At 36.4% G+C, this 288,358-nt stretch overlaps 6 protein-coding genes, 1 long non-coding RNA gene and 6 pseudogenes across 11 annotated transcripts; 6 read left to right on the top strand and 7 right to left on the bottom strand.

Moving 5' to 3' along the window:
- Positions 1 to 4,518: 4,518 nt before the first annotated feature.
- On the bottom strand, positions 4,519 to 15,378 carry LOC140674253 (uncharacterized). Its single transcript, XM_072907646.1, has 3 exons — positions 15,352 to 15,378; positions 7,159 to 8,270; positions 4,519 to 7,085 (listed from the first exon to the last, which is right to left on the bottom strand). The coding sequence occupies exons 1-3, from the start codon at positions 15,376 to 15,378 to the stop codon at positions 4,532 to 4,534; spliced, it is 3,693 nt and encodes a 1,230-aa protein (XP_072763747.1). The 3' UTR covers positions 4,519 to 4,531.
- On the bottom strand, positions 14,836 to 35,026 carry LOC140673970 (fatty acid synthase-like; annotated as a pseudogene).
- A 12,614-nt stretch (positions 35,027 to 47,640) lies between these two features.
- On the bottom strand, positions 47,641 to 62,753 carry LOC140674252 (uncharacterized; annotated as a pseudogene).
- A 7,995-nt stretch (positions 62,754 to 70,748) lies between these two features.
- On the bottom strand, positions 70,749 to 72,334 carry LOC140674251 (uncharacterized; annotated as a pseudogene).
- Positions 72,335 to 80,689: 8,355 nt separating this feature from the next.
- Positions 80,690 to 84,126, bottom strand: LOC140673849 (acyl-CoA Delta-9 desaturase-like; annotated as a pseudogene).
- A 3,190-nt stretch (positions 84,127 to 87,316) lies between these two features.
- LOC140674250 (uncharacterized) lies at positions 87,317 to 90,363 on the top strand. The gene is made up of 4 exons (XM_072907644.1): positions 87,317 to 87,404; positions 89,189 to 89,290; positions 89,787 to 89,967; positions 90,106 to 90,363. Exons 1-4 carry the CDS (start codon positions 87,317 to 87,319, stop codon positions 90,350 to 90,352), a joined length of 618 nt encoding a protein of 205 aa, XP_072763745.1. The 3' UTR covers positions 90,353 to 90,363.
- A 274-nt stretch (positions 90,364 to 90,637) lies between these two features.
- Positions 90,638 to 92,623, bottom strand: LOC140673987 (uncharacterized; annotated as a pseudogene).
- A 16,540-nt stretch (positions 92,624 to 109,163) lies between these two features.
- On the top strand, positions 109,164 to 109,733 carry LOC140674249 (uncharacterized). The gene has a single exon (XM_072907643.1). The coding sequence runs from the start codon at positions 109,164 to 109,166 to the stop codon at positions 109,731 to 109,733; it is 570 nt and encodes a 189-aa protein (XP_072763744.1).
- A 63-nt stretch (positions 109,734 to 109,796) lies between these two features.
- LOC140674247 (uncharacterized) lies at positions 109,797 to 110,822 on the top strand. The gene has a single exon (XM_072907642.1). The coding sequence runs from the start codon at positions 109,797 to 109,799 to the stop codon at positions 110,820 to 110,822; it is 1,026 nt and encodes a 341-aa protein (XP_072763743.1).
- Positions 110,823 to 113,267: 2,445 nt separating this feature from the next.
- Positions 113,268 to 128,074, top strand: LOC140673948 (uncharacterized). The gene is made up of 2 exons (XM_072907212.1): positions 113,268 to 113,884; positions 127,901 to 128,074. Exons 1-2 carry the CDS (start codon positions 113,714 to 113,716, stop codon positions 128,039 to 128,041), a joined length of 312 nt encoding a protein of 103 aa, XP_072763313.1. The 5' UTR covers positions 113,268 to 113,713; the 3' UTR covers positions 128,042 to 128,074.
- LOC140673949 (uncharacterized) lies at positions 125,615 to 148,323 on the bottom strand. Of its 5 annotated transcripts, XR_012048139.1 has the most exons (7): positions 148,123 to 148,323; positions 146,703 to 146,792; positions 143,267 to 145,131; positions 141,969 to 142,060; positions 136,590 to 136,882; positions 136,407 to 136,468; positions 135,984 to 136,309 (listed from the first exon to the last, which is right to left on the bottom strand). It is a non-coding gene; the product is annotated as an uncharacterized lncRNA (long non-coding RNA). The 5 variants fall into 5 exon arrangements; XR_012048138.1 differs by lacking the exons at positions 143,267 to 145,131; positions 148,123 to 148,323 and adding an exon at positions 147,683 to 148,109 and having other exon boundaries at positions 136,023 to 136,309; XR_012048135.1 differs by lacking the exon at positions 143,267 to 145,131 and having other exon boundaries at positions 136,024 to 136,309.
- Positions 148,324 to 187,186: 38,863 nt separating this feature from the next.
- Positions 187,187 to 188,045, top strand: LOC140674243 (uncharacterized). The gene is made up of 2 exons (XM_072907627.1): positions 187,187 to 187,335; positions 187,613 to 188,045. Exons 1-2 carry the CDS (start codon positions 187,187 to 187,189, stop codon positions 188,043 to 188,045), a joined length of 582 nt encoding a protein of 193 aa, XP_072763728.1.
- Positions 188,046 to 253,906: 65,861 nt separating this feature from the next.
- On the top strand, positions 253,907 to 257,483 carry LOC140674069 (uncharacterized; annotated as a pseudogene).
- Positions 257,484 to 288,358: the final 30,875 nt, after the last annotated feature.

Below are 288,358 nucleotides of genomic sequence, written 5' to 3'. Positions count from 1 at the left end.
CAGGAATATGTAATTCGATAGGAAGCGCGTTTATTGCACGATTTAATAAACCTCTGCCTATTTGCGGTGACATTCACGACAAATTTATCGCACGATTTAATAGACCTTTACTTATTTGCGTTGACATTCACGACAATCTTTTATCATTGGCGCTGGACCGTCAATGTGCGTTTGTTGCCACGGTTGATTGTAATGTTCGAAACAGCGACGATAGGTCTGAACCTCCGAATCCGCCTTTATGTATTCCGGAAGTTTGTCCCACACGTAGTGGACGTGATTGCCACACATTCGCAATAAAACTGCTTTAGATACAAACTGTAGCTGTTCGGCACTCAAATCGAGAATATCGTAAGGACTTGATAGCAGGACAAACATTTTTTCGTTACTGAACACTTTGTAGTTCCGCGCAGCTATAAATAGACAGGCGTGCGATCCGAATCGGAAGTGGGAAAATGAAATTCGTGCGACAACCTTTCGCGATACGCGTGACAAATTACGACGTCAGATTACGCTCGATGGGTGACAATGCGGAGATGCGTAGACACGGTACGATGCTGCCGAATACTATACGCGCAATCGTTTGCGGCCCCTCGAATTGCGGTAAAACTAACGTGTTGATTAGTTTGATAGAAAGCCCGCACGGCGTCCGCTTTGAAAATGTGTACGTGTATTCAAAGTCACTGCAACAGCCAAAATATCAATATTTGGAGAATTTGTTAACGTCGATCGATGAAATCGGCTATTTTACATTCTCCAATAACAGTGACGTCATTCCACCGAGCGAAGCACGTCCAAACTCGATTTTCGTTTTCGATGACGTGGCGTGCGACAAACAAAATACGATAAGAGAATATTTCTCAATGGGACGCCACTCGAACGTCGACTGCTTCTATCTCTGCCAGACATACGCGAGAATACCGAAACATCTTTTACGCGACAATGCGAACCTGCTAATCTTGTTTAAACAGGATGGCACCAACTTGAAACACGTGTACAACGATCACGTGAATACCGACATGTCATACGAGGATTTCAGTGAGTTATGTCGTACTTGTTGGCAGCAAAAGTATGGATTTCTCGTGATAGACAAGGATAGCTTGCTTACAAACGGGCGATACAGAAACGGATTTAACGTGTTTGCGATACCACAAAATGATTAGTCGTTGCCTACATTCTGTCGTGAGGGGTGAAACGCGAGCGTTCAACACTCTCTATCGATATGGCTGGGAGCGATAATATTCGCGAGCGTGAAAAGATGGCGAAGGAGATTGCGAAAACGAGCGAATCGATCCGCAAGAAACATCGCGCTTTGAAGACCGGTAACATCGATGACGATATCGCGGTCAAGACCCATTTTAAACCTATTATCGAGCCGCTGCAAAAGATTGTCGACAACTCGTTCGCGGTGAAAAATAAGTCGGAGAGTAGCGCAAAGATTAAAATCAAGCGATACAAGGAGGATGAGAAGGAAGAGGCTAAAGATGAGGAGGTAGAGAAAGAGAAAGAGAAAGAGGAAGATGCGACACCGAAAAAAAGGAAACGATCGGACGTTTTACTGTATGAACCGTCGATAGCCTCTACGCCGTTAACCGCACCAACAAGCGTAAACGAAGATGTTTTCGAAACCTCGGACAACATGCTCGAATCATCGTTTCTTCGAAAGTTACAAACGCCGGAAGTTCAAGAAACGTTGCGGGAGTACTTTGGGCCACTTGGGCAAAAGTACTTAGGCGCTTTGTTTAGTGGCGACAAAAATCACGAGATTGATCATGTGTATGGAGTCTATTTTGACAGAATGAATGAACTGCGACTCGGCAACAAACAATTCAACATCAACAAAGATGACTCTATTATCATAGACGACGTGCGGTACATTGGAACGCCAGGATTGTACGAGCTGATCTTCAAGAGAATTCCCGATGACGAACTTTACACGAGGGGGGACGATTTGGAAAAATACAAGAGCATATTATTGGTGACGAACGCGCATAGACGCGATTATGATGCGCAGGGCCATTTGAAGGGTAACAGGGGGTACAAGTACAAACATATAATTGCACCGTTGATGTCGCTCGAATCGAAAAATACAAAATCTGGAGGGGAGATATCTATGCCTCGCGCTATGACGCTAACCAACAATATGATTGATTACGTGTACTGGGACAATCCCAACGAACTAGTGGATCGGCTACGATTGCTCAACGCTTCGCGCCAAGCTGGTCACAACGCTCACGACAACGAGATCCAGTCGATCATCGAGGAACTTCGTGAAGCAGGAATTATTATAAATTAAATGGTGTCTCGACAAAACTAATCAGTCGATCAGCGTTGCGTGACACTTTACGAAGCATCAGAAAAAAAAAATGCCTATCAACAAATTTGGATTATTCGATCCAAGAAATGATGCAACCGGCACAAACGGTTCTTGGGATAGATTGGTAAAAAGTTATGTGCACGAAAACGCTTTGTGTCGCGTCGTTACAGACTTCGATGCAAGGTCACGTAAGATTTGCCGTGTAGCGCAACCAGAGGCTGACACCGATGCCGTCAACAAACTGTACGTGGAGTCCTGCGTTAAAAGATTAATGAATCAACAGAAAGAATCAGACGAGAAGCTGATTTCGCTTGAGAAGGACGTGCGAGCAATACAGATTGTGCTAAACGAATTTCAACGCCCGGCTAACGCTAACTCAGAAACAGCTATCAACCTAAATGAGCATCAGTAAACGGGTTAGGAGCGGCTATCAAACAGTTATCGAACAGCTACGAAGGATTATAGAACGGCTGCGAACAATTATTGAACAGCTACGAAGAATTATCGAACTGCTATCTAAACTACAATGAGTGGCAGTGGCAGTGGCAGTGAACGACCCAGCAGCAGCTGCAACAGCTTCGAACGAGACTATCAGCATCTCAAGCAGGGCTACGAACGAGTTAAAAACGACTGTGAAAAAGGCTGCGAACGGGTCAAGAACGATTTTCGAATGGGTGAAGGACGGCGGTGAACAGGTCAAGAACAGGTCAGAACAGGTCAGAACAGGCCAAGAACAGGTCAGAACAGGTCAAGAACAGATCAGAACAGGTCAAGAACAGGCCAAGAACAGGTCAGAACAGGTCAAGAACAGGTCAGAACAGGTCAGAACAGGTCAGAACAGGTCAAGAACAGGTCAAGAACAGGTCAGAACAGGCCAAGAACAGGTCAGAACAGGTCAAGAACAGGTCAGAACAGGTCAGAACAGGTCAAGAACAGGTCAAGAACAGGTCAGAACAGGTCAGAACAGGTCAAGAACAGGTCAGAACAGGTCAGAACAGGTCAAGAACAGGTCAGAACAGGTCAGAACAGGTCAGAACAGGTCAAGAACGGCTATTAAAAGCGATAAACGAAAATGAGTGAAAAAAATGCGAACAACAAACGGACATCGAGAAAAACTGACAAAGCAAAGAATCAACATAGTTTGGAGAGACGACAGTTGGTGAACGAACTGCATGCGCCAGCGAGAAAAAATTTTCCCCGAAGACACGTCATAGTGCGGGGATACGATGATCTGTGGCAAGCCGACATCGTCGAGATGCGTCCGTATTCTCGTTTCAACAAAGGTTACCACTACATACTCACCGTCATCGATGTGTTGAGCAAGTATGCATGGGCTGCACCACTCAAGAGTAAAGGTGGAAGGGAGACGGCTGATGCAATCGCCAAAATAATTCGAGATAGCAAGAGATGCCCGAAAAACATACAAACTGATAACGGGAAGGAATTTTACAATACCGATGTGCAACGGCTTATACGGAAACATAACATTAATCACTATTCCACATATTCGGTATTGAAGGCGTCTGTCGTCGAGCGATTCAATCGCACGCTGAAGAACGACATGTGGAAGATGTTTACGCTGAACGGAACTTACAAGTGGATCGACGCGCTATCCCGACTCGTTGCAGAATATAACGCGCGAAAACATCGCACTATCAATATGAGACCTATCGATGTTACTCCCACGATCGCTGATAGACTTTTAAATACAGTATACAACAGTATAAAAATTGCTGCTCCTGCAAAGTTTAAAGTAGGTGACCTGGTACGCGTTAGCAAATACAAAAAACTTTTCGAAAAGGGTTACACACCAAATTGGACAACCGAGGTGTTTAAGATTGTTAAAGTGCAACATACTAATCCCGTAACATATCTACTCGAGGATTATCGCAAAAAATCTATCGCTGGAGCATTTTACGAGCACGAGTTGCATCGCGCGAATTATCCAGATGTGTATCTCGTGGAGAAAGTACTGCGCAGGAGGGGTGACGAGGTTTACGTGAAATGGTTGGGATTTGATAGCTCACACAATTCTTGGGTACATAAGGATCATGTAATTTAATTTTATAAGAAATACAATGTATTCAATATAAAAAATATATGAAATATTGGAAACATACAAAATCTTTATTAATACATCCTTTCCAATAGTCATTACAATATATAAAATATGAAATATACATACAAGAAAAAAAAAATCACGCACACATTTATATTTTATAAAGATATCTTATAATGTCCCCACGGTAACGTATCAATAGTTGTAGGTACGATATACCGCTTGTCGTCGTACGGACTTAGAGCAATTTTTGTTTCGCGAATGGTGTATACCTTGTGTAATTTTGATCTTATACACGATTGACTACGCGTTATTTCAATCTCTTCGTTCAAACACCGCGTGTAATCGTCAAACGTTATCGTTCTCGCAACAACGTTACTCTTGACGCCTTTTACCTTTTTCGTATCCTTCTTACCATTTACGCGCAACGCATACATTTTTGCTCTAAGCCCGACAAATTCAGTCATTATGGTACCGTTGTTTTCATCCTTCATTAGACCCGGTACCTTTTTATTCACGAGCGGTATACCGTACGCATTGTCTGTCGCATAGTCGCTCGTATCAAATCTGCTGATGTCGCGTTTCATATTCTCGTACACATCGTCGCACTCAATGTGATATATAAGACTATCCGTATCAGTGTACATGACTTTGCATCTCTCCCGATACATTGGTACCATATAATCGTGGTGAAATTCGTACAAACATGTCTTGGATATATCGAGAATACACATACCTACGTAAATTGGTTTGTAGAATTTCACCTCGAGTTTACGTAATTCTACAGCGATTAGATTTTCCGAAAAAATGCTTCTGCTATGAAAATTTGGTTTTGCAATCAATGCCTCTGCGCCGTACCTTCCGTCCCATTTTGTTAAAAGTTTAACATCTACGCGATTGCGCACATTTTCCATCGTTTTGCCAAACACTGCATTATTCATTAGTTTGTACAAATTTTTTTCAAAATCATTTTTTGCCAGTGTTCTAAATTTTGTGTTGAGTTCTATATAAGTACGGAGCCACGGAGATTGAGTGAATTGTAATATACGATGAATTTTTGTAACACGAAGACCGTGACGTGAACATTGCTGCAGGTTGCGGTAGTGTATCACGTAACGCTTCTTATCGTATACGGTTGCGAGAAGCTTGCCCTCGCGCTTGCCGGGTGGTTTGTCGTGTGTCGGACAAAACGGTAGGTCAGTGTGCGAATCGTGAAGATGCTGCGGATACTCGAGATCGACTTCGAGGATGTAGCCTGTAGACGAATCGAGCGCGATCGATGATACATCAAAATTGGAAACATTATCGACCCACTGAAAATCGGCGTAGGGCAATGGTTGACACATTGCCCATCCGTATAAATTATTAACATCGAAATACATCAAGTACGTTGATGGTTTTGATAAGTCATACGACTGCATGTACTTGTTATTAGCACGCGCGTACCTATTGGAACATTGACTCAGACCACCGCGTATACCTCGTTCGATAAACATAACCATGTCAATGTTTGTGAGTAATTCAAATATAATTTTCGTATACTTTAACATGGCGTCCCACGTGTAACCGGGAAGAGTATAGTAATACGCGGGGTCGAGCCCATAACTCTTGATACAACTCTCTCGGAAATTTTCAAAAATGTCTGCTAATAACAAAACATCGATTTTTAAATACAGATCGCTATATTCGCCTAGCGTTCGAATGGAGAATCGCTTCCACACAATCTCAGCGTGCGCGTAATCGCTCTCAGATACTGTGTTACCTGTCAAGGAACTGTAAAATGATTCTCGTGATGGTAAACACACATCTTGCAATTTATCTACGCAGTCAATGTACTCGTACGGGAAGACACCTTTTCTTGTTAATAAATTGAAATCTTCGGCGGATAAATTTTTATATTCCGATTGTAAAATTTTGAGTTTATCCTTGCTCAGAAAAGACGCCAATTTGTCGAGACTTGTTGTGAGAAATTTATATGAATCTATGAAACGTAATTTAATGTGATTTCCCGGTTTGTTTTTCGTACCTTTAACATGTTTTGTAAATGAAATATATTTTTCTTTTGTTATCGGAAGTAAATCGATTCCCCCTTCGAACGCTGTGGCTATTTCCTCGATTATAAAGTGAGAATCATAACCAGATAAATTGTGAAATACTATTGGAATGCAAAAAGATTCTTTGTAATTTAGATTGCAATTTGAATGCGCGGGACCTCTGTACCGCCCGGTCAAATGACAATGATCGCGTACGCGCGTATCATCTTCTACGAATGGTTTCTCACATATATGACACTGAGTCGCACTTCGAAATTCTTTCCATTCATTTTGCGTTAAATTTACCATGGGGACATTGGTTGTTAAAATATTTTCTACACGTTGCGCCAAATTTTTAAGTTCGTCGGTGAACCATGCAACGCAATTGGCTTCGCGACGAGAATGATACGCGGATAACGAATTATCGTACGAGCAATGTACATAATAAGCCATACTAAATACTTGATGATGTTGATAAAAATTTTCTTCTTCTTTTTTCACCAAAACGCACTCCAGGTCGGCGTACACGACGAAAGGTAGTCGCTCCTTCCTGTTGTAGTTGGTGAATGCGAGCCACTTATCCTTATCGCTCGGTAATCGGATAGCGCAGTCGTTCATCTTTCCACAGTCTACTGTATGTGATTGTAATTTCTCGACCGAGTGAAAATAGTGCATGCATCTGTAAAATAAAAGTTAAAATTTTTATATCCTTGTTTTAAATATTTTTAGACAGTTTTATTAAATATACATACCGATCGCAGATATATTTTTTAGTCTTGTGTTTGCTGAGTTGCATACTAACAAGTCTAGATAGATTCTTGATCCATGCAAAATGTCCGATATTTTGCGCATCTTGCACGTAGAGCAAGTTGACGTGCTTGTCTCTCTTTTGCTCCGTAAGGTGAATAGGGACAATGTTTTCGTTTTCAAAACTGTACACGTTGATTGAAATGTCATTATAAATTTCAAATTTTTTAATTTGATTAAGAGTGACTGGGAACTCAATATCTTGGAAATTTAGTACTGTTGTATAATGCGGGTACGATGATTGTCGGTGTGTGTATCTTTCAGCTGGATACAGAGCAGCCACTACCGCCCACGCAAAACATGCATTGTCTTTAGATTGCACGTTAACCACTGCTCGTTTCACTATTATCTTTCGCGATAATTGCACGTAACATCCGGCGCGCATAGGATTATATTTATTTATATTTACAATCAAATTTAGTATACGCGATAATGCCCATCCGCTATCGCGTTCCTGAAATTCTTCGAGCGATGCAAGGATTGGCTCGACGACTCGCCGCTCATACCACTCGCGTAAATCGGATGTATGTAAGAGTTCACAGTTTCTCGTATTGATTGATTTATTGGCATGCTTATCGCCCGCCACAAACTCGCCGTTAAACACTGTATTCACTTTCACACTGTTATGTTTTTGCATAACGTCTCGCACGTGCTCGAGCACAATGTCACTCGCATCTTCCAAAAATTGACGAGGTTCGATGTGATTATAATTTATAACCGCACCAGTCAAGATGCGGCTCTCAAACGCCGTATCAATCTCTCGCCATATGAGTCTCTCCGAGTTATTTTCACTACTATAATCACCACCACTAGGTATAAACTGTCTCTGCAATCGAGTTTTTGCACCCTCGAGTCGCGCAATTCTTGTCACCAAAGATTGTCTATTTCCGATTGAGAGTCGCGGACGCTTGACACGGCTGCGTTCTTCAAGCTCTTCGATAAACTCCTCGCAATGCTGCACCCATCCAAAATATTCACCCAATGTGGTGACTTGGTGGGAACGCTCCAACAAGTCGCGTTCTTTCTGCTGCACGTTTTCCATTTTTTTTTTCTCTCTCTATTTTTGTGTGCAAACATAACACATATTACGCGACATTATTATATGTAATAAAATTTGACAGCTACTGCACCATCGCATATCCACCTCATCGAGCGATGTAACTTTATGTCTCCGTATTTCGTATATTAATCCGATGTCATCTCGAAAGGTGTCCATACACGAAGCACAGAGAGCTAGAGCACCACCCGTTGAATAATAAAAGTGTATGGCGCAAATCTTACGTTGATTTTGCGCACGGAGTTGTTCATTTTCTACTACGTTGTCGTCAAAATCGGTATTACTGCAATCACTAATATAATTACTATCGTCCGACAACGCATGCTCTTCGTCTGACGACTCGTCTATTATCGCTTCGAAATTAATATTTTCCATTTATTCACTATTCACTGTCACTAACAATTCTAATGCCTGACAGTAACCACTCAAATTTTTTTTTCACAGCTTCCTCTATGCCCTTTCAAATCGTACTATGGTTTGACGGGGCTCTCATTCTTCTTATATTTCGCCTAATGCTGTCTTAACACATCCTACCGAACGTCAACGCTTTGCATCTATAAAAACGTTCCGACATGTTCGTCGCAGCGTCGGCCAAAATTTCTATTGTTTTCCCGCGACTTTTATGGCTTCTAAAATGTCCCCCGGCGATTAAAATCTTTTTTTTTTTCCATAATGGCGCTGGTGTGTTGCATTCTTTCCTTAAAAATTATGGAAGATGTTTCGCTCCAGTTTTATGGGAGATTTTCCGCGAGGGTACAAAGCTGCCGAACGTCGGCACTTAAAATCTCTTTTTCCATAATATTCTAATGGTCATAAAATAATCATAAAAAATTAGGAAAAAAAAAAGAGAAAAAAAAAAGTTGCAGTTCTTTCCCTAAAAATTATGGAAGATATTTTTTTTGCTCCAGTTTTTTTTTTTATGGGAGATTTTCCGCGAGGGTACAAAGCTGCCGAACGTCGGCACTTAAAATCTCTTTTTCCATAATATTCTAATGGTCATAAAATAATCATAAAAAATTAGGAAAAAAAAAAGAGAAAAAAAAAAAAGTTGCAGTTCTTTCCCTAAAAATTATGGAAGATATTTTTTTTGCTCCAGTTTTTTTTTTTTATGGGAGATTTTCCGCAAGGGTACAAAGCTGCCGAACGTCGGCGCTTAAAATCTCTTTTTTCATAATATTCTAATGGTCATAAAATAATCATAAAAAATTAGGGAAAAAAAAGAGAAAAAAAAAAAGTTGCAGTTCTTTCCCTAAAAATTATGGAAGATATTTTTTTTGCTCCAGTTTTTTTTTTTTTTTTATGGGAGATTTTCCGCGAGGGTACAAAGCTGCCGAACGTCGGCGCTTAAAATCTCTTTTTTCATAATATTCTAATGGTCATAAAATGATCATAAAACTAGAAAAAAAAAACAGTTTTATGACTTCTAAAATACCCCCCCCCCTCTAACATCTACTTTCGAACGTGTGTAGGACCCTTCCCCCCCCCCTTTCCCTAACAGACCCCTCGCCCCTCTCAAATACCCCCGTCCCCCGCACCCCCCTCAGCGCCCCATGGCTTAGAATCCCCCCTATAACACTACTTATAGACTAATCCAATGCTGTTCTCTATTTGCACATTTCAGCCAGATCTTGAGGCTCATGCCTATCGCTTCACCACTCTCTCACCTGCTATTCGCGCATTAACAACAAAACATTACACGTGCGTAATTAAGAAGAGCGATATACTTTATACTTCCGGAGCGTCCGTATCACAAATGTAATATGGCAATATTATATTATTTTAAAAAATTTTTAATTATTATATTTAATACTTTGAAATTTTTTTAAATATTGCAAAACATATACGTTTTTAACAGCAGAATAAAAATAATTTTAATTATTAATAAGATATAAAATATAAAAAAAAATTTATAATCAAAAACTAAATTTTGTAGGAACTTATTAGGGATTATTTTTATACCTGCTCTATATGCCTACGAGAGATTGCTTACCTTTACCAGGACACCCTGTATTTGTCGAAATCCTTTATCATTAATAACGCGATAGTATCTGTTTCTCTTTTATTCTTCTAGTTAATAAAAAGCTAATCATAAATGTGACAGATTTTTTTTTATATCACCTCGGAGAGCCAGAATCGGATGACCTGTAAGTTTTTTATCTTACAAAACTTTAAAGCCGATGGGTTTTTTTATTTTTAAATTATGTTTTTAGATTCTTTACATCTTTCTCTAAGAAAAAGGTATTCTTGTTTCATTTCGTTAATTAGTTTTTTCTTCATATTTTTTTAATTGTACTTTGATTAATTATAAAACAACTACAAAATGCATATTTAATATGAATTAAACATAAATAATTTTTAAATCTAACAAAGATGACAGATGCGTATTTGTGTTTGTATGTTTGAATCTAATTCATCCAAACAAGGATACTGTGTAGAATGGAGAGACAAATCAGAAACTAGAAAATAATACAAAAGGTGTATAAGAATTAACAAGGAAAGGTATGGAAGTGTCTTCTTCCGATTTTAATGCGCTTTGAATATGTTGTAGTCTAGGTCAAAATAGAAGACACGTATTTTTTTATAAGTGCACATACGCCCGTTAAGGGGGTGAAACACTCTTGAGAAAAATCGATTTTTACGTTTCTGAGCGAATACCGTCAAAATAATAAGATATAAAAAAAAAAATGTTTCAAATAAAAGTTTTATAGTTTTTCTTGTACTTTAAAACCGTGCAATCAGATTTTTCAAAAATGTTATATTTTTCGAAATTCTTCCCCCACCCTTTCAATTTTTGAAAATTTTAAAATTTGTCTTATAGAAAAACTTATAGCTTATTTAAAGACAAATTCAACCATATATGATAAAGTTGTATTCCGAAGTCGCATTTTTCAGAAATAAGCTAAAAATATCTCTATCACTATACGCGCGCTTTATCCGCCTCATGACACTCGCTATTCACAGCGACGCTTTTTTCTTCGCAAACTCACAGAGACAACTATAAATTATCAATAAATAATTTATGAGAATATACATTTATAAATTATAGCAATTATATTTATATATAATTATATAATATATATAATTAATATATGTATATGTTATGTGACAATAAATATATAATTTGTATGGGAAAAATAGTATCTTATGCATTAGAAATAGAACTAGTCGAATAAGGAAAATCTTTGACGGGATGCGGAGGTTAATAGATTAAAAGATTCAGTTCTATGAATAAACAAATGCGTTTACGCAACTGCGAAATAAGTTGGTGCAATATAGTTTTATTTACAACCACGTGCAGCAAAACATGTATTATTATGTCGAAAATGTAAATAGCAAGATAATATTCTTGTTCATATACATTACATACATGAAAAAGAAATAGAGTATTTTACTAATCAGATATTCTGTTTTATAATATTTAATTTCTTAAAGTATAAAGAAAAATGTAATACGCATTGTCTTAATAAATCATATGGAAATAGTACACATAAATAGTAAGTATACATAAAATAGCGTACATAATTATTGCATACAAGAATAACAAATATTCATGGTTCATATCGGTTACAAAGATGATGATCGTGAAAGAAATGATTTATACAAAGGGACTTTTTACACCATGTGCAGGCAATTACAGCAACTTCACCGCAAATATCACATGTTGGTTTTAAATTATTTTTGAAACAAAAATTTACTGGTATATCAAATTCTTCTGGTCTCTTTTCTAAATAGCCACTTTTATACCATGTATATTTGAATAAATTTTTAAACCTCGGTGATGAAAATTGATTATGTGTTAATGATTGTAATTTCAACATATTGTTTCTTGAATAAAGCTTGACCTCAAGATCTGAAAGTATGACGGTATCCGAAAAATGTTTAACAAAATTTTTCCATAAACGAAAACCGAATACATCTAAAGGTTGTATTTTTCCCGTTGTTCCAGCTGGTATAGTTAACAAATTGATATTTTCTATAAAATCTGTTTCTTTGAATTATATCAAAACACAATGACCAGTCCAAGAATCTAATAATAAAGCTGATTTTGATCCAACATTTGGAAAAAACACTTCTTTTATCCAGATTTCAAAATAATGCAATGTTAATTTTCCAGATTTTGATGCCATGATAAAGATAATGGCCCGTATTCTGAGCGTACATTTAGTGGCACATTTATAGATCACTTTTAGAGGCGCTGAAAAATGTTCTGGTAATACGACTAAAATCCGTCATATTCTCACCGCACATTTATAGCGCCTTTAGCTTAGAGGTACATTTTGACTATCATGTCATACATCATGCGAATTGCTCGTTTATGGCGGCACTGTGATTGGTCGTCGCGCGGTCAATTACGCGCCATAAGATAAATTTACAACTTCATTATAAATTTCAGAAGCATTTATTCTATTTCGAAACACTCGCGATTCACGTTCACGTACTGCATTTATTTCCCGAATTTCAATTGCATGATCAATATCTTCCAAAATACATCCATGATTATGTACTTTCATATATATTTTTGTATTTATTTTGTGCTTTTGTATGTACTTCTCTAGTTTAGTACTGTTGTATTAACTTTTCGCAATTTATATACTTCGCTTTACACACTGATACACTGTTAAGATAAAGAAAATTTTTAAAGTGCCCAAATATCATAATTATTGTTGTGTAAAATCTCTATTAATTGTAAGAAACTTGATGTATATTTATTTTATTAACAAAATCAATCATATACTGTTGATAAAATCAATTAAACTTGTCAATCGTACCGTAACTGTTACGCACAGAGCGCTTTTATCTTGCTAAAATGTGCCTCCGAACACATTTAGCGGCGCATCTATCGATATGGCATAAATGTGCTATAAATGTGGCTCAGAATAGGATTTTCACCATAAAGCAGAGAAGCCAGATTCAGGGCGCGCAACATGCCAAATAGAAGGGATACACCGGTAGAAGGGATGATGCACACAAGCGCGAACCGCATATGTGTGTGCTCGGAGATTCGGTTAGCTTTGAATAATAGAAAAGAACAGATGTACTGTTTTCTGTTTCTTTTCTACGAAGCCGACGAGAGATGAAAACGACGGCAATGCTGCTCTATTGTGCTGTTCGCTTCTCGATTCTCCATACGCGCAACAGTTAATAGGGCGAAATGCTTTCTCAAAAATTATTTAAAAAATGATTAATAATATGTAGAACATTAAAATTATAACTATAAATTATAAATTATGTCATTAAATTAAAATTAAATTAAATTAAATTTGAAATTAATATTAATATTAATATTTTTAATAAATTATTCAACTGTTAAATTGATTAAATATTTAATTCTATACATAAAAATTTAATAATTAAGTAAATAATTATAAGTAATTTAATATTAAAAATATTAAATAATAATAATATTAATATTATATTTAATTTTATTTAATTTTAATTTTAATAATTTAATTTATAAATAATTTTATAAAAGAGTATAAATCTCGGAAAAGCATTTAACACTCACGCATATTAAGAACCAAGCAGCGTTGTACTAAAAAAAAATAATAGTAACAAATATTAGTAATAAGAAACTATCTATTTATAGAAAATATAATATAATAGCGATTACATATTTAATTTAATTTTACTTTTTTATACGCGTATATGTTTGTAACACAATACGACACATAAACATATACTCATCACACGTATCGTTTTGACAATATTAAAATAACAAATGATGGTGAGTTTCCACACCACCCGTGAGGTATCACCAATGGCGCGTTTGGTTTTTTTTAAGTGGACCTTCGCCTGGAGCCTTGTTATACCACATTATATTACATTATATTATGTTGCATGCGAATGTCGTACAGATAAGATATCTTTTACACACCTGTTTTTGCAAATGTGTTTTTTTAACTTGTAAGAAAACTTTAATTTTTAATTAATCTCCTATTTTTCTTCGACTTATAAAGGTTTTTTTTATGAATAAAAAAAATTCGAATTAGAGAGGTTTTTCGAGTTTCAGTTTCGAGTTATCGAGGTATATAATTTTATAAATAGATAGATAGATAAATGCATTTATTGATTCCCCTTGGGGATTTCTCCAATCTCTTACATCTCTTACATATTCTCCTTAACCTATCTTACCGCTAACGATAAATATTTCTCCGCTCTCCTCTCTCACCCTCTCTCATCCTTTTTCTCACTCTCTCTCTCTCTCTTTCTCTCTCTCCCTTTCCCCTTTCTCCCCCTTTCTCTCCGCGCCTCACTTCATTATTAACTCTATACATCATTCTATGTTCAAACAAAAACAAACAGCTCCTCACACAGACCTGGCCTTGTGTAGCCTTACAATTTAAAAAACCCACTCCCTGCCCCACGCCTTTTCTCCCTCTTTACGCCCTTCAGACCTCTAACCTTTCCCTTTCCCTTTATTTCCCACTTATTAAAAATATTAATATTAATATTAATTTCAAATTTAATTTAATTTAATTTTAATTTAATGACATAATTTATAATTTATAGTTATAATTTTAATGTTCTACATATTATTAATCATTTTTTAAAAAATTTTTGAGAAAGCATTTCGCCCTATTAACTGTTGCGCGTATGGAGAATCGAGAAGCGAACAGCACAATAGAGCAGCATTGCCGTCGTTTTCATCTCTCTCGTCGGCTTCGTAGAAAAGAAACAGAAAACAGTACATCTGTTCTTTTCTATTATTCAAAGCTAACCGAATCTCCGAGCACACACATATGCGGTTCGCGCTTGTGTGCATCATCCCTTCTACCGGTGTATCCCCTCTATTTGGCATGTTGCGCGCCCTGAATCTGGCTTCTCTGGTATATATACCTATATATGTATTATTGTTTTGCTTAGTCAAAAAAACGTTAAAGAAACTTTACAATCCTTTGTAATGTAAATTATAAAAAGATTATAAAATAAAATAATAAAAAATTTAATTTATTTTATTATTTTAATGCACATTCTAACAAGTTATTTTGTATAAGTCTTTTTTCTACTAACTACTTATAAACACAGTTAACTACTCACTTTTGCAATAAGATGTTATAATATATTTTAATAATTAACTAACCATTTCATTGTTAGAGCCAAGGTACATTTCTATTAAATGAGATAAAATGATATTTTGTAACTCTTATTCTGTAGTATAAGAAAAAAATTTTTCAATCAAATATTTCATTTAATCAGGAGCTCCATCTAAGTATTAAATGTCCAGAGAAATTCTTAGCTTCTAATAATCTTGCTAATTCAATGGCGATTAAAGATCCGAATGAATAACTCACAATTAAAAATTCTTTTTGATTTTGCATTTTCTCCAATACGTGCTAGAACAATAAACATAAAAATATGAAACAATACATAAAATATATGAAACGGTACATAAAAAAACATGCATGCATGCACGCACATATGTGTACGTATAATCAAATATTATTTAAATGGCAGTTTAATAATAAGTTTTTCAAATAGATTATCTTATAATCATACAGGCAGAAGATATTTTGCTGATTTCATTATTGAAGTAGCAAAATCCGGCATATTAAGTACACCGTGTTGCAAACATATGGCCGAAGAATTAATTTTCGATTCTATCAGTTTATATACGCTTGCACAGCCGTCAATTCCTGGTATAAAGAATATTTTGCTTCCAGCAACTTCCTCTTTTGTAGAGAGTTCTACATAAATATCTGAAGTCAAGTCTGAATCCTTAAGTTTTCGAGTCAATAATTTTAAACCGTTCAAATCATTTGTATCATCTTCAGTGGCGTCGTATATCTTTTCTTGATCGGCTATATTGGTCATTTCTCTGAGTTTTGCAAAATTGAGATTTCGGATATATCTTGCGTTGTCAATAAAATATCGAATTCTCTTTCCAACGTCTGTTTAATTTCCATTTCCATCATTGAATCCATGCCTAATTCAGCCAGTGATACATTTGGCGCGACTGTATTTGTATTTTTTAATCCTATTTTAAAAATTAGAGAAAGAATTAAACATTTAGATATAATTTTAACCGCAGTTTACCTAATGTTGATATCAATATAATAATTATTAACATTTCTTGCAATATTTTTAATGCACTCGTTTATTTCGATATAATGCAATCTTAATAAAATTACATCTATAAATAAAATTATCAAATAAAAGTTTATTTTATTTTATATAAATGTTACGTCACGAATCTTTTATATAATAATTGCTTATGAACTCACCCATAATGTTTGCAACCGCTACGAGTGGATTTGTTGCTTGAAAATCTTTTTTTTTCTCGGCAACAACCATGCTGCTTACGATTGCCCGATCTTGTAGCAAGAATACTTCTAGTGTATCCAAGCAAGAAGATATTGTTTGTTGCAATGTACCTCCAATGACAAGTTCTTTATCGTCTTCTTGCATATCGGCGACAAGCCCAACGTCACCAATAGCGCCCCATTGTATAGCCAAACCATGTAAACCTTCTTTCACTCTTCTGTCACAAATTCTTTCCATTACGGAATTTGCCATTCCATAATTTGTTTGGCTTGCGTTACCTCTTCCGCATGAAACGGAAGAAAAAACGACAAAATGTCGAAGTTGAGGGCAAATTGTTCTCGATAATTCGTCCATCTGTTTTGTCATCCATGCCTTTGACACAAAGGAATCTTCGAATGTTTGTGGGGACTGATTCTTGAATATATTATCTTTTAACACAACTGCGAGATTGAATATAGCATCCACAGGACCTTGTTCTTCGGCAAATTTTAATATAGATTCACAGTCTTCGTATTTCGAAGTATCATCCGTTGTAACAATTTATATATTCACACCATAAGATTGCCATAATGTTATTCTTGAGCGCTGATAACCATTTTTTATCCCAGTTCGCGAAGTTACTACTAGATTTTTTGCACCTCGTATAATTAACCAGTCAATTAATTCTAGAAACCACCTAAAACGATGTAGCATTTGTGTTCCAGGCAGTAGTATCGGAGATAGTGCAAGTATAGGCGTATCCAAGGGTTCATATTCTTTATGTACTTTTATTATTATCTACAAATAATATTGATATGCAAATTATATTATATTTTAAAATCAAGAAAAAAGAGAATGCGAAAGAAAATAAACTGTTAGAAAAAATAAAAATTTTAGATAGAGAATTGTAAAAATGAATAAACTGTGTTTATAAAATAAAGTGTGGCTGTATATAAAAAAAATTAAAAAATTTAAATAAGTCAATAAAGAGAAATCTTTAAAAAGAAAGGGTTTTTCAAACATATGTAAAAAGGAAACAAGCATAATATATGTATGTAACTCTTATACAGGCTGTTTCTGCAACATACAGATCAATAAGTTGGGTTGCCTATCTGACGATCAGCAGAGTATGCTTTACCAACCTTGCATAATCGAAAATTAATAAAATCAGAGGATCGATCATATAATTTTTTCTTTGTGAAAAGTGAAAAAATTACATAATTGATACCTTAAATGCAAATCCGGTAGGGAATGAGGAAACTGAAATCGGCTTTTAACATACAGTATAATTGTAATATTTAATAATATAAATAAAATAAGATAAATAACACAATTAAAATATATAATAACACAATTAACACAATTAAAATATACTAACACAATTAAAATATAATAAGACAGATAAAATAAGAAATAAAATGTTTTTTGTTTAAATTTATTATATTTTATTTTCTATTTTATATATGTTATTATATTTTAATTGTATTATCTACATGAAGAAAATTTTATATTAAAAATTACTATGGTATGTAGAGTAACTGTGGACCATTAAGAACATTTCAAGTTAAAATGCTGTGTAAAACTGTAAAAATTAACGTAATTTACGTAAAAATTACATTAATTACGTTAATTTTTACAGTTTTACATAGCATTTTAACTTGGAATGTTCTTAATGGTCCACAGTTATAACATACGATAGTTATTTTTAATGTAAAATTTTCTCTGTGTATGTTATTTTATTCATATTATTAAATATTACAATTATATACTGTATGTTAAATGCCGATTTCAGTTTTCTCATTTATTACCGGATTTGCATTTAAGGTATCAATCATGTAATTTTTTCACTTTTCACAAAGAAAAAATTACGTAATCGATCCCCTAATTTTATTAATTTTCGATTATGCGAGGTCGGTAAAACATGCCCCTGCCGATCGTCAGATAGGCAACCCAATTTACTGATCGTATGTGCGGAAGCACCCGTACATGTACTACAGCATAATTAAGAAAATGCAACATGTGAAAAAAAGAAGCTGTTTAAATTTTTGTTAAAGTCTCTGTGATATAATCGAGAATAAGAGATCTCAAAGTAAAAGGGAAATAAAAATAGAGCTGTTGAAAAAAATAAAATAAACATACAAAGAAATGCAAAAATAAATAATAACAGAAGTTTTGGGCTTACGAGAAAAACAATTAAGATTTATGATTATTAACAATATTCAATTTAAAATAAAAATAAAAATAAACAAAAATCAAATTGGAAACGTAACATGTAACAATGAGAGATTGCAAATTTTGTTTGCTGGCTTTTGATATGGTAATAATATAATAATATTAGAAAAGAGTGAAGAAGAAATGAAGGAAGTTATGTAAAAAGTGTGGAAAAATATTTAAAAACGATTGATTTATAAACATTAATAAATCAATACTCATCCCTTTTATAAAGGAAAAACAAGAGTAGAGATAAAAGAGATAAAATATTTATAAGATTTAATATAAGAAGAAATGAAAAATTTAACAATCAAATCAAGGAAATAAAAATAGTCTTACTATAGAAATGTTCAAGTTTTAAAGTATAAACATAGAAAACGATTTTTTCATATGTAATAAAGATAATGCAAAAGATAAAAAACTGTGTGTATTTTTTGATAATTTAATACTCTAATTATTCTGTTCATTTTATGTATATTGGAAAATATTCATACCTTGCCGATATGTTTTCCAGCAGCCATATATCTAAACGCAGCTTCTACTTCATCCCTTTCAAAAACTTTTCTGCTTAACGGTTTGATAGCGGTTTTCTTTAAATCTTCTATTATTAAATTCGACAATGTTATCTTAATCTCTGGTTTTGCAGAAAATAATTTATCTAAGAAAATACCATGGAAACTAATACCCTTGGAAAATGCAAATACGTCTAAAGGATTATTGGAAATCATATCAAACTTTCCAATTTCTAGGAAACGTCCACCCTTTGCTAAGCAACGAATGGATGCTTGCAGTTTCTCTTCAGCTAAAGAATTTAATACGATATCCACTCCGCGACCTGCCGTTTTCTCGAAAATCATTTGTTCAAAACTCGTGTCTTGAGAGTTTCCGATATGATCTTCGGGAATAGAGGGAAACGTTTCTCTTATAAAGTTTCGTTTCTCGACGCTCCCAATCGTTGTAAATATTTCGCAACCTTCGTGAAGCGCCAGATAAATCGCTGCTTGACCAACGCCTCCCGTACCAGAATGAATTAACACTTTGTCGCCTTTCTTCATTTGACCTCTCAAATACAAAGCGCGCAAATAATAGCACGTGCTATATACGCAAGCAACCGTTGCTGTGTCTTCCATCGTCCACTCGTCAGGTATGATCCAGCTGAGATATTTATCAGCTGCGCGAACATTTGCTATTGTCCTAAAAACAATAATTTAAAAAAATAATTAATATAAAGTATTTATGTAGTATTTATGATTATATTAAAATTAAGTTAAAAGTTTTTTCTATTTTTAATGATATTCCGTACATAATAAAAGTTAAAAAAGCATATAAAATATAACAATATGAAATATTACAATTCTTTCATTTCTTATTTTAGTAAAAATATTTATAATTTAAAAAATTTAATATAAAATGTAATATAAAAATTGAAAATTTTAAAATTTTATTAAAAATTTGTTAAAAATATTATTATAATTAATTATGACTCTGTGTATGTATCGTTATCTTACTCATTTGAACACAATCCCATTATTCTTTGTCCATTTTTATTAAAACCAACAAATTCCATTCCGATTAAAGAACTACCATTTCGATCGAACGTGATAGATTTGAAGGAAGTAATCGTCGAAATAAGTTTGCCGCTAGCTGTCATATCTCTAAAATTAATAGACCCATAGACTATTTTTATTAGATCTTTTTCATTATTGTTAAGGGAAGATATTATGCTTTACACCCAACAAAGAGTGCTCAGATCACCTCGTATCTGGAACATATAAATATAACAAAGTTTTTTAGTCATATTAAAATAAATAATTACTTAATTTATAAATAAAAATATCACAAATCATTATTTCAAGTTTTATTTCAATTTTAAATATGTACCAAATCTTCTTAATGTACCAATTGAGAAACATAAGCACTTTTTACGTATTTTGGTTCTAGTAAAGGTAATGGAAAATGCCTGTAAGATCCCCAAATGTTACCGGAACGTATAACATTGATGGGTATATCCAGTTGTAGCTATTTCATGTATAACGAGTTTTGCAATGAAAAAACAGGCACATCCTTATTCTGAATAAATACACCTCTAATCATTTCACCGCCCGGTTCTTTTCGCAAACAATTCACAAGACCAATTAGGCCGCATTCGAAGTCTCCTTCTGCAACGACTATAATCGTATTTGTAGCCTCGTTTTCTACGTTCATGAGTGATTAAAGTTTATCTATCCACGAGAATTCATAATTGTTCACGTGCGCAATCTGCTGATTCCTCTTAATATCTTGTATTTTTCTTAATAATATAATTGTCTTATCGTTTGTGCGTTTCTCTAAAACTACTTTTAATCCATACTTATCCAAACATGAGTAGTCATAAGTAGCATCCAACTTTTCCAATGTCAGAAGAAAGCCCTTCGGCATCATGACCGATAATAATTGTTCATATAATTCATTCTTATTTTTTGTTAAAATTCCGAAACCAATGACTATTAAAAAATTGTCATTTTTTGTCAGTTTATTAAATTTTGTTACAGTAACGTTGTCAGGCAAAGCAATATCTTTGAACTACTCGTGTGTTGTGACCAGTTTTATATTAGACTGAATTTGTGGTAATTCTTCTAAAACTGTATTCATAAATAAACAATTTAAACTCTCCGTCATCACTTGATCGCAATCCTCGATAAATTCCATAATTTTTACGTTTATCATATTGTAACACTCAAGCGCAATGTGCACTGACATTCTTATTGCATCTTGCAAAGACATCACAGTTAAATCTCAATGAGCAAAACAAACTTGTACTCTTCAAGAACGGGATTGACTACATTTTATTGGCGAGATAAAGCTGTAGCTATGACGCCGTATATTTCTACTCCTCCAGATATCAAAGTATCTAAATGTTTATAATTTTGTACAAGGATTTCTGCAATTTAACACAATAACATATTAAATATATGTATATTTAAAAAAAATAATATTTTTTTGTTAAATATTGTGCCTACTTATAACACTGTAAACTTACCGTTTTTTTTATTTGAAAATTTTCTGATGTGTTTTATATGAAATTGTGGGTCAATTATCATTTTACGAATTCTTGTTGGTACAAAAAAACTTTTCGTATTCTGCCCTAAAATCATCATCTGTAACATGTTGTCCATAAATGTTACCCAGTTGTCAGACCAGACGATATGACCATTCTTTCCTGTCACTGACGCGCTTTTTAGTCCACGAAATTCGCCCATATATTGATAACCACGAAGTTTTAATTCTTTATAGATATCTTTCATAGTCATTTCTTCTTTGTCATTGTCATTTTGATCAATAAATGTAGTACATATTTTCTCGTTTTCAATATTAACTGGAACTCGTACTTTTCTAGTAACGACAGCATTATCTCCTTCGATTATTTCGAATTTGTCATTACCTGTAAGAATATCGTAAGATAGTAGTTTCTTGTAAACATGGTTAATAATGATATTTTAAGTTTTAAGAAAATTGATCATGATATTGTTCAAGATTTGCAAAATTAATTATTAATTATAACGATCGTTTCGGCGCTCATAATTAATAGCGCCTCGGAAGCGAAGCGCGCACGCGCACAGCTCCGAATCAGCGCTCACGTTACAAGCGCCCAATCGCAGGCCGCTTCTTCACTATTGTTCGAGGATCGTCTTAACAAACTCGGAGCCTCGTTCAATAATAAACAATCTCAACGGCTAATTGTGCCTTTCTAGAAGATTCTGACAACAACTCAACGACAAACAAACAAGCAAAAACTGCTAGCGGATGTTTGGCACAAATCGAGAAAAGTCTGGAATCTTCTAGAAGGACAAAAATATAATTAAATAAGATAAAAGGTCGACGCAAGAAGCGCGCCGCGTACTTTTCGCTAAGTCTCGTTTACGTAAAGCTATAGAAAGAGTAATCGCGTCGCTCTAATTGTGAGTCTTTCGAAATCTCTCTACCCGGTGATCTTATCACGTTGCTCGCGCGGTGAGACTAATTAGCTTAATTTTAGTCGTTTTTATCCGCTCCGTAGCTCGCGATCAGCGAGATAAAAATTCTCGATAGTGCGCGTTGAAAGTCCTAAGCCGGCTACGCCTTTTCGATCTCTCGAACCAATTCAAAAATCTGTAAATAGTGTAAATAATATTAAAGGACTTTGACCCTTTTATTAAATTTTTGTCTAAAGTGTCGTCCGTCTTACAGCCTGACTCTTGTCCGTTGTCCGTTTATCGTCTCGAGACTCCTAGAACGTTTTCGCTCGCTACCGATCGTCCGGGAAACTGCGATACCTCGCGCTCTCGCGAACAGATATGCTTTTTTGTCAGAAATTTAAATTAATATTTTCAATAAGCAGTAAATTATAAATAATTTTGTAATTAAATTAATTACAAAAGATTAAGTTAGCTGTAGTATCTCCTAATCGTACTTCATTGAGCATATAGATTTTTGCAATTTTATGCTGTGCTTGTCAGAGGAATGCTTAAATGCAAAACAACAAAACTATATATATTTGTGATCCGCGTTACTAATTGTAGTTCAATTTTAATGTTAAGGTATTTTAAAAGTATCGTTTTAGTTTTTTATTAATAAAATTATGCATTGAAATTCTTTAAAGTTTAAAATGCTAAATATGCTATGTTTAATAGCGAATTCTATTGGTGCACATTACAGGTTATCGTACCCGGTAAAAAATTTTTAATTTGTAATCAGATAGAAATAGTCGTATCTGATTATACAAATTTATATACGAAATTTGTCCATTTTATAATTAAATTGAATAATTATATTCAATTCTGCATAACTATACATAAAAAATTTTTTATCGGGTACTTATATGTACAATGTAAGCATAAGTAATTAAGGTAATAGGTACTTTTGCTTATATTATAGATTATTTATGTTTATATTATAAATATTATATAAGATAATTAATAATATAAATTATTATTATCATTATTCGTATTGGACAATAATATCTTTTAGTATTAATTGTTCTGCCTTTTTAATTACTTATGTCAATGTAAATTTGTGTGCATTAGTACAGTTCAACTGTACCAAGTTTGTCATAAAATGAATTAAATTTATTTGACGTTTTGAAACAAAATATTCGTATGATACTTAACAATTAAATCTATCGAAAACAATTTCTATAAGGTATTTAAGATAATAATAAATAATATTTATATAAATATATAATTAATTAATGTAATTAATAAAAGAATTATTATATTATTTGTATTATTACTCATAAAAGAAGTTTTAGGTATAAATTATTCAGTTATAAGATTAAAAAGTAAAATCCGTATTTATTTGAAAAGAATTAGTGATTGTAGCTTTCCTAGTGTAATCTTATTGTTAGTCTAAAGTCTAAAGCAAACATAATACGGAAATAGAAACAAGTGAGTATTTTCAAAAATTCAAAAACTCATTAATCTTTGAAATCTGAAATCTTATCATTGCTTTAATCAGTGTCAGACATTTTCGTTGATTCAATTTAAGATAGGAGAAACAAACATTTTGATATAGAATTTATCACATATAATATTATCAACAGAATGATAGCATAAATGTAGTTTATACTCGACTTCTACTATCAATTTACAGTAAACTGTGTTGTGAATTTATTTAATTTTTAAATAATGTTTTTATTTTTGCTTTTTCAGTGTTATGTTAATTTCTTGGCAAAGTTAATATAAACATATAATTATATATACATTTACATACATAATTTTAAATTAAAAAAATCAATTTATACTGTCTATAAAAATATTTTAAAAACAAAAATAACGTTTCTTAAATTATGGTTTCAAAAACTTATTTCTTTATTAGTGCTTGATGGTCAAAAAAATTGAATACGTTTAGAAAACGTATATGAACCGGATATGTGCTACCTAAGTAATTATTATATTTATCAATTTTCTCACAATCAGTAAAATATAAATTTAATGTAGATGTAATTATTACTAATATACTTAAATTTTTGTTTAATTCTGCTGTCACTATAGATATAAAAGTATAGACCGAGTGTTGAGAAAAGGGGGTAGGTGCTCACGTAGAAGAAGACAAATTGAAATGTGTGACCGTGCGTTCTCTCTCATTCGCGTAAATGCACAGTGCATGGAGAGAAAACGCACAGTCACACATTTCAATCTATTTTTTTCTACCTGAGTGTCTACTCCCACTCCTCAAATAAACACAAATGCACGGTCTATAGTCTATACTTTTATGTCACTCTCATCATTAACTGTTTATTTATTAAATACAAATCTTTTCTTAATTTATTTTTCTCAAATTTTATTATTTATGCGTATTTCGAATAAAAATTTTTTATTTTTTTATATATGTATCTAATTCGTAAAATTATTTTAATAGTACAAATTACCTTTTTGAATAAGAATTAAATTGAGTGGATTTTGTTTTGACAAAATCGTAGAACGTAGAAAATTGACGTCTTCAAATACAATTGGAATATCGAGATAATTTATCTTTTTCAACCAGCTAATCATCTGCCATATAAGTAAAAGATATCCTGTGGCAGGTAATAAATTTTTTCCATTAACGACATGTTCGGTCATATATGAAAATTCTTCATCTAATAAATCAATATTACAATAGTAACAATCACTTCTTCTTTGGTAAGTTTTCTTTGTCCGGAATAATGATATGTATACCAATCTTCGGAATAATCCCATCTGCAAAGATTTCATTCAATAATGTATAAAATATTAGTGTCTCTACTGTCTTACAGTTACAAATAACGTAATTTAATATCCAACAAATATAAGTTTATGATAAAGTGGGCTAATACGTCAGATGTAACACGTAAGGAAATTAGATAAAAATTACATGATAATATAAATAAAATACATTGATAAATTTATTATTTCGGGTTATTTTCAGTAACTAAAAAATTAAAATTAACGGTAAAGATTGTGTAATGCTCGGCGGCATATTACCCCAAAACGATCTCGCGTGATTGTTTATTTATATGGATTTATATCATCTATAAATTTTTATCTAATTTTCTTACGTGTTTACGCTCGTATAAACTCGTATAAACTCGTTTTCATAAACATGTATTTGTATTATTCTGAGCCTTTTCTTATTTTAATTTTAATATTAATTTTGTATCTTTTGAAATTCTATTACCTATATATTTCTTTTGTTCTATTACCTTTTGTCTTACAGTAAAAAAACGTGTGCTAAATCAAATATAATTTACCTTACAAGATGAGAAATCATCAGTGTACCACGACTTACAGGAAACTTAACTTCCGGATATAAATTTGCAATCTGCGGTTGTAATCCTGCATTATAAAGCTTTCCAATTCCGTGTAAAAATATTTTAATATTCGGTTTGTAAGAACATTGATATAGAGCGACATTTGTTATTGTTGTTTCCAAGAAATTATTAAGAATGTATTGTAAAATGTCATGCGGTGCTATCTCAATCGTCACTGCGTTGTTTGGAATAAAACACACAGATTCTGAGACTAATACCGGGGCTAGTAGATGATTTGTATAATATTTTGCTAGACATGAGTCTGAGGATGATAGGTTTGAACCAGTTATAAGATTTATTTAAAACATTCAATTTCCACTTTGAACTTGGAGACGTTTTCCGTGGTAATATTTGAGTCAAGTATTCCAAAAGTTTAACTCTTGCAGGCTCGACGTAACGACTATGAAAAGGTATATGTCCACAGGAAATTTCTTTTACAGAAATGTTGTCATTCTATCAGAAATAAACTTTATTATTTATTTAATTCAACATATTTATAAGCATGATAAATTTATTTATACTATTTGAATATTTTCAAACCTGTAGCTTAGCGAGGAATTCTCTTACAGACTTTGTTGGTGCACTCACGATAGAATTATGTGAACTATTGTAACAAGCTATATCAATATCCGCTGGACACATATTCTTCATAGTTTTGAACTTGAGATTAATTTCAGCCATCTATTATTTTTGACTTAAGAAATGCCAAGCCAGCATAATATGCCAACGTGATCGTTTCTTCGGCCGTCAAACACCCATCGGCATATCCACAAATCAACTCACCAATGGAATGACCCATTACGATATCAGAAGTGATACCAATACTTGTTAAAAGATCAACTATTCCAATCTATAATATATTAATTTATTAATTTTTTCTTTTTATATATTTTATTCTTCTTTTGAATAAAATAATATTATAAAATATTGTAAATTTAGTTTTTTGCATATTATTATGTATATCTGAAAAGCTCTTCTTAACTTCAATTGTTTTATAAAAATTTTTACTTTTTTATGATATTTAAAGATAAAACTTCACAAAAATAAGATAATATAAAAAAATCTCGCGATATATAAACAGTATATTTTATTTATACATACAAATATGTTCATACCTGCAGTCCAGTGAGGCCTACAAATAAGTTAACTACGTTAGCAACAATATGTGTGTCTTCATTTATTAAAATATCTGTGACAAATATATTATGAGGTCTTAAGACAGTATCGCATTTATGGATTGCTCTTGTAAATACTGAAAATTTCATTAAAGCTTGACCTATCAATATTTAAAAAAAATATATTATTGCATAATATTGTTGGCACGAGCGTTGTTTCAAATAATGTAATACATATTTTAATGGTTCTAAACATACATAAATAAAATTGTTGAAAGTTTTTTTATTTTACATGTGCTTCCCTGGTGGAAATAATTTTAAAATTTCTCACACAAAAATTACGCAAAAACTATAATTTTTTATAATATTGTACAATTATAACTTTTTAGATTTTTACGTAATTTTTACGCCAAACCACGTGATTTGGGTCACCTTTATAATTTTTCATTTTACGTAGAAAGTTACGAGATTTTCTACAACTACATTATATATTTTAATCGTAAAAAATTGTAGTTTTTCACTTTTTTCATTCATTTGGACATATTTATTTGTTTAATTGTCCAAAAATCAATTTAATATACATATATGAATTATTTGTATGGGGATTGTACCAGAAATTAGACTGATAGAAATAGTCCTTACAATATTATTAGTTATATTTTGCAAGCTTTATAGTTGTTTATGAGAAAAATTTGAAAACAGCTGTACATAATAATAATCACGTCCGGCATACTGGTAAGGAAATTAAATATAATCAAAATAACTTACTTCTACAATTTATTACATCGGTCATAAGAATATTTGTGAAATGTAGAAAGTTGAAGATAATTGTAATTTTTACAATAATCTACAACTTTTATAATTTATATTACTCATCACAATATTCGTTGTAGATAAAAAATTGTAAATATTTTTACGACTTATTATTAAATTTTAATAGAGAAAAAAAATTAAAATATGTTTCTTTTTCTTTTGCTGACATTTACGATTAGTAAAACTTAATGTAAGTGTGCTGAAAACTAATTTTTTAACATTAATGGACTTTATTTTCCATTTTTTCTTATTGAAATTAAGCAATTTTACAATTTCTTTTGCCCTATAAAAACATAGTAGCTACTATGAAAAAAAATCTTATAACTATTTGGCAATTTTTTGTCAAATTCAATGTACTTCAAAGTATAAAAAAATGTGAAGAACAAATTTTTGTTGTTTTTCCACACAATTGTTTTCTGACTCAAAATAAAAAAAGAAAAATCGATAATTTTTACGTTATTTTCATCCATTTATAATTTATAGCATATTTTGTATGTTTGTTAAGAAAATTTGATAATTGTATCATTGGAGCAAAGTTTCAGCTTTAAAAATCTTTTTTACTCACTGCGGTACTTACGATGATTTTTGACGAAATTATGAGCGATCAAATTCAAAATGCTTATTTTTTATTTAATCGATGATAACTCGGTAAAAAATGTCGTAGACAAACTTTAAAAAATAATTATGTAGGAAAAACTTTAAGCTTTCACATTAAAAAGTTAAAAATTTTCACAGATTTGTTAGACACATGACAAAACCATAAAATGAAAAAAAAATTTCGCATTTTGCCCAGCTCGTAGTTTCTTACATGTAAAATTACAAACTTAGAGAAACATAAAAATAATAGTAAGCTTTTGAAAGTAGAGATTTCAAACTTTAAAACTATTATTTTTAATTTAAATTTATTTTATTTATAAAAATACGTAAATTTTGTTGCAAAATTATTTCCATTAGGGTAGTAACCAATAATATCGTTACTATATTTTAGTTTATATCAAAATCTAGTTGTATTCAATAAATGTAATTCAAAGAATTACAAAATTTGCAAACTAAAAATATTATAACTGTTAATTTTTTATAGTCTAACACATTGTAAACAAATATGTTATATCTTAATAATTGTTAGATTTTACATTGTAATATGATGTGTGTGTGTACGTGTGTCTCTGCGCGCGCGCGCACTTGTACGTGTGGTTTACTTACTTATGTTGAAACACTGAGATCCAATTCCAGAAAATACGAAGCAAATCGGTCTTTTTGTACATACGTTGCGTTCCATTTTAATAATTGCGTTATCGGAGAGTTTAGATCCAGCAATTATGTATCCTCTGTAAAGATAACCTTTTATATTGTCCCTATGAATATGATGTAGCAGAGAGATATATTCTACATCTATTGGCCGATTGTGTACCTATAGACATATCAAGTATGTAACAATTATCTTTATCTTATTGTTAATAGCATATTTTGGAAGTTAAATAAAATTAAGAATTTATATGTACAAGGTGTATCAGAGCGCTCGCATCAGGTGTTTCTTTTTTTTCGAAAACCAAGAGTTTTATAGAAAAATGTTTTGTTTCTTACAAAAGTTTTGTAACTTCAAAAGGGACGGAAAATGATGCCATTAGTTTGACTTTGAGTAAGTTTCAAGATTATATGAAGATTAACCTAGTTTTTAAATTCAACTATTCTAATTTTTTTATATAAATTGATTTTTTGCAATATTTGACGTAAAATGTTAAAAAGATATAATGAACAAATTTGTATGGTTTACGAAATATTTAATACTTTAATGTGATATAATTTTACGTAAATGAAATATTTCGTAAAATATTCATTTTTCAATTATTTTTGTCTCAATACTTTTTTATGTGTAGAATAAGGAGATAAATTAATTAAGGTAAAAAAAAGCATTAGTTATTTTTAAGAAATAATATGAATTTACAATGATGAATTTACAATTACATTATATTTTTTTGCACTTGATTATGATTTTTTTAAATAAATTAATTTCCTAGAATATTCTGCATATAAGAAATTATAAAGATGTCATGTGCTAAAATAAATATTTTTTTTTAGGTGTATTTTATAGTTTATGTAAAATTATGTCAAATTAAAGTATAAAATATCTCGTGAAGTATAAAATATTTCGTAAAATATAAAAAGTATAAAAATTTCGTAATTATTAAGTTTTAGCCATCACACTGTTATAACTTTTTATGCAGAATATTGCAAAATCGATTTATATAAAAACTCAAGGTAGTTTCATTTAAAAAGATTATGTTGACTTTCATATAACGTGTACACTCAAAGTCAAACTATCTCTACCTTTTTTTCGTTTCAAGCCAAACAATTTTTGTCTGAATCATTTTTTTCTAAAACCCCATGATTTCCAGACATTTGATTGTCAAAGACAATATTAGTATTTGAAAATATTATTTAAGAGGTTAGAAAAAAATTTGCTTTTTCAGTAATACTTTCATGAATATAACATGAGTAAAATGTGGCAGATTATTGTTCGATTCTCGTATAGCAAATAGCTTGAAAGATGACCTGATTCGTCCACACTGATTTTTAATGGAATCCTGCGGTCCGTCATCCCCGTAGACAGTATTGATTGAAACTGTCTAATTACTCTCGAGAAACAAATTAACATATTGTTTCGGTGACCTTGTCAAATGTTAATATAATGTACTCACGTTAACAGTTTCAATGAATGCTGTCTATGGAGATGACGAGATGACGGACCGCAGGATTCCATTAAAAATCAGTGTAGACGAATCAGGTCATCTTTCAAGCTATTTGCTACACAAGAATCGAACAATAATCTACCACATTTTACGTCATATATTCATGTTCATCAATACACTGCGTCATTTCGTTCAAGATTATTTTGCATTGAAGAGAATCTCGTCGGAGGCAGAGATAGAAACGTACATACGTATGCGCACTGTAAATTAGTATCAAGATGTCACTCAAGTTTTGGTTTTTTTCGCCACGTGTATACTCAATATTAGTTACAAAATATAGTTATTACTTTTCTGCACAATTTTTTTACTGTAATAAGATTGTTACCTTTATGCTTTAACCGCCAATTATTACGAACGTCTTAAAATCGAGGAGCGTTTCTTTTTCTTTAATTTATTATCTATTCAGCAAATTTAAATATAAACTAAATATTCATATAAATTTTATATTAATATAAATTTTTTTTAGCAATAATTATATTAGCGACGCAAACAGTTTTATTACCTATTAAATAAATATTGATATATATTCTTTAACGACATGATATGTCGTAACAGAAATTTCAACATTTTTAATTTCTACACTTGATTAAGAACATCTGGCCAGAATTTCCGCAATTGTTTCTAAAATTCTATTGATATAATATTTGAGATTGAATGTAGAAATTGAAGAGTGTTAAAATTTCCATTACGACATGTATTAATAATGTTAAAGGAACATTTATTGATATTTATTTAATAGGTAATATATATAACTGTTTGAGATGCTATTTATCACTAAAACATTTATACAAATATTCACATTGTTATTTATAAAAATTGATCAAAATCCCACCATTTATTCTCGGACACTCTGTAAAAACATCTGTGGAACATTCTACATATATGAATGGCTCAGATGCCAAGTAGTGTAAGTTCAGTCAAACCCGATTTCGAATAATTAGAAGATTTTTAAGATTATTATTTTGGATTTTGGAAACATTTTATAAATATTTCAGGAATATATATATATATATATATATATACATATATATATATATATATATATATATATATATATAAATATATACATATACATATATATATATATATATATATATATATATATACATATATATATATATATATATATATATGTATTTTATGTATATGTTTGTGTTTAAGTATATATGTACAATATACTTGTAATTATTTTTGTATCGTCTTTTTTTCTACAAAAGCTTAATTCGTAAATAAACTAAATTACAGGTTACTGTAGTAGTATTAACTATATAGTATTAACCATATGAGATAAGTATAAGAAAGATTAGATTATTAATTAAATAATGTTAATAACGTTAGAAAAAAACAAAATGAGCAAGGCGCAGAATGTAAAGAATGCAAATAAAACTCAAGATTTTTCAAAAAATCCTGAAACACATTTTGGTCTATTTTTGGGCCATCTTCAGCAATATAATTAAACAAAGCTTTTAAAAATACTGAGATACTTATTATACAATTTGCATAACTGGCACTGAGTACTTGAGAGCTTTATTTAATTACATTGCCTTTCTTCTGATGTTATTAGTGTTGAGATATATATCTTATTTGTCTCTGTTTATATGTACTTTCTAGATGTTCGTTAGTCTGTGATACAGCTAGCGTGTAGTATGTCACAAAACACTACAAAATGATGTCTCTCTAATAGATGAGATACAACTCGTGGCTATAATAATCGCCGTTAGAATTGCCTGGCTACAATAATAATCTCTCCTTTATATCCTTGGCTATTTTTTTATAATAAAGGTGTACCGTGTTAATTAAAAAACATGCTAGCTACCTCACTCAAAAACCTTCCAATAATTAATTTTATTTAAGAACCTTATAAATTATTATTATTAAAATAATAATATATGTATTGAAACTATAATACTTTCCTCTGAAGATTTTAGTAGCCGCAAAAGTCTTAATACTAAAATTTTATAAATTATTATTATTGAAATTTTAATGTGTACTTACGTCATTTAATATAATTTTAACTGCTTCCTCTGTACGTCCAGATATAGCTACAAGCCTAGATAAATTATCGTCTACTTCGTTATTAACTTTAATTTCCGGATTTCACTTAAGTAATACGTGACAATTAGCGCCGCCAAATCCAAAGGAATTAACACCGATATAATCACCTTTCAATTCTGTCAGTTCAGTGACTACTTTTACTCGTTTTCAATGATAGCAGTCATATCTTTTCGTGGATGTTTAAAATGTATAGTAGGCGCAATTATACCAGTTTCCATCGCTATTAAAACCTTTATAAGATAAATATATTTTTATAATTATAATATCTTGCAAATTCTATAATTATAATAAATAATAAAAAATAATATTTAAATAAAAAAATACTTGCTTAAGCTTACTTGTAGCATTAGATCATATAAATGTATTAATTTTATCGTATCTTCGTATAAACTTACTTTTGCAATTTGACAATGACCGCTAACAGCTTCAGGATGACCAATATTTGACTTCACTGAACCCATTAACAAAGGAGAGTCTCTTTTAGCGCACAAAGCTTCATCGATCGCTTGAAGTTCCACAGGATCTCCAACTAGAGTACCAGTTGCATGAGCTTCCATGTAAGATAGCTCAAGAGGCGAAATATCACATTCTTCGTAAAATTCTTCCAGTAACATTTTTTGCTTGTCAAATGATGGAAAGGTAATTCCTTCTTCTTTATAGCCATCGCAGTTGGTTTTACGATAAACAAAAGTTGCATAGATTCTTCTTGCATCTCTTGCTTTTTGTAGGTATACTACTACAGCTGCATCACTACACATGTAACCAGAACCTTCTTCATCGTAAGGTTTACAGTATCCATCAGCAGATAGAACTCCTAAAACAATATTAGTAGTTTGTTTTAATCCATATAAACATACAATTTCTTAATTAATATACTAAATATTTGTATACTTTGAGAAATATATGTAAGCGATTTAATTATATCGTTCAAAAACAGAAACAATTAGATTTCACAAAATATGACTAAACAAACATTGATTAAATAATGTTATCCTGTTAATTGTATCAATAAATATATATACCATTTGACAACGCAACAACTTGAACACTTAATATTGTTTTTCACATACCTAGACGAAAAAACTGATGAGTTACTAAAGGATGGATGCATAAATTTGCACTAGCAACAATAGCCGCATCGCAAACGCCAGATCAAATCATCCTATAAGCTTCCACCATAGCAAAATGATTCGATCTACATGCAGAATCGATGTTATATGATGGTCCAGTAACGCCAAGCCAATAAGAAATTCGGTTTGCGATCATGGCTTTATGGCATCCAATAATAGGTATTCCAGCAATCTATTAGTAATTACAATATAATTTTCATATAAAAAATATTTTTTTTCATCTATATTTAGCAATATCTTTGTATACGTATTAATATATTTATGCACTTTCAAGAAATATGTTTCTTTTATCGATTTTTCACTTAAATTATTAAATAACTAATGTAAATTACATACGTGCGGTTTTTCGTATATTAAATCTAAATATGTATCACAAACACTTATTGCTGTGACAACGCTTGTGTTTATTCCTTGTAATTCTGCAGGATTTACACCCGCGTTAATAATTGCTTCATAAGTATGCTCAAGTAACATTCTGCATCCAGGATCAAGTACATGAGCTTCTTCGGCCGATATGTTAAAAAATTCTGCATCAAATTTTTGTAGATTGTTAACTTTTCCTATTCGAGGAGGCATTTCATAGATATCTGTCAAGATTTAAAATAATTTAAATAAAAATAATTTTTCATATTGTTAAGTCATTGATAATAATTGTATTAAAATATTCTTAAAAAGATATATCTCAATTATTTTGATATAAAACAGAAAGTAATATTATGATAACAAACAGAAAAAAATTATAAAAATATTAACAAAAAGTAATTTATGTAAAAATAAATTGCACAAAGTAATAAGTGCTTTAAAGTATTAATTGTTTTAATGATTTTAACTGTAATTTTTTTTCCAATTTAATATTACATTTATAGATGTATCGGTATTAATAATATAAATTCTAAACTACGATTGATGTATATTTTAACACGTATAAATATTTTTCTACTAAAAATAAAGATATTTTTAATTTTGAGAGAAAAATATTATTACAGTTAGTCCAGCGTTGATGATCGCTTGTACTAAGATCCATTTTATTAAAAAGATTGTCCTGAAATTCTTTTATATTGTCAGAATTAGGAAACCGCCCGACAATACCAGAGATAACGATTTCTTCTTCAGCGTCAACACTGATATATGAGTTGAATTGCTTGTTACTCTCCATCTTCTTTAAATTTTAATAATTCTAGAGGGATATATCACAATTCTAGATTTTAAAATTCTATGTATTTAGAATAATAAATAACATAATTAGTACTATAAATATGACAATATTAAAACTAGAAAAGTTATTTTTAAAATAGCTGAAAATTTATAATGCGCAAAAAAGTGAAAGTAATTATATAATTTTAAGTATTCACTAAACAAATATTAATTAGTATTAATATAAAATTCCAATAATAGTAGGACAAAGTTAATTTATTTATACAAAATATCATCATTATTAATAATTTGCTTATAGAATGTGTTGACAAATTCAATCAGGTTGAATTAAAATGTTTTGGTAATTAAAGAACATAATTGTGTAAGATTACAATAATAATCAAAACTAATAAGAAAAATGTAATTTATTACCAAAACAAAAAAAAAATACTATATATTTATATATGTATATAGATATACATATATAAGTATGTACATATAATGAGAAAAACGAAAAAATAAATAGAATTTTTCACGATAATTTAGTACAAAATTGAATCTCTTTTTTTGAATGATCCAATTATATATTGTACTATTAAATTATGTACCAACTATTAATATTGCGCATATAATTCAATTACACAACAATGAGTTTTAAAATAATCTATTCAAAAACTAAAAAAAGAAGAAAAATCTAGAAGAAAAGCAATAAAAATTTATACTCCTCATCAGTTTTACAAGTGCTTGAAAATAGAAGCAGATAATTCTAGCAAAAATAAAATTCTATAAAAACTTAACGATGACTACAACTGATATTAGAGAGAAGACTATGCTATCCTACACTGTCTGTTAGATAAGATATGTGAATTGTGCGACTAATCAATATATATCATAATAACCCCACCGACTACGCAGAAAAGTAGAATGTATAATTACTTATATAATTATATGTTTAATTATAATCAGCATGATATACGCATCAGCATGGTCAAAGTTTAGTATATACTCAGCTACAAACTAAGAATATACATATAGATAAAAGTAGACATTATAACGGGATTATGATGCTTTCTCGTAATATAATAGCACAAAAAAGCATCATAATCCCGTTATAATGTCTACTTTTATCTCTATGTATATTCTTAGTTTGTAGCTGAGTATATACTAAACTTTGACCATGCTGATGCGTATATCATGCATTATTTATGCAGTAAAAGAATATCAGTAGATACGAGATACACTTCCTTTATTAATAACAAAATTTATAAGAGTAAAATATTTTTTCTCAAGATCAGCGGTTGAAACAATTTTTCTTAAGGCAAATGTTAAACTACTTATTGTATCGATTAATTAAACTAGGGTTCAGAAATTACGCGGGTTACTTGTAATAGAAAAAATAACTTTGTTACATTTTTCAAATAACGAATTTAACGATTAAATATTTTTATCTTTACTTTTTTCAACATACTTGATTTAGTTGTTATGCAAAGAAACATATTGATCAAAGGTTAAAATGTGGTATTACATAAAAACTGCTAAAAGCACTTTTTAGAATCTTGTTTCTTTCTACTTGTAAGAAAGGTTAATTAGACAGACAATTCGATGATTAGTCAAAAATTTGACGTTATAAAAATTAATGTATCATGTCAGAATTTTAAAATTATATACGGCCGAAGATGTAAAAAAGGCAAATTTGATCATATTTATAAATCTAGTGTAAAAAAATTAACAATAAGAAAACTTTCTCATTTTTATTTACATTCACAGTATTTAAAAGAGGTTTTTTTATTTTTTTAAGTTTTTTTCTAATTAAAAATTAATTATTATTATCAAATTAATTATTATTATCAAAATTATTGCACATTTTATTAATTTTAGTTATCAATATTATATCACAATCAATATTATACATTTCATTAATAGCTATATAACAACTATCAATATTATATCGCTTATGTTACATTTTAGTATAAAATAATGTCTAAAATGTAATGTTTCATTATTTAACTTAATCTTGTATTAAAAAAGAAATTATAATGACTTTCAGTAACGATAATGATAACGAGTTACTTTTAAAAATTGAGTTATGAGTTACTTTTCAGAAACAATAACGGAGTAATGAATTATTTTTATATAAAAATAACTTTCTCAATTTTGCTTTAAATTAAAATATTATATTAATAGTATTTAATGTTTTCCGTGGTCGTAAAAGTTTTAAAGTTCTCGAGGCCGCTATAGAAAGATATATATATATAAAACAATTTTGTATACTATCATGCCTGACTCATTAGTTTCTACGCATTAGAAACTTGAAAAGAAAGGTTAATCTTCCCAAATCTTTACTTCTATTTACAGGTGTTCTATATGTTTTCTTTCCATTTCAATACCATATATTAGATCAAATAGATACACAATCACTACATTACTGGTTGTATAATGACAACTGAACGGTTACTAGTAAAATCTTTCTAAAATATGTATAAAATCTGAACTGGTTTTTATTTTAGAAATAGAATACATATACATAGTGTATAAGAACTGATATTCAAAGCTTAACTCTTTTATTTTCAAAATAAAATATTCAATAAAAAATAAATTATTTATTCAATTCAAATTAATATGTCCACACGTAGAATAAAATTATTATTTATCGGATATATAAACTTAATAAAAACTTTGAATATTTAAATCGTATGAAAATACGATGAAAATACGACGCACAGCTACAATGCACTTATATTGTTTTTGAAGGACATATATTTAAATCGTTTTTCTTGATTAAACTATAATATGTATTTTTAACCTACAGACGGACAGTTTTCAAAATTAAAATTAAATAAATAAAATATAACTGAAATATTTATTTTTTATCAGATAATAATAGAATATTGTATTCCACTTGAGTAGTACATTACTTTATTTTATTTAATTTTTTATTTAATTTTTAAAATTAAAATTTTTGAAACTAAATAAAATTTTTTACATTTGTTAAATGTTCTGTTCATTTATCCTACATTGCTTTAATTTATACATAAAGTTCACATCGTTGTTTGTATCATGTTGCATAACTGTAATTTTTTCGTGAGGCGACGGATTTATACTTACAATGAGGAAGTAAAATTAGCATTTTCTAAAATCTTCCATTACATAAAAACTATATGTATACTAATTAGCTATTTAATATTTTTTTATTTATTTTTGTTTTAGTTTTTTTTTTTTTTTTTTTTTTTTTTTGTGTACATTACTTATTTGTACGTTTATGAATTATTCTGTGTACACAATAATAAAGTTATACTATATCTTCATCAATAGTAAAAAAATCAATAATGAAATAAAATCATAATATGCAATTTATAATATTAGTAATAAAATAGTAATAAAATAAATAACTTAGGCAAGCTTAAGATATTTGTATAAACTCATTACAATGTTTAAAATTGCATTTGTTGTGCCATTGTATCAAATTATATTATTGTTTGATATGACTTTCACTGACTAAAATATATACACAAATAATTACGACAAAAAAAATCTCTTGCATTAAAGTTTAATTTTAAGAAAGAAAAAGAAAGAGAAAGAAAGAAAGAGAAAAAAAAAAGAGAGAAAATGTGTATGTGCGTGTATGTGCATGCGGGCGTGCGTGCGTGCGTAACTTTAACAATGACTTCTAGTTTTTAACTTTTTACATTAAAATTTGCAATTAATATAGATTGCATATGCAATTAATTCAAGGTGGTTCATATCAAAGTTTATCTGATACAGCACAAACTTTGAATTTTTAAAACGGATTAAAATATACATGACAATGCGATTATTCTATTGTACGACGCAGTTCTATTATGTTAGAAATTTTAAGTAAATATATTCAGATGAAGTGCACGTTTCTTGTTTTACTTTTTTTTCTTCTTCAACTAAAACTATCTTTTTTTTTATCAGAATTATTTATACTGCAATTTATTATATATTTTGTAATTATATAATATTAATACAAAGATGTTGCAACAAATTTCAATAAATTTATTTTACTGCTAGAAATCTAGAGATGGCTAGCCCTTGATATATATATTGTTACATTTATGAAATTCTGAAAATTTCTAAAAGATTTTAACTGAACTAATTAAAAGATTAACACAAATTAACTTCTATGCAATTCAAGATTCAAACGTAGACTAATAAAAAAAATACAATTTTTATTAGAATTTATGACTATATTGCTATTTTTATCATACAGATACTTATTATTAGACAAATACCTTTATAAATCTTTATGCAGAATGTTTAAAAATATGTCATAGCTAAGCCAGTTTCTTCATGAGAGTATTCACAAGAGAATTAATTTTCTGTCAAAAGTTGAATCCACACTTTATATCGCTTAATGTTTTCAATACAAAATGAGGTTTACAAATGTACAAAGTTTATAAATGTACGATTCTATATGAGTTTACAATTTCTCTCGCTTGAAATAGAGTAATCTGTATTGCTTTATGCTTTAAGATCAAAAATAGATAGTAAAAAAAATATCTTTCAAGCACCAGACAATGTTTTAAAAATCGTAGTTTGTACAAAAAGTTACAAAGTATAACAACATTTGATGTAAAACCATATATAATTATGAAACTCGTTTCTCGTACTGAAAGCATGAGACAATGTGAAATAAACCAGACCGTCTTAAGTTTTTTTTTATAGATATGGACTAAACTTTGTTTAGTAAATCTAGTTGAAGTCTTCTCTTCCATTTACATATTTATACTTTAAACTACATCATGATTAACCATTCTTTAATGTATTCGTGACTGAAAAGATGCAAGTAAGCGTCGAAACGTCCCACTTCTGTAATCTATCTTTATTTATAAATGTGACCTATACATAAATTAAATACTGACTGTTCATTTACAGTTTAGCTCGTTCCAGGCTATATAATACTTTCTTATTTTTGTAATTTACATTAACGAGTTTTCTCACTATATTTATCAATTATAAATTCATTTTTTAATTTTTGACCTTTCTGAAGTATGTAAGGATCTGCATATTTGTTCAATTTTATGTGTGTGTGTGTGTATGTGTAGTATACTGCTTCCTCTATATTTTTAAATTATATAAATTAAATTATTTATTTCTTTTCATCATTAGCGATAATTTATTACTTGAAATTACTGTTATAATTTGATATTTATTTTATACTCAAATAATAAACATTCGTGTTTTAATTATTGTTAATATTATATAACAATATACATATAATATTACATAGTCGTATTATATATATATAAATTTGCTAATATATTTTATAGAATACACATAGGGTTTGAAAATTACAATATTCGAAATATAATTCGTAGAAATTATTTTGTTCATAACTTTTTAATAAACAACCGATGGCTACAATCTTTTGAACTTTACTCAGGGAACATTACTCATGACTTTGATAACATCAAGATCAAGGAAGTTGGTTCCTTTTTCTTAAGGTTTATCAAAATCCAATTTATTAATTAAGCTCGTTAGGAATTTGATCGATTTTAAGCGTTAGTTATAAGTGTTGCCAGCGCCGCGTTATTCACTTGCGCAAAGTAAAAGTAATTAAAAGAACTTGTCGTTTGCATATTTTTAATACCAAAATAATCTACTAGATAATGTACTATCAAAAGATATAAGAGATTAAATTTGTTGCTTGATTCAAAATGTTGTGAATCGACAATACTTTGTCGCCGTGACTCTATATGATGCGCATTATTATTAAGTAAAAAACTTTATCACTAGCATAATAGACAGCTTAATTTGCGTATATTTTATCACGAAATAATGAAAAACATATTGTTTACTATAATAGAAAACTGTTGGAAATGTTATTAATATTAATGTTATTAATATTATATTCAAGTGCAAAGTAATCAATCCATTAATATTAATAGCCACTAATATTAATATTCAAGTGCAAAGTACAAAATGTAGCAACCATTTTATCAACAAAATGATTATAAAAACGATATAATCAATTTAGTGTTTATAAGCAATAGAAGTAATAGTAAAAATTTCGTGCTTCCGATCTTTATCTGTTCATTCTTATAGTCGCAGGTAACGGGGTGTTTCCGAAGAAAATCAATGCCTATAATTCCTGCGTGCTCGATGGGGAAATCGTCCCTTACGACATGAATTGTGTGTCGGAGCTGCTCTTTGCCTAGTTTGATTGTCGCGTGCATTTTTCCGATTGTGTTCACGCGGTGTCCGGTAACGCCCGTTAATGTTATTTGTGTATCGTATATTAACGTGTCATCATGTAAATGTTTTAGTTTTATTAGCGAGATCGTTGATCCGGAATCGTATAACATTTTTGCGTTTCCGCGTTTCGTTTCGCGTATTGGCAAGTTTACGAGTAATAGCTCCGTTTTGTGCGATGTACGAGCTGCATTTTTTATATGTGTAACGCGATATTGTGAGGCAGGTCGCGGCGGCTTCTTGCTGTCCTCCTCTGTCTCTTTCTCGCTTTTGCTGCTTGCTGCGCTGTTATCTGAGTGTCGCGTGTGTGATACCTTTCGTTCGGTCGCGCCTCGTTCGCGCGTTCTTTCGTCGGACCTTACGGGTTTTCGTCCGTGTTTCCCTGGTTTACCATTCAGGCTCCAGCATTCTTCGCGCGTATGGCCAGATTTTTTGCAGTGCTTGCAATATTTATTAATAGTGTTAACTCTTGTTGGCTTTTCCGGTTTCAGCAGAGTGTACCTTCCCGATCGGCAATCTCGTCCGAAATGTCCAGATTTTCCGCATTTAAAACACGTCGTGTTCGTACTTCGAGGCGATCGCGAGCAACTAGAGTCGGGTTTCGTTTTATTCTAATAGTTGCTTGCTCGCGCGCCCGTCGGCTTGATAAGCTTCTTCTCGGAGCTCGCACCGTTTATCGCTTCTTGTAATGTTGAGAAGCGTTGCGATCGTACAAGGGTCTTCAAATCGTCGCGCAATCCAATTTGATAATTAATTAGCGCCTGTTCTTTAATGGTTTGTTGGATTGTGCGTTTTTACTCAGGGTTATGATCCTTTCCCTCATCGAGTCGTATAATTTGAGAACCACTAAATCAACGCGTTGTCCGAATGCGTACGTGGTTTCGGTAGGCTTTTGCATAATGAGTTAAACTCAATTTGTAGATGCGTCGTACTTTGTTTCACTTGGTAACATGCTTCTAGTTGTTTGCGAAATTCGTCGAAGGTACGTATGTCACGTGTTTCGAAATCTTGCCGCGCTCTTCCGCGTAATTTCGTGTATAAGACCGCTTTCATGAGAGATTCCTCGTCTGTTGGATTGGTGTTCTGTATCGCGTACGTACAGGTATTTAAAAAATCTTGTAATTTGTGTCGCGACGATCCATCGAATTCCGAGATCATTTGTCTGGCTTCCTTTAGCGTGAGGAAATTCGGTGCCTTGCTACGGCGGTTTCTAATATCGCGATTGGTCCGTCCGTAGTATATGTTCTCAGAAAGTTCTTCGCGGCAGCCGATATTTTGATCGCGTTGTTGTAATTGGATTACTTGCTCCATTAAACGTTGTATCGCTACGCGCATTTTTTGTAGCATTGCGGTTGTTGAATCATTGCCCGTTTCTTCTCATGGTTGGGTGATTCGGGGTTGGTCGCTAACTATCGTGTTTATCGTCGATGGATTTATTACTTGTCACATCCGTGCGATCTCAGCTTCCACCGCATCGTTACCTATGTTCGCGGAGGTAGATGCGCGGGGAGTTTGTGATTCGGCCATCTTGTTTGTGTGCCGGTAAATTTCTTCGAGATCGAAGGTATCGCTCTCGATGTTAGAGAAAATTCTCGCCTAAGTGATACTTGGCTAGGAGTTCGACTGATATACGGTCTCGTTCGTCTCGTTACGTTATGTAGTTCACCGGTGGGGTCAGTCAGATTATTTTGGAGGAGACTCGCATCGAAACTCGTGAACGGAAATTCGCGTTCTGTTATTATGTTACTCGGTAACTCGGTGTCGCTATCGCTCGAGTATTGTGTTTCGAGATTCCGGCGGACACTATCGCGTATGTCTTCGAGTGCTTCTATGGCTACTCTCGCGGGGCTTACTTCTATAGCTTATCGCTCGTTTTGCCGGTTCGCTAAATAACCATGACTTATTCGCTATCGGTTTCGGCGCGTTGCGTCCTTCCGACATTCACGCGAATTATATATTTAGTACAATGATTTGACTTACATTAATACTATCGCTCGCATGGTTGCTCGCTCTGCCGCTCGGATTTCGCTGACTCTGCGTCTGAGCTCGGCGGCTGGTACGTCTGGCGGTCACTGTCCGGCGGCGATGCGTTGTCCGTGGAGTTGTCGTAGGTCGGGCTGCTTGGCTCGTGTCTTTGCTCCAATTTTACAATCACTCACTCACTGTCTCGAAGTATGATGGTGCGCGATTTTCGGATTTTACGACTTTTGCACTCTCTTCTATCGCCTTGCGGTTTTGTCCGTCGGCTTTTAGTTCATTAGACCGACGTGCCTGTTTTAATTTTCTTAAAATCGTTACAGGACTTCAACTGCCTCTGGACGGCTCCTGTTGCTGCTGTGTGCGGATTCCACCGCTGCCACCAATTGTTGTGCCGCGGGACGGCACTGGGTTCGGGATCCGCGGAGGATAGCAAGATTCAGGGCGCCGGAAGGCTTTGTTCCTTTCAATAATGTAGAATCCTTGTAATCGTTATCGAAATATAATATATTTACTTAATTACAGCGGTGTAGCGTAGTGTTTTTCCTATGAGGGCGAGATCGGTTCCTTTCCTGGCGTTGCGGCGTAGGCGGAGGTGGACCCTTCGTGTCGGTCGTCGAGGGTTGGCGGTTCGCACTTAGTCTCACTCGCGCACTTCGATTATTTTTTATGACTGCTTGTCGCTGGTAACACTCTTGTTAACTCGCTTTATGACTGCCCGTTGCAGTTATGGCTATTACTAACACTCTATTTGACCGTCCGAGCGCGGGTGAGTTTTTTATATTGTTGAGCGAGCGTCCTAAATTTCGGTCGGGTTGCTCAACTCGCTCTGAGTGCAAGCGCAGCGGGTCCAAAGGTCGGACTTCCTGGTTTGCACTCTTTCGCAACGCTCGCCACGGTGTTCCAGTTTTATCTCCGGTTTCGCGCGTGGCTCGCTATGTCAGCGGCACGCGCGGTCAATGCGTCTACTCGCGGTATGCGGATATCGCAATGCTTATTGCGTTAGCATTTCACAATCGCTGTCTTAATGCTCTATCGATATATAATATTTATTTGTATAATATTTGTATAATTCGTTATAGTCTCGAGCTATAACAATACTTTTTTTTATTATAAAAGAAATTTATAATTATTTATTTATAGAACTCTCTCTGATAAGTAATTTTATCTTTTTAATCAGGTTAAAACTGTCTTTTATGATGCTAGAAAAGGATGACGAGTATTTGTTATAAATAAATGATTTCTATGTATATTAATAAAAATTTGTATTGCTTTATACAATTTCCAAGTAAAAGTTAAATTGGTGTCATATTTTTAGTATTTAATAAAAAATTGGGTAATTATTCTCTTATACGGTGCTGCCCCCGATTTCAATGTCCTTCACATATGTTATCAAGGTCATCATCCTGAGTAATATTGTGAAGATTTTAGGCCGTGCTCGGCATTTATTAAAAAGTTATTAAGACGGAAGATTTTAACGAATTATTTGTTAGAAGTACAATTAATCGACATTTCATCGTGTGGCCCCACACACACACAGATCATTTGAGATTAAGGGACTTCACCTAAAAAAATTTTCAGAAATATTGCAAAAAGGAAACTATAGAAAATTTATTAATCACAAGTCATGAATGATTAACGATGCAAAGCTAGAAGAAATGAACAAGTAAAATGCGTGAGTCATATGTTTATTCCTTTATTGACAAAGTTGGTCTTTCCAAAACCTAATGAATGATATAAATATCAGGAAAAGTTTGATGGCTCAGTAAATTTTAAGAAACTTTAAGATAACCCATCGAAACAATAGCACATTACTATTTTATTTAGGTTAACAACATTTAGAAACATCTTGACATTACGGAAATGCTGAAAAAAATAGCTCTCATCAAGTTTCCCGTGACGAATTGAGAGTTCAGGCAAACATTGTAAAAATATTAGGTTAATGTAAAAATAATTGCGGTATTTGTTATTTTAATTTTTGGTGCTTCTTTTGGAATATATTTTTATTTAACTATGTTCATGTAATATACCACTTCAAAACACGAAATTCATTCTACTGATTTATATTGATGGTTTTCTTCTGTTTATTCTTGTTTATTTTAAATTGTCAAATTAAAAATGAAAAAAAATACATTCAAACGATTTTATTGTATGAGTTCCAAATAACATAAATCAAATGTATCTTTTTGCGTTGTATTAGATGCAAAAATAAATTTAGTTTTTGATTTTCTAATTTAAGGCAAATGTCAAACAAATGTTGAATGATCAACGTTTTAGGTCTTTTGCAATCTCTTGAGTTGTTTTACTTAAGTGGTTTTGAATTCGCTATAATAATAGCGATCAATTGGTTGCACATGAGTTTTCAAGATACATAAAAAATCATGTGGGGAAAATCACGTATAATAAATAAAATTTTTTTGTTTATACCTTTTTAACAAAAAACGAGCGACGCTTAAAATTCTTTGAAGGATACTTAGGACAGTTATTACTTTTTATCCAATACATACGTATTATAATTATTTTAATATCTTGCTGATATAATGAACACTTGTATTGCACATTTTTTGTTTATCTGTCTGCAAAATTAGGTATAGCTTCTTGTGATGATAATATTCCTGCTGCAGATTTTAAATCCAGATTGTCATCCAATACGATTTCATTTCGTTACTCTGCTATTTCTTGCTTTCATTGAAAGTTTACTAATATTTCTTTATTTATTTTATGATTTCTATAAGAAAAGTTGATAAAAATTCAGAATAACAGCACTAGTTCCAATTACGTTGACTTTGACATATGATATCATGATCACTGTCTTAAGTATCCTTCAAAGAGTTTTAAGCTCGTTCTTTGTTATAAAGTTATAAACAAAAAAAGTTTCATTTATTATACGCGATTTTCTCACATCATTTACATTGAAAACTCATGTGCAACTCTATAACGATTTGGGAGAATAGGGGAGCAGTTCCGCTGATGCATTTAAAAAAACTAATCTAAATGAATTCTAATATCTAATATATCATAAATCTAACAAGTTTCAAACCATAAGTAACTCTTTATTTGATTTCATACAATACATGTACACGGTGGTACTTATGTACGTCATTTCTTCCACTACGTTTGCGTGTTGTTTACCTTTTCATCCTTCTATCTCTGATATTGAATAATCATCTTTGTCACTTCAAATACATATGTTGATATTTATCAACTTAATATAAAATAGGATCTATAATGGAATAAATCAACCGAGTAATAAATCAACTTTGGCTTGCGTAGTGGAGAATGTAATCGGTAATGCTAATCTATGGCCTAAGTTTATTAGAAAAATGTTTTGGGATCAAAATTTGAATAACCACAATCACATGATTTTAGTTCATTTTGCTTACCTAAACTACTGCTATATATATATATATACAGTAAATAAATATATACAAAAAAATAAAATAATAAACCAAAATTGTTTGATTATATTTTTATTCTTAAAAAATAATATAGGAAATAAAAATAAATTTTACAATAATTATATAAATTTTTCTACATAATTCTTTCTACACTTTAATATAATTATCTGATACAATTTTAATTTCTATCTTTCATGTAAATTAAAAATTAAATTATTGATATTTATTAATAATCATTTAATCAGTATTATAAAAATTTTCAAGCTGTAAATTTGATTCAAATCATTCCATTGCAAAATTTAAATCCTCTTGAGAAGATAAATTTTTGTTAAGAACTTGTATATGCGTTCAAATTTAAAAATTTGTTTATGTTTTAAGTTTGTTATACGAGAACATAACATAAAACACAAAAAATTAATTATAAAACTAAAATATGTAAGTTTATGCGTTTTAATAATGTTTATCTTATTTTAATAATTTATTTAATGTAATTATATTCGAAATATTTATCTAATGTGTTATAATCGCTCCTTAAATTCTAAATTACATTAAGAAAATGGCAATAGGAGCAATAAATTTTCTAAACAATTAGTGAATTAGTTAATAAAAATCATTTAATAAATTACATTAAAAAATAAAACACAAGTTTTTCATCTAATACATTTCATAACGAACTTACTTTAATTGATGTGTGTGCGCAAACGTTTGCATAATAATGAAACTTATGTTTTATTTTTTAATGTATTTCATTAAATGACTTTTATTAACTAATTCACTGATTGTTTAGAAAATTTATTGCTCCTATCGCCATTTTCTTAATGTAATTAATAATGTATTATTATATTTTTTAATTTACAATGCTTCGTTAATAAATGATGCTATTTTTTCATTATCCATCATTGTAATGTGAGTACCTTCCACATAATGAATTTGTACTGCACTTTCGGTAATCTGAAAAAAGTATTCTCTTATAAAAATTGTCTTAAAAATGATATACTAGTGTAAAAAATACAACTCTAGTCAAATTTATCTTATGTAAACCATAATCTTCTTCAGGAAGAGTTAACGTAAGTGTGGGTTTCAATAGTGTTATAGATGATTTAAGATGTGGCAATAATGTTAGAATATAATCTTGTATAGCGATTATATGATCGTAAACCGTGGAAGATAAAAGTTTCTGATTTTCAATAGTTATCTCCAAAAAATTGAGCTCCTTTGAAAAGTGGACAGAGAGTAGTTATAATTTCTCCTCCCATGTACTACAGTAGTACAGTTATTCAACTCTAACACAGGCTGTAAATAATAGTATTAGATTATTCACAATAAATAATCTGTATAAAAGGACAATCTCTTTCTGTATTTCAAACTAAGACAACAATATACTCTATTTTAGCATATTAGCGTATTAGGAATATTGCATGTATCCGTATTTTTATTATCAAGTAGTTAATTCTTCTGGATTTTCTACCTATATAAGTCAAATTATTTTTTTTTATTAATTATTACTTGAAATTACTGTACTATAATTCAATATTCACCTTATATATATATATATATATATATATATATATATATATATATATATATATATATATATATGTTCAATTAATTAATATTTTATTTTAATTATTGTTATTATCATATAACTTCCATACATACATATATGGAATAGCCCATACATGCATATTGTTGTTATTATTTTTAATTATTAAAAAAAATGTTAAAGAAACTTGACAAACTTGACTTTTGTAATCTAGATTAAATAGATCAAAATAATAAAAAATTTAATATTCTAACAATTTATCTTATATATTTATCTTATATCCTTTCTTATAGACCTTTCTCCTATTAACTATATGTAACAGTTACGTAAATCACTTTTGTAATAAAAAAACTATAATTTAATTTTAATAATTAACTAACCATTTCATTGTTAGAGCCAAGGTACATTTCTATTAAATGAGATAAAATGATATTTTGTAACTCTTATTCTGTAGTATAAGAAAAAAATTTTTCAATCAAATATTTCATTTAATCAGGAGCTTCTAAGTATTAAATTTCCAGAGAAATTCTTAGCTTCTAATAATCTTGCTAATTCAATGGCGATTAAAGATCCGAATGAATAACCCACAATTAAAAATTCTTTTTGATTTTGCATTTTCTCCAATACGTGCTAGAAAAATAAACATAAAAATATGAGACAGTACATAAAAAAACATGCATGCATGCACGCGTATATGTATATGTATAATTTTTGTTTCCAGCAACTTCCTCCTTTGTAGAGAGTTCTACATAAATATCTGAAGTCAAGTCTGAATCCTTAAGTTTTCGAGTCAATATTTTTAAATCGTTCAAATCATTTGTATCATATTCAGTGGCGTCGGCTGTCTTTTCTTGTTCGGCTGTATTTGTCATTTCTCTAAGTTTTGCAATAGTCAGATTTCGGATATATATATATATATCTTGAGCTGTCAATAAAATATCAAATTCTCTTTCCAACGTCTGTTTAATTTCCACTACCATCATTAAATCCATGTCTAGTTCAGCTAGCGATATGTTTGGCGCTACTATATTTGGATTTTTTAATCTTATTTTAAAAATTAAAGAAGGAATTAAATATTTAAGAATTAAATTAGATAAAAAATTAAATATTTAAATGTGATTTTAATTGGACCTTATCTTAAAGTCGCAATATAATAATTATTAAAGTTAACATTTTTGCAATGTTTATATGGCATTATTATTTCAACATAATGCAATCTTAATAATATATTCAGTCAAATAAAAATTTATTTTTATAAATATTTCCTCACGAATCTTTTACATAATAATTGCTTATGAACTCACCCATAATATTTGCAACCGCTTCAAGTGGATTAGTTGCTGTACCAGAGCCTTTTCTTTTCTCAGCAACAATCGTGCTGTTTACAATTGGTCGATTTTGTAGCAAGAGTACTTCTAATGTGTCCAAGCAAGAAGATATACTTTGTTGCAATGTACCTCCGATAACAAGTTCTTTGTTGTCTTCTTGCATATCTGCGACAAGCCCAACGTCACCAATAGCGCCCCATTGTATAGCTAAACCATTGTATGTAAACCTTCTCTCATTCTTCTCTCACAAATTCTTTCCATTATGGAATTTGCCATTCCATAATTTGTTTGGCTTGCGTTACCTCTTCCGCATGAAACGGAAGAAAAAACGACAAAATGTCGAAGTTGAGGGCAAATTGTTCTCGATAATTCGTCCATCTGTTTTGTCATCCATGCCTTTGACACAAAGGAATCTTCGAATGTTTGTGGGGATTGATTCTTGAATATATTATCTTTTAACACAACTGCGAGATTGAATATAGCATTCACAGAACGTTGTTCTTCGGCAAATTTTAATATAGATTCACAGTCTTCGTACTTCGAGGTATCAGCTGTAGTAACAATTTGTATATTTACACCATAAAATTGCCATAACGTTACTCTTGATTGCCTTGCTGATAACCGTTCTTTATCCCATTTCGTGAAGTCACTACTAGATTTTTTGCACCACGTAAAATCAACCAATCAATTCTATTCCAAAACCACCTAGGCCACCTAAAACGATGTAACATTTGTCTTGCAGGCAGTAGTACTGGGGACGTGCGAGTATAGGCGTATCCAAGGATTCATCTTCTTTATGAATTTTTATTATTATCTACAAATAATATTAATTTTATATAAAATCGATAAATTGAAGGACATAATATATGTTTAAAATATTGAGGAGAAGGAGAAAGATGAAAAAAAACATAAAAGGCAAAGAGTTATTCAGGAAAATAAAAATTATAGATAGAAATCGTTAAGTATGAATAAAATGGAACTGTCAAATGGAGTGTAATTGTACAATAAAGAAATAATACAAAATTTAAAAATCGATAAAAAAAAAAAGATTTTTCAAAAATTCTTCTTTCTAAGCAAATAAGAAGCGCGATTATAATTAAAGCGAATAATTGCTCCAATATAGGGGAACGTGGGGTAGAACGGCACCGCGGGGTACAATGGTGCAGAATCGATATCTTTTTACAGAGATGCTACCATGTCATGAAATATGTTGCAATTATTGCTATTAGGTGTCTCTTTCTGCGTGCTGTTATCAGTGGTCGCAATATTTTTAGTTGAAAGTTGTTATAAATTATTTAATGCACTTGCTGTGCTCTCCGCGACTGAGTTGTAATTTTTCGATATATTTACATAAGGTAAACAATGATAAAATTCTATTTTTTATTACCGTAAATACATTTATGTTTTAAAGTGATCTTTTCTTATTAATTTCATACTGTGTCTATGTAAATATTGATTAGTTATAATTTTTTATATGATCAAAAGTAAATAAATACGTTTTGAGGCTTAATGAAATATTAGCCCACGAAATGTTGTACTTTTTATTTTTATACTAGAGAAAGAAAGAGAGTATACATAGATGCTGTCTTTCAAAATTAATACCAAAAATTATTACATTAAAGGATATTTTTCCGTATTTTAAAGAGAAAAATATTTATTATAACAAGAGAATTGTTTTTATTTATTAATTTATAGTTATCATTTAAAAATACAAATCTATATTCTTATGTATTCTATATATCATATTATAATATACAACTTTTAAGAAGTTTTAGACATCAATGTTAATGAAATAAACAAGTTTTGGAGATAGTCCATTATAGCCCGCATGAGAAAAGCATATCACGAAAATCTAGGCTTTTACTAAATCAATAATCTCGTCTATTTAAACTATTATTTTATAATAAACTTGTGTTTTTTCTTATAGTGGATATTCTTAATATTTTTTTTAATATGTTGAAAACTTGCTCAATGCTTACATTGGCGGTTCGAACCCACGTTCCCCTACATATAAAAAGAGATCAAAATAAAATAAAAAATCATGAAAGTGTTTTGTATAACATACATTAATGTACAAATAATGTAATTTGCGTATAATATAGCTGCATAGTTATATTAACAGCTGATGTTGACAAAGAAATTGACGAGAAAGATGAAAAACAAAAGGATACTGCCGAAAATGCAGATTAGTATGGAAAAAAAAGAAGCATAACTTATATATGAATAACTTGTATATTATAGCATAATTAACAGAATACGATATGCAAAAATAATATTTTTAATTCTTTTTATTTTAAATTTTATAAAAAGTAAAAAAATCTTGTAGAAAAAGAAAAATAAGAAACTGCTAGAAAAAACAATATAACTACATAAAAAAACAAAATGCACAGTGGAAATGAATGGCAACAGAAATTTTAAAGCGACAAAAATAACAATTAAAATGTCTAAAAGTTCAATTGTTTACAATATTTAATTTAGATGTGAAAATAAAAATAAGATAAAGTCAAATCGATGGCGTTATATTGAAAAGTTGCAACTTTTGATTGCTCGGATATACAGAGATTGTAGTAACTTTAGGAAAGAAAGAGATAGAAAAAGTTATAAAAAGAGTTTAAAAAAATATTTAAAAAAGATTTTGAGAACGATATCAATTTTGAATATTAATAAATAAATAGTCACAGAATTTAGAAAAAAGAAGAGAAAATATAATTTAGAAATAAAAGAAAAATGAATAAGAGAGGGAGGTAAAATGGAGATCAGATAAAATATTATATATTTAATATTTGAAAAAATTTTCAAAAGCTTGAAGCTTTGATAAATTTTTTTCGGATAATGATTTAAACATTGAACGATACATGAAAGTTTATTATTTAGGTTGTTTTTGTCAAAACAGCATTTGGCATTGGTAACCAGTTATTGAGATAGCTGGATTGCAATTTTTGACTACAATAAATTATACTTTCCAATTTTATTTTTAAAATTAATAACGACAAATCAGTCTCTCATCTTGGATAAAAAGTATAATAAAAAATTTAATAAATATGTATTGCAAAAATTGCAAAATATTTTATTGTAGGAGGTTTTATTTGCCTACGTTCCCGACTGCCAACCAATTCGTTTAGCCACAACATTTTGCCGATAGCTCGACAGTAATTAATTACTCTTATTATTGTAAGTGTAATAAAAATTGATCATACCTTGCCAATATGCTTTCCAGCAGTCATATATCTAAACGCAGCTTCCACTTCATCCCTTTCAAAAACTTTTCTGCTCAACGGTTTGATAGTGGTTTTCTTTAAACCTTCTATTATTAAATTCGACAATGTTATCTTACTCTCTTGCAGAAAATAATTTATCTAAGAAAATACCATGGAAACTAATACCCTTGGAAAATGCAAATACGTCTAAAGGATTATTGGAAATCATATCAAACTTTCCAATTTCTAGGAAATGTCCCTTTGCTAAGCTACGAATGGATGCTTGCAGTTTCTCTTCAGCTAAAGAATTTAATACGATATCCACTCCGCGACCTGCCGTTTTCTCGAAAATCATTTGTTCAAAACTCGTGTCTCGAGAGTTTCCGATATGATCTTCGGGAATAGAGGGAAACGTTTCTCTTATAAAGTTTTGTTTCTCGACGCTCCCAATCGTTGTAAATATTTCGCAACCTTCGTGAAGCGCCAGATAAATCGCTGCTTGACCAACGCCTCCCGTACCAGAATGAATTAATACTTTGTCGCCTTTCTTCATTTGACCTCTCAAATACAAAGCGTAATAGCACGTGCTATATACGCAAGCAACCGTTGCTGTGTCTTCCATCGTCCACTCGTCAGGTATGATCCAGCTGAGATATTTATCAGCTGCGCGAACATTTGCTATTGTCCTAAAAACAATAATTTAAAAAAATAATTAATATAAAGTATTTATGTAGTATTTATGATTATATTAAAATTAAGTTAAAAGTTTTTTCTATTTTTAATGATATTCCGTACATAATAAAAGTTAAAAAAGCATATAAAATATAACAATATGAAATATTACAATTCTTTCATTTCTTATTTTAGTAAAAATATTTATAATTTAAAAAATTTAATATAAAATGTAATATAAAAATTGAAAATTTTAAAATTTTATTAAAAATTTGTTAAAAATATTATTATAATTAATTATGACTCTGTGTATGTATCGTTATCTTACTCATTTGAACACAATCTCATTATTCTTTGTCCAATTTTATTAAAACCAACAAATTCCATTCCGATTAAAAAACTACCATTTCGATCGAACGTGATAGATTCGAAGGAAGTAATCGTCGAAATAAGTTTGCCGCTAGCTGTCATATCTCTAAAATTAATAGACCCATAGACTATTTTTATTAGATCTTTTTCATTATTGTTAAGGGAAGATATCATGCTTTACACCCAACAAAGAGTGCTCAGATCACCTCGTATCTGGAACATATAAATATAACAAAGTATTTTAGTCATATTAAAATAAATAATTACTTAATTTATAAATAAAAATATCACAAATCATTATTTCAATTTTTATTTCAATTTTAAATATGTACCAAATCTTCTTAATGTACCAATTGAGAAACATAAGCACTTTTTACGTATTTTGGTTCTAGTAAAGGTAATGGAAAATGCCTGTAAGATCCCCAAATGTTACCGGAACGTATAACATTGATGGGTATATCCAGTTGTAGCTATTTCATGTATAACGAGTCTTGCAATGAAAAAACAGGCACATCCTTATTTTGAATAAATACACCTCTAATCATTTCCGCCCGGTTCTTTTCGCAAACAATTCACAAGACCAATTAGGCCGCATTCGAAGTCTCCTTCTGCAACGACTATAATCGTATTTGTAGCCCCGTTTTCTACGTTCATGAGTGATTGAAGTTTATCTATCCACGAGAATTCATAATTGTTCACGTGCACAATCTGCTGATTCCTCTTAATATCTTGTATTTTTCTTAATAATATAATTGTCTTATCGTTGGTGCGTTTTTCTAAAACTACTTTTAATCCATACTTATCCAAACATGAGTAGTCATAAGTAGCATCCAACTCTTCCAATGTCAGAAGAAAGCCCTTCGGCATCATGACCGATAATAATTGTTCATATAATTCGTTCTTATTTTTTGTTAAAATTCCGAAACCAATGACTATTAAAAAATTGTCATTTTTTGTCAGTTTATTAAATTTTGTTACAGTAACGTTGTCAGGCAAAGCAATATCTTTGAACTGCTCGTGTGTTGTGACCAGTTTTATATTAGACTGAATTTGTGGTAATTCTTCTAAAACTGTATTCACAAATAAACAATTTAAACTCTCCGTCATCACTTGATCGCAATCCTCGATAAATTCCATAATTTTTACGTTTATCATATTGTAACAGTCAAGCACAATGTGCACCGACATTCTTATTGCATCTTGCAAAGATATCACAGTTAAATCTCGTTGAAACAAACTTGTACTCTTCAAGAACGGGATTGACTACATTTTGTCGGCGAGATATAGCTGTAGCTATGACGCCGTATATTTCTACTCCTCCAGATATCAAAGTATCTAAATGTTTATAATTCTGTACAAGGATTTCTGCAATATAACACAATAACATATTAAATATATGCATATTGAAAAAAAATAATATTTTTTCGTTAAATATTGTGCCTACTTATAACACTGTAAATAATGCGCAAGAAGTTGGAGAAATCACATAATTTTAAGTAAGTAGTAAACAATCAATATCAATGTAAAATTTTCAGGTTATTAAATCAACAATAGTACGACAATGTTGATTTATACAAAATTTATATAAATTTATACAAAATTTTATTATTAATAATAATTTGCTGATAAAATGTGTTAACAAATTAAATCAAGTTTAGTTGAAATGTTTTAGTAATTAAGGACATAATTGTATAAGGTTAGAAATAATAATAGAAACTTATATTAAAGAAAAAAGAAAATATGAGTATAGTATGTTCATATGTAATTATGCATAATTAGATATGAAAAGATCTGGTAATATATGTAATTTTATATGATTATATACATTTAATAATATTTGAAATTTGGCTGGCGCGATATGACCATATTTGGTTAAATCTGTTTATATTATATATGAAAACAGATTAAGCCGAATATAATTATATATATAAAGATAAGATCATATCACGTCAAATTTCGGACATTATTAAATATGATCAAATCGTATCGCGTCAAATTTCAGATTTAATTATATATGGACAAATTATATTACATATAGTCAGATCGCGCCAAATTTCGGATATAATTATATGTATATGATTATATCCAAAGAAGTAAAATTAACATTTTTGATTAAACTTTCGTAACCAGAGTCTATAGCATATATGTACTATCTATTTACGTATTTTTTACTTATTTTTTAATGCACATTTATTTCTGAAGTTTAGGAATCTTGAGTAGTGTGCTTGTATATGTTACATATTATGCTATTGATTTTAAAAGCTCTATTTTAAAACTTTTTAAATTAAAATTTGCAATCAAATAACAGTAGTAGATTATATATGCAATTAAATTCAAGATGGAGTCTGTATCAAAGTTTATCGGATATAGCAAAAAATTTAAATTTTTAAATTGAATTAAAATGCACATTATTATGTGATTATTCTATTGTGTAGCGTACTTCTTACTGTTTTGCAAGTTGCAAGTAACAATTTAGATAAAAAATGCATGTTTCTCGTTCTATTGTTATTTCTTTCTCATAAAAGATTATCTTTTTGCATTATTTATATTACAATTTATTGTATATTTTGCAATATTAATACAGTATAGTACCACACAATAATTGTTTATTTTATTGCACGTCTAGGAGAGGACTAAACCTTGATGTATTTTGTGAAATTCATAATTTTGAAAAGTTTCAAAATATTGTAACCGTGTTTTATTAAATTTATGGTTTATTAAAAGATTATTAACAAAAATTAACGCTTATGCAAATCAAGATTCAAACGTAGACTAATAAAAAATGCAATTTTTAACGCTACTTGTGTAGATTTAAATACTTATATTATGTAGACACTTAACGTTTATAAACCTTTATAAATCGTTATACATATATACCTATAGAGTGTTCCAAAATATGTCATAGTTGAGAAGATTTTCTCCGTAAGAGATTTTTACATGAATGTTTAATATTCTGCTGGAATTTTGACTTGCTTTAATTCAAAATCTTATATTACATTTTTATTTTCTCTCTCTAATAATGTTAAAGTGAAGTAACTCAAGATAATACTATTCAGACAATATGTTATCGTAATATAGAACAATATATACTTCTTATTTTTTCTTAGTTATGAATTATTATTTTTAAATTGTTTTCTTAGTTATAAATTAACATTTTCTAAAAACAAGAAAAAAAATTAACTACAATAAGCTAATAAAAAAAATGAAAATTTCTTAATCACATAGAATAAAATCAATCATAAATTTGATAGCTATCTAAAATTCTGCTATCTAAAAAGGTAATTTAAATTATATTTTTTATTATCAAAATGTAATGTTTTTAATTCAAGTAACTTAATACATGACAGATATTAATATAACGCATATGTTAATAATTTTTAATATTAATTTACATAATGTATTATCTTGCTGAAATCTTGATCTAAATGTCTCTCTCTATACATCTTATAAATACAAATATAATGAATACTTTTGACACATGTATTTATAGAATAGCCTTTGCAACAAAAACCGCACATACGTGTATACAATATCATTAACATAATACGTCATGTTTGCGTAACTTTTAGCGTTTCTTTATAAGTTATTATTATCGAAAATCTTTATTTAATATTATTGTTGCAATTTATAATAACATTTATTACATTTTTCCTAAAAGGATTACATTTTTATCTTCTTTGACTTATTTTTTTCATAAAGTGCATACATATATTTTCATACAAATGTAAATTCCATGCAATAATAATAAAATGCAAATAAATGCAAATAAATAGATTATCAAATACAGAATTTTATATTTTTACTAGTCATAGATAATAGACAACTAAGTCTATCAAACAGAAACAATTTAATAATAAATGCCTAACTTTTAGATATCGCAGTTCTCATTAAATTTAGGAACAAAATGTGAATATGTTAAATAACATAATTTTTTTATGTTATGTTAAAGCAACAAAATCTGATGTAATTAATTCTTTTATTCGAACATTCTATATTTTTTGCATTATGGGGATTAACTAATGTCAAGCCATTTTGAATGTACATTTCTGCTAAACTCCACGATTTGAGTAGAAAATTTAGACTACGGCAAAAGATTAGTACATATAATTAGTACATAATTCAATTATCTGACAGACTTTTTAACTTTGAAAGTTAAGATAACTTAATATTCAAACAAGAAATGAAATAGCGTTCATATCATCAGCAAAATAACTATATAGAAATGATATGATCTATTTATTTGTTAATAAATATCGGAGCCAATTGTAACTATTGGCTCTTATAGTTATTATATATATAAACATTAATATAAAAAAAACATACTGTACAATACTAACTACATACTTTTTTTTTATAATGAAGAAAATTTGTAAGCGTTTATTTATAAAGTCTGGTAAATAAATTTATCTTTTTAACCGAATTAATGTGCACGTCTTTTAAGATGCTAAAAATGACTCGCATTAGTTATAAATAAAGAATCCATATTAATAGAAGTTCGAATTATTATTAAACAATTTCCAAATAAAAGTATGTGTTATATTTTTGATATTTAATAAATCAAAATGTTTCATCAAGATTTTGTAATATAATATTACATAATATTCTTAATGCTAGGTATACATTTAAAAAACAAAAATTCAACAATTAAAGAAAATGTGACAGAAAAAATTATATATAGAGTGAGTCACAAAAATCTGACGACTACTAACGGATGACTATCAACGAACTCAAGACCAATATAAAAGGAAAAAATTATAGTTATATGAGGCAACAAAATTGGTGCACAATGTACATTTTATTTAAAAAATTATATTGTTTTTTTTTACAGTTTCATCAACTCACGGACAGTTAATGTGTGAGCCGTTCCCACGAATGGGTAAAGCCCGTGCTACCTCGCCCTTTCAGGCATACGCCACATTTTTACATTCGCTGTCTATCGGAACCGCCCCGAGACGGGCGATGGAAAAATCCAGTAGCGCCTGCTGGTTCGTTTGTGCAGGATGGACAGTTTGGCCACGACGAATAAGCCCATCCTTCCTTCCTTAGGGTGACATAAACTCCGCCGGCTGGCATTCGCCACTATCCGACTCCTTCACCCCGCTATCTTATCCGTCGTGCCCACGGGGACCACGGGGAGGCCTGTCCATTTGCATCCCGACCTGGATGAACGCTTCTGACCCTGTCGGGCGGAGGGAATAGTGGGATAGGTGGACGTATCAAGGTAAATGGAGTCCTACCTAATTTCATCTAACGCGATGCGAACGCTGCTCGAGAGCGTGGTTGTCCCGAGAAGATTACGGGGTCACACCCCCATACCCGAAGGCTCCGACCTCTTCGGTTGAACAACGCGCCTACCTAATATATAATCTACGATTCGTATCCCTTTAGCCAGAGGGATTCTTGGCAAAAAACGGTGAACACGGAAAGGGCCTCTGGGCTTGACACAAAGAAGCGTGCCACATCCGGCCATTGCCATTCACCTTCCGGTACGACGCTTCCCAGAATCTCTCTCTGCGCGTCAAAGAGGGGACATTCCAGCAAGAAGTGCTGAACTGAGTCAACTCCACCTCCGCAAATGCACACTTCACTTTCCACGAGACCTAACGACGCGAGTCTTTCCCTAAAATCTCCGTGTCCAGTGAGGACCTGTGTGCTCCAATGATTTATTTCTAACGAACGCGCAGCTAGTCTATCTCGCACGTCCCTAAAGAAGGCGAACGTGGTACGACCCTTACTTGAAGAGTTCCATCGGGTCTGCCACATATTTATCACCTCGTTTTTAATTCCTACGATCGCGGTTTTTCTTTCGGTTCCGGCGGGGATCTCAATATTACCGATCTTGGCGTCTTTTCCCGACCTAACATTATAACGCGCGGCGCCTTCGCGAAGAACTATATCTACAGGAGTCGCTCCTCCGACAACGCAAAGTGATTCCCACGAGGCCGTGCGGTATGCGCCAGTGATTGAAATTAAGACTCGACGCTGCAAAGCTTTCAGAATTCTAATATCTCTCTCCGTACACAGGTCGGCCCACCCCGCAGCGGCATAAGCCACTGTCGGTGCAAACACGCCCCGGTAGATTGTGGAGAGTGTCCTAAAACGCAAGCCCCACTGGGCTCTCGCTACTCTACCTAATTTCTCGAACAGCTGCCCGACTTTGCTGTTTAAATATTCGCAGTGCGTTCTGACCTTTAAATTTCTATCCAAATAGACGCCAAGGTACCTAACCGTTCGCTTAAACCCTATTTTCGTTTCACCGATTTTAATAATTGGCGGTCTGTTCTCGAAGTCGACGGTTTTCTTGCTTGTTTTTCGCTTCCTATCCGGTCGTGCTCCTCCCCGTCTACCTATCGGGTTTCTCGCGATCGCGTCGGATTTCAGAATGATGGCTTCAGTTTTACGCTCGGAAATCTGAAGTTTCGCGGACCTATACCATTCTGTTATTATGTTAACTACACGTTGGCCTTCTGTCTCGAGTTCCCTTCGCGAGTTTCCGTTTATGACGACCACGAGGTCGTCCGCGTACGCGGCGAATCTATCTGGAATCACGTCTTCCAGTACTCTCAATAGGCCATCAAACATGAGGTTCCAGCAGGCCGGGCCCAGAACGTTCGCTGAAGTAACTCCGGAGTACTTCGAAGATATTACGCGGACAATCCCGTTTTTTAAGACTCTCTAACACAAGGGGCCACCAGACATTGTCAAAAGCCCCGGTAATGTCAAAGAGAAGCGCAACGGCGTACCTCCTTTCGGAGGCAGAGACCATCCGCCGCAACTCCACGACAGCTTCCTTCGTCGACCTTCCGGGCATGAACCCGAATTGTCGACCGGAAACCTTCCCCGGTGCCAGTGACGTGTCTAGCAGACGAGCTTTTATAAGCTTTTCGAAAAGTTTTCCTACTACGGAGAGGAGACAAATGGGTCTGTAGGATTTCGGGTCTCTCTCATCCTTGTCTTCGCCTTTCAGGAGAATTCGGAGTGAACCCTCCTTCCAGACAGAAGGAAAGACGCCCCACTGGAGACACCCGTTGAAGAGCCTAACTAACTGACCGGGGATTACTTTACAGGCCGCCTTGAGTACGGCGACCTCGACTAAGTCTAAACCAGGAGCTTTATTATTTTTAAAAGTTTTTACCGCGCGGGCCATTTCCGTCTCCGTGAAGAGAGAGGCGTCGGCTGTATCGGGGGCAACTCTACACGCGTTTCTAATTTCACGCTGTTCAAGCGTGTCTTCTATCTCCCAGTCATTTGGGATGTGCACATCCAGGAGGTAACTAGCGGTCTCCCCTAGTGACTTTGTGGAATATTCACCACACCGGAGTGTGCTTAGCACCCTCTCAACCTGGAGTTTGCTCGCCTGTTGCTTGTAAACGAAGCCCCAAGGCTCCCGGTTGCCGTGCAATGTGACGAACTTCCGCCAGCTTGCGAGTTTCGCCTGTTTCACCCCCCTACAGTACTGTCTTTGCGAAGAACGATACTCCAGCAGTACCCGGAGGTAAGTAGGGTCCTCTCGCCCTCCCTGAAGGGCACGGCGCAACCTATATACCTGTTTCTTGACTATCGTTAGTTTTTTAGTCCACCACGGGTTGGACTTCCTAAATTTGCGCTTTCTGGGCATTGACGCAGCACAGGTCTCCGTGAGCACCACTGTGAGCGTTTCTGCCATTTTCTCTACTTCTATTGTGGAGCACAGATCGATAGCCTCCAGTTGCGATCTTGAAAGATCTGTCAGGGTGACAGAGAACCGTTCCCAGTCGGCCCGATTTGTGTCGAACCTCGTGTTCCCAGCGCCCCGATCGGCACCTGACTCTTTCGGCAATCTCAATCTTATGTCCACGGCCCTGTGGTCACTGGTGGTCCAGTCACACCTTACCTTCCAGTCACAGATGAACTTGTTCATGGAGGGCGACGTCAGGGTTACGTCGATGAATGACGAACCCCTTGTCGTCCAAAAGGTGGGCGGCTGTCCAGCATCGTTGACCACTGACATGCCAAATGCCCTGATGAGGTCCTCGAATCTGGCACCTCTATCGTCTGTCTCTTGGGGACCCCAGAGTGACGATCGAGCATTGGCGTCTACACCTATAATAAGTCTCTCCCCTCTCAGTGAACGAAGCACCGTTTCGAGGTGGCTGAGGTGCTTCTCAATCTCGTCGCTGTATTGGAAGTAGCACGAGACAACGTAGAAGGAGAAGCTGGGGGCCCGCATTTCCACGCAGACACAATGCGTAGTGCTAAGCTGCGAGACGAAAACCGTATCGAAATTGGGATTGCAGATTACCACTGCTGCCCACGGACGTTGTGAGCGCACTGCAGCAACCCTCATCCCTATGCCTAATCCTACGACTGTGTAACCCGAACCTTGTTTCCCGACGTGTGGTTCCTGCAATAATAAGACGTCAAGTCGCTTTTCGACTACGAGTTGACGTACCTCACCCGTTACTACAGCCGAACGTCGCATGTTCAGCTGCAGCATCCTAACACCCGTGGACGCACTACCTAAGCTAGAGCTTATCCTACCTAATTCCTGTGGCGCCGGGCCACTCGCTGTGTGGGGTGGGGTTGGGTCCGCGAATCTAACCGTCTTTCGCACCGTTGTCGCAATGTTCGCGGATCTAAGCGCGGGTCTAATCGCGGGCCTAATCGCGGGCTTTTCTATCTCGCGCGCTATTTGTTTGACGCCGGTCTCCGATTCTCGCGCTAAATTGACCGACGCCGACCTAATCGTAGTAATGAAACAACGCTCTAATACGACGTACGCGGCTCTAATCCCGGTTGCTTCGCGATTCACTAACGCGGTTCTAGCGGCAGGAAGGCCGCAATCTCGGGGCTGTGCGCCATCGCGTATTGTGTCACGGGCCCGCCCGCGCACAGCTCGGTGAGGCGCTCTCGAGGAGGCGGAGGCCGCCACCGAGCACGCGGTCGAGCAGACCCGCGACTCAACGACGGAGACACCCCGCGCTTCCCTACTCGCGGCCGCGCCAGACCGGAAGCGGTCGGCCAGGCGGGCACTCCTCCTCACCACATCGAAGATTTTGTTTTTGAACGCCATATCTGTTCCCACGAGTACGGTGGAAGGGGTGGTCGAGCGACGTAGAGCCACCTTTACGCCGCCAAGCCTAGATACTCCGGGAGGACGGCAGGTATCCCGGGACGGACCGTTCGCGAGCGCGACATTTTACGTCTACGCGATCATGCAGACCCTAAGCACGGTTCCTAACACCTTAGTCTTTAGACGTTAACCCGATAGTACCTGAAAATAAAATTCCTGAAAATAAAGAAACAATTAGTAAACACGCTCACGCACACACACACACTCACACGTGGGAGTCACTGGGATCGGGGTGGTCCCCGCCTCTGGCCCGGCGGGTGACTGAGTCACCCATCCAGTCCTTCGGGCGAGGGTCCCGACCGGCTCCCACTTTTCCCCATTGAGGGACGCTTCACGGCAGGAGCACCCACCGCTCCGCACCCTCATCCCGCGGGAGCACCCGCATGAAAATTGGGAGGGAAAAAAAAAAAAAGAAAAAAAAAACAACAAAAAAAAGGGGACGGCCGTAGACCGTCCAAACAACGCACGAAGTGCGCTTGCCACATAGGAGCCATTCGTTCAGCAAGCTGACACCGGCTCGTGGCAATGCTGTCTGGGCACGTTGGCTTCACCTTTCGGTTACTAGAGCCCTCTCACCACGACAAGGTGTGCCCACGAGGGGGTCAACTCACGGACACTGATATCGTCACTATTTCTATTAATGTTCATAATTTTTAAATATTTGTATTTTGTTTTATATGCTGGTTCACGCTAAATCGACCGCCATATAAATTGAAAACCTTTATAATGCTTTATAACTTAATTTAAATTTTAGCAAACTTATGGATAATAAAAGAACATATATCTCTTGGTTGGTTTTTAATATAACATGTTCATCATTTTTATACTCAATTCCGGATTCTCCCAATGTGAATAAAGTATATATTCACAATTTATAATAATTATCATGAAATTGGATTTCGATAGAGTCTTAAAAAAAATAAAGTTATAAATAACTAAAATATAAATTTTACAATATGTAACAACATTAATTTCAAAAAAATCAACACAATGTGTGTGGTGCATAGTGTATAGTATTTATTAAATAATATAATTTTTTTATTTTATTTTAAAACAACAAAATAGCAACAAATTCTAGTGTAATTGACTTTCTTACTCAAGTATTTTATATTTTTTTCATTATGAGGACTAATTAATGTCAAACCGTAATATGTTTGAACGTAAATTGCTGCTAAACAATTTAAGCAAAAAATCTGGACTACGACTAAAAATTAGTACATAATTAAGACATAATTAAATTATTTGACAAACTTTGAAAAAAAATGCTTCATTATAGCAAAGAAACAAGTTTGGAATGTGTAAAGTAATGAACACATTAATATTAATCTTATATATAAGTAGCGTCCGTCTGTATGTATGTATGTATGTATGTATGTATGTATGACCGCGAACTCCTTCCACATTTGTGGACCAATTTTCGTGAAAAAGGTACCAAAATGTTGCAAATTTTTCGGAAAAGGCTGCTATGTGGTTTTTTTTAGGTTTTGTCCACTCACGTATGCACCCACAAATCCGTCTACGTGCATGCGCATTTATGGACCGATTTTCTTAAAAGTTGTATATTATAATATGATATATAAAACATAAGATTTGTATTTTTAAATGATAACTATAAATTAATAAATAAAAACAATTCTCTTGTTATAATAAATATTTTTCTCTTTAAAACATGGAAAAATATCCTTTAATGTAATAATTTTTAGTATTAATTTTGAAGGACAGCATCTATGTATACTCTCTTTCTTTCTCTAGTATAAAAGTAAAAAGTACAACATTTCGTGGGCTAATATTTCATTAAGCCTCAAAATGTATTTATTTACTTTTGATCATATAAAAAATTATAATTAATCAATATTTACATAGACACAGTATAAAATTAATAAGAAAAGATCATTTTAAAACATAAATGTATTTACGGTAATAAAAAATAGAATTTTATCATTGTTTACCTTATGTAAATATATCGAAGAATTACAACTCAGTCGCGACAGAGCATAGCAAGTGCATTAAATAATTTTCAACTTAAATTATTTAATAATAAATTATTAAATAATTAACAACTTTCAACTAAAAATATTGCGAGCACTGATAATAGCACGCAGAAAGAGACACCTAATAGCAATAATTGCAACATATTTCATGACATGGTAGCATCTCTGTAAAAAGATATCGACTCTACACCATTGTACCCTGCGGTGCCGTTCTACCCCACGTTCCCCTATATTTAATTGCTTATTACGTCTGTGATTTTTAACTATATATTAAACTTTCGTAATATTATGGCTTATAAAAAGCGGCTCCTTTAATCTCTTTACCATGTTCTCCTATTTTAATTTTATACGAGCTTTTGACTTTTTTATTAATTTTTTATACTTTACAATTTACATAGTTTTACATAGTTTAATCAAGAAATATTAAATATATGTTTTAAATATATGTCCTTCAAAACCAATACAAGTACATTGCTGCATTATTATCATATTTATCATATTTGTTTTGATGATCTGTGTTATCATATTTATTTTGATTCATTTAAATATTCAAAATCCGTATTGTGTTTGCATATCCGATAAATAATAATTTTATACCAACGTGGTACCAACGTTTGCATATCCGATAAATAATAATTTTGTACCAAGCGTTAACGTGGTAATTTAAACTAAATGAATAATCTATATTTCATATTCTGTTTAAAATTAAAAAGTCAAAATTATTAATATGAATATTTATGCTATACACATTTACTAATTCTAAAATAAAAGACAAATTCAGTGTACTTTAAAGTATAAAAAAACATGAAAAACCTATTTTTTGTCGGTCCACACAATTTTTTCTTCTCAAAATAAAAAAAGGAAAAATCGATAATTTTTACGTTAATTTCATCTATTTATAGCATGTTTACATATTTGATAAAAAAATTTAACAATTATATTATTGGAGCAAAGTTTCAGCTTTAAGAATCTTTTTTGTTCATTGCGATATGATGATTTTTGACGGAGTATTGAGAGATCAAAGTAAATATGTTTATTTTTTATTTAATCGACAGTAACTCGATAAAAAATTGTAGACAAATTTAAAAAAACGATTTTGTAGAGAATACTTTAGGCTTTCACATTAGAAAGTTTAAAATGTTCGCAAATTTTTTTAGACACGTGACAGGCCCACAAAATGAGAAAACATTTCATATTTTGTCCTACTCGTAGTTTTCTACATGTAAAAATTACTAAACTCACAGAAATATAAAAATAATGGTAAGCTTTTGAAAGTAGAGATTTCAAGCTTTAAAATTCTTTTTTTAAATTTAAATTTCGTTCATTTTTAACAACGTTCCAGCTGGTTAAATTTTGTCTATTTTTTAAGAAAACTTAAGTAATCCTCTAATTGCTGTGTGCAGTATATATATATATATATATTATTATATATGATCATATAAAGTTACATATTGTTGTGCCCGTGCCGTGAGGATAGGGTCTTCCAGGATATTTGCCCAAAGAGTTGGAACTCAGGCAGCAAATAAACGCACTCCGTACTTGTTTAGTAAAAGAATATATTTCGGTCGTACTGTTACACTATTCTCACACTACTGTTAACTCGCGTATTCGATCGTCGTGTAGACAAACCGTGTCGATAAGTCGATAACTTATTTACGCGCGGCTTTCTTATTAGCTACTTTCTTACGAGCGACCGCGATGGGTCTTGCGATCGGTTTATATATCGCTTTAATTTCAAGGGTGGAAGGATGAGGTTTTTCCGGGTCGGAGCGCGGGACGTGCTCCATGCTCGGGTGTCGTAATGCTTATTCAGCTTGACCGTGACTTGCTTTCTTGTTGGTCACGTCTTATTTTTCTTTCTTAATCTTTTTGTTTAATTCTTATTTAATTCTTTTAATGCTTTGCTTTGCTTGCTTGATTTTAGTTTCTTATTTCTTAATTTTATGTATTTACTTTTCCTTTCCAGGTAAGTGTATGGATTACGACATCCTTCCCCCTTTGGGAAAAGAAAATTTACTAGCGGTAAATTTTATTTTCGCTTCTTAGTCTATGTTCTTACAGTCTGTCTTATTAATATAACATGGCTGTATTGTTTCCGTCATCTAGTGTTGTGTCGGGTTGGTAAGGTCTGTCATAAATTTTTTCTCTTTGTACTCGTGGTATGCTTATTTGAATTATGCTTATTTTGTCCTGTTGTTCTTTTTTCGTTTGCTTCTTTCTTTTTACTAGGTGAGTTAACACTACAATGCTGAGTATAATTATTGTTCCTGTGATACCTGATATCGCGGGATATATTACATGTTCTCGTATCAGTAGACTGTCTTTATTTATCTGTCTGTCTGTCTCGGTCAGTGTGTTACTCAGTTTCATTAATTCGGATAGGTTCCATATTATTTTTCGTAATTTTATGCTTTCTACCTTGTCTTTTGGTTCGTTCGTCTGTATTTTCAGTATGTTTGTAAAGTTGTAGTCGGGTATCTTTGTATTTATATATGTTGTTATGACGGGTTTATTTGCTTTTATTATTATGTCGGGCGTTACTAATTTACATTTTTCTTTTATTGTTATTCGCCCTGACCTTTTGATTTCGGTTTTCTTTGTTACTCCGTTACTACATGTTATTTCTATTGGCTGTCTTTTCCTAGCGGAGTATATCCACGAGTTCGCGTCACTCAGCGTTATCCATATCGTTGAGTTGGCGGGTATGTGTCGTATGTTGCAGCTGTTTGTATGTGTGTCTGTTCGTACGTTTGTCTGTACCTCGCATAATGCTTAGCTACTATGTGATGTGTCGGATGACTTCTTTCGCATACATATTGTCGTTTCGCATACATTTTTCTAATTCGCTTTCCGTGGTTGTAAAATACGTTTGACTATCGGTGTCTATCGCTATTATCGGTTGGCTTACTTCTATACATATAAATGTGTCGTCTTGTTTATGGACGGGTAGAGGGATTGCTTTTATTATCTCGTATGTAGGGTACATTATTAATGGAAATCTTACTATCGTAATTATTCCTGTACTATCGTAGTATGCGCTTATTTTTATAAATTTCTCGATCTCTCCCCAATTTTCTGATGCAATGTTGAACGGAAAGTGCGTTCCTTGCGGTATTTGTGCCGCGATTTCCTTAAGATTATTTAGTATGGTTTCGATTGGTAATACTCTTATGTTTATTATTCCGCTTTTCGCGCTATTTAAATGCGTTACGATATCGGTAATATCCGTTATTAATCTTCTGATGATCGCGTTTAATACGATGAAATGTTCGTCCATTTCTTCTCTGCGTCCGAATCCTGTTTTCATCTGTATCCAGCTTTGTCGCATTTTCTCTATCACATTTAAAAACTTGTCTTCATTATCCTGTATTATTTTCTCTGATTCTTCTACGTGTGCAATGGTTGCGATTAACACTTTAATTTGATTCTTCAACGCATGCTGTAGTGTTTGTTGATTTCCTTTTAGCATTTTCAATTGTTCGTTGATTACTTTTTCGTCGTCGGCATCCATCGTGCCGAATAGCATTTTGGCTATGGCCTAGTCCATCTACAAGTCCTCTCCTTGTTTTCTTTGCTAACTGATAGGTCGTTCTTAAACGTGTGGAGTCTCTATCGTCCCGTTCGCGGCCGTGGCCACGGTCGTGGCGCTCCCTTTTAAGGTAAGATTTATTTTATTTACATTTACTTTTCTTCGCTTCTCTATCGCTTTCCTCCGCGCGTCTACTATTCTAATTTTCGATGAACACTTTCAATCGGTTTACGTGTACGCGTATCGTCCTTCTTCCCATTTTTATCGTATAGTTTACGTCCGAATTCTTCTCGGTAATTAGATAGGGTCCGAGCCATAGGGAATCTAACTTCTTTGATCGCCCTTTACGAACCGTTTCGTCGTGTAGCAGGACTTTCTCTCCTACTTTGAATGTAGTTTCGCGTGTCTTATCGTAATTTTCCTTCGCTTTTATTTTTTCGTTGCGTAGGTGCTCCTTTGCGACTTGTTGCGTTGCGCGTAACTTTTCTCGCAGTTTGCTTGCATAGTCTTCGTACGTGTATGTAGATTTTGGCGGTTGCGATAGAGTTGTCGGTAGGGTTGCTCTGTGTCCATAAATTAGTTCGAACAGTGTGAATCTTGTCGCTGTGTGCGGAGTAGTATTATACGTGAACATTGCGTATGGGATCCATTTGTCCCAGTCGGTTTGATCTGCGTTGATATAATGTCGTAAATACTCGGCTAGTGTACGATGTGATCTTTTCAGCGCTCCATTGCTCTCCGGTTGATACGCTGTTGTTTATATCTTTTCAATTTTTAACAATTTGCAAGTGTTCTTAAACATCTCGCTTAGGAAATTTGTTCCTTGGTCGGTTAGTATTTTTTCTGGAATACCGTGCTCGAATATTATTTCCGTTGTAAATTCTTTTGCAATTGTTACGGCTTCTTGGTTCGCTATTGGTATCGCTTTACTAAATTTTGTTAAATTATCTTAGAAGGTTAAGATATACTTGTTTCCAGTATTTGTAGTTGTTAGTGGTCCGACTTGTACATCCTTGACCTTTTTTTGGCGTCGGGAAATTTTTTACAGCTTTTGGTTGGGTCGGGTGATATTCCGTTTTCCGTAATTATGTGTCCGAGATATGTCACTTCCTTTCTTAGAAATTCATATTTGTCAGGCTGTAATTTTAATCGATTTTCCCGTAATCTTTTTAATACTTCGATTAATCTTTTATTGTGTTCTTTTAGACTAGCTCCAAAAATTACAATATCGTCTAAATAAACTAGACATTTTATTCCTTGCAATCCGCTTAACACGACGTTCATTAATCGCTGGAATGTGGCGGGTACGTTTTTTAATCCAAACGGCATTCTGTTAAATTCGTAGTGTCCGTACGACGTGGAAAATGCTGTTTTACTTTTGTCACTTTCTTCCATCTCGATCTAGTGATATCCTGATGCCAGGTCGAGGGTAGTAAAATATTTTTTGTTCCCTAATTGATCCAATACGTCCGTAATATTCGGTAGAGGGAATGAGTCGCCTATTGTTAGGTCGTTCAATTTTCGAAAGTCTACCACCACTATAAATTTTTGTTTTCCGGATGCATCTAATTTCTTCGGAACGACTATTAAAGGTGCGTTCCATTGACTCACGCTTGCCCTAATTAATCCATTATTCAGCATCTCTTGCATTTGTCGATTGACTTCCGTCTTATGTTTTTCGGGCAGTCGATATGGTCGTACATTAACCGGTGCGCTATCTGCTCGTGTTGCAATTTGATGTGTCACCGCGTTTGTACATGTGAGTAGCTCTCCCTCGGTTTGGAACACGTCGCTGTATTCCTCGCAGATATCTCTTATCGCGTTTTCCTCTTCCTTATTGAGGTGTCCGGTGCAGAGTTCTTCTAATATTTTCTCGGTCCGTTGTAGGCTTTTCTCCTCCATTGTCAAATGTGCGAGATTTATCTTCGTTGCGTCTTCGGCTTCAATTTCCTCAATTGTTATCTGTGGCATTGTAATTTCGACTTCGTTTTCGTTTGTATTCATTACGCTCGCAGGGCATAAGAATTTTTGGGGTTTGACTAGGCAATTCCCTATAAATACGCCTGATTTTATTTTCTCTGCTCGGGTTACTCCCATCATGTTGATTGTCGTTGCCACTTGTACTATCGTCTCGCTCCGAGGCTGTAATGTGATCTTTTGATAAGGGTATAGTCTCAGTATATTTCGTCCGATTTTTAGCTGTTTCGTTAAGTAATTGCATATTGCTTCTTGTTTTTTGAGAAAATCTATTCCTATTATTCCCTTGTACTCAATCGGAAAGTTGTCTTTTACGACATAAAATCTATGTTTTATTTATTCATCTCGCAACTTTATCGTCGCATTTATTCGTCCAATGGTATATACCTGGTGTCCCGTCACGCCCGTGAGGGTTATTTTGTCTTCGGTTATCATCGTTTATCCTTTTAGATTTCTCACTTTGATAAGAGAAATGGCTGCTCCCGTATCGCATAATAAATTTATTTTTCCTCCTTTTGCCTCTCGCATGGGTAATGCAACTAAGTCTAGGCCTGTGTGTGAGTGAGGCGTTCGTCTTACGTGTGATACGTGATACTCGGCGGCAGGTCGACGTTGCTTCTTATCTTCTTTCTTCTCCTCGTCGCTACTTCGAGCGGAATCAGATCTCTTTTTTCTTCTTTTATCGTCGTACCGATTTTTAATTTCCCGTGGCAGTTGATTTCGTTTTGTACGATTAAGCTGGTCCTTATATGGTCGTCCGTGTAATATCCAGCATTCTTCTTGCCTATGTCCGGTCCTTTTGCAATGGTTGCAATATTTATCCACGGTATTCACGTGCGAGGGTCGCTCCGGTTTTGGTAATAAAAATCGCGTCGCGTATCGACTCGTCCGGCATTCTCGTCCGTAATGCCTTATTTTTCCGCATTTCTGGCATTGTGCAGTTCTTTTATTATCATGATTATACACGGGCGTTGTAGCGTTCTTTGGTCGTGCGCCGGCACATGCCGATCCCTTGACCTTCTCTTCCGCGCTCGCGGCTGATATCGCTTCTTGCAGTGTCATGTATCCTCGAGAACGTACCACGGTTTTAATGTCGTCGTGTAATCCGATTTGAAAATTCTCTAAGGCTTGCTGCTGTATTATTTTAAAGATTATCCGCTTGTGCTCCGTCGCATAATTTTGTCCGTCTAGCATCGACTCGTATAGTTCTATTGCTAGTTTGTCTGTTCGAAGTCCGTATGCTCTCGCGCTTTCGCCGGTTTTCTGTTTTATTGAACTCTATTTGCAAATGTGTCGTGCTCTTTCTACTAGCATAGCACGCTTCTAGTTCTTGTTTTAATTGTACAAAATTTTGGATCTTTCGCGTCTGAAAATCTAGCATCGCTCTGTCTTTTAATTTGGTACATAGTACGGCACCTAACAGAGTGACTTCATCTAATGGGTCAATATTTTCGACCGCATATGTTGTCGCGCTTAAAAATTCTTGTAGTTTATTTGGCGATCCGTCGAATTCTGGTATTAGGCTTCGTGCCTCTTTCAAGGGTAAACTTCCGCGTCCTCGACGGTATCGTACATCGTCAGGCGAGTAATCTTCTTCAACTTCGCGTCTGTGATTTGTTGGCGTTAGGCTTCTGTTATTTCGCGTTTCCTGTCTTTCGCGAATATAATCGATTTTAAGGTGTAAGTTCCGAATTTCCTGCATCAGCATTTCCTGTATCATCTCTCTACTATTATCGTTTGTACCGCTTGTTCCGGGTCTCGGTTCGACGTGTCCCTGTGCACGTGGTTCCGCCGATTCCTCGCTTATCTCGTTGTGTAAGCGTTCGATTTCCTTATCGACCTTGTCGGCAGTGATGTTCGGTTGAGCTACCGGAGGTGTTCGGATCATGTTTCTTCTCTCGCGGTATTCTAATTCCGGATTTAAAATACTTGAGTCGTAGGACGTTAATGAAAATTCGCATCGGTGTGTCACACGGCTTGATGTGCTTATCGCTGACTCGACGTCGGATAACTGACCGTCTTGATTCGCGATTATGCTACGATCTATTTCGTTGACCGGGAGTTCGCGTTCTGCTAATACGTTCGCTCTGGGTTCGTTTTCGGGAGAACTTTCGCTTGAGTAATATGTCTCTAAATGTCTGCGAACTCTATTACTAATGTCTCTAAGCGCGGTTTCTGCTATTTTTTGCGAGCTTATTAAACTATTGGCCATGGCTTTTTCCGTCGATCCGCTGTGTAGCCACGATGCGTTCGCTCTATTATTTGGTCGTTCGTTTCGTCCTTCCGACATTCACGCGTTACAATAGTAAATTTTTCGTTCGGCTTACATTAGTACGATGAACCGCATTTTATTTGATCGCTCGCTGTTTGAGGTAAGTCGGTGCCTTCTCAGGTTACAGTCTGGCTGTCGTCTCAACGTACCGGGTGTTCGAGAAGTTTCCTGGTTGTCTTCTCTGTTGTAGTGGGTGTGTTTGGTCACGACGTCCTTTATTTCCCTTGCGTTACTTGTGCTGGCGTATCCCACCGCTGCCACCAATTAATGTTGTGCCTGTGAGGATAGGGTCTTTCAGGATATTCGCCCAAAGAGTTGGAACTCAGGTAGCAAATAAACGCACTCCGTACTTGTTTAGTAAAAGAATATATTTCGGTCGTACTGTTACACTATTCTCACACTACTGTTAACTCGCGTATTCGGTCGTCGTGTAGACGAACCGTGTCGATAGGTCGATAACTTATTTACGCGCGGCTTTCTTATTAGCTACTTTCTTACGAGCGACCGCGATAGGTCTCGCGATCGGTTTATATATCGCTTTAATTTCGAGGGTGGAAGGATGAGGTTTTTCTGGGTCGAAACGCGGGACGTGCTCCGTGCTCGGGTGTCGTAATGCTTATTCAGCTTGACCGTGACTTGCTTTCTTGTTGATCACGTCTTATTTTTCTTTTTTAATCTTTTTGTTTAATTCTTATTTAATTTTGTTATTTAATTCTTTTAATGCTTTGCTTTGCTTGCTTGATTTTAGTTTCTTATTTCTTAATTTTATGTATTTACTTTTCCTTTCCAGGTAAGTGTATCGGGTTACGACAATATGTTATCGGATCTTTTGATATTTAATTATGTATGTTTACATCTGATTATATTAAACCCATTTTTTCTCGGGTACTTTTTGCATTACTTGGGAAGAAATTATAACTTAAATTTATAAATTTCTTTAGTCTTAAACTTTTTGACGGTAGTGTACATCATGCTGATTATAACTAAATGTATAATTATATGAGTGATTATACATTCTACTTTTCCGGTAGTTGATCAGGTTATTATGATATATATATATATTGATAGGTCACATAATTCATATCTTACCTAACATACAGTGTAGGATAGCATATTCTTCTTTCTAGTATAAATTGCAGTCACCGTTAGTTTTGTAGAATTCTATCTTTGCTAGAATTCTGCTTCTATTTTCAAGCAACTGTAAAGCTTGGACGAGGAGAGTATAAATTTTTATTGCTTCTTTTCAAGACTTTTTCTATTTTTTACAAACAAGCAACTATAGTTTGTAAATATTAAAAGCCTTATATTCGAAATATTTATTTTTTTTAGTTTTCAAATAAATTATTTCAAAAATAATTCTTGTATAATTGAATTGTATGCTCAATATTAGTAGATAGCATATAATTTAATAGTTAATATATAATTGAATAATTAGTATATAATTGAATCATACAAAAAAATATCCAATTTTAAGTACTAAATTTTATTAACTTGAAAATATTATAATTCAATTTATTAATAATAAATTGAATTATAATATTTCCAAGTATTAAATTATTGTGAAAAATTCTATTTATTTTTCATGACTTTCTCATTAGGTACATACTTACAATATGCTCGAGAAAAAATGAACTTATTATGATTATATGTATATATTATGATTATATATAATTATATATGATTATATATAATTTGAAATTTGGCGCATTCTGACTATATGTAATATAATTTATTCATATATAACTAAATCTGAAATTTAACACGATATGATTTGATCATATATGTATAATAATATCAGAAACTTGGCGTGATATAATCTTACTTTTATATAATCATATTCGGCTAGATCTATTTTCATATATAATCAGATTTAACAAAATATGATGATATAAAAATATGGTCATATAAGATAATATCGTGCTAAATTTTGGATATTATTATATATGATCATAAAATTACATAAGTAATCAGATCTTTCCATATCCAATTATATATATTTACATGTGATCATACCATACTTATTTTTTCTCAGGTGTACATGTATATATGTCTGAAAATCTATATACACATACATATATACAAATATATACATATACAAATATATACAACTATATACATATATAAATAATATATATTATTTTTTTCTTTTGGTAAATTATATTTGGTAAATTACATTTGTTTTTATTAGTTTTGATTATTATTCGTAATCTTATACAATTATGTTCTTTAATTACTAAAAAATTTTAACATTTTAACTCACCTGATTTAATTTATCGATACATTCTATCATTAAATTATTATTAAATTTTGTAAATTTTATAAATAAATGAACTTTGTTGTACTATTATTGATTTAAAAATCTGTAAATTTTACATTAATATTGATTGTTTTGTACTTACTTAAAATTATGTGATTACTATCACTTTTTGCACATTATAAACTTTCAGCTATTCTAAAAATGATTCTTCTAGTTCTAATATTGTTATATCTAGTTCTAATAATATTTTATTATTCTAAATACATAGAATTTTAAGATCTAGAATTATGATATATCTTTTCAGAATTATTAAATTTTAAAGAAAATGGATAATAGTAAGCGATTCAATCCATATATCAGCGTTGATGCTGAAGAAGAAATTGTTATCTCTGGTATTGCTAAACGATTTCCTAACTGACATGAAAGAATTTCAGGATAATCTTTTTAATAAAATGGATCTTGGTTCAAGCGATCATCAACGCTGGAGTGACTGTAATATCTTTTTCTTAAAATTAAGAATATTTTTGTATTTTAGTAAAAAGTTTTCTTACTGTAAGACAAAAAGTAATAGAACAAAAGATAATAGAATTTCAAAAAATAGAAAATTAACATTAAAATTAAAAATAAAAAAAAACTTGAAATAATACAAATATATGTTTATAAAAATGGGTTAATACGAGGGTTAATACACATAAGGAAATTAAATAAAAGATTTATTGATAATATAAGTCCATATACATATATTCACGTGAGGTCGTTTTGGGGTGATATGCCGCCGAGCAGTACACGATCTTTACCGTTAATTCTAATTTTTTTACTGAAAACTGAAAATGACCTGAAATAATAAATTTATCGATGTATTTTATTTATTTTATCATTTATTTTTTATCTAATTTCCTTACGTGTTTACATTTGGCGTATTAGCTCGCCTTGTCATGAACTTATATTTGTAGAAAATTAAATTACGTTATTTGTAACTGTATGACAGTAGACATACTAATATTTTATACATTATTAAATGAAATTTTTGCAGATGGGATCGTTCCGAAGATTGGTATACATATCATTATTCCGGACAAAGAAAACTTACCAAAGGGAAAGTGATTGTTACTATTGATTTATTAGATGAAGAATTTTCATATATGACCGGGCATGTCATTAATGGAAAAAATTTATTACCGGCCACAGGATATCTTTTACTTATATGGCAGATGATTAGCTGGTTGAAAAAGACAGGTTATCTCGATATTCCAATTGTATTTGAAGATGTCAATTTTCTACGTTCTACGATTTTGTCAAAACAAAATTCAGTCAATTTAATTCTTATGCTTCAAAAAGGTAACTTGTACTATTAAAATAATTTTACAAATTAGATATATAAATAAATGAAAAAATTTTATATAAAATACTAACTACCATTAGTAACGATCACAAATATATAATTTTGTTGTTTTGCATTTAAACATTCGTCTGACAAACACAGTATAAAATTGCAAAAATCTACGCTCAAAAAAATACGATTTAGAAATACCATAGTTAACTTAATCTTTTGTAATTTAATGATACTATTGGTTATTGAAAATATTAATCTAAGTTTCTAACAAAAAGTCATATCAGATCTGCTGTACGCTTGATCATTAATACCACGATCATTTTTCTTAAAACTTAAATTTATTTTTGTAATTTACTGTGAATTGTATATAAATATGTTTATATTATTTTCATGATTAAGGCTAATATTCTTTAGAAAATATCATTATTAACCATATCATACAATCTCCTCTTCTAAACCATACAATTACAAGAAACTAATATCTTGCGACATTCTTACAGGTAGTAACAAATTCGAAATAATCGAAGGAGATAATGCTGTCGTTACTGGAAAAGTACCAGTTCAATATTAACTGGAAGTTTAATATTAACTGGAAGAGTTCCAGTTAATATTGAAGACGAGAAAATATGTACTACATTTATTGATCGAAATGATAATGACAAAGAAGAGATGACTATGAAAGATATCTATAAAGAATTGAAACTTCGTGGTTATCAATATTCCGGCGAATTTCGTGGATTAAAAAGCGCGTCAATCACAGGAAAGAATGGTCATATCGCCTGGACTGACAACGTGTCTGTGAAGTTGGCACGTCATTCTATTAATTTTTAAAAAATAATGAGAGTTCTAGTAGCACTTTTCATAGTTTTATAGTTCCTGATAAAAATTAAAAAAAGTTCCGCATTTTTAATATCAAAAATATCGAAAATAAAAAATGACGTGCTAACTTCACGTTCCAGCACGGCACATTCTCCTCTAAAGTACAAGAAAACATCGAAAATCAAGATGTTTATTAAGAGTTCTTGATAGTTCTGTACCAATTCTATAATTATATATCATTTCAAGGCAAAATTCCAACAAATTACCAAAAAAATCAAAAATAAAGAATGAAGCGCTAACTCTGCGAATTTAGCACGACACTCTCCTCTCTAAAGCATTAAAACGAATTAAAAATTCTTATTTTTTACAAGAGTTCCCGATAGTTCTAATTGAGAGTCGCATATATACATAATTTTAGATCGATATTCCACCAATTAACTTTTAAACAATTTTTGTTTTAATAGCGTATTACGACATTTAGTAAAAATATATCGTGCTGCTGATTTCCGGCAGTTCTGACGATAGTTCTCGACAGATCTGCAACAGTTCTATGCATTAAAATCAGTTTTAAACAGAGTTCCGATCATTATTTATTTTTAAAACAATTTTTAACATTTACGTCCAGCACGCCACTTAGTAAAATGTATCGTGCTGATGATTTTCGGCAGTTCTGACAATAGTTCTCGACAGTTCTGCAAGAGATCTATGCATTAAAATCAGTTTTAAACAGAGTTCCAATCATTATTTATTTTTAAAACAATTTTTAACAATTAGCACGACACATTTTACTAAGTGGCGTGCTAGACGTAAATGTTAAAAATTGTTTTAAAAATAAATAATGACTGGAACTCTGTTTAAAACTGATTTTAATGCATAGAACTCTTGCAGAACTGTCGAGAACTGTCGTCAGAACTGCTGAAAATCAACAGCACGACATATTTTTACTAAGTGGCGTGCTCGACGTAAATGTTAAAAATTGTTTTAAAAATAAATAATGATCGGAACTCTGTTTAAAACTGATTTTAATGCATAGAACTGTTGCAGATCTGTTGAGAACTATCGTCAGAACTGCCGAAAATCAGCAGCACGACATATTTTTACTAAATGTCGTAATACGCAATTAAAACAAAAATTGTTTAAAAGTTAATTGGTGGAATATCGAAAATTATATATATATATGCGACTCTCAATTAGAATTATCGGGAACTCTTGTAAAAAATAAGAATTTTTAATTCGTTTTAATATATTAAAGAGAAGAGTGTCGTGCTAAATTCGCAAAGTTAGCGCGTCATTCTTTATTTTTGATTTTTTTAGTAATTTGTTGGAATTTTGCCTTGAAATGATATATAATTATAGAATTGGTACAGAACTAACGAGAACTCTTAATAAACATCTTGAATTTCGATGTTTTCTTGTACTTCAGAGAAGAATGTGCCGTGCTGGAACGTGAAGTTAGCACGTCATTTTTTATTTTCGATATTTTTAATATTAACAATGCGGAATTTTTTAAAATTTTTATTAGGAACTATAGAACTATGAAAAGTGCTACTAGAACTCCCATTATTTTTTAAAAATTAATAGAATGACGTGCCAACTCCACAGACATACGTGTGGATGACTGAGATGTATCTGATATATCTAAATATGTGTCTGATACATCTGTATAAAGCTTTAAAAGAAAAAACTAAACATATATATGCATTTGTAGTATGTGTATATTCTTCTTTTTATAATTGTACTACAAATTAAATGAAATAAATTTTAAGAACAAAACTTAAAAAATAAAAAAAGGAAGAGCAAAAACGAGAAAAAAACAATAATAAAAAAGCAAAAGAAAAATAAAAGTAGAAAAGAAAAGAGATATGAACATAAATTTAATTTAATTGACTGAAATGTATAAAATAGAATTAATTACCTCATCAATAATAGATGAACTTGGAGAAGCTCTAACAGTGGTCGGCAATGACAAGGGCAAAGATGTTAATAATGGTGACTAGGAAATGATTCTAAAAATGCTGAATTAATATCCTGTAAAATTAATAAATTTACATTAAATTGTCTTATATAATTATATAATTTGTTATATACTTATATAGTTTGTAATAAATAGATTTGTACAATAATGTTGCATATATATTGGCATAGATCGGCTGATAATATATAAAATGATGATAATATATAAAATGATAATAAATAATTATATTATAAATTCCGGATTATACACTTAAATATTATACACAAAAAATATATCTTTAATTTTAAAACATAAATTTATTAATGCATTCAATCATAATATGAACACAATGTAATCGTTTTTATGCAATAGTAAAATTTAAGAAAAGAAACTCTATAAAATATTTACAAAATTATTAATTAAAAATATTATATTCAATAAAATATAAAGTTGTTTTAACTAAATCTAAATAGAGAATTATCTTTGAATAGACCAAAAAATAGAAATAAAAAGCATGTTTACAAGTTTATTAGACAAAGAAGAAGATAAAAGAAGTGTACTTTTGTATAAACTTTAATTGATCCCCTATAGTAAAAGATGAAGTGGGAAATAGCAGAGGAATTTGACTTGGAGTTAAATTAAAAAATGTATTAATATCCACACCGTTGCCTACAGAAGAAGGAAAAAAGATTAAGTTAAAATAAATAAGATTTATATATAAATAAAGCTATAAAACCGATTTAATATTGATAAAATTAATAAGCATTTTAATCATAGACTTTTACATTATGTATATATATATTGTATATATATATATATATATATATATATATATATATATATTACTTACTTGAGAAATAAGATTCGAGATAGGACATCTTCATATCCTTCAGTATTTCTTGTAACGTTGTGTACTTTGTATTCATTATTAAGTTCAACACGAAACACACATATGTTAACACGAATACATACGAACAGAAACACTCCCGATTTTCAATATAATTTAATATATATCGATAGTTTTGACCGTATTGTTCGACCGAAAGCACGCATTAACATGTAAAAACAAGACAAAGACGTTACGTCGACAAAGGCGGTAGGCGGTAACATATATTGATATCGTTCGGCAGCGCCAACTATTGTGGCGCCAACATCAAGCAAGTTATTCTAAATGCAAGAATACATAAATTTAGTTTTGTATAAGTTATTCTTGTCTCAAAATAGTAAGGCAATCTTATTTAATTCTAGAGAGAAGAATAGGAATAATTGATTTAATTTTAAAATTGTTTTATTTTTATACTGTATGAGATTGTAACGATGACTAAACACATTAAGAATATTTTTTGTCTCGTAATCAGAAATCCTTTCGGAGAGTGAATTTTTGCCTGAAACATTTTTTTCTATCTTGCTTTATTTTTTAGATATTTAGGTGTCTCAATATAAATGTCCCACCCTGTATATATATATATATATATATATATATATATATATATATATATATATATATACATATATGTGTATAACATGAAATACTAATGAAATATTAATGTAAGGTGTCGTAATATCTTAATAATAATAATAATGTACATCAATGATATATTTTATTAATTCCTATTACATTTAAAGCAATTGTGTTTTTAACAGAAACAAATGTAAAGATTATAGTATACATCCTCAACCAAAGACTAATGTATTTGTTATTTTTTTCTTCTGTTATATAGCTTTTATTTTTATTATATTTCTCGTTTTATTTATTTATTTATTTTTTTTTGACTATATTAATCGGATTCAGTTCTGGAACTTTGGACAACATGGAATGTGTTCACCTCTGTTTAATACAGTGTTCTTTATCAAATCTGTGGTTGGATATCTAAGATCATAGGCTAGTCCTAATTTTGCAAAAATATTAATAAAGAATGTGGTGTAATTCATTCTATTGTTTCCTGTTTCCGCCGATCTATAATCCCATGGGAATACATGATGATAGTTGTGATATCCTTCTCCCAGTGTCATGTAATTGACAAAGTTATTGTCCGCCGGTTTTATATTTCTAAAAAACGAAAAACATGATATCAAACAATATCAATATAAGAGATAAAAAAGAGCTTAAACATTGAGCCTCCTTATTTAATTATGTTATAAAAGTTACCAAGATCACTATATAAGTAAAAAAACTAATTTTTTTAAGAAAATTTTAACGATACAATACTTTATTATATAAAATAACTACTTTGTTATTATTAACAAACAATTATGTTCAAGGTTTATAATTTTTTTGTTCGTCACAGATAGACAGTTTGTAATTTTTAGTATTGCTATTATGTGTGCGATTTACATACTTATCGTATGATCTAGTACCCCACGCATGAGCGATGCTATTGATGATCCACACAGAGTTTAGAGTGATCATGTACCGTATAAATACTTGCGATATTATAGCTCTACTCCATATTTCGTTCCAAAGATACACAGGTAATGCTGTAGGTAGAATGAAGCCAAAGAAGAGTTGAAGTAGTAAAGAATATCTATAAAAATGTTAAACTCTAAATATTTGAAGATTGTTCAAGCTATCAACTATATGTGCATTTCACTAAAAATCTATTGAGATTTGTCTTATAAATATAAACATTTCAAATTCATATTATATATTATATTTATATATAATTTATATATTAAAAAAGTAAATTAAGACTTATAAGAAATGAAATAAAATTGTTGCATTACATATTATAAGAATATAATACATTCAATATTTATTTATGTTATGATATGCAAAAAGAAGTATAAATTTATTCTATATGACTATTTATGACAAAAATAATCGAAATATTCTTTACTTTTCGTCAAAAGCTACAACGGGATCCGATATAATATCGAACAAATCGAGCTGCTTGCTTTTTTTAATAAATTCCGGATGTTCTTTCATCATCAGCCAACCGATATGCGTAAAAAAGAATCCACGTTGAGTATTATGAGGATCAGCATCAGTATCACAATATTTGTGATGCATACGATGATTTTTGACCCACTTACATATTGCATTCTATACAACAAAGACACTTCTATGAAGTAAAAGTAAAATATGTTCTCGAAAAAATATAATATATAAAACATTATTATAGCTTTTCTAATCTTAATTTAAATTTTTTTTTTATTCGGAAAGGACAGTTTTTGCTTTTTAATTTTAACAAATATCTTGATAAGATATTAAACTTTTCAATAAAATTTTGTTTATACAAGATATATTTATTTGTTTGCATTATAAATTTAATTAAAGTAAAATACTATTTACTTTCACACTTTTGTAAAATACAAAAAAGTACTTTAATATTAAAAGTACTATAATATTTGTAAATATAAACGTTTTTACATTTCCATAGTAATTGTCAAATCAATTTTAATAAAATAAAATTAATTTTTAACACTTTGTATGCATCACATATATAATATATATATAAAGTTGTCTCAACAAAATGTACTGACAATCAGATAAAATGACTGAAGGTACCTGTGCACTTGCGTTGAAGCATATTAAAAGTAAAATTCTTAATGGTAATTTAGCTTTGTAACTCTTGTGACTCCAAAATCGGTGTACGCCACCAGATGCGCCGAAATTAGATATGACATACATGCCGATTACTTAAAAATATAAGAAATTATATTTATTATATGTAATGTGATTTTTAAGATAGTATTTGTTTCTAAAACCATATAAAATAATTTATTTCTAAAATATAAAAACATATTTGCAAACAAAATAATGTGTGTAGAGACTAGTAAGATTAACGACATTTTTTTAAAAAAATTTTTATCTTTTATAACATTAATCACATTCTCCAAATATGTTTATAAATAATCGTTTCTAGCATGAAAAGGATATAGTAAGTATGGGAGAAGTCCAATTTAAAGCTCTAAAGTATACAAAATATATTAAGTTATTCATTATTTAATAGTTCCGCAATTGTTGTGTAAATAAATCGCTGAATGCATTTTTTTAAAAACCATCTGTTCTGCATAAATTTTCATAAGTATCAAATAATAGAAAAAATTAATAATAATGAAAAAGAGTATCACCAATTGCGTTAGCATATTTAGCTGAACGTTTCATCTCATAAAAGTTTCGCTAATTTCGCCTACTGTGACTTTCTTCCGAATATATTATGTTGAAGAGATCATAGCGTGTCAAAATTTAAATGGAACATATTTTCAAAATCTCTTTCGTAGATTTATATAGGAAGATGAAACTTCTTTCTATAAGAATATTAAATATATCAAACTTTCGACATACTTACTCCATAATGTAGTCATCGGATTTTCCAAATAGTTAAAGGTAAATATACTATAAATGCTAATAACGTGCAATAAAGCGATTTGCAGAACAGCATACCATATTATGTCAGTTTTAAAATTAAAGAAACCTGATTTCATCTTTTCAAGTTTTTTTTCAGTGATATCAATGTCAGTATTGATATTTTCTGTGAGGTTTTCTACATTGTCGGTCAAAACTTTTTTCGTGCATCCCATCGTAATACAATATTGAGAAATTGAGATATCGGTATCTATTTTCTGGAAGGTAAACAAATAATTTTTTCTGAATACATTAAGAAATATGATTATCACTTTTGCATACAAAATGTCGTGCTATCAGAAGCAATGTGGTAGCTAAATATTTTTTTTGAAAAAGTAATACAAATAGGCTTTAGGAGCGGATATATATGCATATATTTATCTTATATAAGTAAGTACAATTCTCAAAAATTTATAAAACTATAAAATATAACAAAATATAATAAAAATCAAGAATTCTTAATTAAAATTAAATATTTCCTCGAAGAGGAGGACCTCTTCAGTAAGCCGATAAATGTGTCAGAAATCAAATGATTAAAGCGATCAATTATGATAACGATAAAAAACATTCTGTCTAAAATGTGTTTCTATTGAAATATTAAGTAAAGCCCCGTCACTCACCATAAAACTTTCCTAAAAAGAGAAAAATGATAGACAAATAAAAGTTGTACACCCACTTGCCTGATCACTAAACTTCTTTATTAAACAATATTTATTTTTTCTATCACCACTTATATGAAAAATATTTTTTCAATATTTTAGTATTTCGTTAGAATAAAAACAGCTCCTGCCAACAGTTCTACTGTATAAAAGTTGTTGTAACAATGTGCAAAAATTCATTTGACATTTTCTGAAACTTAATGACATGTAAAAATACAAATAATCCATATGTAATTTGCTGCTTATTTTCATACATTTACATATACGTCATATTCAAATGACTCAACATAATGAAGCAAAGCTTCAGCAAAATTTTTATTTCTTCTTGACATAAATTTCGACGTGTAAGAATTGTTACAGCTACATGTAATGTGAGAAAATGAGTATATATTTTTGCTTGTAATATATTTCTCAATACAAAAGGACTGATTATAATAGAAAATTTCTAAATTCTGCTGCTTTCCACTGTTTAACGTCTCTTATTGATCTGGGTCTTCTAACAAAATCAACCGGTGTAGTATTTCTAAGTAAAATCAGTAAATGTGATATTTTATTAATAGCTCTTGCATTTAAACGTACAGAAGTTGGACCTTTCATCCAAAGTAGTATCATTTTGTCATAACTCCTAAACAGATCAAATGCATATAATCTAACGGAGTGTTAGTTATAGGTAACAAATTGAGAACATTATGTAAAATAGAAACACTAATTTGAAAATCTTTATAGGCACTAATCGCAAATAACTCATCTGTTCTTAAAGTATTGTTTTCTTTTCATATGGAAAGCAGATTCTACTATTTACATATTTGCCCTTGATTAAACAATTATTAAACCCGATATGACCTTTTATAGATAATGTAAAAGATTTGACAGGTGCATCGCATTATTAAAGCAAATAATGAGACTTTAATAATGTCTTCGTTATAAATATAACCATTAATAATTAAATCGATTAAGTCGTTAACTAAAGGTCCAAAAAAAAAAAGAAAAAATCATTAGCATTATTAGGTTTCTGATATCCAAAGTATGCACCAACAAGATATATGTCACATTTACAGTATATCTTGTTATTTGAATATAAAATTGGCCATAAGGATGCTTGTGATGATTTAGCTAGTGGCAGGCCATTAATATTTATTATTAAGTTACCGAGAATTTATTTATTTTTTTAAGAAAGTAAATAAATTACATTTGTACAATAAATTGTACAAATAAATATATAAAGAAGGAGAAAACGAGCGAAAGAGAGAGAGAGAAGGAGAGAAATCCATATAAAAAAAATAATATTTATAATTAAGAACATAACATACTGAAAAGAATCGACGAGACAATCATTGAGACAATCGCTTGCAAACCGAGCCGTATACATATCATTAATATGAAGTTATTGAAAAATTTTAAAAGTTAATACAAAAGAAACAAAATTTATATAAAAATTAATACAAATAGAAAATTAAAAAAGAACATTAAAAATTTACAAAAAATTAAAAATTAATACTAGTAAAAAATTAATTTAAAACTTAGCGCTGCTAAGTTAAACTGATTTTTTACTATTATTAATTTTTAATTTTTTATAAATTTTTAATGTTCTTTTTTAATTTTCTATTTGTATTAATTTTTATATAAATTTTGTTTCTTTTGTATTAACTTTTAAAATTTTTCAATAACTTCATATTAATGATATGTATACGGCTCGGTTTGCAAGCGATTGTCTCAATGATTGTCTCGTCGATTCTTTTCAGTATGTTATGTTCTTAATTATAAATATTATTTTTTTTATATGGATTTCTCTCCTTCTCTCTCTCTCTTTCGCTCGTTTTCTCCTTCTTTATATATTTATTTGTACAATTTATTGTACAAATGTAATTTATTTACTTTCTTAAAAAAATAAATAAATTCTCGGTAACTTAATAATAAATATTAATGGCCTGCCACTAGCTAAATCATCACAAGCATCCTTATGGCCAATTTTATATTCAAATAACAAGATATACTGTAAATGTGACATATATCTTGTTGGTGCATACTTTGGATATCAGAAACCTAATAATGCTAATGATTTTTTCTTTTTTTTTTGGACCTTTAGTTAACGACTTAATCGATTTAATTATTAATGGTTATATTTATAACGAAGACATTATTAAAGTCTCATTATTTGCTTTAATAATGCGATGCACCTGTCAAATCTTTTACATTATCTATAAAAGGTCCTATCGGGTTTAATAATTGTTTAATCAAGGGCAAATATGTAAATAGTAGAATCTGCTTTCCATATGAAAAGAAAACAATACTTTAAGAACAGATGAGTTATTTGCGATTAATGCCTATAAAGATTTTCAAATTAGTGTTTCTATTTTACATAATGTTCTCAATTTGTTACCTATAACTAACACTCCGTTAGATTATATGCATTTGATCTGTTTAGGAGTTATGACAAAATGATACTACTTTGGATGAAAGGTCCAACTTCTGTACGTTTAAATGCAAGAGCTATTAATAAAATATCACATTTACTGATTTTACTTAGAAATACTACACCGGTTGATTTTGTTAGAAGACCCAGATCAATAAGAGACGTTAAACAGTGGAAAGCAGCAGAATTTAAAAATTTTCTATTATAATCAGTCCTGTTGTATTGAGAAATATATTACAAGCAAAAATATATACTTATTTTCTCACATTACATGTAGCTGTAACAATTCTTACACGTCGAAATTTATGTCAAGAAGAAATAAAAATTTTGCTGAAGCTTTGCTTCATTATTTTGATGAGTCATTTTAAACATTATACGGTAAACAGTACATATCGCATAATGTGCATAATCTTTTACGTATATGTTCTGATGTAAAACTGTATGGTCCACTCGATAATTTTAGTTCAGTTTCGAAAATTTTATGACATTTATAAAAAGACAGTTACGGAAAATAGAAAAGCCATTGCAACAGTTGATTAAAAAATATAATGAAATTGAAAATTGTAATTTCTTATTTATAGAATGTGATAATAATAATAATAATAAGATATATTCATGTACAAATTTACACAAGAATGGTCCAATACTTGATAATGTTAATGTTGAATCGTAGTATCTCAAAATATCAAATGGAAAATTTACTATTAATTGTAAAAATTCTTCTAATAATTGCTGCTTATTATGAAATGGTAAATATATTCTGATTATAACTGTTACACAAAAAATAAAGAAATTTGTGTTATTGGTACAAAATTGAAATATGTAAAAGATTTATATTAACCACCATGTCATGAAATATAATTTTGTGCATAACGTAATATACATATTTTTATAATAAAATATGTCTACATAATTTCTACATGATCTTCGTTCATTTTGTGCAACACAGAAATGGATAACGAAAAATATATCATTGAGGAATTTAATGATGGTCTGCAGCTAATACCTGCTACATGGTACAACGCAGATACGTTTACATGTATTTGGCTTTTAAAACAAAGCTTCATATTAATAAAGTCACTTTAAAACAAAGCTTCATATTAATAAAGCTATAACGGCAAGAGAGATACTACGAGAAAAGTCAGATTGAAAGAAGTTACCAGTAAAAATTTTTGGCATTGCAAGTAAGTGAATAATATAAAACATAAATTTGTATATATTATTAGTTACATGTAATATTGCAAATATTATTAGTAATTTTTATAACTTCTTTTACACTTTCATTTTAAATTATTCAGATATTTACGAAGAAGGTATACAAAAATGAATTTTGGCAGAAGATACATCAAATAATGATACAGGTCTATTTTCAAATGAATTACTAAAGAACGAGAAAAAAAGAAGATGTATAACCAAAAAAGAACCAAAAAAAATATTTATCTTTCTCTTCTGAAAAAAAAGATGTAGATTTCTTTAAAGAAAAATAGTGTTACGCAAGGAAAAATTCTGCCCGCTCTTCCACAGAAACAAAATTTTGTGTCGTATGACAAAGAGCTACAGAGTACATTTAAACATATTGGAAGAAATATATTAGACAAAAATATTGTTTAATGTAGTAAGCAAAAACGGTGAGCATTAGCTACAATTTATTAACGTTATATGATATTTGTAAAAAAATACTAATACTTAGTTTCTTTTCAGATATTAATAATAACAACAAAATTGTTACAGATAGTACATCTTTTATAAAAAAAATTCTGCTTTACGTATAGAAAATGAAAATCTATGTTCTGATGGTAAGTTTAAAAAATACTAATACTTTTATATATTTTCTATAAATAAAGAAGTATGCAAAAATATATTTGTTACATAATGTATAATATAGAAAACACAGGAATTATATTCATATTCTATAAACTAAATAATATTAATTTATTTCATAATTTAAAGAACTAATCTTAGGAAAGTTAAATAGAATATTATTTAAATTGGACGCGATTGAAAATAAATTCGAATCTACATCTATGCATTGCAATAAACATATAATTGTGCTTTACAAAATGTATTCGAAATATTCAATTGGTGGTCGAAGCATTATTATAAAGATTTGATCAATCCATATTTATAATAAACTATTGTCAAAATACATATGCGTTATTATCTTTTTTTATCCTCTCCTTATAGCAAGTATTATATATCTTATCCTTCTATACATCTGTGTGGTGAATATTATATTACAGTATGTGATGCATTTTTCTGTTAGTTTGCATTTTAAGCAGACAATAGAGTGGAATATTTAACATCTTTAAACAAGTAGTCGATCAATGACAGCTGATTACGAACCGATCATGGTTCGTTTTATGGGCGCATTCAGCGCACAAAACAGTTGCGGATTTACGCGCTAAATGGTCTATGATCTGAAGCGCTCCCACAACATGTTGCGGTAGCGGACACCATTTTTTCGAGCGAAAAATTTTATGCTACATTAACGCAACTGTTGAGTGCCCGTTGTTACATGTGACATCAAGTCATAATAGAACAATGATAGATACCTATTATGAAAATCTATATATTTATAATGGACTAACTTATAATGTCGTGAATTTGTTGGAGGTGCATAAAAGATTAAAAAATGGTATATAAAATTAGTATTATTTTATGCACAAGTATTATTTTAAATAAAGTAATTATATTAACTTTATTTTTAATAAAGTTATATAGTTATATAACCTTAAATAATAAATTTCACGTGTAATTTAATTGTGTATATCATACAAACGCACGAGTTTAAAGAATATTTATAAGAATAATTATATATTTCAGACCATATTTTTTTCCAAACTTATATAAAAAATAATATAGGCTGTTTGGAAGTTACCGGTTCCAATGATCTTTCAGCTCTGCCAGAAAGTGAACGAGCAAGCAGTGAGTAAAATATTTATGATATATTATTTTAAATTATATTTAAATGATTAAAATAATTAAGTTTTGAATCACGCAATAAATTTAAACTGACATCAATCATCCGCATCTTTTATGCACACTCTTAAATATATATACAATAAATTAATTATTAATATTTAATTACACTAATACAATATGTTTTATTAAGCAGATTTAACAGAAGAAGACAATAAATATTCATGGACAATAAACAGTACAAAACTATTGTTAGAACTATACAAAGAAAGAAAAAATTAGTTTCGTGACCCCAAAATTAAGAAAAGAAACTTGTGGACTGAAATTCTAAAAGAAACGAGCAAAAATGGCTATACAAATTTGACGGAAGACGTACTAGATCAAAAATTGCGAAATCTGAAAAAAACTTTCAGGACAATTAAGGCTAATAATCGAAAAAGTTCGACGGGACGAAGACGAATTTCATGGGAGTATTACGACACATTCAAAGATATATTTTCAGATGATCGAACAATAAACTTTGGACCAACGATTTCTTCCATTAATTCTACTGCAGCTTCTACATTTCCATTATCATTATCTACATCAACAGAGTCTTCTGCATTAACATCCACCACATCTGTGCCTTCAATGAGTACTACTGTTACACTGCTTTTAAGAACACCATCTCCTGTATCGGCAAGGTATGTATATAATTCAACACCGATAAGGACATCCACGGCTTCAGCACTGACGAGGACTTTGACAAATTCTTCATCAGATTCTTTCGATTCGTTTATTGAGAATCCATTTTTCGACAAAAATATTAACTTTCCTTACAGTGTAGCAGCAGGACATTCCAGTGAATCTGAATCTGCTTTTGGATTTCTTCCGGCTTCTGAATCTACTTCAAAAACTCCACGAAAGAAAGTAACTCAAAAGGAGACATATGATTTGCGAAAAAAATTGTTTTCTGTGGAAAATGAACGAATCGAAATTCTAAAAGATTTAAAAAAAAGCATAGACGACAATAACAAAATTCAGCAAGAAAGAAACGATCTTTTAAAAAAATTAATAGAAAAAATGTAAAATTACCTAAGAGAAACAGAAAAATCAAAATAATATTTAAAACATTTTTTTTTATTAAACTCACTGCGCAATAGAAAAGCTGTGATATGTACCGCAAACGTGCAAAGATAAAAGAATATATATATATGTATATAACTTATATTGATTAATATAATTAATGTTAAAAAATTTGAATTAATTTAAGAAATGTTTATTAGAAAATAAGATTTTATATTTAATAAAAATAAACAATTTATGTAGAAATTACTTGTTTACAAATTATTTACAATGGCATTCCTTCTTTCTATTGCTTGCTGCATTTGAGTTCTATTCTAAACTGCATTTTGCTCATTAACTTCAATTGCAGGAGCATCATCATTGTTAATTAATTTTTCATTGTAGTCTTCTATTTCTCCATTGTCAATAATAAAGTTGTGTAGCATACATGTAGCTGCTATTATCGTATTTCCAAATTTTGCATTGGAAATGTCTAAATATTTCAGGCGTCTAAATTTGACTTTTAATAGTCCAAATGCTCGTTCAATGATTGAGCGAATGGAACTGAGTCTGTTGTTGAACGAACATGAGCTACTGGAAGATGTCCATTTTCTCGAAATGGAGTCATTAAATTTAACATTAATGGATATGCGCAGTCTCCGATTAAATATTCTTCTCGAAGAAGTGGATTCTCTTGATCTGACAACATTTGAAAAAGTCTACTGTTTCTAAACACACGTGCATCGTGCATGCGCCCTGGCATACCTATGAACACATCTATGAATCGCGTAGAATCACAAACCCCTGAAAGAAATTTTGTTTTCAATTTAATGATGTCTTTTAGTGGATTGCACAAAATTTTCAAATAATACCTTACCTTGTAATATTATGGAATGAAATTGTTTTCTATTAAAATAATCATTTGCATTTTGAATTGGCTGCTTTATTGGTATGTGGCAGCCATCAATTGCTCCCATAACATTTTGAATGCCGCGGGAACGTTTTGCAAAAACCTGTAATATGTATATAAAGATTATAGAATACGTAAAAAAATTAAACTTATAAAACACACATTGAAATTCTCACCTGCGATGAAATAGCTTGACGTGCAGCGTCTGGCCATTGAACATATTGTGGCATTAATTCTGCCAAACCACATATTATTGATTTGAATATACCATGTCCTGTGCTTGTTGGTATATCAAACCGATCTCCAACTGCCAGGAAAGACTCTGGCTTACTTAGTAACCAGATAGTAAATAATATTTTTTTATTCATGGAGATATTGGCATTTGACTTATCGCCTTGCATATGATTTCCAACTACATTCAACAATACCTGTTACAGATAAATATCTGTTAATGATGAATTTTTTTTCATATAAAATTACATATGTATATATTTCACAGTAAATTATAAATTTATTAAGAATTTTGTACATACCTTAAAAGTTAATCGAGTCATTTGAAAATGCTCCTTGAATTGATCGTCTGTGTATGTCGGAACCGTTAATTCAAAATATTCTGCATTTCGCGCCTTTGCAGCTCGATGTTGTCCAGGGCGTATGCAATTCTCATCATTAGGTTTGATGAGATTATCGACAATATGTCGTACAATATTCATATTTAGCCCATCATCAGCCACAAATTGTAAAAATATATTTTCATGCATATCTGTCACTAAACTTTTATATGTCCTATCAGATGTAGTATTGAGCACTCACTCAACAAAACATTTAGCGAAATTAAACGCTGAGAAATAGAGCGATGTTGATCAATGTTCGATACATGTCTGTTTAATGTTTATTTGATTGTGTCGTGATTCAATAATCGTTTTATTATAATTATCTGTATAAATGCTGTGTGGAGCGAGTTGTCTTCTTTATTATTGATTTTTATTATTTCTTTCTTCGCCTATTCTTTATAAAACGTATCCTGTGTATAGTTGGATCTACATTCATTCTGCTAAAGATGCTAAAAAATGCTGATGTAGATGAGACGTGATACTCGAGTTAGAAGGAGATGAGAATTTTTTCTTGTCCATCTCTGTAGTATTACATCGTATTATATTTCAGTACGTGATGCAGTTGCATCTGGTATTATATTTCGATATTAAAATATTTAACGTCTTTTGAACAGTACAAATAATTGATTTTTGTTTTTATTATTGTAATTGATCATGATACATTTCATGTTGGTCGACGTTCGTTTGATGTACGATAGTGGTTCAAACATGATTGGATCGATGTTGATCAATGTTCGATACATATCTATTTGATGTTTATTTGATTGTGTTGTGATTCAATAATCGTTTTATATTATCTGTATGAATGCTGTGTGGAGCGACAGTTGTCCTTTTCATTACTGATTTTTTTTTATTTCTTTCTTTGCCTATTCTTTATAAAACATATGCTGTGTATAGTTGGATCTACATTTATTCTGCTAAAGATGTTGAAAAATGCTGATTTAGATGAAACGTGATACTCGAGTTAGAAGAAGATGAGAGATGTGAGATTAAAATATATATTTGGGAGGAGAGTGTATTATAGGAGTTTGCGATCATCCTTGTGACAATCTTGTCGTATCTGGTGAAGAAAACGAGAGTTTACGATCATCCCTGTGACATTCTTGTTATATCTGATAAAGAAAACTTTGCGCTCATGGATGACTTGATGGACATTTCGTCCGATTCGTCCGATTCGTCTGAATCGGATGTAAAATCCTTACACGACAGTGTTTATGACAATGATTTTAGTGATAGTACAGAAAATGTTGAGCCTAAGTAGATACTGCAGAACTCCATACATATGATGTGATGAAACGAATGTGCATTGTATTTTTTTATTATAGAACCACGAATGGACGTAAATACTGTACATCGTGTTTCATGAGAATAGTGGACATGTTTCATGATATTGGAGCGGTACGCACACATAAAACTATAGTTTATGAACTAATCCTCAGGTTATTTTGCAGGGAGTGTCGAAATTCGTTGTATCAAATAATGCCATGTAATTTTTGCCCGTTTTATACGAAAGAAGACTAATGTATGAAAAATAAAGTTTCTTCAGAAGAAAACTATTAGTGGTGATCTATGCAGGAGCGTGTATGATCATCCTTAATACGATCTTGTTATAGCTGATAAAAAAAATTTTGCGTTGATGACTGTTGCACAAACTAAGATCTGTGTCTGAAAAAATAACAATTATTATGCATGTGTGATAAACATTTGAACTTATTATTAATATAGACATTTCTTATGACTGTTTTTGTCAAAAACAGAAGAACGATATTACTTACAATGGGGCCTTTCATAAGAAAACTCGAAAAACATGTGAAGGAGACATGTAATCACTCTTGTTCGAGACGATGACAGTGAAACGAAGACTTTTCCACGAATATCGATACCAAAATTTATTCACGATCGGGAAGTAGACATGCAAAATGTAGATGTGCAACATTTCACCTGCCAAGCTGAAGCTGTTGACTGTGACTGTGTATGATTGCGATTATACAGAATGGCCGGTCGATTTACAAAGAAAAATTTTCCGTGAACTTTGTAATAATTATAAATCACCTCTCGAGTATCCTAACGATGAACTTTATTCCAATGAACACAGATTTACTCGATTTGTGGATTCAGAAGATTGTTGGATAGATCAGTGTACCGCATATCATACGGGTGAAATATACAAAGCGAATAAGGAAATACGGATGTGGAACCAGTAGACGTTATCAGTATACAGAATTCAATTATGGTTGGGTATCTGAATGTATCCGCGCTTGTACATATCTGCCGTGTGTGTATATATGTATCTCAACAAGTATAAACAATAAGTGTTTAGAATTTATATTTTTGATGGTTTTTTTTATCATAATATTGAGACTGATAAATTTAAGAAATTGTTTGTAGATAATCAACATGAACGTTTGTTATACGTTTTGGATATTTGTGTACTTGTGGAAAGACTCTTGACTGTATATGTTTGGGTAAATATACATATCCAAACAAATATATGTTGTCACCACCACCACCGCAGTCGTCGCCACCTGATATCGAAGTCAACATGAAGTCTGTAATTTCGACTTTGACAATGTGAATGATATTTGAAGTTAATATTGTAGTATCTTTAAAAATGATGAAATGTATATACTAATAAGATTTGTTTTTTCCTGCAGATTATCCGCAAATGAATTCTCAGCATTGTCGTACATGAAAGGCACAAATTATATTCTATTTCATATTATATTATATTTTATATTTCATATTTTTATATTTTATATTATATTATTAAATATTTTTATTTGTTTGACTAACTTTGGTTTCTTCTTAATTTAAATTTTCATTTTTTACTACATAACTTTATTAACATTATTATTAACAATTTTATTCATTTGACTAACTACTTTGGTTTTTTCTCAATTAAAAATTTTTTATTTTTATCATTTAACTTTATCATCCTCCCAACCAGTGATGTTTAGACAATAGTTATAAACTTATCTCCACTAACAAACGATAAGACAATTACTTTGGTCGAGAGTTTGCTATTTTGCGTTTTGAACTCATATTCTATTTCCAACAATGTGTCAACGTTACAATATTTATGTAAGTGACTGAATTGCGTTCTTATTATTGTAACTTTCCGTTCTATACTTATATCTGTCTTTTATACGATTGTATTTAGATTTATTATACTGATTGTATTTCGATTAATTTTGCGCTGAAGATGGCCTAAAAAGAAGACCGAAACGTACGTCTCATCTTATGTCAAACCAATTTAAATTTATTTTAATTTTGTTGTTTGAATGAATACAGATTAAAAAATTGCGTTTCACCAATTGCGACTGACTCGTTGCGATTGCCTCCTTTTTTCCCAAATTTATAATTTTATATTTTATATTTTTAATTTTAGAACACACACACACACACATACACACACATTATATGTATACATACACACACACACATTTTTGAATAAAAATTATGTTAAACATGTATATTGCTTGCGCCTTCTTCAATCAATCTTATCCTTATTCCACCACATATTATATAATTAATAATAATAATAATAATAATAATAATAATAATAATAATTTTACTAGCTCTTTAGGCTCGTAAGTTTGGCTACCTTGTATTTTTTTAGAAAACCAAGCATGTAAAATAAATTTCTTTTGAAAGACAAGAAATATAAGATAATAAATTTCAAAGTTGAATACTGAATTTTGAGATTATAATTTAATATAATAAATTTAATATAAAAAAATTTATTTTCCGCGTACCCCTTTAGCCTCCGTCTTAAAGCGCTTCCGCTATTCTTTCCCCTCATCCTCCTTTTTTCTCTCTCACACTATCTTTCTATTGTAATCTTCTCCTTTTCCCACCACATCATGCTCTCATTGTCCTACGCTATGTACAATGCACATAGCGCTCTCCTTATCCTATCCTATATCACGTGTCTATCACGTCGTCTCTCTCTCTCTATCGCGTTGCGAACGTCTATCGCGCCGTCTCTCTCTACCGCGTTGCGAACACCTATCGCACCGTCTCTCTCTATCCCTCTCTCTACTCGCGGACCCATCGGTTACGCCCATATATACAAGGTGTCCGGTAATAATCGCCCAACCTTTCATGGGCAGATAGAGCAAGTCAAACCAAATAGTAAAATCCTATACCATTTTGCGATTTTTAAAATAATTATTGAGAAATTAACTTACAAAGATCGGCAAATCCGGCGCGAGTATCAGCCGGCTGCAAAAAAGATGGCGAGAAGGACGGCCCTAATGACGGTCGCTAAGCGCGTGCGGCGTAAATAGGCACCATTGCCTCGCGGTTACCAGGGGCATAGACGAGAAGCGTTGATAAGAACAATAGATTAGCGATTATTATTTAGCGACCGGCCTAGCGGTGGACCGTCTTCCTCGCCATCTTTTTTGCGGCGCGTTTGTACTCGCTCGGATTTGTCAATCTTTGTTAATTAATTTCTCGGTAATTATTACGAAGATCGCAAAATGGTAAAGGACTTTACTATTCGGTTTGACTTGCTCTATCTGCCCATGAAAGGTTGGGCGATTATTACCGGACACCCTGTAAGACTTACTAGAATAGACTGCTTATGAGATGGAAAAACGGTAGTAGGGGTATCCATCACTGAGAAAAAGATAACTGTCGTTAATATGAGTCTCTATCTCTTTCTAGTGGGCGTGATTTACGTAGCAAAGCATGCGCGCTGCATGGAACGCACTCACATCAACAACACGCATACTATGACAACACGCTCTGACACCGGTTATTGGTCACTATACTTCTCCCACTACTTTGCGTTAGAAAGAGATAGAAACTGATATTAACGACAACTGTCCTTTTCTCAGTGATGGATACCCTCACTAGCTTCATGAGCAGTCTATTCTAGTAAATCTATGGTTACGCCGCGAACCTCTCTCTCCTCTCCGCAAACCCCTCGTCTACCGGCCGCGCCGCGGATCTCTCTTCCCTCTCCGCTGTCTTCTCGTCTACCGACTATGTCGCAGACCTCTCTCTCCTCTCCGTTGTCCCCTCGTCTACCGTCTGTCTTGAGGATCTCTCTCTTCTCTCCGCTGTCTCCTCGTCTACCGACTGCGTCGCGGACCTCTTCCCCCTTCTCCGCTGTCCCCTCGCCAACCAACCGCGCCGCAGACCTGCGGCTGTGTCGCGGACCTCTCCCCCTCTCCGCGTACCCCACGCCTACCAACCGCGCCGCGGACCTGCGTGACGTCATCCTCCCGCGCCCGCGGTTTCCCCCTGCCCCCGCACTCCCCTCGAGCTCCTGGGTTAGAACCGGCCCTAACCACTACTGCGATGTATCTATAAAAACAAAACTTAGAACTTCTAAAATACGTGTTAAAAAAATAATACATATCTCATTCTCTATGTTAATATTATTTTTTGTTTTTATTTAATTATTCCTTTGTGAGTAAAATGGAAATTTATTCATGAATTAACTCTTAACGAACGAGCGCATTTTTCTAGAACAATGACCAGTAGATCGATGGAATTTTAACAAATTAATTGCTTTATTACTAGAGCGAGAAAAAGTGCATAATTAATATCACTCTTATTGGATTTTATGGAAATTTTCAGTAATAATAGATAGTATATGAACAGATATGTCTATACAAAAAGATACTGAAGTGAAAATTACAGAAAAATAATGGGGATTGAAATAAACGAATAGATATATGTATGTAATGTATAGATTTGTATACATTTATAAATTTATTTTTTATAGATTTACAATGTATTTATACAAAATAGAAAATGTAAGTCATGTAATGTAATGTAATGTAATGTAATGTAATGTAATGTATGCCGATCGCCCTTAGTTTTAGCGTGCGTAACGACCGCCGAACCTAACAGATTTCTTGAAATATCACGTCATGCCGCCTGTATGGCGGCATTCGATTTTTTTGGATATTTATAATGTTGCGAATATGGCGGCATTCGTTCGTTAAGGGTTAAGAGGGACACGCGGCTTATGTCGCGCTCTTAAATCTGCATGCTCGCTCTGTGTTACACATTCTTAAACGTTCTTACATCTTTTTTGCATATATTATCATTAATACGACATCGCAATTGCAAATTCTCCGCGAGCTTAAAATTATTTTAAGTTTTTATTATCAAAATTTTTATTCATAAATCTTATGCGTCTTAGATGTGATAGCTCAAAGGAAGAATTGCATTTTGTTGACAAATGCTGCAGCACTTTAAGAATATTTTACGTACATGCATATTTAATATTTATATGTCTATTAATTATTTTAATTAACGCGTAACTATAACCATTATGAAACTATACACTAGATTAACAGAAAGGAAGGTATCTATTGATTGGTTAAAACGCGTTAAGAATTCTTTCTAGATAAATATAAAATGATAAATAAAAGATTCTACGCGATGTAATAGCGAGTAATCTTATATACGTCAAAAGGAGAATTTCTGAGCTCGCGAGATTTATAATCCGTTGTTAGCTTAACACCCAACTCACATTGTATACGTGCAATTTCATTATTATTAGCACAATGAGATGACATTCTGCCCGCTGCAGGGCACAATTTGCATGTAAAATTCCGCAGCATTCCGCAGAACTTGTAAAATAACCGATTGCGACAGTTATAATCTCGTGGAGACGATTATCGTTACCGTGAAATTGCCAGAGACTAGGTTAAATGCAATTGGTCAATGGCGAGAGTCGCCGCCTGCGATACCTCTGGTTCTGCCGTTGCTAATTAGAGTTGAGACGAGTCCGACTTTAACGAGTGATACAAGGTATGGGAGAATTAATGCGCCAGACTTATCCCTTAGTCCCGTTTTTATCGCATTACAATCCGCGTCTAAATAGTAAGGAAAGTATAAACGGACTTAACAAGAGATGTGTTTTGCTTGTGACATTACCGATGTTTGTGAATATTTCCGAAGACCCTTATAGGGGTTACTATAGAGGTATAAACTATCAATGGAAATATCGAACTTCAAGCAAATGTATACGTCCCATCGACATCACCAAAAAATCGAATAACTTCTATCCGACTGGCTCAACAAATTTCAGATGCCGAGAATTTCGTATGTACGTAACTAGCGTACACTATCATGGACTTCCTCAAATCTTCTGGCAAGCGCCCGAGGCGCGCAAGTGTTCCAGTTGTGTCACCCGCATTAATACGTCGAGATCGCCATTTTGGGCGTAGGCCCAATTTATAATGAGATAGTCGTGTATTATGACCAAGGAAATGTCTGTGTTGCAATCTGTTTTGTCGTCGTATATTTTATCAAATAAACGGTGAAATAAACCTTTTTTTTTCATTTTCGAACATGTATCAAAATCGATTTTATGAAAAATTAAATAATTTAATAAAAAGCTTCACGAAAAAACTCATCCTAGAATAAATTTGCCAATACATTCACGCTCTTTCAAATAAATTACTTAATTTCATCCGCCATCAGCAATCAGTGCAAAACGTCTTTTACATATCGGTGCTTTCCGATCTCTATTGCGATAAATTCTAATTACAATCGAATACTCGAAGATACCCCGATAATACTAAACGAATGGCTGTAAAATCCCGTATGGGGGGTACGATATATATACTCGGCTTTATTTCATATTTCTCACACTATTTCTCCCAATAATCGAGTGTCGCCTGCTATCGCGAACAGTTATTCCAACATAATAGACGACAGTTTATAATGATACCTTACATCACGATCGCGCGTTAGAAAATGTTATTTACTTGCTATAATCGAGAACAATATTTGCAAAATATATTATATAAAGAAATGTTTTTAGAAAAATAAATTGAAATTTCTTATAAAATTTAATCAAGTCAACAAAATTTTTGACAGTTTTATGTGTTCTTAAAAATCTTTATTCGAAACAAGATTTATTGAAAAAAGAAGAAACTTATGTATCATTATACACATTATTCTACTAGATATTTTAAAACTTTTCTATAAGCCAGTGTATAAAATATATATGCATATACAATTTTAAACATATATATACAACATATACAAGGTGTAACTAAAAAAAACATATATGACATATAATGGCAGATTCTCTGACCAATTTGGAGGCGATTTTTCCTCAGCAAAAATGTCGAAAAAGGTCATTATTTTTTGCACACTTCCAATTTTTGTCATTACATATCTTTTTAACTAAGCCTCAAATTAAAATTTTATTTAGGTAAACTATACCTGAAATTAACTGAAGAATGTAAATATGTTAGTCTTTTAACTCTAAAATGTTTAATTTGCGAGAAACCTATTTTTTTAAATAACTTATAACTCTAAAATTATTGATTTCTCAACATTTTTGCTAAGGAAAAATCGTCTCCAAATTGTCCAAAGAATCCGTCATTATATGCCATATATGTTTTTTTAGTTACACCCTGTATATACAAACATATATATACAATTTTTTTCTCAAAGATTCAAATATTATTACACTATAAATATCTCAATTAATACTCGCTCAGATGCTACTCATTGTCAGACAAGTTCAATATCATTGGATTTTCACTTTAAAAAGTTTTCAAGTAAAATTATAAACGATTGCAAGCTTTTGAATCTAAAAAGAATGTAATTTATAAATCTCTATATAGTTTTAAATATAAGAAATCATCAAATATGTTCTATCGCCGTTATATCGACTGTTTTTTTTTCAGGATTTTTATCGCGTCTTTTTACATGCAAGTTCCTCGATTGCAATGATCCAATATTCGTACATTCGTCGTCGTTTTTATTCTTCGCTAAAATTAAGTTCAATCCGATAACGTCCACAACCATTGTATAGTTCCGCACGAAATAAACGCAGGGCCGATCGAAATCCAGCAAGAGATACCTCGTACCAGGCGAAATTTCTTGCCGGTTGCATTATATTCCGACATCCTTTATCTATACTTCTCACGCTATTTCCTCCAATAATCGAGTGTCGCCGTGCATCGCGCGCAGTTATTCTGGATCATGGCCAGTACTGATTCTGTCGCGCGTCAACGGAATATTGCGTTTGCCGGTTGACGCCAAATCGAGCAGGGAAATTATAAGAGAAAATGACTGAATAATAAAATAATTTTTCTACGTTAAAGAAAAAAAGATCGTAGCAACGTAAAACGAGCGAAAATGATTATTCTTTCTAGGATCAACAAGAGAATATTTTCTTTATCTTTTCAAAATATATTAAAAAATACGAGATCTCGATTCTGTAAATTTTATTAAAATTTACTAAACATCTTTTAACAAAATATGTTTAATAAAAAGATTACAGAAAGAGCTCCGAATTATTAAATATAAATAAGTAAATAAGAAAGAGACAATTTTACCCCTCCCATTTACTTTAGATACGTAGACGACATATTAATATCGGTACCTCCAAAATTTATTGACCAGACAGTAACAATTTTTAATTCTTTCCATAACAGAGACAGTGACAATTTTTAATTCTTTCCAGAACAGAGTCACAGTGGAAAAAAATGTCCACAACAAGATTAACTTTTTAGACCTCACAGACATTTTAACTAATAACCATCTAATATTTGACTGGTACCACAAGAACACGTTCTCGGGTAGATATCTCAATTTCCATTCCCAACATCCTAACAACCAAAAAAGAGGCACTATAATAGGCTTAATCGATAGAGTATTCTTATTATCACATCCCATGTTCCATGAAAAGAATATCAAATTTATAATAAAGATATTATTGGATAACTCCTATCCAACCAATTTTATATTCAAAACAATTAACAACCGTATAAAGTTTTTAATTAACAATAAACCATCCGACAGAAAATCACAAACACCCAACAATAACTCATACTTCACAATTTCATATTTACATTCAGTAACTGATAAAATAAAGAATGCTCTAAAAGATGTCGACATCAAATTAGCCTACTCCAGCATAAACAAAAACAACAAATTTATTAAGACACATAAAGATCCTATCCCTATTCCCATGAAAACAAACGTGGTATATAAAATTAATTGTCTAAATTGCGACGCTTCATATGTTGGTCAAACGGGCAGGAAGCTGAATACTAGGATAAAAGAACATAAGACCAGCATAATGAAGCTCGGCAACAACAAATCAGTGATCACTGACCACCGCCTAACATACAATCATGACTTTGACTGGGACAATGCACAAATACTAGACAATGAGCCCTATTATACAAAACGACTGATATCTGAAATGTTACACATCAAACGACAAATAAACAGCATAAATCTACAAACAGATACAGAATGTTTGCCAGCTATTATTTAGAGGATATAATAAACAAACTGCCTAAGATTTAATGTCACCTATCTAACTCTTCCCATTTTAAATGTATTTTTCGCCCTTGAGCTCATTACCATCTGTACCATCGGCATAACCACACATTAAATATCAGTTGCGCGATATATAACCATAGATTCAACAACACGCAAACGGAATGCATATCCTGTAAGCTTTTTCTGAGTCACCACCATTACATAAAGTAGCGCGGTAAATAACTTTATTACAAACAGGTATTTATTATACTCATTTTATTAATACAGACTTAACTCCTCAATCTAACTGCATACCTCCCGCGGTCTGGAAACCTCGGAGAATTGCCTCACGGGATTATTATGCAAGCCGTACAATAAAAGAGCCGAACAAGTTGGATCGTTTTATATATATGTAATTTGTACAACTAACATGCGACAAATGTGTACAGCTGTTCTAAGACATTGATCCATTTAATCATGCGAATACGATCACGATTTTTAGTTTACACATTGCTTACGCCTTTATTAGACGATGCGTTCTCATTAACCTCGTTTTTATCTATTTATAATTTACTTATTTATTTTATATATTATGCTGAAGAGAATTCAAAACATGAATCGAAACGTTCAGTTTTTTATTATAATTTCCGTCTTTTTATAGAATGTTACTAATGTACTTAATGTTAATATACCTGTGACACATTACCTATATAAAAAAACTTATAATTTGATTCACATCTCCTCGCTCCTATTGCCTCTTTCTTATTTACTTATGTTTAATAAAATTTTTATTTTATTAAACGTATTTTATTGACAGATGTTTATTACGGAATTTACAATTGTATTAATACAACCTAAGAAAGATATTAATAAGTTATTATAGTTTAAATACTTTTCTGTTTCATACGTATCATTTTAATATATCTCTTTTTCAGCCCTTTATTTTTACCAAATTTTTAAATGTAAACTGATAATCATCGAAAAACGAAACAAACGAACAATCCTAACAGTAGTGACGTGATATAGTCGAAGCGCGCGGCAACCGTTTCTGTCAGAGCATATATAATCGTGATAATAAAACCGAAATTACGGCGGTCTCGTGCGGAAAAAAGGTCAACTTGAGATCGTGATGACAGCATTTGTTCTACGTGGCGTGTGCGATACGCACGCCTTTGGCTAGCCGATGGGCAAAGCTGGAAATAACGTGATTTACGGGTAGAGCCGAAGGCTTTTCGAAATTTACATAGCACCAGAGAAATGGATATGCTGAGAGAACCGAGCACAAGATCAGAAAAAGAGAAAGAAAGCGAAAGTGTTGGAAGAACATTGCGGAAAATACTGTTGTAAGGGGTTTGGAAAGAGATGAAGAAAGAGGGAAATTAGGCCGAGTTAATAGAATCAAGGATAATTCGATAAAGGATGAGTCATGAGGTATTCTCGATACATATCGGTACACACCGTGCATTCCGTAGAACAAAGTGTAAAAATAAGAACGAGCTGTAACTTACGAATGCATTCAGCGCTCGTCTGCATTTAATTAGACTCCGTCCCCGTAAGCTAAAAAGTTCTCTCTCTTTGGCAAGCCGATATAAAATTGCGAGGTTACAGACCTATCTTCCGGAGTGTCGGTAATTCTGCCAGAGAAGAAAACCAGCTGTAACCCGACATAAGAATGCTGCCGCGCCCGCTACTTTCTTTTTCCACTACTTTACACGAACGGATAAAGTCCATAAAACCCGCATGTATATAGTACAAGTTTGATATGTTCGTTCGCACACAAGGAAAGAAATTGTTTAATTTCTATCTTAATAATTCTCAAGGAGATTTAATAATATATCTGTATATATACTTTTACTTTAAATATACAATATTTATATATATTGTTCTAATATTATTTTTATTGCAAATATATTATTTTAAAATATATTTATAAATATATTATTATTTTTCAAGTAACACTTGTAAAAATATATTTGTGTGTATATAAAATAAAAGAAAAAAATAGAACAGAATTAAACATGTACAAGGTACTTGTTTCAGTAAAGCGTACAATCATGTACACATATGTATGTTGTTGGCATATGTGTACAAAGTTACAATTCAAGAGAGCTAGTGGAAAAGGAGAAGGTATCGCGTGACCGACCTAAGGCCAAGACGCGTGATGTCGAAGAGGACAGCGACTTTGGAAAGCACCAGCGGTACGAGAACAGCGCGGCGACGGGGCAGCTTTCGTGTAACGGGAAAAGATCATAAAGCAGAGAGACGCGGAGGCGCCTGCGCCCTCGAGTATGCCGGAGTTTCTGCGTACGTTTCCATCAGTCGGGTCTTCAACTCCGGCCCGCGAGCAACGGCCCCCGGTTCGCGCGCCGTCGTCCGCGTCGCGACGCATCCTCCCGACGAGGATCCACTCCTTCGGTCACGATCGCGCCGACCTACTGCACGACCATAGAAGAGAGAAAACGAAAAGTAGAGAATCACGTACGAAATTTCCAAAGCAAGTCACATCCCTCGCCGGAGTGAGAGATCCTCTCTGTCATCCTGCTTCATCCCTGTACGTCCGTAAACGATCGTCTCGTAATCTCGTTCTTGAAACTTAGAAAGCCGAAAAGGTGGGACAAATTTTTCCGCGAACAACCGCGAAGAAAATCGCGCGGAAAAATAACTTATATCGGTCAGCACTTCCTCTGACGAATTTACGAGCGGAACAGATGCGCCCTGACACGCGCGCAGATTTTTATGAAACGTGAACCTGTCCGCAGAACGACGACCAGAATTTATGTAAAAGCGGAAGGGTGGAGAGAATGGCATCGCATTTATTTAAATCAGATATTTGTCATTGCAAACAAATATAATATATAATATATAAGAATATTCTTTACATAAAAAATTGAAATTTTTATATACATTATATATAAGCAACGAATGGTAAATTGAGAAAAAATATAATTAAAGATTTTATTTTTACTCATTAGGAAAAAATATTTTCAATAATCCTTTGCTATCGATGATTACGCGTGACTTTACTGAATGTTTGATTTAGTTGTAGTGTGTTTTGGTTGAATTGCCGCGGCTTCGTCTTGCGTCGGTAATGCATGAGCATTATAGTTCATGGTTATAGTTCGTGGTTGATGGCGCTCATAATGCAATGAGCGAAATGATTTTCGGGACGCCGACCGTTAGATTTCCGTGCTCGAACAAGAAATAATATAGTTCTGTTCTTTGTAAAGACGAGTTGAACGAATACAAGTCAATAAAACGATTTATTGAGTTATTACGAGGGTATTAAGTATACCACCTTTCCAGTCACATTTAAATTACAGTCAACAAAATAAATAATATCATGGTCCTTCGAGCCGGATCTGGGAAAAACAGATCCAAGAGAAACGAGTTAAGTCGAAAGGTGCGTGTGATACGTAAACGGACGTAGCTGAAAAAGAATATCCAAAGGGCCAACAAGGGGCATTGACAAGGAATCCTAGAAATTCAGAGATTCTCAATCCAATATCTCATAAGGCTAGTCGCGGATAGATAATTGAGGCAATCGATCGTGTGGATCCATTATCGGACGCAAGGACGAGGCCATATTTGTAACGAGAAAAACACAAGGGACAAGCATATCCAACAAGGCAAGAAAGGATAGGAATCAAAGCGCATACCGTAAACAAAGAATATCTAGTAACATTATAAAAGGCGACGAGTTGTAAAAGCGTGAGTTATTGTAAGTAGATTAGCTAAGTTGTATATTGCGAAAATGGCTCAGAGTGTCGAATTAATGAAAATTAAGCAACAAAAGAGGTTAGCGAAGGCTGGTTTTACGCGATTAGAAACTTTCCTAAAGAATGTAAACCACGATACCGTTGATATTAGCGAAGTACAATTAAGGTTAGATAAATTAGAAAATTTGTGGAAGTCGTTAGAAGAGAGTCTGACAGAATTGCTGATTTATGATGAAAGTATAAGCGAGGAAGATGTAGATGAAGAATTGATCAGTTACGAAGAAAAATACATTAATTTGAGATTGATAGGCGAAAAAATAATTAAGGAACGCGTTAGACCAGCCCTCGTTGTTAATGATCTAAATCAGGCAGGCGTAGTTACAGAAGGTGATAGAATACGTACAAACGAAAGTTGTATCAGATTACCTAAAATCGATTTACCTACATTTTCGGGGTTATACGAGGAATGGCATCCGTTTTTTAATATCTTTAGTTCATTAATACATTCCAACACTTCGTTGAATGATATTCAAAAATTTCACTATTTGAAGTCGGCCGTAAAGGGTGAAGCAGCTGAAGTCATAGCTTCTTTAGAAATTTCTGAGGTTCATTATAATGATGCCTGGTTTAGATTAAAAGAAAGATATGATAACGAGCGAGTAGCAGTACAAAATCATATTAAGGCGATTTTTTAATTACCTGCATTAAGAAAGGAAAATAGCGTGGTTTTGCGAAATATTTTAGATGGTATGTTAAAACACACTAGAGCCTTAGCAGCGTTAAAGCGTCCAACTGAGCTATGGAACGATTTATTAATAAATATAATAACAAGCAAATTGGATTATATAACTGTAAAAAAATGGGAAGTTAGTATAGAATCTAGACAATTACCTACGTTTAACAAACTAATTGATCTTCTAAAAAAAAGGTGCCAAATGTTGGAAGCCGTAGCTAGAAGAAGCTTATCCATGCAATCAAATAACAACCTGCTGCCAACTGGATTAGGAAAAGTAACAACTTCTCATGCAACAATAAATAACAAATGTCAAATGCATACATTGTCAGGGTGACCATCAGATTTACCAGTGTAAAACATTTAAGGAACTTTCTGTTGCAGAACGTTTAGACAAGGTAAAATCTATGAAACTATATCTAAATTGCTTAAAAAGCAAACATATTGCTAGGGATTGTTCTTCCAAGCGGTGTAAAAAATGCTCGAAAAAGCATAGTACGTTGCTACATGAAGACCGCGAATCAGTAAAGGAAGAAAAAGGCACGAACTTTCAAAATGCAGATCAAGAAGTTAATTCAAATTACCGCTAATACTGTATGTACACATTCGCAATCAAAAGAGTAAACGTTAATCAATTACTATTATCTACAGCTTTAATTAGAGTAAAGGATTACAAGAATGAATCTATTGAAAGGAGAGTATTACTAGACAGTGGTTCTCAATCCAATTTCGTCACAGAGGAATTTGTTAAAATTTTAAATTTAAAAACGGTAACAGATCCAATAGAAATTAAAGATATAGATCATATTTCTCATGCTAGGAATGCATAGATTTAAAAATAACTTCACGTTTTGGAACCTTTAGTATGGATTTACCTTGCATAGTTCTACCAAAGATTTCTCAAAATTTACCAGTTGTTCCGGTAGATATATCTAGTTTGGGGATACCTAAAAATATTAAGCTAGCGGACCCTCAATTCGGCGTACCTGGTAAGATAGATTTACTAATTGGCGTAGAAAAGTTCTGGGAGTTAATCTGCGTTGGACAAATAAGATTAGGAAAGCACAAGCCAATATTGCAGAAATCACTATTAGGCTGGCTTGTTTCGGGGCCGTCTAGTAATTCTAAATTAAAGAAAATAGTTCAAACAAGTTGCCATTTGAGCACAACGGATAAGTTAAATGAAACAATACGCAAATTTTGGGAAATTGAAAGCTATTCAAATACAAAGAGCATAGATCCCGAGGAAGAGTATTGCAAAAGACATTTTAAAAGTACTTATAGTCGGCAATCAGATGGTAGATTTGTAGTTAAACTACCGGTAAAAGAAGAAATTCTATGTTTGTTAAAGAATTCGAGGGAAATTGCTTTAAAAAGATTTTTCTCTTTGGAGCGAAAATTTAGTAAAAATCTTGATTTCAAAGCGAAATATGTACAGTTTATGCGAGAATATCTTCAATTAGGTCATATGAAACCAGCGACAGGGCATAACAATAACGAGTTAAGAGTTTTCTTACCGCACCATGCAATAATAAAGGAAGACAATGCAACTACTACTAAAACTAGAGTGGTTTTTGATGCATCTAGTCGATATTTAAAGGGAAAATGACGCCCTATATAAGGATCCGGTAATACAAGCAGACTTGTTTGCACTTATTATATGATTTCGATACTTTAAATCATGTTAATTTTAGTTATATCAACACATAGAACATGCTTAAAGCATGTTCTATGTGTTGATATAACTAAAATGTATAGGCAAATATTAATGCATAATGATCAAACTTTATTACAAAGTATTCTTTGACGAGAAAATCCGGAGTCAAATATAGAAGAATTTGAATTAGAGACAATAACTTATGGCACAAAACCGGCCTCGTTTTTAGCTACCAGATGTTTAAAACAGTTAGCTGAACTAGAAAGGGTAAATTATCCCAAAGCAGCCGAAATAGTTTGTAGTGATTTCTATATGGACGATCTATTAACAGGTGGAAATACTAAGTCCGAGATCATAACCATAAAAAGAGAATTAACGGAATTATTAGCGAAAGGAGGATTTGAGTTGCACAAATGGAATACTAATTTTTTACTTAATGATCAATTGAATCAAGTGAATAATGCAATGATAGATTTAAATAAAGAAAGTGAATCTAAATTGCTAGGCATATTATGGAACCCGCGTAAGGACACATTTCATTACAAGGTATCGTCGAAAGAGTGTAATCACCGAATAACAAAAAGAGCTGTATTATCTCAAGTATGTAGACTATTTGACCCTTTAGGCCTGCTTGGACCAGTTGTGACATTAGTGAAAATATTAATACAAGAATTATGGAGTTTGGATGTTGAGTGGGACGAATCAGTCCCTATGCACATTTATAAAACATGGGATCGAATAAGATCACAATTGAATTTACTTGAGAATTGAAAAATACCTAGATTAATAATTTTGGGGGGGACAGATTCTATAATACAATTGCATGGGTTTTGTAACGCGAGCGAAAGGGCCTATGGGGCTTGTGTATATGTGCGAGAGCAAAGCAGTCAAGGCAAAGCAACGGTTCGTTTAATCTGCTCAAAATCGAGGGTGGCGCCTATGAAAATGGTGTCATTACCAAGGTTAGAATTGTGTGGAGCAGTGTTACTGGTAAATCTGATGGACCGAGTAATAACAAGTTTAAAGTTAGAAGTACAAAAAAAATTTTATTGGACTGACTCGACAATAGTTTTAGCGTGGATAAGCTCTCTTTCTAGAAAATGGCAAGTATTTGTTGCTAACAGAGTTAGCGATATACATGATAAATCATCGCCTTCCGAATGGAAACATGTCAAGTCCAAAGATAACCCTGCAGATGTCATATCCAGAGGTACATCTCCTGAGCAGTTGTTACAGGCTAATATTTGGTGGGAAGGGCCTCAATGGCTAAAAGAGGATAAAATATTATGGCCTAAGGAAGGCGAGGATTTATCGCTGGATGATGTACCAGAAAAACGAAAACAAGCGGCAATAGCAACGGCTGTAAAGCATAAAGCATTTATAAATTGTAAAAGATTTTTGGCGTTAAACAAATTATTGCGAGTAGTTGCGTACGTATTAAGATTTATTCACAATGTAAATTGCGGAAAAGAGAAACGTAAGATAGGTTATATAACAGTAAAGGAAATCAGTTAAGCAAAATTAAAAATAATTAAGTTAGTACAATTAGAACGGTTCGAAGAAGAGATAAGAGCCTTGATGAAAAACAACGAAATAGCAAGAAACTCTAGATTATTGGCACTTCATCCATACTTAGATGGCGAAGAAGTCATAAGAGTGGGAGGAAGACTAAAGCATGCAGTTCTGGCGGAGGGTAGTAAACATCCTATAGTGCTGCCAGCATCACATCACTTTACCACGCTGGTAATCGTTTCTTATCATAAAAAGCTGTATCATGCGGAAGTCCAAACCACTCTAAGTTGCATAAGAGAGGAATTTTGGCCTATATTTGCAAAAGGCCAAGTGAAAAAGGCTCTGCGAAACTGTGTGAAATGTCGCAAGGCGTATCCAAAGCCCAGCTGGCAATTAATAGGAGACTTACCATCAGTAAGAGTCAACGTTTGTCGGCCTTTTTTGAATACCGGTGTGGACTATTGTGGACTCTTCTTCGTACGTGATCGAATCCGTAAAAATAGTAAAAAATACAAAGCTTATATAGCTATGTTTATCTGCATGGTTACCAAAGCAGTACATATCGAACTAGTGGAAGACTTAACTACGGAGTCTTTCTTAGCGGCATTGAAGAGGCTCATAGCACGGAGAGGTAAAGTAAAGAACATATACTCGGATAATGGAAAAAACTTCGTAGGAGCAGAGCGAATATTACAGCAAATATTTGAAAATGAAGGTTGGAAAAAAGCAGTGCAAAATTTCGCGATAAATGAAAAAATAAAATGGCATTTCATACCAGCTAGATTTCCACATTACGACGGTCTTTGGGAGTCAGCGGTGCGTTCAATGAAGCTACATCTAAAACGCACCTTAGGTAAAGTTTGTCTAACGGTTGCTGAAATGACAACGGTTTTGACTCAAATAGAGGCCATATTGAATTCAAGACCCTTGACTCAGATGTCTGAAGATCCAAATAACTTGAGAGCATTAACTCCAGGGCATTTTTTAATTGGAGAAAATCCACAAGCTTATCCGGAACAAGACTTACAAGAAGTATCAGCCAACAGACTTACGAGATGGCAACATGTGTATCAGGGCAATAACCGGGTGTGAAAGCGGACGGCCGCGTCTGCCGATAATTATGAACAAGCTAACTCATTAGTCGCAGTTAACGGCCTCGTTGTTGCACGCCGTCGTTCGCCGCGGGTTTGTCCGATCTTCTATAAGCTGTCGAATTATTAACCGTGCTCGCGTTAAGAAGATTACACGTCCGATGTGACGAACACAATGAGATTACGTGTCAGAAAGAGAACGTGAATAGAGAGGATAATTACGGGGAATTATCCCTGTGATGTTCAACGTATATGATAGCTCGAAATATTGCTATGATAATTTGCTCGGGAATAACAGTGACCAACGGATTATAGTCATCAATTATACCTGACATTGTGCACCGATTCAATCGATCTTTCCATAATCTGATGCGACGCTAATCAATCTGGTCTTCATTATAACAAGCATAAGACTTTGACAGAGACGATAAAAACCAAGAGATACAAAATTCTATTCGTTCTATGCAAAGAAAAAAAAATCTTCACATAACGATACTTTTTTTCGTAATATGTAATTGCTTCTAGCTATAGTTACGTAGTTAAGCTGATTGTTACTGTGGATATTAATTTTTAATTATAAACCGCTTTCTACCGGTTTATATTTACCGAAGCTATTGTATAGCGCATTAGCAAATTAATTTTGAAATTTAAACTCGATTTTCTGGTAATATATATAATAAATTAATGCGTATTTTAATCTCATAGATCACAATAATTTTACACTAAGCTTTCGTAATCGATTCAAAGTAAAATATTTTTTATTAAAGATTCTTCCGCGCAATAATTCGATTTTTCCGGTCTGCAAGTTACAAAAATCTACCTCTCTTTACAGGTCAACAGAAGTTAGAAAATATCCGAGTCGACCGCAGTACAACGATCCATAACTGAGTGACGTCCAAACGCCGGCAGCGAAATCTCTCTATCGGCTTTTCAAGTGCGTAAAATTAATCGCGAAACTTTATCGAGTGCCGAATAAATCGTGACGAATTTTTGAATTGCGTTTTGTGCCAGTGCCGCGTAACGGACGCGATTAGAAAACGCCGTCGCCGATGCTAGTGATTTAGTAATAGTAATAGTAACAGAAAAAAAGAGGTCACACCTGATCTGCCCTAAGATCTGGATAACCTTACCTAACCTGAGAGGGAAAGAGCCCTGTGTCGCACGCGAAGAATACCAGAAGATGGATGGTATCAGGAAACATTCTAGAACACTGATCTCTAACCACAGGAATAAAGAGAGAAAGATATTTTCGCGCGCTCGAGTAGTAGGACGCCTCCGTTTCTCGCCGCTCTAATTAATCTTCGGGACATAACGAGCGAGACTGCCTGTGGGATCCTTACAGCGCGAAATCTCCCCGAGGGAGTATCCTCTTGTAAAACTTTCAGCTGCAAATGGCATGAGCCGTAAATAGTGCGAGAACAGGTCTATCGAACAAATCGCGAGTGAAAGATTCGATATTATTGAAATGTCATCTTAATTAATATGCAGATCATTTCGACTAAACGGAAAGTTCAATTTGCTTAAATGTACCCGTTAGAAATAGCGTTCGGTTAAAACGAGTCAGACACGAGCTCAAGATCGACGCCGACGTAAATTAAAGACCATCAACATTAATAACCTCGCTAAAGTGGTTTCAACCAGCACTTTACATTGGCGAGAATTGGAAGGCGACGTGTTTTCGATTACCGAGCGGCTTTAGATCTTGAACGAAGAAGTCGATAAGGGCGCTATTCGATAAAAAAGACCTTCAATCCTTGAAGGCTAGTAGAAAGACGATACAGAAGCGAAACCTTTAAAAACCTGTCCCTGATCAAACTATCAGAGTAAATCCTAAGGCAAACTCGGCGCTTCGATAGTCATCTTCAATAGTGGCCTTCAAAGAATTTGCAGCGAATAAAATCAAAGTGAAAAGAGTACAATATGTACATCTCGTAAATGATTAAGAATAGTTCGATCAAGAAAGTGCTTGTCAGGCAATTGGTTTCTCAATCGATGAGAATGTATGTCAGCAAAGGATCAAACCGCAAACGTTCGAGCAAGTAGTAATAAATTCAGCAAATTCACACTTTGAAAGATTAATTCCAAAAGTGACCGAAAGAATTTCGAATTACGGTAACAATCAAATGAATCGATCAAAATGCTCCACGATCTCAAACATCGACGGTTGCATTAAAAAGACATTAATTTTTCCATGCAAAGATATTAAGTGGCGGGCAAGCGGGGTAAAGAGGGATATTCCGGTCGGAGAGACAAGAAATCAGAAGAGATGACCAAACGGAATAAGAAACGCGGAGACAGTAACTGCATCGGACAGAGTCTATGACAATGAGGGTGGAAGGTTAATCTGGAAGGTTGGGTAGAACGAGGGGGAAAGGAGGGCTTAAAGTAGCTATCGCGCTAAAAAGTGGACCTTCGGGCCGGTTGAATGTGAGAAATTGGGGTGGGTTCGAGGATGTGCGAAGACGAATGCGCCGAAGATAAGAGTCAGTTCTGAAGAAGCAAGCAAGCGCTGATCCTTGAACTTTGTTATCCTAGTGAGGGAAGAGAGAAAGCGGTTCCTACGTGCGCGGTGATAAAATCGAGTGCGTGATTCGAAAGATCTCATCAGTGAAAATAATTGCCGGTGCGATCTCTTCTTGATCCCCAAGAACTATTAAGATTAAAGATGCAAATCTGAGTTTTCAAAAAATCCCGAGAGATTGCAATAAATCGTGATCGTTGCAGTGACAAAGAATTCATCTTAGAGATTAGCTGAAGAATGCTCGCGTTAAATAATCTTTTCGAGAAAATTAACTAGACACGCAATCGCGACGAAGAATCCTGTTACGTTCGGCCATCCTGCAACGGTTGAAGAAAGTGCTGCGGGTGAGCCGGTGGGTTAACGGTGATGGCATGAGGACATTAGTAAGGACGTACTGCAGGTCCAGCGAGGAGGAGGATGAGGATGGTGGTGGGCGTGATAATCCTTGGTCAGCTACTGACGAGGATTTTGCTTGCGGCCCACGCAGGGGATCGCCTCGCGGTAGCTCGCAGAATTCTCAGGGACGTGCCATTGATAGATGGGTAAGTTTTACGTATACATATAAACCGGGCACATTTCAACAAATCACAAGACATTCAACGCAAATTATCGAAATGTGAGGATTCTTCTTAAAATATTTTCTAGATATTTTGAAATTAATTTTATTCTTTATTATATAATTATTGTAATTATACAATCAAATTAATTTTATTGTATAATTACAATAATTATACAATACAATTAATTTTAATGTATAATTATTTAAACAAAATTATTAATTTTAATGGTCTTTAATTGCAGCGAAAAATTACTGCTGATAACTGTTCTAATAATTTTCTTACTCTAAATCCAAAAAATTTGAATTGCAATAAATATCAAATAATATTTTTTTGTTTGTTATTATTTTTTTATCTGTGTTCGCGAACTGTAGATGGTGAATTTGTGAATTGTATATTATATATGCCCGCTGCTATTCTTTTCCGCAATATTTCACAAAGTAGCTACAGACGGAAAATATATGTGCTAAACTAGTGTAATTTGTGTATGCGAGAGAGAAAAATAGCAAAGAAAACTCTCGCAAATGTATGAAAATATGCCATAGCTGATATATTAAAAAACTGCGATTTAATTAACGTAATTAAAATTAGTCTTAAAACAATATGCGTTTGTAATGACATCGATACGAATTAAAAATGTCAATGCACTATGCTCTGCAAAATTTTAGACGTCAGACTAAAAGAAAAATAATCGGATTGTGTTCCCAAAAATGTAACAAAAGTGAATTCTTCGTGCAAAAATTTCCGTCATAAAATTCTGATGAAACCTAGTAGTAGAAGAATAACTCTGTTCTTAAGAATAACGTCTGTTCTCTCGCGTATCTAGCTCGCCTCTTTGTCACGTTGACGAGCAGTGAAAAACGCTCAGTCAAAAATCCAACAAATAACGTGAATTTCATCATATAATCGTTGACCGCAGTATACGTCACGAATTTATAACCGACAAGAACAATGTCATCGTAACGACACACTTTCGTCGACTTTGTATGGCCGGGGGCGTGGTTCTAATTACACCGGCAATTAGACTTCAAAGGAATGTCCATCTTGTCCGATTTGCTATGACATGCTGCATCCGTGTGTATATTTACTAGCAACAATTTTATTGAGCGATCATTTAATTGGTCAATTATTTACTACTTGAGAGTAATAATATTGTCGATACATATTCAACGAAAGTAAAAGTAAATGATTTTTGATATCTGATATATTAATCAGAAGAAATTCGTAAGATTGAATAAAGAAATTAAAAGTTAGAAAGTATACAAAATCAGAATAATTAAAATATTTATTTCTGACGGATAACTTGATTCGTAAATACATATATTTAAGTTTGGATAAATTAATGACAAGTTGAAAGAGAGAGAGAGAGAGAGAGAGAGAGAGAGAGAGAGAGAGAGAGAGAGAGAGAGAGAGGGAGAGGGAGAGGGAGAGGGAGAGGGAGAGGGAGAGGGAGAGGGAGAGGGAGAGGGAGAGGGAGAGGGAGAGGGAGAGGGAGAGGGAGAGGGAGAGGGAGAGGGAGAGGGAGAGGGAGAGGGAGAGGGAGAGGGAGAGGGAGAGGGAGAGGGAGAGGGAGAGGGAGAGGGAGAGGGAGAGGGAGAGGGAGAGGGAGAGGGAGAGGGAGAGGGAGAGGGAGAGGGAGAGGGAGAGGGAGAGGGAGAGGGAGAGGGAGAGGGAGAGGGAGAGGGAGAGGGAGAGGGAGAGGGAGAGGGAGAGGGAGAGGGAGAGGGAGAGGGAGAGAGAGAGAGAGAGAGAGAGAGAGAGAGAGAGAGAGAGAGAGAGAGAGAGAGAGAGAGAGAGAGAGAGATAATGGTTATCAAAACATTAATACAATACTTTTGTTTTTGACGAAAATACATTATAACGTATAGTGCATTCAATATTTTTATAACTATTATTATTTCATTTTTATTTATGTAGGATTAAAAACGCATTATTTAACATACTGCATTCCTCAGAGCACTGTTATTAGAAGATAAGTTTTATGTGCGACGTTGCAGGCGATAGCGGCTAGATCATACGACACGAATATCTAGCATTGTTTATAACAAATTAAAATATTGAGGAAGCACGATGAATCATTAGTATAAGATATTGAGAGAGCACGATGAATCAGTGCAGTCTCTCAGGGCAGTCTGTATCTAGCCATCTTTCTGTGCGTACACCATTATATTATACTCTATATCTTCAATAAATCCTTTTCTTAGTTAATAACATCTTTCTGTTCTCTATATCCCACATATTTTTGGGGGCTCTCGTCCGGGATAGGGACAGAGATCAGAATCGAGGCTTTAGAGTGCAATGCCAAAAGAAGTTGAAGAAATTCAAGACGTTAAGACGTTAAGGCGTAAAGTTCAAGAATTTCAAGGCGTTCACGAATCTTAAGACGTAATTTAAAGAAGTTCGTGAAAAGTTCAAGATGTTAAGACGTTGAGGCGTAAAATTAAGAAGTTAAGACATAATTTAAACAATGTCGGAACCAGGCGCTAGCACAGAAAACGACGATTTGTATATGAAGCTCACGAATATGACGATGGTTAAGTTGAAACAAGAATTAAAAAGACGAAAGTTGAAAACGACGGGACCGAAAAATGAGCTCATCCTAAGACTGTTTACCATTTATGCAACTCGAACTTCAACATGGTGAAATGGAATATCACAACGATGAGGATAAAAGTGACAACGAAAACGCACAAGGAAGACGCACGAAAGAGCAAGAAGATGATGGTGAAAGTGATACACATTCGAGTGACGAAGATGAAGCACCACTTGCCGAAAGAAGACAAAATAAAATAAGAAAAGCTCGAGTAAATCAGTTACTGACATTTAGAGATGTTGAAGAATCCTTAGAAACGTTCAACGGAGATGACAAAGTCGATGTGAAAATATAGATTAAAGACTTCGAGGAAATGGCTGAAATGTGCGAATGGTCCGACGCCCAGAAGGTAGCATATGCGAAACGCCTTCTTCGTGGATCAGCGAAGCTGTTCGTAAATTATGAAAGATGCACAAAGACGTGGAAGAAATTACGGTGCGCATTAAAAGACGAATTCGCCAACGTTGTGGACAGTCATGCAGTGCATCGAGAGTTATCGCGGCGAAAGAAAACAATTGACGAATCATATCAAGCATACATATATAAAATGCTCGAGATCGCTGCACAAGCTAATATTGATACGCCATCGGTAATTCGATATATTATTGAAGGTATTCAAGACGACGCAATTAATAAAACAATATTACATGGAGCAAAAACAATACGTGAATTAAAAGAAAAGTTCGTGCAATACGAAGCGATAAAAGGGGAAGGCAAATCAAAGACGAAACAGTCGAAGTGGGAGGAAAAGAAAAAGATGACACGAGAAGACACAAGTTCGACGGAGACAAGAAGATGTTTCAACTGCGGTAGCAGAGATCATTTGGGTAAAGTGTGTCCGACAAAAGACAAAGGTGCCAAGTGCTTTAAATGCAATCAATATGGACATATCGCGAAATCATGTAGAGGGACAGTAAGTGCGCAGAAAGAAGCCGCATGTGTAAATGCTAAAAATCCGCAACAGAAGCAGATAAAGCAGGTAGAAGTTGCGAATCAATGCTTTATTAGTATAATAGATACGGGTAGTGATCTGAGCTTGATGAATGAGCAGAATGTTATGAAAAAATAGGTCGTCCGAATTTAAATAATAAGATAAACTTTGACGGTTTAGGCTCGTTAAACAATAGCACGTACGGTTCATTTGAAATAAATGTTATTATAGACAGCGAAACATATAAAATCATATTTCATGTTGTCGACGATAAAATAATGAAGTATGCAATCTTGATTGGTGCTGACTTTTTGAATCAAGTGGAATTACATGCAGTAGGAGGTCAGGTAACTATCCGAAAAATTCCTGAAAAATCAATTTATGCGAATAATTCAGAATTACCTGAAGTGTTAAAAGTTGATGTAATAGAAGACGCGAATCCATTTGATTTTTCATATGTTTCCGATAAAAGCACACGACAAGAACTAGAAGTCATTGCAAAAAATTATGAGCCCAAGAAAACGCGTGAAGTCAATGTTAAAATGACATTAATTTTGAAAGATGATATTCCAGTTTATCAAAGACCACGTAGATTATCTCAGTTGGAAAAGCAAGAAGTTGATAACCAATTAAAAACATGGATAGATGATGGTATCATAAGACCTTCTAATTCTGAGTACGCAAGTCCTGTCGTGCTAGTAAAAAAGAAAAATGGTGATACAAGAATTTGTGTTGACTTCCGAAAATTGAATAAGAAAATTATAAAAGACCATTACCCATTACCATTGATTGAGGATCAATGAGATCGTTTACAAGACGCGAAAATTTTCAGTACACTCGATCTAAAAAACGGATTCTTTCACGTTGAATAGCTGAAGAAAGCAGGAAGTACACTTCTTTATTGTCCCACAGGTCAATATGAATTTATGTGAATGCCGTTTGGACTTTGCAATTCCCCTGCAGTGTTCCAAAAATTTATAAATGCTGTCTTTAAAGATTTAATTTCTGAAGGAGTCGTATTAACTTACATGGACAATTTAATTATATCTTCACAAGATATTGAGCAAGCAATTAATAATTTAAAGCGTGTAATAGAAGTATCGAGTCAAGCTGGACTACATGTTAACTGGCAAAAATGTAAACTTATCCAAACAGAGATTATATATTTAGGACATATTGTGACGAATGGAACTATAAAACCCGCGGAATGCAAAACTAATGCAGTTATGAAATTTCCAGTTCCAAAATGCATCAGAGACGTGCAAAGTTTTGTCGGTCTTACAAGTTACTTCCGTAAATTTATTTATCAATATTCAATGATAGCGCGACCATTAACGAATCTTTTAAGAAATAACGTAGAATTTCGATTCGGAAAAGATGAAGAACATTTCAAAGTTTAAAACTAGCGTTAAGTAATAAGCTTGTTTTAAGATTATATAAAACTGGTGCCAAAACTGAATTGCACATAGACGCTTCAAAATTGGTTACGATGCGATTTTAATGCAAAAAGATTATTCAAATAATGCTTTTCATCCAGTTTACTATGCAAGCGGAAAAACTACTACAGCAGAAGAAAAATATACTAGTTACGAATTAGAAGTACTCGCAATCATTAAGTCACTAAAAAAATTCAGAGTATATCTGTTGGGTATTCATTTCAAAATTGTTACTGATTGTAAAGCGTTTGCTTTAACGATGAACAAACGAGATTTATGTGTTTGCGTAGCCCGATGGGTTCTCGCATTAGAAGAATATGATTATGAGATTCAACATAGACCGGGACGAAACATGAGGCATGTAGACGCGTTAAGTAGATATCCCCTTCCGGAAACCCTACTAATAAGTAATAATAATGACGGTCTAATCGCTAGATTTAAGAAAGCTCAGAGTACAGATCAAGATCTGCAGAAAATTATCAAGTTAGCAAGACTTAATAAACGACAGTTATATATTAAGAAATGATTTACTGTATCGTGATAAAAACGAAATTTTATTGTTAGTAGTGCCTAAGATATTACGAACTTCGATAATTAGACAGGCGCACGAGCAAGGTCACTTTGGTATTAATAAGACAGAGCTGCTTGTACAAAGAGACTACTGGTTTAAGAATATGCGATCAAAAGTCGAAAAAGTCATAATGAGTTGTGTAAGTTGTATTCTAGCAGAACAAAAACAAGGCAAACAGGAAAGATTTTTAAATGTAATTGATAAAGGAGATATTCCGTTACATACTTATCATGTCGATCACTTAGGTCCAATGCCGAGCACAAAAAAGAATTACCGTTTTATATATTTTTGTCGTGATTGACGCGTTTAGCAAGTTTGTGTGGCTATATGCTACTAAATCGACTGATACTGCCGAGATACTTAATCGCTTACGTAAACAATCAAGTATATTTGGAAACCCGCATAGGATTATATCAGATCGCGGCACGGCATTCACGTCCAATGCGTTTAAAGAATATTGTACTGACGAAAAAATCCAGCATTGCCTTGTTACTACAGGAATACCCAGAGGTAACGGACAAGTCGAAAGGGTAAATCGTATCCTTATACCTCTTTTAACAAAGCTATCAGCTCCAAAACCAGAAGATTGGTTTAAATTTCTCGATACTGCTCAGAAATTTTTGAATGTTACATCACATAGGAGCACAGGTAGGACACCGTTTCAATTAATGTTCGGTACTCACATACGTTTAAAAGAAGATTCACAAATTCGCGAAATAATTGAAAAAGAATGAACGCAAATGTTTGAAGAAGAACGCGATGATATCAGACAAGAAGCTAAAGAAAAAATTGCTGCGATTCAAAAAGAAAATTTAAGAGGTTTTAACAAAAAGCGGAAAACCGCGTTAAAATACATGGATGGAGATCTCGTTGTGATTAAACGGACTCAATTTGGTCCAGGGTTTAAATTTCGTAATAAATTTTTAGGTCCGTATCGTGTAAGTAAAGTAAAGCGTAATAATTGTTACGCTGTTGTAAAAGTAGGCGAACATGAAGGCCCGCAAGAAACATCTACATCAGCCGATTATATGAAGCCTTGGTTGCAGTTCAATGATACAGAAGAAATGGAAAGCGAAGATGAAGAGGAAATCGAGAAAAATCATGATTAGTGACGCGAACATTCGAGAGCGAATGTCTTGCAGGATGACCAAAATGTAGGATTAAAAACGCACTATTTAACATACTGCATTCCTCAGAGCACTGTTATTAGAAGATAAGTTTTATGTGCGCGCGTGCGACGTTGCGTTATTAGCGGCTAGATTATACGGCGCGAGTATCTAGCATTGTTTATAACAGATTAAAATATTGAGAAAGCACGATGAATCATTAGTATAAGATATTGAGAGAACACGATAAATCAGTGCAGTCTCTCAGGGCAGTCTGTATCCATCCGTCATTCTGTGTGTACACCATTATAATATACTTTATATCCTCAATAAATCCTTTTCTTAGTTAATAACATCTTTCTGTCCCCCATATCCCACAATTATGTATAATAGTTATATGTGCAATAAAATTAAATTCTGAAAAAATTATAAAGTAAAGCTACGCTTATCAGGATTGTTAACTTGTCGATAAAATTTTAATTGCGTTAATTATATATTACTCTCACGAATATTTTTATCGTTTTTTAAATTTTTCTCTACTAGACACATAAATTTATAAATAGATTATTAAATTTATTTTTACCAACGATAATGTACATCGTATTATATTAAAATGCAGGAAAAAAAAACTTTTATTGTAAAATAATTTTAATTTTCTTTGATTTTTTTCATAAATAAACCTTAGTCGTAATTAGTAGTAATTACTCGAGCTTAACATTCTATTTTCACCAATTTCATCGCAACTCGTGAGTGAAAATTAATTCCACGCGAATGAAGGAATCACATGTGGATTATAAAAATGAATTTTGCGATAAAAAATAAATTTAAGGTAATTAATATATTATTTAAAAATTGATCAATTAAACATTAAAGTAGGAATGAAAATATAATTTTCTATAATATTATTAAAATTTTTTATCGTATAATTTTATGTTATATTGTTTCTGTTTTAGGCACTAAGTGACAAACACGGCTATTAAATATAAAAAAATTATTTTAAAAATTTAATATCGTATTTATAGATCATTGCGGAAAGAAAACTTTATCACGAACGCACCAATGGTCAGTACTTGAAAAACCTTGGAAGTGACAAAGAGATAGATAATGTCGAAGTGTTTGGAAGTACGGAAGAGACCAGCTTCTAATTTAAATTTGTTTGCTCAATCTAAAATTATTGTTGTACTATTTGTACAAAATATACGTAATGATATAGTATATATCTGTCGTAAAGTTAAATCATTATTATTTCTAATAAAGTTTGAATTTTATACAAGAACAATGTTAATTAAAGGATGCAAAAATAAGATTGAACTAATATGCTGTTTTTATTTCTAAAAAGTGAAAAAAAAGCGGCTAGCCATGTTGGACCTTTTAATAGTGGCATCTCGAGAAAGTTTATTAACTGATTTGGACATTAGGGAGGAAATCGATACTTTTATGTTTGCAGTACGCATCAGTATAATCTTTTTTTTAATTTAATGTATTTAAGCATGTATAACGGTATTACGACATGCATAATGCAATAATACAATAATAAGTGATGATGATTACAGGGTCACGATACTATAACGAGGGCTATAATGTTCACTTTATTATTATTAGCCGAACACAAAGATATTCAGGTACCTCTTTTCAATATTATTGCGATGTATTATTTAAATGTCAAAACTTTGGGAACATATAAGAGATTGATAAATTACGAAAAAAAAGTCCTTCACAGAATCAATTTTTTTTGTTTCGTTTTACAAAAAATTGAAAAAAACTAACAAAAAAAATTTTATTAAAAATATAAAACGATACTACAATTGTTAAATTTATAAATGAAAAGTACAATGACAGTTGTGCAGCATAAAATTTAAAAAAGAGTGAATTAAAAGCACTCTAATGTAAAATTAGAGGATTGTAAATAAATACGTGATAACGCAGAGTTATTGCAACTTGCTTATTTTAGTTTGTTTATTTTTATATTTTTGCAGCAAAACATAAGAAATTTATTTTGATTTTATTAATATTATTAAAAATTTATTTAAAAGGAAAACGCACTAAAAGGCAATAAATGAGCCATTAACGTTAGGAATTATTAATATTATTAAAAATTTATTTGTATTCATGAACATGAAAATCAGAATATTAAACAGTACAGTTTAAATGTTATCAACACAGGAGCGTGTAAGGGTTGAAATCGATACTGTGATGCAAGAGAACGGAGGGAAACTTACAATGAAGGCGTTGCAAAATTTATCATATTTAGAGAGGAATCCCTACGGTTGTATCCCATCGCGTTTTTCATATTACGAAATGCTGCGGAGGATATAAAATTACGTAATTAATCACTATCTTTTTGTATATATTTTGTACATGTCATATTTCACGGAGTATATATAATTAAGTAAAATAAGTTTAATTGCTTTAATATTCAAAAAATACAATATTATGTATATTTTATTTCTTTACAATACTCGTACTTTTGTAAATTTTTATATTTTGTAATTATATAATATTTTTCAGATTCACATAAAATTCATATAAAATTACGTAATTCATTTTTTATTACACATTTTACCTGTCACATTATACGATGTATATATTAATGAATGTAAAATAAGTTTAACATTTTAAGAATATTGTGTACAATATTATGTATTAATACATTTTATTAATAAAAAAAATTCTTATTTTTGTAAAAATATTTCATAATTTTATAATACGTCTTTCAGAGTCATATGTAGTATCTATTCGAACAACCTTATGGCTTAATATCTGGGGAGTTCACAGAGATCCTAATTTTTGGCCAAATCCAGAAGTATTTGATCCGGATAGATTTTTGCCAAAAAGGATACAGAATTGTCATCCATATTCCTATATACCGTTCAGCGCAGGACCGAGGAATTGCATAGGTAAACTGTTATTTTTGTTTTTGCTCGTGTCGACAATTTTTGATAGTATCAATAATAGACTTTAAATTATATGATAGGTCAAAAATTCGCTCTGCTGGAGTTGAAGGCTATAATAGCATCTTTGGTGCACAATTTTTAAACTGGTAAGCTGTTTTGGTAAACTGTTATTTTTGTTTCTGCTCGTGTCGACAATTTTTGATAGTGTCAATAATAGACTTTAAATTATATGATAGGTCAAAAATTCGCTCTGCTGGAGTTGAAGGCTATAATAGCATCTTTGGTGCACAATTTTTACTTGGAACCCGTAGATTATTTAAAAAATATGCAGTTAAAGTTCGACTTACTACCTTCTCGTGCTATTTATATGAGATTCATCCCAATTAAACGCAAATAGCCGTTTAAATTTAACACGAATATCATGTAAGTATAAGAAGTTGATGAATTGCAAAAATGAAAAATAATTATTACGCATATTATACATTCAACATTATCAAGAAAATATATATTGTATGTATATGTAAAAATGTTACGTGATTTCTTGAACACACAAACGTATTCCTAGTATTTCCTCTCCTTTATTTCTCTTGCGATCAATCGGACGGTGATATTTCAAAGATAGAGCACTGGGAACATCATAGGAAAATAAATAATTAAATTGATAATTAAATGCCTTAAATTAAAACGTATATTCTTTCCATTTTTTTGCCAACCTACGGTTAACAACAGTCAAGAGTAAAAAGAATTATTAAAAAGAAAAGAAGGAAAAGTTTTTCTGAATGAGAGTCGGATTTTGTGTGGAATACCACAATCGCCTCGAAGCTACAGTACCGCCAAATTGCAATTAAATGTTCACACATAGAATTCGACTTGCACATAAAATCATCGACATTTATAACTAATTTAAAGTCACGTTAATCCGTCTGATTTAAATTTAAGCGGCTGCCGACTCTCAGAATCGTGCAATTGGCCGTTCAATGAAACGTACGTCGTATCCTACGAAGCCTGTTTTGTTCATGGCAAGCATGGGATTATTAATTTATGGCATGCTATGTACGTAACTCGACTATAAATCAAACAGCAGTGGTGCCGCGCCTAATAGCAATTAATCGATTTTACGAAGATTTCGTGTCTACGTTTAGTTTAACACTAATGCGTAACGCTTGCAAGCCTGAAATATCCCCATGCGCGAATTTGCACAAATATCTCGTAATTTCTATCCTAACGGATACGATAAAATTTACATTACGAAGAGGATATACCATGAAATATGCAATGAAATAATAATAAAAAGCACTTGTTATCAAACATATTATAGTGACAAAAATATTAATTATCTATTATCCCGGAACAATTTCGTGGACAAAATTTTCCGATTAACGCGAACTTGCCCGGAATTACCAGTGGATTTGATCTCTTTTTTTTTTTTTTGAACCGTGAATTTAACAAATATAAATTCGGTCTTTCCGATTGCGCAGTTAAACCTTTGGCGCGTGACGCTTCCACCGAGCGATCGTTAATAACCGGGGATTAATCTAAAATCGCAATTAAGATCTGACCATAAAAAATCGCTTCTTGGTTCAAATAACGGCGGAAACGGCTCTTTAACGACCCGAGGAAAATCGAGGCGAACTTGGGCAATTAATTTCCTTCGGTTGCTCGCCGTGCTTCACGCGCCGCCGTAAATTTACCACGACACGATTGGTTTCTCTTCCCTCTACCTCGAAATACCTTCGATTAATCCCACGAAAATCCTTCTTGTGCGATTCGCGGTATATCGTTTCGTATAAACTTCGACATAGCGCGCAAAACTTTGCACGGAGAATGTCTATCGAGAATGGTTTCTGACTACATCTAAGGTTGTCTAAATAATTTGGTAGGAAAAATTAAAAAGGAAAAAAAAATCAGAAAATATACTAAACAAATTATAAAAGAAATATTGATATACTGACAATTAAACGCTAACTTTCTCAGAAAAAAATGTATAAAGAAGCATAAAATAATAAAAAATTAAAACCTTATATATTAATTTGAATTAAAAATATTAATTAATAATTATATCAAATACATCACAAAAGTAATTCGAATAAATATTCGAGACAAACGCATCACGAATTTTTTCAATGATAAAACTTGCTACAATTTGGAGTGTTCTCATTATCAAAAATTACTTTCCTTTGTACGTATCGCGAGTTTATTGCATTTAAAGCAACTCTCAAAGGAGAACAGAAGCGGAAAATTTATTTACTGTACTTGAAACGCGCACAGTCGCTTCTCAGAAGACGTGAAGTACATAGTCAAGAGTTAACATAAAAGAAGGGGCAAGATAAGGACAAGACGCGCACATACAGTCGCATACATCTACATACGCGTACGCACAGTAGCCCGATAGAAAGTTTCGAGAGGGAATGCGTGCGAAGATACAAAAATATTCCTCTGCTCGAACGTCAAAGTGATGGAGCATGCTGCATATGTGTAAATCATCGCTATGTAGCTCGCGGTTCATTCAAACGAGGAGCTTGGCTCTCGTATTAAATAAGCAATGCGACTCAATAGTACGGTAATAGCGGGTATACCGGTCATAGAAACCCGTTACGGGTGCGATATAGGGGGGGGGGGGCGGGGAATCCATTTAAGAAAACCGATATCGAACGACGACGGAAACGCAGCGTATACGAAGCGCGATATATACATTCTTAAATGCATTGAATCTCGGATTAAATCGGAAGGAGGATTACCGGGATTTCGGGATTTCGGTCTCTCGATATTCATTTTCGAGGTGTCGCGCGCGCGTTTCGCGCATAAATCCGCGCTTTTTCAAACGAGATTCGAGAGCCCCTCTCGTACTCGTACGGGAATACGTGCGAGATCTGTTAAAACGCATTAAGAATTAACGCGAACGCGTTACTCGCGTTGTTCGTGCGGTATGTTGTGACGCTGGTAAAGATAAATAATACATCGCGAGGGGTTACATCGATGTGAAACTTTCAGTTACAATGGAACTTTGGCGCGCAGCGGGATGCACAGAAATTGAACGTTTCCGAGCGGTGTCGGATAAAAGCGTAATATCGAAGATCACCCGATATATCCCCGTCGCGTCCATGAGAAGCAAAATTTCTCGAGAGACCTTTGAAAATACCAGCGTTCTCGTTAGTAAGACAGTCTCGGCGTGATTTAACTATTAGGAGCCGGTCTAGAAGCACAGTTGGGAAAAGTCCTCCCCACCCGTTTCTTCGTGCGTTGATTTACAGCGTCTCGCGACGGTAATTTCACGCCTCAAGCATAAATTTCTTCGGCGTTGTTGAATAAAACTTCTCGTCGACGCGGCGCGATGCGCCCACTTGTGTATAATATAACGCGAAAAATTTACGCTAAAATAAGACACCTCGTCCTCGATAACAAAACACGAACTTAAGGTTTATCTTGTCCGGGTTCCGAAACAATGTCACCTGACAAGATATCATCCGCTTCTCTCTTGATTAAAATTTATTAACTCTGTGTATAATCACATTTTTCTGTTTTCGTTGGGAAAAGTATATTTAAAAATATAATGAAGCGCGACAAAGAAAGAAATCTAATCGTAGGGTTGTTTGAATTACGGACTATAAGGATAACCGGCTTAAAGTATGGGCATAAATTCTGTAATGTCAAACGGATGTCATAACAAGTAAAAGAACTAATTATATCGCCATGCGACGATCTCGCGTGATGGTTAAAATCGCGATGCTCTGCATCACGTGCCTTTTTGAAGTTGCGTCGGTTTTTTGTAATGCCATGTACATACCATGCATAGAGCATAACCTTAAAAGACAGTACATTCAGAGCCAAATTATTCCACAAACTGAGCCGTATATTCTTACTTTTGAATGCATTACGCAAAGAGACTCTCAAGTTTCTGTTATTTACGATCGCCGCCGATACCCGGTTATTTAAAATACAAATTATTCCGTGTTTGTATGTAGACTATCGTAATGTGCAGTTAGTTATATATTCCTAACGCTATCAGATGCTGGATTAAAACGAAGTATATTATATGTGTCAGAAATATCTCGTAATTAGAATACGAATGAGATTAACGTTATTGTATTTTAAATCAGAATAAACTCATAAGCCAATATTGAATACAAGTAATCCTTTGTAATAAATCGCAAAATTTTTATCGATTTTAGCTTTAGCATGAGAATAGCCTACTTTATATACATTTCAATATTGTCATAATATATCCATTAATATGATGAATTTTCGATGAAGCTCATCGATATAAAATTGACGTATCTTTTACATAATTAAATTATCATCATTTATATTCGCTTGTTATATATGGAATAAAATAAAATATATCAACATATTATATACGACCTTCGTATTAAAAATAAAAATGAAAAACACGCAACATGTTCGTAGATTAAGCAACCAAATATATTGATAAATTGAATAATTCACTCATGTGTTTCCGTTTTATTGTTGCAGTTCTGGTCCGCGTATGTACTTTGCTCGTCACAGCACCTCGACTCGATGCAGTTGGCCCTGGAACAAATAAACCTTATTCGCCGATTGGTTAACAAGCATCAGGAAAATATGGTCCTCGTTACTACAGCGGAAGTTTTGTAGTTTTTATTTTCGCGCACTTAGAAGCTTGCTAACGCAGTAAAATAAAATCAGAAATATTCGTACATGAGATATTAGCTTGAAACATTAAAAGCATCGAGACTTGAAAATGAAAATTCACCTCGCGATGTACATTTGGCGTACGGCCAGCTCGAATCAACCTCGACTTCGTTCAGTACTTCAAGTATTCTCGATTGAATACTCGCTCGGTCGACACTTCGTCTCTACAGAAAAATATGTGATGCGAAAGTTCGTAGGAGAGAACTTTGGAGAGCCAATCAATTTAAAATACTCGCTATTTTTCATTCGACAGGGAATTTATAATACCGCGGATTACAACGAATATTCCACTTAATGCCGACCATATTACTTGATAATCCGAGTTTCGCTCGGAAATTAATGTGTTACTCGGCGCGCGATCAATAATCTTGTATAATTGTTGGCTATATCAATTTACTTTTTACAGATCCAGCGAGGTTTAAAATTGCAGAGATAAAACTGATGTGATGGGGTAGATTTTTCTTCTCGAGCAAACAGATTTTTGAATTTCCCGCCTATGAAATTTTTTCGCAGCTGTTATCCACAACGTCCGCATTCCTCCTGTAATCTCCATGTCGCGCATTTTTCGCATGTTGATATTGAATATTCGCAAAAATAAAAGCATAACTGAAACGTAGTCCGTGGAAATGTGTCGTCTGTAGCGCATGTCTGTTGCCTGAAACCAGCGAAATCGCTATAGCATTAAATTTTCATTATCGAATCGGGTTATCTATTTGCCGCTTGAGTCCTCGACGTGTTTGTGATCCTGTGTCAGCGAGAATTAGCGTTCTCTATCCTTTGTCATTTTCGTTATGGACTTTCTCCTTTCAAAAATTTAGAATGCACTTTAGATAGTGAAGGAGAACACGGACCGGAAAACGAGCAATCGTTTCTTCAACGTAAGAAGCATCTTTCGAATGTCTTCTGAAGTGTCTTTCGACCTCGTTGAATCTATTTCGGAAAGATCCGCCAGAACAGTCGAATTTTCCAGGTGCGAAGTTCTGCAAAAAGATTAGAAAAAAAAGCAAGAGCGTAATAAAATCGAAGGGAGACGCTTCTCTCAAGTTTTCCTCTTTTTTTAGAAGAAAAATTCTTACACGGAGAAGACGGGGCTGTTACGCATATATCACTGCATTGAAGAAATGAAAAGTAGTTTGCATAAAAAATGAAATTCATTTAAATTTGATTTCATGAAAAATTTAAAAAAGGGAGAGTGAGAAAGAGAATTACAACGATGCAATTTCGTTATTGATTAAAATATAGCAGAGCAATATCACATCAATAATATTTTCATAGCGTATTTTATACAGAGAGATTACATTTATATAAATAAATATAAATTTATACATCTCACTTTGCTCCATATCTATTTGATAACAAAAATAAATTGTTATAGCTTTTGAAATTGTTTTTTTCTATTTTGTAATTGCTTTTTAATAAATTAAATTAAATAGTAATATTATGTAAAACATTATTCACTAAAATGTTTTGGAAATCTAAAACATTGAAAGTTTTTAAACATTTTAATGTCTCTCTTTTTCTCTTTAGAAACTTTTACTCTAGATAATTTTCAAATGTTTATGACATTTAAATTGTCTCAATTCTTATCATAATTTAACTTTAACAATATCTCCACATAATCAGTGTCTACTCGAATCTTGTAAAAAAAATTCCTGATTTTCCAGATATTTTTTTTGTTCAAAATTCCAAAAAGAATATTTTCAAAACTTTTTAATACAACTTTCTCTAAATTAAATTTTTTTATTACGCATTTTTTATGTTTTTCATTCATACGAAGGAAAAACACGGAACCTCTTAAGTTTCAATGTTAGATTTATAAATGTACTAAAAAAACTGAGTAACTTTTATAAGATAATTTTTCATTTATAAAATTTTCATTTCTTTATCTTTAAAAGTTACACAGAGTATGTACTTCATATTCAATCTTATGTTACAACATTAAGTATATAAACAAAAAATATATATATATTTATACGAGAAACTGAGACGCCAAGTTCACGTTGTCTAACTTTATCTTTAACAACATTTTTTTAAACATTTCTTCATATCAGACTTTAAGCGCTTAGGAGTTTTACAATACTTATATAAAAAGTTCTATGCGTAAAAATTATTAAAATATTAATTAAACAAATTAAATTTCCAAATTAAATCCTGATCATATTTCAATAATTCTATCGATTGATGAGATGTGTTATTCTTTGTTATTCTGGAATTACTTTTAATTTAGAGAGAGAGAGAGAGAGAGAGAGAGAGAGAAAGAAAGAGAGAGAGAATTCTGTACATCAAAATTAGAATATTTATTAAGCAAATTACAACATAGATTGCCCGAAATACCAAACGTATAAATAAGATATTGATCTCATTTCAATAATTTTATCGACTTTGATAAAATTTCATGTCAGTCTATAATCACTTTTAATTTCCAGAGAAGACTTTATTATGCATAAAAATTATTACAATATATTTATTAAACAAATTAGATTAGGAGATACCAAACATACAAGTACTGATTGGGAGATGAGGATACTAGTCATATTTCGAATGTTCTATCGACTTTAAATGAGATTTCGTGTTATTTTTTATGTCGTTCGACAATCACTTACACTTTCTAAATTCTAGATATGCGTAAAAATTATTAAAATATTTATTAAACAAATTAAATATCGAAACGCCAGTAGATGAATCTCATTTACGTCTAGTGTTTCGGGCGATCTAATTTATATAATTATCTAATATAATATTGTAATAATTTTTACTATAATAATAAAATAATAAAAAGTATAAAACTTTTTGTAGAACTATTGTAGCGTTCTCAAGTGCTTAAAATCTGGCAAGAATGGTAAAAAAATTATCGAAGGACAAAATGAGATGCAGCGTGAATCTGGCGTCTTAGTTTGACCCGATTTTTTCCCGGTCTATTCTTTTAATAGCACTATTTGTTGAACAAAACAAGATGCAGTGTACTTGACACCTCACAATCAGTGTGTCTCCAGCCATTTTTGTTGTTTAATAGTGAATAATTATTTGTTTAATCTTATCAAGAACTCTAGAACTATCAAAAAATAAAGCCAAAACTCAACAATTAATAAGTTTCTACAAAATGAGACGTCAGTTTGACATATACGGCTGTTTACAAAATGAAAAGCAAAAAAAGAATTTTCGAAAAACTTTTCTGAGTTCCCAATAAAATTCCGTGATACTTCCCTGATTTTTCTAGATACAAAAGAAATTTCCTGAATATTTCTGGTTTTCCATGTTTTTCCAGGGAGTAGACACCGTGATAATTGATTTATCGAAAAAGAAACCGCAGTAAAGATGTTCAATATTACCTTAATTTCTATATCTATTAATAAACATTTAGATATAATGAGTATTACCCTATCATAAATGCGTGAGATTTCAATGGGTTTTTTCTTAAACATGAAAGAAGAAACGTTAAATTGGTGAAAGAAAAAAATAGAAAAAGGCAACGATAATGTGATGAATTTACGAACAAATGAGAACAAAGTCTCGGTAAATAGTCTTATCGTTTTATCGATTAACGTTTGACGTATGCAGTCCTGGACAAAGCCCGTTTATTTCACGCTACAAAAACAGTTCATTGAAATTAATATTACTTTTAAAATAACTGTTATATTTCTTTTTCTGCAAATACTGTAAATAGAAATTTTCTCAGTCTTTATTCATGTTTTTCGAGGCATATATAACCTTCACTTTATTCACAGCCCATTACGAGAGCGTTGATAAGAAGACAAACGATCATATGTCATCGTAAAGAAAACCGCATGCCCGTCTTTTTAAAATTATATGCAAATTTTATGCACATCGGTAGTGTGTTATCTCTTCCGACTGAAAAAGAGTCGCGCGAAGAGAGTACACTATGCACGCGCGCGCGAGGCGGTACAAAATATAGCACTTTGGGGAAGCAATCTGCCAGATGGAAGAAAGGGCGCCGGTAGAACGCGCAAGATGAGAAATTCCACGAGGAATGGAAGAATGTTCTGAAACCATGGAGAGAGCTCGCCGTAGTTCTTTCGATAATGTCGAAGTGCACTCGCTTGGTTAGATGTATATACATACATATATATATATATATATATATATATATATATATATATACACACGTGCGAGCGCATACATAGATTCGCATGCACGTACAAATACAGGATACACGCATATATCCGTACGAGAGCACACGACTGATACATTCGCAGGGGCAAATGTATCAGCGTTACATGAGAACGGGTGCAAAAATATAAATCGCAGAGCGCACTAAATCAAGAACCCATCGAGAGCACGCGTTTTATTCGCGTCTCTCCTTTTTCGTCCATTCGTCCATTATAAGCCGTAATACAACGTAATCGCTGGCCACGTCAGCGGGAAAAATTAAAGCCGTCGCGCCGCGACAAATGACATCACTGTGACGCATTCGATTTGATTCAGGATTCGAGGGGGGGGGGGAAGGGGGAGAAGGAAAAAATGCGCATTGTCCAACTTTTTAACTGTTCACAGATGCGCCCAGAAAAGAAGAGACTTTTCGCGGCGAAGGGTTGAAGGACCTTGGCTCTAAAGTGACTTAAATAGACATGTCGGAAGTTTTCATACAAAGCTATTGAAAGAGAGCTACCGCGATCTTTCGCCGTAAAACGGGATTATACATTTAAAAAGCTGTGAGCGTCGCGTCCCTTATACGAAGAAGAATGTAAAATAATTTTGTTAAAGCAGTTGATAATACAGTTCCTATTTCTTTTTTAACATAATTTGTCTTTTATTTCTCAATAAAAAATTTAAGTAAAATTATAATTTTTACTTGCAAACTTGCAAATTTAAAAAATAACGAGCCCAGAAATTGTAAAATTGAATTAATTTCTATAAAAACGTTTATATTTTTTTTATACAAGAATCCTACAATGATCGATCATTGGACCAGTACGCGTGTATATAGACATTTATTAATATGTGAGAACATATTAAAAATACACACATATATATGTATATATCGTTATATTGTAACGTTGTAGCATACAGGTCGTATTATGTATTCCGGTTTACTGCTTTTGTGTGTGATATTACTTCGCTCCGGAATGATATTTTTAGAAGCGCGGTAATCCGTTGACGTCAAGTGTATTACTTCCGCCTAGCTGCCGTGAATTCTTTGTAATTGGATGATAAATTACAGCGTTGCTTTTCTCCTTTTTTATCAAACTCATCCGTAAGCCGATGTTAAAGTATGCTCAAGCGGGCAATAAAAATTCGCACGGAAAAACGATGAAACTCTACGCGTACAATTTGTGTATCTGCTAATGTATTGACAGTGTAAGACACTCCCTAATCCGACGTATCCAATAAGGTATTTTAATCAAATCCGCATAACGCATACCGCGAAATTGAATTCCTCGATATCATCGACCGGATCTTGCCGGCGAATTTGGTTAAGTGATTAAATGTCGCAAATCGAATTCGCGGAATGACAAAATGCTCAATTACCCGTTGATTAAGAGCCTTAACTCCACCCGTTGAGTTTTCTTCAATTGACTCCGGATTTTGAATTTTAGTGGCCTGAACATCGTTGGCTTAATTAACTTCTTTTTATACTATGTAATTAATGATCGCCGCGATGAAACATTCGATAACGACAGGTAATTTGAAAGATTTAATTAATCCAAAGAGATCGGAGACGTCGGATAAGCTCGCTTAATTATAATTCATGTGCGTCGCGCATTATATGCGTCGTAATTGAATTTTACACTCGTATTGTGTACATTCGGCCTCGTACGGAGTAAGAGAAGTACACGGGTAAAATGTCGCGCTTAAGTATTTTTCGCCGACGGCGTTTCGTTCCTACAATTTCGGAGCGTACGTATGTCCGTCGAAAATGTTGTTTCAGCGCGACTCCGTCATTGTTTTCCGACGTCGCGCGCAAACAGAATTTGCAAACTTTCTCAGATCCATTTACCATCGGCATTACTTATCATGAGCACATCAGCCGGAACTTTGTAACGGTATTGCAACTATTATTTGATTCACGTGTCACTCGCGTAACGTGCAAAAGATCACGGAAGTGAGATTATTTTTTCGACAATGTAAAAATTAAACTGGCTAAAATATAAAATTTGTTCAACACGTTAACGCGAAAGAGTTATGTAAAACGTTCATGTATATTGTCGGGATTCATCTATTTGAACGCACGCGTCTGGAACATTTCTCCCCGGCTTATTGATTTCACATGGCGCGTGTGATACAAATTTACCGCTACCGCTCTGTCAAAATAATGGCCCGTAATAATAATACAACTTAATTCGAAATAAGATTCAAAGTTACGCTATTACCATGTAAATAAGCGAAACGAAGATACGCGAAGTAAAATGATAATGTATGATTTCAGGTATCGAAAAGGCGCACAAAGAGGGTAGATTAGCGAGTCTGATAGGGGTCGAGGGGGGCCACGCCGTCGAAGCGAGTCTGGCAGTTCTGAGGATGCTGTACGAGCTGGGCGCTAGGTATCTCACCCTCACGCACACGTGCAACACGCCTTGGTGAGTGTGCCGACGCAAAAATGCGGTATAAAAACTATAAAAATGTCGTGCTGTAAAACGGAACAATAAGGAAACCAGAAGCAAAACGCGTTACACCGACCTCCCGTCACGACGTTACTCGCACGAGATCGTACGAGCTGCAATCTCGTTATGTGGTCGTCGCTGTTATACGTTTGCGAACACACACACACATATATATATATATATATATATATATATATATATACGTACACACAGGTTCAACTCTAATTACGTTAAGTTTCACAAAGTGCACGCGCACAGTGACAAGTCTATTTCGCTTAAATCGAGGCGTTAAACGCCCTAAATGCGATGACATTAAGATAGAAATTTACGCGTATGATTTTTCATGATAAAATTGTTTTGTCAAATTTCAAACATATATATAAGATATATTTTTCGCGTTGGAAATATAAGTCTGAGAAAGTTCGTCATTGTTGCGTTGTTCGCAAACGCAAAAATCGGGAGATCGATCAGACGTTTCTGCATCTCGTTTTGTAAAATGTAAATATGATGTTTACGAGAGGACATAATAGATCGAACGAACGAGAAAGTTGTCGAGGTCAAAAGTCGAAATAAAAATTGATCACCGGATACGCATTGATGCGTGAATAGCAGTTACCAGCGTAGAATTTTATCAGCCGGTCATTGAAAATGGGCCACAAATCGCGCAATAATCGTTGGGCATTGCGGTAGACGTGTAATCGTCGTGTCTTTATAACCACAGACATCTATATAATACATTAGACTGCTAACCTTTTTCACGGTTGCCAAAAAGTATGTACAACTTTTCGCACATGCGCATAATAGAGGACACGCTTGCGCAAAAGGTTCTCTACATACTTGAGTAAATAAGATATATACAATATGTATGCATTGATCATATATGGGAGTAAATTTCAAATCTTGCAAACAATTATAATAATTTAATATAAATTGTAGAAAGTATAAATATAAAAATTAATGATATTAGTATCGCATTTCTTGCATACAAAATTACAAATATAATTTTATTTAAAAATAACAAATATTGATATAATGTTTAATTTTGTACCACAGATATTTTTTAAAATTAATAAATAAAGTCAATAAGTGAATATATGAATTATATCAATATTGCTGGCTAACAATAAAAAACAAATAAACGGTAATTTTATTAATCAATAATTGGTTATTACTTAATTGTTAATAATTTCTAATTTTTAGTAAAATTAATTATGGACAATCTATATATTAAATTATACATTAATTTATTATTTATTATTTAAAATTTTGACACATGCAGGAAAGGATAGCTTTTTAAGGTTGTATAAAACAATTTTAACAATATAAATTTGTTACAGTTTTAAGTTATTATTTTATTCATTTGAAAAAAGGATTTGTTTTGTGAGACGGTGGCGTTTGCGGTTTGTTTGCAAAATATTTTGTACATAAAATTTACTATAACTTTTTAATCTAATTGTAATATATTTAATTGCTATTGCTGTAATTAATCGTACTTTATGAGGAATTTCCAAAAGTGCGTCGTCACATCTAAGATCGGGAAATATGGTATTTTCTAATACTAATTTACGTCTGACTTTATTTAATATTTTTAAATCTAAGTGTTTTATTTGCAAATCTGTCAATCCTGCGGTCTGACTTGTTTCTATTGTATCTATAAAATAAATGTATATTGATGTTAATGCATGTCGTCAAATAGAATAAGAATCATTGATTAAATATTGAATAGTAAATATAATTAAAGAGCTTACATTGTGGAAGATTATTGTTGTTATTTTCTGCAGGAGCTGTTGTTGTTATGTCACTGCCTTCTCTAGAATAAGAGATTATCATATTCAGGTTTCAGTACATATTATTAATTTATTTTCTATTTAAATTTTTTAGTTAATGTAACTAATATTATATTAAAATAAATATATGGATTGTTTCCATACATATCTGCACTGGTAATATCTTCATATAAATGCTTAGTAGGTATGACATCAGGTTTTAAGCGCTTTCTTATTTTAGTAGTGTTTTTTAAATGGATTGTTTCCATACATATCTGCACTGGTAATATCTTCATACAAATGCTTAGTAGGTATGACATCAGGTTTTAAGCGCTTTCTTATTTTAGTAGTGTTACTGAAGTTTTCTGATTTAAAATGTAGTTCACAAATATAGCTAGATTCATTTGGTATCCAGTTTTTTCTCCCCGTTATTTCGATCCATTTCTCTATTATGGATGCTATTTGTGGAAAATTAAAACATTAATATTTTTATTATGCTCTATGTCTGCTGACAAAATATTCAAAATTAAACAAGAGAAAAGAAAATAATAAATAAATCCAGTTCTATATTTATATTTTATCTTATGTATATTTATTTATTTATTTATATTTATCTTTATATTTATATAACAGACTATAAATAAGATATTTCAGATAATGTACAGATAAATGAAAAATGATATAATCCAAACCTAAATATTATTTTCTTTGAACTGTAACTTTATTTAATAATTTACCTGAATAATGTTTTCTTGCCTCCGCTTTTATTTCTAATATATGGACAATTAATAATAGCACATTGTTTCGGCATTTTTCGAATATAGTTGAAAGCTCAACAGGTTAGGATTTGGAATCCTATTTCGCGCATATACTTCGCGCATAAATTGTATATAGGCAACGCTTATATATAAGGAGAACAATGGGAGTTAGTAGTCTAGTGTATTATATAGATGTCTGTGTTTACAACCGGGACTTTTCATCCGCGCTCTGCCTAGAGTGAAATACCTTCTGGTCGACAGTAGTAGTAATTCGAAGCGGTACACAGTTTCGTTCATTTCTCGTGCATTAAAAGCTATTGCTTTGAACGCGAGCGATAAAACGTAAACGGATTAAAGTTCCCATAATAGTTCGTATGCGGACCGTAAGATCAACGTTACCACAGCGTGCGTGCACATGTGTATGTGCACGTGTACGCGCACGTGTCTGTACAATAATCAAAAAAAAAGCAAAATTCGTACTTTCGGCCCTTTGGAGGTCGAATTGAAAAAGATGACAATTGCAATATCAAGGGGATAAATGGGAATTATATGGAATTGTATTACAGAGATTATATAATTTTATGTGGATTAATATACCCTTTACACTTCCAAAATATGTACTTTGCTATCTCGTAAAATTTTAATTTTTTAATAAAATTACTTGTGGTTAGTAAAAAGAGATGTTATATTTAAATCAATTGTTCTAGAAAGAATATTATTTTGAAACTTTTATTTTTCAAGAAATATGAAAAACGTGCAATAATATAATATCGTTAGAAAAACATCCTTATTCTATTATTACATTTATATTAATAATTGGAATTAACTTTTCACATAAACGTGTTGTTCATATATAGAGAAATTACTACCTCTATATAAAAGGATTATTACGTATAATAAAAAAAACTGCATCTTTTTAGTTTTAGAATAAATAAGTCCTTTCTAAAATAATTTAATTATATCGCCTTATCCCAGGTTTCAGCGTGAAATTTTCCGGTGTAATCCACAGTTTTTCTTTTATACGTCGAGTTGTTTTGTTTCGAGATGAGAAAAGTATCGAGCGACTACGAGGGGTTAAGATCGCAGGTCGTCTGCCCCAGCTGATGCCGTGACAGACACACCGTAGAAATATTATTACGGGCGACAAACAATGAACAAATTCGCGAGTGTCAACTTATTGTTACGAGACTTATTTCAGAGACGGTTGCAAGAGAAACACAATACAAAACTTTCCGAGCGAATTGACGGATTTCACGAAGCATCGCTCTTGTATGAACAGGATGGAGCTTCAATTTATCTATCCTTTCGGGTTTTTTTTCGCGTGTTTCTATATAGTATCACTTTCTGTTTTACGACATTCGAAAGAGTCAAAAATTGGTGCTTTATTGTAGATCGATTTTATGACATTATTATGTTTATGATCAAGATGAATTTTTATACTATTCTTCCAAACTTTCGCCATTTATCTTCTGAAACTTACTTTTCGATAAAGATGTTTATTAAGATCAATAAAGAATATAAATTTACGTATGATTACTATATTAAACAAATTTTTTCACGAAATTCTCTCGCAACCTAATACTGTTATTTAAAAATCACTTCTAGATTAGAGTTTTTTATTCAATTAAGCAATGTATTCATTACATTAGGCTAGAATTATCCCGAGGGTAAAATTATTTAAAACGCTACTTTTTAAAACGTTCTCAATATATCTCTTGTAGGAATAAAAGAGAATTTCAGGTTATTTCGCTGAATAATACCTACTTACTCTCGTCATTACGAACGTTGTATTACGTGATATGTAATGAGAAACACGCAATAGCGATCAACTCGCTCAGTTCATTTATAAGTATATTTAGCCCAGCCTAAGGATACCGCGGCGAGGGGAAACGCGAGCAAAGCCACAGCGATAAAAATATTGTTAACAATAGACGCATTGTCGTGACCGAACTGTACGATTTATTTCCGCGACGAACGAAACGCTACGACCGACATATTTCACGCATCCCTGCGTTGCTTTGTAATTAAATCTCGCGTGTAACATGATAAATCCCCCGCGCGAATTAATGTATATTGTAACAATTGTTGTGCCTCCAGGAGGGGGGCACAGGATTTTTCGGGATCCGTTAGGGAAGGCCGGGGATACGACGGGCTGTGGCCACCTTTTGTTTTAATATTAGGTTTAATTGTTTACCTCCTCCATTTTTTTATAATAAATAGCAGTTTAAAAGAAATCAAAAGGTTTGGTATTTTATCACTACTCCCAGCGTACGTATCTACACTCGTGTGTATTGTCGGTTAAAGGGAGAGAGCGGTATCTCTCATATACTCTGTCGTACAGGTAGTCTGATACGCGTCGGCTTATCTCAGGCGCGCGTATATCTCTTAGTTATTCGTGTATCTCGTTCTATTTAATAACTGTCCGTGACGATTATTTCTCGTTAGGATCTAATCAACGACTGCCCGTCGCTTCATCGCGGCGGGTGCTGAGCTTCCCTCCGAACTGCATGGTTTTTCGGAGGGGGTCCCTTAGCAACATGACCAAATATGGTTATGTTGCTGAATTCGCGTTTTAGTGCAGGCGAGGAAGTTCAAAGTCGAATTTCCTCGCTTGTACTTTTAGCAATTCGGCGACACCTTTCCGGTTTCGTGTTCGCGCTCGGTCTCGGGCGCGCGTGGCTCGCTGCGTCAGCGGCTCGCGCGATTATCGCTTCGCTCGCGATGCATTCCTGCATCAATATAATTATATGTATATATATATGTATATATTCATTAAGTCTGTAGCCTTTTCTAGCTATAACACAATATTATACGTGTCCGGCGAGCGTTCGGCATTTTACGACTACGATAGATAGAGCGATTACGACGCGCGACCAAACAAAAATGCCGTCACTCTAGATGCGCGCGATCATAAATTCGCGTCCGCGCGATTTAACTTCGATTCGGTGAAATGTTCGAGAGCGTCGATACGTAGCTTCGATCCGATCACTCGAACGAGAGGGAAAGCCGCGAGATCGCCGATTCAATATTTAATGGCGCGTGTCTATCGTTTGCAATTAAATCTGGCAATGCGACTGAAACTTCAAACCGATCTCGAATCGAGGATTAGTACAGGATGGTCGATGATTATCGATTATCTCTCATTACTACCGCCGCATCATTGCTCTATTCGCGACGGCTTAGAGGATATCGGCACTAATGCGCGCGATTGTCAATATTGGTATTAGCTCGAGTACTCGAGCTGACGCCTAAAGCAAAAAATTTTCTTACGCGTCAAGTAATCAGCCCCCATGTGCCATTTAATGTAAAAAGAATTCAAGTCCATATCTCCAATAGTTTCGGAGAAAAAAGCCTATCACAGGTTATTTGGCCCACTCTGTATATATACAGGGTGGACCATTTTAATCCATCCAGTCGAATATCTTGAAAACCAAAAGCCCAGGAGAGAAAAATGTTTCAGACAAAAGTTATATGGTTTTGAGGGGGCCATAAGATGGTGCCATTGGTTTGACCTTCAAAAGTCATTTGAAGGTCACGTGAAGGTCACTTCAAGTTTTTTAAATGGAACACCCTATATATTTTTACATATTCTTGTAGCTCATCTCGAGAGCTTTCCAAAACACTTATGACAAAGTATTTTTCATTAAGTATATTTTGAGTTATAAGGCTTCAAAGTTGCAGTATTTTGACATAAAATACAAGATATCTCGTAAAATATTCATTTTTTGATTATCTTATTCTAATACTTTTATGCACAGAATAACGAGACGAATCAATTGGCATAATTAAAACACATAATTGTGTTTAAGTAAAAATCTGAATTTGCAACTAACAGTTACACATTTTTACTTTAACATAATCATGTGTTTTCTTTACACCAATTGATTTGTCTCATTATTCTGTGCAGAAAAGTATTAGAGTAAGATAATCAAAAAATGAATATTTTACGAGATATCTTGTATTTTTTGTCAAAATACTGCAACTTTGAAGCCTTATAACTCAAAAAATACTTAATGAAAAATACTTTGTCATAAGTGTTTTGGAAAGCTCTCGAGATAAGCTATAAGAATATGTAAAAATATAGGGTGTTCCATTTAAAAAACTTGAAGTAACCTTCACGTGACTTTCAAATGACTTTTCAAGGTCAAACCAATGGTACCATCTTATGGCCTCCTCGAAATACAACTTTTGTCTGAAACATTTTTCTCTCCCGGGCTTGGTTTTCGAGATATTCTACTGGATGGATTAAAATGGTCCACCCTGTATATATCTAAATCCAAAAGGCGATTAGATTTTTCGTGAAAATTTCAACTGCTTCGCATTTAATTTAATCAATTTTTTTTTTAAATTGAGATAGACAGTAAGTGTAACGATTTTATCTAGTGACTAGAGACTATTTTAATATGCCGTTTTATGGAGAAATAAAAACTTCTCTTATTTTTTTTCGAGAATAAAAGTAAATTTAAAAGCTGAAGATACTAGTATTGAAATATTTGTCGATTATTTTTTCCGCGAAAACACACATTGAAGCTAATAAACGTTACATTGTGTAATATAAATTTAATGAAAGTCGCACTAGAATATTCTCGAAAGCATTCGAAATAGAGAGATGAATTAGTTGCAATATGATTGCGCACCATTCATTGTGTATGTGACTCGATGCAAGTTACTGTCTTGTGAATAATACTATTGCCGTTATCGTTAGCATTACGAGAGCGTGGAAACCTGTGATTAGAATGGATTCTATCGCAATAACGTTCACGATTGTCGCTACTGAGTTACTGACCTGTTGGTTCGTTAGGACAGACTGCAGCACGGCGGATGAACCCGGTCAAGTGCCTCAAATCGGTGGTCTCTCGAATTTCGGCAAGGTGAGTACTAAAAACACATGCAAATCCATATATTATTATATGCACGTTATAATATAATTTTTTTTTATATTTAAAAAGATGCAAAAAAATATAATACAGCACGAATAAGTATTATATTACACATGCAATATTGCTATTCATATAGCAATATACATATTTCGTTCCTTTTGAATTCTTCGCAAAGATATAACGTAGTTTTTGTGAGATTTTGTATAAGTTTACATTTACGATTATGGCATCGAGAACACAATTTCATAAAACACATATGTAATTCTACAATCTATAAAATTGTATTTGTAAAAAAATATATGCGCATCCAGCGGTATCATACTCTTGGTATTATTTATAAAACAGTGAATGTAAAAGGAAAAAAAGAACATATATTTGTTACATATTGAAACACAATACATCATAATCTGATCGTGTTTCTTTTAAAAATAAATCTCGAAATTTTCTGGACTAACAGTTTAAAACTCGATTATGGTGTCGAATAGAATTAATATGCACGTTTTTCTCGTGTTCATTGCAACAGAATGACCGATTTTGACCGCGTCAGCCATATTCAACTGAGTTTAATCGTAAATCTGGTATGTTCTATGCCATTTGTATCGACATGTCATCTATAAATATACGGATTTCGACGGGAATTTAAACGAAAAATAGTTTTGCCAAAGTGGAACCGAAATGTTTTTGGTCCAATCAGAGATCCATTGGAAACGGTGATATCGAATTTATTACCACGGTGATATCGAATTTATTACCACGGTGAATCCGCGAGGGTTTATGCATATGTACCGGAAAAGCTGACGCTATATAACATCAAAGCAGTAACATCAAACGTTATGAAACAATTTCCTCATTGCATTCCATCTTGCTCGTAAAAATAGCGAAATTATGTTAATATGACATGTACATAGTGTCATATGACACACTATTGTTTTCGAATACTCTGAATATATTTGTTCTCTAATAGGGAATCAGATACCACATTATTAACGTAACGGAATTACTATTATATATTTCATGTAATTAACAAATTAATTGAATTACTTTCAATGTTTCGATATTTTAAGAATCGTCTTTGTACAACAGGACAAACGCCAAATTTCATGAAACTAAATTTCTAGCGATCTACCAATCGAGTTGATCTTTTGAAAACTACTAAAATGGATGGAACATGTTTCGAAGTTCTACAACGCTATTGTTCACTTACATGACAAAGGACGGTTAGTCCAATGGATTAGTGGTCGTTACCAAATTCCTTCCAACTCTCTGATGCGCCAGTTCTGTCCATTACCGCTAAAGTAGCTACTTAACTTTTAATATGTAAGTTTCATAATAGAAACTTTAAGAACGTCTAAAGAATATCCTTTTCCTTATAAAGGACAAAAATATTTTAAAAGGTATATCTTAATTTTAAACAACTCACGCGCGCGAGAATTTATTAAAATATTTAATAAAATACTGAAAGGAAAAACTTATATAATAAAATTTAATTTAATGACAGCAAAGTAAAATCTAAAGAAAATCAAACAGTGATTATAATATAGTGGTGAGTTTGGTAACTAATGGCGCGTGCGATAATACAGATCCCATATTGATTTTGGAGTAAACTTTGGATACCACTCCATTCGCAAACGAGAGGGCCGTTTCTAGGCAATCACTTAAGAGTAATGCCGCCTCTCACTTTTCAAGGATATATCTTCTGCTTGTCAAACCGTAAGTTTCCCGCGAAAGTGTCACGTAGAAGAATCGTTGCAAGAAGTTTACGTTAGGGAATAGGGTGAGCAACAGTACTGTTACTCGACAGACTTCATCGATCCGAATCAGCTCAGAAAACAGTGACAATAAATTTTCTTCGGTCATTTCTAAGTTGCGAAATTGCAATAATTGATTCAATTCTATTTACGCCGTCAATATTGTGTCTAAGTGGTTCATTGAATTTATTTCGATTATCCAAGTAAATTAAATTTACTTTCGAACAAGTAAAGTTCTATATATTTCTCGACTCATTTTTATATCTTTATGTTCTTAATTATTTCAATATCTATTTAACTTGTTTGAAGCACTTTTGCATTGGTTTTCAATTAATCGATTTCTACGTGCGACGTTAACCACCATAGATGTTCCGTAACAACAATTTTGATTGTGTTTGCGACAGTGGTATGGTTAAGTCCTTGCCGATCAAGGAGGAATTGAATTTGCACCACGCGGTGCTGCTTCGAGTTGTTAGTTGCACGCTCAAACAGAACTCTAAGAACTTAACCGTCTTCAAGGGAACCACCTAAAGTCTTGTTTCATTATCGATGGGATTGTATTAAGGGTGATGACTTAACTAAATTACAATTGACATTTGTATTCACCTGTCTTTTTACTGATATTTTACTGGTATTTTTACTGACTTTTTAAAATATTGTATATACTTCTATATAATTTACATCATTTATTTTCGAGTTTTTTGACATATTTATAAATAAAATTACTTGGCAGATCTTATTCATAGCAAAATACTTTTCTATATTTCTATGAAAGAAGATTATATTAAATGTTATTTAATGAAAATGATACAATATTTTGTTTCTCAGAATTTTTTACATATATTAGAAAAAATAGAAACTATTGTTAAAAGCATTTCATAAATTACTTAATTCTATTCATTCCGATGCATCTACAACGCGACTACAAAAATATACGATGCTTGTTGCAAACGGCAGCAGAGGAATTTTCCCGAGATCTCCTTACGAGATGCACTTACTAGCTCATTCATATTTTATAGGTAAAACAAGACCGGAGGGTCTCCGCTACGCGTTTATCCCTCTGTACTGACGGATATCACCCGCCGTTGTTCAATGCGTAGCAAATGGTCAGAAACAGGAAATAGAGAGAGAAAGAGAGAGTGGCAGATCCCAGGAACGTTTTCAACGACCAAAAACGCATACGAACGACTTTAGGGATGTATGTAGTACAAATATAAGCCACCTGCAGGCGTAGAAATTGTTCGAATATTCAGTGAAAATGGCGTGGCAGTGCTTATATTTTTGACAACGAGAGATTTAATTAATATCACGTTAAATTCGCCTGTGAAAAAAGTTAAATGGCTCAGAAAAATCCTTTTCAATATCTGCATAATAATTTTCGTTTTATACAACAGCTTTATTAACAGTTTTATACACATATATATACCAATAGGATGAATTTCGATAACAATCCTTTTTCAGAAAAATAAACGAGAAGTGCGAATCTCTGATTATTCTGCGATCAATGTAAAATGAATTGTAATTTGTTGATATTTTCAATATTTTAAAATGACTATTACATTAGAGTGTTAAGATGATTTTATTGATTTTTAATTAAAACGTCAATAAAATGGTATGTGTGAAGCTGGCGTTTTACATCGTGGAAACTCATTAATTGTTAAGAATTCTGGCTTTATTTTTAATAGTTTTAGAATTCTTGATAGATTAAATAGATGATTCTAGCCACTAAATAAAAAAAATAGCTCGAGATAAATTGAAATGTCAAATTCACGCTGCGTCTTATTTTGTCTGACAATTTTTATAGCATTTCTTGTCAAATTTTAAGCTCTTGAAAATTCTATAAAAAGTTTTATGCATAAAAAATATTAAAATATTAATTAAAGTTAGACTGCTTGCCCGACTGAGAAGTCAGACGTATAAGTATCGAGATCTAGTCACATATTTCGACAGTTCGACTTTAAGATGAGATTTCGTGTTATTCCCTTATTCCGCAATCTTTTAATTTCTAGCGAAAGTTATATGTATATCAATTATATTAGAATATTTATTAAATAAATTAAATCACCGGAACGCCGAATGTATAACACGAAACCTCATTTAATAATACAAAATCTCATTTAAAGTCGATAGTATTATCGAAATACAACCAGGGTCTCACCTCTTACTTACATATATTCAGTGTTTCGAGTAATCTAATTTCTTTAATTAATATTCTGGTAATTTTCACGAATAGAATTTTTTGTAGAACTCTTAAGCACTTAAAATCTAGAAAGAAATACTAAAAAAAAATTATAAAATATAGTCGGAGAACCAACTGAGACGCAACGTGAACTTAGCATCTCAGTTTGGCCTTAGTCATTTGTTAGTTTAATGGCCGACACTGTTCGTTTAATCTCCTATCAAGACCTCTAAAAATAAAACTGGGATTCTCAACAATTAATGAGTTTCTACGTGAGACACCAGCTTTACATACACCATTTACATACACATAGTATTTGATATAGAGTAATAAAATTTTTTATTTTTTAATCTGCATTTTATAAAACATAAAAATAAATTCTGTGCGGTTTTTATGATATATAACATTTAATGCGTCGGTATATATTAGTTATTTATATGTTTATCATGTAAATAACGCAATGTATAAAAATTGTAGACAAAATATATGCGAAAAATATATATTTAATTTGTATTATTTAATTTTGAAATAATTTTTATCATATTATTAATAAATATTTTTCAATTGTTCATAAAATAATCATTTATCAATCATATTTACTATTACTGAATCGTAACTCGTCCGATTAATATCTAATCTAACTCGTCATATAATGATTAAATATAATACATCTTAATATAATATATTTAATTAATTATTAATTATAGACTCACCAGTCATACTCCTGCTATTGTTTTTTCGTCTTTAACCCATCTTTCTATTCCTAATGCTCTTCGATTATCGATGAACTATCATATATGCAACTGAAATAGTCAATTGGATAATTAATTATTATTAATTAATTATCCAATTTCCAATTCATATTATTTATTAATAATATGATAAAAATTATTTCAAAATTAAATAATACAAATTAATTATTATTAATTAATTATCACTCACAGAAATCGCGATACTTAAAATTTGCATGATACTTTTTTCAATTGAACTATATTGATGCAGATTTCTTTATTTAGATCTACTATGAAAAAATAGATACTGAAAATAAAAATTCGCGATACTTGCATCGACATTCACTTTACGCGACGATGTATATACATACTTTCAATCAAATATATCGATTACCAATATATATTCACGTACTTGCGTAATTATAATAATCACCCAATACTTTTATTCGACACCTCCGACGATATTTATGCGCATTGATCTACTCGAGACATTTATCATTGAACATCACTCATGACACTTAAAACACACGCATCTGTGATGTACTTTTGTCCAATATTTATTCTCGACATTCCCGTAATTCGCGTTTGTATAATGAGCCATTCGACAAAGAACATAAAAATGCCCGTTTATATTCGTGATTGTTCAAAAATAGCCATTTGCTAGTATGTGAAAAATTTATACGAATGAGAGCTAGAAGCAACGCTCGACGAAGCTTTGACAGAATATCTTGAAACACGCGACAAGTACGGTAAACGCAATTTGCTCTAATATAGCACGAGCTCGCGTCCCTTCCCCTCAATTTCGCGAGAATCATCCAGCAAGGCTTCACGTTTTTATCCAATAAAACGCTTTGCGATACGCGTGTCTTTTGAAGAAAGTACGTTTATATTACGTCAACTCCAGGAATGAAGTCATCTTGAGTTCAAGCAACGATTGAGAATCTCGATCCTGAGATACTTACACATCTCTTGATGTGATGTTACAACGCTAGATATTTTTCTCGCTCGGTACTCTCAAAAACCGTCTACACGTAATGGCCATTCGGCGACCAGCGAAAACGCGATTATACTAACGGGATTCACATGCTACTCGTCAAGGCGTTGAAGAAGCAAGCTCGATAAGATGTATCTTAAACGCGATTCTTGTACCGAGCAAATATTTCTTGTACCGATCACTATTATTCGCAAGATTTCACCTCAATGTAATCACGACAATCGTTCGATATTTTCTCAAATTTTCACGCACGTTCATACTCATCGACCGATATCGAATATTAATCCTTTCAATTCAATAAAATTTAATACATAATATTTCCATAACTACTTTAGTAATTAAATCAAGTAAAATAAATAATGTGTAATTAAAAGTGAGAAAGCAAACAAAAAATCTGTAGAGACTCACATGCGAGTCGCTCACGATTCAATTGCTTGCCGAAGTTTTTCGACGTTTTACATTCAATTATATGATATAACATTTACTGTGTCACAAATATTAGAATCCTCTGTCCATCTAAAGATAGTTACTAAGAGCGTTTTAATTCGGTATATTTGCGCAATTAATTTATTACAGACGAGCGGAGTGCGCACTCGTGACACCATCTAATTCGAAAGACCAACATAGACTGTTGCTATGCAAATGATAGCAGTGATGTTCCGATTCTGGTAACATGTGGAGGGAACAACTGGTGTCATTGCTATCATTATGCGGTAGACACGTGAGTCAGCGTCACGGTCACGGTGAGTGTGGCAGATGACAGATAGTGTTGCGTGTAACGCTCGTCCATCAACATCGAGAATCATCCGCGACGTTTTTTCTCCATAATACACTTCGTGCTGTAAATGTACTTTCTGTATTCTTTATTTCAACGAAATAATAATGGTTCTCTTTCACAAAGAAAATTTTTTAGTAAAAATTAGAATACATACAATATTTGTAATCGCGCGCGCGTGTGGAATTTTTATACTAATAATACATATACAAAAGAAATTACACACCATATTTTTATTCAATAATATTATATGCGTATTATATTTTACGAAGCAATTATTGCAAATATTTTAATACACAAACAAATACATAATCGTTAATAAAAAATATAACAAAAACATAATTTATGTGTAGTACGTGTAATGGCCATAATTAACTTTTTAATTAAAGAATTTTAAAACTATTAAAAATAAAACCAAAACTCTCAACAATTAATGAGTTTTTACAAAGATGAGACATAAGCTTCGTACACAATAAAATCATGTAAAAAAATCTTTCTTCGCAAAGGAAAGAATATTAAATTGTGCTTTTAAAACAGAGATTAAATTAGATAAAATTTTTGTGAGAGATAACTTGGAATTTCATTTAATTACATACTCTGGATTACTTATTTTATAATTAAAAAGGGGAAATCATGACTGCGGCCAGCGTTCGCGATTTTTGCGCAGAGTATTCTCGTAACACTTGAAAAAAAATATGCAAACGGCTGTCACGACACTTCTTTTATTTCTCAGAGATTTACAATTCAAAATCTGCAGACTCAACTTTTTGTTTTTAACATATATAAACTACCTATGCTCTCTTTTTATCGTCAAATATTGATTAATAATAATCAAATAAATTTATTAAAATCTAGATATTTTACTACACACGCTTAAAATTTAATAACATCTTCAAATTTAATAATATCTGTTCCGTGTCTAATATCGACATGATGTCAACAAAGTGGAAAGATTTCGAGACAAAAGCTCTTGCCCGCGCCAATACATAGTACTCTGCTTATTGTTAGTGACTGACTTCGATACTTCCAAATATCGACTGCAATTGGCCGAACAAATTTGTACTCTATTCGAACGATTCAACCTGTTCCTGACACATCAGCTATTTATCTTCACAGAGCCCTTCGCTTCACCCCCCTTCCCCCTTCTCATCCACGCTTCCCAAGGGCTCCCCTATTTCTGCCGTCTATTGTCTTAGGCACTTCTTATTTCCTCTTTATTTACCCTCGAGGGTAACGTTTTTGACACACTGGGAAATTTCACCGGGGAAGTTTTATGAATTTCTACTGCTAAATCTGCCGCGAGGCAGGAAAAGACGAATTGCGAAATGAAAGAGGAGTCCAATATGAAAAACAAGCAACGAATTATCAAGAAGATTAATTTATAATCTAAACATTTTCTTCATGAGAACTAGATCTTTATTTTTTATATCTTAAACAAATATTTTACTATACAAATGCGCGATGGAATTATGTCATATTTTCTTTCTTATTCCTTCAAGAAACGTGGCTGAACCTTGCGGATCGAATACCGGCATTCATAAAATTTTAATTATATCGTATATTAGAAATTGATCGGTTTCATGCATAGCAAAGAAACATATTCCGTAAAAAATGGGTGCAAATTTACAATTACTGTTCTAGTGAATCTCAAAATTACTCATAATGATACATGTATAATTTTTTACCAAATTTTTTACATAATAGAAAAAAAAATTAAGCAATCATAAATAAATTAATAATTAATTAGAATAAGCATATGTTTCTTTGTTATATATGAAACCGATCAATTTCTAATATTAATATGATATAATTAAAATTTTATGAATGCCGGTATTCGAGCCGCAAGGCTCAGCCACGTTTCTTGAAGGAATAAGAAAGAAAACATGAAGCGCGAGAGCAAATGAAACGCATATAGAGACAACGCGGTGTCCTATAGCTCTCTCGCTCATTCCTCCTGCATTCAAGCGTAGAGTGAGTGAGGCAGAGCTACAGAACACCACTAATCGGCATCACGTCTTGTCATGCTTTCTCTCTCGATCGTGCGGCTTGCGCTAAGGATGCAACATCGGATTGCCTCCCACTTTTTTCTCCTCCGCTGCATGAATTCTGCCGCGCTTCAAGTGACACGTACGTACGCGCTGCATGGTATGTGACGCTTTCGGTTGTCATACACGTACGTACTGTGACCATGTATTTAATTTTGGGCTCGAAACCCGCGTATGATCCTTCATACGAATTCTGGGCCGGTGGACTGGCCTACGGCACACCTTCGGCGCGATCGCTTAATCAATCATCAAGTTATTATATCGAAACGATAAAGTTTGGGCGCCAGGCGCGAAAATTCGCGCCGTCTCTAATTGATACGGTATTCGCCTGATCCACTCAAAATCGCAAAACCCTCATGATCGCGACGGCAACTAAAGCGGCTAGTCGGAACTTAAGCGGCAGAAGGGGGGGGTTGCGTAGGAGCTGAACGGGATCGAGAATCGATTTTTAGCAGGTGAGATTCTTCGGAAAACAGACACAATTATTAATTGGAAGAATAAATATATTTGACAAAGAGTAGTATAACGGGTATAACGTACAAGACAATTCTCGGCGTGGAGTGAGAAAGCCTTTCCGAGCGAGTTATCTTAAATAGACAAACACGTCACACGCCCGATACAGGTGAAGGGCGCGTGACGGCGCGGTGTCGCGGCCGAGGGATATCGAGTTACGCGTGATTCCGTAAGAATTCCGACTTTTTCGTAGATCGCTCGCGACTTATTAAGGTCGCGACGATCGGGAAAATATTTTATTCAATTATAAGTATCAGATCTCGGCCACGAACCGCCCATTGATCGCGCTACTCGATTTACGCTAGTACTTCGGAAATATGTAAACGTGTGCGGTCGGCACGCATCGATCTCCGCCATCGATCGCCACGGTATTAATTGTATGTATCATACGGCGTAGGAAGTACCTCTAGCAAGTGGAATACGCAAATTCGACGTCCGTGTGCGCAAAATTACATTTGACAAAATGACGGTACAGTAATTGTTCCCGGATCGCGAGTCGATAAGCAGCGCGGAGCGAAAAGTCGCACGCGACACGCGGTATACGAGCTCGCTTCCCGACGGATACAAATTAACATGCGACAACAAATTTCGACAACTAAACGGTACGGGGTACGGTAATACAATAACGACTATCGGCGGCGATTATTGAGAGAGACGTTATGCCCTTTTTACGACTCGGACGGAATGCGGCCCCCATAAATCTCGACAACGATACGGCACAAATACGCGACGGCGGAATATAATATCCCCGTGAATCGCGACAACTAATTACAACGATTATAACAGGGCGCGTCCGTCCGAATCGTACGAGTTACCGGTTTGGCGGCCTTACAATCCTTTGTCTTTTCCGTCATCCGGTCTCGCACGGTGATCCTGGCTAGTCGGGTCGATAGGCCTGTCGTCCTCGATCGCTCGCCGAACAGTGACGAGGGTGAAGCCTGCGGGAGACACGCCGGCGACATCGTACCTAATCAGGCCACCTGCGGCGCTATCGCGGCCCTTAGGGCCAATTACGGCCGCTCCTTATCGCGGCCCGTTCGATCCGGGTTATCGATCTTATGATTTCTCGGTTCCCGCGAGGCAACTTCCCGGTGCGGCTTGCCGGCAGCTTCCGGGCGGCTCGGTCCGGTGCCCTTGGCTTCCCCGGACCCCATGGTTGAATCCGACCCTCCAGCTCCGTAATCGGGGCTCCGATGTTCAATATATCGGAAGTGGCCATCCCCGTTCCTTTCCGGTCCTTCGCTCTCGGTACGATCCTGCGGATTTGAACCCTTTAACGGCAGCCGATGTTCCCGCCGGTTTATAAATTATCAAGCAAAATGTACAGTCCTTACTGGGCGTGATCTTTCCGCAGTCCCTGGCCTCCGCTCGCCGTCACAACCAGGCCCCTCGGACCCGCGTAGCTGTCGACTATAGGTTGCTGCCGCCAAACTCACAAATAACGCGCGAAAATAAGAAAAGTAGATCTCGCAGGGCGCTCTCTCTAATTTTCGAGGACGCAGGCCCCGCGAAAATCCTTCCCGATCGGGCCTTTCGGCCCTTGTGACGGACGAAAGAAAACGTCACGTCACAGTACATACACATTTACCAACGGACACCATTTATGCCGGTGCGTGTACATACGCGTGCGAAAAACCAGACTTGAAATCTCTGTTATTGACAGGTCGAATTTTTAATATCGTGCTCTAGTACTTCGTAAATTTCTGCTACAATAATTGCGTTAGTTCAATTTTCTAAACGCGCTCAGACTTTCCAGTAAATTTTGAGTATATAAATAACCTTAAAATAATTTGATAGCGAAAAAAAAACTATCGAAGCAATTTATTTCAAGCTATTTGAATTTATGAAAGAGTAAAACTTTTTGGATAAAAATATTAGCGTAAATATACGTTGTCAACTCAAATCTAAACACATACGACTTTGCTATGTTTTAAAGAAAACTTTAGCAATATATTTTTAATTCGAAAAAATTTCATGCAAAATCGGTTTGCATTTCGCTAAATTTATCTAACAATATCTTGCTTCATTTTTGTTTTCTTTCCTCTCTTCTCCATTCTATTTCGTATTATTTTCTTTTTCTGATCTTTTTCTTATACCATCATTCCTTACAAGTGGTGATATTGCAAGAGTAGCGAGACCAGTGGAAGCCATTTCCGTGTGGTGCTATAATTTACGTAACTGCATAATTCTTCTTGTTTCCACTTATGCAATAGGAACAACGGCTATACTAGACTCGTAAAGATAAAAAATTATCACCAAGCTCCCGAGATTACCTGGCGTTCGCGGTAGTATTTCACTTTTACAGAGTCTCTTCATGCGGCTAACTCGTGCGAATCTCTCTTTATCTGTTCCTTCCTACTATCGTCCCTTGCGTTCTCCCTTCGTGTTGCGACGGCGACGGCGACGAGTCCTTCTCCGTGAGATTCGACTGGCTTTAACGCGAGACCGATTAAGATCTAAAGAGCTCTCTCGACGTGTTTCCATTTCCTCCGAAGGAAATTTCCGCGAGTATCGCGAGTACTTCCTCCCCTCTCTTTAACATTATCCACACATATACATAGCTAGCTTAAATCAGACAACCACTTCCGCCGGCTGTTTGCCGACCGGCATCGCAGCGAAATCGTGTAACATGGTAATCGTGTTGCGCGGCACGTATCCATTGTACTAAGGGAAATGACGATGCCAGATTACCTTCGGGGACGATTCGCACAATAACCATGCCGGTGCGCGCGCGATGCAGCGTATTTCTCGGCCGGAGATGGGCAGAAAATCGCCAAGATAAAGTATTCCGATCGAGCCGGCAAATTGCATTCCAATAATGACTCCAGCGATCGTTTTATTTTTGAAATTGCAGCCTCGTCTAACGCAGAGGCAACGCATGGGTTGAAAGTTGATCGTTTCGATATTTGTAGAACAGATAAAGGAAAAAGTTTAATAGTAGAAAACTCGTGAAACTCGAGCGTCACGATTGCAGTCGGATAGCGAGTTTTATATTGATGCCGAACATAAATAAAACAAATTTTATAACATTTTATAATCTCCATTTATATCTAGACAAATAATAGCATCTGGAAAATCAATAAAATCTTTTATCATAACTTGGCACTTGTTCAACTTCTTGATTCAACTTCTCAATCAATAGAAGCACTATATTTCTTATCTGCATGTTTGATTTATATTATAATATTTTAAGCTGAACAGCTAGATTTAAATTAGAGAATAATCGAATGACGTGTCAAATTAATTAAATAATCATTGAAAGTTTTGATAACCGCAAAGCAGTTACGATTTCATTTATACTCAAGTCCTTAGAACTTCGCGCGGTCCCTCGCGAACAGTTTGAGCTCGTCGAGCATCGATAACCGACGTAAACCTTACATCGATCCAAGTGTCGAAACATCTGGTCAAGCAAACATCTAAAACTTTCATGCGTCGGACACAAACGGTTCTCTGTCAAGAGACAAACTTGACAGCGATACGATTCGGAATCCGGTAGTCTAGGACCTCTCTCTCTCTCTCTCCAACTCAGCAACATTTCGACGCAATCAATTCGGTTAGTTGGTTGGCTTAACTGTTCCGATATTCCATCATCTGGGACAGTGTCGAGTCGACATGTTTCTGTTCGAACAATCAAACTGGTGCGATTTAATCTACTGAATTTGTCAATGAAACTGCTGCCGTCGTGTTGAATGTTATGAATGACATGTTTCCTCGAATGACATTGGATCGTGGAAAAAAACCTTCCGAAAAATTTCGTCAAAGTTTTCATTATCATTGATAAATAAATACCTTAATCTTTAAATCATTCTTTTCTTATGAATATGCAAATAGAACGCGTGCCAATTTGCATCGCAATTATTTCTGATGACAAATCTTCGATTAGAATCTGTCACTAATAAATAATGCAGAAGAATCGGATATCTTACATATTTAATATGTATACATATATCGAATTGTATCTCATAAATATTCGAAACGCTCAAGAATATTCAAAACGAGACAACTCCTTGAATATTCAAGTATTTGAGAATTCGTCGTCCTCTCCTAGTTCCTACTGCAATACTTCCAGCTTCTTGACGATGAAAAAGGAATCGATCTAACTGCACGCTGGCTAACTGTGCCTTCAGTGAAGCGAGAGAGAATCGAGACATTATAAATCTTCACGTACCGTGAAACGCCGACATGCTACTAAAACCGTGAGAGATGATGCGCATTATCTGCGAGACTACGACAGATTTTACCGGTCTACTCTCTCTCCCTCTCTCTCCCTCTCTCTCCCTCTCTCTCCCTCTCACTCCCTCTCTCTCCCTCTCTCTCCCTCTCTCTCCGTTACCATTTGGAAATCTACCGGAATAATTCAAATGTAACTTTTATGACGCGAAAAACAGTCATTTCGCAACAAAGCACATGAAAGCGGTACAACGTGTTCAGGAAAATTTTTCCGTACTTGGAAAAAGAAAATATATTAAGAGCATTAATGCAAATTATAAACAATTAATTATGTACATTTAAAATTTAAATCTATACATAACTTTTATATGTATATGTCTTCTACTTACATATTCGTGTAATGGATAATTTTATATATTTAAAAGTACGTTGATGTGTTACATTTATACATACAATACACAATATACAAAGTGAATACATTTTGGCCATGTCCGTTTCAACGCGTGATATTCATATAATAAAGTTTGATGTACGTTAACGTATGTCCTCGTGTAACAATCTGGAAAGAATATACTCTTTTTCCGCTCCATTGCCACCCATATTGCAACACCCATCTTATGATATAAGCTTTATATACCTCGCTTTTCTTTTATGCCTCTAACTGGTATCCGTATCATTTCTCACCTACACCTAAGCAATAAACAGGTCTTCAAGCACTCACTGAAAATTCCCGACGATATCCCAAGAACAAGTTTCAAAAAAAAAGCCGTCAAACTCACTTCTTTCCTCTCTCTCCCTCTCTCTTCCTTCTTTTCGTGATTCCTCATTTACACCTCATTTCCTCTATCTTACCACTAAAGCACAACATTTCTCCACTCTCCTCTCTCACTTTCTCTCATCCTCTCTCTCACTCTTTCTCTCTCTCTCTCTTCTTACTATTACCTATATACACTAATTACATACTGTACATCCTTCTAACTTTCCCCCTTCTTTGCCTCAATCTCTTCCTCCACGACCCTGGCCATTTTGTGACCCTTACATACTGGTTCCCTTTCCCTCCCTCACGGCCCATCCTCTCTACCCTTTCTCCCCTCCCTCTCTTCTGCTACTCTTGCTCTCCCTTTCCTCTCCATTCTCGCCTCTTCTCCATCTCTCTCTCCGCTCTCTCCGTCTCTCCTCTCCCCCAATCATTTCCTCCTCTCTCTTCCAGTTTCCCTCTCCTCTCTTTCCTCCTGGCTGGGCTGTCCTCCTCTTCTATGCCTTCCTCTACACGTCCTCTTCTTCCCTCCTTTTACCTCTCGTATCTCACTCCTCTCCATCCTCTTTCCATCTTTTCTCCTCTTCTAACCATCTCCACCTCTTCCCATCCACCCTCAGTTCTCTGCTTGTTGTTATCACCTTCTTGCCTCTCGCTCTTTCTCTTCTTGCTGCCTCCCCTATCCTCCATCTCATTCTCCTCTCCTCCAGTGTCAGATCCTCGTCCACTCCTACTCCCCAATTCCCTCTAATCTCTCCTTCTCTTTCTAGTACCTCTTCCCCGTTCTCTCTCCTCTCCATTTCCGTTAGCACCGTCCATGTCCCGTTCTCCCTTCTTCTTTCTTCTATCCATTTCATCCTTAGCTTCCTGCCTAACTCCTTCTCAATGATCCCTTCGACTATATATCTTCTTTCCTTCTGATCTTCCCCTTCTATTTCTCTTCATATCACATTTCTCTCTCTCTTCCTTCTTTTCTCCTCTTCCTCTCTTTCCGCTCTCTCTCTTCTTTCTATCTCCCTGTGTTCTTTCTCCTTTCTTGCTCTTTCCGCTCTCCTCTTCATCTTCTTCTACCCTCTTCCACTATGCCTCACTCTCTCTGTGCTCTTCTGTTCTTCTCCTCTGCTCTCGCCGCTCTCTTCTTCATCCTCACTTTGGAACCTTTTTCTTCTCCTCTCTCCTTTTCCTTCTTTCCTCTTCTTCCTCCATCATCCTCTTTCTTTCTCTCCTTCTCCGCGTTCCTCACTTGTTTCCCTTCTCCCTGCCCATTCATTATCCACACATAACCTCCACCTGTCATCGCCTACGCTTCTCTCCATCATAGCCTTCTTTATCTCCCTCCTTTCTATCTTCCGTTTTTCTTTCGTTGCTCTCCTTCCTACTCTCCCGCTCACTGTAGATCTCCGCCATGCTCTCCTTCATCTCTCTCACATCACTCCTTATCCCTCTCATCTCCTCCATCTCTCCTTTCACTTTTTTCTCTTATCTTTTTCACTCTTCTTCCTTCACTCCACTCTTGCACCCTTATTCTCTCTATTCTCCTCTCAATCAGTCACCACGTGTGCGCCTTATCCCGTCCGCTCGCACCTCTCGACATCGATACCTCGGTCTGCCTTCCTGTCTCGAATCAATCACACCTTGCGTTCCGCTATCCTATCGATCTCTCGATCTTTCCTCCTCGTGCTTGCGCTCCGATACACTCCTCCTACCATCTACCGTTGTCTCCTTGTAACTCCTTCTCTCCGTCGCCTTGCACCTGCTGACCATCACCGCGATCATGCCACGTCACCATCCTCTCCTTTCTCCTCCTCTCTCCTCTCCACTTGCCTCTGCCATCCTCTCCTTCTCCTCTTCACCTCTTGCCACCATTCGTACTCTTGACTATTTTTTCCTTCTCCTTTTCCTTTTGTCTCACCTCTCCCCAAAAATTCAACCTATACTCCTCTATCAACTTCCTCCGGAGTACGTACAAGTATTTTATCGATTATTTAAAATGGAACATTGCAATTTGTAGAATCATTTTCCGGTTTGTAACCGTTATCTAGAATAATATAATTTTTCCAAACACACCTGTCTCACTGTGAAAAAGCATCAAATACAGCGAAAAATTTAGATTTATTTCGAATAAGTACACAGATTGAGTCTATAGATAAAAATCTCTAAATAATATTTGCAAGAATTTATTTATTTTATAAAATTTTTTATCCTTCCACATTTTAAAAATAAAACCTATTTAAACAGTGTTTGCGCGCAAATTTTTTCACATATTTTTGCTTCCAACATCAACGTTTTCAAAGAACGTAACTGTGCGAGCGGTAAAAAAGAAATATACGTATATCAAGTGAACGTTAAAAAAGAATGTATATGAAGATATAAAAAATAAACACCTTAAAATCAAATAAAATCTAAAATTGTAACTAGTGTGCAATTTTTTTTTATTAGATCAAGCATTTTATGATTTACATTTTTGCTGTGAGAGACTGCCGAAAATTGAAAACGGTACAAATGCTTAACCAAGTAAAGAACGAAACGAAAAATACCATTGACGCGTTAAATTACATTTCACCTGTAGCATTCAAAGTTAATTTAACGTAACGCGTAACATGAAAAATACGACAAGCTTGATCAAATTGAAATGAGCTTGCATAATTCTTTTTAACCCCGCAATTAGAATTGCAATTGCAATTATCATATTTTATTTGGATTCGTCGCAAAAATAATTTAAATTAAAAGATCTTAGTTTCTTATTTTCTTCTTTAATAACTTTGAACTAGCACAATCATGCATAAATATAAAAAAGCTTTTTTAAAATAAAATTACAGCATTAAAAGAAGACCTTACAAATGATGACTCTTTCATTACTGTAAATTAATAGGAAACCATCTCAAAGACACAAATTAGGTATTTTAACTGAAAAGTTTTTAGATTGTATTAATTTTATATAATATCTACCCTGGCTATTTTTTTACATATTTATACTGTAACGAGGCGCCCTCGTTACTAAATACCCGACCGTCGGAAGTCGGCAAACACCGGCCGGGCACAAGCGGAGGCGCAGTGCGCCTTTTTTTTAAACGCAAACAAAAGCGACATCCACAACGGGTAAATCTCGGCGCACCGAGACTAAGTCCCGCTCGGGTACCGACCGACCGAAGCCGAGAACGCCCGAGCGCGAGACGATCTCGGAGCCCGCCGAAAAACCGAGCTCCAGCAGCCGAGCACGGAGACGTCTGGCCGAGCCGAGCCTCGGGCGAGAAGGGGAAGTCACACCCGTATAAAACCCGCACAGCATCCACGCTCGATGCCAGATCTCCGAATCCGATTCTCCGAGACGGGTTTCGCCTCAGAGAATATCCCAGCATCTTAGACAGAATCACGAAAGCATCCGCGGTGGAGCGTACTCCACCACTGCTGAGAGTTCTCGGCGCTTCCACGATTCTCCGTCTCAATACCTCGGCAGGAACGATTTGCGAGTGAAGAGTGCTCCGCTTCCGTCGAGCGTTGTCGACGATCACCACTGCCGCGAGTAAAAATCCTTCCTATCCAGGCCAATCCAGAATACGGGAGACAATCACGTCTCGAGATGGAGAGTGAGCCGCCTCCGACGAGGGTTCTCGTCGTCGACCGATCCCTCTCCGCAAGTCCTCCACGAGCCCGTTCCTATCCCGCAGGAGGGATTCTCGACCGAATCCAGACCCGTCAAACAACAACCGAATAAACGGCCACGACAAAAAGCCGCCACGCGCGATCCCGAAAAGACAAAGAAACCGGCACGCGCGGTAGAAGAAAGCGAGCGACAAAAATACCACGGCGCTCGAGCGACTACCGCAAAAACCCGGCCTCCGAAAAAAACCGCCACGCGCCGCGCCGCTAAAAATAGCGCCCACCACCGCGCCGATCCGCGCACCGACACCCACGCGGCCCGCCGAGCGGCATTCATCACCAAGATCATTTGTACATAATTTCACTGTAAATAGCGGTCATATCACCTGCACGCCGGTGCACACACACACACATCTCTGTACATATACCATACAATAAACCACTCTACATTACAGCATAAAAACTCTCGCAGTGTCTCTTTTCCCCCCTCAAACTACGAACCTTGATCCCGACGAACTGTCCGGTCAAACGTCCGATTAAAGGAGGGGGACCGTTACAATACATATGATTTATAATATTACTTTTTATATAATTATATAATTAAATCAAGAGAATATGCGTGATTTTTTCGTAATTTCAAGAGGGCGAGAGACGCGATCGATATGCGATGATACTTGGCTTATTTGATTTTGAGTTGTCCATACCGTATCAAAGCAATTGAATCAACGATTTAATCAGCCATCTGCAACAACGTTTTCGAAAAAAGATAGAAGACGACTATCGCGCTTTCCATGATCTGCCACGTACGAGAAAGCGGAAAATAGCTTTGCTCTCAGTATCACAAGGTATACTTCTTTCCCTGTTATATTCCGAAGCTACGTTTTCCAACCTTTTACGTGATTCTTTCTATTGATGCGACGTGTGCGCATCTCCCGACGTGCGCTTATATGTATAGGCGCGTACGTTAAAGAGCGATCCATCGAATACGATTCGCACCGTGCATGCGCACACCAAAAGTGGCCGATATCTACGGATCGCTTCTGCTTTCACGCTAAAAGCACACTCAGTCACACCCTGATGCTCTCGCTTAATTGTTTCGGCAAAGCCCTTAGAGCGCAGACTAAAATCACGGAAAAGGAGCAAGGTATAGGGCGAATAACTTTTTTTCTGCATTTCAATCTCGACCTGAATGCGTTTAAGAGCGAATAAACACCTTTTTCGATAAATAATATGCAAAATAAGATTAAACAATACATAGTAATTTTTTACGTGCAACACTTTATTGAATACGATAAAGTTCCGCTCTTCGATGTATGTTGCTGTTGAAGAACTTTACTTCTTCTATGATTAATCGCTTCGTGGAGTTTCGATGGAATCGAATGGGATTGTAATAAACAAGATAAAAACTTCCATAAAAATAAAAAGGAAGGAGAAAAGAAGAGAAAGAGAGAAAGAAAGGAGAGAGCGAGCAAAGCTGCAGAAGGGTGATTTATTATGCCGCACTATCCCAGACACTTCCGAGGACAATAGGTTAATATTTCCCGAAAAAAGGATAAAAGTTAGAAGAAATGGGTTATATGTGTGAGGAATAGTCGATATTTCTTTGGCGGGATTATTTCTCAGGGGCTTCGACGTAAGAGCATTAATCGCCCCGTCAAAATACTTGTCTCACATCCGAGTCTTGCGCAAGACGGCTATTAACTACTTATCACGGTCGACTTCGCGACGTTATCAATATTGCAACCTTCCTCCCTTAATTTCATAAAGTTCGCGCATTGCCGTTTGCGAGATATATTGAAGCTCTTTAAAACTGTATTATCGTTTACTCTGGCAAGGTCCACTGCTAAATCCCGAGATCCACGAACCATCTCGTAGGCGCTAAACTTTCCAATACACTAGCCCTTTATTAACTTTTTCGCTTTTTACCTCTTGTCCTTTATCCCTGACCGCGGGGCGCATTCTTACCCATCGACAAACTTTAGCGAGTTGTTACCAAAATCGATTTTCATTCTTGCCGAAGCCACTCGAGATACAGATAAAACTTAATTCATAACGGTGAACTCGGTCCTCCGAATTTAGTCCCTGCAATATTGTATTGAAATATTATCACAAGTCTGCAAAATAGCTGTTCGCGCACGCTTCTTTTACAATGGAGAAATCAAATAATTTATTTCAAAAAAAGCCCCCGTAAGAAAAGATTATTTAATAATCGTAGTATAATTTATAATATATTATATAATATAATAATAAAAATATAATATAAAGAAAAAAATATAATAAGGTGTCTTGATAATAAAAAGTAAATAAACACAAATTATGGAAATTACAGAAAATTCGCGATCATAACGAGTCGTGTATGTCGATTTATGCGGAATCATTCTTTTCGCAATCTGAGCCGAAAGAAAGCTGTGACAGTTTCCGCAACAGTTTCTGAATTAATTCATCGCAGATACCGAAAGAGCAACGTGAATGTTCGCAAAGACGCAATATGGCAGTACAGCTGGTCAATAAGTTTGTGAAAGCGTTATGGGTTGACCGGCCGTGCCCTTTTGAGGCTAGATGCGATAGCTTGTTCTAGAAGTTTGTGTTTAAATAGTCGATAGGGTGCCGACAGTTTCGTAAACTGAAGTTCGACGATAACAGCGGTCGTAGGTGTTGACGGTAAAGCGCGGCTATGTTGCAGACACTACATGGTAAGTTTTACCAAGAGAGAACGGGAAAACCGACCATATCCCATCGTCGTCGTCAACTTGAATCAATCAAAGCGAGAACGTTTCGCGAGCATATATATATATCCGTGGGACAAACAAACGCGGATAGAAGCGCATTTTTGTCCGACTTACTCTCGGCTTCGATTCCCCTCCTATTTCAATAAACATTCCTCCTCCTCCTTTTCCTTCAAGAGAGCCGGAACCATCCCGCTTACCTGACCCTTCTCTTCGCACCTCCGTCGATCCCCCTCTCCCTTCACATCCCGTAATATCATCCTCTCACGTACATCCCTCCCCATCTCCTCTCGATTTACCGGGCCTTTCCAGGTAAGCTCCCTCTACCTCTGAACCCGCTCCTCGTCCATCCTCATCAACTTCCACCATCATCTTGAGCGATTCACCCCCATCTTCCCCTCAAAATTTACCTGATTCTCAAGAAGAATAAGATAAAATTTGGGAGATCTTTTGTGAGGTTGCCGAGGTCGTTGTCGACTTCGAGAAAGAAAACGCAAGTTCCACCGAAAGAGAACAACCCGATAATTCCGAACATCGAGAAGCTCCTCGTCCTCCTCCTCTGGATCCTCTCCAATATTTACTCAATAATCTCCCAGAGATCCGACATCCCCTTCCATACGGCTCGTATACAATCGGGCCTGGCCACGTCGACTTAGAAACCCTTTACTCCGTCCTTACATCCAACCCTGGGGGATCTGTTATCCCGTGGTTCCTTCCTGGTTATAGATATCCCCTCGCCGTTCCAATAGAGGCTCTGTGGAGGAAATTTTCCTTTTCCACGATTGGTTCTCAGGAATTATAATTCCTTCCCTGCCCTTTCCTTTAAAAATTTAAGAATTATTGTATAAATACCAGTCAGGTAATAAGTCCCTCTTAGTCCACCTCCAAATTATCTGACTGACGTCCTTCCGAATTTATGTAACACCCGTGAACTCTCACACATTCACAACACACACACACTGTCAGCTCATTAATAAGTTAGATTAACCTAATTATAATGTTTATAATTTTTTAAATTTTATAAATATATATATACATTTCATTTTCCATTATTAAATGTATAAAAGTAAAATTTTAATCGATTAATTTAATTTATTAACTTTCAAATATATTTCCCTGACTCCCAGATCCCACAAGGTCCCGTCCCGCGTAACAGGGATTAAATTCCCTTACCGAAAAGGAACCACCGAACGAACGGCCTACTGACCCAGTAAAAGAGACCCTCGAGGTCTTTGACAGGGTCACGTCTTGCACAGTTCGTTCGAGTCGAAAACGTTTAAGATTTTAACGTGTTTCGGCAGGGTAAGTTCCGTCCTTTCATTACCTCATCTTTTTTCCGAGACTGGACGTAACAATTTATTAGAAGGTATTTATTTTTTTTCAATTTATAGAATTGTACATACTGACTTGATATATTTTATACGTTATTTTGTACGTTATATACTAGGAATTTATACCCATTCTTTCGGATCTAATAATAAATCAATATCAACTCAAAAGTTCATAAAAGCTGTGCAAGGTGTCCTACATAATGCCAAAGATTGGAATGGTGGTCGTAAGGTCAAAGAAACAATGAAAAAAGCGAAGAAGGACAAATTACAGAGAGAGCAACACTGATTTCCAAGGAAGCGAAGGAGATTAACAATCAACGTTGCCAAAATTTCAGTAAAAAAAAATTATTCCTTAATTATGTTTTAGTTGTCTTCTTGATGTTAAGTTGATTATTATGATTATATAATTAAGAAAAGTTTTTTTTATCTTATAAAGAAATTGTTTTATTTTTATTTGCATTTTTATTTTATAAAGAAATTATTTTATTTTTATTTGCAAGATATAATACATATAATACATATATAGTACATTGTATTTCTTTTATATTTTATTACGCAACGGTTTAAACATTACGCGGCTGAATGTTTGGTATGTTTTTCGTAAATTTTTATATTTACATTAATAAAATTTCCTGTTTACCTTTAATTTACATTTAATTTACATTTTTGGCCATTTTATTAATTTACATTATTTCCTAACAAATATATGAAAAAACTCGAATTCTACCTAAGAAAAAAGACACGACAGACTAGAGAAAATATTATTATGACGACGTGTACAGTAACGACAATCTGTTATTTATAAATCTGCGTTTTAGTAACACATGCGGGAGTCTCATTTGATCACGTTGTTATTGACCACAGATACTTTTGATCACGTTGCATTTAACCACGTTGCTTTTGACCACATTGCATTTGACCACGTTACGATTGACCACGCGTTGCATTTGACCACGTTGCGATTGATCACGTAGCTTTTGACCACGTTACAATTGTCCACGTGTCGTATTTGACCACGTTGCGATTGACCACGCGTCGCAATTGACCACGTTGCAATTGACGACGTGGGTTTGCAACTTTCTACGCAAAACGAGATGAACGGGGTGGGTGCGGGAGGGGGAGGGCCGAAGGCTCACTCTTGCACCCTCCCGTGTGTGTGTGTGGTCAATATTTACGTGGTCAATCGCGACGTGGTCAATTGCAACGTGGTCAATTGCAACGCGTGGTCAATCGCAACGTGGTCAAATGACTCCCACTCACACAGGCGCATATACTTTAGTTTCGTCCCGTGTTACTATCTCATGAAACGCTGTACGACGAATTGATCTAAAGTGAAGGTTTCGGGCTGAAAATCGAATTTTCAGCCCAATCTTCCTCGTTTTTGTCATTTTTATTTACTCCCTCTTTGAATAATAATAAATTTTTTATATTACTGAAATTTACCAACTGTGAATTTTGATAATTTAGGTTTATACCCTTCATTTTGCAACATTCACGTGATCGCCCGTCTGGCATACGAACAACGTAGGCATAAAATTTTGGGCCGCCGGACACAAATGTCTCAATATAACTACCACGGTCGTAGCTTTCGAGTTCATCCGTCATGTCGCTCAAAAAATTTCCCGTACGTGATTCATATTCATTTTGGTCACCGCTGTTCATGTAAATACATGAATCGGTATCGTAATATAAAACGTGACGATTTAATCGCTCTAAATACGAATATAATTTTAAACGTGCCTGTACTGTCGTGTACGCTGCTATCACTACATTTGTTAACGGGGAGAGAACAACGGATTCTTGTCGCAATCGCCAGGAAACATATATTACATCGTTATTTACAGGTAATATATCGGTTATCTCGTGCTTGATGCTCGTTAATAAAGTTACGAAACAATGTCGCGTTTTCTGATCACCTCTGTCTTTGGCAAATTAGAACGCTGACCGAATTTTCTTCAAAATGAATTTAAGCATAGTTTCGCGACCGAACGTAAACCAGGATTTCGAGCAATGTTGCGCTTATCGAGAACGATACCTTCGGTTTTCTCGTATTCCCGTAAGTACTGTTCTTTCGTTACATCGTCGTTTTCTCCGCATTTGCTCGGCCATCTACTGGCTTCTTGTTTGAGCTGTAAAAAGGTATTTATATATTCGGCAAACATTCCGCTTTTTCGTTTTGCGTGATCGAATTGGCTGACTTTATATTGTTAAATTTCGCTTACGGTCGTTACGATATAACCCTTCTCGACAACCTTACGTAATTCGCATGACACCCATGTACCTATGAATTCGCGTTCGTAAGCGTTTTCATGCATACACTCCGCTTGTGAAAATGTTTCACAGCAACTGCGACATAAAGCAAAAAGTAATTTTCCGCGTACGCGATACGAGAGTACCGGGTGGAATAGATCGCGCGGCGGAAGTACTGTACATCGAATGAGACCTTTAAGGGAGTCAAATTTATAATTCGGTTACCGGTTAAAGCGGAACATTCATCCCCGACATAAATATCGGGATGGCCGATTGGAAAAGCGCCCGTCTTTAAAACAAACGGGTACAAAGAACACATGTCCACGTAACATTTTTTCTCTGTACCTGTAATTTCATATTGTGTCACGATATTACCCGTGCGACCGCCGAAAAATGCTTCGCGAGAATCGAGCGGAGGCGTTTCCACTAACGGATACTTTTCTAGATATTTAAACATCTCTCAATTATCGTGCATTTCTCAGTTGAAATTCTCACTTTTCAGTCAACATTTATCCGCGCTGACGAAGCCGCCACGAGATCGCGAGAGTTCGCTCGTAACGCGATTCGATTGTATTTTTACAATCTGATGTCGAAAGGGAAGGTGACATCCATTTGGACACGGAATGATTGGACACGTAGTATTGGACATGTTCAGATTGGACACCACACGACTGAACGAGTGAACACTGAACGATTGGACACTGAACGATTGGACATTGAACGATTGGACACCGCACGATTGGACACCGTACATGGAAACTTTATCTTGATATATATTTTCAATATTTTCATAATACACACACACACACACACACACGGGAGAGGGGGTACAAGGAAGGCCTCCGGCCCTTCCCTTCTCGGACCCATCTCATCCACCTTGCTTCGCGTGGAAAGTTGCAAATCCATGTAAACTTTGCTTTGTCTTGCAATATATTGTACATGCGAAGCGAGGTGTCCAATCGTGCAAAGTATGTGTCCAATCGTGCAGTGTCTAATCGTGCGGTGTCCAATCGTGCAGTGTCCAATCGTGCGGTGTCCAATCGTGCAGTGTTCAATTGTGCGGTGTCCAATCGTGCGGTGTCCAATCTGAACGTGCCCAATACTACGTGTCCAATCATTTGGTGTCCAATTGTTCCGTGTCCAAACAGGATCCTCCCGAAAGAGATCTATCGCGATTTAAAGGAAAACAAGATGGATATCCGTGTCAAAAACAACCGTGAAACTATAATACATGACGTTGTGACACTCCCGCATCAGACGTTTCATAATATCCATCAACGAGCGTACCCTTGCTCGTGCGATATTCGCGTGCTTGCCCTGCGTGGTTTATAGGATGACCGAGCTCGCGCACCATCCATACCAACCACTGTAAAATTTTACGCGAATAATTGCTCGCTTTTCTATAACCGTCCGTAGGAATGACGCCTATCGTATTCGGTCGCAAAAAGTTTTTTTCGAAAAATTGTCATGCACGTCGAAGCAATAGTTGTGCATTCCTCGAATGAGCATATATTTCCGCGATCTATAAAAATTTTTCTAAATGCCATACACGCGCGTCGAAGTATACCTATGTCTGTTCGACAGTAATTTACTATTTCGCGTTGAAAATCAAATACGACATTTTTCTGCGTCATTGCTGCATGCCATGCAAGAAAGCGCTCGCGCTCACCCGATTTCATCATTTTCGGAGAATAATAATGCGGGGGTCGACATACGATTCATTTTCGATAGTATTGAATAAATGCAGAAAAATGTCTTTATCTGCTATATCCTGTAGACTAAAAGCCTTAGGTAATTTGGATAATCGCATCGGCATATAATGCTATCGATAAATTTCGTATGTCTTACCGTTAATACTACAATTTTCGATCCGTTTAAAATTATTTTCGGCTCTATATTATTACACTGTTCTACGATATAATGTAAAATCTAACAAAATTTATAGTTCTGAGTAATCAGCCGTTTTCTATTGTAAATGAAAAAGCCTTTCAAGATTTATTAAAAACACTCAAACCAACAATAAATATTCCATTGAAAGGAACTATTCGGAAGGCCATAACTGAAATGTTTATTCAAGAAAAATTGTTGGTAAAACAAAAGTGTCTCTCAATACCCGGAAAATTGTCTTTTATTGTAGATTGTTGGACTTCAAAAAATCAATGACCGTTTCAAGGCATAATTGTACAAGGAATTAATGAAGATTGGGAATTATTTACTCTTCCTTTAGATTTAACAATTTTAGAAGATCCTCATACAGGACAAAACCTAGCAAAATCTTTCGTAAGCGTATTAGAAAATTTTGAGCTTCTTGACAAGATACAATCAATTACAACTGACAATGCCGCAAATATGAATTCTTTTTTTGATTGGTTACAAGTGAAATTAGAAAAAAAGAACATTACATTTGATATAATCATCAATCGTGTACGATGCTTAGCTCACATCATTAATCTTTCTTGTCAAAGCACAATTGATAAACTTAAAAGTAAAAATCACGATGTGGACAATCTTGACGATTCAGAAGATTATAATCGAAATTTGTCTGTATTAACTAAATTAAAGAAGTCAATATTTTTAATAAGAGATTCACCACAAAGGAGAGAACAATTTAGATTCCAGTGTGCATCAATGAAAATAGAACCAAAGGAATTTATTCTTGATGTTAAGACTCGTTGGAACTGCACATATTTAATGATGGAAAGAGCTTTACAATTTAAAGAACCCTTGGATAATGTACTATTCAATGATAGAAAATTATCAACTTGGCAACTAAGTGAAAATGAATGGGAAATGGTGAAACTAATGATTGAATTCCTAAAAGTAAATTTAAATTAATTTTCATATTTTACACATTTTTTTATTACTCACGCCAGTATTAATTTAGCTTTAATTATTTTTCAGCCATCTAAAGTCATTACTGAGATGATCTCAGTTCAAAATCTGCCAACTATCTCAATCTGTGCTGTTATTTATTCTACTCTTTTTAGATATTTAAAAAAATATATCGTTGATGAGAAAAGAAATTTGAAAGGAATTGATAGAAAGACTGGTGAAGTATATCTTCAGTGGCTTCAAGAAGCAGCATTATTGGCTTATAAGAAACTTGATAATTACTATCCAACATCTGATGGTTTAGCATATATCATTGGTACTGTTCTCGACCCAAATTGTAAATTGGAATGGTTCCAGTCGGTATTCAATGACAAAATTATGATCAATTATCGCAAACAGATTACGAAATATTGGAAATCTAATTATAAAAAAACAAAATATATAGAAACATCTTCCTCAGATGAAAGTACTAAGAATGATTTTTTTTGCAACTCTATAATTATAATAAAAAGAATAAGTCAAACATGAAAGATGACCTTGAACGATATTTAAAAGAGCCAACTGTTACTCCATATCAAATGCAAGATGGATTACTTGGTTGGTGGAAGACTCATCATTTGGAATATCCGGATTTATCAAAACTAGTAAGGGATTTTTTAGCAATATCTGGTACCGGTGTACCTGTAGAGAGACTCTTTTCAACTGGTCCTGATTTGCTAAGTTATAGACGTTTGTCAATGACTCCTGAGACAATTCAACAGTGTCTATTTTTAAAAGGATGGTTACATGCAAAAGATCATCATATCAATTTTAAGCAAACCATTTGTCATACAGTATGCGACAAAATATTTGGCTTATAGTACAATATATTAATAATATACGTTTAATATAAATACATATGTATATCTTTAATATATTAATAATTATAAATTATTATTAAATAATATGTTAATAATAACAAATTAATATTAATTATTAATATTAATTATTTATATAATTAATGTTTAATATATTAATAATAAAAATTAATTTTATTAATAAAATTAATATTTAGTATATTAATAATATTTTTTATACTGATTATTTTTAAACATTCTTGTACACATATACGACATACGATATACACACACGCACACGCGCGCGCGCGCACGTACACACGCACACACGCGCACGTACACACGCACACGCGCGCACGTACACACGCACACGCGCGCACGCACACGCGCACTCACGCACGCACGCACGCACGCACGCACGCACGCGCACACACACACACACACACACGCACACACACACACACACACACATCTATACAACAGTAAATATACAGAAAAAATCATACCTTACCGATTTCATTGTCAATTAGATATGTTATAGAGAGAAGTAAAACAAAAAAAATTAAATAAAAATTAAATTTTATTTATACGTCATTAAAGATTAAATCCCTTCTCCAAGCATTCAATAACTAAATATAATATATCTAATAATATATCTAAATAGCTATAAATGAGTAAGGTATAATTTTTTCTGTATTTCTGAACATATTTAATTATTTTTGAACATAATTAACTTTTATATAATTGAGTCTAACTTGCCTCGCCTCAATTGAGTCTGAGTCTAAAGCAATGCGAAGCGAGCCCACCTCGATTTTGGAACGAGATAGACTCACCTCGCCTCGTTATTAATGAGTCGAGTCGAGTCTGATCAAAAACTTGGCTCGCTTCACTAACAGCACTAGTCCGGAGGATGATTGGTAATGCCGGAGGCCGGGAACGCCTGGTTGGATCGATGAGAACTCCCGTTGTCCGGAGGATGGTTGACGAGGTGCCGGAGGCCGGGGACGCCCGGTCGAATCAATGAGCACGCCCGTTTTCCGGAGGATCGGGTAGGAATAGTCGCTTGTGTCTGGAGCCTCGAGAGAACTCTCTCGAGGAAAGATCAGGACAGGACTAGGTATCGGCTCTTCGGCCGAGCCAGCTTATATACCCGGCGGCCGGCCTCCCACTCTCTTGGTTACGAGTAAAGTAGGGAGGCGGTCGAGTGGGGAGACCAGGAGCCCCAACGTTGTAACGTTTGGTGGCGCCGAAAGGCGCCGATTATTTTACAGGGGCGGCTATTCGGCCCCTGATGACTTTGTCATAATTTAAGTTTCGATTGTTTATAATTTGTTAGATAAAATAAAGTGCGCGTTACATATTATTTAAAGAGAATATTATTTCGAAGGCAAATATTATTTCGAAATGATTTGGTTGAGAGTGAGACTGGTCAAAGTAAAACACAGGAAGCAAAAAAAGGTCGGTCGTAAAAGTGAACTCAGCAACAAGAAGGAAAATATTATTTCAAAAAGGTTCGGTTGAGAGTAAACTGGTTAAAGTGAAACTCGACGGCAAGAGAAAATCTGTGCGTTTCCAGGCTTTCGTGTTTTACATGGTTCTATTCCAGAATATTTGTAACCTTTATTCCGCGTAAAATTAGTTCAATATTATCGCCGTTCTGCGGAACCCCAGTGTTCGGGGGTGGAACTCCCGTAATTCAAATATAGGATTTCGTCGCGTATTTGAAGATAGCGTGTCTTCCTTGGATCTCCTGGCACGTAATTCAAGGGCGGCAGTAAAGGGAACAGTCGCTGCATATCTACCGGTGTCAGCTTGCACGGCCACCGAAAATATCCTATAGATTTAACACGAATGTCTTTCAGAGGTTTGATTTCCTTCACTCGAAAGGCCGGGTTGAAATACGCTTCGTACTCTATGTCGAAATATATGCGTTCTGTCCCAAGGAACTTGCTATCTGCTTCGGTAACGGAAGTGTATTTGAACTCGTAATACAGGCGCCACACGTGATACTTGTGCTCGCCTCTTCTTACTTTTGGCATCTACAGAAAAGACTGAATTAATTTCGCATAACTACTAGGTTCGACCATTGGTATTGAAATAAGAATGCGGCAGAGTATTAGCACGATGATAGCGGAGGTAAGTGCAAGCTACGGGTTGGAAATAGGAGTGCCGCATATGCAGAATATTAGCACGATGCTAGCAGGGTAGGAGTTGTAATGAGCGTGCAATCGTCCACACCGCTGTGTCGCTGATTTTTATTAATTGTTAAAACCAGGTTTTGTTGAAGAATCAAATTAGCACTAAAAACGACACCGAACGTAGAAGATGCGGACTGGCATTAGGTGCGTTTCAATCATCAACACACAATATAATTTCACAAATATATATATATATATGTATATTTAATTACACTTACACTTAATAGCTGATACAGAAGTAACGTGTATAAGTAAATTCGAGAACTATCGGCACGGAATGATAACGGTGGGTGTGATGGCGCAATATGACGAGATAATAATACGGTGTAATACGCTCGCGTGAGATTGAACTGTGTATTGAGATAGAATTGTATGGAATGGAATCACGTGTTGAAATAGAATCGTATATGGAAATGGAATCGCGTGTTAGAATTGAATTGTAAGAGTGAGGAGCACTTCTAGAGAGAGAAGTGCATCGCTCAGAGTCTCGAGTTAGTGTGTCGAATTTTGGGACTGCCCTAGGATCCTTTGGTTTGCACTGGTCAGGGTTGAGGATTGGGGTAAGAGCGGAGAAAGAGTTATCGAGGGGTTCAAAGCAGCGGGAGAGTCCCATGATGGGAAGGCGGCTACTTACAACTAGCGTTTTCGAGTTATCGGCTAGAATCGGTAACTAATATAATGGGTAACTTATCTGTTAGAATATAATAAGTAACTTATCGGCTAAGATGTAGTAGGTAACTTATTGTTTAGACTTAAACTATTGGTTATGATTAGTGGTTTCTTAAAGCTAATGGGTTGAAAAATTTGGTGCTGGGACGTAACACGAGCTATTATCACGACGAAGAGGTTACATATAGCATAAGTGATTTTCCGATTTCAACGAACGATATAGTTTAAAATATGAAATTCCGCATTTGTATTTCGTGTCTAATTTAATGATGCGACCTCATTCCTGACAAAATCGTACGGCGATACAAATATTTACGTTTGATTTACCGTCGAACGATTTATCACTACGATGACGCTCAAAGCACCCCGTACCGAAAAACGAACGATTACACGCGTTGCATTTTCTAATTTCAATGTCGGACTGATTACACGATGATGCGGTGAAACATCGCGGACACTTATTTGGGCAGCAATGACCATTCTTATTCCAAAACCCTATATTACATGATTCGCAGTAATAATTACATCCCGCGGCAGATTTTAAATATAAAATAGGCTTATAATGATGCGAACGCTCATAATGTTTAGACGAAATACGGGTTCGTGGTCAAGAGAAACGAGTATCACGGTTCCGTCGTACATTGGTTTTACCCCACGTGCAAAAGTTTTCAAAACATAAACAACGATCGCAATATTGTCTGCAAGATATTACTAGAAGCGTTCGATTTCCAGAATTTCGCAACCTTCTTCAGGTAATACGACACTGGCATTCCTTTTTTTCTTTTTTTTTTACGTAGAGGAAATGCGTTACGCATCCCCCAGAGGATCGGGAACTCCTCCGGAGGTATGTAGGACTCTCCCTATTTAACGGGCATACCCACTAAAATCCCTACGGGTGATCTTCCCGAGCGATTTAAAGGGAGGGCGGGCCTCGCCAGCGGCACTATCCCGCGATCTTCCCCTCGCCCAAGCTCCCTTAAAGAGGGAAGGGCTCCCTTCATGTGGTGCGTCATTGAGATAAGTCCCAATGATGCACCATTGACGGCGTTGCGGGAACCACCACCGCAATGCCGTCCCTTCACTGGAGTCAAGGTGCAATGGGGAGTGAGTGTTCCCGCACTCACCCCCCTTGACTCCGAGGGGTGGAAGGTGTTCTACCCGCCCCTTGTGTCATCGGACACCACCCCTGTCTCTGTCTCGCTTTGGTCCTCCTTCCCCAGAAGGGGGGGGGGCCTCCGCAAGTCCCGACAGGGGAGACAGGGGGAGCTCCCCCTGTATCCTCCGTCACACTCCCGGGTGCGGAGCATTAACTCCCTTCTTCGAGGGTGTGACCTTCCTCTCTCCCGGTGCCTCGACACACGGGGCATCTAGAGTGCATCTTACACCCCACCATCCTGTGTCCAGGATAGCCGCACCTGTAACAAAGGTGCTCCCTGGAAACTGCCGAGGTGCAACAGCAGCCGATGTGTTCAACCAGAAGGCACCTGTAACACCTAGGTAACCAAGCACCACAGGCCCTCACCCAGGCCTTTGTTCACGTAGGGGAAATCTGCAAGGAAATACCCAATGCCCGCGGGGCGGAACATTGGGTTATGTGGGTTTTAGGAGCACTGAGATGGTGTTTACGCCCCCGACTCACTAAAACCCCTGCGGTAGCCTGGCCCGGGCTTTTTCGGGGCCCTCCGGGAACGAGCAGTTGCATTACTTCTGGAGGACCCTTTGTCTTTTTCTGCCCGTGGGGTCTACGTCCGGTTTGTGTATCCAGACGTGACCCCATTCCTCTCCAATGTGTAACGGGCAGAGGAGGCCTTCTCGTTTAATCGTGTCGCAGGGGGGCCACACCCTCACGCCACCTCCTCGGGGGGGGGAGATATTCCCCCCGGGGGAGGACAAGAACTCGAGTCACCCGCTCGAGCCCTCATCCTTGTGCCCTTGTCCCAAGAATTTGAGAGAGCTACTCCTTTTAATGACGGCGACGAGGTCTTCTACGGATTCTTCTATTTCTTCTACCCCCGCCACCGTCCCCATCGATATCGTCACTGTCGCTGCCCATCGCGGCAGTAGCAGCTTCTCTTCCTCTTTCGACTACCTCCTTCTGCTTCATTACTGACTTGCAAAAGGAGGTGACCGTCTGCCAATTTTCCTCGCAATCGACCATCTTCTGAGTTACGGTCGAGAGCGACAAGTCATCCCCAATGATGTTTTGAAGGACACGGCGCTCATTTGTCCACGCTGGACAATATTCCAGCGTGTGCTGCGCCGTGTCCCTCTCCTCCGTGCAATGGTAGCATTGTGCCGTGCTTTCCCTTCCGATTTTTCCCAGGTATGCACCGAAACTTCCATGTCCGGTGAATACCTGGGTCAGGTGGAATGATAGTTTGCTGTGGGACCTCTCTGTCCACTTGTTAAGGACTGGTCCCACGGTCCCGGCGACCCTATTCCCGAAATCAATTAGAGGAATGGAGGTACGTACATACACCCCCATCATTTGTCGCCGGGCTTGGAGCCTCGTGACGACCCTAATCCCGGAATCAGTTAGAGGAAAGGAGGTATATATTGTGACCGTATAATTTTTTGTTGATTAATATAATTGCTCCTTGGGATGGTTTTCGGCCGGTGGACTTGCCTGTGGCACACCATCGCGCGATCGCTCTTTCGAATCGAAATTTTATCCCCGAAACGACAATGATATTGGGTGCCAGGCGCGAAAATCCGCGTCGCTCTAAATCGATATGATACTTTCACATTACGTGACAAAAACACCAAGATAATCACAATTGCGACGGTAACTACAGCGACAAGCCAGCCTTAAAATCGGTAGAAAGGGTGGTTCATAAGGAGCGGCACGGGATCGAGAATCGATAGTGTTAGTCGTTGAATTATCTCAATAAAAGATACAATAATTTTAAATATGAATAAAAGATATATTTGACAAGAAATACTTAAAACGGAGATTGAATGTACATGAAATCTATAAAAATGACGTTGAACTTTACAAGAGAAAGTTAAAATTATTCAGCGACAACTATGCGTAGTGGCCGCACTTGTTGAGCACGTGAAGAGCGCGTGACGACGCGGCGCCGCGGCCGAGTGAAGGATATCAGATTACGCTCGATTTCGGATATTCTTTATGATTTCAGAAGTCGCTCGCGGCTTGTTAAGGTTGCAGCGATAGCACGAGTAAATATCGAGAACATACCGTAAGTCTCGGCCACGGAACGTCCGTCAATCGCGCGATTCACGTTGCGAGAGAAATATTCGATGGAATGCGCGTAAACACACGCGGTCGGCACGCATTGACTTTCGATATCGATCGCTATGACGTTTACTTTTCGATATACCAATTATACGATAATTGCCTCACGCGTAAATTATAACTGTTTGACACAATCTTTACATGAATTTTAACACTCTGGTGAATCACTACTACATAAGTTATTTCCAGATCGCGAGTCGATGGGCGGCACGGAATCTCGAAGTCGCACGCGGCACGCGGTATACGAACTCGCTTCCTGACGGATACAATACGACAAATACTATCATTAATTCGCGACAACTAAAACGACAATTAACGCGACAATATAAATGTGAGTATCGGCAGCTTATAGAAAGAGAGACTTTATGCCCTTGTGCGATTCGGACGAAGAGAAGCCTCTCGTGGAACTCTAAATGAAACGGTATGGCAACAATTACGCGACAGCGGAATATGATTTTCCCTGTTAATCGCGACAACTAAAGATACGGTAATTGTGACAGGGCAAAGCTCGTTCGAATCGCGTAAGTTACCGGTTTGGCGGCCTTACAAAATGCTTCCTTCTCTCGTCGTTCTGTTTCGCTCGGGATCTCAGAGTTTCGAGTCGATAGGGCCTGTCGTCCTCGATCGCTCACCGAACAGTGACGAGCGTGAGGCTTACGGGAGACACGCCGGCGAATTCGTGTGCGATTAGGCCACCTATGACGCTATCACGGCTGTTAGGGCCACTCGCGGCCGATTCGATCCGGCTTATTAACCCTTGATCCGTCGATTTCCGCGAGTCTTCCCAGGGCGGCTTGTCGGCAACTTCCGTTCGGCTCGGTCCGGTGCTCTTGGCTTCCCCGGACCCCATGGTTGAGTCCGACGTCCATTACGTCGGGAGTGGCCATCCCCTCGACCGTTTCCTTCCGGTCCTTTGCTCCTGGTGCGATCCTGCGGGTATGAATCTTTTAATGGCAGCCGATGTTTCCACCGATTTATCAATTATCGATTAAAATGTATAATTCTTACCAGGCGTGATCTCTCCGCGTCGGCTTTGCCTCCGCTAGCCATCGGAATCAGCCTCCTGGATCCCTGTAGTTTCCAAATATGAAGATGTTGCTGCCGCCAAACTCATGCAAACGCGTGCAAATGAGAAATATAAAAGTCACAAGGGCGCCCTCTCTAAATGGAGGACGCAGACCCCGCAAAACCCTTCCCGATCGGGCCGTTCGGTCCTTGTGACGGACGAAAAAAAAAATCACGTCACAGTATATACTCCACCCACTCCCCCATCATTTGTCGCCGGGCTTGGAGCCTCGTGACAGCCCGGATCCTGGCGGTGATTGGTACTCTCAGCTCCTGGAGCTTTTTTATCCTCTCGTATGTACGAGCGTGAGCTCGAGCCAGGAGCTCCATAGGTGGGAGACCAGCCAGGATCGAGGCCGCAGCGTGCGATACCATCCTATACCCGCGGACAAGGCGAATGGCCATCCTGCGCTGTGGACGGCGCAGGATATCACGTATGAACTTTATGGCCATCGCTTCGCCCGCCTACACCGGTGCTCCGTACAGGGCAACCGAGTTGACGGTGTGCGCGTATAAGCTGCGTACTTTGTCGTCCGGCCCTCTCAAATTGAGCATCAGGCGGCTAAATGCCCCTGATACCCTGTTCACTTTGTCGGCCAGACGACTAAAGTGGTTACGGAAGCTCCATCTCCCATCCAGCTGGAGACCCAAGTACTTCAAACTTTCTCCCAGTTGGACGGGAGTATCATCCACCTTAATATGGGCCCTTGGTGGCTTCCCCTGGAGACCATCATGGAAAAATATGGCCTCCGTTTTCTTGGGGACCACCTTCAGGCTCATTATAAATCTTAGGCTTTTGCACTGCGACTTGTAGCTTCTCCTCCAAGCGCTTGCAATCTTCCTCCAGCTGTAATAGAATAGAACAATATTCTTTTTCTTTCTGTGACAGAGTGTTCTCTAAACGATTTATTTCCTTTCTTTGTACATCTTGATCAGCCAGTTGTCCTTTGAAATCTCTAAAAGATAAAAGCCAACGAAGAGAAATGTGATTAGTGCGAATCAGAAACTTTCTTCCATATAAATAATGATGAAAAGATTTTATTGAATCCACAATAGCCAATATACAAAAATAATTCTCTACGCGTAACACAGTAGTTCTTTTCTGTTTTAGTCAAAATTTGACTGTAATAGGCGATAACGTTTTCAGAATTATTCTGCACCCTCTCTCCGCACAAGGTCGCTTCGATAATCCATCGGCATTTTGATGCAAACGACCTTTTTGATGAATTATTTCGAATTCGTACTGCTAAAGTCTCTCCATCCAGCAAGCCAATTGTATGATTTGTTACAAGAAAATTACGGATATTTAATTATTGATATTAGACAGAAAAGTAGTTATGCCAAATCTAGAATAGTATCTGATAAATGCATTAACATTCCACAATCTGAAAGAAAAGGATTGCTGGGTCATCGCTTTTTGAAATATTTATATTATTATGAAGATAAACATTTACATGAATTATTTCGAGAGCGATCAGCAAGTCATGCGGATGTTATAATTTTGGTAGACTGGGATACTACGCAAAAGTCTCTGACATCCACTACTCAATATCTACATATATTGGAAAATATTTTAAAGAATTGGGATCTTGGTATAAAGTATGAGATTCAGATTTTAATTAAAGGATATCAAGAGTGGCTGCAGAGATACCCGGCATTCGTGACAGATCCTACTGTAGATAATAAAAAAACCGAATCTGAAAAATATAGTAAACCAGTTGCCTCGCAAACGTATGATCCGCCACGTGAAGAAAAAATATTATTAGAGAAAGGGATAAAGGAAATGAAGAAGTTAAAACTGGAACTGGCCAAAAAGGTATCAAATAAAAAATGCGAGCTCTATTCGCAACATGATAAAAAATACAACTTCAGTGACGAAAAGTCTTCACGCAACAGGATAAAGTCTTTAGAAGTTAAACTGAAGAACATGCACAAAATGTATATTAAGATTAACAATGCGTACATAAAGGAAGCAGATGATTAAATTTAATCCTAGTGATGACAAGGAGAGGAACAATCTTGGATTCAATCTCTCTCTCTCTCTCTCTTTTTCGAAAAACAAAATCAAAGAAATTGAAAGTAAACGAAAAAAGCATGATTTCATAAAATACGCGAGTCTTTGTAATATCACTCTGCATATTGGAAATGTGTGCATTTCGACCTGGAGCGGGAGAGAAAGCATCAACAAGAGCAAAGGATTATACGCTGTTGTGAGAGAAACGCAGTGGCGCGGCCCAGGCTGTGATACATAGAGAACAGTACAGAGAATGAATATACAGGGTGACCCAGAACAACCTTCCGTCCGTAAAATGACATATTTCTGACACAATTCTAAGACAATTTTTCCTTTACCAAAATTTGATTTGAAGCGTAGTTTTTGTGTTATAAGCAAAAATAGTTAGCAAATCACGCGTCGAGTACAGAAGGCAGGCAGGAGCGGCGCGGCACACCGCGAGCGCGAGCGCAGCTGACCGTCCGACGGGTGATTACCGCCGCATGAGTCGCTAACTATTTTATCTTATAGCATAAAATTATGCTTTAAATAAAATTTTGGTAAAGAAGAAAATGTCTTATAATTACGTCAGGAATACGTGTTCCTTAAAATAACATTACTTTAATGACCAAAAGTTGTTCCGGATCGCCGGCCGTCGGACGCTGCGATCAGCTGATTGCTACACGCGATGTGTGTATGTCTGAGTGTGTGCGTAAAAGGAAGGAACAGAGTGAGTGAAAGAAAGAGAGAGAGAAATAACCGCCTCCGCGACGACGACGCTCCTTCGATTGTCATCGACATTGTCGTCAACGACTTCAGACTGATCAATATATTGATTTTCAGCTGAGAGACACATCGCGTGTAGCAATCAGCTGATCGCAGCGTCCAACGTTATTTTAAGGAACACTTATTCCTGACGTAATTATAAGACATTTTCTTCTTTACCAAAATTTTATTTAAAGCATAATTTTATGTTATAAGATAAAATAGTTAGCGACTCATGCGGCGGTAATCACTCGTCGAACGGTCAGCTGCGCCCGCGCTCGCGGTGTGCCGCGCCGTTCCTATCTGCCTTCTGTACTCGACGTGTGATTTGCTAATTATTTTTGCTTATAACTCAAAAACTAAGCTTCAAATCAAATTTTGGTAAAAAAAAATTGTCTTAAAATTGTGTCAGGAATACGTCATTTTACGGACGGAAGGTTGTTCTGGTTGAAGGTTGTTATTACACCCTGTATATAAAGAAAGTAACGAATATAAACAAAGTTCATAAATAAGTAAATAAGAAAGAGGCAATAGAAGCGAGGAGATGTGAATCAAATTATAAGTTATTTTATATAGGTGATGTGTCGCAGATATATTGACAATAAGTACATTAGTAACATTCTATAAAAAGACGGAAATTATAATAAAAATCTAACGATTCGATTCATATTTTGAATCCTCTTCAGCATAATATATAAAATAAATAAGAAAATTATAAATAGATAAAAACGAAAATTCATGAGAACGCATCGTATAATAACGGCGTAAGCAATGTATGAACTAAAAATCGTGATCGTATTCGCATAATTAAATGGATCAATGCATTAGAACCGTTGTACATATTTGTCGCATGTTAGTTGTATAAATTACATATATATAAAACGATCCAACTTGTTCGGCTCTTTTATTGTACGGCTTGCATAATAATCCCGTGAGGCAATTCTCCGAGGTTTCCAGACCAAGGGAGGTATGCAGTTAGATTGAGGGATTAAGTCTGTATTAATAAAATGAGTATAATAAATACCTGTTTGTAATAAAGTTATTTACCGCTACTTTGTGTATAATGGTGGTGACTCAGAAAATGCTTACAGGATATGCATTCCGTTTGCGTGTTGTTGAATCTATGGTATATGTATCGCGCAACTGATATTTAACGTGTGGTTATGCCGATGGTACAGATGGTAATGAGCTCAAGGGCGAAAAATACATTTAAAATGGAAAGAGTTAGATAGGTGACATTAGATTTTAGGCAGTTTGTTTATTATATCATCGTAAATAGTTGGCAAACATTCTATATCTGTTTGTAGATTTATGCTGTTTTTTGTCGTTTGATGTATAACATTTCAGATATCAGTCTTTTTGTGTAATAGAGCTCATTGTCTAGTATTTGTGCATTGTCCCAGTCAGAGTCATGATATGTATGTTAGGCGGTGGTCAGTGATCACTGATTTGTTGTTATTGAGCTTCATTATGTTGGTCTTATGTTCTTTTATCCTAGTATTCAACTTTCTGCCTGTTTGACCAACATATGAAGCGTCGCAATTTAGACAATTAATTTTATATACCACGTTTGTTTTCATGGGAATAGGTATAGGATCTTTGTGTGTCTTAATAAATTTGTTGTTTTTGTTTATGCTGTAGTAGGCTAATTTGATGTCGACATTTTTTAGAGCATTCTTTATTTTATCAGTTACTGACTGCAAATATGGAATTGTGAAGTATGAGTTATTATTAGGTGTTTGTGATTTTTTGTCGGGTGGTCTATCGTTAATTAAAAACTTTATACGGTTATTAATTGTTTTGAATATAAAATCGGTTGGATAGGAGTTACCCAGTAAAATCTTTATTATAAATTTGATATTCTTTTCATGGAACATGGGATGTGATAATAAGAATACTCTATCGATTAAGCCTATTATGCCTCTTTTTTGGTTGTTAGGATGTTGGGAATGGAAATTAAGATATCTGCCCGAGAACGTATTCTTATGGTACCAGTCAAATATTAGATGGTTATTAGTTAAAATGAGTGTGAGGTCTAAAAAGTTAATCTTGTTGTGGTCATTTTTTTCCACTGTGAACTGTACTCTGTTATGGAAAGAATTAAAAATTGTCAATGTCTGGTCAATAAATTTTGGAGGTACCGATATTAATATGTCGTCTACGTATCTAAAGTAAATGGGAGGGGTAAAATTCAATAACGTCAATGCTTTCTCTTCTATGTCTTGTAGGACTATGTCGGCGATGATCGGAGAGAGTGGGGGAGCCCATTGGTGTGCAAAAAGTTTGTTGGTAAAATTTGTTATTGAAAACAAAGTATGTCGAGTTTAAGACTAAGTTTATTGCTGTTAAAAATTCTGGTTCCGGGATGTTGCAATTATTTGTAATATATTGCCATCTCTCTGATATGCTTTCTACTGCTAAATTGATCGGGATGTTAGTGAACAGTGAGATTACATCTAGCGAAAACAACTCATAATCATTATCAATATGTAAATCAGATAATTTGTTGACTAGATCGAAACTATTTGCAATATGACTATTCGGTTTCGGGAAGCTGTCGTACATGATTTTTTGTAACCAACTGGCTAAGTTGTATAATGGGCTATTGATAGATGATACAATCAACCTGTAAGGGATGTTAATCTTATGGATTTTGGGTAACCCATATGTTCGCGGTAAATTACCTTCACTGAAGGACATTTTACGATATTCAATGGTCGAGATGTATTCTTGTTTTTTCCACCGTTTGAGTATGTCATTGAGGCTTGAGATTAGTTTATTAATAGGGTTTTTATTTAATAAAATATAAGTCTCTTTATCTGACAATAAATTTTCCATTATTTGGGTGTATTTATCTTTATCCAAAGCAACAGTAACATTACCTTTATCCGCTCTGGTAAGGATAAGATTCGAGTTTCCCTTTAAGAAGTTGTTAGTAGTTGATTGTAAGTTGATTAGTTTTTTAGTGGTTTCATTTTGTGGAAAGGATGATGTGGAAAGGGATTTAATGATAGTTTGTGTCCGACTTCTCGACAATGTCCTTTTTTTGGCAGGAATTTTTTTTAGACTGTTTTCGAAATTTTTAATAAAATCGGTAGTTATCGTTATTATACGATGCGTTCTCATGAATTTTCGTTTTTATCTATTTATAATTTACTTATTTATTTTATATATTATGCTGAAGAGGATTCAAAATATGAATCGAATCGTTAGATTTTTATTATAATTTCCGTCTTTTTATAGAATGTTACTAATGTACTTATTGTCAATATATCTGCGACACATCACCTATATAAAATAACTTATAATTTGATTCATATCTCCTCGCTCCTATTGCCTCTTTCTTATTTACTTATTTATATTTAATAATTCGGAGCTCTTTCTGTAATCTTAAAGTTTATAAAACATTAAAAGATATAACAACTTTAGGGAGACAAAATAAATTGAAAAAAACGATCACATTCGGAATTATCAACGCTGGGTCGGAAGACCGGTAAAAGTTAATACGGAAATGATTACGCAAAAAATCTTAAATTGCAAAGATCAAATTATGCCTGCCACAGGTAAAATCATTTCCAAAAATGATCCCATATGGAGGATTATTTCTAAGCAGTTGAATAATAAGATATCAGGGAAATCTTTATACAGCTACGTAGTGTCAAACGTATCCCAACTAAAGGATAAGGAAAAATTGTATATCATTTTTCAACGTAAACTGAAAGATAATCGAAGAGAACACGAGGCTGCTCTCATGGTGAAGAAGGGTACCATAATGAATCATTTAAGACAAGCATTGGAGAAAAGTCAAGCTCAATGCCGTAATCTTATGGCCGTGAATAAGACTCAAAAAGTAATGCAATTACTAGCACAAATGAAATAATTGACTCAGGAAAAGGAAGAGGAGCATAAAATTGTACAAGAATTGCAGAACAAATTGGAGGTGGTCGAGGATGACATAGTGAAACACGATTTGTTACTGATCACAATTTTGGATGTCAAATCTGATTCTATAAGACAGATAATATTAAGATCGATACCGATTGATGATATTATAAATAAATCGAGAGGCGAACTGCAAAGATCTTTGACAGCTGTTAAGCTGGATGGTCGCGTCTTACATTAATATTTGTGATATTGTTATTGGTGTTTTTGAAGTTTGTGTTCACTATTAAAGTTATCCCTTTTAATTTAAAAATGTATATTATTTATGAGTGCGGTTCGCAAGTGTCAGTTGTGTCGCGTCGCGTTCGATATTCTGATTGCACGCACGACGCAAGCCACCCCTATGTCTGCCGTTCTTACGGCTTTCCCCCAGTCATTTTCCCCGGCCAGTAGCAGTGTGTCATCGGCATAACACACTGTTTTGCAGCCGGGGGAAGGGCAATTCTTAGGACACGGTCGTATGCGATGTCTCATAAGAGAGGTCCTAGGACTGACCCCTGAGGGACACCGCAATACATATCCCGCCGGCAGTGAGTACCGCTTTTATCGCGATACTCTAGACTTCTACTCTTAAAATAGAACCTGATCACCTCCACGACGTATTGGGGAACGCCGTGGTGTTCTAAGACGCTCCCCACCTTTCCCCAGGGCAGGGTGTTGAATGCGTTGGTAATGTCCAACAACACAGCTACAACCACTCTGCCCTGTTCCGTTTCGGACTCCACGAGGGCCCTGACGCGGGGCGCTTAATCGCGTCAGTGGTTGAATGCCCCTGTCATAACCGGAAGGGCTAGACACAGATATATATTATAAGATATATATATTATAAGTTAATAAACATATTATAAGAAGCTAATAACTAGAAGCGAGCGAACAGAACACACCGCGATAAGAATGCGCTGCTGATGCAGCACAGACGCGTGCCAAGGCCAGGGCAGAGTGAGAGCGCAGAAGACCGGAAATCTCGGCTCTGCCGAATTGCGAAAAGGTGCGAGGAAGGAATTCGGACTTCAAACTTCTTTAACTCGCACCCTTGTGATCGTATAACACGACCATATTCGGTCGTGTCGCCAAGCGACCCCCTCAGAAATCCGCCCGGAACCGGAGGAGATAAAAGTGGCCCACCGCCTAAAAACGGGGGCAGTAATTAACGATCGAAAAGACACCTACCGCGCTCGCGAGTGACCCGGTGCGTAAGACGCATAGTTATTATATCCTCTGTAAATCAGGAAGGTAACAGTGTAATAAAAGTGCGACAGTAAATGGACTAAGCACGAGATTTATTCTTTTTCTCCTAACGGGAACTAAATACTCCTTTGTATTATCCCCGGATCCCGACCGGCAACGATCCCGACCCCTCACGGAGGCACAACAGCCCCTCGCGAAACCCGAATTAATCCTCAAGAAGGTTCGGTCCAGTTCCTTTGAAATGCTGGACGAGTCAATTCGCTACGATTCTTTCAAGTAGTTTGCCGATCTCGTTCAGCAAGCAGATGGGCCTATACGCTGACGGGGTGCCTGCAGGTTTGCCCTCCTTTGAGATAAGGACCAACTTGGCTCTCTCCCAAACTGGGGGAAAAAGTCCCTCTCGGAGACATCTGGTAAAGATGTTCCTTACCGTATCCGACAGGTGGGCCAAGACCCAGACCCGGCCGGGGATCCCATCAGGGGCTTTATTTCCCCGAGTCCTTAATCTTTTTATCGCGCCGGCCATTTCGTCGCTGGAAACTTCAAGGTTTTCATCTCACTCCATCCTCTCCCGATCGCCCAAATGAGGATAATCCCCGGTCCTCGGAAAGAGAGTGGAGAGGGTGTTCTCTAGAACCTCGAGGTCCTTTATAGAGCTTTATAGAGTGGGCGGGAGACGACCAGGGCTCTATCGCTATTACCTGGAAGGAAGAGGTCGGCTCTTCCCCTTGTATTAAAATAGGGGCGGGGAGACACCATGTCGTCGTAGAGTGGGGCCCGGTCTGGATGGTGGGTTGTTATATCCCTCCCAGTATCAGGGGCCTTACCCGGTTCGGAGATGTCCTAGACGAGATTGCTGTACTCGTCCAAAGGAGACTCCCCGAACCCATTATCGTGGCCGGGGACTTCAACGCCTGGAATAGGCTATGGGGTTTCCGGCACACCAACGGTAACGGCAGGGTTATGGAGGATTGGGCGGCGGTACTCGACCTGGTACTAATAAACCAAGGGTCGAGCAGCACCCTGGTCAGACCGTAGGGAGAGTCTATTGTTGACCTTACATGGGCATCTTCCTCTACGGCTGACAGAATAGCCAACTGGCGGTAGATGTTACAAGAGACTCTCTCGGATCACTTTTATATCCGAATGGGAGTCGACATCACCTGCCACGGGGTGCTCAACCGCCGCCCCGGTGACGAGGGAGGGAACCCACCACCCAAGAGATGGGTCCTGAAACAGTTAGATTCCGATAGGCTGAGTAATGTCGGAGACCTGGCCCGGTGATCAGATTCCAGAGAACACCAAGGACCGGGTGGGGTGGCTCGGGGAGCTTATGACCAGAGCATGTGACCTGGCCATGCCGCGAGCCAGACCGCGCAGGGCGGCGTACTGGTGGACAGAGGAGATTGCAGAACTACGTGAAACCTCTGTCCGAGCCAGACGCCGCCTCACAAGATTGAAAAGGGGCGGCCTCCAACGCTGCGGAAGAGGCACTGGGGGAATATAGAGAAGCGAGAAACTCCCTCAGTGCCGCTATCAGAAGGGCCAAGACTGATGCATGAAGCAGTTGTTCTCCCTCGACTCAGACCCTTGGGGGCGTCTCTATAAGATAGTGTTAAATAAAATAAGGCACTGAGCGCCTCCCATGACGGAGTCGCTGGGTATCGGAGTTCTCGAGAACACCTTCCCCACCCTCTTTCCGAGGACCGGGGATAATCCCCATATCGGCGATCGGGGAAGGATGGACTGGGACGAGAACCTCGAGGTTTCTGGCGACGAAATGGCCAAGGTAATTAAGAGACTAAGGGCTCGGGGCAACAAAGCTCTGGGTCCTGATGGGATCCCCTGGTCTGAGTTCTAACCTTGGCCCACCTGTTGGAATTGGTTAGGGACACCTTCACTAGGTGTCTCAGGGAAGGGTTTCTCCCCCCCCAGTCTGGGAGAGGGCCAAATTGGTCCTCATCCCCAAGAGGGGCAAACCTGCAGGTACCCCGTAGGCGGACAGACCAATCTGTCTGCTGAACGAGCTCGGAAAACTTCTCGAAAGGGTTATAGTGGACCGATTTGTCCGGCACCTAAAGGAGATTAGGCCTGATCTCCACGAGAACCAGTTCGGATTCCGCGAGGGTCGCTCTACCACAGACGCAATTAAACGCGTCAGAACCCTCGTGGAGTCCGAGACGGAACAGGGCAGGGTGGTCGTTGCCATATCGTTAGATATAAATAACGCGTTTAATACCCTATCTTGGGGGAAGGTGGGGAACGCACTACAATACCATGGTGTTCCCCAGTACCTCGTGAAGGTTATAGACTCTTACTTCGAAAGTAGGAGCCTAGAGTACCGCGACAAAAACGGTACTCAACGCTGACGGGAGAACCGGTGCGGTGTCCCTCAGGGGTTGATCCTAGGACCCCTCCTGTGGGACATCGCGTACGACCGCATCCTCAGGATTATCCTCCCCTCCCCGGTTGTAGGACGGTGTGTTACGCTGATGACACACTGCTGCTCGCCGGGGGTAATGCCGGGGGGAAGGCATTAGAACAGCGGAGATGGGGATGGCATGGCCGTGCGCGCCATTAAGGAGTTGAGCCTGAAGGTTGCCCCCCAGAAAACTGAGGCCATCTTTTTTCACGATGGTCTTAGGGGGAAGCCACCACAGGCCCAAATTACAATGGCTGACATCCCCGTCCAGCTGAGTAACAGTTTTAAGTATCTGGGACTTTAGCTGGATGGAAAATGAAGCTTTTGTGACTACTTTGGTCATCTGGCCGAGAAAATAAATAGGATAACGGCGGCAGTCTGCCGCCTAATGCCTAATCTCGGGGGACCGGACGACCGAGTGCGCAAGCTGTACGGAGGCACCGTCAACTCAGTGGCCCTTTATGGGGCCCCGGTATGGACGGACGAGGCGATGGCCACAAAACGCATTTGTGACACTGCGTCAAATTCAGCGCTAAATGGCCGTTCGCCTCGTTCGTGGTTACAGGACGGTGCTTCACGTTGCGGCCTCCATACTGGCGGGTCTCTCTCCCATGGAGCTCCTATCAAGAGCACATGCTCATACATATGCCAGGATTAAGGAGATCCAGGGGATGAGAGTGGCAATAACCGCCAGGGTGAGAGATGTCACAAGGCTTCAAGCCCGGCGACAAATGATGGAGGAATGGGGGGACTATTTAACCTCCATTCCTCTAACGGAATCAGGAAAGAGAGTCGTCGGGGCTATGGGATCTGTCCTAGATGAATGGACGAATAGGTCTCACGGCAAACAGATGTCATTCCACTTGACGCAGGTGCTCGCCGGACATGGGTGTTCGGCGAGTACCTGTGTAAAATCGGGAAGGACCGCGCGGCTGCATGCCACTAATGCGAGGAGGAGGAGAGGGACACGGCGCAGCACACGCTGGAATTTTGTTTAGCGTGGGCTAGAGAGCGCCGTATCCTACAAAACATCATCGGGGAAGATTTGTCGCTCTTGACCGTCGTTGCACGCATGGTCGAAAGCGACGAAAACTGGATAGTGGTCATCTCCTTTGCAAGTCAATAATGATGCAGAAGAAGGTGGCCGAGAGGAAGAGAGGAAGCTATCGCTGCCACACTGGGCAGCGACAATGACGATACAGACGATAGCGGCGGCGGGGACAGAAGAAGAAAAATTAGAAGAATTCGTCGAAGACCCCGACTCCGTCGCCGCCAATAGAGGAATCCGCCCTCCCAACCAGGTGTTAGGACAAGGGCACAAGGACGGGAGTTCGAGCGGGAGACTCGTGCCTTTCTCCGGGGGAATGTCTCTCCCCCCCCCCCGAGGGGGTGGCATGGAAGTGGTGGCTCCCTTGCGCCATGATTAACGACGGGAAGGCCTTCCTCCCGCTACACATGGGGGGAATGGGGTCACGTCCGGACACATTATCCGGACGTAGACCCCACGGGCAGAAATAGCCTAGCGACCCTCCGGAGGTAATGCAAATGCACGTTCTCGGAAGGTCCCGAAAAAGCCCGGGCCAGGCCACCGCAGGGGTTTTAGTGGGTCGGGGGCGTAAACAACATCTAGCGCCCCTAAAACCCACTACTCAGTTCGGCGAGGGCCACGACTTTCGAGTTGAGACGGGAGTTCTCTTCCCTCAGCTCGCGGATTTGATCTTCCATCCCCTTCAGTCTGTCACTCTCTTCTGTGCTAACCCAGTGTTCCGTCCCTACATCTTCTTGGAGATTTCCCCTGCGTGAAAAAAAGGGCCGCGCGACCCGAACACCCTCCTTATCTTGGAGAGCCTTGCGCAGCTCCTCCGCGAATCTGTCGGCCTTTACGGCCTTGTCCTCTACGAGGATTTCGTATAATAGCCCCAGTAGTAGCTTTTTCCACTTTTAAGTTTTTTATGCCCAGCCGCTCAATGTCCACTTTCTGTCGGGCCAACTTCAATGTCTCACTGTATAGTCCCTCTAGGCAAATGATGGACACAGCCGCCGTTCACGGGACCCTTCTTTTCTTATTCCCCGATGGTTTAGTGGGCTCTGCTGCCTTCTGCGCCCTCCCAGAACTAGGAAGGGGAGAGGCCTTCTTGCTATCTGCATTAGCGGGTTTGGGGGGCGTGATATTCTTTGCCTCCTCTTGTCTCCTCGCCTTCCTTCCGACTACTTCGTCCAGGGTGTTCCCTGATCCACCGAAGGCGTTGGAGGAGCTTGAGGAGTGGTGGGCTGGGAAGCGGTCCTTGCCTGTCCCTTCTTGGGATCAGGCTTCGATCTCTTCCTTTCCTTCTCTTTCGGGGACCGTACAGGGACCACGGCCTTGACTTTGATTGAGGTCGCGACATACTGCGGGCCCCCGGATGGAAGGGTCTTGCCTAGTGGGGCGTTTTTCTTTTACGCAATTTCCCCTCCTCTCTAGAAGGTAACCTATGCCCGCCGTGAGGTGATCATAGGCACGGGGGTCTTCTTCGAACTTTACCTTTGAAAGGTATTTTTCACCCAGCTCCTTCCTCTTCTCCTTGATCGAGAGTAGTAGGAGAGGAGGCTGGACGGACAGGTCTTCTACCCTCGTAACTGGGTCGACTTTCATTAAAGTCGGGCTTGTCTGGCTCGGCTTAAGCGGCGGAAGTCTGCACTTCCTTCTTTTCACCAGGTCCCCTGTTGGTAGTGGGACGGGGGAATCCAGTTTCTTCCCTTTCTTTCTGCTAAGTTCGGCGAGGGCCATGACTTTCGAGTTGAGACGGGAGTACTCTTCCCTCAGCTCGCGGATTTGATCTTCCATCCCCTTCAGTCTGTCACTTTCTTCTGTGCTGGCTCCCGTCAACCCCGCAATGGATGCTCTCATCACTAGGGTGTGTATTGCTGCTTGCAGTAAGCAGGCAGTTTGGCCAATCTCTTTCTTAATAGTGCCCTTCTTATAACGGCACGCTACTTTCTAAAGCACCGTAACGCTATCGAGGTACCATGAGAATATCTTATTGAGAGAGCTCTCTCTCATGTCGTCAATGAGTTCCCTGACGTTGTCCTCGTATCTGCCCCAAGCCTGGGATTTCGAGAGAGGGGTGGGATCGATTAGTTCTCGCTCCTCCTCTTCCGCTCTTCTCTCTTCTCTCTCGGCCTTCCTGCCCTTTTTCAACTCATATTCCCCGGTTGTAACGGGGCGCTCCTGCTTCTTTTTCTTTCTTTTTTGGAAAGCGGCGCTTTTTCCGACTCCGGGGTGTATGCCTCAGCAATTTTTTTTTTTTTTTTTTTTTTTGTTCATGCTCGGTGTCGAGCCGAATTTAAAAACTGCAAGGTCCTACCTGCGTAAGCGGATTTGCACCAGCTTACTATTCACAACCTTCACCTTGGAACACCGTAGTCCAGGTCTCCTTTGGGTTGGGTTGGGTTGGGTTCGGGGAGACGCGTCGTTGGGGCCGTGCTTCCAATAATGGAAAATTGGGTGGGCAGGAGGCACGGCAAGGTGTCATACCATCTTGCGCAGGTGCTAACTGGGCACGGCTGTTTTGCAGCATTCCTGCGCAAGATCAGCAAAGAGCGAACAACGGCATGTTACCACTGCGAGGCTAGTATGGACGACGCGCAACATACCCTGGCCCACTGCTCCGCATGGGCCGAGGAGCGCGCCATCCTGAACTCGGTGGTAGGCGAGGACCTCTCGCTCTCGGTAATCATACCGAGGATGATAGAGAACGAGAAGGCCTGGAGGGCGGTCTCCTTCTTCTGCAAAACAGTTATGTTGCAGAAGGAGGAGGCCGAAAGGGAACGCGAACGCGCTCCAAGAGAGAGCAGTAGTGAGAGTGACGCCAGGCCGAACCCTACTGCGAGACGCAGGGTGAGGCCCAGGAGGAAGAACCCGAACTACCCGCCAAAGCCTGGAAACAGAGGAAGGCTAAGGGGAGACAGAACCTAGTTCTGGGCCTCCTCTAGAGCAAACAATTAGGCCTCGGGGAAAGTTATAAGCTGAAGTTCCAGCAAAGAGCGGGAAGCATAAAACTTCCCCTGCTAGGGGGGGAGGCTCACCACAAGGACCTCCCCAGTACACCTCTAACAGGGGTAAGGGGACCGGACACCCAGGCGGGAACCTGGCCCGGTCCCACCCACAGGGAAAATTTTTTTTTTTTTTTTTCCGCGGGAGGATGCGGTGCGGGGGTGTGGCCCCTCTGCACCGCAAATAAATGAAAAAGAGGAAGTCTCTTGCCAAAATATAGGCGAGGGACGGGTAGCCGCCGCACAGCAACGACTACCGCGAGCGGAGAGGCGGGGGTCTCCTGGATGTAGTGCAAATGGCAGCTGAGCCAGCTGATTCCTGGGAGGCCAGGTTAGGTTAGGTTAGGTTAGAAGTCGGGTGGTGTCTGGCGTACCGAGCGGACGTGTCTGGAGGCCGCTCCGCTAAGACCCTTAAAGCAGACGGTTATAAGTGTTTTTCGGTACCGGAATTGTGCTTGAGGTTGTTCGCGGTAATGAATTGTTCATGAATATATACTTTTTAACAGTGTGGTGAAAATTAATTAATTACAATTACCGTAAAACTGTGTCAGCCGATGGCGTGACGTCACGTCCACGCTGGACTGTAATAAGAGGGAAGCGGGCTTATTTTAGGTCTTTGACCGGTAAATACCGCTTCATGTTTTGTAGATGTTTAACAAAGAACAAGTGTAACAGTGTTGTGCGTGAAAATTGTCCTTTTGCGTGCTTTTTCTATGCAAAAGTGACGGCCGTGTACGTGGAAGACGGATGACGTCACATACACGTCGACATATACGTTGACCGTCTCAGGAGAATTATAGTCGTTCCCGGCTATAAAAAACCAGCATTCTGACTTAGCGGAACTTTAATAGAGAGCAGTTGTATTTGTATGCATATTCTTTTGGTAGCTGCATCCTCTGAAAAGTGACTGAGTGAGTGAAAGTGTCTAAGGGGCCCGATGACGTCATGGGATGACGTGTCCTCGCTCTTGTAACTCATAGGATATATACTTAATTGGAAGGATGAAAGTATAGCAATCCCTAAATAAACAATGCTACTGCAACTGCCCCACACCCACCAATCGGAATTTATTATAAATAATACAGACATAATGTACTCAAGATGTTCTCTACGGTGAGCAGGGAGGTGCACGAATGGACATAGTGGTTAGTCCACAGTGTGGAAGTTAACTCTTTAAATACAGACTGACTTGTCCAAACAGACTAATAAGATAACCAAGGACTGCTAGACAATGTTACAATATTAATTAAAAACATATACATGTACGTGGTGTTCATTTAAGCCCAGTGAGTGCAGTTGGTGCAAGTGTAAGACGCGAGTGTTCCCTGCCTTGAATGATACGTCACGCCTTGGGTTGGTACCAGCAGGATGTCCAACACCAGAAGGGGTAGCAGGTGCTGAACCCGAGGGAGCAGGACAGCGTGGCCATGTGTACTAAGATTGCGCTCGCGTAATGGCGACAACGACAGATGGATGAATGTTTATAATAGGAACAAACATTGGAGCAAGTTTAAGGGGAATTAGCACTATTAATTAGTTAACTACATTTTAAATACGATGGCGGTGGTTGACTACGGGTGGCTCTTTTTTCTTCTTTTATGAACGGTTAGATGACAGTGATTGAATTGGACCCTAGTGCAATGGCCCATGTACTCTCATTGTGTTAATTTTCCTTTGGGGGTAATTAAATGGAAACAGATAAATAATTTTATTTATAAATAAATAAAAACGGTTTTTTCTGTACTGTGTGGGCTGCCCGGGGGTGACAGAAACCTGGAAAATTAAAAATAATATACTGAATCAAGGTTATAATCTGTCACATCTCGTGTGCTAGCAATGTGCATCTAACCTTCAGTGTTTATTCCCTGCTGCTGATATCTTGAACGGCCCTACGCCAAAGTTGATGCCTTCTGTGGGAGGAAGGCTGGTTGTTAATGAAGGGTTAATTCTAAATTGGCTAGCATCAACCGACAATGAGCGGTGGCATGGCCTGTCGCCGGAGGGTATTATCCTTTATGGTGATCATGTACACCCGGTCTCCACTGCTTCCCCTGGGAAATTGTGTGAAGATCCGGCAGTCGTATGGAGGCTTCTTCGACGAGTGGTGCTTGGATGCTATGCTGCTGCTCACCGAGAACATCTTATTCTTCCCACCGACTTTGAGGAACAAGAAACCTGGAATCAAGAAACGCTGAATTAGTGCATTTAATTTAAGACAATATTATTAGTGTTAATTTTATTATTATTAGTGTTAATTTTATACTCGTTACCAGTGGGATCCTAAACTTTCTAATTTTTGAACAGGAGATCTCTCTTTGACTACATGGACAGTCCCTGTGACATGATTAACGGTATCTCTATCTGGAACGATGAATAATAACATACTTCTTTATTAATACAGTTGAAGGAATTATTCATCTAAAACAGACGAAATATTAGACTAACTTAATATAAGAACAATATAACATATTGATAATCGGAATTATTGCAGAATCGAACTACAAATTACTAACAGTAACCTTAACCTTAATCTGATTTGGTTTGGTTTAATTAGATGCTCACCAATAACCACTAATACCGTTGATGAGTTGATGAGACGTCTTCATCCTCTCCGGGGGCTGTAAGTGAGCAAGCCCTGCAATAATTGAACAAACAAGTAGATAAGTTGTTAAATAATAAACGATTATAAAGACGGTTCTGACAAATCGGATGGAAAACAATTAGCATTCTAGAAGTAGAATTAAATAAAGGATAATAACTAGTATACATTTCGGATAGTGTTCTCGCTTTTGAAAAGACTCTTGATAATAATCATAAAACATGAATTGAGGGTGAACAAATGCAGACGGTATGAACAAAAATGGTTGTATATTAGATTTTGGAGACCACGATACGTTATCTTTGCTCTGCAGACAGGTCGGAAGATTGTTATGCTCGAGGATATGAGTAAATTCGACGACTGCAAATTAACAAACGTAAAACTTTATCTGAACTCGGAATGTTATCCGTACGACGACATGAATCTGGATTTCGATAAAAACAGATGGTCGATTCTATACGACACGTATGCGCGTTTCTGCAAAAACTATTACGGATACGAGTACCTCGAACCGAGCCTCACCGTCTCACTGTTTCTACTTTACGGTCCGTTTGTAATCATCGATTGTTCTTGATAAAACGAATCGGTGAAAAATGCTACCGTAGACGTAAGAATAGAATTTGATTGTAAGGAAAATGTGCCGGCAAACACTACCGCTTATTGTCTCATTTTGCATGATCGCGTTGTCGAATACAATCCTCTAACGAACGTAGTACGTAAAATTACATGAATCAACACGAGCAGGAGCGCTCGTCTTATCAACCAACCAACGTTCAAATCTACTGTAAACGAAATTGGAGAATCGCATACCGGATCATATAACATAAAAACTTGCGATACTCGATGATTAACGTCAGTCGTTCGTCGTCGTAGTTCTCGCTAATATCTTTTCATTATGGTTGTGCCAACATTTGTGGATATTCAAGGATTTATTATCGATAAAAAATTTATCGTGAAAGAAATTGCGATTCTGACTCAAGGATCTGTACTGTCTCATTATATTTTTACGAGTCTTACACCATTCCGTTTGCTCACGAGGTCTGAGAGATCTCAGGTTGCATGGTTGGTTGGAAAACATCACAATCTGCAATGGGAAGATGGAAACGTTCCATACTACATGGCTAAACGTTTAATCACTGAGGCTGTGACGTTGAAAGATGCATCTTCTCGAGTGTATGTCAAAGGACATGAAAAACGAGAATGGTTGGCAAATTTACTGGAAGACGATGCGAGAATCGGTCTTATTATTGAGACATTGGATAACGACTATGATGACGTTCCTGCTTTAGATAAATTAGATGCTACTCTGCGTTGCGATAGACATGTACGAAATTGCACTTTACAAAATGTATTTAAAATATTCAATTGGTGGTCGAATCATCATCATGAAGGTTCAATCAACCTATATTTACATTAAAAACTATAGTTCAAGTATTATTTTTTATATTCTGTAATTATATTTTTTTAATTTTAAATAAATTTGAAATTTTTATACATTTATATTTCATTTACTGTCACCTTCTTTCCTTACCATCATGCTCTCTCCTTTCCTTACACATCATACTCTCCTTGTCCTACGTCTATAGCGCTGTCCTTTTCTCACCATGCGCGCTCTCCTTCCTCTCTATTCTTTCTCTCACCATGCACGCTGTTCTTCCTCTCTATTTTTTCTCTCGCACCCATATTTCCTTTTCCTACCATCATGCTCTCCTTTTCTTATCGTCATGCACTCCTTGTCCTACACATATAGCGCCTTCCTTCTTACACCACATCATACTATAGAACGCCTGATTATATTCATAATCAAATTAAATATACATGATAATGCCCACCCACTATGCGAAACGTTATTCTTTAGCGCAAACATTCGCACTGTCGACTCGTTATTCTTTAGCGCAAACATCCGTACTGTCGACGTTCTGTTTATGTTATCATTTAGCCAAAATATTATCTCTCGCTTTGTCGTATACATTTGTAACCGAATATTTGAATCCATTTCATCATACGACAGCCGCACACATGGTGCTATAACTTTTGAATAGTTTAGTATCGCATAAACTACAACGCCTTCGGTAGTGCCATGAATTCTGTAGTGTAATTTTTACAAAATCGTGAAATTGGTTTACCAAAGACTTATACAAGATCGCTAAAACTGTTTTTCGAGATTCGTGACAAAATAAATTTTTTATGTGATGTGATCGATAAAAATACCGATATAGAACATACGCGATTTAAACATATTCCGGAAATGAGGTATCTTAAAAAAATTTGGCTGCGACTGGTAAAAAGAATAAGAAGGAAAGCCTTTTTAGAAGAAAGAATAAAGCGATTGGTACATAATTCATTTAATACACACACATGTGTTGAAAAAAACTGAAAAAGGCTCAAAAAATCTTTTGTCTATCGACCTCGCTGCTATACATCCCCTACTTTTCTTTCCCGAGACGTTGGCTAACTCCGTTAGAACTTTCATCAAGACTGTGTTAGTCTGTGAACGACTAAAGTGCGCAAGTTTTAAGGATGCCACACCACAAGATGTGTTCGTTAGTGGATATAATTTTTACTCAAAACTGGCGTTATTTGGCAAGGACGATGAAGGATCTCGCACATGAATTAATAAGAGTTGTGCTAAATATAGTAGCATTTAAAAACGTAAGTATTTACTTTTCTTAATAATATTGGTACTAATAGCGTTACTAATAGTACTAATAATAATGTTTTTTTTACAGTACGAGTCACAGGCTGATGTAAAAATTAAGGGATTTGTGAATATTTACAATAGACAAATTAAAAGGATGTTCCGGCGTCACGAGAGAGAGTTATACGCATGGGTGCGTGACGATTTTTGGGGTGACACTCCCGAGAACCGGAGGTGTGAGGAGGTGACTTCTCAGTTTAACGAGGATCGTCTTTTTTTGCGGAAACTCTTTGGTGAGCTTCCGTATGAGGTGTGGGAGACAGAGGAACCGTGGCTCCCCGAAACTCTGCAGGAGGACTCCAGATAAGAGAGACTCCGAATAGATTGTGAGTATTTATAATTTTTATCATTTTAGAAAATATTTTTAAAGTACTAATAAAAATGTTCATTTCTGTTACAGACGCAGCTATGACGAGTTCCCCTGACGCCTCGCCCCTACAGATTTTTAATTTTTTAAATTTTCTACTATAATTTTAATTCTTTTTTATATTTTTATAATTAAATATATAACTATTTTAATTTTTTAAATTTTCTATTACAATTTCTATTCTTTTTTAATTTTAAAACACACACACACACACACTTTATATGTATACACATACACACTTTTTAAATAAAAATTTATGTTAAACTTATATATATATTACTTATCCATCTTCATCATCTATCCCATCCTTCTTCCTTTGTATTAGATATAATTAGATAATAAGATAACATTTAACATTATAAAAAACTTAACATACAAAAATTATCTTTTTCTCGGGTACGCCTTAGCCTCCGTCTTATCGCGCCTCCGCTATCCTCCTTCCTCTCTATTCTTTCTCTCGCACCCCATAACACGCTCTCCTTCTCGCTATCCTTCTTCCTCTCTATTCTTTTCTCTCGCACCCATATCTCCTTTTCCTATCATCATGCTCTCCTTTTCTTACCATCATGTCCTCCTTTTCCTATCATCATGCTTTCCCTTATCATACACATACAGCGCTTTCCTTATCATACCACGTCATACTCTCCTTGTCCTACGCTATATAGAACGCCTATAGCACAGTCTCCCTTTAACGGGTTGCGAACGTCTATAACACCTTCTCTCTCTACCGCGTTGCGAACGTAATTATTTATTACAAATATACATTATGGATAAACAGAGTGGGGTGATTATTTTATCTATAACAGTTGACATTTCTCTCTCTCACCATCAGACCTCCGCAGTCAGTCGGAGAGGACACTCCCTCCACGTGCGGAACCATATGTATGCCTCCCCCCTCCCCCTCTTAATCAGGGGGGGTTTGGTACCACCCTTCCTCCTCAATCTGGGGGGACATTTGGTACCACCTTTCCCCCTCAATCTGGGGGAAACATTTGGTACCACCCTCCCCCTCAATCTGGGGAGACATTTGGTACCACCCTCCCCCCCGTCAGTACGGGGGGCGAGGTACCTCGCCTCGCCCCCCTTCCCCGCTTACCTCGCCCCCCTCAGATCCCAGTATTAGAACTCTCTTATTATATCTACTAGACATGTCAATAAGAAACATGTGATACAACAAGAGAGGAAATTAAAAGAAATCCAAATATAAAGTGTAATTAATAAGTGAAAAGAAAATAATTAATGATGAGCTATAGTAATTACGAGAACGAATATTAATTCTTACTACAGTTAAATTAATAAGCCTCTCTTGCTGTAAAATGAATTATAATATAAGAGTATGAAATTATTTTATAAGACAAAGAGTCTCTCATTCGCATATCAAAAAATTAATAATTGGATGACGCAATAGGCAACGGCGAGAAAGACTTGATGAAACCGAATATTATTCTTATCTATCGACGCACAGACTCAACGAAACTAAATATTATAACAACTCGCTTTTGAAATTTACCGCTAGATATCAACTTATAAACTTTGCAATTTTCATCAAACCTATTAAGATTATGAAGAGCTCGCCGCTTCTAACGTCTTCGAAGGCGGAGAGTTCCCTCATCAAGATCAAAAATCCACCTCCATCCGGACGAAGTAGCCAACCTGGGAAATCTTGGGTCCACCGGATGCCTGGAGGGAGGTGACCCCGCAGTGGGGACGGACCACAGAAGTCAGTCGATCTTGCGGACGGAGTCAGTCGTATTAAACTACCGCAATAAGAAAGTCGAAAACCCGTCGCCAAAAAGAATCCATCTTAATTCAGTCGTCCGAAGTCGTGAAAAGTCGTCTCCGAGTCTTTATTCACTGCATCCTGAAATCCAATCTTAACTTAGTTTTGTCAGCTACTTTGTGTCGTCAAGGTAGATCTTTAATAATACTTTACTTTCTCGTCTTCGCGACTCGTCTTATATTATAATTTAAAGTTGCGACTCACTCTACTTTATAATTTAGATTTACTACTTTACTGTTAATTAATTTCCAATTTCTGGTACAGTGCGGTTGTACCTTTTACTTTTAAATTGTAATCAACATCTATAATCACTACTATACTCGCAATCTCTGTAAAATTTTCGAGCTTTTAAAATACATAGTTGCTTATTTCATGATATTCACAAGTTCATTATTTCAAAATAGTGATCTCTCGCCCTCAACCAGTATGCACTATAATTAATTTAATATTGATTAAATATTTAACGTACGTCTGGATCTTGAGCATTAGCGAGACCCGTGCCTGGGATAAAGCAGAGTGACATGCCCCTCGTGTTAGTTCGAGCAGAGCTGAGACTTAGTCGATGAGCTGCTTGAATGTCGCTTGATCCAGATTGTCAGCCTATAATGAATAATAATTTCTCAAATTAAAATAAAATTTTGATTATAATTTATAGTAAATGACTGGTTCCCGTCGCGCCGGTAAACAACATAGACAGTTACGTGCCGCTTTACGCCAACAGAGACAAACTTCGAACAGTGATAACGGTCTCAGCCAAGTAGAAAAAGACATAAAAGAAAATTCAGTAAACGTACCAGACAATCAAAGAATTGTCGTAGAACTTTTCGACCAGCTTCCTACATCTGACTCGGTCGAAGTTTCCATCTCGCAAAGAACCTTTGAATTTATTGGCTGGCCCGGACCGTTGATCGAAGTCGAGCTGTACTCTGCCTCAATCTTTGCTGCTGACATCCCTGAGGGAGATCCACGACGTCAAGTATATGAGAGGAAGACCCAGGAAAATCAGCAAAGCTAGAAGCATTAATAAAGGTAAGTCACTATTTCAAACACGCACACACACACACATATTCGCATAAGCTCCACCAAAAAGAACATTATTATTTTAATAAAAACGTATTTATTTTCCAACAAGATAAAATAAAAAAAGAAGGGGGATTCCGAATTGAACTACTGTTTAAGTGACTCATCTCCTTTAAAATATATAATCACATTAATACACTATTTTCTCACTACATAGTCAAAGTAAAATTAGTAGATACAATCACCTCAAGATACAATTTTATCAATATCTCAATTTAAAAATGTCCCGAAGCCTAACTATTCAAGCAAAGCGATACGTATAAATATTCACATACTAAAGACATTTTCATTATTCTACTGCAGTGCTCGGAGTTAGTTGCCCTTTTCAGGCCGATTTCCGAGGCGACGCCTCCTTTCTCCCACTAGCGCTCGAGACTCAACGGCCGAGCCGCCGAATCGCTTCAGGCGCGTCTCTGTAAGAAATATATTGGGATCCATATGTTAGGCACACAAATCGTCACATCATGAAAGTTTTTCTCGCTAAATAATTTTTCTTTTTATAAATAATTATAAATAAAATTATGTCAATAAATAATAAATGTAATAATAATAAATAATATAACAATAATATATGTAATATAAAATATATAATAATAAATTATAAGTAAAAATATTAAAAATTCTATTATTAATATGTTATGTAAAGCTATTATATATATATATATAATATACATATATATATATAATATACATATATATATATATATGTATATGTATGTATATATATATTATATATATATATATATATATACAATATATATATATATATATATATATATATATATATATTCGCATGCATAACATATTAATAGAATTTTTAATATCTTTATTAATAACTTATTTTATTTATTATATATTTTGTATTATATATTATTATTATATTATTTATTATTATCATTATATTTATTATTTATTAATATAATTTTATTTATTATTTATAATTATGAAAATAAAATTTGTATAGCGAGAAAAATTTTAATGACGATTTATGGCGTAACATATATATATATATATATATATATATTAAATATGTTACAATAGTATATTATGACAATAACATACTATTACAATTCTGACAATAGCTTTCCACATCACCCGTGAGGTACTATAATTTGATGCGTTTTTTTTAAAGTGGTTTCCCCAGTAGGCCTATTCCACTAATAAGAAAATATGTGGCTTAACGAACAGAACAGCAATATGTTTCATAAGATATCAGAAAGATATAAGAAAAGAATCAGAAAAAACCAATGTAACTAATTTAAATGTAATTCAAAATAAAAATTTCCTCTAATGCGATCTTCTGGGTCGTTTGCACGATTCTACTAATAATGGTACATCCACAGAAATTTTAGAAGAACTAGCTCGCATCAGCGAGGACAATGTTTTGTCGTTTAAAGAAGATCGTTTTTCTGTTTTTGTAAAGTTCATTTTGGAAAAAGAGCATTCACATAAATATGTGGACCCAAACATGGAGAAAATTCGAAGTCCGAAATTTTTAAGATGTGGATAATAAGATGTATCTAAAATTTTGAAAAATTCGATCCCCTTTTCTAACCGTGCCTTCAGAGTAAGATCACATTGCAAATCGCAAAGTTCTGTCTGAAATTCTAGGCTTTGTTCCTCGATTTGCACAGTGAGAGGATTCTCAAAGAGTATTAAATCTTTTCTTAGCGTTTCGAAATCAGTGAAACGCGTATTGAATTGATTTATTAGAGAATCAACAATATATATTTGTTTTGTAAAATTACAATTTGTGCCGTATTCTTCAAAGAGAATCTGGCAAGAGGGAAAAAAGTGAAGAATATTATTTACTAAATGATTTTTAAATAATTGCAGCTTTCTGCGAAAGGAATCGACATGACTAACTAATTGCGAAATTATTTGATTGGTCTTTTGCAGCTTTAAATTTAAAGTATTCAAATGATTTGTCATGTCAGTTATGAAAGCAAGCTCGCAAAGCGAATCTAAATCTTCAAAAAAAAATTTAAATTCATCAAATTTTGCAGGAAATTCGTCTTGCAAGAAAAGATTTCTTTTCTTATTGCAAAGAACTTTTCTAAACATTTTCCTGCACTAAGCCACCGAACTTCACAATACAGAGGCACATCTGTATAAATTGCGTAATGCTCCTCGAGAAAGCATAGAAACTTTCGATGAGAAAGAAATTTGTGACCGCCTTTAATTGTATTAACAATTTTTGTAACAGTTTTCATTGCGGTGCATAGTTTCACAACTTTTCCACATAACGCTTCTTGATGAATTATGCAATGAATAACAGGAAATTTTAAACCTCGCTGCTTTAATTGACCAAAAAATCCATTTTTCGAACCTATCATTGCCTTTGCGCCATCAGTTACGATAGCTGAACACTTTGAAAAATCGATATCAAATTTTGTAAGAGTTTGGTTAACAGCTTCGAAAATATCCACACCCATAGTTGTCTTATGAAGCGGGACAAAATCTAAAAGTTCCTCAACATATGAAAAATCGTTTTACACGATTCGAGCAAAAATACTTAATTGACTTACATGCCGATTATCGGTACTCTCATCAAGACATAAAGAAAAGAACGAGCAAGATTTTAATAAAGATTTTAATTTTTGTTCTAGACTAAAAGCGATATCACTTATTCGAGATTTGACTACTTTGTCACTTAAAGGAATACTAGCAGCTTCTTCAAGAGTCAACGAATTTCCGAATGACTCTACTGCTGCGATGAGACATTCTTTTACAAATTTTCCTTCAGTAAATGGCTTAGAATTTTTCGCGATAATATTTGCAATAGCATACGATGCTGTGAGAGCTTTTACCGAAGGGGTATTATTATCAAGATTCGAATCTTCGAGACTATAACCTTCTTGATAAATTAATTTTAAACCTTCAATTAAATTTAATTTCTCCTGGTCCACATATTGTGAATATTCATTTAAATGTTTAACTTTATAATGCCTATGAAGAATATATTTTTTAACGACAGAAGGTTGATAACCACACAGAAGACAAGTGGTTTTATTGTTAATAAATGCGAAAAAAATTTCTTCCCATACCTTATCAAAATATTGCACGTATCTTTGTTCGCTATCCATATTTTCAACACAGCTGAAAGGAGAAAAAAATCCAGCACAAAAAAACACAAGAGAAAAAAAGATATTTATAATTCCTATTACACTACTCACTACTGTATTGGTTAAAAACTAATATATTATTGACACTATTGCATTATCGTTATGTAAACAGTATTTACACAATATAAATATCAACACTTGTATTTTCACACGAGACGTTTAAAGGGCACGTTTCACGCGTAATGCGATACCGCTGCCGTTGAGAACTCTTGCTGCGTGTTATCACTGCGCATTGACTTGCAATTGTTTTATCTCCTCCGTTGTTTCTCAACGGCAGCGGTCTGTGTAATCTTATTATCCACATCTTAAAAATTTCGGACTTCGAATTTTCTCCATGTTTGGGTCCACATATTTATGTGAATGCTCTTTTTCCAAAATGAACTTTACAAAAACAGAAAAACGATCTTCTTTAAACGACAAAACATTGTCCTCGCTGATGCGAGCTAGTTCTTCTAAAATTTCTGTGGATGTACCATTATTAGTAGAATCGTGCAAACGACCCAGAAGATCGCATTAGAGGAAATTTTTATTTTGAATTACATTTAAATTAGTTACATTGGTTTTTTCTGATTCTTTTCTTATATCTTTCTGATATCTTATGAAACATATTGCTGTTCTGTTCGTTAAGCCACATATTTTCTTATTAGTGGAATAGGCCTACTGGGGAAACCACTTTAAAAAAAACGCATCAAACTATAGTACCTCACGGGTGATGTGGAAAGCTATTGTCAGAATTGTAATAGTATGTTATTGTCATAATATACTATTGTAACATATTTAATATATATATATATATATATATATGTTACGCCATAAATCGTCATTAAAATTTTTCTCGCTATACAAATTTTATTTTCATAATTATAAATAATAAATAAAATTATATTAATAAATAATAAATATAATGATAATAATAAATAATATAATAATAATATATAATACAAAATATATAATAAATAAAATAAGTTATTAATAAAGATATTAAAAATTCTATTAATATGTTATGCATGCGAATATATATATATATATATATATATATATATTGTATATATATATATATATACATACATATACATATATATATATATATATATATGTATATTATATATAGATATATATATATATATATATATAATAGCTTTACATAACATATTAATAATAGAATTTTTAATATTTTTACTTATAATTTATTATTATATATTTTATATTACATATATTATTGTTATATTATTTATTATTATTACATTTATTATTTATTGACATAATTTTATTTATAATTATTTATAAAAAGAAAAATTATTTAGCGAGAAAAACTTTCATGATGTGACGATTTGTGTGCCTAACATATGGATCCCAATATATTTCTTACAGAGACGCGCCTGAAGCGATTCGGCGGCTCGGCCGTCGAGTCTCGAGCGCTAGTGGGAGAAAGGAGGCGTCGCCTCGGAAATCGGCCTGAAAAGGGCAACTAACTCCGAGCACTGTTCTACTGTAATACATATGCATATAAATATATATATGTTCACATCATAATATAACATTATTTTAACCCAAATTATATTTTAACAAAAATCAATTTCACCTTGAATTCATATCTTAATATAATTCTAATTGTATCACATCAGTCATCACTTTAACACACTGTACTTGACATTATATGACATAATATTGTTTTAACAACTTTGATTTTGTTAAACTATTATAATTATGATATAAACACATACTTATACTATTGATGCAATAAATTGTCCCACCCTTAAGCTCCGAAATAAGAATTTATTACTGTAAGCCAGATATACATACGATATATATGTACAGGGTGGACCATTTTAATCCATCCAGTTGAATATCTCGAAAACCAAGCCCGGGAGAGAAAATGTTTTAGATAGTTGTATGGTTTCGAGGAGGAGCACCATAAGATGATACCATTGGTTTGACCTTGAAAAGTTATTTGAAGGTCACGTGAAGGTCACTTCAAGTTTTTTAAATGGAACACCCTATATATTTTTACATATTTTTGTAGCTCATCTCGAGAGCTTTCCAAAACACTTATGACAAAATATTTTTCATTAAGTATTTTTTTAGTTATAAGGCTTCAAAGTTGCAGTATTTAGACATAAAATACAAGATATCTCGTAAAATATTCATTTTTTGATTATCTTACTCTAATACTTTTTGCACAGAATAACGAGACGAATCAATTGGCATAATTAAAACACATAATTATGTTAAAGTAAAAATCTGAATTTGCAACTAACCGTTACACATTTTTACTTTAACATAATTATGTGTTTTCTTTACACCAATTGATCCGTCTCATTATTCTGTGCATAAAAGTATTAGAGTAAAATAATCAAAAAATGAATATTTTACGACATATCTTGTATTTTATGTCAAAATACTGCAACTTTGAAGCCTTATAACTCAAAAAATATTTAATGAAAAATACTTTGTCATAAGTGTTTTGGAAAGCTCTCGAGATGAGCTACAAGAATATGTAAAAATATATAGGGTGTTCTATTTGAAAAACTTGAAGTGACTTTCACGTGACCTTCAAATGACTTTTTAAGGTCAAACCAATGATATCATCTTATGGCCCCCTCGAAACCATACAACTTTTGTCTGAAACATTTATTTCTCCCGGGCTTGGTTTTCGAGATATTCGACTGGATGAATTAAAATAATAATACTAACTGTGTCATGAAGTGTGTCCTTGCCAGTGCATATTTCCACATATCGGTCGAAATTGTCGAATGCAACCCCCGTATTCAAGTCTCCCAATAGTACAATTCCTTGTGGACAAATTTTCGAACTATTAGTTAAAGCAAAAGTTTCTTCCGTTTCAAGCTCTTCTATCATATTATAGCTGCAGCAATGACCGAGCCTATTTAAAATATCAATAATCTTTCGGCTGCTTATTAGACTTTTTAATGCCACCCCTAAAGTAATATGTTTTGAAGTTTTCAGCCGGGCATTTGTAATAGCATAAATGATATCCTCGGCAAAAGATGTAACTTTCCGCAAACAATCTGAACTGTTTCTACGTCTGGGATTAACGCCACCAAGTAGTGTAACTAAAAAGTCGTGAAGCTCTTCAAAAATGCTGCATTAAATCTTTTGCAGTTAAATTATTGGGCAATTGGACTTTTTTTATTTTACAGATTTTTTCTCTCAGAGCAAGCGCTGCATCTCTTATATTATTAGCTTCTTTCAAAGATGAATATACGAAATTGTCTATAACAACATCGGGATGTTTCACTAGATTTTGATTGTGAATTGAAACAGTTTTAATTCGACTTCCAAATGTTTTAACAATTTTCTCTTCCAAATGCTGTGCAGTGAATAAATTTTTTTCACACTCGGACTTCTCTTGCAGAACTCGACGTAAACTACTCTTATAACAATTGCAGAGAAAATTTTAAAAATAACATTTTTTATTTTCCATAATATTTTCTTTGATGAAAGAAACACACTTCATCATATACCATCTTATGATATTTCCGTTTTGTGTGCCAAGAAGTCGATTCTTTTTTTGAGTCCTCAGCTGATCGGAACTTATTGTAATAAGAGACTCTACAATTGTTGTGGTACATTAAAATATGACATTGTTCAATTTTATTCAGCAATTGTAAATCATCTAATTCTCTTGTCTGCGGTTCAATATTCTCTTGAAAAGATTGTTTCTCAGCTGTATGCAGTGTATGTTCTTTTCCCTTGATTTTTAACCGAGCTTTATTACAGAATATACATACTTTTATATTTACTGGTGAGCTACTTGTTATGGTATCCTCGGATGACAGTATTTCTGCACGTGTTTCGACATTATCGACAATGGCATCTCGGGATGAGGTTGATAATTGCGGTGATACGAATGTTGTGCTCGATATTTCGACAGTTTCTTTCTCAAAATATTTTTTTTTAGCGTAGTGAAATTTTTATAACACTTGTGGTGGTATCCTTCCGTGATGTTTACACTTGTCGGTAGTTTAATATCACCATATTTCAAACCATGCTTCAATCGTATTTTCTTTATGTTATTACATTTATTCAATGTGGCTTTAGCGAAAAAAATCACTTTATCACCTTGGCAATGACAAATTACACAAACTGGCACGGTTTCTTCCATATTTAACAAAATATCACTGAAAATTGTGGCACAACGTGGACGAGAAGGATCTTCGACTGCTTGTAGGCTACAACTGATAAAAAACAAAGCCGGTTAAAGGGGAAGGGGGGGAAGCAAACAGAACCGAGAGAGGTAGATGTGTAGATGTTTTGAGTATACAATAAAGGGCGACGAAAAATACGATATACTCATTACGTGGCGATGACGAATATATTGTGTCCTTGCGTCTGCCAAGGTGTTTGACTCAAAAATTTTGTCTGCCTTTTTAAATGCAAAATTATTATAATTTTCCAAAAATTTTAATTGTCCCAATCTTACTGACATGACGTAAGTATGCCACATATTTTCTCAACCTTTCTGGCTGTCTGCCGCCATGTTCTCATTCACCAAACTGTCTGCCATTATAATATATTTCATAAAATATTATTCAACGTCATCACACAAAAAATCAGCCTTACTTATATTATGTTTTTGTATTGATTTTTTTTAGCCTTCAACCTCTACCGCTACTCTATCCACCAATGATGCTGCGGCAGACTTATCAATTAAATTTTACCTATGTCAAGAGAGTACAATATTTTGTTTATGAAATCACGTAACTATTTTTGTCGCTGGCTCTCCGTCTAATACTCTTATTAACATACATATATATACAAATATATATATATATACATATATATATGTATATATATATATATATATATATATACACATATATATATATATATATATATATGATATACCTTGAGAAAAAAGTATTTGTTTGATACCGTATAATTTCCATGTATTAATTTTTGGTCTTTCCTCGAAAATGAGAGCTTTTTTAAACTGCGCACCAGTTTTATACGGAGGCCACCAAACTTGTTTCTTTAGAGGCGTAAACCACGACTGATGCACTAAAGCAATTTCTGCGGCTTCACTAATATCACTGTCGTAACCCGAAACACTTACCTGGAAAGGAAAAGTAAATACATAAAATTAAGAAATAAGAAACTAAAATTAAGCAAGCAAAGCAAGGCATTAAAAGAATTAAATAAGAAAATTAAATAAGAATTAAATAGAAAGATGAAAAAAGAAAAATAAGACGTGACCAACAAGAAAGCAAGTCACGGTCAAGCTGAATAAGCATTACGACACCCGAGCACGGAGCACGTCCCGCGCTTCGACCCAGAAAAACCTCATCCTTCCACCCTCGAAATTAAAGCGATATATAAACCGATCGCGAGACCCATCGCGGTTGCTCGTAAGAAAGTAGCTAATAAGAAAGCCGCGCGTAAATAAGTTATCGACCTATCGACACGGTTCGTCTACACGACGACCGAATACGCGAGTTAACAGTAGTGTGAGAATAGTGTAACAGTACGACCGAAATATATTCTTTTACTAAACAAGTACGGAGTGCGTTTATTTGCTACCTGAGTTCCAACTCTTTGGGCAAATATCCTGAAAGACCCTATCCTCACAGGCACAACATTAATTGGTGGCAGCGGTGGGATACGCCAGCACAAGTAACGCAAGGGAAATAAAGGACGTCGTGACCAAACACACCCACTACAACAGAGAAGACAACCAGGAAACTTCCCGAACACCCGGTACGTTGAGACGACAGCCAGACTGCAACCTGAGAAGACACCGACTTACCTCAAACAGCGAGCGATCAAATAAAATGCGGTTCATCGTACTAATGTAAGCCGAACGAAAAATTTACTATTGTAACGCGTGAATGTCGGAAGGACGAAACGAACGACCAAATAATAGAGCGAACGCATCGTGGCTACACAGCGGATCGACGGAAAAAGCCATGGCCAATAGTTTAATAAGCTCGCAAAAAATAGCAGAAACCGCGCTTAGAGACATTAGTAATAGAGTTCGCAGACATTTAGAGACATATTACTCAAGCGAAAGTTTTCCCGAAAACGAACCCAGAGCGAACGTATTAGCAGAACGCGAACTCCCGGTCAACGAAATAGATCGTAGCATAATCGCGAATCAAGACGGTCAGTTATCCGACGTCGAGTCAGCGATAAGCACATCAAGCCGTGTAACACACCGATGCGAATTTTCATTAACGTCCTACGACTCAAGTATTTTAAATCCGGAATTAGAATACCGCGAGAGAAGAGACATGATCCGAACACCTCCGGTAGCTCAACCGAACATCACTGCCGACAAGGTCGATAAGGAAATCGAACGCTTACACAACGAGATAAGCGAGGAATCGGCGGAACCACGTGCACAGGGACACGTCGAACCGAGACCCGGAACAAGCGGTACAAACGATAATAGTAGAGAGATGATACAGGAAATGCTGATGCAGGAAATTCGGAACTTACACCTTGAAATCGATTATATTCGCGAAAGACAGGAAACGCGAAATAACGGAAGCCTAACGCCAACAAATCACAGACGCGAAGTTGAAGAAGACTACTCGCCCGACGATGTACGATACCGTCGAGGACGCGGAAGTTTACCCTTGAAAGAGGCACGAAGCCTAATACCAGAATTCGACGGATCGCCAAATAAACTACAAGAATTTTTAAGCGCAACAACATACGCGGTCGAAAATATTGACCCATTAGACAAAGTCACTCTGTTAGGTGCCGTACTATGTACCAAATTAAAAGGCAGAGCGATGCTAGATTTTCAGACGCGAAAGATCCGAAATTTTGTACAATTAAAACAAGAACTAGAAGCGTGCTATGCTAGTAGAAAGAGCATGACACATTTACAAATAGAATTCAATACGCTAAAACAGAAAACCGGCGAAAGCGCAAGAGCATACGGACTTCGAACAGACAAACTAGCAATAGAACTATACGAGTCGATGCTAGACGGACAAAATTATGCGACGAAGCACAAGCGGATAATCTTTAAAATAATACAGCAGCAAGCCTTAGAGAATTTCCAAATTGGATTACACGACGACATTAAAACCGTGGTACGTTCTCGAGGATACATGACACTGTAAGAAGCGATATCAGCCGCGAGCGCGGAAGAAAAGGTTAAGGGATCGGCATGTGCCGGCGCACGACCAAAGAACGCTACAACGCCCGCGTATAATCATGAAAATAAGAGAACTGCACAATGCCAGAAATGCGGAAAAATGGGGCATAACGGACGAGAATGCCGGACGAGTAAATACGCGACGCGATTTTCATTACCAAAACCGGAGCGACCCTCGCGCGTGAATACCGTGGATAAATATTGCAACCATTGCAAAAGGACCGGACATAGGCAAGAAGAATGCTGGATATTACACGGACGACCATATAAGGACCAGCCTAATCGTACAAAACGAAATCAACCACCACGGGAAATTAAAAATCGGTATAACGATGAAAGAAGAAAAAAGAGATCTGATTCCGCTCGAAGTAGCAACAAGAAGGAGAAAGAAGATAAGAAACAACGTCGACCTGCCGCCGAGTATCACGTATCACACGTAAGACGAACGCCTCACTCACACACAGGCCTAGACTTAGTTGCATTACCCATGCGAGAAGCAAAAGGAGGAAAAATAAATTTATTATGCGATACGGGAGCAGCCATTTCTCTTATCAAAGTGAGAAATCTAAAAGGAGAAACGATGATAACCGAAGATAAAATAACCCTCACGGGTGTGACGGGACACCAGGTATATACCATTGGACGAATAAATGCGACGATAAAGTTGCGAAATGAAAAAATAAAACATAGACTTTACGTCGTAAAAGACGATTTTCCGATTGAGTATGAAGGAATAATAGGAATAGATTTTCTCAAAAACAAGAAGCGATATGCAATTACTCAACAAAACAGCTAAAAATCGGACGAAATATATTGAGACTATACCCTTATCAAAAGATCACATTACAGCCTCGGAGCGAAACGATAGTACAAATGGCAACGACAATCAACATGATGGGAGTAACCCGAGCAGAGGAAATAATACCAGGCGTATTCATAGGGAACTGCCTAGTCAAACCCGAAAAATTTTTATGCCCTGCGAGCGTAATGAATACAAATGAAAACGAAGTCGAAATTACAATGCCACAGATAACAATTGAGAAAATTGAAGCCGAAGACGCAACGGAGATAAATCTCGCACATTCGACGACGGAGGAGAAAAGCCTACGACGGACCGAGAAAATATTAGAAGAGCTCCGCACCGGATACCTAAATAAGGAAGAGGAAAAAGCGATAAGAGATATCTGTGAGGAATACAGTGACGTGTTCCACACCGACGGAGAGCCACTCACATGTACGAACGCGGTGACACATCAAATTGCAACACGAGCAGATAGCGCACCGGTTAACGTACGACCATATCGACTGCCAGAAAAACAAAAGACGGAAGTCAATCGACAAATGCAAGAGATGCTGAATAATGGAATAATTAGGGCAAGCGTGAGCCAATGAAACGCACCCTTACTAGTCGTTCCGAAGAAATTAGATGCATCCGGAAAACAAAAATTTAGAGTGGTGGTAGACTTTCGGAAATTGAACGACCTAACAATAGGCGACTCATTCCCTTTATCGAATATTACGGACATATTGGATCAATTGGAGAACGCAAAATATTTTACTACCCTCGACCTGGCATCAGGATATCACCAGATCGAGATGGAAGAAAATGACAAAAGTAAAACAGCGTTTTCCACGCCATACGGACACTACGAATTTAACAGAATGCCGTTTGGATTAAAAAACGCACCCGCCACATTCCAGCGATTAATGAACGCCGTGTTAAGCGGATTGCAAGGAATAAAATGTCTAGTTTATTTAGACGATATTGTAATTTTTGGAGCCAGTCTAAAGGAACACAATAAAAGATTAATCGAAGTATTAAAAAGATTACGGGAAAATCGACTAAAATTACAGCCCGACAAATGGGAATTTCTGAGAAAGGAAGTGACATATCTCGGACACATAATTACGGAGAACGAAATATCACCCGACCCAACCAAATTAAAAGTTGTAAAAAATTTTCCGACGCCAAAAAAGGTCAAGGATGTCTAAGCATTCATAGGATTGGCCGGATATTATCGGAAATTTATTGAAAATTTTTTCAAAATAGCGAAACCACTCACAAAATTAACCAAGAAAGAAAACAAGTTCGAGTGGACGCAAGCGCAACAGAACGCCTGAATAACTAAAAGAAAAACTAACGACAGCATCGGTACTGAAGTACCCAGAATTTACAAAAGAATTTATAGTAACAACAGATGCATCCGACTATGCAATCGGAGCCATATTATCGCAAGAACAGATAGGACAAGATCGACCCGTAGCGTACGCGAGTCGAGTACTAACAAAGGCAGAACAGAATTACAGTACGACAGAGAAAGAGTTACTCGCTATAGTATGGGCCGTTAAACATTTTCGACCATACTTATATGGAACCAAATTCACGGTCGTGACGGACCACAAATCGTTAGTATGGTTATTTAATGTCACTGACCCCGAATCTCGATTGACCTGATAGAGACTTAAATTAGAAGAATACGATTATGTAATAATACATAAAGCCGGAACAGCGAACAGAAACGCTGACGCGCTGAGTCGACATGTAGCGGATATCAATGCGATTAAAGAGGAAGAGGCACGTGACGCGAGACCAATACAAGAATATACGGAAGATGAGAAACAAAAGATATTATACGAATACCACGACGCACTTCTAGGAGGACATCAAGGAATCGAACAAACGATAAATCGAATTCGACTAATGCATAATTGGAAAGGAATAACAAAAGACGTCGAAAATTATATAACGAAATGCGAACTATGCCAACGAAATAAACTATCAAGAAAAAATAAGGCACCGTTAATAATCACGGACACTGCCGATAAGCCATTCGAAAAATGTGCACTAGATATAGTCGAACCATTAACAATTACAACCACTGGAAATAAATATATCTTAACCTTCCAAGATAATTTAACGAAATTTAGTAAAGCGATATCAATAGCGAACCAAGAAGCCGCAACAATCGCAAGAGAATTTACAACAAAAATAATATTCGAGCACGGTATTCCAGAAAAAATACTAACCGACCAAGGAACAAATTTCCTAAGCGAGATGTTTAAAAACGCTTGCAAATTGTTAAAAATCGAAAAGATACAAACAACAGCATATCATCCGGAGAGCAACAGAGCGCTGGAAAGATCACATCGTACACTAGCCGAGTATTTACGACACTATATCAACGCAGATCAAACCGACTGGGACGAATGGATCCTATACGCAATGTTCACATATAATACTACTCCGCATACAGCGACAGGATTCACACCGTTCGAACTAATTTATGGAGCAACCCTACTGACAAGTCTATCGCAACCGCCAAAATCTACATACACGTACAAAGACTACGCAACGAAAAAATAAAAGCGAAGGAAAATTACGATAAGAAGACACGCGAAACTACAGTCCAAGTAGGAGAGAAAGTCCTGCTACACGACGAAACGGTTCGTAGAGGGCGATCAAAGAAGTTAGATTCCCTATGGCTCGGACCCTATCTAATTACCGAGAAGAATTCGGACGTAAACTATACAATAAAAATGGGAAGAAGGACGATACACGTATACGTAAACCGATTGAAAGCGTTTATCGAAAATTAGAATAGTAGACGGCGACGCGCGCGGAGGAAGGCGATAGAGAAGCGAAGAAAGGAAAAATAAATAAAATAAATTTTACCTTAAAAGGGGCGACCGTGGCCACGGCCGCGAACGGGACGATAAAGGCTCCCGTAATACCGGAAGGCACCCCGGTCCCAAATGTGGCGACCTGACCGCGCCCTGACAGCCACCACCGATGGGGTGGCACCGAGGTAAACGGCGCGTTCGGGATAGGCTCAAATACCACCTCAGAAATACGAGGCACCACTCGCGGAACAAAACTGCGGGAAAAGTGGTCTTCCGCGGGCTCTTCGCGAGAAATCAGATCACCACTGTCACGCACAACCTGCTGGTCACTCGAAAAATGTACTTCACCCGCGTTAGGAGCCATGAACACAACCGAATAGAAGGAAGACAACGCGGATAAACTGCACGGGATCGCGACTGAAGACTAACTAAGAGCAAGGAAAGAACAGCGAACGCAGCCACATATGCAAAAGCGCAACGCGAATAAAGAATGCACGAAACATTCTAAGAAAGCGCAGTGATATAATATGATACTATTTATATTACAGGAGTCTAATTACTTGGAGCACAGTCAGGACAGAAAAAGTTGACACCGACGAAGCCTGGGAGATAGAAAGATTCTCACAGGAACCAGGCATATATTTCGAGAAGATAGGAAAAATCAATCAAGTAGAGTCCATATGGAAAATGGTAATCAAAACGGACATTTCTGCAATAGATCACCGACAAGAGCAGTTAGCAGGATACATGGCGCAAACGAGAGCGTTATGCTATGACAAACGTCTGGAAGAAAAAATGAAAAGAACTTGCAGCCTCTTACTGCAACTGACAGAACAAGAGTACGAAAAATCAGTAACTCTATTAACACGTTTAAGAACGACCTATCAGTTAGCAAAGAAAACAAGGAGAGGACTCGTAGATGGACTAGGAACCATAGCCAAAACACTATTCGGCACGATGGATGCCGATGACGAAAAAGTAATCAACGAACAATTGAAAATGCTAGAAGGAAATCAACAAACACTACAGCATGCGTTGAAGAATCAAATTAAAGTGTTAAACGCAACCATTGCACACGTAGAAGAATCAGAGAAAATAATACAGGCTAATGAAGACAAGTTTTTAAATGTGACAGAGAAAATGCGACAAAGCTGGATACAGATGAAAACAGGATTCGGACACAGAGAAGAGATGGACGAACATTTCATCGTATTAAGCGCGATCATCAGAAGATTAATAACGGATATTACCGATATCGTAACGCATTTAAATAGCGCGAAAAGCGGAATAATAAACATAAGAATACTACCGATCGAAACCGTAATAAATAATCTTAAGGAAATCGCGGCACAAATACCGCAAGAAACGCACTTTCCGTTCAACATTGCACCAGAAAATTGGGGAGAGATCGAGAAATTTATAAAAATAAGCGCATACTACGATAGTATAGGAATAATTACGATAGTAAGATTTCCATTAATAATGTACCCTACATACGAGATAATAAAAGCAATCCCTCTACCCGTCCATAAACAAGACGACACATTTATATGTATAGAAGTAAGCCAACCGATAATAGCGATAGACACCGATAGTCGAACATATTTTACAATTACGGAAAGCGAATTAGAAAAATGTATGCGAAACGACAACCAATATGTATGCGAAAGAAGTCATCCAACACACCACATAGACAGCCAAGCGTTATGCGAGGTACAGACATATGTACGAACAGACACACATATAAACAGCTGTAACACACGACACAACACGCCAACTCAACGATATGAATAACGCTGAGTGACGCGAACTCGTGGATATATTCCGCTAGGAAAAGACAGCCAATAGAAATAACATGTAGTAACGGAGTAACAAAGAAAACCGAAATCAAAAAGTCAGGGCGAATAACAATAAGAGAAAAATGTAAATTAGTAACGCCCGACATAATAAAAGCGAGCAAACCCGCCATAACAACATATATAAATACAAAGATACCCGACTACAACCTAACAAACATACTGAAAATACAGACGAACGAACCAAAAGACAAGGTAGAAAGCATAAAATTACGAAAAATAATACGGAACCCATCCGAATTAATGAAACTGAGTAACACACTGACCGAGACAGACAAACAGATAAATAAAGACAGTCTACTGATACGAGAACATGTAATATATCCCGCGATATTAGGTATCACAGGAACAATAATTATACCCAGCATTGTAGTATTAACTCACCTAGTAAGAAGAAGGAAGCAAACGAAAAAGGAACAACAGGACAAAATAAGCACAATTCAAATAAGCATACCACGAGTACAAAGAGAAAAAATTTATGACAGACCTTACCAACCCGACACAACACTAGATGACGGAAACAATACAGCCATGTTATATTAATAAGACAAAATGTAAAAACATAGATTAAGAAGCGAAAATAAGGTAAAGAAAATTTACCGCTAGTAAATTTTCTTTTCCCAAAGGGGGAAGGATGTCGTAACCCGAAACATTTACCTGGAAAAGAAAAGTAAATACATAAAATTAAGAAATAAGAAACTAAAATTAAGCAAGCAAAGCAAGGCATTAAAAGAATTAAATAAGAATTAAATAGAAAGATGAAGAAAGAAAAATAAGACGTGACCAACAAGAAAGCAAGTCACGGTCAAGCTGAATAAGCATTACGACACCCGAGCACGGAGCACGTCCCGCGCTCCGACCCGAAAAACCTCATCTTTCCACCCTCGAAATTAAAACGATATATAAACCGATCGCGAGACCCATCGCGGTCGCTCGTAAAAAAGTAGCTAATAAGAGAGCCGCGCGTAAATAAGTTATCGACCTATCGACACGGTTCGTCTACACGACGACCGAATACGCGAGTTTAACAGTAGTGTGAGAATAGTGTAATAGTACGACCGAAATATATTCTTTTACTAAACAAGTACGGAGTGCGTTTATTTGCTGCCTGAGTTCCAATTCTTTGGGCGAATATCCTGGAAGACCCTATCCTCACGGCACGGGCACAACATCACTAATAAATTCAACGCCAACAAAAGTCATTTTGTTACTGTATTAGATAATTAAAAATATACAAATTTTTCTTTTGTGTCTTCTAATTGTAAGATGTATATTAATTATGCACACACAAGTAGTAACAAGTGAAAACAAGCATGGACTAACATACACAGATGAAGGTTAAGGTTAATTTCTTTGCCATTGCGTGCGGCTACGGTCTGAAATATATATATGTATGTATACTCACAACGGGCGGTCCGATTCAAATATAAATGTTAATTTAAATATATACAGATAATAATAGCAGAATACATAGATAAAATAAGTAGATAAATAAATAAATAAATAAATATATATATATATATATATATATATAAATGTAATAATACATTTATAAATCAATACAGTTAAACATAAAGACTATAAAAACATTATTTAGATAAAATGGCATTTTTATGCAAATTATGGTGATAAGTGAATAAAATGCATATAGGACTTAAATATTACGTAATATTGACGTAATATAATGACGTCATTATAATGTCATTCAAAAGACTTAAATATGATGGTCATTTTTTGGTCATTTGACGTCATTCGTACGAACATGACTAGTATTCGACGTCAAAATGACGTATGCTTGCTACCTGAGAAGTAATATGAATGATAGATATAGTCGAGTTTGTTGTGGTTTTAAAAGGTTTCTAACCTCTTGTTTATGACGAATTGTATAGACTAAGTGAAAAGTGAAAAGTGAAGACTAAGATAAAAGTGAAAAAATATGCCTTTGACATGTGTAATTGAGACGTGCAAAAGCACATATAATAAAAATAATAAGATTTCTTTCTTTAAGTAAGTAATATTAAATAAAAATATATGGTAGGATTATATATTGTCATTACGCTACTATAACTTTTAATTATTTAAAATAATTAAAATACATAATAATTCTATTTAAATTTAATATTAAATTTATTGTTGTTAAATAATTCATGTTTCCTATGGATATACCTATTTTATTAGAACAATGGATAGCGGCAACAAATAAAAAATTGGATCCCAACCTCATCAAGTCGCATTTGCCAAATTCATTTTAATAAAGATTTTTCTAATTCTTTAAAAAGAAAAAGATTAAAAGTATGTAGATGTCATACCTACTCAAAATTTACATAAAGATACACGTAAGTATAATGTATTATATATATATATATATATATATATACACACATATCATATAGATATACACACGTATCATATAGATGTACACGCACCGGCATAAATGGTGTCCGTCGGTAAATGTGTACGTACGTGTATGACAACCGAGAGCGTTACATACACATGCAGCGCGTACGTACGTGTCACTTGAAGCGCGGCGGAGTTCATGCAGCGGAGGAGAAAAAAGTGGGAGGCAATTCGATGTTGCATCCTTAGCGCAAGCCGCACGATCGAGAGAGAAAGCATGACAAGACGTAATGCCGATTAGTGGTGTCCTGTAGCACTGCCTCACTCACTCTACGCTTGAATGCAGGAGGAATGAGCGAGAGAGCTATAGGACACCGCGTTGTCTCTATATGCGTCTCGTTCGCTCTCGCGCTTATATCATGCTTTCTTTTTTATTCTTTCAAGAAACGTGGCTGAACTCTGCGCATCGAATGCCGGCATTGGTAAAATTATAATTATATTATATTAAAATATTAGAAGTTCGGTTTCACATATATCAAAAAAATATGATTATTCTAATTAAATATTAATTTATTTATGATTGCGTATTTTTTTTTCTATTTATGTAAAAAAATTTGCTAAAAAATATATATATACATGTATCATTATGAGTAATTTTTTGAGATTCACTAGAACAGTAATTGTAAACTTGCATCCGTTTGTAATTAAATTTATAATTACTTATAAATAAACGTGTAGAAATGATAATTCGTGATATAAAATATTTTTCGTAATTGTATTATTACAAAACTCAAATTTTAAATTTCCGATAAAAAATTTCTTATGTATAGTTATACAGAATTGAATATTATTATACAGGATTCAACACAATTGTGTAAAAATATGTATAATTATTATAGATGACACCGTGTAAAACGTTACGTATATTTATATATAAATGGATTGATAGCTACAATTAGAATTATGTATATGTAAGCTTATACATACTTATACACAATGCCTGCAACATTTTATTTATAATTATTAATAATTATATATAATCATATATAAAATGGACAAATTTCGTATATAAATTTGTATAATTAGATACGACTATTTTTGTCTGATTATATATACAAATTTTTTACCGGGTTTATAACACAATATCGATATCTGATCGAATTCATGGTTTGTCACAAATGAACCAACGAGCATTTAACTGTAAATTTACAATACTTATATAAAAATGTAACTAATTTAGGGAAGATAACGTTATGCTGCGTAATATTACAAAAATTCAGATATCTTCATAAAAAAGTTTTTTAAATATTAATGATTAAATTATACATATATTAATATTAAATATTAATTTAAAGTAAATTAAAAACTCTATTTATTTTCTCTCTTTTTTTATTTATTTCCATAAATACATATATATATATATTTTTACATATAATTATATATAAAATATAAAATAAAAAAAAAAATATATATATATATAGAGAGAGAGAGAGAGAGAGAATTTATATATAAAAAATATTATATATATATATATAATTATATAGAATTATATATACTGTTACGTCCGTGTCAGCTGTGAGGAAATCGATATATCGATCGGTCAAAAGTTTGAAAAAAAAAAAAAAAAAAAGTTGTATGGTTTCGAGGGGGCCATAAGATGGTATTATTGGTTTGACCTTGAAAAGTGATTTGAAGGTCACGTAAAGGTCACTTCAAGTTTTTTAAATGGAACACCCTATATATTTTTACATATTCTTGTAGCTCATCTCGAGAGCTTTCCAAAACATTTATGACAAAGTATTTTTCATTAAGTATTTTTTGAGTTATAAGGCTTCAAAGTTGCAGTATTTTGACATAAAATACAAGATATCTCGTAAAATATTCATTTTTTTATTATCTTACTCTAATACTTTTATACACAGAATAACGAGACGAATCAATTGGCATAATTAAAACACATAATTATGTTAAAGTAAAAATCTGAATTTGCAACTACAGTTACACATTTTTACTTTAACATAATTATGTGTTTTCTTTACACCAATTGATTCGTCTCATTATTCTGTGCATAAAAGTATTAGAGTAAGATAATAAAAAAATGAATATTTTACGAGATATCTTGTATTTTATGTCAAAATACTGCAACTTTGAAGCCTTATAACTCAAAAAATACTTAATGAAAAATACTTTGTCATAAGTGTTTTGGAAAGCTCTCGAGATGAGCTATAAGAATATGTAAAAATATATAGGGTGTTCCATTTAAAAAACTTGAAGTGACCTTTACGTGACCTTCAAATCACTTTTCAAGGTCAAACCAATGATACCATCTTATGGCCCCCTCGAAACCATACAACTTTTGTCTGAAACATTTTTCTCTCCCGGGCTTGGTTTTCGAGATATTCGACTGGATGGATTAAAATGGTCCACCTTGTATATATATATATATATATATTTTTTTTTTATTTTATATTTTATATATAATTATATATAAAAATATATATATGTATTTATGAAAATAAAAAAGAAAGAAAATAAATAGAGTTTTTAATTTACTTTAAATTAATATTTAATATTAATATATGTATAATTTAATCATTAATATTTAAAAAAATTTTATGATAATATCTAAATTTTTGTAATATTATATATATATATATATATATATATATATATATATATATAAATAGGTCTTTATATTTGTCTCACTCATACGAACAATGCCGTTTCTCTTTTCTTTTTATTTATTCTTTCTTTATTGATGCATTACTAGGAGACCGCGTTTTTCAACTTTTTATTTCCTTTCTATTTTTGTTTTATTAAATTATTTATCGTGGTGCCATAGCGAAGAACGCATTAATTATCGCGATAAGTGTTACGATGCCTCAAAACTTGTGTCCTGAGATACGAGGTCGCATCGTCGGACAGTGGCAGGCCGGAAGAACAGTAGCGGAAATCGCTGCTGCGATTCCGTGCTCTGACAAAACTGTTCGACGATGGATACAACGATTTGCCGATGGTGGTGATCATGCTTTGCATGATCATCGTCAGCATAATCGTAGGCCTCGTAAAACCAGGGCGGAAGAAGATGAGGCTATCGTTGCCGCAGCAGTTGAGCAGCCCTTCGGCGCTGTCCAAGAGGCTCTCAACGCGGCAAACGTCCAAGTATCGGATCGGACCGCCCGGCGACGTCTGAACGAAGCTGGGTTACATTGTTACCGTCCAGCCCACAAAATTCCGCTGACTCCTGTTCATCGGGAGCAGCGCATCGCGTTCGCTTTGGAGAACCTGGTGACGAGCCGTGAGGAGTGGGAGGCTGTGATCTGGACCGATGAAAAGGTCTTTGTATCATCTGTCGACCGCACACCTCATGTATGGCGACCAAGAGATCAAAGGTTGCATCCGAACCATGTTGTGCCTCTTCACAAAAGTGGAAGGATTTCGTGTAGAATGTGGGGCTGGATTTCGGGAACTGCAATCGGCGAATTGGTGCAAATTCCCTCGCGGATGAACTCTGCGGACTATATTCGCATACTGGAGGATGTTCTTCTTCCTTCAGTACGCGCAATCTATCCCGCAGAGGATGTACCAGTTATCCGGTTAGTGCAGGATAACTCCGGAGTCCATACCTCACATGAAACACGGGCATGGTTTCGGGATCATCCGGAGATTCAATTGGTCAACTGGCCTGCACGTTCACCAGATCTAAATTTAATCGAAAATGTCTGGGCACAAATGGTTCAACGATGGGAACCAAGACGGGAGAGGACGGTAGCAGCGTTAGTCAACCATGCGAGAGAAGTCTGGGAAGGGCTTCGGCATCGACCAGACTTTCTCGCAAACTTGATTGATTCGATACCAAATCGACTCAATCAAATTATTGACCGGGACGGATACTGGACAAATTACTAATGAAATGCAGCTTCCGCGCTTGTCCCACGATCGGCCCTTTTCAGGGCCAATAAAACTTTCACACCGCGAGGAGAAGCGTCTATAGGCGTCTCACTCGTTCGTATACTCTGTATATATATATATATATATATATATATATATATACAGAGTATACGAACGAGTGAGACGCCTATAGGACGCGTATACTCTGTATATATATACAGAGCATATATATATATATATATATATGTATATGCTCTGTATATATATATATATATATATATATAGAGTATATATATATGTATATGCTCTGTATATATATATATGCTCTGTATATATATATATATATATATATATATATATGTATATATATATATAGAGTATATATATATATATATGTATATGCTCTATGTATATATATATATATATATAGTGTTACGTCCGAAAGCAGACTCGTCTTCTTGCGACGCTCGTTTTTTTTCAAACTTTTGACCGATCGATATATCGATTTCCTCACAGCTGACACGGACGTAACAGTATATATAATTCTATATAATTATATATATATATAATATTTTTTATATATAAATTCTCTCTCTCTCTCTCTCTATATATATATATATATATATTTTTTTTTTTTTTATTTTATATTTTATATATAATTATATGTAAAAATATATATATATATATGTATTTATGAAAATAAATAAAAAAAGAGAGAAAATAAATAGAGTTTTTAATTTACTTTAAATTAATATTTAATATTAATATATGTATAATTTAATCATTAATATTTAAAAAACTTTTTTATGAAGATATCTGAATTTTTGTAATATTACGCAGCATAACGTTATCTTCCCTAAATTAGTTACATTTTTATATAAGTATTGTAAATTTACAGTTAAATGCTCGTTGGTTCATTTGTGACAAACCATGAATTCGATCAGATATCGATATTGTGTTATAAACCCGGTAAAAAATTTGTATATATAATCAGACAAAAATAGTCGTATCTAATTATACAAATTTATATACGAAATTTGTCCATTTTATATATGATTATATATAATTATTAATAATTATAAATAAAATGTTGCAGGCATTGTGTATAAGTATGTATAAGCTTACATATACATAATTCTAATTGTAGCTATCAATCCATTTATATATAAATATACGTAACGTTTTATACGGTGTCATCTATAATAATTATACATATTTTTACACAATTGTGTTGAATCCTGTATAATAATATTCAATTCTGTATAACTATACATAAGAAATTTTTTATCGAGAATTTAAAATTTGAGTTTTGTAATAATACAATTACGAAAAATATTTTATATCACGAATTATCATTTCTACACGTTTATTTATAAGTAATTATAAATTTAATTATAAACGGATGCAAGTTTACAATTACTGTTCTAGTGAATCTCAAAATTACTCATAATGATACATGTATATATATATTTTTTAGCAAATTTTTTTACATAAATAGAAAAAAAAATACGCAATCATAAATAAATTAATATTTAATTAGAATAATCATATTTTTTTGATATATGTGAAACCGAACTTCTAATATTTTAATATAATATAATTATAATTTTACGAATGCCGGCATTCGATGCGCAGAGTTCAGCCACGTTTCTTGAAAGAATAAAAAAGAAAGCATGATATAAGCGCGAGAGCGAACGAGACGCATATAGAGACAACGCGGTGTCCTATAGCTCTTTCGCTCATTCCTCCTGCATTCAAGCGTAGAGTGAGTGAGGCAGTGCTACAGGACACCACTAATCGGCATCACGTCTTGTCATGCTTTCTCTCTCGATCGTGCGGCTTGCGCTAAGGATGCAACATCGAATTGCCTCCCACTTTTTTCTCCTCCGCTGCATGAACTCCGCCGCGCTTCAAGTGACACGTACGTACGCGCTGCATGTGTATGTAACGCTCTCGGTTGTCATACACGTACGTACATACACATTTACCGACGGACACCATTTATGCCGGTGCGTGTACACATCTTTGTGTCTGTGTGTGTGTATATATGTTAAACGTACAGGGTGTCCCAGAACAACCTTCCGTCCGTAAAATAACGTATTCCTGACACAATTTTAAGACAATTTTTCCTTTACCAAAATTTGATTTAAAGCTTAGTTTTTGAGTTATAAGCAAAAATAGTTAGCAAATCACACGTCGAGTACAGAAGGCAGATAGGAACGGCGCGGCACACCGCGAGCGCGGGCGCAGCTGACCGTTCGACGAGTGATTACCGCCGCATGAGTCGCTAACTATTTTATCTTATAACATAAAATTATGCTTTAAATAAAATTTTGGTAAAGAAGAAAATGTCTTATAATTACGTCAGGAATAAGTGTTCCTTAAAATAACGTTGGACGCTGCGATCAGCTGATTGCTACACGCGATGTGTCTCTCAGCTGAGCCGGAAATTCAATATATCGATCAGTCTGAAGTCGTTGACGACAATGTCGATGACAATCGAAGGAGCGTTGCCGTCGCGGAGGCGGTTATTTCTCTCTCTCTTTCTTTCACTCACTCTGTTCCTTCCTTTTACGCACACACTCAGACATACACACATCGCGTGTAGCAATCAGCTGATCGCAGCGTCCGACGGCCGGCGATTCGGAACAACTTTTGGTCATTAAAGTAATGACCAAAAGTAATGTTATTTTAAGGAACACGTATTCCTGACGTAATTATAAGACATTTTCTTCTTTACCAAAATTTTATTTAAAGCATAATTTTATGCTATAAGATAAAATAGTTAGCGACTCATGCGGCAGTAATCACCCGTCAGACGGTCAGCTGCGCCCGCGCTCGCAGTGCGCCGCGCCGCTCCTGCCTGCCTTCTACACTCGACGCGTGATTTGCTAATTATTTTTGCTTATAACACAAAAACTACGCTTCAAATCAAATTTTGGTAAAGGAAAAATTGTCTTAGAATTGTGTCAGAAATACGTCATTTTACGGACGGAAGGTTGTTCTGGGACACCCTGTATAAAAATGAGAAAATAATTATACATTTTTTTATTTATGTAGATATAAATGAATGTATTGTTGTTGAAGACTTTATTTTAAACGAAGAATTGAATGAAGGAGCTATTTCTGACACTACTAATACAATGCATAAAATAATACAAGGTAAGAAAATAGTAAATACATTATATAAAACTTAAAGTGTTATTTAATTATATATGTCATATATTTTATTTACAGATGTAAATGAATGTATCGATGTTGAAGACTCTAGTGTACATGAAGAAAATATAGCTACTGTTGACACTACTAATATGATGCATGAGATAATACAACCAGGTAAGAAAATAGTAAATACATTATATAAAACTCAAAGTATTAATTATATATTTTATTTATGGATGTAAATGAATGTATCATTGTTGAAAAAAATTTGAGTTTGCATGAAGAAAAATAGTATTAATTTTTTTAACAGTATTAATTTTTTTTCAGCTCTAGCAGAATCTCTGCATAAAGCAGAAAAACGTAAATGTACAAATATATTAGAAGAACAGAGAACAAATATAAAATGTTGCAAACTAGAAAAAGAAAATACCAAATTAAAGAAATTAATTAGCACTCTAACACAAAATTATCAAAAACGATTAAACACTCAAGCAGGCATGTTTAAAACTTTAATAAAAAAGGAAAAAAATATTTGGAAAGAAAAGCTTATACTGGAAAAAAAGAAAAGTAAATTATTTAACGCTAAAACAAAACGAAAGCAAATAAAAATTGGTAATCTTATACAGCAATTGAAGAATTCTAAAACAATAAGTAATGAAACGTATGAGATGTTAAATTCAGATTTAGGTAACGTATCCTCTCAAATATTTACAAATGAGAGTAAAAATCAAGATAAACAAAAAGGACGACGTTATTCCAAAGATATAAAAAGGTTTGCATTGACGTTACATTATCATTCCCCCAGAGCTTACCAGTATTGTAGGTCAGTATGTTTTCTCTTATCTTTTTACTTAAGATCCGAATTCATAGTTGTTTCTCAAATCTTAAGATTTAAAAACTTCTTAAAAGTTTTATTCAACTAATCGAATGATCGTATAGCATCATTTCATTAGTTAAATAGGATCTTTTAAGAAATTTTTAAACCTTCAGATTTGAGAAGCGACCTTTAATTCGGACCTAAAATACTCTTCTGTAACAAGTTTGCATTTATTTTTAATAACAATAACACACGCATCATACATACACAAATTAAATGTTTGCACTTTAAAATTTGTTTCATATCAATTTATTTAACTCTGCGTTAGGCGCAATATTTTTCCTTCATTTTTTTTGCTTCTTAAAACAACTTTGTCTTAACATTTGATTAATAGAGTTAGAAACAGTAAAGTACAATTGTGTAAATATATTACAATAGATAAAAAATCGGAGTGTAATAATATGGTTTAAAATAATATCTATTAGATATTGCGCCTAACGAAAGGTTAAGTAAAAGAAAAAACTTTCTATAAAATAAATTATATTAGGTTTATATGTTTCATTTAAATCGTTTTTACTCTTTACTTTTTCTTGCTAATTTTTTACTTTTTAAACTGATGAAAAAATATTAACTGAGCATACTTATTAATGCACGTATTGATTTATTAATATTAATGCATGTATATAAATATTTGCATGTTTTATGTTTTGGACATTACAAATTGTTATTGATTTCAAAAAGGTGTGATATAAGTCAATTATAATGACTGTTAATGATGAGTGTTGTGCTTATAAAACAATTTGATTATAATTGTTTGCACATTAGCTGCACAGACCTGTTTTAACATTTTATCAACAATACATTATTTTAAGTTATATGCATTATCACTACATTTATCTAATATCTACTTGTATATTTAATCTGTGTTTTCTCACAATACCTATGTTACGTCAAACGGGGTCGCGGCTCCTAAGAGTGGTCGGACCTTTCGCCTGACCGGTCGCGTATTTCAGAAGCTAAGCTTCTGGGGATTCCTCGCGACTAGGCTTATCCGGACGATGGATGTTTTTCCTTACCAACGGCGAAGTAATAGGGATATGGCGATTACTGACTAAGGGAAGTCGCGTGATGTGAACTCCTCGGGGATGGTTCCGCTAACGAAGACTTTAATAGATGTTTCTATTTCTCAAATCTCTGAGGAAGTCGGCGTAGGTGTTAACGCACCGGTCGCAGTCGAACGGGAAAAACTCTGCTAGATTACGAGAGCAGACCGTGCAATACACGCCGGAATAGCGCGTACTGTCGAGCGCGAGGTGTACGTTGAAGTACGCGCAAGAATCTCTATCAATGTCGTCGGAATTTACAAAGCAAGATGCGCAATACGGGGTAAGTTCTAATTTATGAGCGAATCCCGAGATGTAGGTGCAACGGACGTTTCCTAATCGGTGACGCGCTTCGACGGCGGGAGAGGAGGGGTGGCCCTCCCGTATGGGCGCAGTTGTCCGTAACACATGTAGGTGTGTTGTCAATAGATCATGGTTAAATAAGGAAAGAGTAAAAAATAATTGAATAACGGAAAATAGGTTTCCTATATTTATTCGGTTTAAATATTAATTGTTTAAAAAATTAATGAATAAAATAACACGCGCGTTATACAATATTTGAAACGAGTATTAACTTGGAAACAAGTATTGTCTTCGAGAAAATCTCGACAAGAGAGAGAATGGTCAACGCGAAGTGCAGGAAATAAAAAAAAAAAGGGTCGGTCGTAAACCGGTCTCTGCAGCGCGGAGCGAAAATACTATTTTGGAAGGGTTTAGCGGAGGGCGAGCTGGCCCAAGCGAAACGCAGGAAGCAAAAAAAAAAGAGTCGGTCGTAAAAGTGCAGGCACGAGAAAACTCTAGGTTTTCCAAGCTTCGTATTTTGAGTGACGCTGCTACGAGATATCGTTATATTTCGTTCCGTGTAATATTAATCTATTACTATCGGTTGTTCCGCGGAACCCCAGTGCTCGGGGGTGGAACACCCGTAATTTAGGTATAATATTTCGTCGCGTATCTGGAGGTAGCGGGTCTTCCTCGAATCTCCCGGTACGTAATTCGCGGGCGGCAGAGGGGGGAACAGTAGCTGTGTGTCCAACTGTATCAGTTTGCGCGGCCACGGAAAATATCCCATAGACTTTATGCGGATGTCCGTCCTCAGAGGTTTGACCTGCTTTGTTCGTAGCGTCGGGTTAAAGTACGCCTCGTACTCTAAGTCAAAATATAGACGATTCGTCCCGAGGAATTCACTATCCGCTTCACTGACGGGGGCGTATTTGTATTCGTAATACAAACGTCGCGCGTGGAATTTGTGTCCGCCTCTTCTTATTTTTGACATCTACAAAAGATCAAGTTAATTTCGCGTGTTCGCTGGGTTCGACCATTGGTTTTGAGGTAGAGAGGTGGCATGTGCAGAATATTAGCACGATGCTTCCAGGAGAAGGTATAAGTTGGTCTTAGGGTAGGAGTACCGTATGTGCAGAGTATTAGCACGATATCGGCTGGGGAGAGGAGTAACGAGCGTGCAATTGTTTGCACCGCTACGTCGTTAATTTGGTTAATGGTCGAAACCAGATTGGTTGAGGGTCGGATTGGAACTTAATATGACGCCAAACGTAGAAAATGCGGACTGGGTTCAGGTACGTTTCGGTATTAATGCACAGTGAGATTTTGTAAATATATGTATATTTTGACTAAACTTACATTGAATGGTTACGGTGGTGACGCGTGAATATGAACCGGAGAGCTATCGGCGCGGAGAACTGACGCAGGGTGTACAGACGTAGTATAATAAAGTAACGATATAGCAGGCGCTCGCATGAAGTAGAATGACGTTGCAGAGGAACTGTATGAAATAGAATCGCGTACCGAAATGGAAACGAATGTGGATATGGAAAGCGTGCTGATTTGGAACAGTGTTTGGAAATGGAATCGCGTATGGAAATAGAATCGCAAGGATGAGGAGCACTTCTAGAGAGAGAAGTGCATCGCTCAGAGTCTCGGATTGATGTGTCGATTTTTGGGACTGTTTCGAGGTCCCTCGGTTTGTGCGGGTCAGGGTTGAAAAGTGGGGTGGACGCGTAGGAAGGGTTATCTAAGGGTTCGGAGTAGCGGGAGAGTCTTATGGTGGTGGGAGAGCAGCTATTTTATGATAAACGTTTCGTACTGTCGGTTAGAGTCGGTAACGGTTATAATGAGTAACTTGTCTTAGTGAATAACTTATCGGCTAAAATGTAGTCGGTAACTTGTCGTTTGGCTTTATATTATAAGTTTAGTGTTTCTTAGAAGTAAATGAGAAAAATTTTGGTGCCGGGACGTAACACCTACAATACTACTTCCACATTATTTATTTATTATGCATCAAACATGCAAATAAAAAATAATTTAATGTTTAATATATTATTGTTATATATTATGTTCATGTATATATTATTATTATTAAAATACTTTCTTATAACATATATAATTTTTAGAACAATATTCAAGTTGCCACATCCATCATCTCTGCGAAACTGGATGTCTAATATTAATTTAGAACCTGGATTCCAATTAAGAGTAATACAAGCTCTTGCCGAATTAGATGATAAAGACAAAGATTGTTGTCTTATACTTGATGCAATGGCAATTAAGCAACAAATCACATGGGATAGAGAGAAACATAAATATGTAGGATTTTGTGAATATGGCACTTCAGTGTCTTTGGAAAGTAATGATGCAGAAGCAAAAGATGCTTTAGTATTTTTATTAATTTCTTTAAAAGGAGCATGGAAATGGCCAATTGCATATTTTTTGACAAATAAAACATCGTCGACAATACTGTCTCAATTAATAAAAAATGCGTTAATTCTTTGTTGTAAATATAAATTACGTGTACATAGTTTGACATTCGATGGTGATGCTTCCAATTGCAGCGCAGTTAATCTACTCAGAGCAAAAAAATTTCCTAAAGATTATAAAGAAATTAAAAATCACTTTCCATGTTCTTCTGAAGAAGATAGAAATATTAAAATCATATTAGATGCATGTCATATGGCGAAATTAGGTAGAAATGCATTAGCAGATTACAAAATATTTAAAACTGATAAAGGTTTTATTAAATGGGATTATATTGTAAAATTACATGAATTACAAAAGCAACTAACTTTTAAATTGAAAAATCGTCTTTCATCTCAGTGCATAAATTGGAGACAAAATAAAATGAAAGTCAAGTACACTGTACACGTTTTAAGTTCTTCAGTGGCCAATGCCATAGAATTTTTAGAAGCTGAAGGCTTTGAAGAATTTCAAAATAGTTCTGAAACAACAAAATTTTTGAGAACAATAGATCGCATATTTGACATTTTAAATTCTAGAAATCCTTTTAGAAAAGGTTTTAAAACACCTATTTTTCCTAAAAATATTGAATATTTAAGGAATGTAATTAATGAAACAAAAGAGTATTTATTTTCTTTAAAAACAGTTGATGGTCAATTTTTACATCGCACTCAAAGAAAAACATTTATATATGGTTTTGCAATTGCTGCTCAATCAATATTAGATATTTCAACAGAAATTTTTAAAAATAATCAATTGTTTAGATACATTTTATCTTATAAATTTTCGCAAGATCATCTGGAAATATTATTTTCAAAGATTCGTGGACGACATGGTTTTAATAATAACCCGACCAGTCAACAATTTACATATGCTATGAGGCAAATTTTATTACACACCGACATAAAAGCTTCAATAAATTCAAACTGTTTTGAATTTGATACAGAATACGCCACATCCATATTTCCTATAATGTGGAAGAAATAGAAACAAGATAATATTTTTAATGACTTCGAAACTGAAAATAATGATGAACATAAAATGATTTTCATAAAATACCGTTGAAACAACATGATACTGTTACTGATTATATTATTTATTACATTAGTGGTTACATTATTAAAAAGTTAAATCATCTTAACTGTGAATCTTGTATTTTGAATTTAAGAAGTAATCCCTCTGAACATAATTATGCTCATGAGGAAGCATTTTCGAGATTTCTGAATTTTTGTAATAATGATGGATTAATAAAACCATCCGCATCAGTTTTTTATATATGCAAAGAAACAGAAAAACAATTAAAAATTATAACTGATCATTTCTCTCAAATAAACATAAAAGATATACATAAAAAAGTAATAAGTAAAGTAAAAAATGTTCTTAGTTTTGATAAAAAAATATTTCCTGATTTACAATGTGAAGACATAAACTTACTAGAAATGCCTCACAAAATACAACTAATAATAGCAGTATGTAATAAATATATCACCATACGATTATATTCCTATTTAAGATTTTATCAAGAAGAAATTTTAAAACCTATTCGAAAACGTCATCAACTGACCAAACAAGTTTTATTTTTAAGAGAATAATTAAAAGTTTATAATATTATCAGTAGTGTTATAGTGGGGATTCTAAGCCATGGGGCGCCGAGGGGGGTGCGGGAGCGGGGGTATCTGGGAGGCGCGAGGGATCTGGTGTTAGGGAAAGGAGGGTGGGGGGAGGGGAAAGGTCCTACATACGTTCGAAAGTAGATGTTTATCTTTGCGGTTGATTTTATAGTCGGGGGTATTTTAGAAGTCATAAAACTGTTCTTTTTCTAATTTTATGATCATTTTATGGTCATTATATCATTAGGATTTTAAGCGCCGACGTTCGGCAGCTTTGCACCCTCGCGGAAAATCTCCCATAAAACTGGAGCGAAACATCTTCCATAATTTTTAGGGAAAGAACTGCAACTGCAAGGTGTTTATCTTTGTGGTTGATTTATAGCCGGAGGACATTTTAGAAACCATAAAACTTTTTTTCTTTTTTTCTAATTTTTATGATCATTTTATGACCATTAGAATATTATGGAAAAAGAGATTTTAAGCGCCGGCGTTCGGCAGCTTTGTACCCTCGCGGAAAATCTCCCATAAAACTGGAGCGAAACATCTTCCATAATTTTTAAGGAAAGAATGCAACGCACCAGCGCCAACATTCGGCTGCTCGAATTTAAGAATCTGTCTCCGCGTTAAAACGTATTCAACAGTCGTCGAGTGTCTTTCGATTTAGTGCTAAAATGAATATAGAAGATGTAATTGTCATCAAAGACAATGAAGACAATAAAGATGTTGTTATCATCGACGACAGCGATGAAGAAGTGGAAATAGTGAATGACTCTGATTATGAGAGTGATCCGGAAGACTATTTAAATGAACAAGTAGTGCCGTTAGTGCGTGAAGATTTACGAATTATAACTGAACGGCAGGAAATGTGTAACATCATATTTTATTACGAAGTAAAAAAGTATGACAACAACGAGGAAAATAGTGAAAAATTTTGTTCGGAATGTTTCATTGAAGTTCAAGATTCATATACACAAGGTAAAATTGTGTATAAACATGAAACTGGACAATATATTTATCACGGTTGGAACTCGTGTAATAATTGTGGACACTCACTGTGCCAAGTAATAGCATGTAGTGTGTGCCATTTTTGTGCGCAGCAATAAACTTTTGTAGACATTTGCTAGGACTAAGTGCTGTGAAAAATGGTGACCGAAAAACTATTGAATGCGATGGTGGAGTTTCAACGAAATCGCGAACTTGACATAAAAAATTCCTCAACAGTGATCTTTAAACTACAAAGTTATATATGGACGAATGAAAACAACAGACTAAGGGGAAAGCCTTGCGAGAATTGCTGTTTACCAGGCGGAAATCGGCAAACATGTCCTGAGCAGTTACAAGAAATCCATCGGGAAATTCGTCAACATATCGATAACATGTTGTATCTACAACATGTCATCGACAATGATCCAGATTCTGATACTGATTCTGATCAGTAATTGTAAGTAATCCTTGATGTGTAAGTATTCTTTTTCAAATTATGAAAATATTAATAAATTTTTTTTTTCTGTTATGCAGGAGTCCTATCTGGACGCCACCACCACCGCCCGGTCATCCTCTCCAGCGCTTCGCAGCAGCAGTCGCCGTCGTGCCGTACTGCTCGACCATCGGCGTGCAATCTTTTATATATTTTTTTTTTATATCTTTTTCTTTTTATTTTTAAATTCACACACACACACACACACACAGATTTTTGTAAATAAACACACTTTTTTAAATAAAAAAAAATTATGTTAAACACATATAATTGCTTGCTTGCGCTTCCTTCATCTATCCCATCCTTCTTCCTTCATATACTAGATATAATTAGATATAATAACTTAATATTTAATATAAAAAAAATATAAAAAAAAAAAGAAAAAAATAATAAAAAGAAAAAAATAATAAAAAGAAAAAAATAATAAAAAGAGAAAAAAGAAAAAAATTATAAAAAGAAAAAAAATTACTGTTTGCGTTCTCGCTCTCCTTCGCCTCGCGCTATTTCTTTCCTAGCACTTACTCTCTCGCTCTCCTTCACCTCGCGCTATCTCTTTCTTTTAGCGTTTACTCTCTCGCGGTCCCTAGCTTCGCATCTCCCTTCCCAGCATGACGTCATTCCCCGCAACGAGCTACATATGAGAACTGGGACTGTTTACGGATGGGAGGAAGCACGGATGGGAAATGCGTGCGAATAAATTATATCATGATTTAAATTTAAAAAAACTTTATTCTTCTCTTTTATATTTTTTTTTTATTATTACATATTGTGACTAAAAACTAAAGCTACCAGTTCGCAATCGACGAGTTGATGTTTATTGAAGGCGTCGCTGGCGCATATTACATTTGACACTTTTTTATTATCCGTTATAGTGGACGCGATATTGGAGAATTGTGTAAACTTAGTATCGACTGTCTCGGTGATTCTAACCAATCAATCAAAAGTTACATCGATGCATTGATCGAGATCAAACATACGGTGTAACGTCGGTTCAATCATCATCATGCGTACGTTTAAAGATTCAAGACTTATAAGTTTAGTATCGTTAATCGTATGAACTCGCACTGTTAGCGGTCCAATGTTTATAAAATTATAGGTATCTTTAGAGTCCTTTCGCAGTAAATCGTGAATATTGCGACGTTGCTCGTAGAGTCCCTTCCACGTTTCGAGAGATAATACCAGTTCCTTTTCTTGATGATCTCCTATGACAATTTCCACGTAACTCGGTGTACCCACGTTGATACCAATTTCAAGGAATTTTAATTCCGTGGTTGTCAATGCGTATCGTCTACTTAGTATACGAATCGCACGACGCTTCAACGAAATGCTGTAGAAAAATAAAATAAAAAAAAATTAGTTTAAAAACAATTTGTGAAAAAATAGAAAGAAGTTAAACAAAAACTTACTTGTCACATTTGTTCTCAAACGATGGAGTTTCATAACGATTCGGTACGTAATTATTTACGCTTCTGATGGGGCCGCCACTACTTCTTTCGACGTAGTACATATTTCCAGATTTCAAAAGTGGACCACTTTCACGAACGATTAACGCAACACTGACCATATGAAGAATCAAATATGAAGAATCAAATATACGTGACATCCCGTTTTTTCAAAGTAGTGGGGGGAGATTAGTGGTAAATGTGGTGGGAGATTCTAGAATACTTTAGTGCTCTGAAATTTTTAGGAGAAGGGAGAGACGATACTCGGATAAAAAGAATTCTTAAATGACTCGTAAGGGAGGGAGGGAGGGAATGAGGAGGGGGAATAAGAAATAAAACATATTAGTGTTTAAATATTTTATTTTTCCAAATCTTGCAATTCTTTCTGGCGTTGCGACCACCAGTTAAATATTTTGAATACATTTTGTAATGCGCAATTCTTAACATGTTTTTCACATCGTATAGTATTTTTAATATCTAGATTATTTAGAGATTCGATATCGTCGTAATCAGCATCCAAGGTCTCAATGATTAAATTTTCTCTCGCATCGTCGCTGAGCATATTAGCAAGCCATTCTCGTTTTTGGCATTCTTTAACGTATACAATACACTGCATTTTATCATCTTCTTCTTCAACTACAGCTGTTGTAATCAATCGTTTCGCCATGCTGTACGCAACGATTCCATCCTCCCATTGTAGTCCATGATGATTCGCCATCAACCATGAAGCTTGACACTTTTCGGATTTTGTAAGGAGATGCCATGGTATAGGACACCGAAAAATGTAGTGTGCGAGAACAGTTCCTCTTCTCAGCACCGCCACCTCCTTTGCGATGAATTTATTCGAAACGACAAATCCTTGCAGATCGACAAACGTTGGTACAGACATGATGAGATCTCTTTTCGTCAGTTAAGAAGAATGACAACCATCTCGTAACACTCGGATTTATATCCAGCTTTCCCTCTCTCTAAATTATTGTCGCAAACACTTAGGTAATTTTGCGCACAACGTTGGTCAACGAGTTGTACTGGATCACGCGATCGTGTATGATGACGCAGTCGTATTATTAGACACATTCTCCTTACACTCAAATTCCAATCGCACATCCACGGTTGCGCTCTTGACCGATTCGTTTTGTCGAGAACAATCGATGATCACAAACGGACCGTACTGTAGAAACAGTGAGACGGTGAGACTCGGTTCGAGGTACTCGTATCCGTAATAGTTTTTGCAGAAACGCGCGTACGTGTCGTACAGAATCGCCCATATGTTTTTATCGAAATCCAGATTCATGTCGTCGTACGGATATTCCGAGTTCAGATAGAGTTTCACGTTTGTTAATTTGCAGTCGTCGAATTTATTCATATCTTTGAGCATAATATTCTTCCGGCCTGTCTGCAGAACAAAGATAACGTATCGTGGTTTCTCCAGCTGAGTCGCGGTCTTAATGGCCCACGAATGCTTGGTTGTACGCTGCAACAGCGGAAACTCGTACAGATCCCACGAGCGAAAACCCATGCTGAGGTAGCGTCCGCTTTCCAGAGCGCGCAGCATAGACAGCTTTTTAATTTCATTCAACAACACATGTGGCATTCGCCATTGTATCTTAAATATGTTGATCACAGGCTGCAGCGTCGAAGCTCCAAGCAGACAATTGTTGTCATTGCGCGATCGTATTAAAATCAATTCGTGACGAGCGTTAATTACTATGCGTCTGTAATCCTCGCAAAATCCCAATAACATGTAGAGCGGTACGCAAAAATTAAAGTGTCCATCCACAATAGTTGGCTCACTCCAGCCAGCATTTCTCATAATCACGCTTTTATCGGATGATATTGTTACATAGTTTTTGAGCATACTTGTTATTCCCACGTTTCTATTCCGATCAATCTCCACACCATCGAGTTCGTATCGAATCTCGTCAAACATGAATGCAACACAATTATTTTGCAGTACCACATTGGATCCGCCAGCTGGCTTCTTTATCTTTAATTCTCCTTCGATGTATAAGAAACTCTCGTACGGCAATGTATACAGATCCTGTTGTTGTATGGGTATTCTTATCTCATCACTGTGTCCGAACGTTGTGTTGGCAAATGGGTTATAGGAGTGAGTCTCAATCTTGACGATGCGATCGTCAAAGATTGGCTCATCCGCGATGTCGAGAATATCAGTCATCGTTTAAATGTTTCGCACCACGAATCCCAAAGATTGTAAAAACGCAACGTTTGATGCGTTTAATTTCTTTTTCTTAGTGCCGGATGATTGAATATTAGCAAATGTCGATGTTGTTGTCGCTGGCGTCGTAAAGATTGTGTTGTCTCTCACGTCTTTCGATCCGTTCAACACGAGCATCACACGCTAATTTTGCCGCCGCCGTACATGCAATCTAATGGTGATCTCTTCTCCTCAAAAATCGAGTAATCGTCGTTCCTAGTCGACAACGCGTAACGTTAAATCCGTAATGCACCGCACGATGATCGGTAGGTAAATGATGTGCGCCGGTGATTCCGATATCTTATATCCTGGTGGTACCCTCGGTGAAAATTCGTGTATCGTATGAACGAGTTTGCCGTTGTTGTACGCACCCGCGGTCACATTACATTCGACGCGGATAATGTTCACGTTGATAATGTTAATCGGCACGTCCGACTCGTACCATTTTCGCGGCTGCAGTATACGGTTCGAGAATCCTAGCAACGATCCAATATTGTTAGGCTTGCTAAAATTTAATCTGTAGGTGCATTTGATCTCGCTCCTCATTGTATTGTAATTAGCGCGGAGCACTATAGGCCATTCTCCAGCCTCAAAGTTATCGTCGTCGTCAGTGTGTTTTTTATCACCATCACGAACTGTGTGTTGCGAACGTTTTCGTAAAATTGTATGTTTCAAAAATTCATGTATCGCTTGCAGCTCATACGATTCCTCGGGAATCGTAATTTCCGCATCGTCTTTGCCAAAGTAAAATTTATTATTCGAGGAATTCACGTTCGATATCGTGTGATAACTTTCAAAATCCGCTAGACCAAGCTCGTATTCACCGTCGCTTAAATCTACGTTGGGAAAGTAGTTTGCCGTGAGAATGCTGCTCTTTCCAGTCAGCGTGAATGTCATAGACATGTTGGCCACACTGTTTAACGAATACTAAGTTAAATAGCGCAATGTATGTCTTTAAATTCGCGTGCATCGACCGTTCGGAGAAACTGCAAGCACAATTGTCCACAGATGCTTTGATTATAAGTTTGATAGGATGTGTGATTATATTCTATTTTTGTTACATTTAAATATCGCACCAGTTCATTCGGCGGTCGAAGATTGCCAAAATTGTCAAAATATATAGCACGATTCCCCCTCTTTGCATACGCTACCCAGTGAGTACCCGAGCCTTTAGCGTTATCCAAATTTATGATCCCGCTCTCGTTTCGATATATACCACCGATCGGTAATGAGTTACGCATAAAAACACCTCTAAAATATGGAATGTGCATACGTTTTGCTAGTTGCAGCAATTGTACGTTGGTAGTTACGCCCTCTGGCATTTTTAGCGTCTCTTTGACGTTTTTTTTTTCTTTTTTCTCATTGAGACTCCTCGTCCGTATTTGTATGGTGCGAGATACAATCCGCGACCTTCCATGGCACGATTGTAACGTAGCATCTCTTGAAACTGACGTTGTGTAGCTTTTCCATCGTTCACCATCTTTGCTACACCAGCCGCTCCACCAATCAGAGATCCGAGAGCGCCCAACACTGGTAGAATCGGTAATACACCCCCGCGTTTCGCTACCGGAAGTATTCGTTTTTTCACCATCTTTTTCTTCGTTTTCGTCTTTAGACCCATACCGAACTTCGTTTTGGTTTTCATCGCTGTCCAGACAGTTGTGGCTGCAGCTCTCTCACCGAGAGGCGAATCTTTCGCAGTGATGCGAGTTTGCGCCTTTTTGGCGAGTATCCTATCCGCCGCATGTCTTTCGGCAAGATCGTTACTCCGAAAGTACGCTATATCGTGTTCACGACACGCTGCGTCCAATGGGTTGATACCTCGATCACCTCTAGCCAATCGTTTTTCTAGCCGCGTGCCCGGACCGCAAAACTGGTATCCAGGAATATATAATTCGATAGGAAGCGCGTTTATTGCACGATTTAATAGACCTCTGCTTATTTGCGTTGACATTCACGACAATCTTTTATCATTGGCGCTGGACCGTCAATGTGCGTTTGTTGCCACGGTTGATTGTAATGTTCGAAACAGCGATGATAGGTCTGAACCTCCGAATCCGCCTTTATGTATTCCGGAAGTTTGTCCCACACGTAGTGAACGTGATTGCCACACATTCGCATAAAACTGCTTTAGATACAAACTGTAGCTGTTCGGCACTCAAATCGAGAATATCGTAAAAACTTGATAGCAGGACAAACATTTTTTCGTTACTGAACACTTTGTAGTTCCGCGCAGCTATAAATAGACAGGCGTGCGATCCGAATCGGAAGTGGGAAAATGAAATTCGTGCGACAACCTTTCGCGATACGCGTGACAAATTACGACGTCAGATTACGCTGGATGGGTGACAATGCGGAGATGCGTAGACACGGTACGATGCTGCCGAATACTATACGCGCAATCGTTTGCGGCCCCTCGAATTGCGGTAAAACTAACGTGTTGATTAGTTTGATAGAAAGCCTGCACGGCGTCCGCTTTGAAAATGTATACGTGTATTCAAAGTCACTGCAACAGCCAAAATATCGATATTTGAAGAATTTGTTAACGTCGATCGATGAAATCGGCTATTTTACATTCTCCAATAACAGTGACGTCATTCCACCGAGCAAAGCACGTCCAAACTCGATTTTCGTTTTCGATGACGTGGCGTGCGACAAACAAAATACAATAAGAAAATATTTCTCAATGGGACGCCACTCGAACGTCGACTGCTTCTATCTATCTCTGCCAGACATACGCGAGAATACCGAAACATCTTTTACGCGACAACGCGAACCTGCTAATCTTGTTTAAACAGGATGGCACCAACTTGAAACACGTGTACAACGATCACGTGAATACCGACATGTCATACGAGGATTTCAGTTAGTTATGTCGTACTTGTTGGCAGCAAAAGTATGGATTTCTCGTGATAGACAAGGATAGCTTGCTTACAAACGGGCGATACAGAAACGAATTTAACGTGTTTGCGATACCACAAAATGATTAGTCGTTGCCTACATTCTGTCGTGAGGGGTGAAACGCGAGCGTTCAATACTCTCTATCGATATGGCTGGGAGCGATAATATTCGCGAGCGTGAAAAGATGGCGAAGGAGATTGCGAAAACGAGCGAATCGATCCGCAAGAAACATCGCGCTTTGAAGACCGGTAACATCGATGACGATATCGCGGTCAAGACCCATTTTAAACCTATTATCGAGCCGCTGCAAAAGATTGTCGACAACTCGTTCGCGGTGAAAAATAAGTCGGAGAGTAGCGCAAAGATTAAAATCTTACCCATCAAGCGATACAAGGAGGATGAGAAGGAAGAGGCTAAAGATGAGGAGGTAGAGGAAGAGGAAGAGGAAGATGCGACACCGAAAAAAAGGAAACGATCGGACGTTTTACTGTATGAACTGTCGATAGCCTCTACGCCGTTAGCCGCACCAACAAGCGTAAACGAAGATGTTTTCGAAACCTCGGGCAACATGAACTTTGTTCGAAACAAGTTACAAACGCCGGAAGGTCAAGAAATGTTGCGGGAGTACTTTGGGCCACTTGGGCAAAAGTACATAGGCGCTTTGCTCAGTGGCGACAAAAATCACAAGATTGATCATGTGTATGGAGTCTATTTTAACAGAAAGAATGAAATGCGACTCGGCAACAAACAATTCAACATCAACAAAGATGACTCTATTATCATAGACGACGTGCGGTACATTGAAACGCCAGAATTGTACGAGTTGATCTTCAAGAGAATTCCCGATGACGAACTTTACACGAGGGGGGACGATTTGGAAAAATACAAAAGCATATTATTGGTGACGAACGCGCATAGACGCGATTATGATGCGCAGGGCCATTTGAAGGGTAACAGGGGGTACAAGTACAAACATATAATTGCACCGTTGATGTCGCTCGAATCGAAAAATACAAAATCTGAAGGGAAGATATCTATGCCTCGCGCTATGACGCTAACCAACAATATGATCGACTACGTGCATTGGAACGATTCAAACGCGTTGGTAGATCATCTGCGATTACTGAATGCTTCGCGTCGAGCCGGTAACAATGCTCACGACAATGAAATCATGTCGATTATCGAAGAACTTCGCGAAGATGGTCTTATTATAAATTGAATAATGTCTCGACAAAACTAATCAGTCGATCAGCGTCGCGTGACACTTTACGAAGCGTCGGAAAAAAATGTCTATCAACAAATTTGGCTTATTCGATTCAAGAAATGATGCAACCGGTACAAACGGCTCTTGGGATAGATTGGTAAAAAGTTATGTGCACGAAAACGCTCTGTGTCGCGTCGTTACAGACTTCGATGCAAGGTCACGTAAGATTCGCCGTGTAGCGCAACCAGAGGCTGACACCGATGCCGTCAACAAACTGTACGTGGAGTCCTGCGTTAAAAGATTAATGAATCAACAGAAAGAATCAGACGAGAAGCTGATTTCGCTTGAGAAGGACGTGCGAGCAATACAGATTGTGCTAAACGAACTTCAACGCCCGGCTAACGCTAACTCAGAAACAGCTATCAACCTAAATGAGCATCAGTGAACGGGTTAGGAGCGGCTATCAAATGGTTATCGAACAGCTACGAAGGATTATAGAACGGCTGCGAACAATTATCGAACAGCTACGAAGAATTATCGAACTACTATCTAACTACAATGAATGGCAGTGGCAGTGGCAGTAAACGACCTAGCAGCAGCTACAACAGCTTCGAACGAGGCTATCAGCATCTCAAGCAGGGCTGCGAACGAGGCTACGAACACGTTCTTAACGGCTACACTCAAGGTTACAAACAACTCCTACGATCGATCAAAAGACGTCTGTGAACGAGGCTACGAACGGGTCAGAAGCGGCTACGAACGAGTCAAAAACGAAAAGGCGAAAAAGGCTGCGAACGGGTCAAAAACGATTTTCGAATGGATGAAGGACGGCGGTGAACAACGCAAGAACAGGTCAAGAACAGGTCAAGAACAGGTCAGAACAGGTCAGAACAGGTCAAGAACAGGTCAAGAACGGCTATTAAAGGTGATAAACGAAAATGAGTGAAAAAAAGCGAACAACAAACGGGCATCGAGAAAAACTGACAAAGTAAAGAATCAACATAGTTTGGAGAGACGACAGTTGGTGAACGAACTGCACGCGCCGGCGAGAAAAAATTTTCCCCGAAGACACGTCATAGTGCGGGAGGATACGATGATCTGTGGCAAGCCGACATCGTCGAGATGCGTCTGTATTCTCGTTTCAATAAAGGTTACCACTACATACTCACCGTCATCGATGTGTTGAGCAAGTATGTATGAGCTGTACCACTCAAAAGTAAAGGTGGAAGGGAGACGGCTGATGCAATCGTCAAAATAATTCGAGATAGCAAGAGATGCTCGAAAAACATACAAACTGATAACGGGAAGGAATTTTACAATACCGATGTGCAACGGCTTATACGGAAACATAACATTAATCACTATTCCACATATTCGGTATTGAAGGCGTCTGTCGTCGAGCGATTCAATCGCACGCTGAAGAACGACATGTGGAAGATGTTTACGCTGAACGGAACTTACAAGTGGATCGACGCGCTATCCCGACTCGTTGCAGTATATAACGCGCGAAAACATCGCACTATCAATATGAGACCTATCGATGTTACTCCCACAATCGCTGATAGACTTTTAAATATGGTATACAACAGTATAAAAATTGCTGCTCCTGCAAAGTTTAAAGTAGGTGACCTGGTACGCGTTAGCAAATACAAAAAACTTTTCGAAAAAAATTACACACCAAATTGAACAACCGAGGTGTTTAAGATTGTTAAAGTGCAACATACTAATCCCGTAACATATCTACTCGAGGATTATCGCAAAAAATCTATCGCTGGAGCATTTTACGAGCACGAGTTGCATCGCGCGAATTATCCAGATGTGTATCTCGTGGAGAAAGTACTGCGCAGGAGGGGTGACGAGGTTTACGTGAAATGGCTGGGATTTGATAGCTCGCACAATTCTTGGGTACATAAGGATCATGTAATTTAATTTTATAAGAAATACAATGTATTCAATATAAAAATATATGAAATATTTGAAATATACAAAATCATTATTAATACATCCTTTCCAATAGTCATTACAATATATAAAATATGAAATATACATACAAAAAAAAATCACACACACATTATATTTTATAAAGATATCTTATAATGTCCCCACGGTAACGTATCAGTAGTTGTAGGTACGATATACCGCTTGTCGTCGTACGGAGAGCAATTTTTGTTTCGCGAATGGTGTATACCTTGTGTAATTTTGATCTTATACACGATTGACTACGCGTTATTTCAATCTCTTCGTTCAAACACCGCGTGTAATCGTCAAACGTTATCGCAACAACGTTACTCTTGACGCCTTTTACCTTTTTCGTATCCTTCTTACCATCCACGCGCAACACATACATTTTTGCTCTAAGCCCGACAAATTCAGTCATTATGGTACCGTTGTTTTCATCCTTCATTAGACCCGGTACCTTTTTATTCACGAGCGGTATACCGTACGCATTGTCTATCGCATAGTCGCTCGTATCAAATCTGCTAATGTCGCGTTTCATATTCTTGTACACATCGTCGCACTCAATATGATATATAAGACTATCCGTATCAGTGTACATGACTTTGCATCTCTCCCGATACATTGGCACCATATAATCGTGGTGAAATTCGTACAAATATGTCTTGGATATATCGAGAATACACATACCTACGTAAATTGGTTTGTAGAATTTCACCTCAAGTTTACGTAATTCTACAGCGATTAGATTTTCCGAAAAAATGCTTCTGCTATGAAAATTTGGTTTTGCAATCAATGTCTCTGCGCCGTACCTTCCGTCCCATTTTGTTAAAAGTTTAACATCTACGCGATTGCGCACATTTTCCATCGTTTTGCCAAACACTGCATTATTCATTAGTTTGTACAAATTTTTTTCAAAATCATTTTTTGCCAGTGTTCTAAATTTTGTGTTGAGTTCTATATAAGTACAGAGCCACGGAGATTGAGTGAATTGTAATATACGATGAATTTTTGTAACACGAAGACCGTGACGTGAACATTGCTGCAGGTTGTGGTAGTGTATCACGTAACGCTTCTTATCGTATACGGTTGCGAGAAGCTTGCCCTCGCGCTTGCCGGGTGGTTTGTCGCGTGTCGGGCAAAACGGTAGGTCAGTGTGCGAATCGTGAAGATATTGCGGATACTCGAGATCGACTTCGAGGATGTAGCCTGTAGACGAATCGAGCGCGATCAATGATACATCAAAATTGGAAACATTATCGACCCATTGAAAATCGGCGTAGGGCAATGGTTGACACATTGCCCATCCGTATAAATTATTAACATCGAAATACATCAAGTACATTGATGGTTTTGATAAGTCATACGACTGCATGTACTTGTTATTAGCACGCGCGTACCTGTTGGAACATTGACTCAAACCACCGCGTATACTTCGTTCGATAAACATAACCATGTCAATGTCTATGAGTAATTCAAATATAGTTTTCGTATACTTTAACATGTCCCACGTGTAACCGGGAAGAGTATAGTAATACGCGGGGTCGAGCCCATAACTCTTGATACAACTCTCTCGGAAATTTTCAAAAATGTCTGCTAATAATAAAACATCGATTTTTAAATACAGATCGCTATATTCGCCTAGCGTTCGAATGGAGAATCGCTTCCACACAATCTCAGCGTGCGCGTAATCGCTCTCAGATACTGTGTTACCTGTCAAGGAACTGTAAAATGATTCTCGTGATGGTAAACACGCATCTTGCAATTTATCTACGCAGTCAATGTACTCGTACGGGAAGACACCTTTTCTTGTTAATAAATTGAAACCTTCGGCGAATAAATTTTTATATTCCAATTGTAAAATTTTGAGTTTATCCTTGCTCAGAAAAGACGCCAATTTGTCGAGACTTGTTGTGAGAAATTTATATGAATCTATGAAACGTAATTTAACGTGATTTCCCGGTTTGTCTTTCGTACCTTTAACATGTTTTGTAAATGAAATATATTTTTCTTTTGTTATCGGAAGTAAATCGATTCCTCCTTCGAACGCTGTGGCTATTTCCTCGATTATAAAGTGAGAATCATAACCAGATAAATTATGAAATACTATTGGAATGTAAAAAGATTCTTTGTAATTTAGATTGCAATTTGAATGCGCGGGACCTCTGTACCGCCCGGTCAAATGACAATGATCGCGTACGCGCGTATCATCTTCTACGAATGGTTTCTCACTTATATGACACTGAGTCGCACTTCGAAATTCTTTCCATTCATTTTGCGTTAAATTTACCATGGGGACATTGGTTGTTAAATATTTTCTACACGTTGCGCCAAATTTTTAAGTTCGTCGGTGAACCATACAACGCAATTGGCTTCGCGACGAGAATGATACGCGGATAACGAATTATCGTACGAGCAATGTACATAATAAGCCATACTAAATACTTGGTGATGTTGATAAAAATTTTCTTCTTCTTTTTTCACCAAAACACACTCCAGGTCGGCGTACACGACGAAAGGTAGTCGCTCCTTCCTGTTGTAGTTGGTGAATGCGAGCCACTTATCCTTATCGCTCGGTAACCAGATAGCGCAGTCCTTCATCTTTCCACAGTCTACTGTATGTGATTGCAATTTCTCGACCGAGTGAAAATAGTGCATGCATCTGTAAAATAAAAGTTAAAATTTTGATATCCTTGTTTTAAATATTTTTAGACAGTTTTATTAAATATACATACCGATCGTAGATATATTTTTTAGTCTTGTGTTTGCTGAGTTGCATACTAACAAGTCTAGATAGATTCTTGATCCATGCAAAATGTCCGACATCTTGCGCATCTTGCACGTAGAGCAAGTTGACATGCTTGTCTCTCTTTTGCTCCGTAAGGTGAATAGAGACAATGTTTTCGTTTTCAAAACTGTACACGTTGATTGAAATGTCATTATAAATTTCAAATTTTTTAATTTGATTAAGAGTGACTGGAAACTCAATATCTTGGAGATTTAGTACTGTTGTATAATGCGGGTACGATGATTGTCGGTGTGTGCATCTTTCAGCTGGATACAGAGCAGCCACTACCGCCCACGCAAAACATGCATTGTCTTTAGATTGCACGTTAACCACTGCTCGTTTCATTATTATCTTTCGCGATAATTGCACGTAACATCCGGCGCGCATAGGATTATATTTATTTATATTTACAGTCAAATTAGTATACGCGATAATGCCCATCCGCTATCGCGTTCCTGAAATTCTTCGAGCGATGCAAGGGTGGGCTCGACGACTTGCCGCTCATACCACTCACGTAAATCGGATGTATGTAAGAGTTCACAGTTTCTCGTATTGATTGATTTATTGGCATGCTTATCGCCCGCCACAAACTCGCCGTTAAATACTGTATTCACTTTCACACTGTTATGTTTTTGCATAACGTCTCGCACGTGCTCGAGCACAATGTCACTCGCATCTTCCAAAAATTGACGAGGTTCGATGTGATTATAATTTATAACCGCACCAGTCAAGATGCGGCTCTCAAACGCCGTATCAATCTCTCGCCATATGAGTCTCTCCACGTTATTTTCACTACTATAATCACCACCACTGGTAAACTGTCTCTGCAATCGAGTTTTTGCACCCTCGAGTCGCGCAATTCTTGTCACCAAAGATTGTCTATTTCTGATTGAGAGTCGCGGACGCTTGACACGGCTGCGTTCTTCAAGCTCTTCGATAAACTCCTCGCAGTGCTGCAGCCATCCAAAATATTCACCCAATGTGGTGACTTGGTGGGAACGCTCCAACAAGTCGCGTTCTTTCTGCTGCATGTTTTCCATTTTTTCTCTCTATTTTTGTGTGCAAACATAACACATATTACGCGACATTATTATATGTAATAAAATTTGACAGCTACTGCACCATCGCATATCCACCTCATCGGGCAATGTAACTTTATGTCTCCGTATTTCGTATATTAATCCAATGTCATCTCGAAAGGTGTCCATACACGAAGCACAGAGAGCTAGAGCACCACCCGTTGAATAATAAAAGTGTATGGCGCAAATTTTACGTTGATTTTGCGTACGGAGTTGTTCATTTTCTACTACGTTGTCGTCAAAATCGGTATTACTGCAATCACTAATATAATTACTATCGTCCGACAACGCATGCTCTTCGTCTGACGACTCGTCTATTATCGCTTCGAAATTAATATTTACCATTCGCTATTGTGTCACTAACAATTCTAATGCCTGACAGTAACCACTCAAATTTTTTTTTTCCACAGCTTCCTCTATGCCCTTTCAAATCGTACTATGGTTTGACGGGGCTCTCATTGTTCTTATATTTCGCCTAATGCTGTCTTAACATATCCTACCAAACGTCAACGCTTTTGCATCTATAAAAACGTTCCGACATGTTCGTCGCAGCGTCGGCCAAAAATTTCTATTGTTTTCCCACGACTTTTATGGCTTCTAAAATGTCCCCCGACTATAAATCAACCACAAAGATAAACACCTTGCAGTTGCAGTTCTTTCCTTAAAAATTATGGAAGATGTTTCGCTCCAGTTTTATGGGAGATTTTCCGCGAGGGTGCAAAGCTGCCGAATGCCGGCGATTAAAATCTTTTTTTCCATAATGGCGCTGATGCGTTGCATTCTTTCCTTAAAATTATGGAAGATGTTTCGCTCCAGTTTTATGGGAGATTTTCCGCGAGGGTGCAAAGCTGCCGAACGCCGGCGATTAAAATCTTTTTTTCCATAATGGCGCTGATGCGTTGCATTCTTTCCTTAAAATTATGGAAGATGTTTCGCTCCAGTTTTATGGGAGATTTTCCGCGAGGGTACAAAGCTGCCGAACGCCGGCGCTTAAAATCTCTTTTTCCATAATATTCTAATGGTCATAAAATGATCATAAAAATTAGAAAAAAAGAAAAAAACAGTTTTATGGTTTCTAAAATGTCCTCCGGCTATAAATCAACCACAAAGATAAACACCTTGCAGTTGCAGTTCTTTCCCTAAAAATTATGGAAGATGTTTCGCTCCAGTTTTATGGGAGATTTTCTGCGAGGGTGCAAAGCTGCCGAACGTCGGCGCTTAAAATCCTAATGATATAATGACCATAAAATGATCATAAAATTAGAAAAAGAACAGTTTTATGACTTCTAAAATACCCCCGGCTATAAAATCAACTGCAAAGATAAACATCTACTTTCGAACGTGTGTAGGACCCTTCCCCCCTCACCCCCCTTTCCCTAACACCAGACCCCTCGCGCCTCCCAGATACCCCCGCTCCTGCACCCCCCTCGGCGCCCCATGGCTTAGAATCCCCACTATAACACTACTATTATCCCAAATTAATAAAATTTCTTTATGTTGTATAATTCTATAACAATAAGGACATTGTATATATGTATTAAATATTACATGTATATGTTTATATATATATATACCTAGATTGAAAATTAATTATATTTTTGAAATATGTTATAAGGTATATACTCATCTAAAATCTATACTTCGTTTGACAATATAATGTTGAGGTTCCTTTAGACATCGTTAGATTTAAAATTTGTAAAAAAATTCAAGAGTTCTATTAATAATTTTATGCGTTACATGTCTTATAATGTATATTGTTGATTTGAATGTATGTTATCTGTTGAAACGTGCAGATATTTTGAATGTAATTTTGAGGTATCATGGTATAAACTTGTGCATCTATTGATACATAATAGATACAAAATAGATGTAGATTATACATATATGTATACAATATAATTAAAATAATATAAAGTACAAATATAAAATGTGTGCATTTTATTAATCTATAAAATATATTTGTAAAATTTTTTTTTCATGTATATAATATAATTGATACATATAAAAATTTATAAGTATAAAATATTTTGCTATACATTATAAAAACTTGCTCATTTAGGTTAACTCAGTTTAATAATACTATATTATTATTATTTAATATTATTTTTTTAATAAATTTTTGTTTTTGGTATATACACATATATATATATATATGTGTGTGTGTGTAAAAATGTGTATATGATAAGCACAGACTTCTATAATAGTAAATACATAATACGTAAAGTGTATGTCTGTATCTGTATGTCTGAGTCTGTATATTTAAATATATGTGTGTATCATCAAAGCGCATGCGCAGAATATGTTACCTTATGTACATGGTTAGTAAGGTTAATAAGAAATGAAAGCGCCTTGTACATAAGGAGTTAGCAGTCTAGTCTGTGTCTGTGATACTAACGGCGTTTAGTGATATTAATGACGCTTTGTAGCTGATTGGTCCATGATGAATTGTCGATCAATATCGATTTTGAAATAATAGATAATGCAACTATTACATGTACTTATTGTGTGATGCACTAATTATCACACATATCTTTTGACTTATTATATATAATAGAATAAGAGCTATTGCACAAATTAACATAAGGTGCATATACAATACATAGAATAAGACTGCTGGCTCAATGATCATTAAGCATTAATCAATACGGCGACTTAATACTCGATACTCATTGGTCCAGCGGTCTTATGTTAGGCATACAGTTTATATAAATTTGCGATAGCCCTAAGGGTGAAGTCACATGATGCGGAATAGAAGTACAGAATAGAGAGTGCGTCATAGAAACAGCCAATCAGAGCTTAAGTAGACACTGCGGCAAAGAATAGGTTTATTTCTTTACAAGCAAGGATTTGCAGGATACTATAAGTAGAATTTATTTACAAAATAGATTCTTCTTTTGATAACAATGTTTTTTATAATACATAAACATACTATTTGAATATATGATGTAAAAATTGATGTGATGTAATTATGAGTGCTTTCCCGCAAGCAATACAGACGACACAGTGCGTCATTCTATCTTTGTTATTCACTGAAGTTGAAGAAAGATAGAATCACGCACAGAATGTTGCCTGTGTGACTTGCTTAATATTATTTGGATATGATGTATAAAAAGTAATGTGAAGTGATTACCTGACGAATTACTAGAAGAATATAGCCACACTTCTTTATATAAGCAAACTCTGCAATATTTAAATTAGATAAATAATTTTGAATCTATCTACATACTTTTATTAAATAATATATTCCATAAATATTCTACACATGATTCTTATTGTTTTTCAACGAGCTAAATTATTTTGTAAAGCATGTACTATACAAGTTATTTTGTATATGTAAAAGCATATACATTAATAATTTATGTCTAACAGATAAATATACAGATGTAATGTGTTTGTAAATTTAATTTTGCAAATATATTTCTAATCTCTATAATTGTAAATCTTAAATTTCATACAATTTCAATATATATTTAAATATACAAAAGAAAAATAATAGCTTCACTATCTTATAAACAACTTCCTGTAATACTTAAATTCATAAATTATAATGAATTTTAAGTCTTACATATTTTAGAATTAAATAATGTTATTAAAATAATTTTTAACTGCACGTACGCTTACTTATTGCAAAATTTATTGCAAAATTAAATTTCTTTTTATATTAGATATATTTTAAGTAATATAACTTATGAATTGTATATTTAAAGTATTGATTAAGCCTTCAACCGTCGTGCTCGGTCTTAAACAAAATACAATACTTTATCGTTTAATCTTTTCGATATCTTTCTAGCGAAAACTCAAAGTTTTTGCGAAACAAAAATACACCGTTTAGTCTACTAGGATTTCTCAAAGTTCCACACGATTTGTGAGAAATCGTACGACTGAAGGGTTAAAAAGAGATAGTATTTTATTTCTATTAAAGAAGATGTTAAAAATATAATATAATATAAATAAATGTCTGTATAATATTGATACTTATACAGGGTGTTACGGAGGTTTTATCACCTTTCTTCGTTGAGGATAGAGGTAAGTATAACATTTTATTTTTTAATTTAATTTAATTTTTTTTTATTAATTTTTTAAATAAAAGGCTGCTGTGCGCTTATAAGTGGCTGCTGTGCGCCCATAAAAGATTGCTGTGCGCCGTTATAGAGCTGCTGTGCGCTCATAAAAGCTGTTATATATAAATAAAATTAACATATATATAAAGTTTTTATAAAGTTTATTTAAAACTGTTATTTGTATAAAAAAACGTTTACTTTATATATACAAAATGTCTGTAGAGACAATTAAACAAATAGTCTTAATGCCTAGAGAAAAAGATATAATTATTCAAGGCAATTGGTTAACTGACATTCATATGGAACATTTCAGTCATCTTTTACAAAATCGTTCAGATTATACACCTGTCGTAACTTGGCGCGTGCAGTGTCTTAATACTATTCAACCTATCCCAAAAGATAAAAATCATATTCAAATATTGTATTCATCAGGTCCGTTTGATGGACATTGGGTATGTAGTTACTATAACACAAAATATATATTTATTTATAATTCGTTAAATTCTAAAAGACTGCATAAGCATCATGAACAATTTTTAAAAATATTATTTCCAACATATGACTTTGAGAAATATCTTATTAAATTTTCTACTGTGCAACAACAAGCAAATGGTAACAATGTGGTGTTTTTGCAATAGCATTTGCGATTCCGTTATTATTTAATATTAAACCTGAAAAGGTAAAATACAATCATAGTTTAATGCGTTCACATTTGGTAAAAATTTTTGAATCAAATATAATTGAACATTTTCCTCAAGATCCACGATATCATACGACAATGTAAGACTGAACAACAAAAAAATCGGTTAAAAAAACTTGCTGATATTCGTCAATCTAAGAAAGAAATAACCAATAGTTGCATGAAAACACAATTGGCTTCAATCCAATGTACAGATTTAGAAAATAGTAGCGTTAAACAGCAACATCAATATATACAAGATTTAGAAAATAATTGTGCATTAAAGCGGCGTCAAAATCAACAGAATTTAGAAAATAATCATACGTTAAAGCAAAGTCGATATTAACAAGATTTAGAAAATAATAGTACTAAACAGCGACAGCGATATCAATAAGATTTAGAAAATAATCGCCTTAAGAAACGATGTCAATATCAACAAGATTTAGAAAATAATCGTACTAAACAGCGACAGCAATATCAACAAGATGTAGAAAATAATCGCCTTAAGAAACGATGTCGATATCAACAGAATTTGGAAAATAATCGTACAAAACAGCAACAGCGATATCAACAAAATTCTGTAAGACAACGTGAACAAAAACGCATATGTTATTCTATAAACTTTCATAGTGAACAGGACGGACAAAAAGCATTAGATTCTAATCGCAAATGGTTTTATAACAAACAATATTATCAAAAAAGTAAAAAATCTGCAATAAAAGATAACAATGTTGGAAAAAAAGTTATAAAAAAATATAAAAAGTTTTGGTCGAAAAACACCATAAAACTTCAGCATTCTTTAAAAACATTTACTAAAAATATTGTTGAGAAATTTGGTATTAAAAATCATATCAAAAAACGATTAAAAGCCGAAAAAATCATACGTTGGTGTATGCAGGTTAGAAGAAGTTATCTTCGTAATATTTACAAAATGTTATCTTTAATTAAAAACAAAACAGAAGTAAATTTGACTCAAGTCGTAAAACGTTCCACAGTTGAAGAAAAATTAGATTTGTTATGTGGCAAATCCAGCCATACAGCTTCATCTGAAAATTATTTTATTGATTCTACATATCATCATGTATTACATACATATCATCAAATATTCATAAATGTACTATGAAAACTTCAAATGAGAAATTAGGCCATACGCGTAGCTGCCATATTGATTTAATACTTTGCGAAAGAATGTTTCTCCCAGTTCAACTTTATTATCGCCTCATTTTCCACGAGTAAGATATATTAAGCGCTTAATTTATCAACTTATAGATTTTTATCAAAAGATGAATAATTTGGATGAGGCATTAATTTATACTGATTTAGATACCTTAAATGAAATTGTAACTTCTGCACAAGCAAAAGCAGATGCGTACAAACAACAACAGACAGATACAATTATGAGCGATGATGATATTATTTCTAAATATCATCAAGCGTTTAAGGCCTTGGTGAAACGGTCAACAGATACACCACGGTATGCTTGCATATCATGTGAAAAATTATGTTACAAGAGGAATGTTTCTGAAGTCAATATTTTTCGAAAACAAATAAATATTCAAAGTTGGAGAGATTTAATGCCATATATTCAACAAAAAAATGATGCGCAATATATTTGTACTTATTATGCAGATAAATTTCGTAAAAGCTTAATACCTGCATATTGCATTTTGAATAATCTCTTTACAGATGATGTGCCCGAAGTAATATTATCTCTTAATACATTTGAAAAAATTCTTATACAAAGAGCTAAAGCATTTCAAACTATCGTTAAAATGGGAACTGTTATTAATAAAAAGTTGCCTCAAAGGCAAATGGTACACAAAATTAAAGCTAGAACAAACATTTCATTTACCACTTCCGTTACAGGAAACATTGAAGAAATTATGTTTGGATACTGACTCAATAAATATTAATAACGAATTATATATCTTAGTTAGAAGTATCCCGACCAAATCAAAAATTATTTGGGAAAAGATGGTTAATGTTAAAAAAATATTTGACGCTTTAACATGGTTAAAGTGCAACAATACTTTATACTCTCATATTATATTGCTAAATGATCATAATGAATTAAACATTTTAGAATAATTAAAAAATTGAGAATTTCAACTGGAAGAGCAAGAAACGATATTAGATGATGAATCTGACAATGAATCATTAGATAATCCGATTGAAAAATGATGTAGAAATTACATTAGACGAGCAACAGAAAGCAATGTTAACTCAAGTTACTGATGAAAATGACGGTTATTATGAAAAATATACTATTTATCCTTTATATGAAAAGAAAGCAAATAAAACTTCAACAGACTTGTATCAAATGATAAAAATTCAAAATGCGCCTTTGGATAATCGTGAAAAAGATTTAGATTTAATGTGTTTTCCAGATTTATATCCTTTTGATATTAATGGACAACACGTGAGGTTAGGAAAGTCAAATTACACGATCATGAATTTATTAAATGTCGTTTGACATCTAAACATCCACAATTTAGACTAAACCAACAATATTTATTTTATTTGTTGAATGATGCAAATATTCGTCAGTTAAGACGTGGAATTTATCATAAATTGAATGTAACTAATCCTCAGGTTCGTTATACGGCTACAGAATATATAGAAGCATTGTCGAAAGAACAATTGGAATCTGATCTAACAACAATATTTTCCACACTTCAAAATACGGAGCAACATTGGCGTATACCGAGAAGTAATTTAAAGTGTATGACGCAGCATTATGGGCCTGCGACATGGTTTTTAACACTAAGTCCGAGTGAATGGTTATGGGAAGATTTAGGTGAATATATTCGTGAAATAAATAGATAGCATAATACTTCTTTATTCGTTAGCGCACTTGTTGCTAAAGATCCTATATCAACATCCAGGTTTCTCGATAATAAGTTTCGGGCAATGCTTGACTTTATTAGTTTCAAAGATCATCCAATTGGAGAAGTAACGCACTATTTCTGGAGACGAGAATACCAAGGTAGAGGTATACAACATTTTCATTTATTAATTTGGATTAAAAATGCACCGATTTGTGAATCTACTATTGAAGAAGTCTCCAAATTTATTTTACAATATATAAGTTGCAGAATGCCTGATAAAAATATTTCGCCATTATTATACAAACGTGTTAACACGCATCAGCGACATAAACATAACGATTATTGTCTTCGCTCTAAAAAAACAAAACGTAAAATTATTCGTGTGTTTGGATTTCCTCGTCCTGTTACTGAAACAATATGAGAAATGTGGCAACTTCGATAGCAGGTAGAAAACAATTGAAACATAAAAGTAGGCTTTTATGATCTTCTCGAACAGAGAATGAAGTTAATATAAATGATTATAATCCTGTTCTTCTTACTGCATGGGAAGATAATATGGATATGCAATTTATTGGTGAAAAATCATTGCTGCTTACTTGGTACATTACTAAATATATGAATAAAACGGGAAAATGTGAGTTGTCTGATTCTATCTTTAATACTGAAAATAATAATTATAATAAAAATAATAATAAAAACAAATTAGTGAGTTATCTTTGGAATATCAGTTTGCGATTTGTGAATAATAGAGAATGTGGAGCTCTCGAAGCTGCTGATACATTATTAGGTATTCCTTTGTATGAGACTGATCGAAATACAACTATAAGATGGTTAGATGTTAATCAAATAAGACGTAAAAAATTAAAAAGCTACAAGGAAATTGAAGCTCTTGATTCCGAATCTACAGATATATTTCATCCGTCTTTAGTAGATGATCTTTATCCGCATAGACAAAACGAACTAGAAAATATATCTCTTTATGAATTTGCCCAGTGGTACGATATCTCGAAGATCAAACCGAAAAATGAATATATTGAATATTATAAAATAGATAACGATAAGTATCTTAAACGACGACAGCGTGGATATCTTATTAATCATTATAAATTTAATGTTAATACACAGCCGGAAAATTATTTCTTTTCATTATTACTTATATTTAAACCATGGCGAAAATTAGAAGATCTTAAAAACGGAGAGGATACTTATGCCGAATCTTTTCAGAAAGAAAAACTATATTTTGTAGAAACGTTACGATATCATGAAAAATGAGAAGAATTGCAAAAAGCATTTGAAACTGCAAAACAGTTACTTCAGCAATGCATAGATGATGATTTATAAAAACAGTCTCAGGATGAGCCTGAAAATCCGGTAGGCATTCAAAATATAGAGGCTGGTGAAACAATGCAAGATTTTAAAGATCTTGGTAATAAAGCAGTTCGAGAAATCAATGTATCTGAAATGATAGCAAAATTAAATGCGGATCAGAAACGTGTTTTTGATAAAGTTATCAATATTGTAGAGTCAGGTGAATCAGTATTACGATTATATATTAGTGGAGAAGGTGGTACTGGAAAAAGTTTCTTAATCAAGACTATTAAATGTTGGGTAAAACAAAACCTCAACAAAGATACTGCTGTAGCAGCACCTACTGGTATAGCAGCATTTAATATAGATGGTTTGACGGTTCATAGATTGCTTCAATTACCCGTTGAACATGGTCATACTCCTAAGTATAAACAACTATCTGATCATGTATTGAAAGTTTTAAGATCAGATCTTAAAGATGTTATTCTTTTTGTAATTGTTGAAATGTCAATGATATCTAATTTAACTTTAATGTATATACATCTTCGATTGTCTGAAATATTTGACACTAATAATTGCGATGATGGTTGGTTTGGTCTAAAACACATTCTTTTATTTGGAGACTTGTTTCAACCACTTCCTGTACGTGATGATCTTATTTTTAAATATTTATCAAATGAAAAAATTACTAAATATCTTAGTTCTTTAAATGCGGTTAATTTATGGACTATACTATTTGACTATGATGAATTGACTATTAATATGCGTCAGAAAGGAGATGATTCTTATCGCGAGTTATTGTCCAGAATTCGTATCGGTTTATTAACAAAATCTGATTGTAAGATTCTTGAAAATAAAAAAGTTTTTTTAAGGGTAATTCTTTCGAATCTAAATTAAATGAGTTATGTAATTTCATTAACAATCTGTCATCAGACACCGTTTGTTTATTGCCCACCTGCCATATGTGTGACGTTCTTAATAATGCAATGTTAAGTCACATTGTTTCTAAAGAAATAATATTAATTGCTGAAGATACGATTGATTGTATTCCATATGTAAAAAAGAAAGTTTCAAAAGTATTATCAAATAATGATAAAGATAATTCTAGAACAGCAGGACTTTCAAAAACTCATAATTGAAATTGGAGCGAAAGTTATGATACGGCGTAATATTGATGCTAGTTTGGGTCTAGTAAACGATACAATTGCTAAAGTGATTTCAATTATACAAGATAATGATTATGTAGAAAAGATCAAACTTTTTTTATCATCAGGTTTAGAATATTTAATTGAAAGAGTAAGTGTTAAATTTGAGGTGGTAGATAGAGCGTACGTTGTTAGAAAACAATTTCCATTATCTTTGAGTTACGGCATTACTATTCATAAAAGCCAAGGATTGAGTTTGTAAAATGTTATTATGGATATTGATAATTCTGTATTTAATTGTGGCCAAACTTATGTTGCATTATCGCGAGTAACGTCTAAAGGATTACATTTAATTAACTTTGATCCTTCATCGGTAATAGCTAGCGAAGACGCTATTATTGAATATAACCGTCTAAAACAGATACACAAACCAAAAGCAAAAATGATTGCCATGTCAAAGGAACCCTATTACAAAGTGAAAGATGTCTTATGAGCGTTGCCAAAAGTAGTTGATTCTATTAAAAAATCAAGTTTAGATCAAAATGTTCAACAAAGTACTGGGTCATGCATGGTTTTCAAAATACAGATAAGGTTTCATGTTATGCAAATGCAGTACTGCAATGTTTATTTAATTTAAATGCTATTAGACAGCAATTATCCAATTGTGATAAATCAGATGTCGTGTATTAATGCATCGATATGAAAATGGAATATGTAATCTAAATACATATGCAATACGACAATGTTTAGGAGACTATTTTTCAAGTCCTGTAAAACGGAATGCATCTGATTTTTTTTTTGCTCTTTGTGAAAAATAATAAAAAGTTTGGTGAAGCATCAAATAACTTCTGTTAAACGGTGTAAAACTTGTAATAATACAAAAACTATTGTTGATAATAATGTTATTATTTCTATTCCTATTAATAACTTGAAGAAGAAGAGTTATAATTTTAATGATTTATTAAAAACTACGTTTTTACGTTGGTATCAATTGCATAACGAGTCATGTGAATATTGTACTGAAAGTAATATAATATTAAAAAATGAAATAATATTAACGAAAGAGATAGTTGTTATTCGTTTAATATTTTCGTCACAGGATGATAAATTAATGAAAATAACATACAACTTTAATTTGAGTGCTGTTCCAACAACTAAAGTGTTAATAGATGGACAGATATATAAAGTAATGAATGCTATATCTTATCATGGTTCAAGTATTGATGAAGGTTATTATATAAGTATGTGCAGAGAAAAAGCATCTAATATTTGGATTGAAGTTAAATGCTAAGTTGATGCTAAGTAGAAGTTGATGCTAAAGTTAAAAAAAAGCAGTGGCCTAGAGGTGCTAAAGATGTTCATTTACTTTTCTTACAAAATATGATTAAATAATATATATCAAATGTTATAAAATAAAGCAGTAAAAAATTTCTTTATTAAACATAAACATTTATGTAACATCTAAGTTGTGATTCATAATTTATTATTTAGTACAATATTTCAAACAGTCTTATATAAAAAAATATCGTATGTATCAGCAATTTCGTGAATAATGCTTTATATTTTGCATTATTTATAAATTGTCAAAAAATATTTAGAAAAATAACCAATAATTTGTCATTTCTTTATTATTAGAAATCTTCATTTTTTTATTATTAGAAATAGAATTATGAAACTTACTCTTTTTCCGTTTTACTTATACATTCAATGATGAATTAAATAAACAGAGCAATGATTATTTATCAATTTAGATTTGGAATTTTATTATGATTAATAAATGTAAATTTCTAATGGCACATTGATTTGTGATTATCCTTTGTTATTTTTACAATAAGCATAACAAAGTTTGATAAATCTAAATATTTATATAACTAAAGAGAACCTAAAGAGAAAAGTAGTATTTTAATGAAATATGATGGGCGTGGCAGGTTCTTAGCATATTTATTGAAAGAAACTTTAAATTTTTCGTTTAACATATAGTACAAAAAATAGTGATATCTCTAAAAAAATTACCTTTTTAAAAAAGAGGTAAAAAAAGGAGCTAAGTCCCGCGTAAAAGTATGTATTTGCAAACCAGTGCGTTAACTATAAAAACTTATCTCCAAAGTCGTTATTTCATATCTTACAAAAATTAATGATATCAAAAAAACTGTGCTAAGTAAAAATAAAAATTCATTAAAATATTTTAATTAAAAAAGTTATACAAAATATTTGTTTTAATTTCTTACATTATATTCTACAAAATCAAAATAATATAAAAAATTTGGGTTAATTAAAAGTATAAGTTTAAAAGTAGTGTAACTAAAAAAGTTGTACAAAATAATTGTTTTTATTTTTTACAAAAATAACGATACTAAAAAGTTGTGTTAATTGAATACAAATTTTTACTATAAAATATATTTTTTTTATTTCCAGTATAAAAGAAAAACTATTAAATATTTTAGAAAATTATTGAAAGTATAAATTATTATATACATTATATTTTTTTAATAATTATATAAATATATCTTGAAGTTTAGTCAAAAATGAAAAAGAAAATACAAATATAAAAAACAAAAATTAAGTTATTAAAAAAAATAAAAATTGTTTAAATTAATAAAGAAAAATTTATAGAAATTAAAAATTAATACAAGTAAAAAAAATTAATTGAAAAACTTAGCACTGCTAATTTCATTAGCATACTGTTTATCTTAGCAGGGCTAAGTTTTTTAATTAATTTTTTTTTACTTGTATTAATTTTTAATTTCTATAAATTTTTTTTTATTAATTTAAAAAATTTTTATTTTTTTAATAACTTAAATCTAAGATAAATAAGCTCCCTATAAAAATCAAAATTGTAATCGTAGGCAATGGAGAGCTGGTATATTTGTTAACAAAAAACTAAAGGATAAAAATATAATTTGAAGAAAACATAATTGAAGTATTTAATAATATAAAGAAAACATTCTAAGTTTTTTACATATAATGTGAGAAAGTAAACATTAATTGACAAAAATTACAGTATGTACGTTTCGGCTTGTTTTGAAGCCATCTTCAGCGTTAAACATTAAAAAGTGATTTGAAAAAGATTTCGCTTATGAACTAAAGTAAGTATTGGATAGTACCTATTCGTGTTTTTAATCTAATAGTTCAAATATATTATGGGACGCGTAACGTATTTGTTTTTATTTTTGTTGGGTGTGGTACGCTCACCGTTAATTTTCGAATATTGTTGTCCATTGTTCGTTTGTCGATTTGGAAGTCACCGTAGGATGTTGGTGCAATTGAAATTATTTCCATGGATTTGTATCTATAAATTTCACATTCAAACAATCGGTGTAATATTGCGTATATGTTGTATCAGTTGATTATTGTAATAATATTTGATGTACTTCAAGGAAGCATGTTTCAAGTCAACGATCTTTCTCAAACAATGGATATGAGAAAGAGTAGAACAATTTTTAGAACGTTAATTATAAATTAGTGGTATCATTATGTAACGAACATGTCGAAATGAGAGTGTGAGTCATATTAATAAAATTAAGTTTTATGTGTTAAAATTATAAATAATAGTTGAGAATTATGAGTCATTAAGTGTCAAACAGTTAAAATGTAGTCCGTGAGTCTAAACAATTCGCATTACGTGTGTATTGGTTGTAATAATCTAAATTATTATACATTAAAATAACTTACAATTTTTTTTTTTTAGGAAATCTCGCCAGAAGTGATGTCAATATAAATAGCTCGTCTTAAAAATAATAACGTCTTGTCGCAGTTACGGTTGACTTATAAATGGTAGAAAACATGAACAGTTCTAATATGTTTGTTTCTGTGTATGACTTTCAAAGTTTTGGTAGATTGTTAATAACATCGTTATATATCTCGGGGAGGCATTCCGTATCTGTTTGCAGATTAATGCTATTGCGTTGTCTTTTTATATGAAGTATTTCAGAAATTATTCTTTTATTATAAACAGTTTCTTTGTTAAGGATTTTGACGTCCTAATTAAATTCGTGATTGTGGCTAAGTCTATGCTCCGTGATGACAGACCGACTATTAATGTTGCAGTTAATATTTCTTTTGTGTTCTTTGATCCTTGTTGATAACTTCCTGCTCGTCTGTCCGACATACGAAACATCACAGTTACCACAATCAATTTTGTAAATGACGTTGGTATTGGAATTTTCTATTACAGATACGTAGATGATATCATCACAGCAGTACCGTTTGACCAAATTAATTATACTTTAACCATTTATAATTCCATAAACCCTAGATTAAAATTCACGATAGAGGTTGAAAACCATAACACCATTAGTTTCCTTGAGATTGCGATTAGTTCATTAAACAATAAACTAGAATTTGATTGGTACCATAAACCCACATTTTCAGGCCGATATTTACACTTCTCATCACTCCACCCAGATTGCCAAAAGAAATGCACAATATTTGGCTTGGTAGATAGAGCCGTTACGCTTTCACATCCTAAACATCACTATAAAAATATCATTCTAATCATTAATATCTTAATAAAAAATGGGTACTCAATTAAATTCATATTTGAAAATATTAACCAACGACTCTTCCATCTAACTAGTAAATTCAAAAACAATATCACAGATTCAAACAACGATAGGGAACGAGCATCATTTTTTACATTACCATATTTACCCGGTATGACTGATAAGTTGAAGAACATTCTGAAAGATACTAACACTAAATTGACATATTTCAACATGAACAAACTAAATTCCATTGTCAAAGCACACAAAGATACCATCCCTAAAAATTCCAATACCAACGTCATTTACAAAATTGATTGTGGTAACTGTGATGTTTCGTATGTCGGACAGACGAGCAGTTACGAGGAAGTTATCAACAAGGATCAAAGAACACAAAAGAAATATTAATTGCAACATTAATAGTCGGTCTGTCATCACGGAGCATAGACTTAGTCACAATCACGAATTTAATTGGGATGACGTCAAAATCCTTAACAAAGAAACTGTTTATAATAAAAGAATAATTTCTGAAATACTTCATATAAAAAGACAACGCAATAGCATTAATCTGCAAACAGATACGGAATGCCTCCCCGAGATATATAACGATGTTATTAACAATCTACCAAAACTTTGAAAGTCATACACAGAAACAAACATATTAGAACTGTTCATGTTTTCTACCATTTATAAGTCAACCGTAACTGCGACAAGACGTTATTATTTTTAAGACGAGCTATTTATATTGACATCACTTCTGGCGAGATTTCCTAAAAAAAAAAAATTGTAAGTTATTTTAATGTATAATAATTTAGATTATTACAACCAATACACACGTAATGCGAATTGTTTAGACTCACGGACTACATTTTAACTGTTTGACACTTAATGACTCATAATTCTCAACTATTATTTATAATTTTAACACATAAAACTTAATTTTATTAATATGACTCACACTCTCATTTCGACATGTTCGTTACATAATGATACCACTAATTTATAATTAACGTTCTAAAAATTGTTCTACTCTTTCTCATATCCATTGTTTGAGAAAGATCGTTGACTTGAAACATGCTTCCTTGAAGTACATCAAATATTATTACAATAATCAACTGATACAACATATACGCAATATTTACACCGATTGTTTGAATGTGAAATTTATAGATACAAATCCATGGAAATAATTTCAATTGCACCAACATCCTACGGTGACTTCCAAATCGACAAACGAACAATGGACAACAATATTCGAAAATTAACGGTGAGCGTACCACACCCAACAAAAATAAAAACAAATACGTTACGCGTCCCATAATATATTTGAACTATTAGATTAAAAACACGAATAGGTACTATCCAATACTTACTTTAGTTCATAAGCGAAATCTTTTTCAAATCACTTTTTAATGTTTAACGCTGAAGATGGCTTCAAAACAAGCCGAAACGTACATACTGTAATTTTTGTCAATTAATGTTTACTTTCTCACATTATATGTAAAAAACTTAGAATGTTTTCTTTATATTATTAAATACTTCAATTATGTTTTCTTCAAATTATATTTTTATCCTTTAGTTTTTTGTTAACAAACATACCAGCTCTCCATTGCCTACGATTACCAATTTTGATTAATAACTTAATTTTTGTTTTTTATATTTGTATTTTCTTTTTCATTTTTGACTAAACTTCAAGATATATTTTGTGACAAAGTCACCAGAGGCCGAACAGCCGCCCCTGCAAAATAATCGGCGCCACCAATCGATACAATGTTGGGGCTCCCGGTCTCCCCACTCGACCGCCTCCTTACTCTGACTAGAATCGAGACTGGGAGGCCGGCCAGCGGGTATATAAGCCGGCTCGGCCAGAGAGCCGGCACCTAGTCCTCTCCCGATCCTTCCTCGAGAGAGTTCTCTCGAGGCTCCAGACGCCAGCGACTATTCTCGATCACTATCCTCCGGACAACAAGCGTTCTCGTTGAACCGACCGGGCGTCCCCGGCCTCCGGCACCTATCCTCCGGACAACGAGCGTTCTCGTTGAACCGACCGGGCGTCCCCGGCCTCCGGCCCCGTGCACGAGATTGAAAACGTCCGTTTCCGGGCGACAACACGCAAACCGCCCGTCTCCGAGCGAATAACATTGATATCCGTCCGTTTCCGGACGATAACCACCGATCCGCTCGTCTCCGGGCGACCAGAGGAAGAGAGAGAGCGAGCCGTTTGCCGCCAGGACGCCACGGACCGAACCGTCAAGTCGTCCGCCCCCAGGACGTCTCCGACCGAACCGCCAAGACGTCCACCACAGGGACGCACGCAACCAACCGCATCGCCGAGCCGTCCGACTCCAGGACGCCACCACCGAGCCCGCGTCGTCAGGGCTAACCCCGACGGCCCAACGGATATACCGCCCCGTGTACATATCTTCCCCCGCCATTGTAGATAGTTGTAAATACCGTTATCCACGAATTCATGTACGAGCATAATAAACTCGATTAAGAGATACAAGAGAGAGGAATCTATCACCAGCCGTGCCCGTCCTTCTCCCGAATCCTGGAACCAGCGAGCTTGTCCGAGACGTCAAGAAAGGCGAAACGTTATGGCGCTCGAACAGAGACCTGACTCGACCGACTAGGCACGGTTGGAAGACCACCCTATGCTATCGTGGATATACCGGTTGAACAAAGAGCAACTTATCGAGCAGTTGACCCAGCGTGGACTTGACACCGAAGGCCGGTTCGACGACCTACGAAAGAGATTGCAAGATGCCGTCATGGCTACCCAGCCACCGAGGGTAACGTTGACCATAGCGGCACCATCACCCCAGAACCGATAGGGGGAGGATCCAGGGAAGACGCTAAACCAGATCCGTAAATGGGGCTGTCACTTCGATGGCAAACATCCCCTGTCTTTCTTGGAGCGTATAGACGAACTAATCGCCGCTTATGGCTACTCCGGCCAACAACTATTGATGGGGCTGCCCGAACTCCTGAAGGGCGACGCCCTACTTTGGCACCGGAACATTTACCAGGACTGGCACACCTAGGAAGATTTCCGCCGTGACCTGACCGCGCAATACTTGCCACCCGGCTACCTCCGACAACTACGCCGCGAAATACAGGCGCGGAGGCAACAGCCGACCGAGGCGTTCGGAAAATACGCCACCGCGGTACTCACCATGATGCGCCGAGCCGGAGGATATTCGCGGCAAGAGCAACTAGAACAGTTGTTTAAAAATGCCGACCCGACGAGATCCGCAGCGTCTCGGAACCCTGCAGCCAGGTGGCACGGTACGAAGAAATCACGAAATGTCGCCAAGACCGACTCCGAGAGACCCGAAAAACCACCGAAGCCCTAGTGGCCGCCGCCGCGTACGACCGCACTACTTGTTGCTGGCGATGCAAACAACGGGGGCATATGCGCGTAAACTACCAGCGGCCCGCCAAGAAGTTCTGCTCGCAATGCAGGAAGGACGGTGTCCTTACCCGCGATTGCCACCCACCAGCGGGAAACGCCGAGCGGTCCGGCGAGAAGTCGGCGGCCGACCGCAAATAAAATATACGCCGCGTCCATATATCCGGATACGCGCTGCCAGCCGCCGAAGGTGGGCTCTGATCGACTCGGGGTCGGAGCTCTCTTTTATTAACGGCCTACCACCGCCGCGGCCGAGGCCACGGGGCGACCATTGATTATCGCCACGGACCACGTCCGTCTCGCCGACGGCTCCGAGACCGAAACCATCCAGGCTTGCGACCTGACCGTCCGGTTTGAGGGCCGCGTTCTCCAGCACCGATTTATCGTCATGCCAAACCTTCGAAACGGCATTCTCATCGAAGCGGATCTCTAGACCAAGCTCCAGCTCACCTTATCGCCACCACCGGTAAATAGCCCGACGTAGGGAGGAACGCCACGGGGCATGCTGGCCGCCCAAACCACCGAGAAAATTGGCGCGATCTCCGAGGGATTGGTGCCCAGAACGGCCGCAGAAGAAACGAGGCTCCGGCAATTCCTGGCCAGCGCAATGGAAAAGTTCGCCACCATCCAAGGACCGACCGACCTAGCCACCCACTGGATTCGACTGAAGACCCAAGTACCGATAAAACAGCGGTATCGGCCACGAAACCCGACCATGCAGGCTATCATCGACCAGGAAGTCGAGAAAATGGAAGCGGCCGGCGTGATCGAACCATCACATAGCGCGTGGAATTCGCCTGTGATACTAGTCCGGAAAAAGGACGGTGCCTATCGGTTCTGCATAGACTTCCGCAAACTGAACCAGGCCTCCGAGAAAGACGCGTACCCATTTCCGTACATCACCGCCACGCTGGATAAATTGCGGGGCGCCCGTTACCTCTCGACGCTCGACTAGAAAGAAGGATATTGGAAAGTGCCGCTTGAGCCAGGGAGTCGGCCTGCAACCGCGTTCATGATACCCAGAAGGAGACTCTACCAGTTCCGAGTAATGTCGTTCGGCCTTCACTCGGCCCCTGCCACTTTCCAGCGGCTTTTTGATCAAGTAGTCGGATCTGAGCTAGAACCACACGTGATGGTATATCTGGACGACATCCTTATTGCCAGCCGTTCTTTTGACGAGTACCTGACGCACCTGGCCGAGGTCTTCCGCCGCCTGCACCTGGCACGCCTCCGGTTGAACGTGGCCAAATGCCATTTTTGCCAGAGCCGCCTCCAATATTTGGGGCACATCGTCGACCGCGAGGGAGTCCGGACGGATCCGGCCAAAGTAAGCGCGATCACGAGCTGGCCACCGCCGACCACCGTCCGCCACGTTCGCCAATTCCTGGAGATGGTGTCGTGGTACCGTCGGTTCGTGCCGGGCTTCTCAAAAACGGCCGCCCCACTGACCCGCCTAACTATGAAGAGAGCACGGTTTCTCTGGGCGAACGAGGAGGTGTCCAGCATATCAAACACGCCCTGACCACGGCACCAGTACTCGCGTGTCCCAATTTTAGCAGGCCGTTTACCCTGCAGACAGCTAGTGACCAAGGGCTCGGCGCGGTACTGACTCAGGAACTGGAAGGAAGAGAGCGCGTGATCGCCTACGCCAGCCAAACGCTCAACGGGGCCGAACAAAATTATAGCGTCACCGAATTGGAATGCCTCGCCGTGGTCTGGGACATTCGCCTATTACGGGATTACCTCGAAGGATACCGATTCATCGTCATCACGGATCACCAGTCCCTCAAGTGGCTGTAACGACTGGAAGCACCGACGGGGCGCCTGGGGCGATGGCTCTTCGAACAACAATAGTTCAATTTCGAGGTTCGATACCGAAAAGGGGCACTCAACCGGGTCGCCGATGCGCTGTCACGACGGCCCGAAACCTATGCCCTGCAGAAGGCCAACCAGTGCGCCTGGTACCACCTGGTGCCTCCGACGCCACGTTCGTCAACGGCCCCAAGACTTCCCGGATTATCAACTGCGGGACGGGAAGCTATAATTTTGTTCGGCCGACACATCCTACACTCGCTCGATTTCCGCGAAACCCCGGCTGACGAGCAGTGGAAGGAATGCGTTCCCACAAACCACCGAACTGAGGTACTGGAGCGATTGCATGACAATCCCGCGGCCGGACACCTGGGGTTGGCCAAGACAATCAGTCGCGTGGCCGAATTATACCACTGGCCCGGGATGTTTCGGGACGTCACCCGTTACGTCAATCGGTGCGACAATTGCACCGCGCACAAGGCCTCCCAACAAGCCCCGGCCGGCCGCTTGCACACGTCCTCAGTAACCGCCCCGTGGCAACAAGCATCCATCGACCTGGTCGGCCCGTTGCCCCGCTCCGCCGCGGGCCACACTTGGCTGCTCACGATCCAAGATCGGTTCACCAAATGGCTGGAACTCGCCCCGCTACGCAAGGCCACCACCACCGCCTTCCTCCGGGTGCTCACGCAGCAGCTGATATACCGTCACGGCTGCCTGACCATCGTGATCTCGGATAATGGGACACAGTTCACGTCTCGCCAGTGCGAGAAATTCCTGACAGACCACGGGATCACTCATCAGATGTCACCTGCGTACGCACCGCAATGCAACCCCGTCGAGCGAGGCAATCGGACCATCAAGATCATGATCGCACAGTACGTCGGCAAGCGTCAGCAACGGTAGGACGAGCCCCTTCTCCAATTACACGTTCAACACCGCGAGACAAGAGGCTACCGGATACACTCCCGCCTACCTACTCCACGGACGGGAACTCGCCCGACCGCACCCGGCGGATCGACGAGCGACCCGAACACACCAGAGACCACACATCCTTTCTTGGAAGACGCCTACGACGTAGTCCAGATCCACCTGGCGAGAGCCTTCCAACAGCAACAGTCATTACGACTTGCGACATCGGACTTGGAAGCCCCGCATCGGAGACCAGGTGTGGAAACGGGATCGGCCACTCTCCGACAAAGCCCGCGGGTTTAACGCCAAACTGGCACTCCGATATACCGGGCCAATGATGGTCCGCCGCATCACGTCACCCGTCATCGTCGATCTGCAAGATGCCCGCGGCCGTTGGCACCGGCACGTGCATATTAAGGATTTGAAATTGGCGCCCGGCGCGGAGTTAGCGCCAGCCGCTGCGAACTTGCTACCAGCCCGCTAATTCGCCGGCACGCCGCGCGGAGCGCAATCCAGGCGCGAGCCACCGCTAATGAACCGCGAGTGGAAGAATAAAAGATATACTGAATCCGGCTTATCATTCGACGCCACGATGTCTCAAGAGGCAACAGTCGCAGCGTTCTTCGAAAGCTGAGCTCCGATTCCAAGGAAGAAAAACCGCCCGTTTCCGGGCGACCAGCAAGCCAGGCTCTGGCGACCACCAGACCAGTGCCCAGAATCAGTACCCGGGTCCAACGGTCTGACCCCCAGCAGGCCCAGAGGAGGGCGATATTTTTGGAGGCACTTCCACCCGTGTGCCGACGCTCGACCCTCCTCTTGGGGTACGAACACGCGATAGCCATCCGCCCGCCAGCGGGCCCGCTTCACACTCGCACCGGCGCGACCGCCAATACCGCTCCGGGCGCCTCCGCAAAGCCAAGCACCACCGGCTCGACCAGCACCATTAGCACGAGCACCAGCGCTGCCACCTTGAGCCCGGATGCGGCCGACCAACCCGCCGCCAGCACGACCACCCGCACCGCTACCATCGGTCCGAACACCGCCGGAGCAACCACGACGACCGCCACCGCTCGTGCCGATCCGCCTACCACCACCGCCAGTGCCCGTAGCCCTGGGAGACGGACAGATCGTCCAGGTGCCCTACCACGCGGCACACATCGCGGAAGTATAAGGTCCGGACACCCAACGGGAGGTGGCTCATCAGGTTCGACAGGAACGGCCACCCGAGAAGGGCACACCGCCCGCCCTCACCCCCCCCGATAAAAGAAGGGGGTGGTGTGACAGTCACTAGGGGCCGAACAGCCGTCTCTGCAAAACAATCGGCGCCTTTCAGTGCCACCAAACAGTACGACGTTGGAGCCCGTGGTCTCCCCACTCGACCACCTCCCTACTCTACTCGTAACCGAGAGTGGGAGGCCGGTCGCCGGGTATATAAGCTGGCTCGGCCGAAGAGCCGGCACCTAGTTCTGTCCTGATCCTTCCTCGAGGGAGTTCTCTTGAGGTTCCAGACACAAGCGACTATTCTTGCACAATCCTCCGGACAACGAGCGTTTCCGTTGAACCGACCGGGCATCCCCGGCCTCCGGCTCCTTGCCGACCCTCTTCTGGATGACGGGAGTTCCCGTTGAATCGACCGGGCGTACCCGGCCTCTGGCCCCTTGCACGAGACACAAACCGTCCGTCTCCGGACGACCACAAAAAATCCGCCCATCTCCGGGCGATTAACGTTGCCATCTGTCCCTTTCCGGACGACCACAAACAATCCGCCCGTCCGTGGGCGAAGGAAGAGAGGAAGCCGTCCAGGACGCCACCGACCGATTTGTCAAGCCGTCCGCCACCAGGACGCCACCAACCGACTCGCCAAGCCGTCCGCCTCCAGGACGCCACCGACCGACTCACTAGACCCTTCGCCTCCAGGGCGCGACCGACCGAGCCAGTAGGATTCGAATACCACCGACAGCCCCTCTCGGCATCCGTTTGTATATATCGCCCCCTGTGTACATATACCCCCGCCGCGTGAATGTAAATACCGTGTCCACGACCATAAAATTGTAGCAAAATATAAACTCGTCTAAGAACGATAAAGGGAGTCTATCACCTACCGTGCCTGTCCTCTCGAATCCTGGAACCGGCGAGCTTGTACGAGACGTCGAGAAAGGCGAGACATTACAGACGCCATGATAGGCGTCCCTCAACAACACCTTTTCCCAGGGCAGGGTGTTGATTGCATTAATGATATCAAGTGATATCACAACAACCACCCTACCCTCTCCTGTTTCGGACTCCACGAGGGATCTGACACGCAATATCGCGTCAGTTGTCGAGCGTCCCTCGCGGAATTCGAACTGATCCTCGTGGAGGTTTGGTCCTATATCCCTGAGGCTGAACGAGTCGGTTGGCTATCACTCTTTCGAGTAGCTTCTCGATCTCGTCCAGCAGATAGATGGGGCTGTATGCCAAAAGAGTTCCGACAGGTCTGCCCTCCTTTTGGCTGAGGACTACTTTGACCCTCTCCCAGAGTGAGGGGAAGTAGCCTTCCCTCAAACATGCGTTGAATATTTCCCTAACTGGATCGGACAGGTGACTCAAGGTCATGATCCAGACCCGGCTGGGTATGCCATCGGGGCCCGGGGCTTTATTTCTCCGGGCTTGTAGCTTCTTGACAATCCCAGCCATCTTATCACTGGTCTCGAGGCACCCCACTCCGCCTCCTACCGTTCTCCTGAATCGGGATAAAGCTCGGTTTTTGAGAAGAGAGCGGAGAGGATATTTTCTAAGACCCCGAGGTTCAGTGGCTCCGTCATGGAGGGCGCCCAGTGTCTGATTTTATTTATAACGATTTGATATGGGCGTCTTCATGGGTCTGAGTTAAGTGTGAGAAGTTGTTCATCCCACGCTCTGGCCGTGGCCTTCCTGATGGCGGCGCTGAACGCGTTTGCTTCTCTGTAGGCTCCCAGCGCCTCGTCTGTGATCTCGGAGAGACCGCGCCTCCTCGCTCTAGTGAAGCGGCGTCTGGCCTGGACCGAGGTTCTACGCAATTCTGCTATTTTCTGAGTCTACCAGTACGCCGCTCTGTACGGCCTGGGCTTGGCTCATGGTGAGGTCACAAGCTTTCGTCATCATCTCCCCGAGCCATCTTACTTGACTCTCCGTGTTCTGCGGCTTTGTAGTGCTGGGCCAGGTCTCCGGAGCACGGCTGCCATCAGCCTGTCCGGATCCAGTTTTCTTAGGGCCCATCTTTTGGGTGGTGGATCTCTCCCATTTCGGTGGCGGTTGAGCAACCTTCGGCGAGTGATGTCAACCCTCATCCGAATATACAAATGATCGGATAGGGTTTCTTGCGATATCACCCGCCAGTTGTCAATTCTGTCAGCCGTAAGAGAAGACGCCCATGTCAAGTCGACAATGGACTTCCCTTGCGATCTGACCAGGGTGATGCTCGAGCCTTGGTGACCAAAACCAGGCCAAGCACCGCCGCCCAATCCTCCATGACTCTGCCTTTGCCATTGGTGTGTCGGGAACCCCATAGCCTATTCCAAGCGTTAAAGTCCCCGACCACAATGATGGGCTCCTTTGGACGAGCAATGCGATCTTGTCCAGGATATCCCCGAACCGGGCAGGGTTTTTAATGCTGGGGGAATGTAGCATCCCACCACCCAGACTGAGCCCCACTCCACGACGACATGGTGTCTCTCCGCCCCTACTTTGAAACGGGGGGAGTCAGGTTCTTCCCTCCAGGTGATAGCAACAGAGCCCTGGTCGTCTCCCACCCAACATGGATGATTGGACGGGATCCTATAATAGCGGCTCTGCCGCTATCCCCACTCCACACTTGTACTCCGCCGGGGCATGTAGGAACAAGTCCTGTGCCCTGGCGCAGTGATTTAAGTTGAACTGGAGGAGGCTTATCTTGCTCATGTTACAATGAGACTTAGGCCTCCTTCATGAGGCCACCACCTCTTTTAAAACAATGAGGTTCTCAACGGGAACTCCTTTCGCCGCTGCTTTTGTCGCAGCCTCCTTTTGCCCTGCTCCTGCTTTGGGAGCCGCGCTGCCTCCCTTTTGCTTATCCCCAGTCTTGGGGGTAGCCTTAACGTTTCTGTCCTTTCTTCCTTTTTTTGGATGGCAGCTCTCGCTTCCAACCCTGTGATTATTTGGCAGCCCGCTTTCTGCGCATAGGACGCACCTGGTCCGCGCAGAGCAGCTGGCCGCCTTGTGCCCTGCAGTGCCACAATTGTAGTAAAAACCACTCCTATCGACGGTGTTGGTACACCGCTCTCGAACTTGGCTCCGCTCTAAACACCTGTGGCACTGCAAGGGCCGGGCTTTTAAAGGCTCCACCGTGCCGCCACCTATCCTACTTTAAACTTGCCGACTGCCACAATCTTGTTCATGGCAGCCAGCAGACACTGTACCCAGATGGTACCCATAGTTTTGGGGAGAATTTATCTCCCCGTTTTGATGTCTGTTGCCAGGCATCCTCCTACCCTTGCTATTTCCGCCACCACCTTCTCTTTGGTGGCGGCGTAGTCCAGGCCACGGACCCTAATCTCCCATTTTTTATAGGGCCGCGGGACCCGGACACATTCTTTGCTCTCAAGAACCTTGCGGAGTTTCTCTGCAAATCTCTCCGTCTTTTCGGACTTCTTCTCTTCCAGGATTTTATAAATAATGGCCCCAGTGGCAGCCTTCTTTACTTTCAGGCTTTTTATGCTTAGCTGGTCAATATTGACTTTCTGTTGAGCCAGCTTCAGCGTCTCCACATACTGCCCCTCAGGGCAGGTCATGGTGACAGCCGCCGCCCTGAGGCTCTCCTCTTCTTTTTTCCCGCTGTCTTGGGGAGCTCTCCCGCCTTCTCCTTCCTCCCATGAGCAGAAGTGGGAGAGACCTTTTGGCCACCACCTGTAGCAACGAGCTTGGGCGGCGCGGTGTTCTTTGCCCCTTCATGTCTCCTCGCCTTCCTCTCTACCACCTTTGTCCAAGGGGTTACCTGGTCTAGGGAAGGTGGTGGAGGGTTTTGAGGAGCGGGTGGGTGAGGAGTCTTAGCCTGTCTCTTCTTGGGATCAGGCTTCGATCCCTTGCCTTTCTTCTCTTTCGGGGGCCGTATAGGGATTGCGGCCTTTTACTGAGGCCGCGGCGGACTGCGGGTTCCCGGAGGGGACGATCTTGCCCAAGAAGGGTCACTGCCTTGAGGAAGTTTTTCTCCTCTGCTCAGTGCCTCCCTGCTCTCCAGGAGTCGGGCTACACTCGCCGTGATCGTAGGCTCTACGAGCCTCCTCTGTCACCATTTCTGAAGGGTACTTTTTGCTCAACTCTTTCTTTTTCCCCTTTATAGGGGATAAGAGGAGGGGTTGTTGACCGGGTGGGTCAACGACGTTGTCATTATCGATCTCCATTAGGTCGAGATTTATCTTGGCCTTTTAAGCGGGTGGAATAGTTGCTATTTTTCGCGTCCACTTTAGCAGTAGGATTCTGTTGCTTTCCCTTCTTTTTAGATCTTTTGATCATAATTCTCATCTCAGAGTTGAGGTGAGCATTCTCCTCCCTTAACTCTCGGACTTGCCTGTCCAGAGAGTCTAGCCTGCTCTGGTCTTCTAAGTCGGCTCTGGATGTTTCTGCAATTGGTGCTCTTATAACCAGAGTTTGCGTGGATGCCTGTAGTAGGCATGCAGCTTCCCTGGTTTCCGTTTTGACAGTGCCTTTTAGGTTCTTGAATCGACATACGATCTTTTTTAGAACCGTGGCACTGTCTAAGCACCTTGAAAAGATATCACCTAATGGGGCCTCTCTCATCTCATCAACTAACTCGTTGACGTAGGCTTCCATTTTCTCCCATGCTTGAGAGTCAGTGAGTGGAATCAAAGATCTCTCTCCTCTTCCACCCTGTTCTTTTTCATTTCGGCCTTCCTGGCCTTCTTTTGCTCGTACTGCCTGGTGGTTACGGGGCGCCCTTACTTCCGCTTTTTCGGAAACGGCTCCTTGCCCATCTCCGGGAAGTAGACCTCATCAGTCTTCTTGCTCGATGAGCCGAACTTAAGAACCGCAGGATCTTCTTTTCTTAAGTAGATCTTAATCTGCTTGTTCTCGACGATTTTCGCCTTAGAGCTCCGGGGCCCCGGTCTGTAAGACTTGATTGTCTTATCCTCTTCCCTCCTCTCCTCGTCTTTGGTATGTGTGTAAGATGCAGAATTCATTTTGAAGAATCCCACGCCCCGCTGCGGCTCCGCCATCCAGGGTGTATCCTCATCGGCCGCAGAGTGTTCCGGAAGCACTTCATGACCGGACCCCAAGTTCCCCGGGGAGGTGGCATACGACTCGGGCCGGGGGAATGTAACATCCCCTGCACTGGTCCCCAGCCCTTTACTCACCCATGGAGGTTTTTACGTCTCCATGGGCTTTCGGGGGTTCCCGGTCTCCAACCTCCGGGATACCGCAGCGGATGGTGCTAACCGAAGGGCCCCATGGACGGTTGGGGCTGAGTCACCGAGCCTTACCCGCCATGGCAGCCAGCGTACCATGTTGACGTCCCCTCCGAGAAATTTCGGGAGGGAAATGGTCACGGTGCATCGCCGGAGACACCCACACTCGCTGCCGGGCCGTGACCTCGGAATGCGTCCGAACGGCCCCGGGAGTTCCGGGACACCATCCGCCCGTCCGCTCCTCTTCGTGGCCGTGCATTTAGGGGACAAGCCCACTAAGCCGTCTGTCCACGAGAGAGGAGCCCCCCTACTGTGAGACGCCAGCCGAAGCCGGCATTTACATTCCCCCAAGGGACGCCACACGGCAGGAATACCCACACGTGCAGAAACCCTCATGTGCCGGGAGCACTCAGCCATGTCACGGGCGGGGAGCAAGCTCCCCCTATCAGTGCCGTAGCACCGGGCGATTGTAGTCAGGGCCGCCAACCCATACCGACGGATGAGGACAAGCCTCTAACGGAATCGCCGGACTCCAGGTGTACCCCGCAGACTGCAGGGTACGGTGTGCTCTTAGCTAACCTCCGGCCCTTTCCACGGTTGGACCGTGGGTACGATTGAAGACCAGAGGCCCCTCACCACAACAAGGTGGCACATCACGAGGGGGTGCACCCTCTGTCCAATAGAGGGCCGATAGACGGTCCTTAGGACATGGCGCGTACACAGCTGGTGTGGACTATGCCGTTTGGCCATGCCAGACCCCGTCTTTTTTAGCCCTAACTCGCCCGAGCCAACATCTCTTGTGGCATCCCCGGATTGCACTCGAGCCATCTACCCTGGTTTACACTTTCGGAGGATAACCGTTTTGCGTGCGGTTTTTAGAGTGGATGAGACGAGTTACTACTCCTGTATTGGCAGGCCGGTCGCCACCTTCTACAGGGCCCTGGTTTCGTGGAACCCTTGGGTTCCACTACTAACAGGTTCCCGCTTCAGGTCCCCGATCCAACAGGGCCCTTCCCCTTGGGCGAGTTCCCGGGGAAGGAGTCGAGACACGTACTGGTCCCAATGGCAGTTGGCCCAGAGGGGTTTTCTATGCAAAGACGCCCCGATCCGGTACGTGCTGGTTACCACCGGTCAGGCACCAACCATTTCACAGGATGTTATTGCATGCCGATGAACATCCTGCCTCGAACGCCTTCGAGTTTTTAATCACTAGATATATTAGGCTATAGAGAGCAAATATATCGTATAAACAGGATAGGTAACAAAGGTGATTACATTCAATCAATATTAAGGTGTAAACAATTTTTTGTAATGACCAATATATTATGTGAAAACAACTTAAAGTCAAAAATCATTAATCTGTCGCAATTTGATTAGGTATAAAAATATTGACGGAAGTGTTATCGCAAACGCAAAATATTTATAAAATTGACCTTATCCTGAAAAATAACAACGTAAATTAAATACGACGAACATTTCGAGCTCTATTTTGAGTCTTCATCAGCGCAAATATAATAAGTGAAATGTCTTTGGCGAAGATATAAATAAATAATAAAAGTAATAAAAATAAAAATAAATATTGAAAACACAAATGTAATATCCTATTAACAATGAGTTTTATGGACACTCTCCGACGAATATACAGTTCAAATTTAAAATCAAGAAGTCAACAATAAAAATGATAAAAATGAGTTACTAATCCGTGAATATCGTATCAAATGCAATGGCAGTTGAAACCTGCAAATATCAGGGATGTTGGAGTAAAATGCACAAAAACAATTAGACTCGAAAATCCCTTAGTAACTATTAATTATGTTGGTCACTCACGCTTAACAATATTCAGTGACGATTGATCTCAATTGTTGACTGAACAAAGTGTGCTGTGACGGTCGATCAAATACTGTCGGATTATACATCGAGTTACGTGTTTATATAATGTGTTCCCACCACTATATTTTTGGAAGCGAGTTAACAATGTCATGGTAGGCGTTCGGTAACTTTTCCGTGTCAGTCTGTAAATTTAGTCCATTTTTTTGTCTTTTTATAAAGAGCATCTCAGAGATGAGCCTCTTCGTATAAAAGGGAGCCTCATCAAGTACTCTAATGTTGTCCCAATCAAAATCATGGTTAAACTCAAGCCTATGATTCGTGATTACCGAGTTGGTGTTAGAGTTACGATGTATATGTATGTCGTTTATGTTTAGTAATTCTAGTTTTAAGCTTCCTGGATGTTTGGCAGACATATGAGGCATCACAATGGTTACAATTGATTTTATATATAACGTTAGTTTTAGAATCTGTAGGAATGATGTCTTTATGGGCTTGAATTAAAATGTTCATCGTATTACGGCTGACATGTGCGAGTTTCACTCTCGAGTTTTTAATTATGTTATTGAACTTTTCAGTTAATCCCTGTATATAAGGAACCGTAAAATATATTGGTTCACTGCACTTAATATGTCATTAGTAGGGATTTGTTTACAAGTGATAGATTTTAAACGCAGATGAATGATATTGAAAATTAATTCTAATGGATAATTATTTTCTAAAAGAATTCTAAAAATAAAGTCTAGATTTTTACTATGGTATCTAGGATGTGAAAGAAATAATGCTCTGTTCACTAATCCGATGATTATGCCCCGTTTTTGGTGGATTTGGTGGTGTGAAAAATAGTTTAGGTATCTACCTGAGAAGGTGGGTTTGTGGTACCAGTCAAATATTATAAAATTATCGAGTTTTTATACAGAGGGTAGGCGCACCTCTATGCGTACCGTGTGCCGCATCGGGACTATTGTCCGTCAACTCACATCGGGCGTCCTATTAACCGTGTCAGGGGAAGCGGCCCCTGAGTACCTTGTCCTGTTGTTTCCACGTGGAACCAACTGCCAAGGTTCTAGCCGCACCCACATTGTAGGGTGAAAACTACCTTAATCCTAGAGGCAGGGTGTTATCACATGCTGATCAACACCCTGCACCGAGCGCTTCTGTGTTTTTTACAGGGGGTAGGCCCTCCTCGTCGTGCGCCACCTTGTCGTGGTGAGGAGGCTTAACCTCGAAACCCCATAGGAACACTCACACGGCTTCGGCCAAGTTGGGTGAACCGCCGGGGTGGAGAGAGAACTATGAGCAAACAGTACCCTTTCTAAGGGTACAAGGGGGCCCAGCGACTCCCTCAGGGACTGCGCCCACCCCTCTGGGGGTGATCTAAAATGCAGTCTCAATCGCTGGAAGGGATAGGCGGTCCTGACTACAATCGCCCGGTGGCACGGCGCCGTTGGGGGAGGATTGTTCTTCGCCCCTGACACGGGGGTCGGGTGTTCCCGATAAGGAGGGTATCCATGTGTGTGGGTGCTCCCACCACACGGCGTCCCTCGTGGGGAGGATATGGGTGTCAGTCTAGGCTGACGTCTCACATTAGGTGGGTGCCGACCTTGGTCAGTGTCCCACGGGTAGACGGGCTGATGGTGTCCCGGAACTCCCGGGCCCATCGGGCTGGGCCACCCCCGGGCTCGAACGTATTCCGAGATTGAGACCGGGGTGGCGGAGGAGGTCGGCGCGGGTCGTTTGGGCACTGCCCAGCGACGCCGGGTCGACCTGGCCATCGGGGCCGCTCGGACGCTTCCGAAGCAAGGCCCGACGGCGAGCAAGGAGCTGCCGGTGTGCCGCGACCGTTTCCCCTTCCAAAGCGGTACACCAGCGGGTCCCCCTCGGAGGCATTTCTCGGAGGGACCGTAACACGGTATGCTGGTCGCCACGGCGGGTAAGACTGGGCCGGGGAGCGGCGACCCAGTCCCAACCGTCCGTGGGGCTCCTCGGGTGGAGCCACCCGTTGCGGTGCCCGCGAGGTCAGAGACGCGAGATCCCTGAAAACCCATGGGGGCGTTAAAACTCTCATGGGTGAGTAGGAAGCTGGAAGCCAGTGCCGGAGATGCACATCCTCCGGCCTGAGCCATATATCCCCTCTCTGGGGGAACTTGGGGCCCTGTCGCGGGGTGTTGCCGGTCATGTTTCGGGATACTCCGCGGCAGGTGGGGGTACACCTTGGGGGATGGAGCCGCAACGGGGAGCAGGAATCTTTCAAAAATGAATTCCAATGCTCAAAACAAACAAAGCAATCCAAGCAACGAGGTGGATAGCGCCGTGAACACGGCGAACAACGAGGGGGATTTATCAGGAGTCCAAGCTCCTGGCAAATCATACAAAGGATGCTTGCCGGGCAGGTACCAGCAAGACCCCAACAGTGAAGCCCACAACACCGGGTGGACCAGTGTTCGATAGGACACATAGCGAGGGTGAATCAAATCCGAGGTTTCAACATCAAAGCCAAAGCCAAAGGTAACTGCCGTAGTAAGTGTCAAACTAAAGAGAAGCACACTTCGCCATATGCAGGACATGGTTTCGAAGAAACAGAGTAAAAATTCTCAAGCGGACAGAAAGAAGAAGTGCACTCAGGCTGATCCGCAGACGGACTCGAAGGCACCTAATTTGTCCGAAGGGAAAAGCGATGCAACGCAAAGCTCATTTAGAACCATCAGATCTACCAGATCTACCTGTCAGCACGTAGCCGCACTGATCAGATGAGCTTGCAATCAGAAGAGGTAAGGCAAGGAACAATAGAAATTCCTAACGAAGAATCGGAAGGAGATTCTGAAGCTCATCCGTCGCTAGGAAAAGAGGAAGACCTGTCGAAACTGGGGAGTGAGTAGGAATAAGCGAACAGAGAGAGGCAAAAGCCCAAAGAAGGGCTAATGAAGAGGAGTTACAAAGATTTAAGTAGGCAAAAAGTAAGGCTAAAATGCCATAAGGAAAGGCATGGGAGAAGTTCCACGCCAATGAAAGAAAAGGGCTTGAACGGTACGAACAGGCCCCAACTCCCGACATAGTCAGGATGCCCTGCAGAGGTGCGACAATATATTTAGATTCGCACAATCTTCAAAAAACTTGAAGAGCGATATAAAGAAAGATATGAAGGAGGCTGCGGCATATATCTAAGCTGCAACCACCATACTACACAGCAGAGCTTGTATAAGCTCGACTGGCATGCCGAATGAAGGAGAAATGAATGTACTCCGCTTTCAAAACATCTCCCTAAAAGCCAACGAGAAACTACGAGAGTCGTTGACCCGGCTTAAGAAAAGACAGAGTAAGGCCAGAGCACGGCGCGACTCATATTCGGCCTCAGGACGGAATACATGGACCTCTTCCTCGGATGAGGATTCCGACAAAATTAGTAGAATGAGTAGGAAAGGACATAAAAAACGTCATCACCTTGAACCACGAGTAACCAACGCTGAAAGAGAGGAAACCAGAAAGACGCCCCTCCTCGCCAAGACCGCCAAGATCCCCAATAAAGGAGACCTTATCCCCCCGTCCCCACATTGAGTGTACGAAAATGGAGACGGAAACAGAGCAGGAAAGTGTCAACGCCATTGAGATTCGAGGCCCCTCGCTACAAGGAGTCCCTCGACATGTGGCTCAGATACCCCCCCCCTCCATCTAAAGGGGGAAGATGCAGAAATCTATGAGAAGATTACTCATGATATTTTAAAACTAACGGATCTCAGAGCCGAATTGATCCGACACGCGGAAGTGAAACACCGCGTGGAGAAGCAAAACGGATTTGAGATTGCAATCGAGGCCCAACAAACTGATCCGCCTCATAAGAAGATGAAGGCCCCCACCCAACCTCATACGTGCAAATGCAACTGTAAGATAGAAGGCAAACAAGACCAGAAACCCACCTCTGACAAAAAATCCTTCACGGCTAAAAAGATCAGCCAGAAGGGGAAAAGCCAGGAAAGGTTCCAGACAAAGATGGGTGTCCGAGCCCCCCAGAGACCATCCTGGATGGAGGGTGGACTCTACGGGCACGGTAGCCATCATTCGTGGCGCGATCAGCAACAATCCCCCTTGTACTTAATCAAAGCAGGCAGAGGATTTGTCGCAGTCCACTGGGGATCCATAGCGGTGTTGGCGTGCTATGCACCACCGAGTTAGAGCCTCTCCCAGTTTAAACAATACCTGGGGGAGCTGGACCGCTGTATACGCGGCATACTCCCCCGGAAGGCGGTGGTGGCCGGTGATTTTAACACCAAGGCGCAGGCCTGGGGCAACCGGACCACCACCGGTAAGGGAAAGGCCCTAATTGACTGGATGGAGGCTCTCGGGCTGTGCCTGTTGAATACGGGCAACATAGATACGTGCGTACGCGGGCGAGGGGGATCCATAATAGACCTAACTATGGTCACCCCCTCTGCCATGCGCCCGAATTGGGAGTGGAAGGTGGAACAGATGGCTGAAACACTGTCAGATCACCTTTATATTACGTTTCAGTGCTGCCCTCCCCAGTAGCCCGGGATCTCCGGAACAGCGCCACCACCGCGCTGGATTCTCAAAAAGTTAGACCCGAACAAGTTAATGGCGGCTATCCAATTAGCCCTTTGGCAACACCACCTGTAAGAGGAAGGAGCAGTGAGTCTGGCGGAGGACGTCGCGCGTCTGCTCGACCATGTCAAGCAGGTGTGCGACCTCTCCATGCCTAGGAGTAGGCCCTGCTCGCGCCGGGTCGCATACTGGTGGACGGACGAAATCGCGTCCTTTCGCCAATCCTCCGTCCTTGCCAGAAGAGCATTCCTGCGTGCCCGGCGCCACAGAGACAAAGAATGGATAGCCGCGGCGCTCAGTGAGTACAGGAATGTTCGCATAGCACTGAGCGTCGCTATTCGTTCCTCCAAGGCGAAAGTATGGGACGAGCTCCTTGAATCCTTGGACTCGAACCCGTGAGGGCGCCTATACAAGATAGTGACGAATAAACTTCGCCACTGGGCGCCTCCGGTAACGGAGACTCTCCAGGATCCCTGGATCAAATATTGATCCCAATCAGACCCAATCATGCCATAGATCTGAACTGGGGGACTGTGACGACTCCAACAAAAACGGGGATCGCTAGTCCAAGGACCTGGAGATTATAGAGGGAGAGATGGCGGAGGCCGTCTGGGGGGTCAAGAACAATAAGGCCCCAGGCCCGGACGGCATTCCAGGAAAAGTCTGGAAGATCACCTTGGAGGAGCCTGTCCGGATAGTTAAGAGACATCTTAAACAGATGCCTCTCAGAGGGGAACTTTCCCCCGACGTGGGGGAGGGCCAATGTGGTCCTCCTTCGTAAGGGCGGAAAAAAGGATGACCCATCGGCGTATCGACCGATATGCCTGTTGGACGAGGTTGGTAAAATATACGAGAGGGTTCTCGTGCGCCGCCTCGTCCAACACTTAACATAGGATGGGGTCCCTTCCCTTCATGTGGAGCAATACGGCTTCCGTGAGGGGAGATCCACAGTGGACGCAGTGTTAAGCGTCAGAACTCTCACTGAGGCCGCAGTAGAGCGCGGGGGGGGGGTAGCATTTGCAGTATTATTGGACGTGTTCAATGGTTTTAACACTCTCCCGTGGAAGATAATCGGGGACGCATTTAAAACCTATCGCGTCCGCGAATACCCCATGAAAGGAATCCGAGCTTACTTTGGGCATCGTAGGCTCGGATACAGGGATCAGAACCACGGTACCACGATCGACAAATGTTCTACGGGGTTCCACAGGGCTCAGTATTGGGCTCATTACTGTGGAACCTCGGTTATGACGGGGTCCTCCGAACCGCCCTCCCCCTCGGCTGCAGTATCGTTGGACACGCTGCTGATAGCCGAGGGGGATAACTGGGAAGCTCTTGACAGAGCGAACATTGGAGTGGCAGGTCTAGTCATGGCCATAACTAAGATCGACCTGAGGGTAGCTCGCCAGAAGACGGAAGCAGTTTGGCAACCGCCGCGTTACGGGGAAGCCACCCGCAACATCCAGAATCCTTGTTGGAGAAGTCGCTGTCCTGGTGGGGCCCCAAATCAAATACTTGGAGCTTCACATTGATGGTCAGTGGAGCTTTCGGGGTCAATTTGACCGTCTGGTCCCACGAACTGAGGAAATGGGGGCAATGATTAGCCGCTTGATGCCGAATCTCGGCGGGCCGGGCGGTCGGGTGCGCCGCGTGTACGCACACACCATCCAGAGCGTAATGTTATACGCAGCGCCAGTGTGGGCCGGCAAGGCGATAGCCACCAAGCGCATCCAAGACGTGATGCGCCGCGTCCAGCGCAGGGTGGCCATTTGCATCGCCCGCGGCTATTGGACGGTGTCGCACGCGGCGGCCGTTATCCTGGCCGGACTCCCCTCCATACATCTGACGGCAGATTCATACAAACGTATGTATGAAAGGAAATCTGCAGCCCGTCAGGGGGGAGCCAGAAAGATCCCGGCCGGGATGATTGGCACCTGGAGGCTCCAAGAAGAGATCCTTGATGCAACAATGGATAACATTGTTGTGCGAAAACCTACCGCCATCAGGGTCAAGGACAGTGCTGGCCATCCTGCCTCATTTCGAGGAATGGTTGAATAGGACAAGGGGCAGCAACTCGTTTAGAATGACACAAATATTCCCCGGGCACGGATGCTTCGGGGAATATCTGTGTTGCATTGGTAAGGAGGAGACAGAGGTCTGCCACCATTGTGGATGCAAGAGAGATACCGCGCAACACACGCTCCAGGCATGCCCGGCCTGGGGCTACGAGCGCGGTGTCCTGACCTCCGTCATCGGAGGAGACCTGGAGCTGTCGAATGTCGTGGCACAGATGCTCGATAGCGAAGAAAAGTGGAAAGCCATGGCCACTTACTGCAAGACGGTTATGGCGCAAAAAGAGAGCGCTGAGCGCGAACACAGACCGGGCAGAAGAAGGGGAAGAGTGCCCAATAGGGCCCGTCAAATTCCTCCACCACCGCCCATGCTCCTACGTCCGGTGAATACCACTATTACGGCCACTACCGTCGACGTCACAGCCACCAGCAGCAGCGTCCCCGCCACCGAGGACGCCACCGAGATAACAGTAAGTGGGAGGAGAGGGATAGACTGGTTCTATCCCTTCTCACTCCCCTTACACATACACCCCGCTCCCCAATTTTTACCCCTTGTATATACACTTCCCCTGTATGAAGAGTAAGGAAAGACAAATGTCCTTGACTCCCCCCACACAAGGAGACGAGATGAAACGGCGGGAGGAGGTAGTGGCCCTCCCACCGAAACGAGAAAATCTAGGTGAGAGAGGGAGGCGATTAACGCCCCCCTCTTTCCCATGAAGGATTCTCACCAATAATGGGAATTGGCGAAGGGAGGCTTCTGATGCATTGCAACCGTTAGTTCCGGGAGCCTCCCCTACAATCGTCAAAGCCACTCGACAGGTTTTTAATGGGTAGGCCCGTTAAATAGGGAGAGTCCCACATACCCCCGGGCCGCAAATCACTTGGCCTGGGGGATGCGTAATGCATTTTCCTGTCGTTAAAAAAGAAAGGGGTAGGCGCACTCCTGTTCAAGCCGTGTGTAACATCGGAACGGTAATGTTCTTCAACCCACATCAGGCTTCCTAACCCGTGTCCCCGCCTCCGTGTTTTTATACGAGGGGAAAGGCGGACCCCTGTGCGTACCACGTATAGCATCGGGACTGCGGTCCTTCAACCTATATCGGGCGTCCTGTTAACCGGTCCATCTTTTCGACATTTCTTTATACAGGAGAAAGGAACCCTGAGGGACTCCTGTGTCGGCTTCGGTGATCTAGGGACTCGAATCCAGCCGAAAATCCGATTCGAACACCAGCCACAGTACCTGAATCAGGAGGGAACGACCCCCTGATGCCTCGCCCTGCTGTCAAGCCAACAGGTCGAGGTCCTACCCGAACCCTATATCGTAGGGTGAATATCTACCCTACAACGACCACGCAGTGCCGGCGGATTCCCCGACACCAGGTGGCCCGGAAGCAATGGCCGTCCCAGGAGGCTCGTCGGCACCCGTAGGTCCGCCTCCCCCCCAAGAAGCCGTGCCCCGAATCGTTTGCTTCCCGTCGTCTTGTTGCGATTTGCGACACGTAAGCCTCACTTCAGGATCGAGACTCATCGAGTCTTAAGCCATAATTCCCTCACCATTCGATCGGCTCTTCTGAAGAGAACGCTCTTCAGGCGGGCAGGCTAAGGCCCTCGCGTAGTGTCTTCGTTACTTCTCAGCCCCCGCCCAGCCACGCTCCGGCTTAAGGGCTTGCGCCCCCGGCGTACTATGTGGCGTTCACGATCATTTCGGCCGTGACCGTCGCGTCCGTAGCAGGGATCGATTCGTACGCGTCCGACACCCAGGTATGCAGGCCAGTGCTATGCATCCTGCCCAAGCCGGGGTCCAAGAGGATATTCGGCTAAAGGTGCGCTCTTAGCTATCCCTCCACTTCGGTTTCCCGGAGCTTCGGGACAGAGCCTCCCCACCATGTCAAGGTGGCGCACCATCGAGGAGGATGCCTTTCGAACCTTAACCGATAACGAATTAAAATACGATACTTACGAAAAGGAAACACTAGCTATAGTTTATTGCATCAAGCATTTCCGATCTTATCTATATGTAAGGAAATTTACCTTAGTTACAGATCATAAACCATTAATGTGGTTTAAGAAAAAAACGCACAAGATGCGAACATGAGAATATTACGTTGGAGATTGAAATTATCAGAAATACGACTACGATGTCGTATATAAAGCCGGGAAAACTAACGTAAACGCAGATGCATTGTCACGAAATCCTGTGGACCTTCAAGAAACGGACTGTAAAATTATAAAAAATAAAATTTTGAATCCAAATAGCATAAGAGACGCAGAAATAATTTCTGGAATGTTAGAAGAATCAGACAACGAAGAGGAAGAAGATGACGATTTTACTCTACGTTTCTCGGACACGAAACAGACAATAAGATAAACAAAACAGATGATGAAATAAACGAAACAATTGATACAGATATTTTACCATCCTCACTCGAAGATTTAAATAGACTTCTTGAACCACAGATTACTCAGAATACAAACAAGGAGTCAAACAGCAAGGTAAAATTTTAAACAAAGCGAAATGATCAAAGAACTTCACTATAACAACATCGAAGAACCCGAAGAAAGAAATGATCCGCTAGGTAAGGATGACAATACTGAAGAAGAAGATAAAGAAGAAATAATTAACCAAAATTTAAAATCACGGAAAATAAAATCTCATCTCCAGAAATTACGCGAAATTAACGTCATAGAGTCCCGTGAACTATTATTCCTCCGAAGAGATAACGTAACATATTTTGTTGATACCGATGGAAATCTTTTAGATTCAGGTTCACAAAAACTTTTCGAAAGGAACAAACTCCCTAACCTAGGAACTCTTACCCTAAATAATCCCAAAATAATACATCACAACAAACTTAAAATTAAAAACAATTAATATCGCAAAAATGGAAATTATTAATAACGTACCATGGACTAATATCAAATCACAGCTTCAGTTAGTATTTACTGACGCACCTACCAAATTAATTATATGCAACGGATTGATTAAATATCCTCCGAAGGATTTACGACTTACTATCATTGGAGACGCATTGTCTACTTACGGGAGGACATCGCAGCGTCACGAAAACATACAGTAGAATAAAACATCATTATTGCTGGGAAACTTTAAAAATAGATGTTTACCGATATATTCAACAATGTTTACAATGTCAACTTAAGAAACTTGTTAGAGTTAAAACCAAACAACCAATGATAATCACCGACACGCCAGGATCTTCTTTCGATAAAGTTGCGAGAGTAGTGTGTTAAGGAGAGTTCTAATCCAGGAGCTCGAGGAGGGTGCAGGCGCAGGGTGAACCGCGGGCGCGGGGGGATGACGTCACACAGGTCCGCGGCGCGGTTGGTAGGCGAGGGATACGCTGAGCGGGGGAGAGGTCCGCTACACAGCCGCAGGTCCGCGGCACGGTTGGTAGGCGAGGGGTACGCGGAGAGGGGGAGAGATCCGCGACACAGCCGCAGGTCCGCGGCGCGGTTGGTAGGCGAGGGGTACGCGGACAGGAGAGAGTTCCGCGGCGCAGTCGGTAGGCGAGGGGACAGCGGGGAAAGGGGAAGAGTTTCGCGGCGCGTTTGGTGGACGAGGGGACAGCGGAGAGGAGGGAGAGGTCCGTGATACAGCTGGTAGGCAAGGGGTTTGCGGAGAGGAGAGAGAGGTCCGCGGCGTAACCGATGGATCCGCGAGTAGGGAAAGGGATAGAAAGAGACGGCGCGATAGACGTTTGCAACGCGATAGACGGAGACGGAGCGATAGACGCGTGCTATAGGATAGGACAAGAAGAGCACAATACGGCATGGCAGTAAGAAGATAGTGTGAGAGAGAAAGAAGGAGGGTGTGGAGAAATGATAGCAGAAGCGCGATAAGACGGAGGCCAAAGCGTAGGTGAGAAAAAGATAATTTTTGTATGTTAAGTTTTTTTTTATAATATTAAATTTTTATATATTATTATATATTAAATATTATCTAATTATATCTAATATAGAGGAAAAAGGATGAGATAGATAATGAAGGCGCAAATAAGTAATATATATGTGTTTAATATAATTTTTTATTCAAAAAGTGTGTATACATATAAAGTGTGTGTGTGTTTTAAAAATAAAAGTTAAAAAATGTAAAATATAAAAAGTAAAAAATATAAAAAAGCTAAAATCTAATATATATAAAATTGAAAAATATAAAATCTAAAAATATAAAATATAATTAAAAAGATATAAATTTAAAAATATAAAACATAAGATATAACTAAATCTAACGAGATATAAAAGATATAAAAATATAAAATTTAAACACTAAAAATCGGTGGGACGAGGCGGAGGGGGAACTCGTGACGGCTGCGTCTGTAACAGAAAAGAAAATGAACATTTTTATTAGTACTTTAAAAAAATATTTAAAATTTGCGCATATTTACAATACGAAGGACTCCTCTCCAAATAGCCTGCGGAGGGAGAAAATGTCCACGTACAAGTATGGGAAGAACCTGTCTAAAAGGCAAGCACGGGTGCTATCGCCCCACAAATCCTCATATTCCGCATATTCGCGGTGGAAGATCCGCACGCGACGCATCTCTTTTATGTGCGCGATGTTAATATACCCCGGGATGAGGTTGTGGTAACATTGATATTCCTGTAAAAGAAAAAAAACATAAATATATTATAAATAAAAAAATGTATAAAATAATAAAAATTACTTACATCACTAAGTGGGAGGTGGTAGTACCGATATTGGTAATACTGTAAAAGAAAAAAGCGTATAAATATAAATATATTATAAATCAAAAAGCGTATAAAATAATAATAAAAACTACTTACATCCTCGAATAGTACGTCGAACAACGCTCGCAATAGGGCGCGGGCCAAATTTCTGACCCAGCGAAGTGCACGGCGATGGCGTCGCCTGCCAACCGCTTCAGGAAGCTGAAGGCGACGGTATCCCGTCTCGAACATAGCGTCGAGAAATGACATAATGCTCGATATTTTTAACTTTTTTTTTTAATCACTTCACAAATGTACTCACTGGATCACTGACAGACACCTTATGTCAGCTCCAACGAGAGCTAGGTAACGTCTCGGTAAAAAAATGGGTAGGGGATGAGCATGACATAAGAGTTAGCAATAAATGCTTACTCTTTATAGCTGATAAAGAATTAAAAGCTGACGCAAACTGTCGCTCCACACAGCATTCATACAGATAATTATAATTAAATAGCGACACAATCAAATAAGCATCAGACATTTATTGAAACATTGATCAACATGGATCTAAACATTGATCAATATCGATCTAAACATGTTTGAACCTTATTATACATCAAATAAATATCTTAATATCATGACTTGAAATATAATACCAGATGCAGCTGTACCACATACTGAAATGTAATATTCACCACACAGATGTAGACATGGCCAAGAGATGTGGCTAAGAGATATAATACTTGCTACAGATCGATCCAACCATTATCATACATTAAACAAACATCTATCAAATCGCGATGAACATCTATCAAACCATGTTTGAACCACTATCGTACATGAAACGAACGTCGATTAACATCAAACAAACATCTATCGAACCGCGATGAACATCTATCGAACCATGTTTGAACCACTATCGTACATCAAACAAACGTCGATTGGCAATACTATTTGATTGCCTCGGTTATCGCCAACTAGTAATTTCACATATGACATAGCTCCGACGCTTATTCCAATCTCCAAGTATTTGTATGATGTCGGGGTTAGAGCATACCTTCTTTCCAAGATACGACCCGCGCGACGAGGCTCGGATGAAATGCTACAAAATTTTAGAAAAATGTTATTAAAAATTTAATATTAATACAAATATTAATATAAATATTAAAAATATTATTTAATACTAATATAAATAATAAAAATATTATTAAAAAAAATAAAACTTACCTTTTCTTTGGCAGAGTGTCCGTAATCGGGACGTAATAATTCATCTTGCTTCCTTTAGCGGAGATCACAAACGATTGACACGATACTAAATTATTTTAAGTATTAAAACACAATTTAGCACTACACACTGCAATGTGGAGGGGTTATTGTTCACAATTTAGCACTACAAATTGCAATGTGGAGGGGGTGATTGTTGATACAGCAAGCTTTTTTCTCTAAGCGTCTATATACAGCTACTAATTAATAATTACATCTCTAAAAATTTTAGCTGAATGCGCTTAAAATTTTCCATGCGCCGAGGTATGACAACATTTTTTGATAAAATCACATCTGAATATTCTAAATGTATGTGACAAATTATCGAAAAGTAACTCGCAGCTGCATGTAATTTGAAACTACAAATTATCCATGCGCTAACGAATCTTACTAAAATGTTTAAAGTGTGCGTGACAAATCGCGAAATGCAACTATATGTAATTTGAAGCCACGGATCTTCCAAGTGCCGATATACGGCTGCTAATAATCGAAATATGACAAATCTTTGAGATGACGTGGCCCATAGATGACAATCCAACGAGATATGACAAATCGTGAAATGCAGCTGCATGTAATTTGAAACTGCAAAACTTTCGAGCGCCGATGTGCAGCTGCTAATATCTTGACTGGTACGGTTATAAATTATAATCACATCGAACCTCGTCAATTTTTGGAAGACGCGAGTGACATTGTGCTCGAGCACGTGCGAGCCGTTATGCAAAAACATAGCAGTGTGAAAGTGAATACAGTGTTTAACAGCGAGTTTGTGGCGGGCGATAAGCGCGCCAATAAATCAATCAATACGAGAAACTTTGAACTCTTTCGT

The sequence above is a fragment of the Anoplolepis gracilipes genome, chromosome 15, assembly GCF_047496725.1.
Source record: "Anoplolepis gracilipes chromosome 15, ASM4749672v1, whole genome shotgun sequence".
NCBI lineage: Eukaryota > Metazoa > Arthropoda > Insecta > Hymenoptera > Formicidae > Anoplolepis > Anoplolepis gracilipes.
The sequence above is the reverse complement of the archived record's forward strand: the minus strand, read 5'-3'. Positions and strand labels throughout refer to the sequence as shown.

Coding starts and splice junctions, on each gene's coding strand:
- LOC140674249 (XM_072907643.1), top strand. CDS start 109,164: ATGGTGTCATTACCAAGGTTAGAATTGTGTGGAGCAGTGTTACTGGTA.
- LOC140674243 (XM_072907627.1), top strand. CDS start 187,187: ATGGCCGTGCGCGCCATTAAGGAGTTGAGCCTGAAGGTTGCCCCCCAG. Junction 187,336..187,612: donor CAGCTGAGTAACAGTTTTAA/GTATCTGGGACT, acceptor TCGTGGTTACAG/GACGGTGCTTCACGTTGCGG.
- LOC140674253 (XM_072907646.1), bottom strand. CDS start 15,378: ATGTACCTTGGCTCTAACAATGAAATG. Junction 8,271..15,351: donor TTGGCTCTAACAATGAAATG/GTTAGTTAATTA, acceptor ACACAAAAATAG/AGAGAGAAAAAAAAAATGGA. Junction 7,086..7,158: donor AAAAAATATATCTGCGATCG/GTATGTATATTT, acceptor TTTATTTTACAG/ATGCATGCACTATTTTCACT.
- LOC140674247 (XM_072907642.1), top strand. CDS start 109,797: ATGAAAAACAACGAAATAGCAAGAAACTCTAGATTATTGGCACTTCAT.
- LOC140674250 (XM_072907644.1), top strand. CDS start 87,317: ATGGATAACGAAAAATATATCATTGAGGAATTTAATGATGGTCTGCAG. Junction 89,291..89,786: donor AGAAAGTGAACGAGCAAGCA/GTGAGTAAAATA, acceptor ATATATTTTCAG/ATGATCGAACAATAAACTTT. Junction 89,968..90,105: donor CCATCTCCTGTATCGGCAAG/GTATGTATATAA, acceptor CTTTCCTTACAG/TGTAGCAGCAGGACATTCCA.
- LOC140673948 (XM_072907212.1), top strand. CDS start 113,714: ATGAGGACATTAGTAAGGACGTACTGCAGGTCCAGCGAGGAGGAGGAT. Junction 113,885..127,900: donor GACGTGCCATTGATAGATGG/GTAAGTTTTACG, acceptor TTATTGTTGCAG/TTCTGGTCCGCGTATGTACT.